This window comes from Orcinus orca, unplaced genomic scaffold (assembly GCF_937001465.1).
Source record: "Orcinus orca unplaced genomic scaffold, mOrcOrc1.1 scaffold_89, whole genome shotgun sequence".
In the NCBI taxonomy this organism is placed as follows: Eukaryota; Metazoa; Chordata; class Mammalia; order Artiodactyla; family Delphinidae; genus Orcinus; species Orcinus orca.
This window is the reverse complement of record NW_026044130.1, coordinates 48,179-336,536: the sequence shown is the minus strand read 5'-3', so window position 1 is coordinate 336,536 and position 288,358 is coordinate 48,179. Positions and strand designations below refer to the sequence as shown.

The window sequence follows — 288,358 nt, the reverse complement described above, 5'->3', positions numbered from 1 at the left end:
AGAGGAATTAACCAAAGGCTCAGCGTGCCGTGCCGGAACCAGTTTAGGGCCTGAAGCAATCCTGCGGTGTTGCGGCCAGCTCAAAAGAAAGCGAGTTGAAGAAAGGAGCTCAGGGGCACTGTAATTCACAAACCTGCAGAGTTATATATGACAGCTATCGTCCAAAAATATACTGAAGTAAGGCTGCCAAGAGGACATGAAAGCGGGGCAGAATTGCAGGCAACCGATTTCAGGAGGTAGACTGGAATTGCATTGAAAGCATAGGAAAAGAGGCAGAACGTCCACAATGATGCACTTGGCCAAAAAGGGCGTATGCGTTTTTTCCTGAATATATTCAGGAAAAAACGCATACGCCCTTTTTGGCCAACCAAGCAAGCTTGCAAAGGAAGTCTGCACTACAATGAAGTCTCACTTCCCCCCGGTCAAAAGGGCCATCTGAAAAAAGTGTAAAATCCAGGAAGGCAGGACAGGCCATGGAGAACTGGGAGCCTTGTTATGCTGATGGGTGGGATGAAAATTGCCAACAGCCACTCGGGAGAAGTGTATGGTGTTTCCTGAAACATCTAAAAAACAAAGCAACAGAGCCTAGGGCACTTCCACTTATGGTCCTATAGCTTAGGGAAATTAAAATCAAAAAGACACAGCCACCCCAAAGTTTGGGACTGCTCTGTTTACAAGAACCTCGTTTACGGTACAAGTTCAATATCGCAGAAAGTGAAAAATGGATAAAGAAATTGTGGTACTTACGTACAATGCAATATCACTCAGCAAAGAAATCTATGTCATCAGGCCCGTAGCAGCACAATGAGTGGATTCGGGTATGATGATTCTAACTGAAATAAGTCACACAGAAAAAGAAACATCATAAGACATCACTAATACACGGAATGTAAACTTGGCTACACAGGAACTGGATTACAAAACAGAACAGGGTCTCAAATGTAGAAAACCAACTTATGCTTGCTTAAGGGGAAAGGTGAGTTGGGGTGCTGCATAAAACCAGAGATTGAAATGAGCACAGATAAAGTTCCTTAAGCCAAATATGGAATAGACAAGAGCTACTCCTTGCTCACGAAATTGACTCAACACCCATATTAAACGCCTAAGAATGTACCTGGCTAGTAAGTATCATAAAACCTCAGATTGCTATGTCTCTGAAAGAGAATCAAGCGTGTGTACAGGGGCATAAACGCAGCAGTGATAGTATTGGAGAGGTTCGGTGAGCAAATGAAGATCCTTTGAAGTCATGTTGCATGGTACCCATTCCACGGGTCTCAACTCTCCAGGTTTAAGGGATTCTTCCTTCAGCTAAAACATGCATGTGGAACCCAGAGTATGATCAACTGTGTGATCGGGAGACGTGTTCCAATATGTCTCAGTTCTCGTCCCCTGGTACTCGGGTGCAACATTCCAGAAGCTTTACTAACACTCTCCCGACTTGGAGAGTCAGTGCCTTTAACCTCCTGTTTGGCCCAGTTTGCAATTTCTGCGGAAGATGAACAGGAATAGGGAGAACCAATTAGAGACTAGCTGGAGGTGTCTGGACGGGCAAATTTAACTCTCATTTCCCACCAGGAAGAGGAATTTACCAAAGGCTCAGCGTGCCGTGCCGGAACCGGATTAGGGCCTGAAGCAATCGTGCGGTGTTGCGGCCAGCTCACAAGAAAGCGAGTTGAAGAAAGGAGCTCAGGGGCAATGTAATTCACAAATCTGCAGAGTTATAAATGACAGCTATCATCCAAAAATATACTGAAGTAAGGCTGCCAAGAGGACTTGAAAGCGGGGCAGAATTGCAGGAAACAGATTTCAGGAGGTAGACTGGAATTGCATTTAAAGCATAGGAAAAGAGGCAGAACGTCGACAATGATGCACTTGGCCAAAAAGTGCGTATGCGTTTTTTCCTGAATATATTCAGGAAGAAACGCATACGCCCTTTTTGGCCAACCAAGCAAGCTTGCAAAGGAAATCTGCACTACAATTAAGTCTCACTTCCCCCCGGTAAAAAGGGCCATCTAAAAAAAAGTGTAAAATCCAGAAAAGCAGGACAGGCCATGGAGAACTGGAAGCCTTGTTATGCTGATGGGCGGGAAGTAAATTGCAAACCGCCACTCAGGAGAAGTGTATGGTGTTTCCTGAAACATCTAAAAAACAAAGCAGCAGAGCCTAGGGCACTTCCACTTATGGTCCTATAGCTTAGGGAAATTAAAATCAAAAAGACACAGCCACCCCAAAGTTTGGGACGGCTCTGTTTACAAGAACCTCGTTTACGGTACAAGTTCAATATCGCAGAAAGCGAAAAATGGATAAAGAAGTTGTGGTACTTACGTACAATGCAATATCACTCAGCAATGAAATCTATGTCATCAGGCCCGTAGCAGCATAATGAGTGGATTCAGGTATGATGATTCTAACTGAAATAAGTCACACAGAAAAAGAAACATCATAAGATATCACTAATACACGGAATGTAAACTTGGCTACACAGGAAGTGGATTACAAACAGAACAGTGTTTCAAATGTAGATAACCAACTTATGCTTCCTTAAGGGGAAAGGTGAGTTGGGGTGCTGCATAAAACCAGAGATTGAAATGAGCACAGATAAAGTTCCTTAAGCCAAATAGGTAATAGACAAGAGATACTCCTTGCTCAACGAAATGGACTCAACACCCCATATTAAACGCCTAAGAATGTACCTGACTAGTAAGTATCTTAAAACCTATGGATTGGTATGTTTCCGAAAGAGAATCAAGCATGTGTACAGGGGCATAAAAGCAGCAGTGATAGGATTGGAGAAGTTTGGTGAGCAAATGAAGATCCTTTGAAGTCATATTGCATGGTACCCATTCCACAGGTCTCAACTCTCCAGGTTTAAGGGATTCTTCCTTCAGCTAAAACATGCATGTGGAACCCAGAGTATGATCAACCATGTGATCGGGAGACGTGTTCCAATATGTCTCAGTTCTCGTCCCCTGGTACTCGGGTGCAACATTCCAGACGCTTTACTAAAGCTCTCCCGACTTGGAGAGTCAGTGCCTTTAACCTCCTGTTTGGCCCAGTTTGCAATTTTTGCGGAAGATGAACAGGAATAGGGAGAACCAATGAGAGACTAGCTGGAGGTGTCTGGACGGGCAAATTTAACTCTCATTTCCCACTAGGAACAGGAATTAACCAAAGGCTCAGCGTGCCGTGCCGGAACCAGATTAGGGCCTGAAGCAGTCCTGCGGGGTTGTGGCCAGCTCACAAGAAAGCGAGTTGAAGAAAGGACCTCAGGGGCACTGTAATTCACAAACCTGCAGAGTGATAAATGACATCTATCGTCCAGAAATATACTGAAGTAAGGCTGTCAGGAGGACTTGAAAGTGGGGCAGAATTGCAGGAAACCGATTTCAGGAGGTAGACTGGAATTGCATTTAAAGCATAGGAAAAGAAGCAGAACGTCGAAAATGATGCACTTGGCCGAAAAGGGCGTATGCGTTTTTTCCTGAATATATTCAGGAAAAAACGCATACACACTTTTTGGCCAACCAAGCAAGCTTGCAAAGGAAATCTGCACTACAATGAAGTCTCACTTCCCCCGGGTCAAAAGGGACATCTGAAAAAAGTGTAAAATCCAGAAAGGCAAGACAGGCCATGGAGAACTGGGAGCTTTGTTATGCTGATGGGCGGGATGTAAATTGCCAACAGCCACTGGGGAGAAGTGTATGGTGTTTCCTGAAACATCTAAAAAACAAAGCAACAGAGCCTAGGGCACTTCCACTTATGGTCCTATAGCTTAGCGAAATTAAAATCAAAAAGACACAGCCACCCCAAAGTTTGGGACGGCTCTGTTTACAAAAACCTCGTTTACGGTACAAGTTCAATATCACAGAAAGTGAAAAATGGATAAAGAAGTTGTGGTACTTACATACAATGCAATATCACTCAGCAATGAAATCTATGTCATCAGGCCCGTAGCAGCATAATGAGTGGATTCAGGTATGATGATTCTAACTGAAATAAGTCACACAGAAAAAGAAACATCATAAGATATCATTAATACACGGAATGTAAACTTGGCTACACAGGAACTGGATTACAAAACAGAAGAGGTTCTCAAATTTAGAAAACCAACATGCTTGCTTAAGGGGAAAGGTGAGTTGGGGTGCTGCATAAAACCAGAGACTGAAATGAGCACAGATAAAGTTCCTTAAGCCAAATATGGAATAGACAAGAGCTACTCCTTGCTCAACGAAATGGACTCAACACCCCGTATTAAACGCCTAATTATGTACCTGACCAGTAAGTATCTTAAAACCTATGGATTGCTATGTCTCTGAAAGAGAATGAAGCATGTGCACAGGGGCATAACCGCAGCAGTGATAGGATTGGAGAGGTTCAGTGAGCAAATGAAGACCTTTGAAGTCATATTGCATGGTACCCATTCCACGGGTCTCAACTCTCGAGGTTTAAGGGATTCTTCCTTCAGCTAAAACATGCATGTGGAACCCAGAGTATGATCAACCGTGTGATCGGGAGACGTGTTCAAATATGTCTCAGTTCTCATCCCCTGGTACTCGGGTGCTACATTCCAGAAGCTTTACTAACACTCTCCTGACTTGGAGAGTCAGTGCCTTTAACCTCCTGTTTGGCCCAGTTTGCAAATTCTGCGGAAGATGAACAGGAATAGGGAGAACCAATCAGAGACTAGCTGGAGGTGTCTGGACGGGCAAATTTAACTCTCATTTCCAAGAGGAAGAGGAATTAACCAAAGGCTCAGCGTGCAGTGCCGGAACCAGATTAGGGCCTGAAGCAATCCTGCGGTGTTGCGGCCAGCTGACAAGAAAGCGAGTTGAAGAAAGGAGCTCAGGGTCACTGTAATTCACAAACCTGCAGAGTTATAAATGACAGCTATCGTCCAAGAATATACTGAAGTAAGGCTGCCAAGAGGACTTGAAAACGGGGCAGAATTGCATGAAACCGATTTCAGGAGGTAGACTGGAATTGCATTTAAAGCGTTGGAAAAGAGGCAGAACGTCCACAATGACGCACTTGGTCAAAAAGGGCGTATGCGTTTTTTCCTGAATATATTCAGGAAAAAACGCATACGCCCTTTTTGGCCAACCAAGCAAGCTTGCAAAGGAAATCTGCACTACAATGAAGTCTCACTTCCCCCCGGTCAAAAGGGCCATCTGAAAAAAGTGTAAAATCCAGAAAGGCAGGACAGGCCATGGAGAACTGGGAGCCTTGTTATGCTGATGGGCGGGAGGTAAATTGCCAACAGCCACTCAGGAGAAGTGTATGGTGTTTCCTGAAACATCTAAAAAACAAAGCAACAGAGCCTAGGGCACTTCCACTTATGGTCGTATAGCTTAGGGAAATTAAAATCAAAAAGACACAGCCACCCCAAAGTTTGGGACAGCTCTGTTTACAAGAACCTCGTTTACGGTACAAGTTCAATATCGCAGAAAGTGAAAAATGGATAAAGAAGTTGTGGTACTGACGTACAATGCAATACCACTCAGCAATGAAATCTATGTCATCAGTCCCGTAGCAGCATAATGAGTGGATTCAGGTATGATGATTCTAACTGAAATAAGTCACACAAAATAAGAAACATCATAAGATATCACTATTACACGGAATGTAATCTTGGCTACACAGGAACTGAATTACAAAAGAGAACAGGGTCTCAAATGTAGAAAACCAACTTATGCTTGTTTAAGGGGAAAGGTGAGTTGGGGTGCTGCATAAAACCAGAGATTGAAATGAACACAGATAAAGTTCCTTAAGCCAAATATGGAATAGACAAGAGCTACTCCTTGCTCAATGAAATGGATTCAACACCCCATATTAAACGCCTAAGTATGTACCAGACTAGTAAGTGTCTTAAAATCTATGGATTGCTATGTCTCTGAATGAGAATCAAGCGTGAGTACAGGGGCATAACTGCAGCAGTGATAGGATTGGAGAGGTTCAGTGAGCAAATGAAGACCCTTTGAAGTCATATTGCATGGTAACCATTCCACGGGTCTCAACCTTCGAGGTTTAATTGATTCTTCCTTCAGCTAAAACATGCATGTGGAACCCAGAGTATGATCAACTGTGTGATCGGGAGACGTGTTCAAATATGTCTCAGTTCTCGTCCCCTAGTACTCGGGTGCAATATTCCAGATGCTTTACTAACACTCTCCCGACTTGGAGAGTCAGTGCCTTTAACCTCCTGTTTGGCCCAGTTTGCAATTTCTGCGGAAGATGATCAGGAATAGGGAGAACCAATGAGAGACTAGCTGGAGGTGTCTAGACGGGCAAATTTAACTCTCATTTCCCACCAGGAAGAGGAATTAACCAAAGGCTCAGAGTGCCATGCCGGAACCAGATTAGGGCCTGAAGCAATCCTGCGGTGTTGCGGCCAGCTCACAAGAAAGCGAGTTGAAGAAAGGAGCTCAGGGGCACTGTAATTCACAAACCTGCAGACTTATAAATGACAGCTATCGTCCAAAAACATACTGAAGTAAGGCTGCCAAGAGGACTTGAAAGCGAGGCAGAATTGCAGGAAACCGATTTCAGGAGGTAGACTGGAATTGCATTTAAAGCATAGGAAAAGAGGCAGAATGTCGACAATGATGCACTTGGCCAAAAAGTGCGTATGCGTTTTTTCCTGAATATATTCAGGAAAAAACGCATACGCACTTTTTGGCCAACCAAGCAAGCTTGCAAAGGAAATCTGCACTACAATGAAGTCTCACTTCCCCCCCGGTCAAAAGGGCCATCTGAAAAAAGTGTAAAATCCAGAAAGGCAGGACAGGCCATGGAGAACTGGGAGCCTTGTTATGCTGATGGGCGGGATGTAAATAGCCAACAGCCACTTGGGTGAAGTGTATGGTATTTCCTGAAACATCTAAAAAACAAAGCAACAGAGCCTAGGGCACTTCCACTTATGGTCCTATACCTTAGGGGAAATAAAAGGAAAAAGACACAGCCGCCCAAAAGTTTGGGACGGCTCTGTTTACAAGAACCTCGTTTACGGGACAAGTTCAGTATCGCAAAAAGTGAAAAATGGATAAAGAAGTTGTGGTATTTACGTACAATGCAATATCACTCAGCAATGAAATCTACGTCATCAGGCCCGTAGCTGCATAATGAGTGGATTCAGGTATGATGATTCTAACTGAAATAATTCACACAGAAAAAGAAACATCATAAGATATCACTAATACACGAAATGTAAACTTGGCTAGAAAGGAACTGCATTCCAAAACAGAACAGGGTCTAAAATTTAGAAAACCAACTTATGCTTGCTTAAGGGGAAAGGTGAGTTGGGGTGCTGCATAAAACCAGAGATTGAAATGAGCACAGATAAAGTTCCTTAAGCCAAATATGGAATAGACAAGAGCTACTCCTTGCTCAACGAAATGGGCTCAACACCCCATATTAAACGCCTAAGAATGTACCTGACTAGTAAGTATCTTAAAACCTATGGATTGCTATGTCTCCGAAAGAGAATCAAGCGTGTGTACAGGGGCATAAACGCAGCAGTGATAGGATTGGAGAGTTTCGGTGAGCAAATGAAGACCCTTTGAAGTCATATTGCATGGTACCCATTCCACGGGTCTCAACTCTCCAGGTTTAAGGGATTCTTCCTTCAGCTCAAACATGCATGTGGAACCCACAGTATGATCAACGGTGTGATCGGGAGACGTGTTCTAATATGTCTCAGTTTTCGACCACTGGTACTCGGGTGCAACATTCCAGACGCTTTAGTAACACTCTCCCGACTTGGAGAGTCAGTGCCTTTAACCTCCTGTTTGGCCCAGTTTGAAATTTCTGCAGAAGATGATCAGGAATAGGGAGAACCAATGAGAGACTAGCTGGAGGTGTCTGGACGGGCAATTTAGCTCTCATTTCCCACCAGGAAGAGGAATTAACCAAAGGCTCAGCGTGCCGTGCTGGAACCAGATTAGGTCCTGAAGCAATCCTGCGGTGTTGCGGCCAACTCACAAGAAAGCGAGTTGAAGAAAGGAGCTCAGGGGCACTGTAATTCACAAACCTGCAGAGTTATAAATGACAGCTATCGTCCAAAAATATACTGAAGTAAGGCTGCCAAGAGGACTTGAATGCGGGGCAGAATTGCAGGAAACCGATTTCAGAAGGTGACTGGAATTGCATTTAAAGAATAGGAAAAGAGGCAGAACGTCGACAATGATGCACTTGGCCAAAAAGGGCGTATGCCTTTTTTCCTGAATATATTCAGGAAAAAACGCATACGCACTTTTTGGTCAACCAAGCAAACTTGCAAAGGAAATCTGCACTACAATGAAGTCTCACTTCCCCCCGGTCAAAAGGGCCATCTGAAAAAAGTGTAAAATGCAGAAAGGCAGGACAGGCCATGTAGAACTGGGAGCCTTGTTATGCTGATGGGCGGGATGTAAATAGCCAACAGCCACTTGGGTGAAGTGTATGGTATTTCCTGAAACATCTAAAAAACAAAGCAACAGAGCCTAGGACACTTCCCCACATGGTCCTATAGCTTAGGGAAATTAAAATCAAAAAGACACAGCCACCCCAAAATTTGGGACGGCTCTGTTTACAAGAACCTCGTTTATGGTACAAGTTCAATATTGCAGAAAGTGAAAACTGGATAAAGAAGTTGTGGTACTTACGTGCAATGCAATATCACTCAGCAACGAAATCTATGTCATCAGGCCAATAGCAGCATAATGAGTGGATTCAGGTATGATGATTCTAACTGAAATAAGTCACACAGAAAAAGAAACATCATAAGATATCACTAATACACGGAATGTAAACTTGGCTACACAGGAACTGAATTACAAAACAGAACAGGGTCTCAAATTTAGAAAACCAACTTATGCTTGCTTAAGGGGAAAGGTGAGTTGGTGTGCTGCATAAAACCAGAGATTGAAATGAGCACAGATAAAGTTCCTTAAGCCAAATATGGAATTGACAAGAGCTACTCCTTGCTCAACGAAATGGATTTAACACCCCATATTAAACGCCTAAGAATGTACCTGACTAGTAAGTATCTTAAAACCTATGGATTGCTATGTCTCGAAAGAGAATCAAGCGTGTGTACAGGGGGATAAACGCGGCAGTGATAGGATTGGAGAGGTTCGGTGAGCAAATGAAGACCCTTTGAAGTCATATTGCATGGTACCCATTCCACGGGTCTCAACTCTCCAGTTTTAAGGGATTCTTCCTTCAGCTAAAATATGCATGTGGAACCCAGAGTATGATCAACCGTGTGATTGGGAGACGTGTTCCAATATGTCACAGTTCTCGTCCCCTGGTACTCGGGTGCAACATTCCAGATGCTTTACTAACACTCTCCCGACTTGGAGAGTCAGTGCCTTTAACCTCCTGTTTGGTCCAGTTTGCAATTTCTGCAGAAGATGAACAGGAATAGGGAGGACCAATGAGAGACTAGCTGGAGGTGTCTGGACGGGCAAATTTAACTCTCATTTCCCACCAGGAAGAGGAATTAACCAAAGGCTCAGCATGCCGTGCCGGAACAACATTAGGGCCTGAAGCAATCCTGCGGTGTTGCGGCCAGCTCACAAGAAAGTGAGTTGAAGAAAGGAGCTCAGGGGCACTGTAATTCACAAACCTGCAGAGTTATAAATGACAGCTATCGTCCAAAAATATACTGAAGTAAGGCTGCCAAGAGGACTTGAAAGCGGGGCAGAATTGCAGGCAACCGATTTCAGGAGGTAGACTGGAATTGCATTTAAAGCATAGGAAAAGAGGCAGAACGTCGACAATGATGCACTTGGCCAAAAAGGGCGTATGCATTTTTTCCTGAATATATCCAGGAAAAAACGCATACGCACTTTTTGGCCAACCAAGCAAGCTTGCAAAGGAAATCTGCACTACAATGAAGTCTCACTTCCCCCCGGTCAAAAGGGCCATCTGAAAAAAGTGTAAAATCCAGAAAGGCAGGACAGGCCATGGAGAACTGGGAGCCTTGTTATGCTGATGGGCGGGATGTAAATTGCCAACAGCCACTCTGGAGAAGTGTATGGTGTTTCCTGAAACATCTAAAAAACAAAGCAACAGAGCCTAGGGCACTTCCACTTATGGTCCTATAGCTTAGGGAAATTAAAATCAAAAAGACACAGCCACCCCAAAGTTTGGGACGGCTCTGTTTACAAGAACCTCATTTACGGGACAAGTTCAATATCGCAGAAAGTGAAAAATGGATAAAGAATTTGTGGTACTTACGTACAATGCAATATCACCCAGCAATGAAATCTATGTCATCAGGCCCGTAGCAGCATAATGAGTGGATTAGGGTATGATGATTCTAACTGAAATAAGTCACACAGAAAAAGAAACATCATACGATATCACTAATACACGGAATGTAAACTTGGCTACACAGGAACTGAATTCCAAAACAGAACAGGGTCTCAAATTTAGAAAACCAACTTATGCTTGCTTAAGGCGAAAGGTGAGTTGGGGTGCTGCATAAAACCAGAGATTGAAATGAGCACAGATAAAGTTCCTTAAGCGAAATATGTAATAGACAAGAGCTACTCCTTGCTCAATGAAATGGGCTCAACACCCCACATTAAACGCCTAAGAATGTACCTGACTAGTAAGTATCTTAAAACCTATGGATTGCTATGTCTCCAGAAGAGAATCAAGCGTGTGTACAGTGGCATAAACGCAGCAGTGATAGGATTGGAGAGGTTCGGTGAGCAAATGAAGACCCTTTGAAGTCATATTGCATGGTACCCATTCCACGGGTCTCAACTCTCCAGGTTTAATGGATTCTTCCTTCAGCTAAAGCATGCATGTGGAACCCAGAGTATGATCAACCGTGTGATTGGGAGACGTGTTCCAATATGTCTCAGTTGTCGTCCCCTGGTACTCGGGTGCAACATTCCAGATGCTTTACTAACACTCTCCCGACTTGGAGAGTCAGTGCCTTTAACCTCCTGTTTGGTCCAGTTTGCAATTTCTGTGGAAGATGAACAGGAATAGGGAGGACCAATGAGAGACTAGCTGGAGGTGTCTGGACGGGCAAATTTAACTCTCATTTCCAAACAGGAAGAGGAATTAACCAAAGGCTCAGCGTGCCATGCCGGAACAAGATTAGGGCCTGAAGCAATCCTGCGGTGTTGCGGCCAGCTCACAACAAAGCGAGTTGAAGAAAGGAGCTCAGGGGCACTGTAATTCACAAACCTGCAGAGTTATAAATGACAGCTATCGTCCAAAAATATACTGAAGTAAGGCTGCCAAGAGGACTTGAAAGCAGGGCAGAATTGCAGGAAACCGATCGCAGGAGGTAGACTGGAATTGAATTTAAAGCATAGGAAAAGAGGCAGAATGTCGACAATGATGCACTTGGCCAAAAAGTGCGTATGCGTTTTTTCCTGAATATATTCAGGAAAAAACGCATACGCACTTTTTGGCCAACCAAGCAAGCTTGCAAAGGAAATCTGCACTACAATGAAGTCTCACTTCCCCCCCGGTCAAAAGGGCCATCTGAAAAAAGTGTAAAATCCAGAAAGGCAGGACAGGCCATGGAGAACTGGGAGCCTTGTTATGCTGATGGGCGGGATGTAAATTGCCAACAGCCACTCAGGAGAACTCTATGGTGTTTCCTGAAACATCTAAAAAACAAAGCAACAGAGCCTATGGCACTTCCACTTATGGTCCTATAGCTTAGGGAAATTAAAATCAAAAAGACACAGCCACCCCAATGTTTGGGACGGCTCTGTTTACAAGAACTTCATTTACGGTACAAGTTCAATATTGCAGAAAGTGAAAAATGGATCAAGAAGTTGTGGTACTTATGTACAATGCAATATCACTCAGCAATGAAATCTATGTCATCATGTCCATAGCAGCATAATGAGTGGATTCAGGTATGATTATTCTAACTGAAATAAGTCACACAGAAAAAGAAACATCATAAGATATCACTAATACACAGAATGTAAACTTGGCTACACAGGAACTGAATTACAAAACAGAACAGGGTCTCAAATTTAGAAAATCAACTTATGCTTGCTTAAGGGGAAAGGTGAGTTGGGGTGCTGCATAAAACCAGAGATTGAAATGAGCACAGATAAAGTTCCTTAAGTCAAATATATAATAGGCAAGAGCTACTCCTTGCTCAACGAAATGGGCTCAACCTCGCATACTAAACGCCTAAGAATGTACCTCACTAGTAAGTATCTTAAAACCTATGGATTGCTATATCTCCGAAAGAGAATCAAACGTGTGTACAGGGGCATAAAAACAGCAGTGATAGGATTGGAGAGGTTCAGTGAGCAAATGAAGACCCTTTGAAGTCATATTGCATGGAACCCATTCCACAGGTCTCAACTCTCAAGGTTTAAGGGATTCTTCCTTCAGCTATAACATGCTTGTGGAACCCAGAGTATGAACAACCGTGTGATCCGGAGACGTGTTTCAATATGTCTCAATTCTCGTCCCCTGGTACTCGGGTGCAGCATTCCAGAAGCTTTACAAACACTCTCCCGACTTGGACAGTCAGTGCCTTTAACCTCCTGTTTGGCCCAGTGTGCAATTTCTGCGGAAGATGAACAGGAATAGGGAGAAACAATGAGAGACTAGCTGGAGGTGTCTGGACGGGCAAATTTAACTCTCATTTCCCACCAGGAAGAGGAATTAACCAAAGGCTCAGCATGCCGTGCCGGAACCAGATTAGGGCCTGAAGCAATCCTGCGGTGTTGCGGCCACCTCACAATAAAGTGAGTTGAAGAAAGGAGTTCGGGGCACTGTAATTCACAAACCTGCAGAGTTATAAATGACAGCTATCGTCCAAAAATATACTGACGTAAGGCTGTCAAGAGGACTTGAAAGCGGGGCAGAATTGCAGGAAACCGATTTCAGGAGGTAGACTGGAATTGCATTTAAAGCATAGGAAAAGAGGCAGAACGTCGAAAATGATGCACTTGGCCAAAAAGGGCGTATGCGTTTTTTCCTGAATATATTCAGGAAAAAACGCATACGCCCTTTTTGGCCAAACAAGCACGCTTGCAAAGGAAATCTGCACTACAATGAAGTCTCACTTCCCCCTGGTCAAAAGGACCATCTGAAAAAAGTGTAAAATGCAGACAGGCAGGACAGGCCATGTAGAACTGGGAGCCTTGTTATGCTGATGGGCGGGATGTAAATAGCCAACAGCCACTTGGGTGAAGTGTATGGTATTTCCTGAAACATCTAAAAAACAAAGCAACAGAGCCTAGGGCACTTCCACTTATGGTCCTATACCTTAGGGGAAATAAAAGGAAAAAGACACAGCCGCCCAAAAGTTTGGGACGGCTCTGTTTACAAGAACCTCGTTTACGGGACAAGTTCAGTATCGCAAAAAGTGAAAAATGGATAAAGAAGTTGTGGTATTTACGTACAATGCAATATCACTCAGCAATGAAATCTACGTCATCAGGCCCGTAGCTGCATAATGAGTGGATTCAGGTATGATGATTCTAACTGAAATAAGTCACACAGAAAAAGAAACATCATAAGATATCACTAATACACGAAATGTAAACTTGGCTAGAAAGGAACTGCATTCCAAAACAGAACAGGGTCTAAAATTTAGAAAACCAACTTATGCTTGCTTAAGGGGAAAGGTGAGTTGGGGTGCTGCATAAAACCAGAGATTGAAATGAGCACAGATAAAGTTCCTTAAGCCAAATATGGAATAGACAAGAGCTACTCCTTGCTCAACGAAATGGATTTAACACCCCATATTAAACGCCTAAGAATGTACCTGACTAGTAAGTATCTTAAAACCTATGGATTGCTATGTCTCCGAAAGAGAATCAAGCGTGTGTACAGGGGCATAAATGCAGCAGTGATAGGATTGGAGAGTTTCGGTGAGCAAATGAAGACCCTTTGAAGTCATATTGCATGGTACCCATTCCACGGGTCTCAACTCTCCAGGTTTAAGGGATCCTTCCTTCAGCTCAAACATGCATGTGGAACCCACAGTATGATCAACGGTGTGATCGGGAGACGTGTTCTAATATGTCTCAGTTTTCGACCACTGGTACTCGGGTGCAACATTCCAGACGCTTTAGTAACACTCTCCCGACTTGGAGAGTCAGTGCCTTTAACCTCCTGTTTGGCCCAGTTTGAAATTTCTGCAGAAGATGATCAGGAATAGGGAGAACCAATGAGAGACTAGCTGGAGGTGTCTGGACGGGCAATTTAGCTCTCATCTCCCACCAGGAAGAGGAATTAACCAAAGGCTCAGTGTGCCGTGCTGGAACCAGATTAGGTCCTGAAGCAATCCTGCGGTGTTGCGGCCAACTCACAAGAAAGCGAGTTGAAGAAAGGAGCTCAGGGGCACTGTAATTCACAAACCTGCAGAGTTATAAATGACAGCTATCGTCCAAAAATATACTGAAGTAAGGCTGCCAAGAGGACTTGAATGCGGGGCAGAATTGCAGGAAACCGATTTCAGAAGGTGACTGGAATTGCATTTAAAGAATAGGAAAAGAGGCAGAACGTCGACAATGATGCACTTGGCCAAAAAGGGCGTATGCCTTTTTTCCTGAATATATTCAGGAAAAAACGCATACGCACTTTTTGGTCAACCAAGCAAACTTGCAAAGGAAATCTGCACTACAATGAAGTCTCACTTCCCCCCGGTCAAAAGGGCCATCTGAAAAAAGTGTAAAATGCAGAAAGGCAGGACAGGCCATGTAGAACTGGGAGCCTTGTTATGCTGATGGGCGGGATGTAAATAGCCAACAGCCACTTGGGTGAAGTGTATGGTATTTCCTGAAACATCTAAAAAACAAAGCAACAGAGCCGAGGACACTTCCCCACATGGTCCTATAGCTTAGGGAAATTAAAATCAAAAAGACACAGCCACCCCAAAATTTGGGACGGCTCTGTTTACAAGAACCTCGTTTATGGTACAAGTTCAATATTGCAGAAAGTGAAAACTGGATAAAGAAGTTGTGGTACTTACGTGCAATGCAATATCACTCAGCAATGAAATCTATGTCATCAGGCCAATAGCAGCATAATGAGTGGATTCAGGTATGATGATTCTAACTGAAATAAGTCACACAGAAATAGAAACATCATAAGATATCACTAATACACAGAATGTAAACTTGGCTACACAGGAACTGAATTACAAAACAAAACAGGGTCTCAAATTTAGAAAACCAACTTATGCTTGCTTAAGGGGAAAGGTGAGTTGGTGTGCTGCATAAAACCAGAGATTGAAATGAGCACAGATAAAGTTCCTTAAGCCAAATATGGAATTGACAAGAGCTACTCCTTGCTCAACGAAATGGATTTAACACCCCATATTAAACGCCTAAGAATGTACCTGACTAGTAAGTATCTTAAAACCTATGGATTGCTATGTCTCGAAAGAGAATCAAGCGTGTGTACAGGGGGATGAACGCGGCAGTGATAGGATTGGAGAGGTTCGGTGAGCAAATGAAGACCCTTTGAAGTCATATTGCATGGTACCCATTCCACGGGTCTCAACTCTCCAGTTTTAAGGGATTCTTCCTTCAGCTAAAATATGCATGTGGAACCCAGAGTATGATCAACCGTGTGATTGGGAGACGTGTTCCAATATGTCTCAGTTCTCGTCCCCTGGTACTCGGGTGCAACATTCCAGATGCTTTACTAACACTCTCCCGACTTGGAGAGTCAGTGCCTTTAACCTCCTGTTTGGTCCAGTTTGCAATTTCTGCAGAAGATGAACAGGAATAGGGAGGACCAATGAGAGACTAGCTGGAGGTGTCTGGACGGGCAAATTTAACTCTCATTTCCCACCAGGAAGAGGAATTAACCAAAGGCTCAGCCTGCCGTGCCGGAACAACATTAGGGCCTGAAGCAATCCTGCGGTGTTGCGGCCAGCTCACAAGAAAGTGAGTTGAAGAAAGGAGCTCAGGGGCACTGTAATTCACAAACCTGCAGAGTTATAAATGACAGCTATCGTCCAAAAATATACTGAAGTAAGGCTGCCAAGAGGACTTGAAAGCGGGGCAGAATTGCAGGCAACCGATTTCAGGAGGTAGACTGGAATTGCATTTAAAGCATAGGAAAAGAGGCAGAACGTCGACAATGATGCACTTGGCCAAAAAGGGCGTATGCATTTTTTCCTGAATATATCCAGGAAAAAACGCATACGCACTTTTTGGCCAACCAAGCAAGCTTGCAAAGGAAATCTGCACTACAATGAAGTCTCACTTCCCCCCGGTCAAAAGGGCCATCTGAAAAAAGTGTAAAATCCAGAAAGGCAGGACAGGCCATGGAGAACTGGGAGCCTTGTTATGCTGATGGGCGGGATGTAAATTGCCAACAGCCACTCTGGAGAAGTGTATGGTGTTTCCTGAAACATCTAAAAAACAAAGCAACAGAGCCTAGGGCACTTCCACTTATGGTCCTATAGCTTAGGGAAATTAAAATCAAAAAGACACAGCCACCCCAAAGTTTGGGACGGCTCTGTTTACAAGAACCTCATTTACGGGACAAGTTCAATATCGCAGAAAGTGAAAAATGGATAAAGAATTTGTGGTACTTACGTACAATGCAATATCACCCAGCAATGAAATCTATGTCATCAGGCCCGTAGCAGCATAATGAGTGGATTAGGGTATGATGATTCTAACTGAAATAAGTCACACAGAAAAAGAAACATCATACGATATCACTAATACACGGAATGTAAACTTGGCTACACAGGAACTGAATTCCAAAACAGAACAGGGTCTCAAATTTAGAAAACCAACTTATGCTTGCTTAAGGCGAAAGGTGAGTTGGGGTGCTGCATAAAACCAGAGATTGAAATGAGCACAGATAAAGTTCCTTAAGCCAAATATGTAATAGGCAGGAGCTACTCCTTGTTGAACGAAATGGACTCAACACCCCATATTAAACGCCTAAGTATGTAACTGACTAGTAAGTATCTTAAAACCTATGGATTGCTATGTCTCCGAAAGAGAATCAAGCATGTGTACAGGGGCATAAATGCAGCAGTGATAGGATTGGAGATGTTCAGTGAGCAAATGAAGACCCTTTGAAGTCATATTGCATGGTACCCATTCCACGGGTCTCAACTCTCCAGGTTTAAGGGATTCTCCCTTCAGCTAAAACCTGCATGTGGAACCCAGAGTATGATCAACCGTGTGATTGGGAGATGTGTTCAAATATGTCTCAGTTCTCGTCCCCTGGTACTCGGATGCAACATTCCAGACTCTTTAGGGAGAACCAATGAGAGACTAGCTGGAGGAGTCTTTACGGGCAAATTTCACTCTCATTTCCCACCAGGAAGAAGAATTAACCAAAGGCTCAGCGTGCTGTGCCGGAACCACATTAGGGCCTGAAGCAATCCTGCGGTGTTGCGGCCAGCTCACAAGAAAGCGAGTTGAAGAAAGGAGCTCAGGGGCACTGTAATTCACAATCCTGCAGAGTTATAAATGACAGCTATCGTCCAAAAATATACTGAAGTAAGGCTGCCAAGAGGACTTGAAAGCGGGGCAGAATTGCAAGAAACCAATTTCAGGAGGTAGACTGGAATTGCATTTAAAGCATAGGAAAAGAGGCAGAACGTCGACAATGATGCCCTTGGCCAAAAAGGGCGTATGCGTTTTTTCCTGAATATATTCAGGAAAAAATGCATACGCCCTTTGTGGCAAACCAAGCAAGCTTGCAAAGGAAATCTGCACTACAATGAAGTCTCACATCCCCCCGGTCAAAAAGGGCCATCTGAAAAAAGTGTAAAATCCAGAAAGGCAGGACAGGCCATGGAGAACTGGGAGCCTTGTTACGCTGATGGGCGGGATGTAAATTGCCAACAGCCACTCTGGAGAAGTGTATGGTGTTTCCTGAAACATCTAAAAAACAAAGCAACAGGGCCTAGGGCATTTCCACTTATGGTCCTATAGCGTAGTGAAATTAAAATCTAAAAGACACAGCCACCCCAATGTTTGGGACGGCTCTGTTTACAAGAACCTCGTTAACGGTACAAGTACAATATCGCAGAAAGTGAAAAATGGATAAAGAAGTTGTGGTACTTACGTACAATGCAATATCACTCAGCAATGAAATCTAGGTCATCAGGCCCATAGCAGCATAATGAGTGGATTCAGGTATGATGATTCTAACTGAAATAAGTCACACAGAAAAAGAAACATCATAAGATATCACTAATACATGGAATGTAAACTTGGCTACACAGGAACTGAATTTCAAAACAGAACATGGTCCCAAATTTAGAAAACCAACTTATGCTTTCTTAAGGGGAAAGGTGAGTTGGGGTGCTGCATAAAACCAGAGATTGAAATGAGCACAGATAAAGATCCTTAAGCCAAATATGGAATATACAAGAGCTACCTCTTTCTCAACGAGATGGACTCAACACCCCATATTAAACGCCTAAGAATGTACCTGACTAGTAAGTATCTTAAAACCTATGGATTGCTATGTCTCTGAAAGAGAATCCAGCCTGTGTACAGGGGCATCAACGCAGCAGTGATAGGATTGAAGAGGTTCGGTGAGCAAATGAAGACCCTTTGAAGTCATATTGCATGGTACCCATTCCACGGGTCTCAACTCTCCAGGTTTAAGGGATTCTTCCTTCAGCTAAAACATGCATGTGGAACCCAGAGTATGATCAACCGTGTGATCGGGAGACGTGTTCCAATATGTCTCAGTTCTCGTCCCCTGGTACTCGGGTGCAACATTCCAGACGCTTTACTAAAACTCTCCCGACTTGGAGAGTCAGTGCGTTTAACCTCCTTTTTGGCCAGTTTGCAATTTCTGCGGAATATTTCCAGGAATAGGGAGAACCAATGAGAGACTAGCTGGAGGTTTCTGGATGGGCAAATTTAACTCTCATTTCCCACCAGGAAGAGGAATTAACCAAAGGCTCAGCGTGCCGTGCCAGAACCAGATTAGGGCCTGAAGCAATCCTGCGGTGTTGCGGCCAGCTCACAAGAAAGCGAGTTGAAGAAAGGAGCTCAGGGGCACTGTAATTCACAAACCTGCAGAGTTATAAATGACAGCTATCGTCCAAAAATATACTGAAGTAAGGCTGCCAAGAGGAGTTGAAAGCGGGGCAGAATTGCAGGAAACCGATTTCAGGAGGTACGCTGGAATTGCATTTAAAGCATAGGAAAAGAGGCAGAACGTGAACAATGATGCACTTGGCCAAAAAGGGCGTATGCGTTTTCTCCTGAATATATTTAGGAAAAAACGCATACGCCCTTTTTGGTCAACCAAGCAATTTTGCAAAGGAAATCTGCAATACAATGAAGTGTCACTTCCCCCCGGTCAAAAGGGCCATCTAAAAAAAAGTGTAAAATCCAGACAGTCAGGACAGGCCATGGAGAACTGGGAGCCTTGTTATGCTGATGGGCGCGATGTAAATTGCCAACAGCCACTGGGGAGAAGTGTATGGTGTTTCCTGAAACATCTAAAAAACAAAGCAACAGAGCCTAGGGCACTTCCACTATGGTCCTATAGCTTAGGGAAATTAAAATCAAAACGACACGGCCACCCCAACGTTTGGGACCGCTCTGTTTACAAGAACCTCGTTTACGGTACAAGTTCAATATCACAGAAAGCGAAAAATGGATAAAGAAGTTGTGGTACTTACGTACAATGCAATATCACTCAGCAATGAAATCTATGTCATGAGGCCTATAGCAGCATAATGAGTGGATTCAGGTATGATGATTCTAACTGAAATAAGTCACAAAGAAAAAGAAACATCATAAGTTGTCACTAATACACGGAATGTAAACTTGGCTACACAGGAACTGAATTACAAAACATAAGAGGGTCTCAAATTTAGAAAACCAACTTATGCTTGCTTAAGGGGAAAGGTGAGTTGGGGTGCTGCATAAAACCAGAGATTGAAATGAGCACAGATAAAGTTCCTTAAGCCAAATATGTAATAGGCAGGAGCTACTCCTTGTTGAACGAAATGGACTCAACACCCCATATTAAACGCCTAAGTATGTAACTGACTAGTAAGTATCTTAAAACCTATGGATTGCTATGTCTCCGAAAGAGAATCAAGCATGTGTACAGGGGCATAAATGCAGCAGTGATAGGATTGGAGATGTTCAGTGAGCAAATGAAGACCCTTTGAAGTCATATTGCATGGTACCCATTCCACGGGTCTCAACTCTCCAGGTTTAAGGGATTCTCCCTTCAGCTAAAACCTGCATGTGGAACCCAGAGTATGATCAACCGTGTGATTGGGAGATGTGTTCAAATATGTCTCAGTTCTCGTCCCCTGGTACTCGGATGCAACATTCCAGACTCTTTAGGGAGAACCAATGAGAGACTAGCTGGAGGAGTCTTTACGGGCAAATTTCACTCTCATTTCCCACCAGGAAGAAGAATTAACCAAAGGCTCAGCGTGACGTGCCGGAACCACATTAGGGCCTGAAGCAATCCTGCGGTGTTGCGGCCAGCTCACAAGAAAGCGAGTTGAAGAAAGGAGCTCAGGGGCACTGTAATTCACAATCCTGCAGAGTTATAAATGACAGCTATCGTCCAAAAATATACTGAAGTAAGGCTGCCAAGAGGACTTGAAAGCGGGGCAGAATTGCAAGAAACCAATTTCAGGAGGTAGACTGGAATTGCATTTAAAGCATAGGAAAAGAGGCAGAACGTCGACAATGATGCCCTTGGCCAAAAAGGGCGTATGCGTTTTTTCCTGAATATATTCAGGAAAAAATGCATACGCCCTTTGTGGCAAACCAAGCAAGCTTGCAAAGGAAATCTGCACTACAATGAAGTCTCACATCCCCCCGGTCAAAAAGGGCCATCTGAAAAAAGTGTAAAATCCAGAAAGGCAGGACAGGCCATGGAGAACTGGGAGCCTTGTTACGCTGATGGGCGGGATGTAAATTGCCAACAGCCACTCTGGAGAAGTGTATGGTGTTTCCTGAAACATCTAAAAAACAAAGCAACAGGGCCTAGGGCATTTCCACTTATGGTCCTATAGCGTAGTGAAATTAAAATCTAAAAGACACAGCCACCCCAATGTTTGGGACGGCTCTGTTTACAAGAACCTCGTTAACGGTACAAGTACAATATCGCAGAAAGTGAAAAATGGATAAAGAAGTTGTGGTACTTACGTACAATGCAATATCACTCAGCAATGAAATCTAGGTCATCAGGCCCATAGCAGCATAATGAGTGGATTCAGGTATGATGATTCTAACTGAAATAAGTCACACAGAAAAAGAAACATCATAAGATATCACTAATACATGGAATGTAAACTTGGCTACACAGGAACTGAATTTCAAAACAGAACATGGTCCCAAATTTAGAAAACCAACTTATGCTTTCTTAAGGGGAAAGGTGAGTTGGGGTGCTGCATAAAACCAGAGATTGAAATGAGCACAGATAAAGATCCTTAAGCCAAATATGGAATATACAAGAGCTACCTCTTTCTCAACGAGATGGACTCAACACCCCATATTAAACGCCTAAGAATGTACCTGACTAGTAAGTATCTTAAAACCTATGGATTGCTATGTCTCTGAAAGAGAATCCAGCCTGTGTACAGGGGCATCAACGCAGCAGTGATAGGATTGAAGAGGTTCGGTGAGCAAATGAAGACCCTTTGAAGTCATATTGCATGGTACCCATTCCACGGGTCTCAACTCTCCAGGTTTAAGGGATTCTTCCTTCAGCTAAAACATGCATGTGGAACCCAGAGTATGATCAACCGTGTGATCGGGAGACGTGTTCCAATATGTCTCAGTTCTCGTCCCCTGGTACTCGGGTGCAACATTCCAGACGCTTTACTAAAACTCTCCCGACTTGGAGAGTCAGTGCGTTTAACCTCCTTTTTGGCCAGTTTGCAATTTCTGCGGAATATTTCCAGGAATAGGGAGAACCAATGAGAGACTAGCTGGAGGTTTCTGGATGGGCAAATTTAACTCTCATTTCCCACCAGGAAGAGGAATTAACCAAAGGCTCAGCGTGCCGTGCCAGAACCAGATTAGGGCCTGAAGCAATCCTGCGGTGTTGCGGCCAGCTCACAAGAAAGCGAGTTGAAGAAAGGAGCTCAGGGGCACTGTAATTCACAAACCTGCAGAGTTATAAATGACAGCTATCGTCCAAAAATATACTGAAGTAAGGCTGCCAAGAGGAGTTGAAAGCGGGGCAGAATTGCAGGAAACCGATTTCAGGAGGTACGCTGGAATTGCATTTAAAGCATAGGAAAAGAGGCAGAACGTGGACAATGATGCACTTGGCCAAAAAGGGCGTATGCGTTTTCTCCTGAATATATTTAGGAAAAAACGCATACGCCCTTTTTGGTCAACCAAGCAATTTTGCAAAGGAAATCTGCAATACAATGAAGTGTCACTTCCCCCCGGTCAAAAGGGCCATCTAAAAAAAAGTGTAAAATCCAGACAGTCAGGACAGGCCATGGAGAACTGGGAGCCTTGTTATGCTGATGGGCGCGATGTAAATTGCCAACAGCCACTGGGGAGAAGTGTATGGTGTTTCCTGAAACATCTAAAAAACAAAGCAACAGAGCCTAGGGCACTTCCACTATGGTCCTATAGCTTAGGGAAATTAAAATCAAAACGACACGGCCACCCCAACGTTTGGGACCGCTCTGTTTACAAGAACCTCGTTTACGGTACAAGTTCAATATCACAGAAAGCGAAAAATGGATAAAGAAGTTGTGGTACTTACGTACAATGCAATATCACTCAGCAATGAAATCTATGTCATGAGGCCTATAGCAGCATAATGAGTGGATTCAGGTATGATGATTCTAACTGAAATAAGTCACAAAGAAAAAGAAACATCATAAGTTGTCACTAATACACGGAATGTAAACTTGGCTACACAGGAACTGAATTACAAAACATAAGAGGGTCTCAAATTTAGAAAACCAACTTATGCTTGCTTAAGGGGAAAGGTGAGTTGGGGTGCTGCATAAAACCAGAGATTGAAATGAGCACAGAGAATGTTCCTTAAGCCAAATATGTAATAGACAAGAGCTATTCCTTGCTCAATGAAATGGACTCATCACCCCATATTAAACGCCTAAGAATGTACCTGACTAGTAAGTTTCCTAAAACTTATGGATTGCTATGTCTCTAAAAGAGAATCCAGACTGTGTACAGGGTCATAAATGCAGCAGTGATAGGATTGGAGAGGTTCGGTGAGCAAATGAAGGCCCTTTGAAGTCATATTGCATGGTAACCATTCCACGGGTCTCAACTCTCCAGGTTTAAGGGATTCTTCCTTCAGCTAAAACATGCATGTGGAACCCAGAGTATGATCAACCGTGTGATCGGGAGACGTGTTCCAATATGTCTCAGTTTTCGTCCCCTGGTACTCAGGTGCAACATTCCAGACGATTTACCAACACTCTCCCGACTTGGAGAGTCAGTGCCTTTAACGTCCTGTTTGGCCCAGTTTGCAATTTCTGTGGAATATTTCCAGGAATAGGGAGAACCAATGAGAGACTAGCTGGAGGTGTCTGGACGGGCAATTTTAACTCTCATTTCCCACCAGGAAGAGGAATTAACCAAAGGCTCAGCGTGCCGTGCCGGAACCAGATTAGGGCCTGAAGCAATTCTGCGGTGTTGCGGCCAGCTCACAAGAAAGCGAGTTGAAGAAAGGAGCTCAGGGGCACTGTAATTCACAAACCTGCAGAGTTATAACTGACAGCTATCGTCCAAAAATATACTGAAGTAAGGATGCCACGAAGACATAAAAGTGGGGCAGAATTGCAGGAAACTGATTTCAGAAGGTAGACTGGAATTGCATTTAAAGTATAGGAAAAGAGGCAGAACGTGGACAATGATGCACATGGTCAAAAAGCGCGTATGCGTTTTTCCCTGAATATATTCAGGAAAAAACGCGTACGCCCTTTCTGGCCAACCAAGCAAGCTTGCAAAGGAAATCTGCACTACAATGAAGTCTCACTTCCCCGCAGTCAAAAGGGCCATCTGAAAAAAGTGTAAAATCCAGAAAGGAGGACAGGCCATGGAGAACTGGGAGCCTTGTTATGCTGATGGGCGGGATGTAAATTGCCAACAGCCACTCCAGAGAAGTGTATGGTGTTTCCTGAAACATCTAAAAAACAAAGCAACAGAGCCTAGGGCACTTCCACTTATGGTCCTATAGCTTAGGAAAATTAAAACCAAAAAGACACAGCCACCCCAAAGTTTGGGACGGCTCTGTTTACAAGAACCTCGTTTACGGTACTAGTTCAATATCGCAAAGGTGAAAAATGGATAAAGAAGTTGTGGTACTTACGTACAATGCAATATCACTCAGCAATGAAGTCTATGTCATCAGGCCCGTAGCAGCATAATTAGTGGATTCACGTATGATGATTCTAACTGAAATAAGTCACACAGAAAAAGAAACATCATAAGATATCACTAATACACAGAATGTAAACTTGGCTACACAGGAACTGGATTACAAAACAGAACAGGGTCTCAAATTTAGAAAACCAACTTATGCTTGCTTAAGGGGAAAGGTGAGTTGGGGTGCTGCATAAAACCAGAGATTGAAATGAGCACAGATAAAGTTCCTTAAGCCAAATATGTAATAGACAAGAGCTACTCCTTGCTCAACGAAATGGACTCAACACCCCATATTAAACGCCTAAGAATGTACATGACTAGTAAGTTTCTTAAAACTTATGGATTGCTATGTCTCTAAAAGAGAATCCAGCCTGTGTACAGGGGCATAAACGCAGCAGTGATAGGATTGGAGAGGTTCGGTGAGCAAATGAAGACCCTTTGAAGTCATATTGCATGGTACCCATTCCACGGGTCTCAACTCTCAAGGTTTTAGGGATTCTTCCTTCAGCTAAAACATGCATGTGGAACCCAGAGTATGATCAACCGTGTGATCGGGAGACGTGTTCCAATATGTCTCAGTTTTCATCCCCTGGTACTTGGGTGCAACATTCCAGACACTTTACTAACACTCTCCCGACTTGGAGAGACAGTGCCTTTAACCTCCTGTTTGGCCCAGTTTGCAATTTCTGCGGAATATTTCCAGGAATAGGGAGAACCAATGAGAGACTAGCTGGAGGTGTCTGGATGAGCAAATTTAACTCTCATTTCCCACCAGGAAGAGGAATTAACCAAAGGCTCAGCTTGCCGTGCCGGAAACAGATTAGGGCCTGAAGCAACCCTGTGGTGTTGCGGCCAGCTCACAAGAAAGCGAGTTGAAGAAAGGAGCTCAGGGGCACTGTAATACACAAACCTGCAGAGTTATAAATGACATCTATCGTCCAAAAATATACTGAAGTAAGGCTGCCAAGAGGACTTGAAAGCGGGGCAGAATTGCAGGAAACCGATTTCAGGAGGTAGACTGGAATTGCATTTAAAGCATAGGAAAAGAGGCAGAACGTCGACAATGATGCACTTGGCCAAAAAGGGAGTATGCGTTTTTTCCTGAATATATTCAGGAAAAAACCCATACGCCCTTTCTGGCCAACCAAGCAAGCTTGCAAAGGAAATCTGCATTACAATGAAGTCTCACTTCCCAGCAGTCAAAAGGGCCATCTGAAAAAAGTGTAAAATCCAGAAAGGCAGGACAGGCCATGAAGAACTGGGAGATTTGTTATGCTGATGGGCGCGATGTAAATTGCCAACAGCCACTCGGGAGAAGTGTATGGTGTTTCCTGAAACATCTAAAAAACAAAGCAACAGAGCCTAGGGCACTTCCACTTATGGTCCTATAGCTTAGGGAAATTAAAATCAAAAACACACAGCCACCCCAATGTTTGGGACGGCTCTGTTTACAAGAACCTCGTTTACGGTACAAGTTCAATATCGCAAAGGTGAAAAATGGATAAAGAAGTTGTGGTACTTACGTACAATGCAATATCACTCAGCAATGAAATCTATGTCATCAGGCCCGTAGCAGCATAATGAGTGGATTCAGGTATGATGATTCTAACTGAAATAAGTCACACAGAAAAAGAAACATCATAAGATATCACTAATACACAGAATGTAAACTTGGCTACACAGGAACTGGATTACAAAACAGAACAGGGTCTCAAATTTAGAAAACCAACTTATGCTTTCTTAAGGGGAAAGGTGAGTTGGGGTGCTGCATAAAACCAGAGATTGAAATGAGCACAGATAAAGTTCCTTAAGCCAAATATGTAATAGACAAGAGCTACACCTTGCTCAACAAAATGGACTCAACACCCCATATTAAATGCCTAAGAATGTACCTGACTAGTAAGTATCTTAAAACCTATGGATGGCTATGTGTCCGAAAGAGAATCAAGCGTGTGTACAGGGGCATAAACGCAGCAGTGATAGGATTGGAGAGGTTCGGTGAGCAAACGAAGACCCTTTGAAGTCGTATTGCATGGTACCCATTCCACGGGTCTCAACTCTACAGGTTTAAGGGATTCTTCCTTCAGCTAAAACATGCATGTGGAACCCAGAGTATGATTAACTGTGTGATCGGGAGACGTGTTCTAATATGTCTCAGTTTTCGACCCCTGGTACTCGGGTGCAACATTCCAGACGCTTTACTAACACTCTCCCGACTTGGAGAGTCAGTGCCTTTAATCTCCTGTTTGGCCCAGTTTGCAATTTCTGCGGAAGATGAACAGGAATAGGGAGGACCAATGAGAGACTAGCTGGAGGTGTCTGGACGGGCAAATTTAACTCTCATTTCCCACCAGGAAGAGGAATTAAGCAAAGGCTCAGCGTGCCATGCCGGAACCAGATTAGTGCCTGAAGCAATCCTGCAGTGTTGCGGCCAGCTCACAAGAAAGCGAATTGAAGAAAGGAGCTCAGGGGCACTATAATTCACAAACCTGCAGAGTTATAAATGACAGCTATCGTCCAAAAATATACTGAAGTAAGGCTGCCAAGAGGACTTGAAAGCGGGGCAGAATTGCAGGAAACCGATTTCAGGAGGTAGACTGGAATTGCATTTAAAGCATAGGAAAAGAGGCAGAACGTCCACAATGATGCACTTGGCCAAATAGGGCGTATGCGTTTTTTCCTGAATATATTCAGGAGAAAACGCATATGCACTTTTTGGCCAACCAAGCAAGCTTGCAAAGGAATTCTGCACTACAATGAAGTCTCACTTCTCCCTGGTCAAAAGGGCCATCTGAAAAAAGTGTAAAATCCAGAAAGGCAGGACAGGCCATGGAGAACTGGGAGCCATGTTATGCTGATGGGCGGGATGTGAATTGCCAAGAGCCACTCAGGAGAAGTGTATGGTGTTTCCTGAAACATCTAAAAAACAAAGCAACAGAGCCTAGGGCACTTCCACTTATGGTCCTATAGCTTAGGGAAATTAAAATCAATAAGACACAGCCACCCCAAAGTTTGGGACGGCTCTGTTTACAAGAACCTCGTTTACGGTACAAATTCAATATCGCAGAAAGTGAAAAATGCATAAAGACGTTGTGGTACTTACCTACAATACAATATCCCTCAACAATGAAATCTATGTCATCAGGCCCATAGCAGCATAATGAGTGGATTCAGGTAGGATGATTCTAACTGAAATAAGTCACACAGAAAAAGAAACATCATAAGATATCACTAATACACGGAATGTAAACTTGGCTACACAGGAACTGGATTACAAAACAGAAGAGGGTCTCAAATTTAGAAAACAAACTTATGCTTGCTTAAGGGGAAAGGTGAGTTGGGGTGCTGCATAAAACCAGAGATTGAAATGAGCACAGATAAAGTTCCTTAAGCCAAATATGTAATAGACAAGAGCAACTCCTTGCTCAACGAAATGGACTCAAAACCCCATATTAAATGCCTAATAATGTACCTGACTAGTAAGCATCTTAAAACCTATGGATTGCTATGTCTCTGAAAGAGAATCCAGCCTGTGTACAGGGGCATAAACCCAGCAGTGATAGGATTGGAGAAGTTCGGTGAGCAAATGAAGACCCTTTGAAGTCATATTGCATGGTACCCATTCCACGGGTCTCAACTCTCCAGGTTTAAGGGATTCTTCCTTCAGCTAAAACATGCATGTGGAACCCAGAGTATGATCAACCGTGTGATCGGGAGACGTGTTCCAATATGTCTCAGTTCTCGTCCCCTGGTACTCGGGTGCAACATTCCAGACGCTTTACTAACACTCTCCCGACTTGGAGAGTCAGTGCGTTTAACCTCCTGTTTGGCCAGTTTGCAATTTCTGCGGAATATTTCCAGGAATAGGGAGAACCAATGAGAGACTAGCTGGAGGTTTCTGGATGGGCAAATTTAACTCTCATTTCCCACCAGGAAGAGGAATTAACCAAAGGCTCAGCGTTCCGTGCCAGAACCAGATTAGGGCCTGAAGCAATCCTGCGGTGTTGCGGCCAGCTCACAAGAAAGCGAGTTGAAGAAAGGAGCTCAGGGGCACTGTAATTCACAAACCTGCAGAGTTATAAATGACAGCTATCGTCCAAAAATATACTGAAGTAAGGCTGCCAAGAGGACTTGAAAGCGGGGCAGAGTTGCAGCAAACCGATTTCAGGAGGTAGACTGGAATTGCATTTAAAGCATAGGAAAAGAGGCAGAACGTCCACAATGATGCACTTGGCCAAAAAGGGCGTATGCGTTTTTTCCTGAATATATTCAGGAAGAAACGCATACGCCCCTTTTGGCCAACCAAGCAAGCTTGCAAAGGAAATCTGCACTACAATGAAGTCTCACTTCCCCCCCGTCAAAAGGGCCATCTGAAAAAAGTGTAAAATCCAGAAAGGCAGGACAGGCCATGGAGAACTGGGAGCCTTGTTATGCTGATGGGCGGGATGTAAATTGCCAACAGCCACTTGGGAGAAGTGTATGGTGTTTTCTGAAACATCTAAAAAACAAAGCAACAGAGCCTACGGCACTTCCACTTATGGTCCTATAGCTTAGGGAAATTAAAATAAAAAAGACACAGCCACCCCAAAGTTTGGGATGGCTCTGTTTACAAGAACCTCGTTTACGGTACAAGTTCAACATCGCAGAAAGCAAAAAATGGATAAAGAAGTTGTGGTACTTATGTACAATGCAATATCACTCAGCAATGAAATCTGTGTCATCAGGCCCGTAGCAGCATAATGAGTGGATTCAGGTATGATGTATCTAACTGAAATAAGTCACACAGAAAAAGAAACATCATAAGATATCACTAATACACGGAATGTAAACTTGGCTACACAGGAACTGGATTACAAAACAGAACAGGGTCTCAAATTTAGAAAACCAACTTATGCTTGCTTAAGGGGAAAGGTGAGTTGGGGTGCTGCATAAAACCAGAGATTGAATTTAGCACAGATACCGTTCCATAAGCCAAATATGGAATAGACAAGACCTACCCCTTGCTCAACAGAATGGACTCAACAATGTGGTATCACCTCACACCTGATAGAATGGGCATCATCAGAAAATCTACAAACAAAAGATGCTGGAAAGGGTGTGGAGAAAAGGAACCCTCTTCCACTATTGTTGGGAATATAAATTGAAACAGTCACTATGGAGAACAATATAGAGTTTCTTAAGAAACTAAGAATAGAATTACCATATGATACAGCAATCCCAGTACTGGACATATACCCAGACAAAACCATAAATCAAAAAGAGACATTCACCGCAATGTTCATTGCATCACTATTTACAATATCGAGGTAATGGAAGCAACCTAAATGCCCACAGACAGACGAATGCATAAAGCTGTGGTACATATATAAAATGGAATATTACTAAGCCATGAAAAGGAATGAAATTGGGTCATTTGTAGAGACGTCGATGGATCTAGAGACTGTCATACAGAGTGAAGTAAGTCAGAAAGAGAAAAACAAATCTTGTATATTCATGCATATATGTGGAACCTAGAAAAACTGTACAGATTAACCATTTTGCAAGGCATAAATAGAGCAACAGATGTAGACAACAAATGTATGGACAACAAGGGGGGAAAGCTGTTGGGGGGGTGGTGGTGGGAGGAGTTGAGAGACTGGGATTGGCATGTATACATTTATATGTGTAAAATAGATAACCAATAAGAACGTGCTGTATAAAAATATAAAATAAAATTCAAAATTAAAAAGAAATAAAATTTAAAAAATAAAACAGAAAAAACAATTATTCCCTTCACATACATGTATTTATATGAATAAATTATTTCCATGCTTATATCTGTAAATACAAAAAAGAGGAATAAAATCTACCTTGAACCAAAAACGAAAAAGAGAATAAAAACACAGAACCCACCAGTTCCACAGAGGAAAACCGTATCAGGGCACTTGCTCCAGTTGTAAACAATTCTGAAGTTGGTCAGTGGTGGGGAATCGTCTCCCATTCAGCCAGCAGCCCCCATGCAACAAGCGTCCTCATTGCAAAGCTGGGACACCGTGCCGAGGCATCTGTGAGTAAACGTGAGCTGAGCCCCAGGCCAGTTGCTGAACTATTCCCACCCGTCCCAGGTAAAACACCTGAATATATACAAGGACTTGAAGGCCTAGAGGAAGGGCCATAGAGCCACACGAGTGACAGCATGCTGGCCGACTTGGTGCCTGCAGGCCAGCCAGGATGGTCCTGGCCCTGGGTGCTCTTCTGGAAGATTTCCATTTCCCTGCCTGAGATACCCGTCCTGTCCCTGCCCCCACTGCTTTTTTCCTTCCTCACCTCTGCCCAGGGAGAAATTCCAGCAGCAGGTATGGGTGACACATCCTCTTCTTTAGCAGGTGGCAGCCTGGCAACTGCTGCAGAAAGTCCAGCAGAGCCCCACTCACACTGGGCCACCCACAAAGCCGTGGCCTCTCACTCCCTCCCACCAGCCCAGCCCCGAGACTGCTGACAGGGCAGAGAAAATGGCGTCAGGCACGGCTGCAGGGGCTCTTGCTGCCTGGAGTGGTATTTATATTGATCTCAACCCAGGCACACCTGGGGAGGGCTGGCCGGCACGGTAAGGCTGCCCAGGTCAGCCAATCATCACCCCTCAGGGGCTCACAGTTGCAGAAAATGGAACTTGCTGAACCGGCCAGGTCCAAGGAACAGGTGTGGGCTCCTGAGAGTCAGGATAGACAAGGGGCTGCAGCTTTGGCTTGTTTTCTAATCATTTTATCTGGCCCATGAGTGGGAGACAACTTCAAGAAAACCCTCTCCTAATGAGAGGAACCCAGGAGTCAGGGACAGGAGGGGTGGGTGGTGGTTGGAGACAGAGGCCTGGTGCCCCGGGTGCAGTGGAAGTCTCTGGAAGAGCAGGTGGAGGGAGGCCGCACAGAGTGATGCCCAGGGTCACAGACCTGTCGCAGCTGCTGTTTGTTAGTTCAAGTCCTGCTCTGAGGTGCTCTGTGTCAGCTCTGAGCGACAGGTGAGCTGGGGGTGCTCTGCAATGAGGGCTATGTGCACAGTTCCTGTGTGCCCAGCCCTGCCACGGTACCTGCAAGGGTAGCTCTGTATCCTGGGAGGGGCCTGACCACGAGAGCCCCGTGGGCTGAGGTGGGGGTGGGGTACCTGCCCAGGTGAGCTCCATATTCTGGGATTGGTCTGACCATGAGAGCCCCATGGGCTGCTGGGGACCTGGTAAAGGATGTCAGGACAGTCAGTGAAGCCAACAAGGATATACCTCCAGTGGCTCCTAATTCCTACAGCCTGCTGGTCATTCTACCAACACCAGGACATGGTATTCCGTATTAGTCTTCAATGATGCCTTCTTTTGCATTCCATTAGTCCCAGAGTCACAAGAAATTTTGGCTTGTGAGTGGCAGGACTCAACATACAACTAAAACAATCCTTCCGGGCTGTCTTGCCCCAAGGGTGCAAAAATTCCCACACCATCTTTGGGGAAAGCTTAGCTAAAGACCTAAAAGTTCTACCTCTGGAAAAGGAAACCCTCCTTCAGTACGCAGACGACATTCTGATCGCCAGCCCTACTAAGGAGGCCTCTGAACTACCAAGCCAATAAAGGATAGAAGTTGTCCAAGAAAAAGCTCAAATATCACAGACTGCGGTGACCTGCCTGGGCTTCGTTCTCACAGAAGGTCGGAGAAGCCCATCCCAGGAAAGGGAAGAAACCATTTGCAGCCTTACCCCTTTCTAAAACTAGAAGACAGCTTAGGGGTTCCTGGGGAGGCCAGGGTTTGCTGCTTCTGGATCCCTAACTACAGTCTACTAGCTGGGCCTCTATATGAAACACTGAAAGGAAAAGATGATGATCCTTTTGAATAGAATCCAGAAGTGGCCTTTCAAGAATGGAAAGAGCAGTCAATTCAGACCCTTGCCTTGGAACTGCCTAATTTAGCTAAACCCTTTGACCTTTACATTCCCGGTGAAAGGTGAATCGCCATTGGAGAATTAGTGCAAAAACTGGGACCACTTGAAATGGAACAATGCAAGAATGCCATCCAGGTAGGATAAATTACGGTCACCAAGGGGCTTGGCCCACTGCCACATCTGGCCAAGATACTGGCGGTATCTAAAAACCTGGAAATCAGCAGCCCAAAAGGCCACCTCCCTCCTAAGGGAAACGGACCCCACGTGGTGATCCTAACCACCAACCATGCCCTGAAGTTGCAGGGTTCGCTCCGTGGGCACACCAACCTCGAGTGAGGAGGCCCTCCAACTCCAACATCCAGAGAGATAACCGGGGGCAACAGGGCACCATGACGACTTGTGTGAACATCACTTGACCTGGAGTTTCTCTCATAAAACAACAAGAGTGTGTCCCAAAAGAGTAGACTACTGCTTGCAGGACTTACTGCACCCAGAGGGGAGCTAATAATCTTGGCGGGGGAACCGTATATCACACTGTCACCATAGAAAAGCCAACAGACACCGTGATGATGGTGGCCAATAAGACTGGCTGGACTCCTGTTTACTTCAAAAGGCTGTTGACTCAGTGGCCATCATGGTCCTTGATCACCACTGACCCTGGACTGTCTGGGAGTTGAGCGGGCAGGGCTCTGACACCTGGTGCTGTTTGTACGTTAATTCAGGGGCCTAATTGAAGAAAGCGCAGACTACTGGTCAGAGCATCTAGGCTGGCAGAAACGGTCAGCCTAAGGTGGCCGAACAAATGTGGGGCGGGGTGAAACCGGCCCCCACAGCGTCTCTGCACATCTCTTTCCTGGACCCTTAAAGGTCATTAGAATCTATAACACTTCCAATGCTGGTGCTCAGGTGGACGAGCAGGGAGGCAGGGGGCCTGGGGACAATCAACGTCACCTGGAGGCTGCTGGGGAGAAGCTCTGACCCTCGCCCCCGGGTATGAGGGCTCCCAACTCAGCACTCAGCAGTTACAGAAGAAGGGTCTGCACCCTCAGCACTCCAAGAATGAGGAACGGGACAAAAGGCAGAGGAGGGGTTTGTCCCCAGCAAAGCCCATTAAAAATCCCTGGGAGATAAAAATAGAATCTGGGCAATAAAGTCAAGTCTAACCTTTTTTATCCTTTGTGCTTTGTCTAATTTCATGTGCTCCTAGGGTCCCGCATGCAGAGGTTCCACACCCGGCACTTCAGACCAGATTTCCTAGTGCAGAATGGCTGGGTCGACACCTCAGTTCCTGGGGCCCAGTGCAGACTCCGCGATATAGAGCCTGAGCTGCAGCCAACCCGGCCCTCGAGAGCTCCGCCCCCTCCCTCCCACTGACTCTGACAGGATCTCTACACAGCAGCCCAGCCCACAGCCCACGGGGTAGTGCATGCTCTCACCTCTCCATTCTCTGATCAAAATATAAAGTTTCCTTTGCTTGTGAACCAAACTCAGTCTCGATCTGTTGGCCCCAATGACACTGGGCAGGGGGACACTTGTTGGGGTTCACTCTGGAGGATCAGTAACAGAAATTGAGACTATTGTAACCTCAATGAACAGATGTGTGAGACAAACTGTAGTTAACATAGAACAGTGTATAAGGCTCGGGTAAAATAAGATGTTTCTAACACTTCCATTTGATATTTCCATCACTTTATTATAAGCAAGTTCAGTGAAAAGGTTTGTCTTATTTGTCAGGTCAATATTAGAGAAACGAAGTGATTTCTTTCCAAGGATGTACATCTAATAATCTTGGTTAAAGTTTCAATCTTGTTTTAAATGCTTTTCCATTGAAAATGATACCTCTCTTTCAGCTTCCCCATTTCTGAGAAGTATAAAATCTTATAATTTATTATTACTAAAGGGGAAAGGTGGGAGGAGGGATAAATTAACAGTTTGGGATTAACACATACACACTGCTATGTATAAAATAGATCATCAACAAGGAACTACTGTATAGCACAGGGAACTACACTCAACATTTTGCAATAACCTATAAGGGGAAATAATCTGAAAAAGAATAGATATTTTTATTGACATCATCTATCAATGACAGTTAAAGTGTAACCTAAGGGAAGCTGGTGGTGAGTGCTTCTGACCCTGAAGACTTCAATCATCTAAAGTTTGGACTCTGCCTACTTCCCAAGGCCCTTAATGAACATATGTGTAGCCGTAGCTTAAAAAATTCCCCAGTTTGGGTTTCGGGGAGACACTGATTTTGAAAAAGCCCTGGTGTTCTCCTTACATGAATGGGACTCTTCCTACTGCTAAAACATGTCTGTCACACCCAGAGGATGGTATACCATCTGATCGGGAAGAGTTTGGAAAAGGCATCTCATCTCCTCATCTCCTGGTGCTCGGGTTCACCCCTCCAGCGTCTTTATTAACAGTCTCCCCACTTGGAGATGTCAGCACTGTCAACATCCTGTTGCGTACAGTTTGGAATTTGTCCAGAGGATGAAGCGGAAGGATGAGGAACAATGAGAGACAAGTCCTAGGTGTTCAGACAGGCACATGTCACTCTAATTTCCAATCAGGAAGACGAATTGACCAAAGGCTAGGGTTGCCCATGGAAACAGTATAGGGCTTGAGGAAATCCCGCTGCTTTGTGGCCAGTTCCCATAAACACAAGTTGAACAATGGAACTCAGGGGCAGTAAAATTCACGAAACTGCAGAGTTGAAAATATCCATCACTGAAAAATGTCTTGAGGAAAGTCAGAGAAAAGGACTTGTAAGCAAGGGAGAATGGCAGGAAAGGGATTTGAGGAGGTAGAAAGGACTCGCCATTAAGCACGAGAAAAGGAGCTGAACATTGCCAACATTGCAGTTGGCCAAAAAGGGTGTATGCGTTTTTTTCTGTATATATTCAAGAAAAGGGCATACACTGTTTTAGCCAACCAAACAGGTGGGCACTGGAAGTCAATACTACAAAAGATATCACTTCGCATCAGTCAGAAGAGCCATCCTCATAAAGCGTAAACAACAGAAATGCAGGACAGGGCAAGGAGAAGAGGGAGCCCTGTGAGACTTATAGTGGAAATGTATATTGCCAACGGCCATTCTGGAGAAGTGTATTGTGTTTACTAAAGCATCTAAAAAATGAGCTACAGAGCATAGGGCACTTGCACTCATGGGCGTATATCTTGGGAAAAACAAAAATCGAGAGGACACAGGCACCCCAATGTTTACCCCCTCTCTGTTTAAAAGATCCTCGACTAGGATATAACTTAAATGCCTCTGGAGAGAAAAAATGGATAGAGATGTGGTACTTAGGTAGAGTGGAATATTATTCAGCCTGGAAATCAATGAAATATGGCCAGTTGTAACAACTCCGGAGGAGTTACGTATGATCATTCTAAGTGACATAATTCAAAAAGAAAAAGACACATATCATAAGATATCACTTAAAGGTGGAATCCAAAATGGCTACACATGAAATAAATTACAAAACAAAAACATAGTCAAATATGTAGAAAACACGCATAAGGCTGCTAAACGGGAAAGGTGGGGAGGGGTGAGGCATCATCCAGGAGGTTGAAATTAGCAAAGATACCATTCCAAGTACCAAACTGATAATCAACGAGGCCTACACGGTAGCTGAAAGAACTGCACTCAGCACACTCAAGTCACCAGAAAAGAATATATACGACTGGTAAGAATCTGATAAAGAATTTACTGATGTCTCTCTGTACGTGAATCAAGTGGATGTACAGCAGCAAGAAACAGAGCTTTGAAAATCAGCTGTAACCAATATAGTAATAAATTGAAAAAAATAAACGACAGAGAGACAGAGAAAACCTCTTACAACTTTTCCTCAGGGATGGTGATGCAACATGGATTGAACACATCTAGACCCACAGCAGGATGAGACATAAGGCTGGAAACTGTTTGCACTAAGAGAAATGTGAGGTTGGGTGAGGAAATGCACACCCTTTAAAGTAATACTACCTGGTACCCATTCAATGGGTCCCAAATCTGCAGGTTCAAGGGATCTTCCTACAGCTAAAACATGCATGGAAAACCCAGAGGACTGTACACCATGTGATCGGGAGATGTGTCTAAAATGCAGCTCATTTATCCTCTCCTGGTGCTCCTGTTCACCATTCCAGCCACGTTACTTAGAATCTCCCCACTTGGAGAATCAGCACATTTCAACTTCTGTTTCACACATTTTGCAAATTGTGAGGAGGATGAACGGGAAGAGGGGGAACCAATGAGAGAATAGTTGTAGGGGTTTGCACGGGCACATATCAGTCTAATATCCCATTAAGAATAAGAATTGAAAAAAGGCTCAGCCCGCCTCGCCGGAGCCAAAATAGGGCCTGAAGCAATCCTGCGGGTTTGAGGCCAGCTCACAAAAGAGCAACTTAAAAAATGGAGCTCAGGGTCACTGCAATTCACAAACCTGCAGAGTTATAAATGAAAACTAACGTCCAAAAATATGTTGAGGTAAGGCAAAGAAGAGGATCTGAATGCAAGACAGAATTGCAAGAAACAGATTTCAAGAGATAGATTGGACTCGTCTTTAAAGCACATGAAAAGCGGCAGAATTTCGACAATGATGCAGTTGGCCCAAAAGGGCGTATGCGTTTTTTCCTGATTATACCCAGGAAAAAACGCATACGCACTTTATGGGCAACGAAGGAAGCAAGCAATGCAAATGTGCACAACAAAGAAGTCTCATTTCCCACCGGTCAAAAGGGCCATCCTAAAAAATTGTAAAAACCAGAAATGCAGGACAGGCCATGGAGAACAGGGAGCCTTTATACGCTGATGGGCAGTGTGTGAACTGCCGAGAGCCACTCTGGAGAAGTGTATGGTGGTTCCTAAATCATCTAAAAAACAGAGCTACAGAGCATAGGACACTTCCAATCATGGGAGTATATCTAGGGAAGTCTAAAAATCAACAAGACACAAGCACACCACAGTTTAGGGCTACTCTGTTTACAAGAACCTCAACTTCAGTACACCTTAAATATCCCAGGAAAGAGAACAATGGATAAAGAAGATGTGGTACTTATGTACAATGGAATATCTCTTCACCATGAAATCAATGTAATAAGGTTAGTAGAAGGATAAAGAGTGGATTTAGGTCCGATAATACTACTTGAAATAAGTCAAACAGAAAAAGAAACATATCATAAGATATCACTTATAGAGGGAGGGTAAATATGGCTGCACAAGAAATGAATTACAGAACAGAACAGTGTCTCTCATTTAGAAAACACACTTATGTCAGCTTAAGGGGAAAGGAGAGGTGGGGTGATGCATAAAACCAGAGTTTGAAATTAGCACAGATACCGTTCAATAAACCAAATAGATATTAGACAAGATCTACACCTTGCTCAATGAACTGGCCTCAACACACCCTATACACCGCAGAGAAATATATCTGAGTAGTAACAATCTTAAAACCCATGTATTGATATATCTCCATAAGGGAATCAAGTGTGTGCAGAGTGGCACAAACACAGCAGTGAAAATGAGCTAAACCCCATTATAGAAATAAATTTTAAAAACAAAACGCAGAAACAATGAAAGAGAGAAAAATTCTTACAAAATTTGCTCAGGGGCTGTGATGCAACCTGGATTGACCACATATAAACCCACAGCTGGATAAGACATAAGGCTGGACACTTGGGGATGAGAGGATTGGTGAGCTTTGGTGAGCAACTGCCGAAAGTTTAATGCAATACTTCATGCTACTCATTCCAAGGGTCCCAACACTCCAATTTGAAGGAAATCTTCCTACAGCTAAACCATGCTTGGGAAACCCAGCGACTGGTATACCATATGATCGGGAAAGGTTTCTAAAATGCACCTCATTTTACCTCTCCTGGGACTCCGGATCGACATTCCAGCCGCTTTACTAACAACATCCCCACATGGAGAGTCAATGCCTTTAAGTTCTGGTATCGCACAGTCTGCAGTTAGTGCGGAGGATGAATGGGAATAGGGGGAACCAGTGAGAAACTAGCTGTAGCGGTTTCAATGGGCACATGTCACTCTAATTTCACATCAGTAAGAAGAATAAACCAAAGGCACAGCAAGGTGCCCCAGAAGAAGAATAGGGCCTGAAGGAATCCTGTGGTTATGAGGCAACATCACAAAAATAAGAGCTGAAAAATGGAGCTAAGGGCCACTGCAATTCAAAAACCTGCAGAGTTATAAAGGCCAATATTTTCAAAAAATATATTGAGGTAGGGCTATGAAGAGGCATTGAAAGAAAGGCAGAATTGCAGGAAACCGATTTCAGGAGGTAGACTGGAATTGCATTTAAAGCATAGGAAAAGAGGCAGAACGTCGACAATGATGCACTTGGCCAAAAAGGGCGTATGCGTTTTTTCCTGAATATATTCAGGAAAAAACGCATACGCCCTTTTTGGCCAACCAAGTAAGCTTGCAAAGGAAATTGCACTACAATGAAGTCTCACTTCCCCCTGGTCAAAAGGGCCATCTGAAAAAAATGTAATATCCAGAAAGGCAGGACAGGCCATGGAGAACAGGGAGCCTTGTTATGCTGATGGGCCGGATGTAAATTGCCAACAGCCACTAGGGAGAAGTGTATGGTGTCTCCTGAAACATCTAAAAAACAAAGCAACAGAGCCTAGGGCACTTCCACTTGTGGTTCTATAGCTTAGGGAAATTAAAATCAAAAAGACACAGCCACCCCAAAGTTTGGGACGGCTCTGTTTACAAGAACCTCGTTAACGGTACAAGTTCAATATCGCAGAAAGCAAAAAATGGATAAAGAAGTTGTGGTACTTACATACAATGCAATATCACTCAGCAATGAAATCTATGTCATCAGGCCCGTAGCAGCATAATGAGTGGATTCAGGTATGATGATTCTAACTGAAATAAGTCACACAGAAAAAGAAACATCATAAGATATCACTAATACACGGAATGTAAACTTGGCTACACAGGAACTGAATTACAAAACAGAACAGGGTCTCAAATTTAGAAAACCAACTTATGCTTGCTTAAGGGGAAAGGTGAGTTGGGGTGCTGCATAAAACCAGAGATTGAAATGAGCACAGATAAAGTTCCTTAAGCCAAATATGGAATAGACAAGAGCTACTCCTTGCTCAATGAAATGGACTCAACACCCCATATTAAACGAATAAGAATGTACCTGACAAGTAAGTATCTTAAAACCTATGGATTGCTATGTCTCCGAAAGAGAATCAAGCGTGTGTACAGGGGCATAAACGCAGCAGTGATAGGATTGGAGAGGTTCGGTGAGCAAATGAAGACCCTTTGAAGTCACATTGCATGGTACCCATTCCATGGGTCTCAACTCTCCAGGTTTAAGGGATTCTTCCTTCAGCTAAAACATGCATGTGGAACCCAGAGTATGATCAACCGTGTGATCGGGAGACGTGTTCCAATATGTCTCAGTTCTCGTCTGCTGAAACTCGGGTGCAACATTCCAGACGCTTTACTAACAGTCTCCCGACTTGGAGAGTCAGTGCCTTTAACCTCCTGTTTTTTGCCCAGTTTGCAATTTCTGCGGAAGATGAACAGGAATAGGGAGAACCAATGAGAGACTAGCTGGAGGTGTCTGGATGGGCAAATTTAACTCTCATTTCCCACCAGGAATAGAAATTAACCAAAGGCTCAGCGTGCCGTACCTTAACCAGATTAGGGCCTGAAGCAATCCTGTGGTGTTGCGGCCAACTCACAAGAAAGCGAGTTGAAGAAAGGAGCTCAGGGGCACTGTAATTCACAAACCTGCAGAGTTATAAATGACAGCTATCGTCCAAAAATATACTGAAGTAAGGCTGCCAAGAGGACTTGAAAGCGGGGCAGAGTTGCAGGAAACCGATTTCAGGAGGTAGACTGGAATTGCATTGAAAGCATAGGAAAAGAGGCAGAACGTCGACAATGATGCAGTTGGCCAAAAAGGGCATATGCATTTTTTCCTGAATATATTCAGGAAAAAACGCATACGCACTTTCTGGCCAACCAAGCAAGCTTGCAAAGGAAATCTGCACTACAATGAAGTTTCACATCGCCCCGGTCAAAAGGGCCATCTGAAAAAAGTGTAAAATCCAGAAAGGCAGGACAGGCCATGGAGAACTGGGAGCCTTGTTATGCTGATGGGCGGGATGTAAATTGCCAACAGCCACTCGGGAGAAGTGTATGGTGTTTCCTGAAACATCAAAAAAACAAAGTAACAGAGCCTAGGGCACTTCCACTTATGGTCCTATAGCTTAGGGAAATGAAAATCAAAAAGACACAGCCACCCCAAAGTTTGGGATGGCTCTGTTTACAAGAACCTCGTTTACGGTACAAGTTCAATATCGCAGAAAGTGAAAAATGGATAAAGAAGTTGTGGTAGTTACATATAATGCAATATCACTCAGCAATGAAATCTATGTCATCAGGCCCATAGCAGCATAATGAGTGGATTCAGGTATGATGATTCTAACTGAAATAAGTCACACAGAAAAAGAAACATCATAAGATATCACTAATACATGGAATGTAAACTTGGCTACACAGGAACTAAATTACAAAACAGAACAGGGTCTCAAATTTAGAAAACCAACTTATGCTTGCTTAAGGGGAAAGGTGAGTTGGGGTGCTGCATAAAACCAGAGATTGAAATGAGCACAGATAAAGTTCCTTAAGCCAAATATGGAGTAGACAAGAGCTACTCCTTGCTCAACGAAATGGACTCAACACCCCATATTAAACGCCTAAGAATGTACCTGACTAGTAAGTATCTTAAAACCTATGGATTGCGATGTCTCCGAAAGAGAATAAAGCGTGTGTACAGGGGCATAAACGCAGCAGTAATAGGACTGGAGAGGTTCGGTGAGCAAATGAAGACCCTTGGAAGTCATATTGCATGGTATCCGTTCCACGGGTCTCAATTCTCCAGGTTTAAGGGATTCTTCCTTCAGCTAAAACATGCATGTGGAACCCAGAGTATGATCAACCGTGTGATCGTGAGTTGTGTTCAAATATGTCTCAGTTCTCATCCCCTGGTACTCGGGTGCAACATTCCAGACGCTTTACTATCACTCTCCCGACTTGGAGAGTCAGTGCCTTTAACCTCCTGTTTGGCCCAGTTTGCAATTTCTGCGGAAGATGAGCAGGAATAGGGAGAACCAATGAGAGACTAGCTGGAGGTGTCTGGACGGGCATATTTAACTCTCATTTCCCACCAGGAAGCGCAATTAACCAAAGGCTCAGCGTGCCGTGCCGGAACCAGATTAGGGCCTGAAGCAATCCAGTTGTGTTGCGGCCAGCTCACAAGAATGCGAATTGAAGAAAGGAGCTCAGGGGCACTGTAATTCACAAACCTGCAGAGTTATAAATGACAGCTATCGTCCAAAAATATACTGAAGTAAGGATGCCAAGAGGACTTGAAAGCGGGGCGGAATTGCAGGAAACCGATTTCAGGAGGTAGACTGGAATTGCATTTAAAGCATAGGAAAAGAGGCAGAACGTCGACAATGATGCACTTGGCCAAAAAGGGCATATGTGTTTTTTCCTGAATATATTCAGGAAAAAACGCATACGCCCGTTTTGGCCAACCAAGCAAGCTTGCAAAGGAAATCTGCACTACAATGAAGTCTCACTTCCCCCCGGTCAAAAGGGCCATCTGAAAAAAGTGTAAAATCCGGAAAGGCAGGACAGGCCATGGAGAACTGGGAGCCTTGTTATGCTGATGGGCCGGATGTGAATTGCCAACAGCCACTAGGGAGAAGTGTATGGTGTTTCCTGAAACATCTGAAAAACAAAGCAACAGAGCCTAGGGCACTTCCACTTATGGTCCTATAGCTTAGGGAAATTAAAATCAAAAAGACACAGCCACCTCAAAGTTTGGGATGGCTCTGTTTACAAGAACCTCGTTTACGGTACAAGTTCAATATCGCAGAAAGTGAAAAATGGATAAAGAAGTTGTGGTACTTACGTACAATGCAATATCACTCAGCAATGAAATCTATGTCATCAGGCCCGTACAAGCATAATGAGTGGATTGAGGCACGGTGATTCTAAGTGAAAAAAGTCACACAGAAAAAGAAACATCATAAGGTATCACTAATACATGGAATGTGAACTTGGCTACACATGAACTGAATTACAAAACATAACAGGGTCTCATGTTTAGAAAACCAACTTATGCTTGCTTAAGGGGGAAGGTGAGTTGGGGTGCTGCATAAAACCAGAGTTTGAAATTAGCACAGATACCGTTCCATAAGCTAAATATGTAATAGACAAGACCTACCCCTTGCTCAAGGAAATGGACTCAACAATGAGGTATCACCTCACACCTGGTAGAATGGGCATCATCAGAAAATCTACAAACAAAAAATGCTAGAAAGGGTGTGGAGAAAAGGAACCGTCTTCCAGTATTGTTGGGAATATAAATTGATACAGTCACTATGGAGAACAATATGGAGTTTCTTAAGAAACTAACAGTAGAATTACCATAGGATACAGCAATCCCAGTACTGGACATATACCCAGACAAAACCATAAATCAAAAAGAGACGTTCACCGCAATGTTCATTGCCTCACTCTTTACAATATCGAGGTAATGGAAGCAACCTAAATGCCCACAGACAGACGAATGCATAAAGCTGTGGTACATATATAAAATGGAATATTACTAAGCCATGAAAAGGAATGAAATTGGGTCTTTTGTAGAGACGTCGATGGATCTAGAGACTGTCATACAGAGTGAAGTAAGTCAGAAAGAGAAAAACAAATCTTGTATATTCATGCATATATGTGGAACCTAGAAAAACTGTACAGATTAACCATTTTGCAAGGCACAAATAGAGCAACAGATGTAGACAACAAACGTATGGACAACAAGGGGGGAAAGCTGTTGGGGGGGTGGTGGTGAGAGGAGTTGAGAGACTGGGATTGGCATGTATACATTTATATGTATAAAATAGATAACCAATAAGAACGTGCTGTATAAAAATATAAAATAAAATTCAAAATTAAAAAGAAATAAAATTTAAAAAATAAAACAGAAAAAACAATTATTCCCTTCACATACATGTATTTATATGAATAAATTATTTCCATGCTTATATCTGTAAATACAAAAAAGAGGAATAAAATCTACCTTGAACCAAAAACGAAAAAGAGAAAAAAAACACAGAACCCACCAGTTCCACAGAGGAAAACCGTATCAGGGCACTTGCTCCAGTTGTAAACAATTCTGAAGTTGGTCAGTGGTGGGGAATCATCTCCCATTCAGCCAGCAGCCCCCACGCAACAAGCGTCCTCATTGCAAAGCTGGGGCACCGTGCCAAGGCATCTGTGAGTAAACGTGAGCTGAGCCCCAGGCCAGTTGCTGCTGAACTATTCCCACCCGTCCCAGGTAAAACACCTGAATATATACAAGGACTTGAAAGCCTAGAGGAAGGGCCATAGAGCCACACGAGTGACAGCATGTCGACCGACTTGGTGCCTGCAGGCCAGCCAGGATGGTCCTGGCCCTGGGTGCTCTTCTGGAAGATTTCCATTTCCCTGCCTGAGATACCCGTCCTGTCCCTGCCCCCACTGCTTTTTTCCTTCCCCACCTCTGCCCAGGGAGAAATTCCGGCAGCAGGTATGGGTGACACATCCTCTTCTTTAGCAGGTGGCAGCCTGGCAACTGCTGCAGAAAGTCCAGCAGAGCTCCACTCACACTGGGCCACCCACAAAGCCGTGGCCTCTCACTCCCTCCCACCAGCCCAGCCCCGAGACTGCTGACAGGGCAGAAAAAATGGCGTCAGGCACAGCTGCAGGGGCTCTTGCTGCCTGGAGTGGTATTTATATTGATCTCAACCCAGGCACACCTGGGGAGGGCTGGCTGGCACGGTAAGGCTGCCCAGGTCAGCCAATCATCACCCCTCAGGGGCTCACAGTTGCAGAAAATGGAACTTGCTGAACCGGCCAGGTCCAAGGAAGAGGTGTGGGCTCCTGAGAGTCAGGATAGACAAGGGGCTGCAGCTTTGGCTTGTTTTCTAATCATTTTATCTGGCCCATGAGTGGGAGACAACTTCAAGAAAACCCTCTCCTAATGAGAGGAACCCAGGAGTCAGGGACAGGAGGGGTGGGTGGTGGTTGGAGACAGAGGCCTGGTGCCCTGGGTGCAGTGGAAGTCTCTGGAAGACCAGGTGGAGGGAGGCCGCACAGAGTGATGCCCAGGGTCACAGACCTGTCGCAGCTGCTGTTTGTTAGTTCAAGTCCTGCTCTGAGGTGCTCTGTGTCAGCTCTGAGCAACAGGTGAGCTGGGGGTGCTCTGCAATGAGGGCTATGTGCACAGTTCCTGTGTGCCCAGCCCTGCCATGGTACCTGCAAGGGTAGCTCTGTATCCTGGGAGGGACCTGACCAAAAGAGCCCCGTGGGCTGGGGTTGGGGTGGGGTACCTGCCCAGGTGAGCTCCATATTCTGGGATTGGTCTGACCATGAGAGCCCCATGGGCTGCTGGGGACCTGGTAAAGGATGTCAGGACAGTCAGTGAAGCCACCGAGTATATACCTCCAGCTGCTCCTAATTCCTACACCCTGCTGGTCATTCTACCAACCACCAGGACATGGTATTCTGTATTAGTCTTCAATGATGCCTTCTTTTGTATTCCATTAGTCCCAGAGTCACAAGAAATTTTGGCTTGTGAGTGGTAGGACTCAACATACAACTAAAACAATCCTTCCGGGCCGTCTTGCCCCAAGGGTGCAAAAATTCCCACACCATCTTTGGGGAAAGCTTAGCTAAAGACCTAAAAGTTCTACCTCTGGAAAAGGAAATCCTCCTTCAGTACGCAGACGACATTCTGATCGCCAGCCCTACTAAGGAGGCCTCTGAACTACCAAGCCAATAAAGGATAGAAGTTGTCCAAGAAAAAGCTCAAATATCACAGACTGCGGTGACCTGCCTGGGCTTCATTCTCACAGAAGGTCGGAGAAGCCCATCCCAGGAAAGGGAAGAAACCATTTGCAGCCTTACCCCTTTCTAAAACTAGAAGACAGCTTAGGGGTTCCTGGGGAGGCCAGGGTTTGCTGCTTCTGGATCCCTAACTACAGTCTACTAGCTGGGCCTCTATATGAAACACTGAAAGGAAAAGATTATGATCCTTTTGAATAGAATCCAGAAGTGGCCTTTCAAGAATGGAAAGAGCAGTCAATTCAGACCCTTGCCCTGGAACTCCCTAATTTAGCTAAACCCTTTGACCTTTACATTCCCAGTGAAAGGTGAATCGCCACTGGAGAATTAGTGCAAAAACTGGGACCACTTGAAATGGAACAATGCAAGAATGCCATCCAGGTAGGATAAACTACGGTCACCAAGGGGTTTGGCCCACTGACACATCTGGCCAAGATACTGGCGGTATCTAAAAACCTGGAAATCAGCAGCCCAAAAGGCCACCTCCCTCCTAAGGGAAAAGGACCCCATGTGGTGATCCTAACCACCAACCATGCCCTGAAGTTGCAGGGTTCGCTCCGTGGGCACACCAACCTCGAGTGAGGAGGCCCTCCAACTCCAACATCCAGAGAGATAACCGGGGGCAACAGGGCACCATGACGACTCGTGTGAACATCACTTGACCTGGAGTTTCTCTCATAAAACAACAAGAGTGTGTTCCAAAAGAGTAGACTACTGCTTGCAGGACTTACTGCACCCAGAGGGGAGCTAATAATCTTGGCGGGGGAACCATATATCACACTGTCACCATAGAAAAGCCTACAGACACCGTGATGATGGTGGCCAATAAGACCGGCTGGACTCCTGTTTACTTCAAAAGGCTGTTGACTCAGTGGCCATCATGGTCCTTGATCACCACTGACCCTGGACTGTCTGGGAGTTGAGCGGGCAGGGCTCTGACACCTGGTGCTGTTTGTACGTTAATTCAGGGGCCTAATTGAAGAAAGCACAGACTACTGGTCAGAGCATCTAGGCTGGCAGAAACGGTCAGCCTAAGGTGGCCGAACAAATGTGGGGCGGGGTGAAACCGGCCCCCACAGCGTCTCTGCACATCTCTTTCCTGGACCCTTAAAGGTCATTAGAAACTATAACACTTCCAATGCTGGTGCTCAGGTGGACGAGCAGGGAGGCACGGGGCCTGGGGACAATCAACGTCACCTGGAGGCTGCTGGGGAGAAGCTCTGACCCTCGCCCCCGGGTATGAGGGCTCCCAACTCAGCACTCAGCAGTTACAGAAGAAGGGTCCGCACCCTCAGCACTCCAAGAATGAGGAACGGGACAAAAGGCAGAGGAGGGGTTTGTCCCCAGCAAAGCCCATTAAAAATCCCTGGGAGATAAAAATAGAATCTGGGCAATAAAGTCAAGTCTAACCTATTTTATCCTTTGTGCTTTGTCTAATTTCATGTGCTCCTAGGGTCCCGCATGCAGAGGTTCCACACCCGGCACTTCAGACCAGATTTCCTAGTGCAGAATGGCTGGGTTGACACCTCAGCTCCTGGGGCCCAGTGCAGACTCCGCGATATAGAGCCTGAGCTGCAGCCAACCCGGCGCTCGAGAGCTCCGCCCCCTCCCTCCCACTGACTCTGACAGGATCTCTACACAGCAGCCCAGCCCACAGCCCACGGGGTAGTGCATGCTCTCACCTCTCCATTCTCTGATCAAAATATAAAGTTTCCTTTGCTTGTGAACCAAACTCAGTCTCGATCTGTTGGCCCCAATGACACTGGGCAGGGGGACACTTGTTGGGGTCCACTCTGGAGGATCAGTAACAGAAATTGAGACTATTGTAACCTCAATGAACAGATGTGTGAGCCAAACTGTAGTTAACATAGAACAGTGTATAAGGCTCGGGTAAAATAAGATGTTTCTAACACTTCCATTTGATATTTCCATCACTTTATTATAAGCAAGTTCAGTGAAAAGGTTTGTCTTATTTGTCAGGTCAATATTAGAGAAACGAAGTGATTTCTTTCCAAGGATGTACATCTAATAATCTTGGTTAAAGCTTCAATCTTGTTTTAAATGCTTTTCCATTGAAAATGATACCTCTCTTTCAGCTCCCCCATTTCTGAGAAGTATAAAATCTTATAATTTATTATTACCAAAGGGGAAAGGTGGGAGGAGGGATAAATTAACAGTTTGGGATTAACACATACACACTGCTATGTATAAAATAGATCATCAACAAGGAACTACTGTATAGCACAGGGAACTACACTCAACATTTTGCAATAACCTATAAGGGGAAATAATCTGAAAAAGAATAGATATTTTTATTGACATCATCTATCAATGACAGTTAAAGTGTAACCTAAGGGAAGCTGGTGGTGAGTGCTTCTGACCCTGAAGACTTCAATCATCTAAAGTTTGGCCTCTGCCTACTTCCCAAGGCCCTTAATGAACATATGTGTAGCCGTAGCTTAAAAAATTCCCCAGTTTGGGTTTCGGGGAGACACTGATTTTGAAAAAGCCCTGGTGTTCTCCTTACATGAATCGGACTCTTCCTACTGCTAAAACATGTCTGTCATAACCAGAGGATTGTATACCGTCTGATCGGGAAGAGTTTGGAAAAGGCATCTCATCTCCTCATCTCCTGGTGCTCGGGTTCACCCCTCCAGCGTCTTTACTAACAGTCTCCCCACTTGGAGATGTCAGCACTGTCAACATCCTGTTGTGTACAGTTTGGAATTTGTCCAGAGGATGAAGCGGAAGGATGAGGAACGATGAGAGACAAGTCCTAGGTGTTCAGACAGGCACGTGTCACTCTAATTTCCAATCAGGAAGACGAATTGACCAAAGGCTAGGGTTGCCCATGGAAACAGTATAGGGCTTGAGGAAATCCCGCTGCTTTGTGGCCAGTTCCCATAAACACAAGTTGAACAATGGAACTCAGGGGCAGTAAAATTCACGAAACTGCAGAGTTGAAAATATCCATCACTGAAAAATGTCTTGAGGAAAGTCAGAGAAAAGGACTTGTAAGCAAGGGAGAATGGCAGGAAAGGGATTTGAGGAGGTAGAAAGGACTCACCATTAAGCACAAGAAAAGGAGCTGAACATTGCCAACATTGCAGTTGGCCAAAAAGGGTGTATGCGTTTTTTTCTGTATATATTCAAGAAAAGGGCATACACTGTTTTAGCCAACCAAACAGGTGGGCACTGGAAGTCAATACTACAAAAGATATCACTTCGCATCAGTCAGAAGAGCCATCCTCATAAAGCGTAAACAACAGAAATGCAGGACAGGGCAAGGAGAAGAGGGAGCCCTGTGAGACTTATAGTGGAAATGTATATTGCCAACGGCCATTCTGGAGAAGTGTATTGTGTTTACTAAAGCATCTAAAAAATGAGCTACAGAGCATAGGGCACTTGCACTCATGGGCGTATATCTTGGGAAAAACAAAAATCGAGAGGACACAGGCACCCCAATGTTTACCCCCTCTCTGTTTAAAAGATCCTCGACTAGGATATAACTTAAATGTCTCTGGAGGGAAAAAATGGATAGAGATGTGGTACTTAGGTAGAGTGGAATATTATTCAGCCTGGAAATCAATGAAATATGGCCAGTTGTAACAACTCCGGAGGAGTTACGTATGATCTTTCTAAGTGACATAATTCAAAAAGAAAAAGACACATATCATAAGATATCACTTAAAGGTGGAATCCAAAATGGCTACACATGAAATAAATTACAAAACAAAAACATAGTCAAATATGTAGAAAACACGCATAAGGCTGCTAAACGGGAAAGGTGGGGAGGGGTGAGGCATCATCCAGGAGGTTGAAATTAGCAGATACCATTCCAAATACCAAACTGATAATCAACAAGGCCTACACGGTGGCTAAAAGAACTGCACTCAGCACACTCAAGTCACCGGAAAAGAATATATACGACTGGTAAGAATCTGAAAAAGAATTTACTGATGTCTCTCTGTACGTGAATCAAGTGGATGTACAGCAGCAAGAAACAGAGCTTTGAAAATCAGCTGTAACCAATATAGTAATAAATTGAAAAAAATAAACGACAGAGAGACAGAGAAAACCTCTTACAACTTTTCCTCAGGGACGGTGATGCAACATGGATTGAACACATCTAGACCCACAGCAGGATGAGACATAAGGCTGGAAACTGTTTGCACTAAGAGAAATGTGAGGTTGGGTGAGGAAATGCACACCCTTTAAAGTAATACTACCTGGTACCCATTCAATGGGTCCCAAATCTGCAGGTTCAAGGGATCTTCCTACAGCTAAAACATGCATGGAAAACCCAGAGGACTGTACACCATGTGATCGGGAGATGTGTCTAAAATGCAGCTCATTTATCCTCTCCTGGTGCTCCTGTTCACCATTCCAGCCACGTTACTTAGAATCTCCCCACTTGGAGAATCAGCACATTTCAACCTCTGTTTCACACATTTTGCAAATTGTGAGGAGGATGAACGGGAAGAGGGGGAACCAATGAGAGAATAGTTGTAGGGGTTTGGACGGGCACATATCAGCCTAATTTCCCATTAAGAATAAGAATTGAAAAAAGGCTCAGCCCGCCTTGCTGGAGCCAAAATAGGGCCTGAAGCAATCCTGCGGGTTTGAGGCCAGCTCACAAAAGAGCAACTTAAAAAATGGAGCTCAGGGTCACTGCAATTCACAAACCTGCAGAGTTATAAATGAAAACTAACGTCCAAAAATATGTTGAGGTAAGGCAAAGAAGAGGATCTGAATGCAAGACAGAATTGCAAGAAACAGATTTCAAGAGATAGATTGGACTCGTCTTTAAAGCACATGAAAAGCGGCAGAATTTCGACAATGATGCAGTTGGCCCAAAAGGGCGTATGCGTTTTTTCCTGATTATACCCAGGAAAAAACGCATACGCACTTTATGGGCAACGAAACAAGCAAGCAATGCAAATGTGCACAACAAAGAAGTCTCATTTCCCACCGGTCAAAAGGGCCATCCTAAAAAATTGTAAAAACCAGAAATGCAGGACAGGCCATGGAGAACAGGGAGCCTTTATACGCTGATGGGCAGTGTGTGAACTGCCGAGAGCCACTCTGGAGAAGTGTATGGTGGTTCCTAAATCATCTAAAAAACAGAGCTACAGAGCATAGGACACTTCCAATCATGGGAGTATATCTAGGGAAGTCTAAAAATCAACAAGACACAAGCACACCACAGTTTAGGGCTACTCTGTTTACAAGAACCTCAACTTCAGTACACCTTAAATATCCCAGGAAAGAGAACAATGGATAAAGAAGATGTGGTACTTATGTACAATGGAATATCTCTTCACCATGAAATCAATGTAATAAGGTTAGTAGAAGGATAAAGAGTGGATTTAGGTCCGATAATACTACTTGAAATAAATCAAACAGAAAAAGAAACATATCATAAGATATCACTTATAGAGGGAGGGTAAATATGGCTGCACAAGAAATGAATTACAGAACAGAACAGTGTCTCACATTTAGAAAACACACTTATGTCAGCTCAAGGGGAAAGGAGAGGTGGGGTGATGCATAAAACCAGAGTTTGAAATTAGCACAGATACTGTTCAATAAACCAAATAGATATTAGACAAGATCTACACCTTGCTCAATGAACTGGCCTCAACACACCCTATACAACGCAGAGAAATATATCTGAGTAATAAGAATCTTAAAACCCATGTATTGATATATCTCCATAAGGGAATCAAGTGTGTGCAGAGCGGCACAAACACAGCAGTGAAAATGAGCTAAACCCCATTATAGGAATAAATTTTAAAAACAAAACGCAGAAACAATGAAAGAGAGAAAAATTCTTACAAAATTTGCTCAGGGGCTGTGATGCAACCTGAATTGACCACATATAAACCCACAGCTGGATAAGACATAAGGCTGGACACTTGGGGCTGAGAGGATTGGTGAGCTTTGGTGAGCAACTGCCAAAAGTTTAATGCAATACTTCATGCTACTCATTCCAAGGGTCCCAACACTCCAGGTTGAAGGGAATCTTCCTGCAGCTAAACCATGCTTGGGAAACCCAGTGAGTGGTATACCATATGATCGGGAAAGGTTTCTAAAACACACCTCATTTTTCCTCTCCTGGGGCTCCGGATCGACATTCCAGCCGCTTTACTAACAACATCCCCACATGGAGAGTCAATGCCTTTAATTTCTGGTATCGCACAGTCTGCAGTTAGTGCGGAGGATGAATGGGAATAGGGGGAACCAGTGAGAAACTAGCTGTAGCGGTTTCAATGGGCACATGTCACTCTAATTTCACATCAGTAAGAAGAAAAAACCAAAGGCACAGCAAGGTGCCCCAGAAGAAGAATAGGGCCTGAAGGAATCCTGTGGTTATGAGGCAAGACCACAAAAATAAGAGCTGAAAAATGGAGCTAAGGGCCACTGCAACTCAAAAATATGCAGAGTTATAAAGGCCAACTATTTTCAAAAAATATATTCAGGTAAGGCTATGAAGAAGCATTGAAAGCAAGGAAGAATTGCAGGAAACCGATTTCAGGAGGTAGACTGGAATTGCATTGAAAGCATAGGAAAAGAGGCAGAACGTCCACAATGATGCACTTGGCCAAAAAGGGCGTATGCGTTTTTACCTGAATATATTCAGGAAAAAACGCATACGCCATTTTTGGCCAACCAAGCAAGCTTGCAAAGGAAATCTGCACTACAATGAAGGCTCACTTCCCCCCGGTCAAAAGGGCCATCTGAAAAAAGTTAAAATCCAGAAAGGCAGGACAGGCCATGGAGAACTGGGAGCCTTGTTATGCTGATGGGCGGGATGTAAATTGCCAACAGCCACTCGGGAGAAGTGTATAGTGTTTCCTGAAACATCTAAAAAACAAAGTAACAGAGCCTAGGGCACTTCACTTATGGTCCTATAGCTTAGGGAAATTAAAATCAAAAAGACACAGCCACCCCAAAGTTTGGGACGGCTCTGTTTACAAGAACCTCGTTTACGGTACAAGTTCAATATCGCAGAAAGCGAAAAATGGATAAAGAAGTTGTGGTACTTACGTACAATGCAATATCACTCAGCAATGAAATCTATGTCATCAGGCCCGTAGCAGCATAATGAGTGGATTCAGGTATGATGATTCTAACTGAAATAAGTCACACAGAAAAAGAAACATCATAAGATATCACTAATACACGGCATGTAAACTTGGCTACACAGGAACTGAATTACAAAACAGAACAGGGTCTCAAATTTAGAAAACGAACTTATGCTTGCTTAAGGGGAAAGGTGAGTTGGGGTGCTGCAGAAAACCAGAGATTGAAATGAGCACAGATAAAGTTCCTTAAGCCAAATATGGAATAGACAAGAGCTACTCCTTGCTCAACGAAATGGACTCAACACCCCATATTAAACGCCTAAGAATGTACCTGACTAGTAAGTATCTTAAAACCTATGGATTGCTATGTCTCCGAAAGAGAATCAAGCGTGTGTACAGGGGCATAAACACAGCAGTGATAGGATTGGAGAGGTTTGGTGAGCAAATGAAGACCCTTTGAAGTCATATTGCATGGTACCCATTCCACGGGTCTCAACTCTCCAGGTTTAAGGGATTCTTCCTTCAGCTAAAACATGCATGTGGAACCCAGAGTATGATCAACCGTGTGATCGGGAGACGTGTTCAAATATGTCTCAGTTTTCGTCCCCTGGTACTCGGGTGCAACATTCCAGACGCTTTACTAACACTCTCCCGACTTGGAGAGTCAGTGCCTTTAACCTCCTGTTTGGCCCAGTTTGCAATTTCTGCGGAAGATGAACAGGAATAGGGAGAACCAATGAGAGACTAGCTGGAGGTGTCTGGACGGGCAAATTTAACTCTCATTTCCCACCAGGAAGAGGAATTAACCAAAGGCTCAGCGTGCCATGCCGGAACCAGATTAGGGCCAGAAGCAATCCTGCGGTGTTGCGGCCAGCTCACAAGAAAGCGAGTTGAAGAAAGGAGCTTAGGGGCACTGTAATTCACAAACCTTCAGAGTTATATATGACAGCTATCGTCCAAAAATATACTGAAGTAAGGCTGCCAAGAGGACTTGAAAGCGGGGCAGAATTTCAGGAAACCGATTTCAGGAGGTAGACTCGAATTGCATTTAAAGCATAGGAAAAGAGGCAGAACGTCCACAATGGTGCACTTGACAATAAAGGGCATATGCGTTTTTTCCTGAATATATTCAGGAAAAAACGCATATGCCCTTTTTGGCCAACCAAGCAAGCTTGCAAAGGAAATCTGCACTACAATGAAGGCTCACTTCACCCCGGTCAAAAGGGCCATCTGAAAAAAGTGTAAAATCCAGAAAGGCAGGACAGGCCATGGAGAACTGGGAGCCTTGTTATGCTGATGGGCGGGATGTAAATTGCCAAAAGCCACTAGGGAGAAGTGTATGGTGTCTCCTGAAACATCTAAAAAACAAAGTAACAGAGCCTAGGGCACTTCCACTTATGGTCGTATAGCTTAGGGAAATTAAAATCAAAAAGACACAGCCACCCCAAAGTTTGCGACAGCTCTGTTTACAAAAACCTCGTTTACGGTACAAGTTCAATATCGCAGAAAGCAAAAAATGGATAAAGAAGTTGTGGTACTTACGTACAATGCAATATCACTCAGCAATGAAATCTATGTCATCAGGCCCATAGCAGCATAATGAGTGGATTCAGGTATGATGATTCTAACTGAAATAAGTCACACAGAAAAAGAAATATCATAAGATATCACTAATACACGGAATGTAAACTTGGCTACACAGGAACTGGATTACAAACAGAACAGGGTCTCAAATGTAGAAAACCAACTTATGCTTGCTTAAGAGGAAAGGTGAGTTGGGGTGCTGCATAAAACCAGAGAGTGAAATGAGCACAGATAAAGTTCCTTAAGCCAAATATGGAATAGACAAGAGCTACTCCTTTCTCAACGAAATGGACTCAACACCCCATATGAAACGCCTAAGAATGTACCTGACTAGTAAGTATCTTAAAACCTATGGATTGCTATGTCTCCGAAAGAGAATCAAGCGTGTGTACAGGGGCATAAACGCAGCAGTGATAGGATTGGAGAAGTTCGGTGAGCAAATGAAGACCCTTTGAAGTCATATTGCATGGTACCCATTCCACGGGTCTCAACTCTCCAGGTTTAAGGGATTCTTCCTTCAGCTAAAACATGCATGTGGAACCCAGAGTATGATCAACCGTGTGATAGGGAGACGTGTTCAAATATGTCTCAGTTTTCGTCCCCTGGTACTCGGGTGCAACATTCCAGACGCTTTACTAACACTCTCCCGACTTGGAGAGTCAGTGCCTTTAACCTCCTGTTTGGCCCAGTTTGCAATTTCTGCGGAAGATGAACAGGAATAGGGAGAACCAATGAGAGACTAGCTGGAGGTGTCTGGATGGGCAAATTTAACTCTCATTTCCCACCAGGAAGAGGAATTAACCAAAGGCTCAGCGTGCCGTGCCGGAACCAGATTAGGGCCTGAAGCAATCCTGTGGTGTTGCGGCCAGCTCACAAGAAAGCGAGTTGAAGAAAGGAGCTCAGGGGCACTTTAATTCACAAACCTGCAGAGTTATAAATGACAGCTATCGTCCAAAAATATACTGAAGTAAGGCTGCCAAGAGGACTTGAAAGCGGGGCAGAATTGCAAGAAACCGATTTCAGGAGGTACTCTGGAATTGCATTTAAAGCATAGGAAAAGAGGCAGAACGTCCACAATGGTGCACTTGGCCATAAAAGGCATATGTGTTTTTTCCTGAATATATTCAGGAAAAAACGCATATGCGCTTTTTGGCCAACCAAGCAAGTTTGCAAAGGAAATCTGCACTACAATGAAGTCTCACTTCCCCCCGGTCAAAAGGGCCATCTGAAAAAAGTGTAAAATCCAGAAAGGCAGGACAGGCCATGGAGAACTGGGAGCCTTGTTATGCTGATGGGCGGGATGTAAATTGCCAACAGCCACTCGGGAGAAGTGTATAGTGTTTCCTGAAACATCTAAAAAACAAAGTAACAGAGCCTAGGGGACTTCCACTTATGGTCCTATAGCTTAGGGAAATTAAAATCAAAAAGACACAGCCACCCCAAAGTTTGGGACGGCTCTGTTTACAAGAACCTCGTTTACGGTACAAGTTCAATATCGCAGAAAGCGAAAAATGGATAAAGAAGTTGTGGTACTTACGTACAATGCAATATCACTCAGCAATGAAATCTATGTCATCAGGCCCATAGCAGCATAATGAGTGGATTCAGGTATGATGATTCTAACTGAAATAAGTCACACAGAAAAACAAACATCATAAGATATCACTAATACACGGAATGTAAACTTGGCTACACAGGAACTGGATTACAAAACAGAACAGGGTCTCAAATGTAGAAAACCAACTTATGCTTGCTTAAGGGGAAAGGTGAGTTGGGGTGCTGCATAAAACCAGAGACTGAAATGAGCACAGATAAAGTTCCTTAAGCCAAATATGGAATAGACAAGAGCTACTCCTTGCTCAACGAAATGGACTCAACACCCCATATGAAACGCCTAAGAATGTACCTGACTAGTAAGTATCTTAAAACCTATGGATTGCTATGTCTCCGAAAGAGAATCAAGCGTGTGTACAGGGGCATAAACGCAGCAGTGATAGGATTGGAGAGGTTCGGGGAGCAAATGAAGACCCTTTGAAGTCATATTGCATGCTACCCATTCCACGGGTCTCAACTCTCCAGGTTTAACGGATTCTTTCTTCAGCTAAAACATGCATGTGGAACCCAGAGTATGATCAACCGTATGATCGGGAGTCGTGTTCAAATATGTCTCAGTTTTCGTCCCCTGGTACTCGGGTGCAACATTCAAGATGCTTTACTAACACTCTCCCGACTTGGAGAGTCAGTGCCTTTAACCTCCTGTTTGGCCCAGTTTGCAATTTCTGCGGAAGATGAACAGGAATAGGGAGGACCAATGAGAGACTAGCTGGAGGTGTCTGGACAGGCAAATTTAACTCTCATTTCCCACCAGGAAGAGGAATTAACCAAAGGCTCAGCGTGCCGTGCCGGAACCAGATTAGGGCCTGAATCAATCCTGCGGTGTTGCGGCCAGCTCACAAGAAAGCGAGTTGAAGAAAGGAGCTCAGGGGCACTGTAATTCACAAACCTGCAGAGTTATAAATGACAGCTATCGTCCAAAAATATACTGAAGTAAGGCTGCCAAGAGGACTTGAAAGCGGGGCAGAACTGCAGGAAACCGATTTCAGGAGACAGACTGGAATTGCATTTAAAGCATAGGAAAAGAGGCAGAACGTGGACAATGATGCACTTGACCAAAAAGGGCGTATGCGTTATTTCCTGAATATATTCAGGAAAAAATGCATACGCCCTTTTTGGCCAACCAAGCAAGCTTGCAAAGGAAATCTGCACTACAATGAAGTCTCACTTCCCCCCCGTCAAAAGGGACATCTGAAAAAACTGTAAAATCCAGAAAGGCAGGACAGGCCATGGAGAACTGGGAGCCTTGTTATGCTGATGGGCGGGATTTAAATTGCCAACAGCCACTCGGGAGAAGTGTATGGTGTTTCCTGAAACATCTAAAAAACAAAGCAACAGAGCCTAGGGCACTTCCACTTATGGTCCTATAGCTTAGGGAAATTAAAATCCAAAAGACACAGCCACCCCAAAGTTTGGGACGGCTCTGTTTACAAGAACCTCATTTACGATACAAGTTCAATATCGCAGAAAGTGAAAAATGGATAAAGAAGTTGTGGTACTTACGTACAATGCAATATCACTCAGCAATGAAATCTATGTCATCAGGCCCGTAGCAGCATAGAGTGGATTCAGGTATGATGATTCTAACTGAAATAAGTCACACAGAAAAAGAAACATCATAAGATATCACTAATACACGGAATGTAAACTTGGCTACACAGGAACTGAATTACAAAACAGAACAGGGTCTCAAATTTAGAAAACCAACTTATGCTTGCTTAAGGGGAAAGGTGAGTTGGGGTGCTGCATAAAACCAGAGATTGAAATGAGCACAGATAAAGTTCCTTAAGCCAAATTAGGAATAGACAAGAGCTACGCCTTGCTCAACGAAATGGACTCAACACCCCATATTAAAGGCCTAGGAATATACCTGACTAGTAAGTATCTTAAAAGCTATGGATTGCTAAGTCTCTGAAAGAGGATCAAGCTTGTGTACAGGGGCATAAACGCAGCAGTGATAGGATTGGAGAGGTTTGGTGAGCAAATGAAGACCCTTTGAATTCATGTTGCATGGTACCCATTCCACGGGTCTCAACTCTCCAGCTTTAAGGGATTTTTCCTTCAGCTGAAACATGCATGTGGAACCCAGAGTATGATGAACCGTGTGATCGGGAGACGTGTTCAAATATGTCTCAGTTTTCGTCCGTTGGTACTCGGGTGCAACATTCCAGACGCTTTACTAACACTCTCCCGACTTGGAGAGTCAGTGCCTTTAACCTCCTGTTTGGCCAGTTTGCAATTTCTGCGGAATATTTCCAGGAATAGGGAGAACCAATGAGAGACTAGCTGGAGGTGTCTGGATGGGCAAATTTAACTCTCATTTCCCACCAGGAAGAGGAATTAACCAAAGGCTCAGCGTGCCTTGCCGGAACCAAATTAGGGCCTGAAGCAATCCTGCGGTGTTTCTGCCAGCTCACAAGAAAGCGAGTTGATGAAAGGAGCTCAGGGGCACTGTAATTCACAAACCTGCAGAGTTATAAATGACAGCTATCGTCCAAAAATATACTGAAGTAAGGCTGCCAAGAGGACTTGAAAGCGGGGCAGAATTGCAGGAAACCGATTTCAGGAGGTAGACTGGAATTGCATTGAAAGCATAGGAAAAGAGGCAGAACGTGGACAATGATGCACTTGGCCAAAAAGGGCGTATGCGTTTTTTCCTGAATATATTCAAGAAAAAACGCATACAACCTTTTTGGCCAACCAAGCAAGCTTGCAAAGGAAATCTGCACTACAATGAAGTCTCACTTCCCCCGGGTCAAAAGGGCCATCTGAAAAAAGTGTAAAATCCAGAAAGGCAGGACAGGCCATGGAGAACTGGGAGCCTTGTTATGCTGATGGGCGGGATGTAAATTGCCAACAGCCACTCAGGAGAAGTGTATGGTGTATCCTGAAACATCTAAAAAACAAAGCAACAGAGCCTAGGGCACTTCCTCTTATGGTCCTATAGCTTAGGGAAATTAAAATCAAAACGACAAGGCCACCCCAAATTTTGGGACGGCTCTGTTTACAAGAACCTCGTTTACGGTACAAGTTCAATATCGCAGAAAGTGAAAAATGGATAAAGAAGTTGTGGTACTTACGTACAATGCAATATCACTCAGCAATGAAATCTATGTCATCAGGCCCATAGCAGCATAATGAGTGGATTCAGGTATGATGATTCTAACTAAAATAAGTCACACAGAAAAAGAAACATCATAACATATCACTAATACACGGAATGTAAACTTGGCTACACAGGTAGTGGATTACAATACAGAACAGGGTCTCAAATTAAGAAAACCAACTTATGCTTGCTTAAGGGGAAAGGTGAGTTGGGGTTCTGCATAAAACCAGAGATTGAAATGAGCACAGATAAAGTTCCTTAAGCCAAATATGGAATAGACAAGAGCTACTCCTTGCTCAACGAAATGCACTCAACACCCCATATTAAACGCCTAAGAATGTACCTGACTAGTAAGTATCTTAAAACCTATGGATTGTGCTTCCCTCGTGGCGCAGTGGTTGAGAGTCCGCCTGCCGATGCAGGGGACATGTGTTCGTGCCTCGGTCTGGGAAGATCCCTCATGCCGCGGAGCGGCTGGGCCCGTGAGCCATGGCCGCTGAGCCTACGCGTCCAGAGCCTGTGCTCTGCAATGGGAGAGGCCACAGGAGTGAGAGGTCCGCGTATCGCAAAAAAAAAAAAAAAAAAAAAAAAACCTATGGATTGCTATGTCTCCGAAAGAGAATCAAGCGTGTGTACAGGGGCATAAACGCAGCAGTGATAGGATTGGAGAGGTTCAGTGAGCAAATGAAGACCCTTTGAAGTCATATTGCATGGTACCCATTCCACGGGTCTCAACTCTCCAGGTTTAAGGGATTCTTCCTTCAGCTAAAACATGCATGTGGAACCCAGAGTATGATCAACCGTGTGATTGGGAGACGTGTTCAAATATGTCTCAGTTTTCGTCCCCTGGTACTCGGGTGCAACATTCCAGACGCTTAACTAACACTCTCCCGACTTGGAGAGTCAGTGCCTTTAACCTCCTGTTTAGCCAGTTTGCAATTTCTGTGGAATATTTCCAGGAATAGGGAGAACCAATGAGAGACTAGCTGGAGGTGTCTGGATGGGCAAATTTAACGTTCATTTCCCACCAGGAAGAGGAATTAACCAAAGGCTCAGCGTGCCGTGCCGGAACCAGATTAGGGCCTGAAGCAATCCTGCGGTGTTGCGGCCAGCTCACAAGAAAGCGAGTTGAAGAAAGGAGCTCAGGGGCAGTGTAATTCACAAACCTGCAGAGTTATAAATGACAGCTATCGTCCAAAAATATACTTAAGTAAGGCTGCCAAGAGGACTTGAAAGCGGGGCAGAATTGCAGGAAACCGATTTCAGGAGGTAGACTGGAATTGCATTTAAAGCATAGGAAAAGAGGCAGAACGTCCACAATGATGCACTTGGCCAAAAAGGGCGTATGCGTTTTTTCCTGAATATATTCAGGAAAAAATGCATACGCCCTTTTTGGTCAACCAAGCAATTTTGCAAAGGAAATCTGCACTACAATGAAGTCTCACTTCCCCCGGGTCAAAAGGGCCATCTGCAAAAAGTGTAAAATCCAGAAAGGCAGGACAGGCCATGGAGAACTGGGAGCCTTGTTATGCTGATGGGCGGGATGTAAATTGCCAACAGCCACTCGGGAGAAGTGTATGGTGTTTCCTGAAACATCTAAAAAACAAAGCAACAGAGCCGAGGGCACTTCCACTTATGGTCCTATAGCTTAGGGAAATTAAAATCAAAAAGACACAGCCACCCCAAAATTTGGGACGGCTCTGTTTACAACAACCGCGCTTATGATACAAGTTCAATATCGCAGAAAGTGGAAAATGGATAAAGAAGTTGTGGTACTTACGTACAATGAAATATTACTCAGCAATGAAATCTATGTCATCAGGCCCGTAGCAACATAATGAGTGGATTCAGGTATGATGATTCTAACTGAAATAAGTCACACAGAAAAAGAAACATCATAAGATATCACTAATAAACGGAATGTAAACTTGGCTAAACAGGAACTGGATTACAAAACAGAACAGGGTCTCAAATTTAGAAAACCAACTTATGCTTGCTTAAGGGGAAAGGTGAGTTGGGGTGCTGCAGAAAACCAGAGATTGAAATGAGCACAGATAAAGTTCCTTAGGCCAAATATGTAATAGACAAGAGCTACTCCTTGCTCAACGAAATGGACTCAACACCCCATATTAAACGCCTAAGAATGTACCTGACTAGTGAGTATCTTAAAACCTATGCATTGCTATGTCTCCGAAAGAGAATCAAGCGTGTGTACAGGGGCATAAATGCAGCAGTGATAGGATTGTTGAGGTTCGGTGAGCAAATGAAGACCCTTTGAAGTCATATTGCATGGTACCCATTCCACGGGTCTCAACTCTCCAGGTTTAAGGGATTCTTCCTTCAGCTAAAACATGCATGTGGAACCCAGAGTATGATCAACCGTGTGATCGGGAGACATGTTCAAATATGTCTCAGTTTTCGTCCCCTGGTACTCGGGCGCAACATTCCACACGCTTTACTAACACTCTCCCGACTTGGAGAGTCAGTGCCTTTAACCTCCTGTTTGGCCCAGTTTGCAATTTCTGCGGAAGATGAACAGGAATAGGGAGAACCAATGAGAGACTAGCTGGAGGTGTCTGGACGGGCAAATTTAACTCTCATTTCCCAGCAGGAAGAGGAATTAACCAAAGGCTCAGCGTGCCGTGCCGGAACCAGATTAGGGCCTGAAGCAATCCTGTGGTGTTACGGCCAGCTCACAAGAAAGCGAGTTGAAGAAAGGAGCTCAGGGGCACTGTAATTCAAAAACCTGCAGAGTTATAAATGACAGCTATCATCCAAAAATATACTGAAGTAAGGCTGCCAAGAGGACTTGAAAGCGGGGCAGAATTGCAGGCAACCGATTTCAGGAGGTAGACAGGAATTGCATTGAAAGCATAGGAAAAGAGGCAGAACGTCCACAATGATGCACTTGGCCAAAAAGGGCGTATGCGTTTTTTCCTGAATATATTCAGGAAAAAACGCATATGCACTTTTTGGCCAACCAAGCAAGCATGCAAAGGAAATCTGCACTACAATGAAGTCTCACTTCCCCCGGTCAAAAGGGCCATCTGAAAAAAGTGTAAAATCCAGAAAGGCAGGACAGGCCATGGAGAACTGGGAGCCTTGTTATGCTGATGGGCGGGATGTAAATTGCCAACAGCCACTCGGGAGAAGTGTATGGTGTTTCCTGAAACATCTAAAAAACAAAGCAACAGAGCCTAGGGCACTTCCACTTATGGTCCTATAGCTTAGGGAAATTAAAATCAAAAAGACACAGCCACCCCAAAGTTTGGGACGGCTCTGTTTACAAGAACCTCATTTACGGTACAAGTTCAATATCGCAGAAAGTGAAAAATGGATAAAGAAGTTGTGGTACTTACGTACAATGCAATATCACTCAGCAATGAAATCTATGTCATCAGGCCCGTAGCAGCATAATGAGTGGATTCAGGTATGATGATTCTAACTGAAATAAGTCACACAGAAATAGAAATATCATAAGACATCACTAATACACGGAATGTAAACTTGGCTACACAGGAACTGGATTACAAACAGAACAGGGTCTCAAATGTAGAAAACCAACTTATGCTTGCTTAAGGGGAAAGGTGAGTTGGGGTGCTGCATAAAACCAGAGATTGAAATGAGCACAGATAAAGTTCCTTAAGCCAAATATGGAATAGACAAGAGCTACTCCTTGCTCAACGAAATGGACTCAACACCCCATATTAAACGCCTAAGAATGTACCTGACTACTAAGTATCTTAAAACCTATGGATTGCTATGTCTCCGAAAGAGAATCACTCATGTGTACAGGGACATTAACGCAGCAGTGATAGGATTGGAGAGGTTCGGTGAGCAAATGAAGACCCTTTGAAGTCATATTGCATGGTACCCATTCCACGGGTCTCAACTCTCCAGGTTTAAGGGATTCCTCCTTCAGCTAAAACATGCATGTGGAACCCAGAGTGTGATCAACCATGTGATCGGGAGACGTGTTCAAATATGTCTCAGTTTTCGTCCCCTGGTACTCGGGTGCAACATTCCAGATGCTTTACTAACACTCTCCCGACTTGGAGAGTCAGTGCCTTTAACCTCCTGTTTGGCCCAGTTTGCAATTTCTGCGGAAGATGAACAGGAATAGGGAGAACCAATGAGAGACTAGCTGGAGGTGTCTGGACGGGCAAATTTACCTCTCATTTCCCACCAGGAAGAGGAATTAACCAAAGGCTCAGCGTGCTGTGCCGGAACTAGATTAGGGCCTGAAGCAATCCTGCGGTGTTGCGGCCAGCTCAGAAGAAAGCGAGTTGAAGAAGGAGCTCAGGGGCACTGTAATTCACAAACCTGCAGAGTTATAAATGACAGCTATCGTCCAAAAATATACTGAAGTAAGGCTGCCAAGAGGACTTGAAAACGGGGCAGAATTGCAGGAAACCGATTTCAGGAGGTAGACTGGAATTGCATTGAAAGCATAGGAAAAGAGGCAGAACTTCCACAATGATGCACTTGGCCATAAAGGGCATATGCGTTTTTTCCTGAATATATTCAGGAAAAAAAAAATACGCCCTTTTTGGCCAACCAAGCAAGCTTGCAAAGGAAATCTGCACTACAATGAAGTCTCACTTCCCCCCGGTCAAAAGGGCCATCTGAAAAAAGTGTAAAATCCAGAAAGGCAGGACAGGCCATGGAGAACTGGGAGCCTTGTTATGCTGATGGGAGGGACATAAATTACCAACAGCCACTCGGGAGAAGTGTATGGTGTTTCCTGAAACATCTAAAAAACAAAGCAACAGAGCCTAGGGCACTTCCACTTATGGTCCTATAGCTTAGGGAAATTAAAATCAAAAAGACACAGCCACCCCAAAGTTTGGGACAGCTCTGTTTACAAGAACCTCGTTTACGGTACAAGTTCAATATCGCAGAAAGTGAAAAATGGATAAAGAAGTTGTGGTACTTACGTACAATGCAATATCACTCAGCAATGAAATCTATGTCATCAGGCCCATAGCAGCATAATGAGTGGATTCAGGTATGATGATTCTAACTGAAATAAGACACAGAAATAGAAATACCATAAGACATAACTAATACACGGAATGTAAACTTGGCTACAGAGGAACTGGATTACAAATCAGAACAGGGTCTCAAATGTAGAAAATCAACTTATGCTTGCTTAAGGGTAAAGGTGAGTTGGGGTGCTGCATAAAACCAGAGATTGAAATGAGCACAGATAAAGTTCCTTAAGCCAAATATGGAATAGAAAAGAGCTACTCCTTGCTCAAAGAAATGCACTCAACACCCCATATTAAACGCCTAAGAATGTACCTGACTAGTAAGTATCTTAAAACCTATGGATTGCTATGTCTCCGAAAGAGAATCAAGCGTGTGTACAGGGGCATAAATGCAGCAGTAATAGGATTGGAGAGATTCGGTGAAAGGACTTGAAAACGGGGCAGAATTGCAGGAAACCGATTTCAGGAGGTAGACTGGAATTGCATTTAAAGAATAGGAAAAGAGGCAGAACGTGCAAAATGATGCACTTGGCCAAAAAGGGCGTATGCGTTTTTTCCTGAATATATTCAGGAAAAAACGCATACGCCCTTTTTGGCCAACCAAGCAAGCCTGCAAAGGAAGTCTGCAGTACAATGAAGTCTCACTTCACCCCGGTCAAAAGGGCCATCTGAAAAAAGTGTAAAATCCGGAAAGGCAGGACAGGCCATGGAGAACTGGGAGCCTTGTTATGCTGATGGTCGGGATGTAAATTGCCAACAGGCACTCGGGAGAAGTGTATGGTGTTTCCTGAAACATCTAAAAAACAAAGCAACAGAGCCTAGGGCACTTCCACTTATAGTCCTATTGCTTAGGGAAATTAAAATCAAAAAGACACAGCCACCCCAAAGTTTGGGATGGCTCTGTTTACAAGAACCTCGTTTATGGTACAAGTTCAATATCACAGAAAGTGAAAAATGGATAAACAAGTTGTGGTACTTACGTACAATGCAATATGACTCAGCAATGATATCTATGTCATCAGGCCCATAGCAGCATAATGAGTGGATTCAGGTATGATGATTCTAACTGAAATAAGTCACACAGAAAAAGAAACATCATAAGATATCACTAATACACGGAATGTAAACTTGGCTACACAGGAACTGAATTACAAAACAGAACAGGGTCTCAAATTTAGAAAACCAACTTATGCTTGCTTAAGGGGAAAGGTGAGTTGGGGTGCTGCATAAAACCAGAGATTGAAATGAGCACAGATAAAATTCCTTAAGCCAAATATGTAATAGACAAGAGCTACTCCTTGCTCAATGAGATGGACTCAACACCCCATATTAAACGCCTAAGAATGTACCTGACTAGTAAGTATTTTAAAACCTTTGGATCGCTATGTCTCCGAAAGAGAATCAGGCGTGTGTACAGGGGCATAAACGCAGCAGTGATAGTATTGGAGAGGTTCGGTGAGCAAATGAAGACCCTTTGAAGTCATATTGCATGGTACCCATTCCACGGGTCTCAACTCTCCAGGTTTAAGGGATTCTTCCTTCAGCTAAAACATGCATGTGGAACCCAGAGTATGATCAACCATGTGATCGGGAGACGTGTTCAAATATGTCTCAGTTCTCGTCCCCTGGTACTCGGGTGCAACATTCCAGATGCTTTACTAACACTCTCCCGACTTGGAGAGTCAGTGCCTTTAACCTCCTGTTTGGCCCAGTTTGCAGTTTCTGCGGAAGATGAACAGGTATAGGGAGAACCAATGAGAGACTAGCTGGAGGTGTCTGGACGGGCAAATTTAACTCTCATTTCCCACCAGGAAGAGGAGTTAACCAAAGGCTCAGCATGCCGTGCCGGAACCAGATTAGGGCCTGAAGCAATCCTGCGGTGTTGCGACCAGCTCACAAGAAAGCGAGTTGAAGAAAGGAGCTCAGGGGCAGTGTAATTCACAAACCTGCAGAGTTATAAATGACAGCTATCCTCCAAAAATATACTGAAGTAAGGCCGCCAAGAGGACTTGAAAGCGGGGCAGAATTGCAGGAAACCGATTTCAGGAGGTAGACTGGAATTGCAATGAAAGCATAGGAAAAGAGGCAGAACGTCGACAATGATGCACTTGGCTAAAAAGTGCGTATGCGTTTTTTCCTGAATATATTCAGGAAAAAACGCATACGCCCTTTTTGGCCAACCAAGCAAGCTTGCAAAGGAAATCTGCACTACAATGAAGTCTCACTTCCCCCAGTCAAAAGGGCCATCTGAAAAAAGTATAAAATCCAGAAAGGCAGGACAGGCCATGGAGAACTGGGAGCCTTGTTATGCTGATGGGCGGGATGTAAATTGCCAACAGCCACTCGGGAGAAGTGTATGGTGTTTCCTGAAACATCTAAAAAACAAAGCAACAGAGCCTAGGGCACTTCCACTTATGGTCCTATAGCTTAGGGAAATTAAAATCAAAAAGACACAGCTACCCCAAAGTTTGAGACGGCTCTGCTTACAAGAACTTCGTTTACGGTACAAGTTCAATATTGCAGAAAGTGAAAAATGGATAAAGAAGTTGTGGTACTTACGTACAATGCAATATCACTCAGCAATGACATCTATCTCATCAAGCCCGTAGCAGCATAATGAGTGGATACAGGTATGATGATTCTAACTGAAATAAGTCACGCAGAAAAAGAAACATCATAAGATATCACTAATACACGGAATGTAAACTTGGCTACAGAGGAACTGAATTACAAAACAGAACAGGGTCTCAAATTTAGAAAACTAACTTATGCTTGCTTAAGGGGAAAGGTGAGTTGGGGTGCTGCATAAAACCAGAGATTGAAATGAGCACAGATTAAGTTCCTTAAGCCAAATATGGAATAGACAAGAGCTACTCCTTGCTCAACGAAATGGACTCAACACCCCATATTAAACGCCTAATAATATCCCTGACTAGTAAGTATCTTAAAACCTATGGATTGCTATGTCTCCGAAAGAGAATCAAGCGTGTGTACAGGGGCATAAACGCAGCAGTGATAGCATTGGAGAGGTTCGGTGAGCAAATGAAGACCCTTTGAAGTCATATTGCATGGTACCCATTCCACAGGTCTCAAATGTCCAGGTTTAAGGGATTCTTCCTTCAGCTAAAACATGCATGTGGAACCCAGAGTATGATCAACCGTGTGATCGGGAGACGTGTTCAAATATGTCTCAGTTCTCATCCCCTGGTACTCGGGTGCAACAATACAGACGCTTTACTAACACTCTCCCGACTTGGAGAGTTAGTGCCTTTAACCTCCTGTTTGGCCCAGTTTGCAATTTCTGCGGAAGATGAACAGGAATAGGGAGAACCAATGAGAGACTAGCTGGAGGTGTCTGGACGGGCAAATTTAACTCTCATTTCCCACCAGGAAGAGGAATTAACCAAAGGCTCAGCGTGCCGTGCCGGAACAAGATTAGGGCCTGAAGCAGTCCTGCGGTGTTGCGGCCAGCTCACAAGAAAGCGAGTTGAAGAAAGGAGCTCAGGGGCACTGTAATTCACAAACCTGCAGAGTTATAAATGACAGCTATCATCCAAAAATATACTGAAGTAAGGCTGCCAAGAGGACTTGAAAGCGGGGCAGAATTGCAGGAAACCGATTTCAGGAGTTAGACGGGAATTGCATTGAAAGCATAGGAAAAGAGGTAGAACGTCCACAATGATGCACTTGGCCAAAAAGGGCGTATGCGTTTATTCCTGAATATATTCAGGAAAGAACGCATATGCACTTTTTGGCCAACCAAGCAAGCTTGCAAAGGAAATCTGCACTACAATGAAGTCTCACTTCCCCCCGGTCAAAAGGGCCATCTGAAAAAAGTGTAAAATCCAGAAAGGCAGGACAGGCCATGGAGAACTGGGAGCCTTGTTATGCTGATGGGCAGGATGTAAATTGCCAACAGCCACTCGGGAGAAGTGTATGGTGTTTCCTGAAACATCTAAAAAACAAAGCAACAGAGTCAAGGGCACTTCCACTTATGGTCCTATAGCTTAGGGAAATTAAAATCAAATAGACACAGCCAACCCAAAGTTTGGGATGGCTCTGTTTACAAGAACTTCGTTTACGGTACTAGTTCAATATCGCAGAAAGTGAAAAATGGATAAACAAGTTGTGGTACTTACGTACAATGCAATATCACTCAGCAATGAAATCTATGTCATCAGGCCCGTAGCAGCATAATGAGTGGATTCAGGTATGATGATTCTAACTGAAATAAGTCACACAGAAAAGAAACATCATAAGATATCAGTAATACACGGAATGTAAACTTGGCTACACAGGAACTGAATTACAAAACAAGACAGGGTCTCAAATTTAGAAAACCAACTTATGCTTGCTTAAGGGGAAAGGTGAGTTGGGGTGCTGCATAAAACCAGAGATTGAAATGAGCACAGATAAAGTTCCTTAAGCCAAATATGGAATAGACAAGAGCTACTCCTTGCTCAACGAAATGGACTCAACACCCCATATTAAACGCCTAAGAATGTACCTGACTAGTAAGTATCTTAAAACCTATGGATTGCTCTGTCTCCAAAAGAGAATCAAGCGTGTGTACAGGGGCATAAACGCAGCAGTGATAGGATTGGAGACGTTCGGTGAGCAAATGAAGACCCTTTGAAGTCATATTGCATGGTATCCATTCCACGGGTCTCAACTCTCCAGGTTTAAGGGATTCTTCCTTCAGCTAAAACATGCATGTGGAACCCAGAGTTTGATCAACCGTGTGTTTGGGAGACATGTACAAATATGTCTCAGTTCTCGTCCACTGGTACTCAGGTGCAACATTCCAGACGCTTTACTAACACTCTCCCGACTTGGAGAGTCAGTGCCTTTAACCTCCTGTTTGGCCCAGTTTGCAATTTCTGCGGAAGATGAACAGGTATAGGGAGAACCCATGAGAGACTAGCTGGAGGTGTCTGGACGCGCAAATTTAACTCTCATTTCCCACCAGGAAGAGGAATTAACCAAAGGCTCAGCGTCCCGTGCCGGAACCAGATTAGGGCCTGAAGCAATCCTGCGGTGTTGCGGTCAGCTCACAAGAAAGCGAGTTGAAGAAAGGAGCTCAGGGGCACTGTAATTCACAAACCTGCAGAGTTATAAATGACAGCTATCTTCCAAAAATATAGTGAAGAAAGGCTGCCTAGAGGACTTGAAAGTGGGGCAGAATTGCAGGAAACCGATTTCAGGAGGTAGACTGGAATTGCATTTAAAGCATAAGAAAAGAGGTAGAACGTGCAAAATGATGCACTTGGCAAAAAAGGGCGTATGCGTTTTTTCCTGAATATATTCAGGAAAAAACGCATACGCCCTTTTTGGCCAACCAAGCAAGCCTGCAAAGGAAGTCTGCAGTACAATGAAGTCTCACTTCACCCCGGTCAAAAGGGCCATCTGAAAAAAGTGTAAAATCCGGAAAGGCAGGACAGGCCATGGAGAACTGGGAGCCTTGTTATGCTGATGGTCGGGATGTAAATTGCCAACAGGCACTCGGGAGAAGTGTATGGTGTTTCCTGAAACATCTAAAAAACAAAGCAACAGAGCCTAGGGCACTTCCACTTATGGTCCTATAGCTTAGGGAAATTAAAATCAAAAAGACACAGCCACCCCAAAATTTGGGATGGCTCTGTTTACAAGAACCTCGTTTATGGTACAAGTTCAATATCACAGAAAGTGAAAAATGGATAAACAAGTTGTGGTACTTACGTACAATGCAATATGACTCAGCAATGATATCTATGTCATCAGGCCCATAGCAGCATAATGAGTGGATTCAGGTATGATGATTCTAACTGAAATAAGTCACACAGAAAAAGAAACATCATAAGATATCACTAATACACGGAATGTAAACTTGGCTAAACAGGAACTGAATTACAAAACAGAACAGGGTCTCAAATTTAGAAAACCAACTTATGCTTGCTTAAGGGGAAAGGTGAGTTGGGGTGCTGCATAAAACCAGAGATTGAAATGAGCACAGATAAAATTCCTTAAGCCAAATATGTAATAGACAAGAGCTACTCCTTGCTCAATGAGATGGACTCAACACCCCATATTAAACGCCTAAGAATGTACCTGACTAGTAAGTATTTTAAAACCTTTGGATCGCTATGTCTCCGAAAGAGAATCAGACGTGTGTACAGGGGCATAAACGCAGCAGTGATAGGATTGGAGAGGTTCGGTGAGCAAATGAAGACCCTTTGAAGTCATATTGCATGGTACCCATTCCACGGGTCTCAACTCTCCAGGTTTAAGGGATTCTTCCTTCAGCTAAAACATGCATGTGGAACCCAGAGTATGATCAACCGTGTGATCGGGAGACGTGTTCAAATATGTCTCAGTTCTCGTCCCCTGGTACTCGGGTGCAACATTCCAGATGCTTTACTAACACTCTCCCGACTTGGAGAGTCAGTGCCTTTAACCTCCTGTTTGGCCCAGTTTGCAGTTTCTGCGGAAGATGAACAGGTATAGGGAGAACCAATGAGAGACTAGCTGGAGGTGTCTGGACGGGCAAATTTAACTCTCATTTCCCACCAGGAAGAGGAGTTAACCAAAGGCTCAGCATGCCGTGCCGGAACCAGATTAGGGCCTGAAGCAATCCTGCGGTGTTGCGACCAGCTCACAAGAAAGCGAGTTGAAGAAAGGAGCTCAGGGGCACTGTAATTCACAAACCTGCAGAGTTATAAATGACAGCTATCCTCCAAAAATATACTGAAGTAAGGCCGCCAAGAGGACTTGAAAGCGGGGCAGAATTGCAGGAAACCGATTTCAGGAGGTAGACTGGAATTGCATTGAAAGCATAGGAAAAGAGGCAGAACGTCGACAATGATGCACTTGGCTAAAAAGGGCGTATGCGTTTTTTCCTGAATATATTCAGGAAAAAACGCATACGCCCTTTTTGGCCAACCAAGCAAGCTTGCAAAGGAAATCTGCACTACAATGAAGTCTCACTTCCCCCAGTCAAAAGGGCCATCTGAAAAAAGTGTAAAATCCAGAAAGGCAGGACAGGCCATGGAGAACTGGGAGCCTTGTTATGCTGATGGGCGGGATGTAAATTGCCAACAGCCACTCGGGAGAAGTGTATGGTGTTTCCTGAAACATCTAAAAAACAAAGCAACAGAGCCTAGGGCACTTCCACTTATGGTCCTATAGCTTAGAGAAATTAAAATCAAAAAGACACAGCCACCCCAAAGTTTGGGACGGCTCTGTTTACAAGAACCTCGTTTACGGTACAAGTTCAATATCGCAGAAAGCAAAAAATGGATAAGGAATTTGTGGTACTTACATACAATGGAATATCACTCAGCAATGAAATCTATGTCATCAGGCCTGTAGCAGAAAATGAGTGGATGCAGGTATGATGATTCTAACTGAAATAAGTCACACAGAAAAAGAAACATCATAAGATATCACTAATACACGGAATGTAAACTTGTCTACACAGGAACTGAATTACAAAACAGAACAGGGTCTCAAATTTAGAAAACGAACTTATGCTTGCTTAAGGGGAAAGGTGAGTTGGGGTGCTGCATAAAACCAGAGATTAAAATCAGCACAGATAACGTTCCTTAAGCCAAATATGTAATAGACAAGAGCTACTCCTTGCTCAACGAAATGGACTCAACACCCCATATTAAACGCCTAATAATGTACCTGATTAGTAAGTATCTTAAAACCTATGGATTGCTCTGTCTCCGAAAGAGAATCAAGCGTGTGTACAGGGACATAAACGCAGCAGTGATAGGATTGGAGAGGTTCGGTGAGCAAATGAAGACCCTTTGAAGTCACATTGCATGGTACCCATTCCACGGGTCTCAAATCTCCAGGTTTAAGGGATTCTTCCTTCAGCTAAAACATGCATGTGGAACCCACAGTATGATCAACCATGGGATCGGGAGACGTGTTCAAATATGTCTCAGTCTCGTCCCCTTGTACTCGGGTGCAACATTCCAGACGCTTTACTAACACTCTCCCGACTTGGTGAGTCAGTGCCTTTAACCTCCTGTTTGGCCCAGTTTGCAATTTCTGCGGAAGATGAACAGGAATAGGGAGAACCAATGAGAGACTAGCTGGAGGTGTGTGGACGGGCAAATTTAACTCTCATTTCCCACCAGGAAGAGGAATTAACCAAAGGCTCAGCGTGCCATGCCAGAAGCAGATTAGGGTCTAAAGCAATCATTTGGTGTTGCGGCCGGCTCACAAGAAAGCGAGTTGAAGAAAGGAGCTCAGGGGCACTGTAATTCAAAAATTTGCAGAGTTATAAATGACACCTATTGTCCAAAAATATACTGAAGTAAGGCTGCCAAGAGGACTTGAAAGTGGGGCAGAATTGCAGGAAACCGATTTCAGGAGGTAGACTGGAATTGCATTTAAAGCATAGGAAAAGAGGCAGAACGTCGACAATGATGCACTTGGCCAAAAAGGGCGTATGCGTTTTTTCCTGAATTTATTCAGGAAAAACGGATACGCCCTTTTTGGCCAACCAAGCAAGCTTGCAATGGAAATCTGCACTACAATGAAGTCTCACTTGCCCCCGGTCAAAAGGGCCATCTGAAAAAAGTGTAAAATCCAGAAAGGCAGGACAGGCCATGGAGAACTGGGAGCCTTGTTATGCTGATGGGCGGGATGTAAATTGCCAACAGCCACTCGGGAGAAGTGTATGGTGTTTCCTGAAACATCTAAAAAAGAAAGCAACAGAGCCTAGGGCACTTCCACTTATGGTCCTATAGCTTAGGGAAATTAAAATCAAAAAGACACAGCCACCCCAATTTTTGGGACGGCTCTGTTTACAAGAACCTCATTTATGGTACAAGTTCAATATCGCAGAAAGTGAAAAATGGATAAAGAAGTTGTGGTACTTACGTACAATGCAATATCACTCAGCAATGAAATCTATGTCATCAGGCCCGTAGCAGCATAATGAGTGGATTCAGGTATGATGATTCTAACTGAAATAAGTCACACAGAAAAGGAAACATCATAAGATATCACTAATACACAGAATGTAAACTTGGCTACACAGGAACTGGATTTCAGAACAGAAAAGGGTCTGAAATTTAGAAAACCAACTTATGCTTGCTTAAGGGGAAAGGTGAGTTGGGGTGCTGCATAAAGCCAGAGATTGAAATGAGCACAGATAATGTTCCTTAAGCCAAATATGGAATAGACAGGAGCTACTCCTTGCTCAACGAAATGGACTCAACACCCCATATTAAACGCCTAAGAATGTACATGACTAGTAAGTATCTTAAAACCTATGGATTGCTATGTCTCTGAAAGAGAATCAAGCGTGTGTACAGGGGCATAAACGCAGCAGTGATAGGATTGGAGAGGTTCGGTGAGCAAATGAAGACCCTTTGAAGTCATATTGCATGGTACCCATTCCACGGGTCTCAACTGTCCAGGTTTAAGGGATTCTTCCTTCAGCTAAAACATGCATGTGGAACCCAGAGTATGATCAACCATGTGATCATTAGACGTGTTCCAATATGTCTCAATTCTCGTCCCCTGGTACTCGGGTGCAACATTCCAGATGCTTTACTAACACTCTCCTGACTTGGAGAGTCAGTGTCTTTAACCTCCTGTTTGGCCCAGTTTGCAATTTCTGCAGAAGAGGAACAGGAATAGGGAGAACCAATGAGAGACTAGCTGGAGGTGTCTGGACGGGCAAATTTAACTCTCATTTCCCACCAGGAAGAGGAAATAACCAAAGGCTCAGCGTGCCGTGCCAAACCATTTTAGTGACTGAAGCAATCCTGCGGTGTTGCAGGCAGCTCACAAGAGAGCGAGTTGAAGAAAGGAGCTCAGGGGCACTGTAATTCACAAACATGCAGAGTTATAAATGACAGCTATCGTCCAAAAATATACTGAAGTAAGGCTGCCAAGAGGACTTGAAAGCGGGGCAGAATTGCAGGAAACCGATTTCAGGAGGTAGACTGGAATTGCATTTAAAGCATAGGAAAAGAGGCAGAACGTGGACAATGATGCACTTGGCCAAAAAGGGCGTATGCGTTTTTTCCTGAATATATTCAGGAAAAATAGGCCCTTTTGGCCAACCAAGCAAGCTTGCAAAGGAAATCTGCACTACAATGAAGTCTCACTTCCCCCCGGTCAAAAGGGCCATCTGAAAAAATTGTAAAATCGAGAAAGGCAGGACAGGCCATGGAGAACTGGGAGCCTTGTTATGCTGATGGGCGGGATGTAAATTGCCAACAGCCACTCGGGAGAAGTGTATGGTGTTTCCTGAAACATCTAAAAAACAAAGCAACAGAGCCTAGGGCACTTCCACTTATGGTCCTATAGCTTAGGGAAATTAAAATCAAAACGACAGAGCCACCCCAAAGTTTGGGACGTCTCTGTTTACAAGAACCGCGTTTACGGTACAAGTTCAATATCGCAGAAAGCGAAAAATGGATAAAGAAGTTGTGGTACTTACGTACAATGCAATATCACTCAGCAATGTCATCTATGTCATCAGGCCCATAGCAGCATAATGAGTGGATTCAGGTATGATGATTCTAACTGAAATAAGTCACACAGAAAAAGAAACATCATAAGATATCACTAATACACGGAATGTAAACTTGGCTACACAGGAACTGGATTACAAAACAGAACAGGTTCTCAAATGTAGAAAACCAACTTATGCTTGCTTAAGGGGAAAGGTGAGTTGGGGTGTTGCATAAAACCAGAGATTGAAATGAGCAGAGATAATGTTCCTTAAGCCAAATATGTAATAGACAAGAGCTACTCCTTGCTCAACGAAATGGACTCAACACCCCATATTAAACGCCTAAGAATGTACCTGACTAGTAAGTATCTTAAAACGTATGGATTGCTATGTCTCTGAAAGAGAATCAAGCGTGTGTACAGGGGCATAAACGCAGCAGTGATAGGATTGGAGAGGTTCTGTGAGCAAATGAAGACCCTTGAAGTCATATTGTATGGAACCCATTCCACGGGTCTCAACTCTCCAGGTTGAAGGGATTCTTCCTTCAGCTAAAACATGCATGTGGAACCTGGAGTATGATCAACCGTGTGATCGGAAGACGTTCTCAAATATGTCTCCATTTTCGTCCACTGGTACTCGGGTGCAACATTCCAGACGCTTTACTAACACTCTCCCGACTTGGAGAGTCAGTGCCTTTAACCTCCTGTTTAGCCCAGTTTGCAATTTCTGTGGAAGATTTCCAGGAATAGGGAGAACCAATGAGAGACAAGCTGGAGGTTTCTGGACGGGCAAATTTAACTCTCATTTCCCACCAGGAAGAGGAATTAACCAAAGGCTCAGCGTGCCGTGCCGGAACCAGATTAGGGCCTGAAGCAATCCTGCGGTGTTGCGACCAGCTCACAAGAAAGCGAGTTGAAGAAAGGAGTTCAGGGGCACTGTGATTCACAAACCTGCAGAGTTATAAATGACAGCTATCGTCCACAAATATACTGAAGTAAGGCTGCCAAGAGAACTTGAAAGCGGGGCAGAATTGCAGGAAACCGATTTCAGGAGGTAGACTGGAATTGCATTGAAAGCATAGGAAAAGAGGCAGAACGTCCACAATGATGCACTTGGCCAAAAAGGGCGTATGCGTTTTTCCCTGAATATATTCATGAAAAAACGCATACGCCCTTTTTGGGCCACCAAGTAAACTTGCAAAGGAAATCTGCACTACAATGAAGTCTCACTTCCCCCCCGGTCAAAAGGGCCATCTGAAAAAAGTGTAAAATCCAGAATGGCAGGACAGGCCATGGAGAACTGGGAGCCTTGTTATGCTGATAGGCGGGATGTAAATTGCCAACAGCCACTCGGGAGAAGTGTATGGTGTTTCCTGAAACATCTAAAAAACAAAGCAACAGAGCCTAGGGTACTTCCACTTATGGTCCTATAGCTTAGGCAAATTAAAATCAAAAAGACACAGCCACCCCAAAGTTTGGGACGGCTCTGTTTACAAGAACCTCGTTTACGGTACAAGTTCAATATCGCAGAAAGTGAAAAATGGATAAAGAAGTTGTGGTACTTACGTACAATGCAATATCACTCAGGAATGAAATCTATGTCATCAGGCCCATAGCAGCATAATGAGTGGATTCAGGTATGATGATTCTAACTGAAATAATTCACACAGAAAAGGAAACATCATAAGATATCACTAATACACGGAATGTAAACATGGCTACACAGGAACTAAATTACAAAACAGAACAGGGTCTCAAATGTAGAAAACCAACTTACGCTTGCTTAAGGGGAAAGGTGAGTTGCGGTGCTGCATAAAACCAGAGATTGAAATGAGCACAGATAAAGTTCCTTAAGCCAAACATGTAATATACAAGAGCTACTCCTTGCTAAACGAAATGGGCTCAACACCCCATATTAAACGCATAAGAATGTATCTGACCAGTAAGTATCTTAAAACCTATGGATTGCTATGTCTCTGAAAGAGAATCAAGCGTGTGTACAGGGGCATAAACGCAGCACTGATAGGATTGGAGAGGTTCGGTGAGCAAATGAAGACCCTTTGAAGTCATATTGCATGGTATCCATTCCACGGGTCTCAACTCTCCAGGTTTAAGGGATTCTTCCTTCAGCTAAAACATGCATGTGGAACCCAGAGGATGACCAACCGTGTGATCAGGAGACGTGTTCAAATATGTCTCAGTTTTCATCCCCTGGTACTCGGGTGCAACATTCCAGACGCTTTACTAACACTCTCCCGACTTGGAGAGTCAGTGCCTTTAACCTCCTGTTTGGCCCAGTTTGCAAATTCTGCGGAAGATGAACAGGAATAGGGAGAACCAATGAGAGACTAGCTGGAGGTGTCTGGACGGGCAAATTTAACTCTCATTTCCCACCAGGAAGAGGAATTAACCAAAGGCTCAGCGTGCCATGCTGGAACCAGATTAGGGCCTGAAGCAATCCTGTGGTGTTGCGGCCAGCTCACAAGAAAGCGAGTTGAAGAAAGGTGCTCAGGGGCACTGTAATTCACAAACCTGCAGAGTTATAAATGACAGCTATCGTCCAAAAATATACGGAAGTAAGGCTGCCAAGAGGACTTGAAAGCGGGGCAGAATTGCAGGAAACTGATTTCAGGAGGTAGACTGGAATTGCATTTAAAGCATAGGAAAAGAGGCAGAACGTCGACAATGATGCACTTGGCCAAAAAGGGCGTATGCGTTTTTTCCTGAATATATTCAGGAAAAAATGCATACGCCCTTTTTGGCCAACCAAGCAAGCTTGCAAAGGAAATCTGCACTACAATGAAGTCTCACTTCCCCCCAGTCAAAAGGGCCATCTGAAAAAAGTGTAAAATCCAGAAAGGCAGGACAGGCCATGGAGAACTGGGAGCCTTGTTATGCTGATGGGCGGGATGTAAATTGCCAACAGCCACTCAGGAGAAGTGTGTGGTGTTTCCTGAAACATCTAAAAAACAAAGCAACAGAGCCTAGGGCACTTCCACTTATGGTCCTATAGCTTAGGGAAATTAAAATCAAAAAGACACAGCCACCCCAAAGTTTGGGATGGCTCTGTTTACAAGAACCTCATTTACGGTACAAGTTCAATATCGCAGAAAGTGAAAAATGGATAAAGAAGTTGTGGTACTTACGTACAATGCAATATCACTCAGCAATGAAATCTATGTCATCAGGCCCGTAGCAGCATAATGAGTGGATTCAGGTATGATGATTCTAACTGAAATAAGTCACACAGAAAAAGAAACATCATAAGATATCACTAATACACGGAATGTAAACTTGGCTACACAGGAACTGGATTACAAAACAGAACAGGGTCTCAAATTTAGAAAACCAACTTATGCTTGCTTAAGGGGAAATGTGAGTTGGGGTGCTGCATAAAACCAGAGATTGAATTTAGCACAGATACCGTTCCATAAGCCAAATATGTAATAGACAAGACCTACCCCTTGCTCAACAAAATGGACTCAACAATGAGGTATCACCTCACACCTGATAGAATGGGCATCATCAGAATATCTACAAACAGAAAATGCTGGAAAGTGTGTGGAGAAAAGGAACCCTCTTCCACTATTGTTGGGATTATAAATTGATACAGTCACTATGGAGAACAATATGGAGTTTCTTAACAAACTAACAGTAGAATTACCATATGATACAGCAATCCGAGTACTGGACATATACCCAGACAAAACCATAAATCAAAAAGAGACATTCACCGCAATGTTCATTGCATCACTATTTACAATATCGAGGTAATGGAGGCAACCTAAATGCCCACAGACAGACGAATGCATAAAGCTGTGGTACATATATAAAATGGAATATTACTAAGCCATGAAAAGGAATGAAGTTGGGTCATTTGTAGAGACATCGATGGATCTAGAGACTGTCATACAAAGTTAAGTAAGTCAGAAAGAGAAAAACAAATCTTGTATATTCATGCATATATGTGGAACCTAGAAAAACTGTACAGATTAACCATTTTGCAAGGCATAAATAGAGCAACAGATGTAGACAACAAATGTATGGACAACAAGGGGGGAATGCTGTTGGGGGGGTGGTGGTGGGAGGAGTTGAGAGACTGGGATTGGCATGTATACATTTATATGTGTAAAGTAGATAACCAATAAGAACCTGCTGTATAAAAATATAAATAAAATTCAAAATTAGAAAGAAATAAAATTTAAAAAATAAAACAGAAAAAACAATTATTCCCTTCACATACATGTATTTATATGAATAAATTATTTCCATGCTTATATCTGTAAATACAAAAAAGAGGAATAAAATCTACCTTGAACCAAAAACGAAAAAGAGAAAAAAAACACAGAACCCACCAGTTACACAGAGGAAAACCGTGTCAGGGCACTTGCTCCAGTTGTAAACAATTCTGATGTTGGTCAGTGGTGGGGAATCGTCTCCCATTCAGCCAGCAGCCCCCACGCAACAAGCGTCGTCATTGCAAAGCTGGGGCACCGTACCGAGACATCTGTGAGTAAACGTGAGCTGAGCCCCAGGCCAGTTGCTGCTGAACTATTCCCACCCGTCCCAGGTAAAACACCTGAATATATACAAGGACTTGAAAGCCTAGAGGAAGGGCCATAGAGCCACATGAGTGACAGCATGCCGGCCGACTTGGTGCCTGCAGGCCAGCCAGGTTGGTCCTGGCCCTGGGTGCTCTTCTGGAAGATTTCCATTTCCCTGCCTGAGATACCCGTCCTGTCCCTGCCCCCACTGCTTTTTTCCTTCCCCACCTCTGCCCAGGGAGAAATTCCGGCAGCAGGTATGGGTGACACATCCTCTTCTTTAGCAGGTGGCAGCCTGGCAACTGCTGCAGAAAGTCCAGCAGAGCCCCACTCACACTGGGCCACCCACAAAGCCGTGGCCTCTCACTCCCTCCCACCAGCCCAGCCCCGAGACTGCTGACAGGGCAGAGAAAATGGCGTCAGGCACGGCTGCAGGGGCTCTTGCTGCCTGGAGTGGTATTTATATTGATCTCAACCCAGGCACACCTGGGGAGGGCTGGCCGGCACGGTAAGGCTGCCCAGGTCAGCCAATCATCACCCCTCAGGGGCTCACAGTTGCAGAAAATGGAACTTGCTGAACCGGCCAGGTCCAAGGAACAGGTGTGGGCTCCTGAGAGTCAGGATAGACAAGGGGCTGCAGCTTTGGCTTGTTTTCTAATCATTTTCTCTGGCCCATGAGTGGGAGACAACTTCAAGAAAACCCTCTCCTAATGAGAGGAACCCAGGAGTCAGGGAGAGGAGGGGTGGATGGTGGTTGGAGACAGAGGCCTGGTGCCCCGGGTGCAGTGGAAGTCTCTGGAAGACCAGGTGGAGGGAGGCCGCACAGAGTGATGCCCAGGGTCACAGACCTGTCGCAGCTGCTGTTTGTTAGTTCAAGTCCTGCTCTGAGGTGCTCTGTGTCAGCTCTGAGCAACAGGTGAGCTGGGGGTGCTCTGCAATGAGGGCTATGTGCACGGTTCCTGTGTGCCCAGCCCTGCCACGGTACCTGCAAGGGTAGCTCTGTATCCTGGGAAGGGCCTGACCACGAGAGCCCCGTGGGCTGGGGTGGGGGTGGGGTACCTGCCCAGGTGAGCTCCATATTCTGGGATTGGTCTGACCACGAGAGCCCCATGGGCTTCTGGGGACCTGGTAAAGGATGTCAGGACAGTCAGTGAAGCCACCAAGGATATACCTCCAGCTGCTCCTAATTCCTACACCCTGCTGGTCATTCTACCAACCACCAGGACATGGTATTCTGTATTAGTCTTCAATGATGCCTTCTTTTGCATTCCATTAGTCCCAGAGTCACAAGAAATTTTGGCTTGTGAGTGGCAGGACTCAACATACAACTAAAACAATACTTCTGGGCCGTCTTGCCCCAAGGGTGCAAAAATTCCCACACCATCTTTGGGGAAAGCTTAGCTAAAGACCTAAAAGTTCTACCTCTGGAAAAGGAAATCCTCCTTCAGTACGCAGACGACATTCTGATCACCAGCCCTACTAAGGAGGCCTCTGAACTACCAAGCCAATAAAGGATAGAAGTTGTCCAAGAAAAAGCTCAAATATCACAGACTGCGGTGACCTGCCTGGGCTTCATTCTCATAGAAGGTCGGAGAAGCCCATCCCAGGAAAGGGAAGAAACCATTTGCAGCCTTACCCCTTTCTAAAACTAGAAGACAGCTTAGGGGTTCCTGGGGAGGCCAGGGTTTGCTGCTTCTGGATCCCTAACTACAGTCTACTAGCTGGGCCTCTATATGAAACACTGAAAGGAAAAGATGATGATCCTTTTGAATAGAATCCAGAAGTGGCCTTTCAAGAATGGAAAGAGCAGTCAATTCAGACCCTTGCCCTGGAACTCCCTAATTTAGCTAAACCCTTTGACCTTTACATTCCCGGTGAAAGGTGAATCGCCATTGGAGAATTAGTGCAAAAACTGGGACCACTTGAAATGGAACAATGCAAGAATGCCATCCAGGTAGGATAAACTACGGTCACCAAGGGGCTTGGCCCACTGCCACATCTGGCCAAGATACTGGTGGTATCTAAAAACCTGGAAATCAGCAGCCCAAAAGGCCACCTCCCTCCTAAGGGAAAAGGACCCCACGTGGTGATCCTAACCACCAACCATGCCCTGAAGTTGCAGGGTTCGCTCCGTGGGCACACCAACCTCGAGTGAGGAGGCCCTCCAACTCCAACATCCAGAGAAATAACCGGGGGCAACAGGGCACCATGACAACTCGTGTGAACATCACTTGACCTGGAGTTTCTCTCATAAAAGAACAAGTGTGTGTCCCAAAAGAGTAGACTACTGTTTGCAGGACTTACTGCACCCAGAGGGGAGCTAATAATCTTGGCGGGGGAACCGTATATCACACTGTCACCATAGAAAAGCCTACAGACACCGTGATGATGGTGGCCAATAAGACCGGCTGGACTCCTGTTTACTTCAAAAGGCTGTTGACTCAGTGGCCATCATGGTCCTTGATCACCACTGACCCTGGACTGTCTGGGAGTTGAGCGGGCAGGGCTCTGACACCTGGTGCTGTTTGTACGTTAATTCAGGGGCCTAATTGAACAAAGCACAGACTACTGGTCAGAGCATCTAGGCTGGCAGAAACGGTCAGCCTAAGGTGGTCGAACAACTGTGGGGCGGGGTGAAACCGGCCCCCACAGCGTCTCTGCACATCTCTTTCCTGGACCCTTAAAGGTCATTAGAATCTATAACACTTCCAATGCTGGTGCTCAGGTGGACGAGCAGGGAGGCAGGGGGCCTGGGGACAATCAACGTCACCTGGAGGCTGCTGGGGAGAAGCTCTGACCCTCACCCCCGGGTATGAGGGCTCCCAACTCAGCACTCAGCAGTTACAGAAGAAGGGTCTGCACCCTCAGCACTCCAAGAATGAGGAACGGGACAAAAGGCAGAGGAGGGGTTTGTCCCCAGCAAAGCCCATTAAAAATCCCTGGGAGATAAAAATAGAATCTGGGCAATAAAGTCAAGTCTAACCTTTTTTATCCTTTGTGCTTTGTCTAATTTCATGTGCTCCTAGGGTCCCGCATGCAGAGGTTCCACACCCGGCACTTCAGACCAGATTTCCTAGTGCAGAATGGCTGGGTCGACACCTCAGCTCCTGGGGCCCAGTGCAGACTCCGTGATATAGAGCCTGAGCTGCAGCCAACCCGGCCCTCGAGAGCTCCACCCCCTCCCTCCCACTGACTCTGACAGGATCTCTACACAGCAGCCCAGCCCACAGCCCATGGGGTAGTGCATGCTCTCACCTCTCCATTCTCTGATCAAAATATAAAGTTTCCTTTGCTTGGGAACCAAACTCAGTCTCAATCTGTTGGCCCCAATGACACTGGGCAGGGGGACACTTGTTGGGGCCCACTCTGGAGGATCAGTAACAGAAATTGAGACTATTGTAACCTCAATGAACAGATGTGTGAGCCAAACTGTAGTTAACATAGAACAGTGTATAAGGCTCGGGTAAAATAAGATGTTTCTAACACTTCCATTTGATATTTCCATCACTTTATTATAAGCAAGTTCAGTGAAAAGGTTTGTCTTATTTGTCAGGTCAATATTAGAGAAACGAAGTGATTTCTTTCCAAGGATGTACATCTAATAATCTTGGTTAAAGCTTCAATCTTGTTTTAAATGCTTTTCCATTGAAAATGATACCTCTCTTTCAGCTCCCCCATTTCTGAGAAGTATAAAATCTTATAATTTATTATTACCAAAAGGGAAAGGTGGGAGGAGGGATATATTAACAGTTTGGGATTAACACATACACACTGCTATGTATAAAATAGATCATCAACAAGGAACTACTGTATAGCACAGGGAACTACACTCAACATTTTGCAATAACCTATAAGGGGAAATAATCTGGAAAAGAATAGATATTTTTATTGACATCATCTATCAATGACAGTTAAAGTGTAACCTAAGGGAAGCTGGTGGTGAGTGCTTCTGACCCTGAAGACTTCAATCATCTAAAGTTTGGACTCTGCCTACTTCCCAAGGCCCTTAATGAACATATGTGTAGCCGTAGCTTAAAAAATTCCCCAGTTTGGGTTTCGGGGAGACACTGATTTTGAAAAAGCCCTGGTGTTCTCCTTACATGAATGGGACTCTTCCTACTGCTAAAACATGTCTGTCACACCCAGAGGATGGTATACCGTCTGATCGGGAAGAGTTTGGAAAAGGCATCTCATCTCCTCATCTCCTGGTGCTCGGGTTCACCCCTCCAGCGTCTTTACTAACAGTCTCCCCACTTGGAGATGTCAGCACTGTCAACATCCTGTTGCGTACAGTTTGGAATTTGTCCAGAGGATGAAGCGGAAGGATGAGGAACAATGAGAGACAAGTCCTAGGTGTTCAGACAGGCACATGTCACTCTAATTTCCAATCAGGAAGACGAATTGACCAAAGGCTAGGGTTGCCCATGGAAAGAGTATAGGGCTTGAGGAAATCCCGCTGCTTTGTGGCCAGTTCCCATAAACACAAGTTGAACAATGGAACTCAGGGGCAGTAAAATTCACGAAACTGCAGAGTTGAAAATATCCATCACTGAAAAATGTCTTGAGGAAAGTCAGAGAAAAGGACTTGTAAGCAAGGGAGAATGGCAGGAAAGGGATTTGAGGAGGTAGAAAGGACTCACCATTAAGCACAAGAAAAGGAGCTGAACATTGCCAACATTGCAGTTGGCCAAAAAGGGTGTATGCGTTTTTTTCTGTATATAGTCAAGAAAAGGGCATACACTTTTTTAGCCAACCAAACAGGTGGGCACTGGAAGTCAATACTACAAAAGATATCACTTCGCATCAGTCAGAAGAGCCATCCTCATAAAGCGTAAATAACAGAAATGCAGGACAGGGCAAGGAGAAGAGGGAGCCCTGTGAGACTTATAGTGGAAATGTATATTGCCAACGGCCATTCTGGAGAAGTGTATTGTGTTTACTAAAGCATCTAAAAAATGAGCTACAGAGCATAGGGCACTTGCACTCATGGGCGTATATCTTGGGAAAAACAAAAATCGAGAGGACACAGGCACCCCAATGTTTACCCCCTCTCTGTTTAAAAGATCCTCGACTAGGATATAACTTAAATGTCTCTGGAGAGAAAAAATGGATAGAGATGTGGTACTTAGGTAGAGTGGAATATTATTCAGCCTGGAAATCAATGAAATATGGCCAGTTGTAACAACTCCGGAGGAGTTACGTATGATCATTCTAAGTGACATAATTCAAAAAGAAAAAGACACATATCATAAGATATCACTTAAAGGTGGAATCCAAAATGGCTACACATGAAATAAATTACAAAACAAAAACATAGTCAAATATGTAGAAAACACGCATAAGGCTGCTAAACGGGAAAGGTGGGGAGGGGTGAGGCATCATCCAGGAGGTTGAAATTAGCAAAGATACCATTCCAAATACCAAACTGATAATCAACAAGACCTACACGGTAGCTGAAAGAACTGCACTCAGCACACTCAAGTCACCGGAAAAGAATATATACGACTGGTAAGAATCTGAAAAAGAATTTACTGATGTCTCTCTGTACGTGAATCAAGTGGATGTACAGCAGCAAGAAACAGAGCTTTGAAAATCAGCTGTAACCAATATAGTAATAAATTGAAAAAATAAACGACAGAGAGACAGAGAAAACCTCTTACAACTTTTCCTCAGGGACGGTGATGCAACATGGATTGAACACATCTAGACCCACAGCAGGATGAGACATAAGGCTGGAAACTGTTTGCACTAAGAGAAATGTGAGGTTGGGTGAGGAAATGCACACCCTTTAAAGTAATACTACCTGGTACCCATTCAATGGGTCCCAAATCTGCAGGTTCAAGGGATCTTCCTACAGCTAAAACATGCATGGAAAACCCAGAGGACTGTACACCATGTGATCGGGAGATGTGTCTAAAATGCAGCTCATTTATCCTCTCCTGGTGCTCCTGTTCACCATTCCAGCCACGTTACTTAGAATCTCCCCACTTGGAGAATCAGCACATTTCAACTTCTGTTTCACACATTTTGCAAATTGTGAGGAGGATGAACGGGAAGAGGGGGAACCAATGAGAGAATAGTTGTAGGGGTTTGGACGGGCACATATCACTCTAATTTCCCATTAAGAATAAGAATTGAAAAAAGGCTCAGCCCGCCTCGCCGGAGCCAAAATAGGGCCTGAAGCAATCCTGCGGGTTTGAGGCCAGCTCACAAAAGAGCAACTTAAAAAATGGAGCTCAGGGTCACTGCAATTCACAAACCTGCAGAGTTATAAATGAAAACTAACGTCCAAAACTATGTTGAGGTAAGGCAAAGAAGAGGATCTGAATGCAAGACAGAATTGCAAGAAACAGATTTCAAGAGATAGATTGGACTCGTCTTTAAAGCACATGAAAAGCAGCAGAATTTCGACAATGATGCAGTTGGCCCAAAAGGGCGTATGCGTTTTTTCCTGATTATACCCAGGAAAAAACGCATACGCACTTTATGGGTAACGAAGCAAGCAAGCAATGCAAATGTGCACAACAAAGAAGTCTCATTTCCCACCGGTCAAAAGGGCCATCCTAAAAAATTGTAAAAACCAGAAATGCAGGACAGGCCATGGAGAAGAGGGAGCCTTTATACGCTGATGGGCAGTGTGTGAACTGCCGAGAGCCACTCTGGAGAAGTGTATGGTGGTTCCTAAATCATCTAAAAAACAGAGCTACAGAGCATAGGACACTTCCAATCATGGGAGTATATCTAGGGAAGTCTAAAAATCAACAAGACACAAGCACACCACAGTTTAGGGCTACTCTGTTTACAAGAACCTCAACTTCAGTACACCTTAAATATCCCAGGAAAGAGAACAATGGATAAAGAAGTTGTGGTACCTATGTACAATGGAATATCTCTTCACCATGAAATCAATGTAATAAGGTTAGTAGAAGGATAAAGAGTGGATTTAGGTCCAATAATACTACTTGAAATAAGTCAAACAGAAAAAGAAACATATCATAAGATATCACTTATAGAGGGAGGGTAAATATGGCTGCACAAGAAATGAATTACAGAACAAAACAGTGTCTCACATTTAGAAAACACACTTATGTCAGCTTAAGGGGAAAGGAGAGGTGGGGTGATGCATAAAACCAGAGTTTGAAATTAGCACAGATACCGTTCAATAAACCAAATAGATATTAGACAAGATCTACACCTTGCTCAATGAACTGGCCTCAACACACCCTATACACCGCAGAGAAATATATCTGAGTAATAAGAATCTTAAAACCCATGTATTGATATATCTCCATAAGAGAATCAAGTGTGTGCAGAGCAGCACAAACACAGCAGTGAAAGTGAGCTAAACCCCATTATAGAAATAAATTTTAAAAACAAAACACAGAAACAATGAAAGAGAGAAAAATTCTTACAAAATTCGCTAAGGGGCTGTGATGCAACCTGGATTGACCACATATAAACCCACAGCTGGATAAGACATAAGGCTGGACACTTGGGGATGAGAGGATTGGTGAGCTTTGGTGAGCAACTGCCAAAAGTTTAATGCAATACTTCATGCTACTCATTCCAAGGGTCCCAACACTCCAGGTTGAAGGAAATCTTCCTACAGCTAAACCATGCTTGGGAAACCCAGCGACTGGTATACCATATGATCGGGAAAGGTTTCTAAAATGCACCTCATTTTTCCTCTCCTGGGACTCCAGATCGACATTCCAGCCGCTTTACTAAAAACATCCCCACATGGAGAGTCAATGCCTTTAAGTTCTGGTATCGCACAGTCTGAAGTTAGTGCGGAGGATGAATGGGAATAGGGGGAACCAGTGAGAAACTAGCTGTAGCGGTTTCAATGGGCAAATGTCACTCTAATTTCACATCAGTAAGAAGAATAAACTAAAGGCACAGGAAGGTGCCCCAGAAGAAGAGTAGGGCCTGAAGGAATCCTGTGGTTATGAGGCAAGATCACAAAAATAAGAGCTGAAAAATGGAGATAAGGGCCACTGCAATTCAAAAACCTGCAGAGTTATAAAGGCCAACTATATTCCTGAATATATTCAGAAAAAACGCATATGCCCTTTTTGGCCAACCAAGCAAGCTTGGAAAGGAAATCTGCACTACAATGAAGTCTCACTTCCACCCGGTCAAAAGGGCCATCTGAAAAAAGTGTAAAATCCAGAAAGGCAGGACAGGCAATGGAGAACTGGGAGCCTTGTTATGATGATGGGCGGGATGTAAATTGCCAAGAGCCACTCGGGAGAAGCCTATGGTGTTTCCTGAAACATGTAAAAAACAAAGCAACAGAGCCTAGGGCACTTCCACTTATGGTCCTATAGCTTAGGGAAATTAAAATCAAAAAGACACAGCCACCCAAAGTTTGGGACGTCTCTCTTTACAAGAACCTCGTTTACGGTACAAGTTCAATATCGCAGAAAGTGAAAAATGGATAAAGAAGTTGTGGTACTTACATACAATGCAATATCACTCAGCAATGAAATCTATGTCATCAGGCCCGTAGCAGCATAATGAGTGGATACAGGGATGATGATTCTAACTGAAATAAGTCACACAGAAAAAGAAATATCATAAGATATCACTACTATACGGAATGTAAACTTGGCTACACAGGAACTGGATTACAAAACAGAACATGGTCTCAAATTTAGAAAACCAACTTATGCTGGCTTAAGGGGAAAGGTGAGTTGGGGTGCTGCATAAAACCAGAGATTGAAATGAGCACAGATAAATTTTCTTAAGCCAAATATGGAATACATAAGAGCTACTCCTTGCTCAACGAAATGGACTCAACACCCCATATTAAACGCATAAGAATGTACCTGACTAGTAAGTATCTTAAAACCTATGGATTGCTATGTCTCTGAAAGAGAATCAAGCGTGTGTACAGGGGCATAAACGCAGCAGTGATAGGATTGGAGGGGTTCAGTGAGCAAATGAAGACCCTTTGAAGTCATATTGCATGGTACCCATTCCACGGGTCTCAACTCTCCAGGTTTAAGGGATTCTTCCTTCAGCTAAAACATGCATGTGGAACCCAGAGTATGATCAACCGTGTGATCGGGAGACGTGTTCAAATATGTCTAAGTTTTCGTCCCCTGGTACTCGGGTGCAACATTCCAGATGCTTTACTAACACCCTCCCGACTTGGAGAGTCAGTGCCTTTAACCTCCTGTTTGGCCCCGTTTGCTATTTCTGCGGAAGATGAACAGGAATAGGGAGAACCAATGAGAGACTAGCTGGAGGTGTCTGGACGGGCAAATTTAACTCTCATTTCCCACCAGGAAGAGGAATTAACCAAAGGCTCAGCGTGCCGTGCCGGAACCAGTTTAGGGCTTGAAGCAATCCTGCGGTGTTGTGGCCAGCTCACAAGAAAGCGAGTTGAAGAAAGGAGCTCAGGGGCACTGTAATTCACAAACCTGCAGAGTTATAAATGACAGCTATCGTCCAAAAATATACTGAAGTAAGGCTGCCAAGAGGACTTGAAAGCGGGGCAGAATTGCAGGAAACCGATTTCAGGAGGTAGACTGGAATTGCATTGAAAGCATACGAAAAGAGGTAGAACGTCCACAATGATGCACTTGGCCAAAAAGGGCGTATGAGTTTTTTCCTGAATATATTCAGGAAAAAATGCATACGCCCTTTTTGGCCAACCAAGCAAGCTTGCAAAGGAAATCTGCACTACAATGAAGTCTCACTTCCCCCCGGTCAAAAGGGCCATCTGAAAAAAGTGTAAAATCCAGAAAGGCAGGACAGGCCATGGAGACCTGGGAGCCTTGTTATGCTGATGGGCGGGATGTAAATTGCCAACAGCCACTCGGGAGAAGTGTATGGTGTTTCCTGAAACATCTAAAAAACAAAGCAACAGAGCCTAGGGCACTTCCACTTATGGTCCTATAGCTTAGGGAAATTAAAATCAAAAAGACACAGCCACCCCAAAGTTTGGGACGGCTCTGTTTACAAGAACCTCGTTTACGGTACAAGTTCAATATCGCAGAAAGTGAAAAATGGATAAAGAAGTTGTGGTACTTATGTACAATGCAATATCACTCAGCAATGAAATCTATGTCATCAGGCCCGTAGCAGCATAATGAGTGGATTCAGGTATGATGATTCTAACTGAAATAAGTCACACAGAAATAGAAATATCATAAGACATCACTAATACACGGAATGTAAACTTGGCTACACAGGAACTGGATTACAAAACAGAACAGGGTCTCAAATGTAGAAAACCAACTTATGCTTGCTTAAGGGGAAAGGTGAGTTGGGGTGCTGCATAAAACCAGAGACTGAAATGAGCACAGATAAAGTTCCTTAAGCCAAATATGGAATAGACAAGAGCTACTCCTTGCTCAACGAAATGGACTCAACACCCCATATTAAACGCCTAAGAATGTAACTGACTAGTAAGTATCTTAAAACCTATGGATTGCTGTGTCTCCAAAACAGAATCAAGCATGTGTACAGGGGCATAAACGCAGCAGTGATAGGATTGGAGAGGTTTGGTGAGCAAATGAAGACCCTTTGAAGACATATTGCATGGTACCCATTCCACGGGTCTCAACTCTCCAGGTTTAAGGGATTCTTCCTTCAGCTAAAACAAGCATGTGGAACACAGAGTATGATCAACCATGTGATCAGGAGACGTGTTCAAATATGTAACAATTCTCGTCCCCTGGTACTCGGGTGCAACATTCCAGATGCTTTACTAACACTCTCCCGACTTGGAGAGTCAGTGCCTTTAACCTCCTGTTTGGCCCAGTTTGCAATTTCTGCAGAAGATGAACAGGAATAGGGAGAACCAATGAGAGACTAGCTGGAGGTGTCTGGACGGGCAAATTTAACTCTCATTTCCCAACAGGAAGAGGAATTAACCAAAGGCTCAGCATGACGTGCCGGAACCAGATTAGGGCCTGAAGCAATCTGCGGTGTTGCGGCCAGCTCACAAGAAAGCGTGTTGAAGAAAGGAGCTCAGGGGCACTGTAATTCACAAACCTGCAGAGTTATAAATGACAGCTATCGTCCAGAAATATACTGAAGTAAGGCTGCCAAGAGAACTTGAAAGCGGGGCAGAATTGCAGGAAACCGATTTCAGGAGGTAGACTAGAATTGCATTGAAAGCATAGGAAAAGAGGCAGAACGTCCACAATGATGCACTTGGCCAAAAAGGGCGTATGCGTTTTTTCCTGAATATATTCAGGAAAAAACGCATACGCCCTTTTTGGCCAACCAAGCAAGCTTGCAAAGGAAATCTGCACTACAATGAAGTCTCACTTCCCCCCGGTCAAAAGGGCCATCTGAAAAAAGTGTAAAATCCAGAAAGGCAGGACAGGCCATGGAGACCTGGGAGCCTTGTTATGCTGATGGGCGGGATGAAAATTGCCAAGAGCCACTCGGGAGAAGTGTATGGTGTTTCCTGAAACATGTAAAAAACAAAGCAACAGAGCCTAGGGCACTTCCACTTATGGTCCTATAGCTTAGGGAATTTAAAATCAAAAAGACACAGCCACCCCAAAGTTTGGGACGGCTCTGTTAACAAGAACCTCGTTTACGGTACAAGTTCAATATCGCAGAAAGCGAAAAATGGATAAAGAAGTTGTGGTACTTACGTACAATGCAATATCACTCAACAATGAAATCTATGTCATCAGGCCCTTAGCAGCATAATGAGTGGATTTAGGTATGATGATTCTAACTGAAATAAGTCACACAGAAAAAGAAATATCATAAGACATCACTAATACACGGAATGTAAACCTGGCTACACAGGAACTGGATTACAAAACAGAACAGGGTCTCAAATGTAGAAAACCAACTTATGCTTGCTTAAGGGGAAAGGTGAGTTGGGGTGCTGCATAAAACCAGAGATTGAAATGAGCACAGATAAAGTTCCTTAAGCCAAATATGGAATAGACAAGAGCTACTCCTTGCTCAACGAAATGGACTCAACACCCCATATTAAATGCCTAAGAATGCACCTGACTAGTAAGTATCTTAAAACCTATGGATTGCTATGTCTCCGAAAGAGAATCAAGCGTGTGTACAGGGGCATAAACGCAGCAGTGATAGGATTGGAGAGGTTCGGTGAGCAAATGAAGACCCTTTGAAGTCATATTGCATGGTACCCATTCCACGGGTCTCAACTCTCCAGGTTTAAGGGATTCTTCCTTCAGCTAAAACATGCATGTGGAACCCAGAGTATGATCAACCGTGTGATCGGGAGACGTGTTCAAATATGTCTAAGTTTTCATCCCCTGGTACTCGGGTGCAACATTCCAGATGCTTTACTAACACTCTCCCGACTTGGAGAGTCAGTGCCTTTAACCTGCTGTTTGGCCCCGTTTGCTATTTCTGCGGAAGATGAACAGGAATAGGGAGAACCAATGAGAGACTAGCTGGAGGTGTCTGGACGGGCAAATTTAACTCTCATTTCCCACCAGGAAGAGGAATTAACCAAAGGCTCAGCGTGCCGTGCCAGAACCAGATTAGGGCCTGAAGCAATCCTGCGGTGTTGCGGCAAGCTCACAAGAAAGCGAGTTGAAGAAAGGAGCTCAGGGGCACTGTAATTCACAAACCTGCAGAGTTATAAATGACAGCTATCGTCCAAAAATATACTGAAGTAAGGCTGCCAAGAGGACTTGAAACCGAGGCAGAATTGCAGGAAACCGATTTCAGGAGGTAGACTGGAATTGCATTTAAAGCATAGGAAAAGAGGCAGAACGTCCACAATGATGCACTTGGCCAAAAAGGGCGTATGAGTTTTTTCCTGAATATATTCAGGAAAAAACGCATACGCCCTTTTTGGCCAACCAAGCAAGCATGCAAAGGCAATCTGCACTACAATGAAGTCTCACTTCCCCCCGGTCAAAAGGGCCATGTGAAAAAAGTGTAAAATCCAGAAACGCAGGACAGGCCATGGAGAACTGGGAGCCTTGTTATGCTGATGGGCGGGATGTAAATTGCCAACAGCCACTCTGGAGAAGTGTATGGTGTTTCCTGAAACATCTAAAAAACAAAGCAACAGAGCCTAGGGCACTTCCACTTATGGTCCTATAGCTTAGGGAAATTAAAATCAAAAAGACACAGCCACCCCAAAGTTTGGGACGGCTCTGTTAACAAGAACCTCGTTTACGGTACAAGTTCAATATTGCAGAAAGCGAAAAATGGATAAAGAAGTTGTGGTACTTACGTACAATGCAATATCACTCAACAATGAAATCTATGTCATCAGGCCCGTAGCAGCATAATGAGTGGATTTAGGTATGATGATTCTAACTGAAATAAGTCACACAGAAAAAGAAATATCATAAGACATCACTAATACACGGAATGTAAACCTGGCTACACAGGAACTGGATTACAAAACAGAACAGGGTCTCAAATGTAGAAAACCAACTTATGCTTGCTTAAGGGGAAAGGTGAGTTGGGGTGCTGCATAAAACCAGAGATTGAAATGAGCACAGATAAAGTTCCTTAAGCCAAATATGGAATAGACAAGAGCTACTCCTTGCTCAACGAAATGGACTCAACACCCCATATTAAATGCCTAAGAATGCACCTGACTAGTAAGTATCTTAAAACCTATGGATTGCTATGTCTCCGAAAGAGAATCAAGCGTGTGTACAGGGGCATAAACGCAGCAGTGATAGGATTGGAGAGGTTCGGTGAGCAAATGAAGACCCTTTGAAGTCATATTGCATGGTACCCATTCCACGGGTCTCAACTCTCCAGGTTTAAGGGATTCTTCCTTCAGCTAAAACATGCATGTAGAACCCAGAGTATGATCAACCGTGTGATCGGGAGACGTGTTCAAATATGTCTAAGTTTTCATCCCCTGGTACTCGGGTGCAACATTCCAGATGCTTTACTAACACTCTCCCGACTTGGAGAGTCAGTGCCTTTAACCTGCTGTTTGGCCCCGTTTGCTATTTCTGCGGAAGATGAACAGGAATAGGGAGAACCAATGAGAGACTAGCTGCAGGTGTCTGGACGGGCAAATTTAACTCTCATTTCCCACCAGGAAGAGGAATTAACCAAAGGCTCAGCGTGCCGTGCCAGAACCAGATTAGGGCCTGAAGCAATCCTGCGGTGTTGCGGCAAGCTCACAAGAAAGCGAGTTGAAGAAAGGAGCTCAGGGGCACTGTAATTCACAAACCTGCAGAGTTATAAATGACAGCTATCGTCCAAAAATATACTGAAGTAAGGCTGCCAAGAGGACTTGAAACCGGGGCAGAATTGCAGGAAACCGATTTCAGGAGGTAGACTGGAATTGCATTTAAAGCATAGGAAAAGAGGCAGAACGTCCACAATGATGCACTTGGCCAAAAAGGGCGTATGAGTTTTTTCCTGAATATATTCAGGAAAAAACGCATACGCCCTTTTTGGCCAACCAAGCAAGCATGCAAAGGCAATCTGCACTACAATGAAGTCTCACTTCCCCCCGGTCAAAAGGGCCATGTGAAAAAAGTGTAAAATCCAGAAACGCAGGACAGGCCATGGAGAACTGGGAGCCTTGTTATGCTGATGGGCGGGATGTAAATTGCCAACAGCCACTCTGGAGAAGTGTATGGTGTTTCCTGAAACATCTAAAAAACAAAGCAACAGAGCCTAGGGCACTTCCACTTATGGTCCTATAGCTTAGGGAAATTAAAATCAAAAAGACACAGCCACCCCAAAGTTTGGGACGGCTCTGTTAACAAGAACCTCGTTTACGGTACAAGTTCAATATTGCAGAAAGCGAAAAATGGATAAAGAAGTTGTGGTACTTACGTACAATGCAATATCACTCAACAATGAAATCTATGTCATCAGGCCCGTAGCAGCATAATGAGTGGATTCAGGTATGATGATTCTAACTGAAATAAGTCACACAGAAAAAGAAATATCATAAGACATCACTAATACACGGAATGTAAACCTGGCTACACAGGAACTGGATTACAAAACAGAACAGGGTCTCAAATGTAGAAAACCAACTTATGCTTGCTTAAGGGGAAAGGTGAGTTGGGGTGCTGCATAAAACCAGAGATTGAAATGAGCACAGATAAAGTTCCTTAAGCCAAATATGGAATAGACAAGAGCTACTCCTTGCTCAACGAAATGGACTCAACACCCGATATTAAATGCCTAAGAATGCACCTGACTAGTAAGTATCTTAAAACCTATGGATTGCTATGTCTCCGAAAGAGAATCAAGCGTGTGTACAGGGGCATAAACGCAGCAGTGATAGGATTGGAGAGGTTCGGTGAGCAAATGAAGACCCTTTGAAGTCATATTGCATGGTACCCATTCCACGGGTCTCAACTCTCCAGGTTTAAGGGATTCTTCCTTCAGCTAAAACATGCATGTGGAACCCAGAGTATGATCAACCGTGTGATCGGGAGACGTGTTCAAATATGTCTCAGTTTTCGTCCCCTGGTACTCGGGTGCAACATTCCAGATGCTTTACTAACACTCTCCCGACTTGGAGAGTCAGTGCCTTTAACCTCCTGTTTGGCCCAGTTTGCAATTTCTGCGGAAGATGAACAGGAATAGGGAGAACCAATGAGAGACTAGCTGGAGGTGTCTGGACGGGCAAATTTAACTCTCATTTCCCACCAGGAAGAGGAATTAACCAAAGTCTCAGCGTGCTTTGCCGGAATCAGATTAGGGCCTGAAGCAATCCTGCGGTGTTGCGGCCAGCTGACAAGAAAGCGAGTTGAAGAAAGGAGCTCAGGGGCACTGTAATTCACAAACCTGCAGAGTTATAAATGACAGCTATCGTCCAAAAATATACTGAAGTAAGGCTGCCAAGAGGACTTGAAACCGGGGCAGAATTGCAGGAAACCGATTTCAGGAGGTAGACTGGAATTGCATTTAAAGCATAGGAAAAGAGGCAGAACGTCCACAATGATGCACTTGGCCAAAAAGGGCGTATGAGTTTTTTCCTGAATATATTCAGGAAAAAACGCATACGCCCTTTTTGGCCAACCAAGCAAGCATTCAAAGGCAATCTGCACTACAATGAAGTCTCACTTCCCCCCGGTCAAAAGGGCCATGTGAAAAAAGTGTAAAATCCAGAAACGCAGGACAGGCCATGGAGAACTGGGAGCCTTGTTATGCTGATGGGCGGGATGTAAATTGCCAACAGCCACTCTGGAGAAGTGTATGGTGTTTCCTGAAACATCTAAAAAACAAAGCAACAGAGCCTAGGGCACTTCCACTTATGGTCCTATAGCTTAGGGAAATTAAAATCAAAAAGACACAGCCACCCCAAAGTTTGGGACGGCTCTGTTAACAAGAACCTCGTTTACGGTACAAGTTCAATATTGCAGAAAGCGAAAAATGGATAAAGAAGTTGTGGTACTTACGTACAATGCAATATCACTCAACAATGAAATCTATGTCATCAGGCCCGTAGCAGCATAATGAGTGGATTCAGGTATGATGATTCTAACTGAAATAAGTCACACAGAAAAAGAAATATCATAAGACATCACTAATACACGGAATGTAAACCTGGCTACACAGGAACTGGATTACAAAACAGAACAGGGTCTCAAATGTAGAAAACCAACTTATGCTTGCTTAAGGGGAAAGGTGAGTTGGGGTGCTGCATAAAACCAGAGATTGAAATGAGCACAGATAAAGTTCCTTAAGCCAAATATGGAATAGACAAGAGCTACTCCTTGCTCAACGAAATGGACTCAACACCCGATATTAAATGCCTAAGAATGCACCTGACTAGTAAGTATCTTAAAACCTATGGATTGCTATGTCTCCGAAAGAGAATCAAGCGTGTGTACAGGGGCATAAACGCAGCAGTGATAGGATTGGAGAGGTTCGGTGAGCAAATGAAGACCCTTTGAAGTCATATTGCATGGTACCCATTCCACGGGTCTCAACTCTCCAGGTTTAAGGGATTCTTCCTTCAGCTAAAACATGCATGTGGAACCCAGAGTATGATCAACCGTGTGATCGGGAGACGTGTTCAAATATGTCTCAATTCTCGTCCCCTGGTACTCGGGTGCAACATTCCGGATGCTTTACTAACACTCTCCCGACTTGGAGAGTCAGTGCCTTTAAACTCCTGTTTGGCCCAGTTTGCAATTTCTGCGGAAGATGAACTGGAATAGGGAGAACCAATGAGAGACTAGCTGGAGGTGTCTGGACGGGCAAATTTAACTCTCATTTCCCACCAGGAAGAGGAATTAACCAAAGGCTCAGCGTGACGTGCCGGAACCAGATTAGGGCCTGAAGCAATCCTGCGGTGTTGCGGCCAGCTCACAAGAAAGCGAGTTGAAGAAAGGAGCTCAGGGGCACTGTAATTCACAAACCTGCAGAGTTATAAATGACAGCTATCGTCCAAAAATATACTGAAGTAAGGCTGCCAAGAGGACTTGAAAGCGGGGCAGAATTGCAGGAAACCGATTTCAGGAGGTAGACTGGAATTGCATTGAAAGCATAGGAAAAGAGGCAGAACGTCCACAATGATGCACTTGGCCAAAAAGGGCGTATGCATTTTTTCCTGAATATATTCAGGAAAAAACGCATATGCACTATTTGGCCAACCAAGCAAGCTTGCAAATGAAATCTGCACTACAATGAAGTCTCACTTCCCCCCGGTCAAAAGGGCCATCTGAAAAAAGTGTAAAATCCAGAAAGGCAGGACAGGCCATGGATAACTGGGAGCCTTGTTATGCTGATGCGCGGGATGAAAATTGCCAACAGCCACTCGGGAGAAGTGTGCGGTGTTTCCTGAAACATCTAAAAAACAAAGCAACAGAGCCTAGGGCACTTCCACTTATGGTCCTATAGCTTAGGGAATTTAAAATCAAAAAGACACAGCCACCCCAAAGTTTGGGACGGCTCTGTTAACAAGAACCTCATTTACGGTACAAGTTCAATATCGCAGAAAGCGAAAAATGGATAAAGAAGTTGTGGTACTTACGTACAATGCAATATCACTCAACAATGAAATCTATGTCATCAGGCCCGTAGCAGCATAATGAGTGGATTCAGGTATGATGATTCTAACTGAAATAAGTCACACAGAAAAAGAAATATCATAAGACATCACTAATACACGGAATGTAAACCTGGCTACACAGGAACTGGATTACAAAACAGAACAGGGTCTCAAATGTAGAAAACCAACTTATGCTTGCTTAAGGGGAAAGGTGAGTTGGGGTGCTGCATAAAACCAGAGATTGAAATGAGCACAGATAAAGTTCCTTAAGCCAAATATGGAATAGACAAGAGCTACTCCTTGCTCAACGAAATGGACTCAACACCCGATATTAAATGCCTAAGAATGCACCTGACTAGTAAGTATCTTAAAACCTATGGATTGCTATGTCTCCGAAAGAGAATCAAGCGTGTGTACAGGGGCATAAACGCAGCAGTGATAGGATTGGAGAGGTTCGGTGAGCAAATGAAGACCCTTTGAAGTCATATTGCATGGTACCCATTCCACGGGTCTCAACTCTCCAGGTTTAAGGGATTCTTCCTTCAGCTAAAACATGCATGTGGAACCCAGAGTATGATCAACCGTGTGATCGGGAGACGTGTTCAAATATGTCTCAATTCTCGTCCCCTGGTACTCGGGTGCAACATTCCAGATGCTTTACTAACACTCTCCCGACTTGGAGAGTCAGTGCCTTTAACCTCCTGTTTGGCCCAGTTTGCAATTTCTGCGGAAGATGAACAGGAATAGGGAGAACCAATGAGAGACTAGCTGGAGGTGTCTGGACGGGCAAATTTAACTCTCATTTCCCACCAGGAAGAGGAATTAACCAAAGGCTCAGCGTGCCGTGCCGGAACCAGATGAGGGCCTGAAGCAATCCTGCGGTGTTGCGGCCAGCTCACAAGAAAGCGAGTTGAAGAAAGGAGCTCAGGGGCACTGTAATTCACAAACCTGCAAAGTTATAAATGACAGCTATCGTCCAAAAATATACTGAAGTAAGGCTGCCAAGAGGACTTGAAAGCGGGGCAGAATTGCAGGAAACCGATTTCAGGAGGTAGACTGGAATTGCATTGAAAGCATAGGAAAAGAGGCAGAACGTCCACAATGATGCACTTGGCCAAAAAGGGCGTATGCATTTTTTCCTGAATATATTCAGGAAAAAACGCATACGCACTATTTGGCCAACCAAGCAAGCTTGCAAAGGAAATCTGCACTACAATGAAGTCTCACTTCCCCCCGGTCAAAAGGGCCATGTGAAAAAAGTGTAAAATCCAGAAAGGCAGGACAGGCCATGGAGAACTGGGAGCCTTGTTATGCTGATGCGCGGGATGAAAATTGCCAACAGCCACCCGGGAGAAGTGTACGGTGTTTCCTGAAACATCTAAAAAACAAAGCAACAGAGCCTAGGGCACTTCCACTTATGGTCCTATAGCTTAGGGAAATTAAAATCAAAAAGACACAGCCACCCCAAAGTTTGGGATGGCTCTGTTAACAAGAACCTCGTTTACGGTACAAGTTCAATATCGCAGAAAGCGAAAAATGGATAAAGAAGTTGTGGTACTTACGTAAAATGCAATATCACTCAACAATGAAATCTATGTCATCAGGCCCGTAGCAGCATAATGAGTGGATTCAGGTATGATGATTCTAACTGAAATAAGTCACACAGAAAAAGAAATATCATAAGACATCACTAATACACGGAATGTAAACCTGGCTACACAGGAACTGGATTACAAAACAGAACAGGGTCTCAAATGTAGAAAACCAACTTATGCTTGCTTAAGGGGAAAGGTGAGTTGGGGTGCTGCATAAAACCAGAGATTGAAATGAGCACAGATAAAGTTCCTTAAGCCAAATATGGAATAGACAAGAGCTACTCCTTGCTCAACGAAATGGACTCAACACCCGATATTAAATGCCTAAGAATGCACCTGACTAGTAAGTATCTTAAAACCTATGGATTGCTATGTCTCCGAAAGAGAATCAAGCGTGTGTACAGGGGCATAAACGCAGCAGTGATAGGATTGGAGAGGTTCGGTGAGCAAATGAAGACCCTTTGAAGTCATATTGCATGGTACCCATTCCACGGGTCTCAACTCTCCAGGTTTAAGGGATTCTTCCTTCAGCTAAAACATGCATGTGGAACCCAGAGTATGATCAACCGTGTGATCGGGAGACGTGTTCAAATATGTCTAAGTTTTCGTCCCCTGGTACTCGGGTGCAACATTCCAGATGCTTTACTAACACTCTCCCGACTTGGAGAGTCAGTGCCTTTAACCTCCTGTTTGGCCCAGTTTGCAATTTCTGCGGAAGATGAACAGGAATAGGGAGAACCAATGAGAGACTAGCTGGAGGTGTCTGGACGGGCAAATTTAACTCTCATTTCCCACCAGGAAGAGGAATTAACCAAAGGCTCAGCGTGACGTGCCGGAACCAGATTAGGGCCTGAAGCAATCCTGCGGTGTTGCGGCCAGCTCACAAGAAAGCGAGTTGAAGAAAGGAGCTCAGGGGCACTGTAATTCACAAACCTGCAGAGTTATAAATGACAGCTATCGTCCAAAAATATACTGAAGTAAGGCTGCCAAGAGTACTTGAAAGCGGGGCAGAATTGCAGGAAACCGATTTCAGGAGGTAGACTGGAATTGCATTGAAAGCATAGGAAAAGAGGCAGAACGTCCACAATGATGCACTTGGCCAAAAAGGGCGTATGCATTTTTTCCTGAATATATTCAAGAAAAAACGCATACGCACTATTTGGCCAACCAAGCAAGCTTGCAAAGGAAATCTGCACTACAATGAAGTCTCACTTCCCCCCGGTCAAAAGGGCCATGTGAAAAAAGTGTAAAATCCAGAAACGCAGGACAGGCCATGGAGAACTGGGAGCCTTGTTATGCTGATGGGCGGGATGTAAATTGCCAACAGCCACTCTGGAGAAGTGTATGGTGTTTCCTGAAACATCTAAAAAACAAAGCAACAGAGCCTAGGGCACTTCCACTTATGGTCCTATAGCTTAGGGAAATTAAAATCAAAAAGACACAGCCACCCCAAAGTTTGGGACGGCTCTGTTAACAAGAACCTCGTTTACGGTACAAGTTCAATATCGCAGAAAGCGAAAAATGGATAAAGAAGTTGTGGTACTTACGTACAATGCAATATCACTCAACAATGAAATCTATGTCATCAGGCCCGTAGCAGCATAATGAGTGGATTCAGGTATGATGATTCTAACTGAAATAAGTCACACAGAAAAAGAAATATCATAAGACATCACTAATACACGGAATGTAAACCTGGCTACACAGGAACTGGATTACAAAACAGAACAGGGTCTCAAATGTAGAAAACCAACTTATGCTTGCTTAAGGGGAAAGGTGAGTTGGGGTGCTGCATAAAACCAGAGATTGAAATGAGCACAGATAAAGTTCCTTAAGGCAAATATGGAATAGACAAGAGCTACTCCTTGCTCAACGAAATGGACTCAACACCCGATATTAAATGCCTAAGAATGCACCTGACTAGTAAGTATCTTAAAACCTATGGATTGCTATGTCTCCGAAAGAGAATCAAGCGTGTGTACAGGGGCATAAACGCAGCAGTGATAGGATTGGAGAGGTTCGGTGAGCAAATGAAGACCCTTTGAAGTCATATTGCATGGTACCCATTCCACGGGTCTCAACTCTCCAGGTTTAAGGGATTCTTCCTTCAGCTAAAACATGCATGTGGAACCCAGAGTATGATCAACCGTGTGATCGGGAGACGTGTTCAAATATGTCTCAATTCTCGTCCCCTGGTACTCGGGTGCAACATTCCAGATGCTTTACTAACACTCTCCCGACTTGGAGAGTCAGTGCCTTTAACCTCCTGTTTGGCCCAGTTTGCAATTTCTGCGGAAGATGAACAGGAATAGGGAGAACCAATGAGAGACTAGCTGGAGGTGTCTGGACGGGCAAATTTAACTCTCATTTCCCACCAGGAAGAGGAATTAACCAAAGGCTCAGCGTGACGTGCCGGAACCAGATTAGGGCCTGAAGCAATCCTCCGGTGTTGCGGCCAGCTCACAAGAAAGCGAGTTGAAGAAAGGAGTTCAGGGGCACTGTAATTCACAAACCTGCAGAGTTATAAATGACAGCTATCGTCCAAAAATATACTGAAGTAAGGCTGCCAAGAGGACTTGAAAGCGGGGCAGAATTGCAGGAAACCGATTTCAGGAGGTAGACTGGAATTGCATTGAAAGCATAGGAAAAGAGGCAGAACGTCCACAATGATGCACTTGGCCAAAAAGGGCGTATGCATTTTTTCCTGAATATATTCAGGAAAAAACGCATATGCACTATTTGGCCAACCAAGCAAGCTTGCAAAGGAAATCTGCACTACAATGAAGTCTCACTTCCCCCCGGTCAAAAGGGCCATCTGAATAAAGTGTAAAATCCAGAAAGGCAGGACAGGCCATGGAGAACTGGGAGCGTTGTTATGCTGATGCGCGGGATGAAAATTGCCAACAGCCACCCGGGAGAAGTGTACGGTGTTTCCTGAAACATCTAAAAAACAAAGCAACAGAGCCTAGGGCACTTCCACTTATGGTCCTATAGCTTAGGGAAATTAAAATCAAAAAGACACAGCCACCCCAAAGTTTGGGATGGCTCTGTTAACAAGAACCTCGTTTACGGTACAAGTTCAATATCGCAGAAAGCGAAAAATGGATAAAGAAGTTGTGGTACTTACGTAAAATGCAATATCACTCAACAATGAAATCTATGTCATCAGGCCCGTAGCAGCATAATGAGTGGATTCAGGTATGATGATTCTAACTGAAATAAGTCACACAGAAAAAGAAATATCATAAGACATCACTAATACACGGAATGTAAACCTGGCTACACAGGAACTGGATTACAAAACAGAACAGGGTCTCAAATGTAGAAAACCAACTTATGCTTGCTTAAGGGGAAAGGTGAGTTGGGGTGCTGCATAAAACCAGAGATTGAAATGAGCACAGATAAAGTTCCTTAAGCCAAATATGGAATAGACAAGAGCTACTCCTTGCTCAACGAAATGGACTCAACACCCGATATTAAATGCCTAAGAATGCACCTGACTAGTAAGTATCTTAAAACCTATGGATTGCTATGTCTCCGAAAGAGAATCAAGCGTGTGTACAGGGGCATAAACGCAGCAGTGATAGGATTGGAGAGGTTCGGTGAGCAAATGAAGACCCTTTGAAGTCATATTGCATGGTACCCATTCCACGGGTCTCAACTCTCCAGGTTTAAGGGATTCTTCCTTCAGCTAAAACATGCATGTGGAACCCAGAGTATGATCAACCGTGTGATCGGGAGACGTGTTCAAATATGTCTAAGTTTTCGTCCCCTGGTACTCGGGTGCAACATTCCAGATGCTTTACTAACACTCTCCCGACTTGGAGAGTCAGTGCCTTTAACCTCCTGTTTGGCCCAGTTTGCAATTTCTGCGGAAGATGAACAGGAATAGGGAGAACCAATGAGAGACTAGCTGGAGGTGTCTGGACGGGCAAATTTAACTCTCATTTCCCACCAGGAAGAGGAATTAACCAAAGGCTCAGCGTGACGTGCCGGAACCAGATTAGGGCCTGAAGCAATCCTGCGGTGTTGCGGCCAGCTCACAAGAAAGCGAGTTGAAGAAAGGAGCTCAGGGGCACTGTAATTCACAAACCTGCAGAGTTATAAATGACAGCTATCGTCCAAAAATATACTGAAGTAAGGCTGCCAAGAGTACTTGAAAGCGGGGCAGAATTGCAGGAAACCGATTTCAGGAGGTAGACTGGAATTGCATTGAAAGCATAGGAAAAGAGGCAGAACGTCCACAATGATGCACTTGGCCAAAAAGGGCGTATGCATTTTTTCCTGAATATATTCAAGAAAAAACGCATACGCACTATTTGGCCAACCAAGCAAGCTTGCAAAGGAAATCTGCACTACAATGAAGTCTCACTTCCCCCCGGTCAAAAGGGCCATGTGAAAAAAGTGTAAAATCCAGAAACGCAGGACAGGCCATGGAGAACTGGGAGCCTTGTTATGCTGATGGGCGGGATGTAAATTGCCAACAGCCACTCTGGAGAAGTGTATGGTGTTTCCTGAAACATCTAAAAAACAAAGCAACAGAGCCTAGGGCACTTCCACTTATGGTCCTATAGCTTAGGGAAATTAAAATCAAAAAGACACAGCCACCCCAAAGTTTGGGACGGCTCTGTTAACAAGAACCTCGTTTACGGTACAAGTTCAATATCGCAGAAAGCGAAAAATGGATAAAGAAGTTGTGGTACTTACGTACAATGCAATATCACTCAACAATGAAATCTATGTCATCAGGCCCGTAGCAGCATAATGAGTGGATTCAGGTATGATGATTCTAACTGAAATAAGTCACACAGAAAAAGAAATATCATAAGACATCACTAATACACGGAATGTAAACCTGGCTACACAGGAACTGGATTACAAAACAGAACAGGGTCTCAAATGTAGAAAACCAACTTATGCTTGCTTAAGGGGAAAGGTGAGTTGGGGTGCTGCATAAAACCAGAGATTGAAATGAGCACAGATAAAGTTCCTTAAGGCAAATATGGAATAGACAAGAGCTACTCCTTGCTCAACGAAATGGACTCAACACCCGATATTAAATGCCTAAGAATGCACCTGACTAGTAAGTATCTTAAAACCTATGGATTGCTATGTCTCCGAAAGAGAATCAAGCGTGTGTACAGGGGCATAAACGCAGCAGTGATAGGATTGGAGAGGTTCGGTGAGCAAATGAAGACCCTTTGAAGTCATATTGCATGGTACCCATTCCACGGGTCTCAACTCTCCAGGTTTAAGGGATTCTTCCTTCAGCTAAAACATGCATGTGGAACCCAGAGTATGATCAACCGTGTGATCGGGAGACGTGTTCAAATATGTCTCAGTTTTCGTCCCCTGGTACTCGGGTGCAACATTCCAGATGCTTTACTAACACTCTCCCGACTTGGAGAGTCAGTGCCTTTAACCTCCTGTTTGGCCCAGTTTGCAATTTCTGCGGAAGATGAACAGGAATAGGGAGAACCAATGAGAGACTAGCTGGAGGTGTCTGGACGGGCAAATTTAACTCTCATTTCCCACCAGGAAGAGGAATTAACCAAAGGCTCAGCGTGACGTGCCGGAACCAGATTAGGGCCTGAAGCAATCCTGCGGTGTTGCGGCCAGCTCACAAGAAAGCGAGTTGAAGAAAGGAGCTCAGGGGCACTGTAATTCACAAACCTGCAGAGTTATAAATGACAGCTATCGTCCAAAAATATACTGAAGTAAGGCTGCCAAGAGGACTTGAAAGCGGGGCAGAATTGCAGGAAACCGATTTCAGGAGGTAGACTGGAATTGCATTGAAAGCATAGGAAAAGAGGCAGAACGTCCACAATGATGCACTTGGCCAAAAAGGGCGTATGCATTTTTTCCTGAATATATTCAGGAAAAAACGCATACGCACTATTTGGCCAACCAAGCAAGCTTGCAAAGGAAATCTGCACTACAATGAAGTCTCACTTCCCCCCGGTCAAAAGGGCCATGTGAAAAAAGTGTAAAATCCAGAAACGCAGGACAGGCCATGGAGAACTGGGAGCCTTGTTATGCTGATGGGCGGGATGTAAATTGCCAACAGCCACTCTGGAGAAGTGTATGGTGTTTCCTGAAACATCTAAAAAACAAAGCAACAGAGCCTAGGGCACTTCCACTTATGGTCCTATAGCTTAGGGAAATTAAAATCAAAAAGACACAGCCACCCCAAAGTTTGGGACGGCTCTGTTAACAAGAACCTCGTTTACGGTACAAGTTCAATATTGCAGAAAGCGAAAAATGGATAAAGAAGTTGTGGTACTTACGTACAATGCAATATCACTCAACAATGAAATCTATGTCATCAGGCCCGTAGCAGCATAATGAGTGGATTCAGGTATGATGATTCTAACTGAAATAAGTCACACAGAAAAAGAAATATCATAAGACATCACTAATACACGGAATGTAAACCTGGCTACACAGGAACTGGATTACAAAACAGAACAGGGTCTCAAATGTAGAAAACCAACTTATGCTTGCTTAAGGGGAAAGGTGAGTTGGGGTGCTGCATAAAACCAGAGATTGAAATGAGCACAGATAAAGTTCCTTAAGCCAAATATGGAATAGACAAGAGCTACTCCTTGCTCAACGAAATGGACTCAACACCCGATATTAAATGCCTAAGAATGCACCTGACTAGTAAGTATCTTAAAACCTATGGATTGCTATGTCTCCGAAAGAGAATCAAGCGTGTGTACAGGGGCATAAACGCAGCAGTGATAGGATTGGAGAGGTTCGGTGAGCAAATGAAGACCCTTTGAAGTCATATTGCATGGTACCCATTCCACGGGTCTCAACTCTCCAGGTTTAAGGGATTCTTCCTTCAGCTAAAACATGCATGTGGAACCCAGAGTATGATCAACCGTGTGATCGGGAGACGTGTTCAAATATGTCTCAATTCTCGTCCCCTGGTACTCGGGTGCAACATTCCGGATGCTTTACTAACACTCTCCCGACTTGGAGAGTCAGTGCCTTTAACCTCCTGTTTAGCCCAGTTTGCAATTTTTGCGGAAGATGAACAGGAATAGGGAGAACCAATGAGAGACTAGCTGGAGGTGTGTGGACGGGCAAATTTAACTCTCATTTCCCACCAGGAAGAGGAATTAACCAAAGGCTCAGCGTGCCGTGCCGGAACCAGATGAGGGCCTGAAGCAATCCTGCGGTGTTGCGGCCAGCTCACAAGAAAGCGAGTTGAAGAAAGGAGCTCAGGGGCACTGTAATTCACAAACCTGCAGAGTTATAAATGACAGCTATCGTCCAAAAATATACTGAAGTAAGGCTGCCAAGAGGACTTGAAAGCGGGGCAGAATTGCAGGAAACCGATTTCAGGAGGTAGACTGGAATTGCATTGAAAGCATAGGAAAAGAGGCAGAACGTCCACAATGATGCACTTGGCCAAAAAGGGCGTATGCATTTTTTCCTGAATATATTCAGGAAAAAACGCATACGCACTATTTGGCCAACCAAGCAAGCTTGCAAAGGAAATCTGCACTACAATGAAGTCTCACTTCCCCCCGGTCAAAAGGGCCATCTGAAAAAAGTGTAAAATCCAGAAAAGCAGGACAGGCCATGGAGAACTGGGAGCCTTGTTATGCTGATGGGCGGGATGTAAATTGCCAACAGCCACTCGGGAGAAGTGTATGGTGTTTCCTGAAACATCTAAAAAACAAAGCAACAGAGCCTAGGGCACTTCCACTTATGGTCCTATAGCTTAGGGAAATTAAAATCAAAAAGACACAGCCACCCCAAAGTTTGGGACGGCTCTGTTTACAAGAACCTCGTTTACGGTACAAGTTCAATATCGCAGAAAGTGAAAAATGGATAAAGAAGTTGTGGTACTTACGTACAATGCAATATCACTCAGCAATGAAATCTATGTCATCAGGCCCGTAGCAGCATAATGAGTGGATTCAGGTATGATGATTCTAACTGAAATAAGTCACACAGAAATAGAAATATCATAAGACATCACTAATACACGGAATGTAAACTTGCCTACACAGGAACTGGATTACAAAACAGAACAGGGTCTCAAATGTAGAAAACCAACTTATGCTTGCTTAAGGGGAAAGGTGAGTTGGGGTGCTGCATAAAACCAGAGACTGAAATGAGCACAGATAAAGTTCCTTAAGCCAAATATGGAATAGACAAGAGCTAGTCCTTGCTCAACGAAATGGACTCAACACCCCATATTAAACGCCTAAGAATGTACCTCACTAGTAAGTATCTTAAAACCTATGGATTGCTATGTCTCCAAAAGAGAATCAAGCGTGTGTACAGGGGCATAAACGCAGCAGTGATAGGATTGGAGAGGTTCGGTGAGCAAATGCAGACCCTTTGAAGTCATATTGCATGGTACCCATTCCACGGGTCTCAACTCTCCAGGTTTAAGGGATTCTTCCTTCAGCTAAAACATGCATGTGGAACCCAGAGTATGATCAACCGTGTGATCGGGAGACGTGTTCCAATATGCCTCAGTTCTCGTCCCCTGGTACTCGGGTGCAACATTCCAGACGCTTTACTAACACTCTCCCGACTTGGAGAGTCAGTGCCTTTAACCTCCTGTTTGGCCCAGTTTGCAATTTTTGCGGAAGATGAACAGGAATAGGGAGAACCAATGAGAGACTAGCTGGAGGTGTGTGGACGGGCAAATTTAACTCTCATTTCCCACCAGGAAGAGGAATTAACCAAAGGCTCAGCGTGCCGTGCCGGAACCAGATGAGGGCCTGAAGCAATCCTGCGGTGTTGCGGCCAGCTCACAAGAAAGCGAGTTGAAGAAAGGAGCTCAGGGGCACTGTAATTCACAAACCTGCAGAGTTATAAATGACAGCTATCCTCCAAAAACATACTGAAGTAAGGCTGCCAAGAGGACTTGAAAGCAGGGCAGAATTGCAGGAAACCGATTTCAGGAGGTAGACTGGAATTGCATTTAAAGCATAGGAAAAGAGGCAGAACGTCGACAATGATGCACTTGGCCAAAAAGGGCGTATGCGTTTTTTCCTGAATATATTCAGGAAAAAACGCATACGCACTATTTGGCCAACCAAGCAAGCTTGCAAAGGAAATCTGCACTACAATGAAGTCTCACTTCCCCCTGGTCAAAAGGGCCATCTGAAAAAGTGTAAAATCCAGAAAGGCAGGACAGGCCATGGAGAACTGGGAGCCTTGTTATGCTGATGGGCGGGATGTAAATTGCCAACAGCCACTCTGGAGAAGTGTATGGTGTTTCCTGAAACATCAAAAAAACAAAGCAACAGAGCCTAGGGCACTTCCACTTATGGTCCTATAGCTTAGGGAAATTAAAATCAAAAAGACACAGCCACCCCAAAGTTTGGGACGGCTCTGTTTACAAGAACCTCGTTTATGTTACAAGTTCAATATCGCAGAAAGGGAAAAATGGATAAGGAAGTTGTGGTACTTACGTACAATGCAATATCACTCAGCAATGAAATCTATGTCATCAGGCCCATAGCAGCATAATGAGTGGATTCAGGTATGATGATTCTAACTGAAATAAGTCACACAGAAAAAGAAACATCATAAGATATCACTAATACACGGAATGTAAACTTGGCTACACAGGAACTGGATTACAAAACAGAACAGGGTCTCAAATTTAGAAAACCAACTTATGCTTGCTTAAGGGGAAAGGTGAGTTGGGGTGCTGCATAAAACCAGAGATTGAAATGAGCACAGATAAAGTTCCTTAAGCCAAATATGGAATAGACAGGAGCTACTCCTTGCTCCACAAAATGGACTCAACACCCCATATTAAATGCCTAAGAATGTACCTGACTAGTAAATATCTTAAAACCTATGGAATGCTATGTCTCCAAAAGAGAACCAAGCGTGTGCACAGGAGCATAAACGCAGCAGTGATAGGATTGGAGAGGTTCGGTGAGCAAATGAAGACCCTTTGAAGTCATATTGCATGGTACCCATTCCACGGGTCTCAACTCTCCAGGTTTAAGGGATTCTTCCTTCAGCTAAAACATGCATGTGGAACCCAGAGTATGATCAACCGTGTGATCGGGAGACGTGTTCCAATATATCTCAGTTCTCGTCCCCTGGTACTCGGGTGCAACATTCCACACACTTTACTAACACTCTCCCGAATTGGAGAGTCAGCGCCTTTAACCTCCTGTTTGGCCCAGTTTGCAATTTCTGCGGAAGATGAACAGGAATAGGGAGAACCAATGATAGACTAGCTGGAGGTGTGTGGACGGGCAAATTTAACTCTCATTTCCCACCAGGAAGAGGAATTAACCAAAGGCTCAGCATGCCGTGCCAGAGGCAGATTAGGGCCTGAAGCAATCCTGCGGTGTTGCGGCCAGCTCACAAGAAAGCGAGTTGAGGAAAGGAGCTCAGGGGCACTGTAATTCACAAACCTGCAGAGTTATAAATGACAGCTATCGTCCAAAAATATACTGAAGTAAGGCTGCCAAGAGGACTTGAAAGCGGGGCAGAATTGCAGGAAACCGATTTCAGGAGGTAGAATGGAATTGCATTTAAAGCATAGGAAACGAGGCAGAACGTCGACAATGATGCACTTGGCAAAAAAGTGCATATGCGTTTTTTCTTGAATATATTCAGGAAAAAACGCATAGGCACTTTTTGGCCAACCAAGCAAGCTTGCAAAGGAAATCTGCACTACAATGAAGTCTCACTTCCCCCCAGTCAAAAGGGCCATCTGAAAAAAGTGTAAAATCCAGAAAGGCAGGACAGGCCATGGAGAACTGGGAGCCTTGTTATGCTGATGGGCGGGATGTAAATTGCCAACAGCCACTCAGGAGAAGTGTATGGTGTTTCCTGAAACATCTAAAAAACAAAGCAACAGAGCCTAGGGCACTTCCACTTATGGTCCTATAGCTTAGGGAAATTAAAATCAAAAAGACACAGCCACCCCAAAGTTTGGGACGGCTCTGTTTACAAGAACCTCCTTTACAGTACAAGTTCAATATCGCAGAAAGTGAAAAATGGATAAAGAATTTGTGGTACTTACGTACAATACAATATCACTCAGCAATGAAATCTATGTCATCATGCCCGTAGGAGCATAATGAGTGGATTCAGGTATGATGATTCTAACTGAAATAAGTCACACAGAAAAAGAAACATCATAAGACATCACTAATACACGGAATGTAAACTTGGCTACACAGGAACTGGATTACAAAACAGAACAGGGTCTCAAATGTAGAAAACCAACTTATGCTTGATTAAGGGGAAAGGTGAGGTGGGGTGCTGCATAAAACCAGAGACTGAAATGAGCACAGATAAAGTTCCTTAAGCCAAATATGGAATAGACAAGAGCTACTCCTTGCTCAACGAAATGCACTCAACACCCCATATTAAACGCCTAAGAATGTACCTGACTAGTAAGTATCTTAAAACCTATGGATTGCTATGTCTCCGAAAGAGAATCAAGCGTGTGTACAGGGGCATAAACGCAGCAGTGATAGGATTGGAGAGGTTCGGTGAGCAAATGAAGACCCTTTGAAGTCATATTGCATGGTACCCATTCCACGGGTCTCAACTCTCCAGGTTTAAGGGATTCTTCCTTCAGCTAAAACATGCATGTGGAACCCAGAGTATGATCAACCGTGTGATCGGGAGACGTGCTCAAATATGTCTCAGTTTTCGTCCCCTGGTACTCGGGTGCAACATTCCAGATGCTTTACTAACACTCTCCGGACTTGGAGAGTCAGTGCCTTTAACCTCCTGTTTGGCCCAGTTTGCAAATTCTGCGGAAGATGGACAGGAATAGGGAGAACCAATGAGAGACTAGCTGGAGGTGTCTGGACGGGCAAATTTAACTCTCATTTCCCACCAGGAAGAGAAATTAACCAAAGGCTCAGCGTGCCGTGCCGGAACCAGATTAGGGCCTGAAGCAATCCTGCGGTGTTGCGGCCAGCTCACAAGAAAGCGAGATGAACAAAGGAGCTCAGGGGCACTGTAATTCACAATCCTGCAGAGTTATAAATGACAGCTATCGTCCAAAAATATACTGAAGTAAGGCTGCCAAGGGGACTTGAAAGCGGGGCAGAATTGCAGGAAACCGGTTTCAGGAGGTAGACTGGAATTGCATTTAAAGCATAGGAAAAGAGGCAGAACGTCGACAATGATGCACTTGGCCAAAAAGGGCATATGAGTTTTTTCCTGAATATATTCAGGAAAAAACGCATACGCCCTTTTTGGCCAAACAAGCAAGCTTGCAAAGGAAATCTGCACTACAATGAAGTCTCACTTCCCCCCGGTCAAAAGGGCCATCTGAAAAAAGTGTAAAATCCAGAAAGGCAGGACAGGCCATGGAGAACTGGGAGCCTTGTTATGCTGATGTGCGGGATGTAAATTGCCAACAGCCACTCGGGAGAAGTGTATGGTGTTTCCTGAAACATCTAAAAAACAAAGGAACAGAGCCTAGGGCACTTCCACGTATGGTCCTATAGCTTAGGGAAATTAAAATCAAAAAGACACAGCCACGCCAAAATTTGGGACGGCTCTGTTTACAAGAACCTCCTTCACGGTACAAGTTCAATATCGCAGAAAGTGAAAAATGGATAAAGAAGTTGTGGTACTTACGTACAATGCAATATCACTCAGCAATGAAATCTATGTCATCAGGCCCGTAGCAGCACAATGAGTGGATTCAGGTATGATGATTCTAACTGAAATAAGTCACACAGAAATAGAAATATCATAAGACATCACTAATACACGGAATGTAAACTTGACTACACAGGAACAGGATTACAAACAGAAGAGGGTCTCAAATTTAGAAAACCAACATGCTTGCTTAAAGGGAAAGTTGAGTTGGGGTGCTGCATAAAACCAGAGACTGAAATGAGCACAGATAACGTTCCTTAAGACAAATATGGAATAGACAAGAGCTACTCCTTGCCCAACGAAATGGACTCAACACCCCATATTAAACGCCTAAGAATGTACCTGACTAGTAAGTATTTTAAAACCTATGGATTGCTATGTTTCTGAAAGAGAATCAAGCGTGTGCACAGGGGCATAAACGCAGCAGTGATAGGATTGGAGAGGTTCGGTGAGCAAATGAAGACTCTTTGAAGTCATATTGCATGGTACCCATTCGACGGGTCTCAACTCTCCAGGTTTAAGGGATTCTTCCTTCAGCTAAAACATGCATGTGGAACCCAGAGTATGATCAACCGCGTGATCGGGAGATGTGTTCAAATATGTCTCAGTTCTCGTCCCCTGGTACTTGGGTGCAACATTCCAGACGCTTTACTAACACTCTCCCGACTTGGAGAGTCAGTGCCTTTAACCTCCTGTTTGGCCCAGTTTGCAAATTCTGCGGAAGATGGACAGGAATAGGGAGAACCAATGAGAGACAAGCTGGAGGTGACTGGACGGGCAAATTTAACTCTCATTTCCCACCAGGAAGTGGAATTAACCAAACGCTCAGCGTGCCGTGCCGGAACCAGATTAGGGCCTGAAGCAATCCTGCGGTGTTGCGGCCAGCTCACAAGAAAGCGAGTTGAAGAAAGGAGCTCAGGGGCACTGTAATTCACAAACCTGCAGAGTTATAAATGACAGCTATCGTCCAAAAATATACTGAAGTAAGGCTGCCAAGGGGACTTGAAAGCGGGGCAGAATTGCAGGAAAGTGATTTCAGGAGGTAGACAGGAATTGCATTTAAAGCATAGGAAAAGAGGCAGAACGTCGACAATGATGCACTTGGCCAAAAAGGGTGTATGCGTTTTTTCCTGAATATATTCAGGAAAAAACGCATACGCACTTTTTGGCCAACCAAGCAAGCTTGCAAAGGAAATCTGCACTACAATGAAGTCTCACTTCCCCCCGGTCAAAAGGGCCATCTGAAAAAAGTGTAAAATCCAGAAAGGCAGGACAGGACATGGAGAACTGGGAGCCTTGTTATGCTGATGGGTGGGATGTAAATTGCCAACAGCCACTTGGGAGAAGTGTATGGTGTTTCCTGAAACATCTAAAAAACAAAGCAACAGAGCCTAGGGCACCTCCACTTATGGTCCTATAGCTTAGGGAAATTAAAATCAAAAAGACACAGCCACCCCAAAGTTTGGGACAGCTCTGTTTACAAGAACCTCGTTTACGGTACAAGTTCAATATCGCAGAAAGTGAAAAATGGATAAAGAATTTGTGGTACTTACGTACAATGCAATATCACTCAGCAATGAAATCTATGTCATCAGGCCCGTAGCAGCATAATGAGTGGATTCAGGTATGATGATTCTAACTGAAATAAGTCACACAGAAATAGAAATATCATAAGACATCACTAATACACGGAATGTAAACTTGGCTACACAGGAACTGGATTACAAAACAGAACAGGGTCTCAAATGTAGAAAACCAACTTATGCTTGCTTAAGGGGAAAGGTGAGTTGGGGTGCTGCATAAAACCAGAGACTGAAATGAGCACAGATAAAGTTCCTTAAGCCAAATATGGAATAGACAAGAGCTACTCCTTGCTCAACGAAATGCACTGAACAACCAATATTAAACGCCTAAGAATGTACCTGACTAGTAAGTATCTTAAAACCTATGGATTGCTATGTCTCTGAAAGAGAATCAAGCGTGTGTACAGGGGCATAAACGCAGCAGTGATAGGATTGGAGAGGTTCGGTGAGCAAATGCAGACCCTTTGAAGTCATATTGCATGGTACCCATTCCACGGGTCTCAACTCTCCAGGTTTAAGGGATTCTTCCTTCAGCTAAAACATGCATGTGGAACCCAGAGTATGATCAACCGTGTGATCGGGAGACGTGTTCCAATATGCCTCAGTTCTCGTCCCCTGGTACTCGGGTGCAACATTCCAGACGCTTTACTAACACTCTCCCGACTTGGAGAGTCAGTGCCTTTAACCTCCTGTTTGGCCCAGTTTGCAATTTTTGCGGAAGATGAACAGGAATAGGGAGAACCAATGAGAGACTAGCTGGAGGTGTGTGGACGGGCAAATTTAACTCTCATTTCCCACCAGGAAGTGGAATTAACCAAACGCTCAGCGTGCCGTGCCGGAACCAGATGAGGGCCTGAAGCAATCCTGCGGTGTTGCGGCCAGCTCACAAGAAAGCGAGTTGAAGAAAGGAGCTCAGGGGCACTGTAATTCACAAACCTGCAGAGTTATAAATGACAGCTATCCTCCAAAAACATACTGAAGTAAGGCTGCCAAGAGGACTTGAAAGCAGGGCAGAATTGCAGGAAACCGATTTCAGGAGGTAGACTGGAATTGCATTTAAAGCATAGGAAAAGAGGCAGAACGTCGACAATGATGCACTTGGCCAAAAAGTGCGTATGCGTTTTTTCCTGAATATATTCAGGAAAAAACGCATACGCACTATTTGGCCAACCAAGCAAGCTTGCAAAGGAAATCTGCACTACAATGAAGTCTCACTTCCCCCCGGTCAAAAGGGCCATCTGAAAAAGTGTAAAATCCAGAAAGGCAGGACAGGCCATGGAGAACTGGGAGCCTTGTTATGCTGATGGGCGGGATGTAAATTGCCAACAGCCACTCTGGAGAAGTGTATGGTGTTTCCTGAAACATCAAAAAAACAAAGCAACAGAGCCTAGGGCACTTCCACTTATGGTCCTATAGCTTAGGGAAATTAAAATCAAAAAGACACAGCCACCCCAAAGTTTGGGACGGCTCTGTTAACAAGAACCTCGTTTACGGTACAAGTTCAATATTGCAGAAAGCGAAAAATGGATAAAGAAGTTGTGGTACTTACGTACAATGCAATATCACTCAACAATGAAATCTATGTCATCAGGCCCGTAGCAGCATAATGAGTGGATTCAGGTATGATGATTCTAACTGAAATAAGTCACACAGAAAAAGAAATATCATAAGACATCACTAATACACGGAATGTAAACCTGGCTACACAGGAACTGGATTACAAAACAGAACAGGGTCTCAAATGTAGAAAACCAACTTATGCTTGCTTAAGGGGAAAGGTGAGTTGGGGTGCTGCATAAAACCAGAGATTGAAATGAGCACAGATAAAGTTCCTTAAGGCAAATATGGAATAGACAAGAGCTACTCCTTGCTCAACGAAATGGACTCAACACCCGATATTAAATGCCTAAGAATGCACCTGACTAGTAAGTATCTTAAAACCTATGGATTGCTATGTCTCCGAAAGAGAATCAAGCGTGTGTACAGGGGCATAAACGCAGCAGTGATAGGATTGGAGAGGTTCGGTGAGCAAATGAAGACCCTTTGAAGTCATATTGCATGGTACCCATTCCACGGGTCTCAACTCTCCAGGTTTAAGGGATTCTTCCTTCAGCTAAAACATGCATGTGGAACCCAGAGTATGATCAACCGTGTGATCGGGAGACGTGTTCAAATATGTCTAAGTTTTCGTCCCCTGGTACTCGGGTGCAACATTCCAGATGCTTTACTAACACTCTCCCGACTTGGAGAGTCAGTGCCTTTAACCTCCTGTTTGGCCCAGTTTGCAATTTCTGCGGAAGATGAACAGGAATAGGGAGAACCAATGAGAGACTAGCTGGAGGTGTCCGAACGGGCAAATTTAACTCTCATTTCCCACCAGGAAGAGGAATTAACCAAAGGCTCAGCGTGACGTGCCGGAACCAGATTAGGGCCTGAAGCAATCCTGCGGTGTTGCGGCCAGCTCACAAGAAAGCGAGTTGAAGAAAGGAGCTCAGGGGCACTGTAATTCACAAACCTGCAGAGTTATAAATGACAGCTATCGTCCAAAAATATACTGAAGTAAGGCTGCCAAGAGGACTTGAAAGCGGGGCAGAATTGCAGGAAACCGATTTCAGGAGGTAGACTGGAATTGCATTGAAAGCATAGGAAAAGAGGCAGAACGTCCACAATGATGCACTTGGCCAAAAAGGGCGTATGCATTTTTTCCTGAATATATTCAGGAAAAAACGCATACGCACTATTTGGCCAACCAAGCAAGCTTGCAAAGGAAATCTGCACTACAATGAAGTCTCACTTCCCCCCGGTCAAAAGGGCCATGTGAAAAAAGTGTAAAATCCAGAAACGCAGGACAGGCCATGGAGAACTGGGAGCCTTGTTATGCTGATGGGCGGGATGTAAATTGCCAACAGCCACTCTGGAGAAGTGTATGGTGTTTCCTGAAACATCTAAAAAACAAAGCAACAGAGCCTAGGGCACTTCCACTTATGGTCCTATAGCTTAGGGAAATTAAAATCAAAAAGACACAGCCACCCCAAAGTTTGGGACGGCTCTGTTAACAAGAACCTCGTTTACGGTACAAGTTCAATATTGCAGAAAGCGAAAAATGGATAAAGAAGTTGTGGTACTTACGTACAATGCAATATCACTCAACAATGAAATCTATGTCATCAGGCCCGTAGCAGCATAATGAGTGGATTCAGGTATGATGATTCTAACTGAAATAAGTCACACAGAAAAAGAAATATCATAAGACATCACTAATACACGGAATGTAAACCTGGCTACACAGGAACTGGATTACAAAACAGAACAGGGTCTCAAATGTAGAAAACCAACTTATGCTTGCTTAAGGGGAAAGGTGAGTTGGGGTGCTGCATAAAACCAGAGATTGAAATGAGCACAGATAAAGTTCCTTAAGCCAAATATGGAATAGACAAGAGCTACTCCTTGCTCAACGAAATGGACTCAACACCCGATATTAAATGCCTAAGAATGCACCTGACTAGTAAGTATCTTAAAACCTATGGATTGCTATGTCTCCGAAAGAGAATCAAGCGTGTGTACAGGGGCATAAACGCAGCAGTGATAGGATTGGAGAGGTTCGGTGAGCAAATGAAGACCCTTTGAAGTCATATTGCATGGTACCCATTCCACGGGTCTCAACTCTCCAGGTTTAAGGGATTCTTCCTTCAGCTAAAACATGCATGTGGAACCCAGAGTATGATCAACCGTGTGATCGGGAGACGTGTTCAAATATGTCTCAATTCTCGTCCCCTGGTACTCGGGTGCAACATTCCGGATGCTTTACTAACACTCTCCCGACTTGGAGAGTCAGTGCCTTTAACCTCCTGTTTAGCCCAGTTTGCAATTTTTGCGGAAGATGAACAGGAATAGGGAGAACCAATGAGAGACTAGCTGGAGGTGTGTGGACGGGCAAATTTAACTCTCATTTCCCACCAGGAAGAGGAATTAACCAAAGGCTCAGCGTGCCGTGCCGGAACCAGATGAGGGCCTGAAGCAATCCTGCGGTGTTGCGGCCAGCTCACAAGAAAGCGAGTTGAAGAAAGGAGCTCAGGGGCACTGTAATTCACAAACCTGCAGAGTTATAAATGACAGCTATCGTCCAAAAATATACTGAAGTAAGGCTGCCAAGAGGACTTGAAAGCGGGGCAGAATTGCAGGAAACCGATTTCAGGAGGTAGACTGGAATTGCATTGAAAGCATAGGAAAAGAGGCAGAACGTCCACAATGATGCACTTGGCCAAAAAGGGCGTATGCATTTTTTCCTGAATATATTCAGGAAAAAACGCATACGCACTATTTGGCCAACCAAGCAAGCTTGCAAAGGAAATCTGCACTACAATGAAGTCTCACTTCCCCCCGGTCAAAAGGGCCATCTGAAAAAAGTGTAAAATCCAGAAAAGCAGGACAGGCCATGGAGAACTGGGAGCCTTGTTATGCTGATGGGCGGGATGTAAATTGCCAACAGCCACTCGGGAGAAGTGTATGGTGTTTCCTGAAACATCTAAAAAACAAAGCAACAGAGCCTAAGGCACTTCCACTTATGGTCCTATAGCTTAGGGAAATTAAAATAAAAAAGACACAGCCACCCCAAAGTTTGGGACGGCTCTGTTTACAAGAACCTCGTTTACGGTACAAGTTCAATATCGCAGAAAGTGAAAAATGGATAAAGAAGTTGTGGTACTTACGTACAATGCAATATCACTCAGCAATGAAATCTATGTCATCAGGCCCGTAGCAGCATAATGAGTGGATTCAGGTATGATGATTCTAACTGAAATAAGTCACACAGAAATAGAAATATCATAAGACATCACTAATACACGGAATGTAAACTTGCCTACACAGGAACTGGATTACAAAACAGAACAGGGTCTCAAATGTAGAAAACCAACTTATGCTTGCTTAAGGGGAAAGGTGAGTTGGGGTGCTGCATAAAACCAGAGACTGAAATGAGCACAGATAAAGTTCCTTAAGCCAAATATGGAATAGACAAGAGCTAGTCCTTGCTCAACGAAATGGACTCAACACCCCATATTAAACGCCTAAGAATGTACCTCACTAGTAAGTATCTTAAAACCTATGGATTGCTATGTCTCCAAAAGAGAATCAAGCGTGTGTACAGGGGCATAAACGCAGCAGTGATAGGATTGGAGAGGTTCGGTGAGCAAATGCAGACCCTTTGAAGTCATATTGCATGGTACCCATTCCACGGGTCTCAACTCTCCAGGTTTAAGGGATTCTTCCTTCAGCTAAAACATGCATGTGGAACCCAGAGTATGATCAACCGTGTGATCGGGAGACGTGTTCCAATATGCCTCAGTTCTCGTCCCCTGGTACTCGGGTGCAACATTCCAGACGCTTTACTAACACTCTCCCGACTTGGAGAGTCAGTGCCTTTAACCTCCTGTTTGGCCCAGTTTGCAATTTTTGCGGAAGATGAACAGGAATAGGGAGAACCAATGAGAGACTAGCTGGAGGTGTGTGGACGGGCAAATTTAACTCTCATTTCCCACCAGGAAGAGGAATTAACCAAAGGCTCAGCGTGCCGTGCCGGAACCAGATGAGGGCCTGAAGCAATCCTGCGGTGTTGCGGCCAGCTCACAAGAAAGCGAGTTGAAGAAAGGAGCTCAGGGGCACTGTAATTCACAAACCTGCAGAGTTATAAATGACAGCTATCCTCCAAAAACATACTGAAGTAAGGCTGCCAAGAGGACTTGAAAGCAGGGCAGAATTGCAGGAAACCGATTTCAGGAGGTAGACTGGAATTGCATTTAAAGCATAGGAAAAGAGGCAGAACGTCGACAATGATGCACTTGGCCAAAAAGGGCGTATGCGTTTTTTCCTGAATATATTCAGGAAAAAACGCATACGCACTATTTGGCCAACCAAGCAAGCTTGCAAAGGAAATCTGCACTACAATGAAGTCTCACTTCCCCCCGGTCAAAAGGGCCATGTGAAAAAAGTGTAAAATCCAGAAACGCAGGACAGGCCATGGAGAACTGGGAGCCTTGTTATGCTGATGGGCGGGATGTAAATTGCCAACAGCCACTCTGGAGAAGTGTATGGTGTTTCCTGAAACATCTAAAAAACAAAGCAACAGAGCCTAGGGCACTTCCACTTATGGTCCTATAGCTTAGGGAAATTAAAATCAAAAAGACACAGCCACCCCAAAGTTTGGGACGGCTCTGTTAACAAGAACCTCGTTTACGGTACAAGTTCAATATTGCAGAAAGCGAAAAATGGATAAAGAAGTTGTGGTACTTACGTACAATGCAATATCACTCAACAATGAAATCTATGTCATCAGGCCCGTAGCAGCATAATGAGTGGATTCAGGTATGATGATTCTAACTGAAATAAGTCACACAGAAAAAGAAATATCATAAGACATCACTAATACACGGAATGTAAACCTGGCTACACAGGAACTGGATTACAAAACAGAACAGGGTCTCAAATGTAGAAAACCAACTTATGCTTGCTTAAGGGGAAAGGTGAGTTGGGGTGCTGCATAAAACCAGAGATTGAAATGAGCACAGATAAAGTTCCTTAAGCCAAATATGGAATAGACAAGAGCTACTCCTTGCTCAACGAAATGGACTCAACACCCGATATTAAATGCCTAAGAATGCACCTGACTAGTAAGTATCTTAAAACCTATGGATTGCTATGTCTCCGAAAGAGAATCAAGCGTGTGTACAGGGGCATAAACGCAGCAGTGATAGGATTGGAGAGGTTCGGTGAGCAAATGAAGACCCTTTGAAGTCATATTGCATGGTACCCATTCCACGGGTCTCAACTCTCCAGGTTTAAGGGATTCTTCCTTCAGCTAAAACATGCATGTGGAACCCAGAGTATGATCAACCGTGTGATCGGGAGACGTGTTCAAATATGTCTCAATTCTCGTCCCCTGGTACTCCGGTGCAACATTCCGGATGCTTTACTAACACTCTCCCGACTTGGAGAGTCAGTGCCTTTAACCTCCTGTTTAGCCCAGTTTGCAATTTTTGCGGAAGATGAACAGGAATAGGGAGAACCAATGAGAGACTAGCTGGAGGTGTGTGGACGGGCAAATTTAACTCTCATTTCCCACCAGGAAGAGGAATTAACCAAAGGCTCAGCGTGCCGTGCCGGAACCAGATGAGGGCCTGAAGCAATCCTGCGGTGTTGCGGCCAGCTCACAAGAAAGCGAGTTGAAGAAAGGAGCTCAGGGGCACTGTAATTCACAAACCTGCAGAGTTATAAATGACAGCTATCGTCCAAAAATATACTGAAGTAAGGCTGCCAAGAGGACTTGAAAGCGGGGCAGAATTGCAGGAAACCGATTTCAGGAGGTAGACTGGAATTGCATTGAAAGCATAGGAAAAGAGGCAGAACGTCCACAATGATGCACTTGGCCAAAAAGGGCGTATGCATTTTTTCCTGAATATATTCAGGAAAAAACGCATACGCACTATTTGGCCAACCAAGCAAGCTTGCAAAGGAAATCTGCACTACAATGAAGTCTCACTTCCCCCCGGTCAAAAGGGCCATCTGAAAAAAGTGTAAAATCCAGAAAAGCAGGACAGGCCATGGAGAACTGGGAGCCTTGTTATGCTGATGGGCGGGATGTAAATTGCCAACAGCCACTCGGGAGAAGTGTATGGTGTTTCCTGAAACATCTAAAAAACAAAGCAACAGAGCCTAGGGCACTTCCACTTATGGTCCTATAGCTTAGGGAAATTAAAATAAAAAAGACACAGCCACCCCAAAGTTTGGGACGGCTCTGTTTACAAGAACCTCGTTTACGGTACAAGTTCAATATCGCAGAAAGTGAAAAATGGATAAAGAAGTTGTGGTACTTACGTACAATGCAATATCACTCAGCAATGAAATCTATGTCATCAGGCCCGTAGCAGCATAATGAGTGGATTCAGGTATGATGATTCTAACTGAAATAAGTCACACAGAAATAGAAATATCATAAGACATCACTAATACACGGAATGTAAACTTGCCTACACAGGAACTGGATTACAAAACAGAACAGGGTCTCAAATGTAGAAAACCAACTTATGCTTGCTTAAGGGGAAAGGTGAGTTGGGGTGCTGCATAAAACCAGAGACTGAAATGAGCACAGATAAAGTTCCTTAAGCCAAATATGGAATAGACAAGAGCTAGTCCTTGCTCAACGAAATGGACTCAACACCCCATATTAAACGCCTAAGAATGTACCTCACTAGTAAGTATCTTAAAACCTATGGATTGCTATGTCTCCAAAAGAGAATCAAGCGTGTGTACAGGGGCATAAACGCAGCAGTGATAGGATTGGAGAGGTTCGGTGAGCAAATGCAGACCCTTTGAAGTCATATTGCATGGTACCCATTCCACGGGTCTCAACTCTCCAGGTTTAAGGGATTCTTCCTTCAGCTAAAACATGCATGTGGAACCCAGAGTATGATCAACCGTGTGATCGGGAGACGTGTTCCAATATGCCTCAGTTCTCGTCCCCTGGTACTCGGGTGCAACATTCCAGACGCTTTACTAACACTCTCCCGACTTGGAGAGTCAGTGCCTTTAACCTCCTGTTTGGCCCAGTTTGCAATTTTTGCGGAAGATGAACAGGAATAGGGAGAACCAATGAGAGACTAGCTGGAGGTGTGTGGACGGGCAAATTTAACTCTCATTTCCCACCAGGAAGAGGAATTAACCAAAGGCTCAGCGTGCCGTGCCGGAACCAGATGAGGGCCTGAAGCAATCCTGCGGTGTTGCGGCCAGCTCACAAGAAAGCGAGTTGAAGAAAGGAGCTCAGGGGCACTGTAATTCACAAACCTGCAGAGTTATAAATGACAGCTATCCTCCAAAAACATACTGAAGTAAGGCTGCCAAGAGGACTTGAAAGCAGGGCAGAATTGCAGGAAACCGATTTCAGGAGGTAGACTGGAATTGCATTTAAAGCATAGGAAAAGAGGCAGAACGTCGACAATGATGCACTTGGCCAAAAAGGGCGTATGCGTTTTTTCCTGAATATATTCAGGAAAAAACGCATACGCACTATTTGGCCAACCAAGCAAGCTTGCAAAGGAAATCTGCACTACAATGAAGTCTCACTTCCCCCCGGTCAAAAGGGCCATCTGAAAAAGTGTAAAATCCAGAAAGGCAGGACAGGCCATGGAGAACTGGGAGCCTTGTTATGCTGATGGGCGGGATGTAAATTGCCAACAGCCACTCTGGAGAAGTGTATGGTGTTTCCTGAAACATCAAAAAAACAAAGCAACAGAGCCTAGGGCACTTCCACTTATGGTCCTATAGCTTAGGGAAATTAAAATCAAAAAGACACAGCCACCCCAATGTTTGGGACGGCTCTGTTTACAAGAACCTCGTTTATGTTACAAGTTCAATATCGCAGAAAGGGAAAAATGGATAAGGAAGTTGTGGTACTTACGTACAATGCAATATCACTCAGCAATGAAATCTATGTCATCAGGCCCATAGCAGCATAATGAGTGGATTCAGGTATGATGATTCTAACTGAAATAAGTCACACAGAAAAAGAAACATCATAAGATATCACTAATACACGGAATGTAAACTTGGCTACACAGGAACTGGATTACAAAACAGAACAGGGTCTCAAATTTAGAAAACCAACTTATGCTTGCTTAAGGGGAAAGGTGAGTTGGGGTGCTGCATAAAACCAGAGATTGAAATGAGCACAGATAAAGTTCCTTAAGCCAAATATGGAATAGACAGGAGCTACTCCTTGCTCCACAAAATGGACTCAACACCCCATATTAAATGCCTAAGAATGTACCTGACTAGTAAATATCTTAAAACCTATGGAATGCTATGTCTCCAAAAGAGAACCAAGCGTGTGCACAGGAGCATAAACGCAGCAGTGATAGGATTGGAGAGGTTCGGTGAGCAAATGAAGACCCTTTGAAGTCATATTGCATGGTACCCATTCCACGGGTCTCAACTCTCCAGGTTTAAGGGATTCTTCCTTCAGCTAAAACATGCATGTGGAACCCAGAGTATGATCAACCGTGTGATCGGGAGACGTGTTCCAATATATCTCAGTTCTCGTCCCCTGGTACTCGGGTGCAACATTCCACACACTTTACTAACACTCTCCCGAATTGGAGAGTCAGCGCCTTTAACCTCCTGTTTGGCCCAGTTTGCAATTTCTGCGGAAGATGAACAGGAATAGGGAGAACCAATGATAGACTAGCTGGAGGTGTGTGGACGGGCAAATTTAACTCTCATTTCCCACCAGGAAGAGGAATTAACCAAAGGCTCAGCATGCCGTGCCAGAGGCAGATTAGGGCCTGAAGCAATCCTGCGGTGTTGCGGCCAGCTCACAAGAAAGCGAGTTGAGGAAAGGAGCTCAGGGGCACTGTAATTCACAAACCTGCAGAGTTATAAATGACAGCTATCGTCCAAAAATATACTGAAGTAAGGCTGCCAAGAGGACTTGAAAGCGGGGCAGAATTGCAGGAAACCGATTTCAGGAGGTAGAATGGAATTGCATTTAAAGCATAGGAAACGAGGCAGAACGTCGACAATGATGCACTTGGCAAAAAAGTGCATATGCGTTTTTTCTTGAATATATTCAGGAAAAAACGCATAGGCACTTTTTGGCCAACCAAGCAAGCTTGCAAAGGAAATCTGCACTACAATGAAGTCTCACTTCCCCCCAGTCAAAAGGGCCATCTGAAAAAAGTGTAAAATCCAGAAAGGCAGGACAGGCCATGGAGAACTGGGAGCCTTGTTATGCTGATGGGCGGGATGTAAATTGCCAACAGCCACTCAGGAGAAGTGTATGGTGTTTCCTGAAACATCTAAAAAACAAAGCAACAGAGCCTAGGGCACTTCCACTTATGGTCCTATAGCTTAGGGAAATTAAAATCAAAAAGACACAGCCACCCCAAAGTTTGGGACGGCTCTGTTTACAAGAACCTCCTTTACAGTACAAGTTCAATATCGCAGAAAGTGAAAAATGGATAAAGAATTTGTGGTACTTACGTACAATACAATATCACTCAGCAATGAAATCTATGTCATCATGCCCGTAGGAGCATAATGAGTGGATTCAGGTATGATGATTCTAACTGAAATAAGTCACACAGAAAAAGAAACATCATAAGACATCACTAATACACGGAATGTGAACTTGGCTACACAGGAACTGGATTACAAAACAGAACAGGGTCTCAAATGTAGAAAACCAACTTATGCTTGATTAAGGGGAAAGGTGAGGTGGGGTGCTGCATAAAACCAGAGACTGAAATGAGCACAGATAAAGTTCCTTAAGCCAAATATGGAATAGACAAGAGCTACTCCTTGCTCAACGAAATGCACTCAACACCCCATATTAAACGCCTAAGAATGTACCTGACTAGTAAGTATCTTAAAACCTATGGATTGCTATGTCTCCGAAAGAGAATCAAGCGTGTGTACAGGGGCATAAACGCAGCAGTGATAGGATTGGAGAGGTTCGGTGAGCAAATGAAGACCCTTTGAAGTCATATTGCATGGTACCCATTCCACGGGTCTCAACTCTCCAGGTTTAAGGGATTCTTCCTTCAGCTAAAACATGCATGTGGAACCCAGAGTATGATCAACCGTGTGATCGGGAGACGTGCTCAAATATGTCTCAGTTTTCGTCCCCTGGTACTCGGGTGCAACATTCCAGATGCTTTACTAACACTCTCCGGACTTGGAGAGTCAGTGCCTTTAACCTCCTGTTTGGCCCAGTTTGCAAATTCTGCGGAAGATGGACAGGAATAGGGAGAACCAATGAGAGACTAGCTGGAGGTGTCTGGACGGGCAAATTTAACTCTCATTTCCCACCAGGAAGAGGAATTAACCAAAGGCTCAGCGTGCCGTGCCGGAACCAGATTAGGGCCTGAAGCAATCCTGCGGTGTTGCGGCCAGCTCACAAGAAAGCGAGATGAACAAAGGAGCTCAGGGGCACTGTAATTCACAATCCTGCAGAGTTATAAATGACAGCTATTGTCCAAAAATATACTGAAGTAAGGCTGCCAAGGGGACTTGAAAGCGGGGCAGAATTGCAGGAAACCGGTTTCAGGAGGTAGACTGGAATTGCATTTAAAGCATAGGAAAAGAGGCAGAACGTCGACAATGATGCACTTGGCCAAAAAGGGCATATGAGTTTTTTCCTGAATATATTCAGGAAAAAACGCATACGCCCTTTTTGGCCAAACAAGCAAGCTTGCAAAGGAAATCTGCACTACAATGAAGTCTCACTTCCCCCCGGTCAAAAGGGCCATCTGAAAAAAGTGTAAAATCCAGAAAGGCAGGACAGGCCATGGAGAACTGGGAGCCTTGTTATGCTGATGTGTGGGATGTAAATTGCCAACAGCCACTCGGGAGAAGTGTATGGTGTTTCCTGAAACATCTAAAAAACAAAGGAACAGAGCCTAGGGCACTTCCACGTATGGTCCTATAGCTTAGGGAAATTAAAATCAAAAAGACACAGCCACGCCAAAATTTGGGACGGCTCTGTTTACAAGAACCTCCTTCACGGTACAAGTTCAATATCGCAGAAAGTGAAAAATGGATAAAGAAGTTGTGGTACTTACGTACAATGCAATATCACTCAGCAATGAAATCTATGTCATCAGGCCCGTAGCAGCACAATGAGTGGATTCAGGTATGATGATTCTAACTGAAATAAGTCACACAGAAAAAGAAATATCATAAGACATCACTAATACACGGAATGTAAACCTGGCTACACAGGAACTGGATTACAAAACAGAACAGGGTCTCAAATGTAGAAAACCAACTTATGCTTGCTTAAGGGGAAAGGTGAGTTGGGGTGCTGCATAAAACCAGAGATTGAAATGAGCACAGATAAAGTTCCTTAAGGCAAATATGGAATAGACAAGAGCTACTCCTTGCTCAACGAAATGGACTCAACACCCGATATTAAATGCCTAAGAATGCACCTGACTAGTAAGTATCTTAAAACCTATGGATTGCTATGTCTCCGAAAGAGAATCAAGCGTGTGTACAGGGGCATAAACGCAGCAGTGATAGGATTGGAGAGGTTCGGTGAGCAAATGAAGACCCTTTGAAGTCATATTGCATGTTACCCATTCCACGGGTCTCAACTCTCCAGGTTTAAGGGATTCTTCCTTCAGCTAAAACATGCATGTGGAACCCAGAGTATGATCAACCGTGTGATCGGGAGACGTGTTCAAATATGTCTAAGTTTTCGTCCCCTGGTACTCGGGTGCAACATTCCAGATGCTTTACTAACACTCTCCCGACTTGGAGAGTCAGTGCCTTTAACCTCCTGTTTGGCCCAGTTTGCAATTTCTGCGGAAGATGAACAGGAATAGGGAGAACCAATGAGAGACTAGCTGGAGGTGTCTGGACGGGCAAATTTAACTCTCATTTCCCACCAGGAAGAGGAATTAACCAAAGGCTCAGCGTGACGTGCCGGAACCAGATTAGGGCCTGAAGCAATCCTGCGGTGTTGCGGCCAGCTCACAAGAAAGCGAGTTGAAGAAAGGAGCTCAGGGGCACTGTAATTCACAAACCTGCAGAGTTATAAATGACAGCTATCGTCCAAAAATATACTGAAGTAAGGCTGCCAAGAGGACTTGAAAGCGGGGCAGAATTGCAGGAAACCGATTTCAGGAGGTAGACTGGAATTGCATTGAAAGCATAGGAAAAGAGGCAGAACGTCCACAATGATGCACTTGGCCAAAAAGGGCGTATGCATTTTTTCCTGAATATATTGAGGAAAAAACGCATACGCACTATTTGGCCAACCAAGCAAGCTTGCAAAGGAAATCTGCACTACAATGAAGTCTCACTTCCCCCCGGTCAAAAGGGCCATGTGAAAAAAGTGTAAAATCCAGAAACGCAGGACAGGCCATGGAGAACTGGGAGCCTTGTTATGCTGATGGGCGGGATGTAAATTGCCAACAGCCACTCTGGAGAAGTGTATGGTGTTTCCTGAAACATCTAAAAAACAAAGCAACAGAGCCTAGGGCACTTCCACTTATGGTCCTATAGCTTAGGGAAATTAAAATCAAAAAGACACAGCCACCCCAAAGTTTGGGACGGCTCTGTTAACAAGAACCTCGTTTACGGTACAAGTTCAATATTGCAGAAAGCGAAAAATGGATAAAGAAGTTGTGGTACTTACGTACAATGCAATATCACTCAACAATGAAATCTATGTCATCAGGCCCGTAGCAGCATAATGAGTGGATTCAGGTATGATGATTCTAACTGAAATAAGTCACACAGAAAAAGAAATATCATAAGACATCACTAATACACGGAATGTAAACCTGGCTACACAGGAACTGGATTACAAAACAGAACAGGGTCTCAAATGTAGAAAACCAACTTATGCTTGCTTAAGGGGAAAGGTGAGTTGGGGTGCTGCATAAAACCAGAGATTGAAATGAGCACAGATAAAGTTCCTTAAGCCAAATATGGAATAGACAAGAGCTACTCCTTGCTCAACGAAATGGACTCAACACCCGATATTAAATGCCTAAGAATGCACCTGACTAGTAAGTATCTTAAAACCTATGGATTGCTATGTCTCCGAAAGAGAATCAAGCGTGTGTACAGGGGCATAAACGCAGCAGTGATAGGATTGGAGAGGTTCGGTGAGCAAATGAAGACCCTTTGAAGTCATATTGCATGGTACCCATTCCACGGGTCTCAACTCTCCAGGTTTAAGGGATTCTTCCTTCAGCTAAAACATGCATGTGGAACCCAGAGTATGATCAACCGTGTGATCGGGAGACGTGTTCAAATATGTCTCAATTCTCGTCCCCTGGTACTCGGGTGCAACATTCCGGATGCTTTACTAACACTCTCCCGACTTGGAGAGTCAGTGCCTTTAACCTCCTGTTTAGCCCAGTTTGCAATTTTTGCGGAAGATGAACAGGAATAGGGAGAACCAATGAGAGACTAGCTGGAGGTGTGTGGACGGGCAAATTTAACTCTCATTTCCCACCAGGAAGAGGAATTAACCAAAGGCTCAGCGTGCCGTGCCGGAACCAGATGAGGGCCTGAAGCAATCCTGCGGTGTTGCGGCCAGCTCACAAGAAAGCGAGTTGAAGAAAGGAGCTCAGGGGCACTGTAATTCACAAACCTGCAGAGTTATAAATGACAGCTATCGTCCAAAAATATACTGAAGTAAGGCTGCCAAGAGGACTTGAAAGCGGGGCAGAATTGCAGGAAACCGATTTCAGGAGGTAGACTGGAATTGCATTGAAAGCATAGGAAAAGAGGCAGAACGTCCACAATGATGCACTTGGCCAAAAAGGGCGTATGCATTTTTTCCTGAATATATTCAGGAAAAAACGCATACGCACTATTTGGCCAACCAAGCAAGCTTGCAAAGGAAATCTGCACTACAATGAAGTCTCACTTCCCCCCGGTCAAAAGGGCCATCTGAAAAAAGTGTAAAATCCAGAAAAGCAGGACAGGCCATGGAGAACTGGGAGCCTTGTTATGCTGATGGGCGGGATGTAAATTGCCAACAGCCACTCGGGAGAAGTGTATGGTGTTTCCTGAAACATCTAAAAAACAAAGCAACAGAGCCTAGGGCACTTCCACTTATGGTCCTATAGCTTAGGGAAATTAAAATCAAAAAGACACAGCCACCCCAAAGTTTGGGACGGCTCTGTTTACAAGAACCTCGTTTACGGTACAAGTTCAATATCGCAGAAAGTGAAAAATGGATAAAGAAGTTGTGGTACTTACGTACAATGCAATATCACTCAGCAATGAAATCTATGTCATCAGGCCCGTAGCAGCATAATGAGTGGATTCAGGTATGATGATTCTAACTGAAATAAGTCACACAGAAATAGAAATATCATAAGACATCACTAATACACGGAATGTAAACTTGCCTACACAGGAACTGGATTACAAAACAGAACAGGGTCTCAAATGTAGAAAACCAACTTATGCTTGCTTAAGGGGAAAGGTGAGTTGGGGTGCTGCATAAAACCAGAGACTGAAATGAGCACAGATAAAGTTCCTTAAGCCAAATATGGAATAGACAAGAGCTACTCCTTGCTCAACGAAATGCACTGAACAACCAATATTAAACGCCTAAGAATGTACCTGACTAGTAAGTATCTTAAAACCTATGGATTGCTATGTCTCTGAAAGAGAATCAAGCGTGTGTACAGGGGCATAAACGCAGCAGTGATAGGATTGGAGAGGTTCGGTGAGCAAATGCAGACCCTTTGAAGTCATATTGCATGGTACCCATTCCACGGGTCTCAACTCTCCAGGTTTAAGGGATTCTTCCTTCAGCTAAAACATGCATGTGGAACCCAGAGTATGATCAACCGTGTGATCGGGAGACGTGTTCCAATATGCCTCAGTTCTCGTCCCCTGGTACTCGGGTGCAACATTCCAGACGCTTTACTAACACTCTCCCGACTTGGAGAGTCAGTGCCTTTAACCTCCTGTTTGGCCCAGTTTGCAATTTTTGCGGAAGATGAACAGGAATAGGGAGAACCAATGAGAGACTAGCTGGAGGTGTGTGGACGGGCAAATTTAACTCTCATTTCCCACCAGGAAGTGGAATTAACCAAACGCTCAGCGTGCCGTGCCGGAACCAGATGAGGGCCTGAAGCAATCCTGCGGTGTTGCGGCCAGCTCACAAGAAAGCGAGTTGAAGAAAGGAGCTCAGGGGCACTGTAATTCACAAACCTGCAGAGTTATAAATGACAGCTATCCTCCAAAAACATACTGAAGTAAGGCTGCCAAGAGGACTTGAAAGCAGGGCAGAATTGCAGGAAACCGATTTCAGGAGGTAGACTGGAATTGCATTTAAAGCATAGGAAAAGAGGCAGAACGTCGACAATGATGCACTTGGCCAAAAAGTGCGTATGCGTTTTTTCCTGAGTATATTCAGGAAAAAACGCATACGCACTATTTGGCCAACCAAGCAAGCTTGCAAAGGAAATCTGCACTACAATGAAGTCTCACTTCCCCCCGGTCAAAAGGGCCATCTGAAAAAGTGTAAAATCCAGAAAGGCAGGACAGGCCATGGAGAACTGGGAGCCTTGTTATGCTGATGGGCGGGATGTAAATTGCCAACAGCCACTCTGGAGAAGTGTATGGTGTTTCCTGAAACATCAAAAAAACAAAGCAACAGAGCCTAGGGCACTTCCACTTATGGTCCTATAGCTTAGGGAAATTAAAATCAAAAAGACACAGCCACCCCAAAGTTTGGGACGGCTCTGTTTACAAGAACCTCGTTTATGTTACAAGTTCAATATCGCAGAAAGGGAAAAATGGATAAGGAAGTTGTGGTACTTACGTACAATGCAATATCACTCAGCAATGAAATCTATGTCATCAGGCCCATAGCAGCATAATGAGTGGATTCAGGTATGATGATTCTAACTGAAATAAGTCACACAGAAAAAGAAACATCATAAGATATCACTAATACACGGAATGTAAACTTGGCTACACAGGAACTGGATTACAAAACAGAACAGGGTATCAAATTTAGAAAACCAACTTATGCTTGCTTAAGGGGAAAGGTGAGTTGGGGTGCTGCATAAAACCAGAGATTGAAATGAGCACAGATAAAGTTCCTTAAGCCAAATATGGAATAGACAGGAGCTACTCCTTGCTCCACAAAATGGACTCAACACCCCATATTAAATGCCTAAGAATGTACCTGACTAGTAAATATCTTAAAACCTATGGAATGCTATGTCTCCAAAAGAGAACCAAGCGTGTGCACAGGAGCATAAACGCAGCAGTGATAGGATTGGAGAGGTTCGGTGAGCAAATGAAGACCCTTTGAAGTCATATTGCATGGTACCCATTCCACGGGTCTCAACTCTCCAGGTTTAAGGGATTCTTCCTTCAGCTAAAACATGCATGTGGAACCCAGAGTATGATCAACCGTGTGATCGGGAGACGTGTTCCAATATATCTCAGTTCTCGTCCCCTGGTACTCGGGTGCAACATTCCACACACTTTACTAACACTCTCCCGAATTGGAGAGTCAGCGCCTTTAACCTCCTGTTTGGCCCAGTTTGCAATTTCTGCGGAAGATGAACAGGAATAGGGAGAACCAATGATAGACTAGCTGGAGGTGTGTGGACGGGCAAATTTAACTCTCATTTCACACCAGGAAGAGGAATTAACCAAAGGCTCAGCATGCCGTGCCAGAGGCAGATTAGGGCCTGAAGCAATCCTGCGGTGTTGCGGCCAGCTCACAAGAAAGCGAGTTGAGGAAAGGAGCTCAGGGGCACTGTAATTCACAAACCTGCAGAGTTATAAATGACAGCTATCGTCCAAAAATATACTGAAGTAAGGCTGCCAAGAGGACTTGAAAGCGGGGCAGAATTGCAGGAAACCGATTTCAGGAGGTAGAATGGAATTGCATTTAAAGCATAGGAAACGAGGCAGAACGTCGACAATGATGCACTTGGCAAAAAAGTGCATATGCGTTTTTTCTTGAATATATTCAGGAAAAAACGCATAGGCACTTTTTGGCCAACCAAGCAAGCTTGCAAAGGAAATCTGCACTACAATGAAGTCTCACTTCCCCCCATTCAAAAGGGCCATCTGAAAAAAGTGTAAAATCCAGAAAGGCAGGACAGGCCATGGAGAACTGGGAGCCTTGTTATGCTGATGGGCGGGATGTAAATTGCCAACAGCCACTCAGGAGAAGTGTATGGTGTTTCCTGAAACATCTAAAAAACAAAGCAACAGAGCCTAGGGCACTTCCACTTATGGTCCTATAGCTTAGGGAAATTAAAATCAAAAAGACACAGCCACCCCAAAGTTTGGGACGGCTCTGTTTACAAGAACCTCGTTTACGGTACAAGTTCAATATCGTAGAAAGTGAAAAATGGATAAAGAAGTTGTGGTACTTACGTACAATGCAATATCACTCAGCAATGAAATCTATGTCATCAGGCCCGTAGCAGCATACTGAGTGTATTCAGGTATGATGATTCTAACTGAAATAAGTCACACAGAAAAAGAAACATCATAAGATATCACTAATACACGGAATGTAAATTTGGCTACACAGGAACTGGATTACAAAACAGAACAGGTTCTCAAATTTAGAAAACCAACATGCTTGCTTAAGAGGAAAGGTGATTTGGGGTGCTGCATAAAACCAGAGATTGAAATGAGCACAGATAAAGTTCCTTAAGCCAAATATGCAATAGACAAGAGCTACTCCTTGCTCAACGAAATGGACTCAACACCCCATATTAAACGCCTAAGAATGTACCTGACTAGAAAATATCTTAAAACCTATGGATTGCTATGTCTCCGAAAGAGAAACCAGCGTGTGTACAGGGGCATAAACGCAGCAGTGATAGGATTGGAGAGGTTCGGTGAGCAAATGAAGACCCCTTGATGTCATATTGCATGGTAAACATTCCACGGGTCACAACTCTCCAGGTTTAAGAGCTTCTTCCTCAAGCTAAAACATGCATGTGGAACCCAGAGTATGATCAACCGTGTGATTGGGAGACGTGTCCAAAATGTCTCAGTTTTCGTCCCCTGGTACTCGAGTGCAACATTCCAGATGCTTTACTAACACTCTCCCGACTTGGAGAGTCAGTGCCTTTAACCTCCTGTTTGGCCCAGTTTGCAATTTCTGCGGAAGATGAACAGGAATAGGGAGAACCAATGAGAGACTAGCTGGAGGTGTCTGGACGGGCAAATTTAACTCTCATTTCCCACCAGGAAGAGGAATTAACCAAAGGCTCAGCGTGCCGTGCCGGAACCAGATTAGGGCCTGAAGCAATCCTGCGGTGTTGCGGCCAGCTCACATGAAAGCGAGATGAAGAAAGGAGCTCAGGGGCACTGTAATTCACAAACCTGCAGAGTTATAAATGACAGCTATCATCCAAAAATATACTGAAGTAAGGCTGCCAAGAGGACTTGAAAGAGGGGCAGAATTTCAGGAAACTGATTTCAGGAGGTAGACTGGAATTGTATTTAAAGCATAGGAAAAGAGGCAGAACGTCGACAATGATGCACTTGGCCAAAAAGGGCGTATGCGTTTTTTCCTGAATATATTCAGGAAAAAACGCATACGCACTTTTTGGCCAAACAAGCAAGCTTGCAAAGGAAATCTGCACTACAATGAAGTCTCACTTCCCCCGGTCAAAAGGGCGATCTGAAAAAAGTGTAAAATCCAGAAAGGCAGGACAGGCCATGGAGAACTGGGAACCTTGTTATGCTGATGGGCGGGATGTAAATTGCCAACAGCCACTCGGGAGAAGTGTATGGTGTTTCCTGAAACATCTAAAAAACAAAGCAACAGAGCCTAGGGCACTTCCACTTATGGTCCTATAGCTTAGGGAAATTAAAATCAAAAAGACACAGCCACCCCAAAGTTTGGGAAGGCTCTGTTTACAAGAACCTCCTTTACAGTACAAGTTCAATATCGCAGAAAGTGAAAAATGGATAAAGAATTTGTGGTACTTACGTACAATACAATATCACTCAGCAATGAAATCTATGTCATCAGGCCCGTAGGAGCATAATGAGTGGATTCAGGTATGATGATTCTACCTGAAATAAGTCACACAGAAAAAGAAACATCATAAGATATCACTAATACACGGAATGTAAACTTGGCTACACAGGAACTGGATTACAAAACAGAACAGGGTCTCAAATGTAGAAAACCAACTTATGCTTGATTAAGGGGAAAGGTGAGGTGGGGTGCTGCATAAAACCAGAGACTGAAATGAGCACAGATAAAGTTCCTTAAGCCAAATATGGAATAGACAAGAGCTACTCCTTGCTCAACGAAATGGACTCAACACCCGATATTAAATGCCTAAGAATGCACCTGACTAGTAAGTATCTTAAAACCTATGGATTGCTATGTCTCCGAAAGAGAATCAAGCGTGTGTACAGGGGCATAAACGCAGCAGTGATAGGATTGGAGAGGTTCGGTGAGCAAATGAAGACCCTTTGAAGTCATATTGCATGGTACCCATTCCACGGGTCTCAACTCTCCAGGTTTAAGGGATTCTTCCTTCAGCTAAAACATGCATGTGGAACCCAGAGTATGATCAACCGTGTGATCGGGAGACGTGCTCAAATATGTCTCAGTTTTCGTCCCCTGGTACTCGGGTGCAACATTCCAGATGCTTTACTAACACTCTCCGGACTTGGAGAGTCAGTGCCTTTAACCTCCTGTTTGGCCCAGTTTGTAATTTCTGCGGAAGATGAACAGGAATAGGGAGAACCAATGAGAGACTAGCTGGAGGTGTCTGGACGGGCAAATTTAACTCTCATTTCCCACCAGGAAGAGGAATTAACCAAAGGCTCAGCGTGCCGTGCCGGAACCAGATTAGGGCCTGAAGCAATCCTGCGGTGTTGCGGCCAGCTCACAAGAAAGCGAGATGAACAAAGGAGCTCAGGGGCACTGTAATTCACAATCCTGCAGAGTTATAAATGACAGCTATCGTCCAAAAATATACTGAAGTAAGGCTGCCAAGGGGACTTGAAAGCGGGGCAGAATTGCAGGAAACCGGTTTCAGGAGGTAGACTGGAATTGCATTTAAAGCATAGGAAAAGAGGCAGAACGTCGACAATGATGCACTTGGCCAAAAAGGGCATATGAGTTTTTTCCTGAATATATTCAGGAAAAAACGCATACGCCCTTTTTGGCCAAACAAGCAAGCTTGCAAAGGAAATCTGCACTACAATGAAGTCTCACTTCCCCCCGGTCAAAAGGGCCATCTGAAAAAAGTGTAAAATCCAGAAAGGCAGGACAGGCCATGGAGAACTGGGAGCCTTGTTATGCTGATGTGCGGGATGTAAATTGCCAACAGCCACTCGGGAGAAGTGTATGGTGTTTCCTGAAACATCTAAAAAACAAAGGAACAGAGCCTAGGGCACTTCCACGTATGGTCCTATAGCTTAGGGAAATTAAAATCAAAAAGACACAGCAACCCCAAAGTTTGGGACGGCTCTGTTTACAAGAACCTCGTTTACGGTACAAGTTCAATATCGCAGAAAGTGAAAAATGGATAAAGAAGTTGTGGTACTTACGTACAATACAATATCACTCAGCAATGAAATCTATGTCATCAGGCCCGTAGCAGCACAATGAGTGGATTCAGGTATGATGATTCTAACTGAAATAAGTCACACAGAAATAGAAATATCATAAGACATCAGTAATACACGGAATGTAAACTTGACTACACAGGAACAGGATTACAAACAGAAGAGGGTCTCAAATTTAGAAAACCAACATGCTTGCTTAAAGGGAAAGTTGAGTTGGGGTGCTGCATAAAACCAGAGACTGAAATGAGCACAGATAACGTTCCTTAAGCCAAATATGGAATAGACAAGAGCTACTCCTTGCCCAACGAAATGGACTCAACACCCCATATTAAACGCCTAAGAATGTACCTGACTAGTAAGTATTTTAAAACCTATGGATTGCTATGTTTCTGAAAGAGAATCAAGCATGTGCACAGGGGCATAAACGCTGCAGTGATAGGATTGGAGAGGTTCGGTGAGCAAATGAAGACTCTTTGAAGTCATATTGCATGGTACCCATTCGACGGGTCTCAACTCTCCAGGTTTAAGGGATTCTTCCTTCAGCTAAAACATGCATGTGGAACCCAGAGTATGATCAACCGCGTGATCGGGAGATGTGTTCAAATATGTCTCAGTTCTCGTCCCCTGGTACTTGGGTGCAACATTCCAGACGCTTTACTAACACTCTCCCGACTTGGAGAGTCAGTGCCTTTAACCTCCTGTTTGGCCCAGTTTGCAAATTCTGCGGAAGATGGACAGGAATAGGGAGAACCAATGAGAGACAAGCTGGAGGTGACTGGACGGGCAAATTTAACTCTCATTTCCAACCAGGAAGTGGAATTAACCAAACGCTCAGCGTGCCGTGCCGGAACCAGATTAGGGCCTGAAGCAATCCTGCGGTGTTGCGGCCAGCTCACAAGAAAGCGAGTTGAAGAAAGGAGCTCAGGGTCACTGTAATTCACAAACCTGCAGAGTTATAAATGACAGCTATCGTCCAAAAATATACTGAAGTAAGGCTGCCAAGGGGACTTGAAAGCGGGGCAGAATTGCAGGAAAGTGATTTCAGGAGGTAGACTGGAATTGCATTTAAAGCATAGGAAAAGAGGCAGAACGTCAACAATGATGCACTTGGCCAAAAAGGGCGTATGCGTTTTTTCCTGAATATATTCAGGAAAAAACGCATACGCACTTTTTGGCCAACCAAGCAAGCTTGCAAAGGAAATCTGCACTACAATGAAGTCTCACTTCCCCCCGGTCAAAAGGGCCATCTGAAAAAAGTGTAAAATCCAGAAAGGCAGGACAGGACATGGAGAACTGGGAGCCTTGTTATGCTGATGGGTGGGATGTAAATTGCCAACAGCCACTTGGGAGAAGTGTATGGTGTTTCCTGAAACATCTAAAAAACAAAGCAACAGAGCCTAGGGCACCTCCACTTATGGTCCTATAGCTTAGGGAAATTAAAATCAAAAAGACACAGCCACCCCAAAGTTTGGGACGGCTCTGTTTACAAGAACCTCGTTTACGGTACAAGTTCAATATCGCAGAAAGTGAAAAATGGATAAAGAATTTGTGGTACTTACGTACAATGCAATATCACTCAGCAATGAAATCTATGTCATCAGGCCTGTAGCAGAAAATGAGTGGATGCCGGTATGATGATTCTAACTGAAATAAGTCACACAGAACAAGAAACATCATAAGATATCACTAATACACGGAATGTAAACTTGGCTACACAGGAACTGAATTACAAAAGAGAACAGTGTCTCAAATTTAGAAAACCAACTTACTCTTGCTTAAGGCGAAAGGTGAGTTGTGGTGCTGCATTAAAACCAGAGATTGAAATGAGCACAGATAAAGTTCCTTAAGCCAAATATTGAATAGACAAGAGCTACTCCTTGCTCAACAAAATGGACTCAACACCCCATATTAAACGCCTAAGGATGTACCTGACTAGTAAGTATCTTAAAACCTATGGATTTCTATGTCTTCGAAAGAGAATCAAGCATGTGTACAGGGGCATAACGGCACCAGTGATAGGAATGGAGAGGTTCGGTGAGCAAATGAAGACCCTTTGAAATCATATTGCATGGTACCCATTCCACGGGTCTCAACTCTCCAGGTTTAAGGGATTCTTCCTTCAGCTAAAACATGCATGTGGAACCCAGAGTATGATCAACCGTGTGATTGGGAGACGTGTTCAAATATATCTCATTTTTCATCCCCTGGTACTTTGGTGCAACATTCCAGATGCTTTACTAACACTCTCCCGACTTGGAGAGTCAGTGCCTTTAACCTCCTGTTCGGCCCAGTTTACAATTTCTGCGGAAGATGAAGAGGAATAGGGAGAACCAATGAGAGACTAGCTGGAGGTGTCTGGACCGGCAAATTTAACTCTCATTTCCCAGCAGGAAGAGGAATTAACCAAAGGCTCAGCATGCCGTGCCGGAACCAGATTAGGGCCTGAAGCAATCCTGCGGTATTGCGGCCAACTGACAAGAAAGCGAGTTGAAGAAAGGAGCTCAGGGGCACTGTAATTCACAAACCTGCAGAGTTATAAATGACACCTATCGTCCAAAAATATACTGAAGTAAGGCTGCCAAGAGGACTTGAACGCAGGGCAGAATTGCAGGAAACCGATTTCAGGAGGTAGACTGGAATTGCATTTAAAGCATAGGAAAAGAGGCAGAACGTCCACAATGATGCACTTGGCCAAAAAGGGCGTATGAGTTTTTTCCTGAATATATTCAGGAAAAAATGCATACGCCCTTTTTGGCCACCCAAGCAAGCTTGCAAAGGAAATCTGCACTACAATGAAGTCTCACTTCCCCCCGGTCAAAAGGGCCATCTGAAAAAAGTGTAAAATCCAGAAAGGCAGGACAGGCCATGGAGAACTGGGAGCCTTGTTATGCTGATGGGCGGGATGTAAATTGCCAACAGCCACTGGGGAGAAGTGTATGGTGTTTCCTGAAACATCTAAAAAACAAAGCAACAGAGCCTAGGGCACTTCCACTTATGGTCCTGCAGCTTACGGAAATTAAAATCAAAGAGACACAGCCACCCCAAAGTTTGGGACGGCTCTGTTTACAAGAACCTCGTTTATGGTACAAGTTCAATATCACAGAACGTGAAAAATGGATAAAGAAGTTGTGGTACTTACGTACAATGCAATATCACTCAGCAATGAAATCTATGTCATCAGGTCCATAGCAGCATAATGAGTGGATTCAGGTATGATGATTCTAACTGAAATAAGTCACACAGAAATAGAAATATCATAAGACATCACTAATACACGGAATGTAAACTTGCCTACACAGGAATTGGATTACAAAACAGAACAGGGTCTCAAATATAGAAAACCAACTTATGCTTGTTTAAGGGGAAAGGTTAGTTGGGGTGCTGCATAAAACCAGAGATTGAAATGAGCACAGATAAAGTTCCTGAAGACAAATATTTAATAGACAAGAGCTACTCCTTGCTCAGTGAAATGGACTCAACACCCCATATTAAACGCCTAAGAATGTACCTGACTAGTAAGTATCTTAAAACCTATGGATTGCTATGTCTCCGAAAGAGAATCAAGCGTGTGTACAGGGGCATAAACGCAGCAGTGATAGGATTGGAGAGGTTCGGTGAGCAAATGAATACCCTTTAAGACATATTGCATGGTACCCATTCCACGGGCCTCAACTCTCCAGATTTAAGGGATTCTTCCTTCAGCTAAAACATGCATGTGGAACCCAGAGTATGATCAACCGTGTGATCGGGAGACGTGTTCAAATATGTCTCACTTTTCATCCCCTGGTACTCGGGTGCAACATTCCAGATGCTTTACTAACACTCTCCCGACTTGGAGAGTCAGTGCCTTTAACCTCCTGTTTGACCCAGTTTGCAATTTCTGCGTAAGATGAACAGGAATAGGGAGAACCAATGAGAGACTAGCTGGAGGTGTCTGGACGGGCAAATTTAACTCTCATTTCCCACCAGGAGGAGGAATTAACTAAAGGATCAGCATGCCGTGCCGGAACCAGATTAGGGCCTGAAGTAATCCTGCGGTGTTGCGGCCAGCTCACAAGAATGCGAGTTGAAGAAAGGAGCTCAGGGGCACTGTAATTCACAAACCTGCAGAGTTATAAATGACAGCTATCGTCCAAAAATATACTCAAGTAAGGCTGCCAAGAGGACTTGAAAGCGGGGCAGAATTGCAGGAAACCGATTTCAGGAGGTAGACTGGAATTGCATTTAAAGCATAGGAAAAGAGGCAGAACGTCGACAATGATGCACATGGCCAAAAAGGGCGTATGCGTTTTTTCCTGAATATATTCAGGAAAAAACGCATACGCCCTTTTTGGCCAACCAAGCAAGCTTGCAAAGGAAATCTGCACTACAATGAAGTCTCACTTCCCCCCCGTCAAAAGGGCCATCTGAAAAAAGTGTAAAATCCAGAAAGGCAGGACAGGCCATGGAGAACTGGGAGCCTTGTTATGCTGATGGGCGGGATGTAAATTGCCAACAGCCACTGGGGAGAAGTGTATGGTGTTTCCTGAAACATCTAAAAAACAAAGCAACAGAGCCTAGGGCACTTCCACTTATGGTCCTATAGCTTAGGGAAATTAAATTCAAAAAGACACAGCCACCCCAAAGTTTGGGACGGCTCTGTTTACAAGAACCTCGTTTACGGTACAAGTTCAATATCGCAGAAAGTGAAAAATGGATAAAGAAGTTGTGCTACTTACGTACAATGCAATATCACTCAGCAATGAAATCTATGTCATCAGGCCCGTAGCAGCATAATGAGTGTATTCAGGTATGATGATTCTAACTGAAATAAGTCACACAGAAAAAGAAACATCATAAGATATCACTAATACACGGAATGTAAACTTGGCTACACAGAAAGTGGATTAGAAAACAGAACAGGGTCTCAATTTAGAAAACCAACTTATGCGTGCTTAAGAGGAAAGGTGAGTTGGGGTGCTGCATAAAACCAGAGATTGAAATGAGCACAGATAAAGTTCCTTAAGCCAAATATGTAATAGACAAGAGCTACTCGTTGCTCAACAAAATGGACTCAACACCCCATATTAAACGCCTAAGAATGTACCTGACTAGTAAGTATCTTAAAACCTATGGATTGCTATGTCTCCGAAAGAGAATCAAGCGTGTGTACAGGGGCATAAACGCAGCAGTGATAGGATTGGAGAGGTTCGGTGAGCAAATGAATACCCTTTAAGACATATTGCATGGTACCCATTCCACGGGCCTCAACTCTCCAGATTTAAGGGATTCTTCCTTCAGCTAAAACATGCATGTGGAACCCAGAGTATGATCAACCGTGTGATCGGGAGACGTGTTCAAATATGTCTCACTTTTCATCCCCTGGTACTCGGGTGCAACATTCCAGATGCTTTACTAACACTCTCCCGACTTGGAGAGTCAGTGCCTTTAACCTCCTGTTTGACCCAGTTTGCAATTTCTGCGTAAGATGAACAGGAATAGGGAGAACCAATGAGAGACTAGCTGGAGGTGTCTGGACGGGCAAATTTAACTCTCATTTCCCACCAGGAGGAGGAATTAACTAAAGGATCAGCATGCCGTGCCGGAACCAGATTAGGGCCTGAAGTAATCCTGCGGTGTTGCGGCCAGCTCACAAGAATGCGAGTTGAAGAAAGGAGCTCAGGGGCACTGTAATTCACAAACCTGCAGAGTTATAAATGACAGCTATCGTCCAAAAATATACTCAAGTAAGGCTGCCAAGAGGACTTGAAAGCGGGGCAGAATTGCAGGAAACCGATTTCAGGAGGTAGACTGGAATTGCATTTAAAGCATAGGAAAAGAGGCAGAACGTCGACAATGATGCACATGGCCAAAAAGGGCGTATGCGTTTTTTCCTGAATATATTCAGGAAAAAACGCATACGCCCTTTTTGGCCAACCAAGCAAGCTTGCAAAGGAAATCTGCACTACAATGAAGTCTCACTTCCCCCTGGTCAAAAGGGCCATCTGAAAAAAGTGTAAAATCCAGAAAGGCAGGACAAGACATGGAAAACTGGGAGCCTTGTTATGCTGATGGGTGGGATGTAAATTGCCAACAGCCACTTGGGAGAAGTTTATGGTGTTTCCTGAAACATCTAAAAAACAAAGCAACAGAGCCTAGGGCACCTCCACTTATGGTCCTATAGCTTAGGGAAATTAAAATCAAAAAGACACAGCCACCCCAAAGTTTGGGACGGCTCTGTTTACAAGAACCTCGTTTACGGTACAAGTTCAATATCGCAGAAAGTGAAAAATGGATAAAGAATTTGTGGTACTTACGTACAATGCAATATCACTCAGCAATGAAATCTATGTCATCAGGACTGTAGCAGAAAATGAGTGGATGCCGGTATGATGATTCTAACTGAAATAAGTCACACAGAACAAGAAACATCATAAGATATCACTAATACACGGAATGTAAACTTGGCTACACAGGAACTGAATTACAAAAGAGAACAGTGTCTCAAATTTAGAAAACCAACTTACTCTTGCTTAAGGCGAAAGGTGAGTTGTGGTGCTGCATTAAAACCAGAGATTGAAATGAGCACAGATAAAGTTCCTTAAGCCAAATATTGAATAGACAAGAGCTACTCCTTGCTCAACAAAATGGACTCAACACCCCATATTAAACGCCTAAGGATGTACCTGACTAGTAAGTATCTTAAAACCTATGGATTTCTATGTCTTCGAAAGAGAATCAAGCATGTGTACAGGGGCATAACGGCACCAGTGATAGGAATGGAGAGGTTCGGTGAGCAAATGAAGACCCTTTGAAATCATATTGCATGGTACCCATTCCACGGGTCTCAACTCTCCAGGTTTAAGGGATTCTTCCTTCAGCTAAAACATGCATGTGGAACCCAGAGTATGATCAACCGTGTGATTGGGAGACGTGTTCAAATATATCTCATTTTTCGTCCCCTGGTACTTGGGTGCAACATTCCAGATGCTTTACTAACACTCTCCCGACTTGGAGAGTCAGTGCCTTTAACCTCCTGTTCGGCCCAGTTTACAATTTCTGCGGAAGATGAAGAGGAATAGGGAGAACCAATGAGAGACTAGCTGGAGGTGTCTGGACCGGCAAATTTAACTCTCATTTCCCAGCAGGAAGAGGAATTAACCAAAGGCTCAGCATGCCGTGCCGGAACCAGATTAGGGCCTGAAGCAATCCTGCGGTGTTGCGGCCAACTGACAAGAAAGCGAGTTGAAGAAAGGAGCTCAGGGGCACTGTAATTCACAAACCTGCAGAGTTATAAATGACACCTATCGTCCAAAAATATACTGAAGTAAGGCTGCCAAGAGGACTTGAACGCAGGGCAGAATTGCAGGAAACCGATTTCAGGAGGTAGACTGGAATTGCATTTAAAGCATAGGAAAAGAGGCAGAACGTCCACAATGATGCACTTGGCCAAAAAGGGCGTATGAGTTTTTTCCTGAATATATTCAGGAAAAAATGCATACGCCCTTTTTGGCCACCCAAGCAAGCTTGCAAAGGAAATCTGCACTACAATGAAGTCTCACTTCCGCCCGGTCAAAAGGGCCATCTGAAAAAAGTGTAAAATCCAGAAAGGCAGGACAGGCCATGGAGAACTGGGAGCCTTGTTATGCTGATGGGCGGGATGTAAATTGCCAGCAGCCACTGGGGAGAAGTGTATGGTGTTTCCTGAAACATCTAAAAAACAAAGCAACAGAGCCTAGGGCACTTCCACTTATGGTCCTGCAGCTTACGGAAATTAAAATCAAAGAGACACAGCCACCCCAAAGTTTGGGACGGCTCTGTTTACAAGAACCTCGTTTACGGTACAAGTTCAATATCACAGAACGTGAAAAATGGATAAAGAAGTTGTGGTACTTACGTACAATGCAATATCACTCAGCAATGAAATCTATGTCATCAGGTCCGTAGCAGCATAATGAGTGGATTCAGGTATGATGATTCTAACTGAAATAAGTCACACAGAAATAGAAACATCATAAGACATCACTAATACACGGAATGTAAACTTGCCTACACAGGAATTGGATTACAAAACAGAACAGGGTCTCAAATATAGAAAACCAACTTATGCTTGTTTAAGGGGAAAGGTTAGTTGGGGTGCTGCATAAAACCAGAGATTGAAATGAGCACAGATAAAGTTCCTGAAGACAAATATTTAATAGACAAGAGCTACTCCTTGCTCAGTGAAATGGACTCAACACCCCATATTAAACGCCTAAGAATGTACCTGACTAGTAAGTATCTTAAAACCTATGGATTGCTATGTCTCTGAAAGAGAATCAAGCGTGTGTACAGGGGCATAAACGCAGCAGTGATAGGATTGGAGAGGTTCGGTGAGCAAATGAAGACCCTTTGAAGTCATATTGCATGGTACCCATTCCACGGGTCTCAACTCTCCAGGTTTAAGGGATTCTTCCTTCAGCTAAAACATGCATGTGGAACCCAGAGTATGATCAACCGAGTGATCGGGAGACGTGTTCCAATATGTCTCAGTTTTCGTCCCCTGGTACTCGGGTGCAACATTCAGGACGCTGTACTAACACTCTCCCGACTTGGAGAGTCAGTGCCTTTAACCTCCTGTTTGGCCCAGTTTGCAATTTCTGCGGAAGATGAACAGGAATAGGGAGAACCAATGAGAGACTAGCTGGAGGTGTCTAGACGGGCAAATTTAACTCTCATTTCCCACCAGGAAGAGGAATTAACCAAAGGCTCAGCGTGCCGTGCCGGAACCAGATTAGGGCCTGAAGCAATCGTGCGGTGTTGCGGCCAGCTCACAAGAAAGCGAGTTGAAGAAAGGAGCTCAGGGGCACTGTAATTCACAAACCTGCAGAGTTATAAATGACAGCTATCGTCCAAAAATATACTGAAGTAAGGCTGCCAAGAGGACTTGAAAGCGGGGCAGAATTGCAGGAAACCGATTTCAGGAGGTAGACAGGAATTGCATTGAAAGCATAGGAAAAGAGGCAGAATGTAGACAATGATGCACTGGGCCAAAAAGTGTGTATGCGTTTTTTCCTAAATATGTTCAAGAAAAAAAGCATACGCCCTTTTTGGCCAACCAAGCAAGCTTGCAAAGGAAATCTGCACTACAATGAAGTCTCACTTCCCCCGGGTCAAAAGGGCCATCTGAAAAAAGTGTAAAATCCAGAAAGGCAGGACAGGCCATGGAGAACTGGGAGCCTTGTTATGCTGATGGGCGGGATGTAAATTGCCAACAGCCACTCAGGAGAAGTGTATGGTGTTTCCTGAAACATCTAAAAAACAAAGGAACAGAGCCTAGGGCACTTCCACTTATGGTCCTATAGCTTAGGGAAATTAGAATGAAACAGACACAGCCACTCCAAAGTTTGGGATGGTTCTGTTTACAAGAACCTCGTTTACGGTACAAGTTCAATATCGCAGAAAGTGAAAAATGGATAAAGAAGTTGTGGTACTTACGTACAATGCAATATCACTCAGCAATGAAATCTATGTCATCAGGCCCATAGCAGCATAATGAGTGGATTCACGTATGATGATTCTAACTGAAATAAGTCACACAGAAAAAGAAACATCATAAGATATCACTAATACACGGAATGTAAACTTGGCTACACAGGAACTGAATTACAAAAGAGAACAGGGTCTCAAATTTAGAAAACCAACTTACTCTTGCTTAAGGGGAAAGGTGAGTTGGAGTGCTGCATTAAAACCAGAGATTGAAATGAGCACAGATAAAGTTCCTTAAGACAAATATGGAATAGACAAGAGCTACTCCTTGCTCAACGAAATGGACTCAACACCCCATATTAAACGCCTAAGAATGTACCTGACTAGTAAGTATCTTAAAACCTATGGATTGCTATGTCTCCGAAAAAGAATCAAGCGAGTGTACAGGGGCATAACGGCAGCAGTGATAGGATTGGAGAGGTTCGGTGAGCAAATGAAGACCCTTTGAAGTCATATTGCATGGTACCCATTCCACGGGTCTCAACTCTCCAGGTTTAAGGGATTCTTCCTTCAGCTAAAACATGCATGTGGAACCCAGAGTATGATCAACCGTGTGATTTGGAGACGTGTTCAAATATATCTCATTTTTCATCCCCTGGTACTCGGGTGCAATATTCCAGATGGATTACTAACACTCTCCCGACTTGGAGAGTCAGTGCCTTTAACCTCCTGTTTGGCCCAGTTTGCAATTTCTGCAGAAGATGAACAGGAATAGGGAGAACCAATGAGAGACTACCTGGAAGTGTCTGGACGGGCAAATTTAACTCTCATTTCCCTCCAGGAAGTGGAATTAACCAAAGGCTCAGCGTGCCGTGCCGGAACGATATTAGGGCCTGAAGCAATCCTGCGGTGTTGCGGCCATCTCACAAGAAAGCGAGTTGAAGAAAGGAGCTCAGGGGCACTGTAATTCACAAACCTGCAGAGTTATAAATGACAGCTATCGTCCAAAAATATACTGAAGTAACGCTGCCAAGAGGACTTGAAAGCCGGGCAGAATTGTAGCAAACTGATTTCAGGAGGTATACTGGAATTGCATTTAAATCATAGGAAAAGAGGCAGAACGTCCACAATGATGCACTGGAGCAAAAAGTGCGTATGCGTTTTTTCCTGAATATATTCAGCAAAAAACGCAGACGCACTTTTTGGCCAACCAAGCAAGCTTGCAAAGGAACTCTGCACTACAATGAAGTCTCACTTCCCCCCGGTCAAAAGGGCCATCTGAAAAAAGTGTAAAATCCAGAAAGGCAGGACAGGCCATGGAGAACTGGGAGCCTTGTTATGCTGATGGGCGGGATGTAAATTGCCAACAGCCACTCCGGAGAAGTGTATCGTGTTTACGGAAATTGTAAAAAACAAAGCAACAGAGCCTAGGGCACTTCCACTAATGGTCCTATAGCTTGGGGACATTAAAATCAAAAAGACACAGCCACCCCAAAGTTTGGGACAGCTCTATTTACAAGAATCTCGTTTATGGTACAAGTTAAATATCGCAGAAAGTGAAAAATGGATAAAGATGTTGAGGTACTTATGTACAATGCAATATCACTCAGCAATGAAATCTATGTCATCAGGCCCGTAGCAGCATAATGAGTGGATTCAGGTATGATGATTCTAACTGAAATAAGTCAAACAGAAAAAGAAACATCATAAGATATCACTAATACATGCAATGTAAACTTCGCTACACAGGAAGTGGATTACAAAACAGAACAGGGTCGCAATTTAGAAAACAAACTTATGCTTGCTTAAGGGGAAAGGTGATTTGGGGTGCTGTATAAAACCAGAGATTGAAATGAGCACAGATAAAGTTCCTTAAGCCAAATATGGAATAGACAAGAGCTACTCCTTGCTCAACGAAATGGACTCAACACCCCATATCAAACGCCTAAGAATGTACCTGACTAGTAAGTATCTTAAAACCTACTGATTTCTATGTCTCTGAAAGAGAATCAAGTGTGTGTACAGGGGCATAAAAGCAGCAGTGATAGGATTGGAGAGGTTCGGTGAGCAAATGAAGACCCTTTGAAGTCATATTGCATGGTACCCATTCCACGGGTCTCAACTCTCCAGGTTTAAGGGATTCTTCCTTCAGCTAAAACATGCATGTGGAACCCAGAGTATGATCAACCGTGTGATCGGGAGTTGTGTTCAAACATGTCTCAGTTCTCGTCGCCTGGTACTTGGGTGCAACATTCCAGACGCTTTACTATCACTCTCCCGACTTGGAGAGTCAGTGCCTTTAACCTCCTGTTTGGCCCAGTTTGCAATTTCTGCGGAAGATGAACAGGAATAGGGAGAACCAATGAGAGACTAGCTGGAGGTGTCTGGACGGGCAAATTTAACTCTCATTTCCCACCAGGAAAAGGAATTAACCAAAGGCTCAGCATGCCGTGCCGGAACCAGATTAGGGCCTGAAGCAATCCTGCGGTGTTGTGGCCAGCTCACAAGAAAGCAAGTTGAAGAAAGGAGCTCAGGGGCACTGTAATTCACAAACCTTCAGAGTTATAAACGACAGCTATCGTCCAAAAATATACTGAAGTAAGGCTGCCAAGAGGACTTGAAAGCGGGGCAGAATTGCAGGAAACCAATTTCAGGAGGTAGACTGGAATTGCATTTAAAGCATAGGAAAAGAGGCAGAATGTCGACAATGATGCACTTGGCCAAAAAGGGCATATGCGTTTTTTCCTGAATATATTCAGGAAAAAACGCATATGCCCTTTTTGGCCAACCAAGCAAGCTTGCAAAGAAAATCTGCACTACAATGAAGTCTCACTTCCCCCCGGTCAAAAGGGCCATCTGAAAAAAGTGTAAAATCCAGAAAGGCAGGACAGGCCATGGAGAACTGGGAGCCTTGTTATGCTGATGGGCGGGATGTAAATTGCCAACAGCCACTCCGGAGAACTGTATGGTGTTTCCTGAAACATCTAAAAAACAAAGCAACAGAGCCTAGGGCACTTCCACTTGTGGTCCTATAGCTTAGGGAAATTAAAATCAAAAAGACACAGCCACCCCAAAGTTTGGGACAGCTCTGTTTACAAGAACCTCATTTACGGTACAAGTTAAATATCGCAGAAAGTGAAAAATGGTTAAAGAAGTTGTGGTACTTACGTACAATGCAATATCACTCAGCAATGAAATCTATGTCATCAGGCCCGTAGCAGCATAATGAGTGTATTCAGGTATGATGATTCTAACTGAAATAAGTCAAACAGAAAAAGAAACATCATAAGATATCACTAATACCTGGAATGTAAACTTCGCTACATAGGAAGTGCATTACAAAACAGAACAGGGTCTCAATTTAGAAAACCAACTTATGCTTGCTTAAGGGGAAAGGTGAGTTGGGATGCTGCATAAAACCAGAGATTGAAATGAGCACAGATAAAGTTCCTTAAGCCAAATATGGAATAGACAAGAGCTACTCCTTGCTCAACGAAATGGACTCAACACCCCATATCAAACGCCTAAGAATGTACCTGACTAGTAAGTATCTTAAAACCTATGGATTTCTATGTCTCTGAAAGAGAATCAAGCGTGTGTACAGGGGCATAAAAGCAGCAGTGATAGGATTGGAGAGGTTCGGTGAGCAAATGAAGACCCTTTGAAGTCATATTGCATGGTACCTATTCCACGGGTCTCAACTCTCCAGGTTTAAGGGATTCTTCCTTCAGCTAAAGCATGCATGTGGAACCCAGAGTATGATCAACCGTGTGATCGGTAGTCGTGTTCAAATATGTCTCAGTTCTCGTCCCCTGGTACTCGGGTGCAACATTCCAGACGCTTTACTATCACTCTCCCGACTTGGAGAGTCAGTGCCTTTAACCTCCTGTTTGGCCCAGTTTGCAATTTCTGCGGAAGATGAACAGGAATAGGGAGAACCAATGAGAGACTAGCTGGAGGTGTCTGGACGGGCAAATTTAACTCTCATTTCCCACCAGGAAGAGGAATTAACCAAAGGCTCAGCGTGCCGTGCCGGAACCAGATTAGGGCCTGAAGCAATCGTGCGGTGTTGCGGCCAGCTCACAAGAAAGCGAGTTGAAGAAAGGAGCTCAGGGGCACTGTAATTCACAAACCTGCAGAGTTATAACTGACAGCTATCGTCCAAAAATATACTGAAGTAAGGCTGCCAAGAGGACTTGAAAGCGGGGCAGAATTGCAGGAAACCGATTTCAGGAGGTAGACAGGAATTGCATTGAAAGCATAGGAAAAGAGGCAGAATGTAGACAATGATGCACTGGGACAAAAAGTGTGTATGCGTTTTTTCCTGTATATGTTCAAGAAAAAAAGCATACGCCCTTTTTGGCCAACCAAGCAAGCTTGCAAAGGAAATCTGCACTACAATGAAGTCTCACTTCCCCCTGGTCAAAAGGGCCATCTGAAAAAAGTGTAAAATCCAGAAAGGCAGGACAGGCCATGGAGAACTGGGAGCCTTGTTATGCTGATGGGCGGGATGTAAATTGCCAACAGCCACTCGGGAGAAGTGTATTGTGTTTCCTGAAACATCTAAAAAACAAAGCAACAGAGCCTAGGGCACTTCCACTTATGGTCCTATAGCTTAGGGAAATTAAAATCAAAAAGACACAGCCACCCCAAAATTTGGGACGGCTCTGTTTACAGGAACCTCTTCTGTAGCACAAGTTAAATATGCCAGAGAGCAAATAATGGATAAAGAAGTTGCGGTACTTACGTACAACACAATACCTCTCAGCAATGAAAACTATGTCACCAGGCCCGTACCAGCATAATGAGTGGATTGAGGCACGGTGATTCTAAGTGAAAAAAGTCACACAGAAAAAGAAACATCTTAAGGTATCTCTAATACATGGAATGTGAACTTGGCTACACATGACCTGAATTACAAAACAGAACAGGGTCTCATGTTTAGAAAACCAACTTATGCTTGCTTAAGGGGGAAGGTGAGTTGGGGTGCTGCATAAAACCAGAGTTTGAAATTAGCACAGATAGCGTTCCATAAGCTAAATATGTAATAGACAAGACCTACCCCTTGCTCAAGGAAATGGACTCAACAATGAGGTATCACCTCACACCTGGTAGAATGGGCATCATCAGAAAATCTACAAACAAAAAATGCTAGAAAGTGTGTGGAGAAAAGGTACCGTCTTCCACTATTGTTGGGAGTATAAATTGATACAGTCACTATGGAGAACAATATGGAGTTTCTTAAGAAACTAACAGTAGAATTACCATAGGATACAGCAATCCCAGTACTGGACATATACCCAGACAAAACCATAAATCAAAAAGAGACATTCACCGCAATGTTCATTGCCTCACTCTTTACAATATCGAGGTAATGGAAGCAACCTAAATGCCCACAGACAGACGAATGCATAAAGCTGTGGTACATATATAAAATGGAATATTACTAAGCCATGAAAAGGAATGAAATTGGGTCTTTTGTAGAGACGTCGATGGATCTAGAGACTGTCATACAGAGTGAAGTAAGTCAGAAAGAGAAAAACAAATCTTGTATATTCATGCATATATGTGGAACCTAGAAAAACTGTACAGATTAACCATTATGCAAGGCACAAATAGAGCAACAGATGTAGACAACAAACGTATGGACAGCAAGGGGGGAAAGCTGTTGGGGGGGTGGTGGTGGGAGGAGTTGAGAGACTGGGATTGGCATGTATACATTTATATGTATAAAATAGATAACCAATAAGAACCTGCTGTATAAAAATATAAAATAAAATTCAAAATTAAAAAGAAATAAAATTTAAAAAATAAAACAGAAAAAACAATTATTCCCTTCACATACATGTATTTATATGAATAAATTATTTCCATGCTTATATCTGTAAATACAAAAAAGAGGAAAAATATCTACCTTGAATCAAAAACGAAAAACAGAAAAAAAACACAGAACCCACCAGTTCCACAGAGGAAAACCGTATCAGGGCACTTGCTCCAGTTGTAAACAATTCTGAAGTTGGTCAGTGGTGGGGAATCATCTCCCATTCAGCCAGCAGCCCCCACGCAACAAGCGTCCTCATTGCAAAGCTGGGGCACCGTGCCGAGGCATCTGTGAGTAAACGTGAGCTGAGCCCCAGGCCAGTTGCTGCTGAACTATTCCCACCCGTCCCAGGTAAAACACCTGAATATATACAAGGACTTGAAAGCCTAGAGGAAGGGCCATAGAGCCACACGAGTGACAGCATGCCGGCCGACTTGGTGCCTGCAGGCCAGCCAGGATGGTCCTGGCCCTGGGTGCTCTTCTGGAAGATTTCCATTTCCCTGCCTGAGATACCCGTCCTGTCCCTGCCCCCACTGCTTTTTTCCTTCCCCACCTCTGCCCAGGGAGAAATTCCAGCAGCAGGTATGGGTGACACATCCTCTTCTTTAGCAGGTGGCAGCCTGGCAACTGCTGCAGAAAGTCCAGCAGAGCCCCACTCACACTGGGCCACCCACAAAGCCGTGGCCTCTCACTCCCTCCCACCAGCCCAGCCCCGAGACTGCTGACAGGGCAGAGAAAATGGCGTCAGGCACAGCTGCAGGGGCTCTTGCTGCCTGGAGTGGTATTTATATTGATCTCAACCCAGGCACACCTGGGGAGGGCTGGCCGGCACGGTAAGGCTGCCCAGGTCAGCCAATCATCACCCCTCAGGGGCTCACAGTTGCAGAAAATGGAACTTGGTGAACCGGCCAGGTCCAAGGAACAGGTGTGGGCTACTGAGAGTCAGGATAGACAAGGGGCTGCAGCTTTGGCTTGTTTTCTAATCATTTTCTCTGGCCCATGAGTGGGAGACAACTTCAAGAAAACCCTCTCCTAATGAGAGGAACCCAGGAGTCAGGGAGAGGAGGGGTGGGTGGTGGTTGGAGACAGAGGCCTGGTGCCCCGGGTGCAGTGGAAGTCTCTGGAAGACCAGGTGGAGGGAGGCCGCACAGAGTGATGCCCAGGGTCACAGACCTGTCGCAGCTGCTGTTTGTTAGTTCAAGTCCTGCTCTGAGGTGCTCTGTGTCAGCTCTGAGCGACAGGTGAGCTGGGGGTGCTCTGCAATGAGGGCTATGTGCACGGTTCCTGTGTGCCCAGCCCTGCCACGGTACCTGCAAGGGTAGCTCTGTATCCTGGGAGGGGCCTGACCATGAGAGCCCCGTGGGCTGGGGTGGGGGTGGGGTACCTGCCCAGGTGAGCTCCATATTCTGGGATTGGTCTGACCACGAGAGCCCCATGGGCTGCTGGGGACCTGGTAAAGGATGTCAGGACAGTCAGTGAAGCCACCGAGGATATACCTCCAGCTGCTCCTAATTCCTACACCCTGCTGGTCATTCTACCAACCACCAGGACATGGTATTCCGTATTAGTCTTCAATGATGCCTTCTTTTGTATTCCATTAGTCCCAGAGTCACAAGAAATTTTGGCTTGTGAGTGGCAGGACTCAACATACAACTAAAACAATACTTCCGGGCCGTCTTGCCCCAAGGGTGCAAAAATTCCCACACCATCTTTGGGGAAAGCTTAGCTAAAGACCTAAAAGTTCTACCTCTGGAAAAGGAAATCCTCCTTCAGTACGCAGACGACATTCTGATCGCCAGCCCTACTAAGGAGGCCTCTGAACTACCAAGCCAATAAAGGATAGAAGTTGTCCAAGAAAAAGCTCAAATATCACAGACTGCGGTGACCTGCCTGGGCTTCATTCTCACAGAAGGTCGGAGAAGCCCATCCCAGGAAAGGGAAGAAACCATTTTCAGCCTTACCCCTTTCTAAAACTAGAAGACAGCTTAGGGGTTCCTGGGGAGGCCAGGGTTTGCTGCTTCTGGATCCCTAACTACAGTCTACTAGCTGGGCCTCTATATGAAACACTGAAAGGAAAAGATGATGATCCTTTTGAATAGAATCCAGAAGTGGCCTTTCAAGAATGGAAAGAGCAGTCAATTCAGACCCTTGCCCTGGAACTCCCTAATTTAGCTAAACCCTTTGACCTTTACATTCCCGGTGAAAGGTGAATCGCCACTGGAGAATTAGTGCAAAAACTGGGACCACTTGAAATGGAACAATGCAAGAATGCCATCCAGGTAGGATAAACTACGGTCACCAAGGGGCTTGGCCCACTGCCACATCTGGCCAAGATACTGGCGGTATCTAAAAACCTGGAAATCAGCAGCCCAAAAGGCCACCTCCCTCCTAAGGGAAAAGGACCCCACGTGGTGATCCTAACCACCAACCATGCCCTGAAGTTGCAGGGTTTGCTCCGTGGGCACACCAACCTCGAGTGAGGAGGCCCTCCAACTCCAACATCCAGAGAGATAACCTGGGGCAACAGGGCACCATGACGACTTGTGTGAACATCACTTGACCTGGAGTTTCTCTCATAAAACAACAAGAGTGTGTCCCAAAAGAGTAGACTACTGCTTGCAGGACTTACTGCACCCAGAGGGGAGGTAATAATCTTGGCGGGGGAACCATATATCACACTGTCACCATAGAAAAGCCTACAGACACCGTGATGAAGGTGGCCAATAAGACCGGCTGGACTCCTGTTTACTTCAAAAGGCTGTTGACTCAGTGGCCATCATGGTCCTTGATCACCACTGACCCTGGACTGTCTGGGAGTTGAGCGGGCAGGGCTCTGACACCTGGTGCTGTTTGTACGTTAATTCAGGGGCCTAATTGAAGAAAGCGCAGACTACTGGTCAGAGCATCTAGGCTGGCAGAAACGGTCAGCCTAAGGTGGCCGAACAAATGTGGGGCGGGGTGAAACCGGCCCCCACAGCGTCTCTGCACATCTCTTTCCTGGACCCTTAAAGGTCATTAGAATCTATAACACTTCCAATGCTGGTGCTCAGGTGGACGAGCAGGGAGGCAGGGGGCCTGGGGACAATCAACGTCACCTGGAGGCTGCTGGGGAGAAGCTCTGACCCTCGCCCCCGGGTATGAGAGCTCCCAACTCAGCACTCAGCAGTTACAGAAGAAGGGTCTGCACCCTCAGCACTCCAAAAATGAGGAACGGGACAAAAGGCAGAGGAGGGGTTTGTCCCCAGCAAAGCCCATTAAAAATCCCTGGGAGATAAAAATAGAATCTGGGCAATAAAGTCAAGTCTAACCTTTTTTATCCTTTGTGCTTTGTCTAATTTCATGTGCTCCTAGGGTCCCGCATGCAGAGGTTCCACACCCGGCACTTCAGACCAGATTTCCTAGTGCAGAATGGCTGGGTCGACACCTCAGCTCCTGGGGCCCAGTGCAGACTCCGCGATATAGAGCCTGAGCTGCAGCCAACCCGGCCCTCGAGAGCTCCGCCCCCTCCCTCCCACTGACTCTGACAGGATCTCTACACAGCAGCCCAGCCCACAGCCCATGGGGTAGTGCATGCTCTCACCTCTCCATTCTCTGATCAAAATATAAAGTTTCCTTTGCTTGGGAACCAAACTCAGTCTCAATCTGTTGGCCCCAATGACACTGGGCAGGGGGACACTTGTTGGGGTCCACTCTGGAGGATCAGTAACAGAAATTGAGACTATTGTAACCTCAATGAACAGATGTGTGAGCCAAACTGTAGTTAACATAGAACAGTGTATAAGGCTCGGGTAAAATAAGATGTTTCTAACACTTCCATTTGATATTTCCATCACTTTATTATAAGCAAGTTCAGTGAAAAGGTTTGTCTTATTCGTCAGGTCAATATTAGAGAAACGAAGTGATTTCTTTCCAAGGATGTACATCTAATAATCTTGGTTAAAGCTTCAATCTTGTTTTAAATGCTTTTCCATTGAAAATGATACCTCTCTTTCAGCTCCCCCATTTCTGAGAAGTATAAAATCTTATAATTTATTATTACCAAAGGGGAAAGGTGGGAGGAGGGATAAATTAACAGTTTGGGATTAACACATACACACTGCTATGTATAAAATAGATCATCAACAAGGAACTACTGTATAGCACAGGGAACTACACTCAACATTTTGCAATAACCTATAAGGGGAAATAATCTGGAAAAGAATAGATATTTTTATTGACATCATCTATCAATGACAGTTAAAGTGTAACCTAAGGGAAGCTGGTGGTGAGTGCTTCTGACCCTGAAGACTTCAATCATCTAAAGTTTGGACTCTGCCTACTTCCCAAGGCCCTTAATGAACATATGTGTAGCCGTAGCTTAAAAAATTCCCCAGTTTGGGTTTCGGGGAGACACTGATTTTGAAAAAGCCCTGGTGTTCTCCTTACATAATGGGACTCTTCCTACTGCTAAAACATGTCTGTCACACCCAGAGGATGGTATACCGTCTGATCGGGAAGAGTTTGGAAAAGGCATCTCATCTCCTCATCTCCTGGTGCTCGGGTTCACCCCTCCAGCGTCTTTACTAACAGTCTCCCCACTTGGAGATGTCAGCACTGTCAACATCCTGTTGCGTACAGTTTGGAATTTGTCCAGAGGATGAAGCGGAAGGATGAGGAACAATGAGAGACAAGTCCTAGGTGTTCAGACAGGCACATGTCACTCTAATTTCCAATCAGGAAGACGAACTGACCAAAGGCTAGGGTTGCCCATGGAAACAGTATAGGGCTTGAGGAAATCCCGCTGCTTTGTGGCCAGTTCCCATAAACACAAGCTGAACAATGGAACTCAGGGGCAGTAAAATTCACGAAACTGCAGAGTTGAAAATATCCATCACTGAAAAATGTCTTGAGGAAAGTCAGAGAAAAGGACTTGTAAGCAAGGGAGAATGGCAGGAAAGGGATTTGAGGAGGTAGAAAGGACTCACCATTAAGCACAAGAAAAGGAGCTGAACATTGCCAACATTGCAGTTGGCCAAAAAGGGTGTATGCGTTTTTTTCTGTATATAGTCAAGAAAAGGGCATACACTTTTTTAGCCAACCAAACAGGTGGGCACTGGAAGTCAATACTACAAAAGATATCACTTCGCATCAGTCAGAAGAGCCATCCTCATAAAGCGTAAATAACAGAAATGCAGGACAGGGCAAGGAGAAGAGGGAGCCCTGTGAGACTTATAGTGGAAATGTATATTGCCAACGGCCATTCTGGAGAAGTGTATTGTGTTTACTAAAGCATCTAAAAAATGAGCTACAGAGCATAGGGCACTTGCACTCATGGGCGTATATCTTGGGAAAAACAAAAATCGAGAGGACACAGGCACCCCAATGTTTACCCCCTCTCTGTTTAAAAGATCCTCGACTAGGATATAACTTAAATGTCTCTGGAGGGAAAAAATGGATAGAGATGTGGTACTTAGATAGAGTGGAATATTATTCATCCTGGAAATCAATGAAATATGGCCAGTTGTAACAACTCCGGAGGAGTTACGTATGATCATTCTAAGTGACATAATTCAAAAAGAAAAAGACACATATCATAAGCTATCACTTAAAGGTGGAATCCAAAATGGCTACACATGAAATAAATTACAAAACAAAAACATAGTCAAATATGTAGAAAACACGCATAAGGCTGCTAAACGGGAAAGGTGGGGAGGGGTGAGGCATCATCCAGGAGGTTGAAATTAGCAAAGATACCATTCCAAATACCAAACTGATAATCAACAAGGCCTACACGGTAGCTAAAAGAACTGCACTCAGCACACTCAAGTCACCGGAAAAGAATATATACGACTGGTAAGAATCTGAAAAAGAATTTACTGATGTCTCTCTGTACGTGAATCAAGTGGATGTACAGCAGCAAGAAACAGAGCTTTGAAAATCAGCTGTAACCAATATAGTAATAAATTGAAAAAAATAAATGACAGAGAGACAGAGAAAACCTCTTACAACTTTTCCTCAGGGACGGTGATGCAACATGGATTGAACACATCTAGACCCACAGCAGGATGAGACATAAGGCTGGAAACTGTTTGCACTAAGAGAAATGTGAGGTTGGGTGAGGAAATGCACACCCTTGAAAGTAATACTACCTGGTACCCATTCAATGGGTCCCAAATCTGCAGGTTCAAGGGATCTTCCTACAGCTAAAACATGCATGGAAAACCCAGAGGACTGTACACCATGTGATCGGGAGATGTGTCTAAAATGCAGCTCATTTATCCTCTCCTGGTGCTCCTGTTCACCATTCCAGCCACGTTACTTAGAATCTCCCCACTTGGAGAATCAGCACATTTCAACTTCTGTTTCACACATTTTGCAAATTGTGAGGAGGATGAACGGGAAGAGGGGGAACCAATGAGAGAATAGTTGTAGGGGTTTGGACGGGCACATATCACTCTAATTTCCCATTAAGAATAAGAATTGAAAAAAGGCTCAGCCCGCCTCGCCGGAGCCAAAATAGGGCCTGAAGCAATCCTGCGGGTTTGAGGCCAGCTCACAAAAGAACAACTTAAAAAATGGAGCTCAGGGTCACTGCAATTCACAAACCTGCAGAGCTATAAATGAAAACTAACGTCCAAAAATATGTTGAGGTAAGGCAAAGAAGAGGATCTGAATGCAAGACAGAATTGCAAGAAACAGATTTCAAGAGATAGATTGGACTCGTCTTTAAAGCACATGAAAAGCGGCAGAATTTCGACAATGATGCAGTTGGCCCAAAAGGGCGTATGCGTTTTTTCCTGATTATATCCAGGAAAAAACGCATACGCACTTTATGGGCAATGAAGCAAGTAAGCAATGCAAATGTGCACAACAAAGAAGTCTCATTTCCCACCGGTCAAAAGGGCCATCCTAAAAAATTGTAAAAACCAGAAATGCAGGACAGGCCATGGAGAACAGGGAGCCTTTATACGCTGATGGGCAGTGTGTGAACTGCCGAGAGCCACTCTGGAGAAGTGTATGGTGGTTCCTAAATCATCTAAAAAACAGAGCTACAGAGAATAGGATACTTCCAATCATGGGAGTATATCTAGGGAAGTCTAAAAATCAACAAGACACAAGCACACCACAGTTTAGGGCTACTCTGTTTACAAGAACCTCAACTTCAGTACACCTTAAATATCCCAGGAAAGAGAACAATGGATAAAGAAGATGTGGTACTTATGTACAATGGAATATCTCTTCACCATGAAATCAATGTAATAAGGTTAGTAGAAGGATAAAGAGTGGATTTAGGTCCGATAATACTACTTGAAATAAGTCAAACAGAAAAAGAAACATATCATAAGATATCACTTATAGAGGGAGGGTAAATATGGCTGCACAAGAAGTGAATTACAGAACAGAACAGTGTCTCACATTTAGAAAACACACTTATGTCAGCTTAAGGGGAAAGGAGAGGTGGGGTGATGCATAAAACCAGAGTTTGAAATTAGCACAGATACTGTTCAATAAACCAAATAGATATTAGACAAGATCTACACCTTGCTCAATGAACTGGCCTCAACACACCCTATACACTGCAGAGAAATATATCTGAGTAATAAGAATCTTAAAACCCATGTATTGATATATCTCCATAAGGGAATCAAGTGTGTGCAGAGCGGCACAAACACAGCAGTGAAAATGAGCTAAACCCCATTATAGAAATAAATTTTAAAAACAAAATGCAGAAACAATGAAAGAGAGAAAAATTCTTACAAAATTTGCTCAGGGGCTGTGATGCAACCTGGATTGAACACATATAAACCCACAGCTGGATAAGACATAAGGCTGGACACTTGGGGCTGAGAGGATTGGTGAGCTTTGGTGAGCAACTGCCAAAAGTTTAATGCAATACTTCATGCTACTCATTCCAAGGGTCCCAACACCCCAGGTTGAAGGGAATCTTCCTGCAGCTAAACCATGCTTGGGAAACCCAGTGACTGGTATACCATATGATCCGGAAAGGTTTCTAAAACACACCTCATTTTTCCACTCCTGGGGCTCCGGATCGACATTCCAGCCACTTTACTAACAATATCCCCACATGGAGAGTCAATGCCTTTAAGTTCTGGTATCGCACAGTCTGCAGTTTGTGCGGAGGATGAATGGGAATAGGGGGAACCAGTGAGAAACTAGCTGTAGCGGTTTCAATGGGCACATGTCACTCTAATTTGACATCAGTAAGAAGGATAAAGCAAAGGCACAGCAAGGTGCCCCAGAAGAAGAATAGGGCCTGAAGGAATCCTGTGGTTATGAGGCAAGATCACAAAAATAAGAGCTGAAAAATGGAGCTAAGGGCCACTGCAATTCAAAAACCTGCAGAGTTATAAAGGCCAACTATTTTCAAAAAATATATTGAGGTAAGGCTATGAAGAGGCATTGAGAGCAAGGCAGAATTGCAGGAAACCGATTTCAGGAGGTAGACTGGAATTGCATTTAAAGCATAGGAAAAGAGGCAGAACGTCCACAATGATGCACTTGGCCAAAAAGGGCGTATGCGTTTTTTCCTGAATATATTCAGGAAAAAACGCATACGCCCTTTTTGGCCAACCAAGCAAGCTTGCAAAGGAAATCTGCACTACAATGAAGTCTCACTTCCTCCCGGTCAAAAGGGCCATTTAAAAAAAGTGTAAAATCCAGAGGCAGGACAGGCCATGGAGAATTGGGAGCCTTGTTATGCTGATGGGCGGGATGTAAATTGCCAAGAGCCACTCGGGAGAAGTGTATGGTGTTTCCTGAAACATCTAAAAAACAAAGCAACAGAGCCTAGGGCACTTCCACTTATGGTCCTATAGCTTAGGGAAATTAAAATCAAAAAGACACAGCCACCCCAAACTTTGGGATGGCTCTGTTTACAAGAACCTCATTTATGGTACAAGTTCAATATCGCAGAAAGTGAAAAATGGATAAAGAAGTTGTGGTACTTACGTACAATGCAATATCACTCAGCAATGAAATCTATGTCATCAGGCCCGTAGCAGCATAATGAGCGGATTCAGGTATGATGATTCTAACTGAAATAAGTCACACGGGAAAAGAAACATCATAAGATATCACTAATACACTGAATGTAAACTTGGCTACACAAGAACTGGATTACAAAACAGAACAGGGTCTCAAATGTAGAAAACCAACTTATGCTTGCTTAAGGGGAAAGGTGAGTTGGGGTGCTGCATAAAAGCAGAGATTGAAATTAGCACAGATAAAGTTCCTTAAGCCAAATACGGAATAGACAAGAGCTACTCCTTGCTCAACGAAATGGACTCAACAACCCATATTAAACGCCTAAGAATGTACCTGACTAGTAAGTATCTTAAAACCTATAGATTGGTATGTCTCTGAAAGAGAATCAAGCGTGTGTACCAGGGCATAAAAGCAGCAGTGATAGGATTGGAGAGGTTCGGTGAGCAAATGAAGACCCTTTGAAGTCATATTGCATGGTACCCATTCCACGGGTCTCAACTCTCCAGGATTAAGGGATTCTTCCTTCAGCTAAAACATACATGTGGAACCCAGAGTATGATCAACCGTGTGATCGGGAGACGTGTTCAAATACGTCTCAGTTTTCATCCCCTGCTACTCGGGTGCAATATTTCAGACGCATTACTAACACTCTACCGACTTGGAGAGTCAGTGCCTTTAACCTCCTGTTTGGCCCAGTTTGCAATTTCTGCGGAAGATGAACAGGAATAGGGAGAACCAATGAGAGACTAGCTGGAGGTGTCTGGACGGGCAAATTTAACTCTCATTTCCCACCAGGAAGAGGAACTAACCAAAGGCTCAGCATGCCATGCCGGAACCAGATTAGGGCCTGAAGCAATCCTGCGGTGTTGCGGCCAGCTGACAAGAAAGCGAGTTGAAGAAAGGGGCTCAGGGGCACTGTAATTCACAAACCTGCAGAGTTATAAATGACAGCTATCGTCCAAAAATATACTGAAGTAAGGCTGCCAAGAGGACTTGAAAGCGGGGCAGAATTGCAGGAAACTGATTTCAGGAGGTAGACTGGAATTGCATTTAAAGCATAGGAAAAGAGGCAGAACGTCGACAATGATGCACTTGGCCAAAAAGGGCGTATGCGATTTTCCTGAATATATTCAGGAAAAAACGCATACGCCCTTTTTGGCCAACCAAGCAAGCTTGCAAAGGAAATCTGCACTACAATGAAGTCTCACTTCCCCCTGGTCAAAAGGGCCATCTGAAAAAAGTGTAAAATCCAGAAAGGCAGGACAGGCCATGGAGAACAGGGAGCCTTGTTATGCTGATGGACAGGATGTAAATTGCCAACAGCCACAGGGGAGAAGTGTATGGTGTTTCCTGAAACATCTAAAAAACAAAGCAACAGAGCCTAGGGCACTTCCACTTATGGTCCTATAGCTTAGGGAAATTAAAGTCAAAAAGACACAGCCACCCCAAAGTTTGGGACGGCTCTGTTTACAAGAAACTCGTTTACGGGACTAGTTCAATATCGCAGAAAGTGAAAAATGGATAAAGAAGTTGTGGTACTTACGTACAATGCAATATCACTCAGCAATGAAATCTATGTCATCAGACCCGTAGCAGCATAATGAGTGGATTCAGGTATGATGATTCTAACTGAAATAAGTCACACAGAAAAAGAAACATCATAAGATATCACTAATACACGGAATGTAAACTTGGCTACACAGGAACTGGATTACAAAACAGAAGAGGTTCTCAAATTTAGAAAACCAACATGCTTGCTTAAGGGGAAAGGTGAGTTGGGGTGCTGCATAAAACCAGAGATTGAAATGAGCACAGATAAAGTTCCTTAAGCCAAATATGGAATAGACAAGAGCTACTGCTTGCTCAACGAAATGGACTCAACACCACATATTAAACGCCTAAGAATGTACCTGATTAGGAAGTATCTTAAAACCTATGGATTGCTATGTCTCTGAAAGAGAATCAAGCGTGTGTACAGGGGCATAAACGCAGCAGTGATAGGATTGGAGAGGTTCGGTGAGCAAATGAAGACCCTTTGAAGTCATATTGCATGGTACCCATTCCACGGGTCTCAACTCTCCAGGTTTAAGGGATTCTTCCTTCAGCTAAAACATGCATGTGGAACCCAGAGTATGATCAACCGTGTGATCGGGAGACGTGTTCAAATATGTCTCAGTTTTCGTCCCCTGGTACTCAGGTGCAACATTCCATATGCTTTACTAACACTCTCCTGACTTGGAGAGTCAGTGCCTTTAACCTCCTGTTTGGCCCAGTTTGCAATTTCTGTGGAAGATGAACAGGAATAGGGAGAACCAATGAGAGACTAGCTGGAGGTGTCTGGACGGGCAAATTTAACTCTCATTTCCCACCAGGAAGAGGAATTAACCAAAGGCTCAGCGTGCCGTGCCGGAACCAGATTAGGGCCTGAAGCAATCCTGCGGTGTTGCGGCCAGCTCACAAGAAAGCGAGTTGAAGAAAGGAGCTCAGGGGCACTGTAATTCACAAACCTGCAGAGTTATAAATGACAGCTATCGTCCAAAAATATACTGAAGTAAGGCTGCCAAGAGGACTTGAAAGCGGGGCAGAATTGCAGGAAACCGATTTCAGGAGGTAGACTGGAATTGCATTGAAAGCATAGGAAAAGAGGCAGAACGTCCACAATGATGCACTTGGCCAAAAAGGGCGTATGCGTTTTTTCCTGAATATATTCAGGAAAAAACGCATACGCCCCTTTTGGCCAACCAAGCAAGCTTGCAAAGGAAATCTGCACTACAATGAAGTCTCACTTCCCCCCGGTCAAAAGGGCCATCTGAAAAAAGTGTAAAATCCAGAAAGGCAGGACAGGCCATGTAGAACTGGGAGCCTTGTTATGCTGATGGGCGGGATGTAAATTGCCAACAGCCACTCGGGAGAAGTGTATTGTGTTTCCTGAAACATCTAAAAAACAAAGCAACAGAGCCTAGGGCACTTCCACTTATGGTCCTATAGCTTAGGGAAATTAAAATCAAAAAGACACAGCTACCCCAAAATTTGGGACGGCTCTGTTTACAGGAACCTCTTCTGTAGCACAAGTTAAATATGCCAGAGAGCAAATAATGGATAAAGAAGTTGCGGTACTTACGTACAACAGAATACCTCTCAGCAATGAAAACTATGTCACCAGGCCCGTACCAGCATAATGAGTGGATTGAGGCACGGTGATTCTAAGTGAAAAAAGTCACACAGAAAAAGAAACATCTTAAGGTATCACTAATACATGGAATGTGAACTTGGCTACACATGAACTGAATTACAAAACAGAACAGGGTCTCACGTTTAGAAAACCAACTTATGCTTGCTTAAGGGGGAAGGTGAGTTGGGGTGCTTCATAAAACCAGAGTTTGAAATTAGCACAGATAGCGTTCCATAAGCTAAATATGTAATAGACAAGACCTACCCCTTGCTCAAGGAAATGGACTCAACAATGAGGTATCACCTCACACCTGGTAGAATGGGCATCATCAGAAAATCTACAAACAAAAAATGCTAGAAAGTGTGTGGAGAAAAGGTACCGTCTTCCACTATTGTTGGGAGTATAAATTGATACAGTCACTATGGAGAACAATATGGAGTTTCTTAAGAAACTAACAGTAGAATTACCATAGGATACAGCAATCCCAGTACTGGACATATACCCAGACAAAACCATAAATCAAAAAGAGACATTCACCGCAATGTTCATTGCCTCACTCTTTACAATATCGAGGTAATGGAAGCAACCTAAATGCCCACAGACAGACGAATGCATAAAGCTGTGGTACATATATAAAATGGAATATTACTAAGCCATGAAAAGGAATGAAATTGGGTCTTTTGTAGAGACGTCGATGGATCTAGAGACTGTCATACAGAGTGAAGTAAGTCAGAATGAGAAAAACAAATCTTGTATATTCATGCATATATGTGGAACCTAGAAAAACTGTACAGATTAACCATTATGCAAGGCACAAATAGAGCAACAGATGTAGACAACAAACGTATGGACAACAAGGGGGGAAAGCTGTTGGGGGGGTGGTGGTGGGAGGAGTTGAGAGACTGGGATTGGCATGTATACATTTATATGTATAAAATAGATAACCAATAAGAACCTGCTGTATAAAAATATAAAATAAAATTCAAAATTAAAAAGAAATAAAATTTAAAAAATAAAACAGAAAAAACAATTATTCCCTTCACATACATGTATTTATATGAATAAATTATTTCCATGCTTATATCTGTAAATACAAAAAAGAGGAAAAATATCTACCTTGAACCAAAAACGAAAAACAGAAAAAAAACACAGAACCCACCAGTTCCACAGAGGAAAACCGTATCAGGGCACTTGCTCCAGTTGTAAACAATTCTGAAGTTGGTCAGTTGTGGGGAATCGTCTCCCATTCAGCCAGCAGCCCCCACGCAACAAGCGTCCTCATTGCAAAGCTGGGGCACCGTGCCGAGGCATCTGTGAGTAAACGTGAGCTGAGCCCCAGGCCAGTTGCTGCTGAACTATTCCCACCCGTCCCAGGTAAAACACCTGAATATATACAAGGACTTGAAAGCCTAGAGGAAGGGCCATAGAGCCACACGAGTGACAGCATGCCGGCCGACTTGGTGCCTGCAGGCCAGCCAGGATGGTCCTGGCCCTGGGTGCTCTTCTGGAAGATTTCCATTTCCCTGCCTGAGATACCCGTCCTGTCCCTGCCCCCACTGCTTTTTTCCTTCCCCACCTCTGCCCAGGGAGAAATTCCAGCAGCAGGTATGGGTGACACATCCTCTTCTTTAGCAGGTGGCAGCCTGGCAACTGCTGCAGAAAGTCCAGCAGAGCCCCACTCACACTGGGCCACCCACAAAGCCGTGGCCTCTCACTCCCTCCCACCAGCCCAGCCCCGAGACTGCTGACAGGGCAGAGAAAATGGCGTCAGGCACGGCTGCAGGGGCTCTTGCTGCCTGGAGTGGTATTTATATTGATCTCAACCCAGGCACACCTGGGGAGGGCTGGCCGGCACGGTAAGGCTGCCCAGGTCAGCCAATCATCACCCCTCAGGGGCTCACAGTTGCAGAAAATGGAACTTGCTGAACCGGCCAGGTCCAAGGAAGAGGTGTGGGCTCCTGAGAGTCAGGATAGACAAGGGGCTGCAGCTTTGGCTTGTTTTCTAATCATTTTCTCTGGCCCATGAGTGGGAGACAACTTCAAGAAAACCCTCTCCTAATGAGAGGAACCCAGGAGTCAGGGAGAGGAGGGGTGGATGGTGGTTGGAGACAGAGGCCTGGTGCCCCGGGTGCAGTGGAAGTCTCTGGAAGACCAGGTGGAGGGAGGCCGCACAGAGTGATGCCCAGGGTCACAGACCTGTCGCAGCTGCTGTTTGTTAGTTCAAGTCCTGCTCTGAGGTGCTCTGTGTCAGCTCTGAGCGACAGGTGAGCTGGGGGTGCTCTGCAATGAGGGCTATGTGCACGGTTCCTGTGTGCCCAGCCCTGCCACGGTACCTGCAAGGGTAGCTCTGTATCCTGGGAGGGGCCTGACCATGAGAGCCCCGTGGGCTGGGGTGGGGGTGGGGTACCTGCCCAGGTGAGCTCCATATTCTGGGATTGGTCTGACCACGAGAGCCCCATGGGCTGCTGGGGACCTGGTAAAAGATGTCAGGACAGTCAGTGAAGCCACCGAGGATATACCTCCAGCTGCTCCTAATTCCTACACCCTGCTGGTCATTCTACCAACCACCAGGACATGGTATTCCGTATTAGTCTTCAATGATGCCTTCTTTTGTATTCCATTAGTCCCAGAGTCACAAGAAATTTTGGCTTGTGAGTGGCAGGACTCAACATACAACTAAAACAATACTTCCGGGCCGTCTTGCCCCAAGGGTGCAAAAATTCCCACACCATCTTTGGGGAAACCTTAGCTAAAGACCTAAAAGTTCTACCTCTGGAAAAGGAAATCCTCCTTCAGTACGCAGACGACATTCTGATCACCAGCCCTACTAAGGAGGCCTCTGAACTACCAAGCCAATAAAGGATAGAAGTTGTCCAAGAAAAAGCTCAAATATCACAGACTGCGGTGACCTGCCTGGGCTTCATTCTCACAGAAGGTCGGAGAAGCCCATCCCAGGAAAGGGAAGAAACCATTTGCAGCCTTACCCCTTTCTAAAACTAGAAGACAGCTTAGGGGTTCCTGGGGAGGCCAGGGTTTGCTGCTTCTGGATCCCTAACTACAGTCTACTAGCTGGGCCTCTATATGAAACACTGAAAGGAAAAGATGATGATCCTTTTGAATAGAATCCAGAAGTGGCCTTTCAAGAATGGAAAGAGCAGTCAATTCAGACCCTTGCCCTGGAACTCCCTAATTTAGCTAAACCCTTTGACCTTTACATTCCCGGTGAAAGGTGAATCGCCACTGGAGAATTAGTGCAAAAACTGGGACCACTTGAAATGGAACAATGCAAGAATGCCATCCAGGTAGGATAAACTACGGTCACCAAGGGGCTTGGCCCACTGCCACATCTGGCCAAGATACTGGCGGTATCTAAAAACCTGGAAATCAGCAGCCCAAAAGGCCACCTCCCTCCTAAGGGAAAAGGACCCCACGTGGTGATCCTAACCACCAACCATGCCCTGAAGTTGCAGGGTTCGCTCCGTGGGCACACCAACCTCGAGTGAGGAGGCCCTCCAACTCCAACATCCAGAGAGATAACCTGGGGCAACAGGGCACCATGACGACTCGTGTGAACATCACTTGACCTGGAGTTTCTCTCATAAAACAACAAGAGTGTGTCCCAAAAGAGTAGACTACTGCTTGCAGGACTTACTGCACCCAGAGGGGAGGTAATAATCTTGGCGGGGGAACCATATATCACACTGTCACCATAGAAAAGCCTACAGACACCGTGATGATGGTGGCCAATAAGACCGGCTGGACTCCTGTTTACTTCAAAAGGCTGTTGACTCAGTGGCCATCATGGTCCTTGATCACCACTGACCCTGGACTGTCTGGGAGTTGAGCGGGCATGGCTCTGACACCTGGTGCTGTTTGTACGTTAATTCAGGGGCCTAATTGAAGAAAGCGCAGACTACTGGTCAGAGCATCTAGGCTGGCAGAAAAGGTCAGCCTAAGGTGGCCGAACAAATGTGGGGCGGGGTGAAACCGGCCCCCACAGCGTCTCTGCACATCTCTTTCCTGGACCCTTAAAGGTCATTAGAATCTATAACACTTCCAATGCTGGTGCTCAGGTGGACGAGCAGGGAGGCAGGGGGCCTGGGGACAATCAACGTCACCTGGAGGCTGCTGGGGAGAAGCTCTGACCCTCGCCCCCGGGTATGAGAGCTCCCAACTCAGCACTCAGCAGTTACAGAAGAAGGGTCTGCACCCTCAGCACTCCAAAAATGAGGAACGGGACAAAAGGCAGAGGAGGGGTTTGTCCCCAGCAAAGCCCATTAAAAATCCCTGGGAGATAAAAATAGAATCTGGGCAATAAAGTCAAGTCTAACCTTTTTTATCCTTTGTGCTTTGTCTAATTTCATGTGCTCCTAGGGTCCCGCATGCAGAGGTTCCACACCCGGCACTTCAGACCAGATTTCCTAGTGCAGAATGGCTGGGTCGACACCTCAGCTCCTGGGGCCCAGTGCAGACTCCGCGATATAGAGCCTGAGCTGCAGCCAACCCGGCCCTCGAGAGCTCCGCCCCCTCCCTCCCACTGACTCTGACAGGATCTCTACACAGCAGCCCAGCCCACAGCCCACGGGGTAGTGCATGCTCTCACCTCTCCATTCTCTGATCAAAATATAAAGTTTCCTTTGCTTGTGAACCAAACTCAGTCTCGATCTGTTGGCCCCAATGACACTGGGCAGGGGGACACTTGTTGGGGTCCACTCTGGAGGATCAGTAACAGAAATTGAGACTATTGTAACCTCAATGAACAGATGTGTGAGCCAAACTGTAGTTAACATAGAACAGTGTATAAGGCTCGGGTAAAATAAGATGTTTCTAACACTTCCATTTGATATTTCCATCACTTTATTATAAGCAAGTTCAGTGAAAAGGTTTGTCTTATTTGTCAGGTCAATATTAGAGAAACGAAGTGATTTCTTTCCAAGGATGTACATCTAATAATCTTGGTTAAAGCTTCAATCTTGTTTTAAATGCTTTTCCATTGAAAATGATACCTCTCTTTCAGCTCCCCCATTTCTGAGAAGTATAAAATCTTATAATTTATTATTACCAAAGGGGAAAGGTGGGAGGAGGGATAAATTAACAGTTTGGGATTAACACATACACACTGCTATGTATAAAATAGATCATCAACAAGGAACTACTGTATAGCACAGGGAACTACACTCAACATTTTGCAATAACCTATAAGGGGAAATAATCTGGAAAAGAATAGATATTTTTATTGACATCATCTATCAATGACAGTTAAAGTGTAACCTAAGGGAAGCTGGTGGTGAGTGCTTCTGACCCTGAAGACTTCAATCATCTAAAGTTTGGACTCTGCCTACTTCCCAAGGCCCTTAATGAACATATGTGTAGCCGTAGCTTAAAAAATTCCCCAGTTTGGGTTTCGGGGAGACACTGATTTTGAAAAAGCCCTGGTGTTCTCCTTACATAATGGGACTCTTCCTACTGCTAAAACATGTCTGTCACACCCAGAGGATGGTATACCGTCTGATCGGGAAGAGTTTGGAAAAGGCATCTCATCTCCTCATCTCCTGGTGCTCGGGTTCACCCCTCCAGCGTCTTTACTAACAGTCTCCCCACTTGGAGATGTCAGCACTGTCAACATCCTGTTGCGTACAGTTTGGAATTTGTCCAGAGGATGAAGCGGAAGGATGAGGAACAATGAGAGACAAGTCCTAGGTGTTCAGACAGGCACATGTCACTCTAATTTCCAATCAGGAAGACGAACTGACCAAAGGCTAGGGTTGCCCATGGAAACAGTATAGGGCTTGAGGAAATCCCGCTGCTTTGTGGCCAGTTCCCATAAACACAAGCTGAACAATGGAACTCAGGGGCAGTAAAATTCACGAAACTGCAGAGTTGAAAATATCCATCACTGAAAAATGTCTTGAGGAAAGTCAGAGAAAAGGACTTGTAAGCAAGGGAGAATGGCAGGAAAGGGATTTGAGGAGGTAGAAAGGACTCACCATTAAGCACAAGAAAAGGAGCTGAACATTGCCAACATTGCAGTTGGCCAAAAAGGGTGTATGCGTTTTTTTCTGTATATAGTCAAGAAAAGGGCATACACTTTTTTAGCCAACCAAACAGGTGGGCACTGGAAGTCAATACTACAAAAGATATCACTTCGCATCAGTCAGAAGAGCCATCCTCATAAAGCGTAAATAACAGAAATGCAGGACAGGGCAAGGAGAAGAGGGAGCCCTGTGAGACTTATAGTGGAAATGTATATTGCCAACGGCCATTCTGGAGAAGTGTATTGTGTTTACTAAAGCATCTAAAAAATGAGCTACAGAGCATAGGGCACTTGCACTCATGGGCGTATATCTTGGGAAAAACAAAAATCGAGAGGACACAGGCACCCCAATGTTTACCCCCTCTCTGTTTAAAAGATCCTCGACTAGGATATAACTTAAATGTCTCTGGAGGGAAAAAATGGATAGAGATGTGGTACTTAGGTAGAGTGGAATATTATTCAGCCTGGAAATCAATGAAATATGGCCAGTTGTAACAACTCCGGAGGAGTTACGTATGATCTTTCTAAGTGACATAATTCAAAAAGAAAAAGACACATATCATAAGCTATCACTTAAAGGTGGAATCCAAAATGGCTACACATGAAATAAATTACAAAACAAAAACATAGTCAAATATGTAGAAAACACGCATAAGGCTGCTAAACGGGAAAGGTGGGGAGGGGTGAGGCATCATCCAGGAGGTTGAAATTAGCAAAGATACCATTCCAAATACCAAACTGATAATCAACAAGGCCTACACGGTAGCTAAAAGAACTGCACTCAGCACACTCAAGTCACCGGAAAAGAATATATACGACTGGTAAGAATCTGAAAAAGAATTTACTGATGTCTCTCTGTACGTGAATCAAGTGGATGTACAGCAGCAAGAAACAGAGCTTTGAAAATCAGCTGTAACCAATATAGTAATAAATTGAAAAAAATAAATGACAGAGAGACAGAGAAAACCTCTTACAACTTTTCCTCAGGGACGGTGATGCAACATGGATTGAACACATCTAGACCCACAGCAGGATGAGACATAAGGCTGGAAACTGTTTGCACTAAGAGAAATGTGAGGTTGGGTGAGGAAATGCACACCCTTTAAAGTAATACTACCTGGTACCCATTCAATGGGTCCCAAATCTGCAGGTTAAAGGGATCTTCCTACAGCTAAAACATGCATGGAAAACCCAGAGGACTGTACACCATGTGATCGGGAGATGTGTCTAAAATGCAGCTCATTTATCCTCTCCTGGTGCTCCTGTTCACCATTCCAGCCACGTTACTTAGAATCTCCTCACTTGGAGAATCAGCACATTTCAACTTCTGTTTCACACATTTTGCAAATTGTGAGGAGGATGAACGGGAAGAGGGGGAACCAATGAGAGAATAGTTGTAGGGGTTTGGACGGGCACATATCACTCTAATTTCCCATTAAGAATAAGAATTGAAAAAAGGCTCAGCCCGCCTCGCCGGAGCCAAAATAGGGCCTGAAGCAATCCTGCAGGTTTGAGGCCAGCTCACAAAAGAGCAACTTAAAAAATGGAGCTCAGGGTCACTGCAATTCACAAACCTGTAGAGTTATAAATGAAAACTAACGTCCAAAAATATGTTGAGGTAAGGCAAAGAAGAGGATCTGAATGCAAGACAGAATTGCAAGAAACAGATTTCAAGAGATAGATTGGACTCATCTTTAAAGCACATGAAAAGCGGCAGAATTTCGACAATGATGCAGTTGGCCCAAAAGGGCGTATGCGTTTTTTCCTGATTATATCCAGGAAAAAACGCATACGCACTTTATGGGCAATGAAGCAAGCAAGCAATGCAAATGTGCACAACAAAGAAGTCTCATTTCCCACTGGTCAAAAGGGCCATCCTAAAAAATTGTAAAAACCAGAAATGCAGGACAGGCCATGGAGAACAGGGAGCCTTTATACGCTGATGGGCAGTGTGTGAACTGCCGAGAGCCACTCTGGAGAAGTGTATGGTGGTTCCTAAATCATCTAAAAAACAGAGCTACAGAGAATAGGATACTTCCAATCATGGGAGTATATCTAGGGAAGTCTAAAAATCAACAAGACACAAGCACACCACAGTTTAGGGCTACTCTGTTTACAAGAACCTCAACTTCAGTACACCTTAAATATCCCAGGAAAGAGAACAATGGATAAAGAAGATGTGGTACTTATGTACAATGGAATATCTCTTCACCATGAAATCAATGTAATAAGGTTAGTAGAAGGATAAAGAGTGGATTTAGGTCCAATAATACTACTTGAAATAAGTCAAACAGAAAAAGAAACATATCATATGATATCACTTATAGAGGGAGGGTAAATATGGCTGCACAAGAAATGAATTACAGAACAGAACAGTGTCTCACATTTAGAAAACACACTTATGTCAGCTTAAGGGGAAAGGAGAGGTGGGGTGATGCATAAAACCAGAGTTTGAAATTAGCACAGATACTGTTCAATAAACCAAATAGATATTAGACAAGATCTACACCTTGCTCAATGAACTGGCCTCAACACACCCTATACACCGCAGAGAAATATATCTGAGTAATAAGAATCTTAAAACCCATGTATTGATATATCTCCATAAGGGAATCAAGTGTGTGCAGAGCGGCACAAACACAGCAGTGAAAATGAGCTAAACCCCATTATAGAAATAAATTTTAAAAACAAAACGCAGAAACAATGAAAGAGAGAAAAATTCTTACAAAATTTGCTCAGGGGCTGTGATGCAACCTGGATTGAACACATATAAACCCACAGCTGGATAAGACATAAAGCTGGACACTTGGGGCTGAGAGGATTGGTGAGCTTTGGTGAGCAACTGCCAAAAGTTTAATGCAATACTTCATGCTACTCATTCCAAGGGTCCCAACACCCCAGGTTGAAGGGAATCTTCCTGCAGCTAAACCATGCTTGGGAAACCCAGTGACTGGTATACCATATGATCCGGAAAGGTTTCTAAAACACACCTCATTTTTCCACTCCTGGGGCTCCGGATCGACATTCCAGCCACTTTACTAACAATATCCCCACATGGAGAGTCAATGCCTTTAAGTTCTGGTATCGCACAGTCTGCAGTTAGTGCGGAGGATGAATGGGAATAGGGGGAACCAGTGAGAAACTAGCTGTAGCGGTTTCAATGGGCACATGTCACTCTAATTTGACATCAGTAAGAAGAATAAACCAAAGGCACAGCAAGGTGCCCCAGAAGAAGAATAGGGCCTGAAGGAATCCTGTGGTTATGAGGCAAGATCACAAAAATAAGAGCTGAAAAATGGAGCTAAGGGCCACTGCAATTCAAAAACCTGCAGAGTTATAAAGGCCAACTATTTTCAAAAAATATATTGAGGTAAGGCTATGAAGAGGCATTGAGAGCAAGGCAGAATTGCAGGAAACCGATTTCAGGAGGTAGACTGGAATTGCATTTAAAGCATAGGAAAAGAGGCAGAACGTCGACAATGATGCACTTGGCCAAAAAGGGCGTATGCGTTTTTTCCTGAATATATTCAGGAAAAAACTCATACGCACTTTTTGGCCAACCAAGCAAGCTTGCAAAGGAAATCTGCACTACAATGAAGTCTCACTTCCCCCCGGTCAAAAGGGCCATCTGAAAAAAGTGTAAAATCCAGAAAGGCAGGACAGGCCATGGAGAACAGGGAGCCTTGTTATGCTGATGGGCGGGATGTAAATTGCCAACAGCCACTCGGGAGAAGTGTATGGTGTTTCCTGAAACATCTAAAAAACAAAGCAACAGAGCCTAGGGCACTTCCACTTATGGTCCTATAGCTTAGGGAAATTAAAATCAAAAAGACACAGCCACCCCAAAGTTTGGGACGGCTCTGTTTACAAGAACCTCGTTTACGGTACAAGTTCAATATCGCAGAAAGTGAAAAATGGACAGAGAAGTTGTGGTACTTACGTACAATGCAATATCACTCAGCAATGAAATCTATGTCATCAGGCCCGTAGCAGCATAATGAGTGGATTCAGGTATGATGATTCTAACTGAAATAAGTCACACAGAAAAAGAAACATCATAAGATATCACTAATACACGGAATGTAAACTTGGCTACACAGGAACTGGATTGCAAAACAGAAGAGGTTCTCAAATTTAGAAAACCAACATGCTTGCTTAAGGGGAAAGGTGAGTTGGGGTGCTGCATAAAACCAGAGATTGAAATGAGCACAGATAAAGTTCCTTAAGCCAAATATGGAATAGACAAGAGCTACTCCTTGCTCAACGAAATGGACTCAACACCACATATTAAACGCCTAAGAATGTACCTGACTAGTAAGTATCTTAAAACCTATGGATTGCTATGTCTCCGAAAGAGAATCAAGCGTGTGTACAGGGGCATAAACGCAGCAGTGATAGGATTGGAGAGGTTCGGTGAGCAAATGAAGACCCTTTGAAGTCATATTGCATGGTACCCATTCCACGGGTCTCAACTCTCCAGGTTTAAGGGATTCTTCCTTCAGCTAAAACATGCATGTGGAACCCAGAGTATGATCAACCGTGTGATCGGGAGACGTGTTCAAATATGTCTCAGTTTTCGTCCCCTGGTACTCAGGTGCAACATTCCAGATGCTTTACTAACACTCTCCTGACTTGGAGAGTCAGTGCCTTTTACCTCCTGTTTGGCCCAGTTTGCAATTTCTGCGGAAGATGAACAGGAATAGGGAGAACCAATGAGAGACTAGCTGGAGGTGTCTGGACGGGCAAATTTAACTCTCATTTCCCACCAGGAAGAGGAATTAAACAAAGGCTCAGCGTGCCGTGCCGGAACCAGATTAGGGCCTGAAGCAATCCTGCGGTGTTGCGGCCAGCTCACAAGAAAGCGAGTTGAACAAAGGAGCTCAGGGGCACTGTAATTCACAAACCTGCAGAGTTATAAATGACAGCTATCGTCCAAAAATTTACTGAAGTAAGGCTGCCAAGAGGACTTGAAAGCGGGACAGAATTGCAGGAAACCGATTTCAGGAGGTAGACTGGAATTGCATTTAAAGCATAGGAAAAGAGGCAGAACTTCGACAATGATGCACTTGGCCAAAAAGGGCGTATGCGTTTTTTCCTGAATATATTCAGGAAAAAACGCATACGCCCTTTTTGGCCAACCAAGCAAGCTTGCAAAGGAAATCTGCACTACAATGAAGTCTCACTTCCCCCCGGTCAAAAGGGCCATCTGAATAAAGTGTAAAATCCAGAAAGGCAGGACAGGCCATGGAGAACTGGGAGCCTTGTTATGCTGATGGGCGGGATGTAAATAGCCAACAACCACTCTGGGAGAAGTGTATGGTGTTTCCTGAAACATCTAAAAAACAAAGCAACAGAGCCTAGGGCACTTCCACTTATGGTCCTATAGCTTAGGGAAATTAAAATCAAAAAGACACAGCCACCCCAAAGTTTTGGATGGCTCTGTTTACAAGAAGCTCGTTTACGGTACAAGTTCAATATCGCAGAAAGTGAAAAATGGATAAAGAAGTTGTGGTACTTACGTACAATGCAATATCACTCAGCAATGAAATCTATGTCATCAGGCCCATAGCAGCATAATGAGTGGATTCAGGTATGATGATTCTAACTGAAATAAGTCACACAGAAAAAGAAACATCATAAGATATCACTAATACACGGAATGTAAACTTGGCTACACAGGAAGTGGATTACAAAACAGAACAGGGTCTCAAATGTAGAAAACCAACTTATGCTTGCTTAAGGGGAAAGGTGAGTTGGGGTGCTGCATAAAACCAGAGATTGAAATGAGCACAGATAAAGTTCCTTAAGCCAAATATGGAATAGACAAGAGCTACTCGTTGCTCAACAAAATGGACTCAACACCCCATATTAAACGCCTAAGAATGTACCTGACTAGTAAGTATCTTAAAACCTATGGATTGCTATGTCTCTGAAAGAGAATCAAGCGTGTGTACAGGGGCATAAACGCAGCAGTGATAGGACTGGAGAGGTTCGGTGAGCAAATGAAGACCCTTTGAAGTCATATTGCATGGTACCCATTCCACGGGTCTCAACTCTCCAGGTTTAAGGGATTCTTCCTTCAGCTAAAACATGCATGTGGAACCCAGAGTATGATCAACCGTGTGATCGGGAGACGTGTTCCAATATGTCTCAGTTTTCCTCCACTGGTACTCGGGTGCAACATTCCAGATGCTTTACTAACACTCTCCCGACATGGAGAGTCAGTGCCTTTAACCTCCTGTTTGGCCCAGTTTGCAATTTCTGCGGAAGATGAACAGGAATAGGGAGAACCAATGAGAGACTAGCTGGAGGTGTCTGGACGGGCAAATTTAACTCTCATTTCCCACCAGGAAGAGGAATTAACCAAAGGCTCAGCGTGCCGTGCCGGAACCAGATTAGGGCCTGAAGCAATCCTGCGGTGTTGCGGCCAGCTCACAAGAAAGCGAGTTGAAGAAAGGAGCTCAGGGGCACTGTAATTCACAAACCTGCAGAGTTATAAATGACAGCTATCGTCCAAAAATATACTGAAGTAAGGCTGCCAAGAGGACTTGAAAGCGGGGCAGAATTGCAGGCAACCGATTTCAGGATGTAGACTGGAATTGCATTTAAAGCATAGGAAAAGAGACAGAACGTCCACAATGATGCACTTGGCCATAAAGGGCGTATGCGTTTTTTCCTGAATATATTCAGGAAAAAACGCATATGCCCTTTTTGGCCAACCAAGCAAGCTTGCAAAGGAAATCCGCACTACAATGAAGTCTCACTTCCCCCTGGTCAAAAGGGCCATCGGAAAAAAGTGTAAAATCCAGAAAGGCAGGACAGGCCATGGAGAACTGGGAGCCTTGTTATGCTGATGGGCGAGATGTAAATTGCCAACAGCCACTCGGGAGAAGTGTATGGTGTTTCCTGAAACATGTAAAAAACAAAGCAACAGAGCCTAGGGCACTTCCACTTATGGTCCTATAGCTTAGGGAAATTAAAATCAAAAAGACACAGCCACCCGAAAGTTTGGGACAGCTCTGTTTACAAGAACCTCGTTTACGATAAAAGTTCAATATCGCAGAAAGTGAAAAATGGATAAAGAAGTTGTGGTACTTACGTCCAATGCAATATCACTCAGCAATGAAATCTATGTCATCAGGCCCGTAGCAGCATAATGAGTGGATTCAGGTATGATGATTGTAACTGAAATAAGTCACACAGAAAAAGAAACATCATAAGATATCACTAATACACGGAATGTAAACTTGGCTACACAGGAAGTGGATTACAAAACAGAACAGGGTCTCAAATTTAGAAAACCAACTTATGCTTGCTTAAGGGGAAAGGTGAGTTGGGGTGCTGCATAAAACCAGATATTATAATGAGCACAGATAAAGTTCCTTAAGCCAAATATGGAATAGACAAGAGCTACTCGTTGCTCAACAAAATGGACTCAACACCCCATATTAAACGCCTAAGAATGTACCTGACTAGTAAGTATCTTAAAACCTATGGATTGCTATGTCTCTGAAAGAGAATCAAGCATGTGTACAGGGGCATAAACGCAGCAGTGATAGGACTGGAGAGGTTCGGTGAGCAAATGAAGACCCTTTGAAGTCATATTGCATGGTACCCATTCCACGGGTCTCAACTCTCCAGGTTTAAGGGATTCTTCCTTCAGCTAAAACATGCATGTGGAACCCAGAGTATGATCAACCGTGTGATCGGGAGACGTGTTCCAATATGTCTCAGTTTTCGTCCCCTGGTACTCGGGTGCAACATTCCAGATGCTTTACTAACACTCTCCCGACTTGGAGAGTCAGTGCCTTTAACCTCCTGTTTGGCCCAGTTTGCAATTTCTGTGGAAGATGAACAGGAATAGGGAGAACCAATGAGAGACTAGCTGGAGGTGTCTGGACGGGCAAATTTAACTCTCATTTCCCACCAGGAAGAGGAATTAACCAAAGGCTCAGCGTGCCGTGCCGGAACCAGATTAGTGCCTGAAGCAATCCTGCGGTGTTGCGGCCAGCTCACAAGAAAGCGAGTTGAAGAAAGGAGCTCAGGGGCACTGTAATTCACAAACCTGCAGAGTTATAAATGACAGCTATCGTCCAAAAATATACTGAAGTAAGGTTGCCAAGAGGACTTGAAAGCGGGGCAGAATTGCAGGCAACCGATTTCAGGAGGTAGACTGGAATTGCATTTAAAGCATAGGAAAAGAGGCAGAACGTCCACAATGATGCACTTGGCCAAAAAGGGCGTATGCGTTTTTTCCTGAATATATTCACGAAAAAACGCATACGCCCTTTTTGGCCAACCAAGCAAGCTTGCAAAGGAAATCTGCACTACAATGAAGTCTCACTTCACCCCGGTCAAAAGAGCCATCTGAAAAAAGTGTAAAATCCAGAAAGGCAGGACAGGCCATGGAGAACTGGGAGCCTTGTTATGCTGATGGGCGGCATGTAAATAGCCAACAACCACTCTGGGAGAAGTGTATGGTGTTTCCTGAAACATCTAAAAAACAAAGCAACAGAGCCTAGGGCACTTCCACTTATGGTCCTATAGCTTAGGGAAATTAAAATCAAAAACACACAGCCACCCCAAAGTTTGGGACGGCTCTGTTTACAAGAACCTTGTTTACGGTACAAGTTCAATATTGCAGAAAATGAAAAATGGATAAAAAAGTTGTGGTACTTACGTACAATGCAATATCACTCAGCAATGAAATCTATGTCATCAGGCCCGTAGCAGCATAATGAGTGGATTCAGGTATGATGATTCTAACTGAAATAAGTCACACAGAAAAAGAAACATTATAAGATATCACTAATACACGGAATGTAAACTTGGCTACACAGGAACTGGATTACAAAACAGAACAGGGTCTCAAATGTAGAAAACCAACTTATGCTTGCTTAAGGGGAAAGGTGAGTTGGGGTGCTACATAAAACCAGAGATTGAAATGAGCACAGATAAAGTTCCTTAAGCCAAATATGGAATAGACAAGAGCTACTCCTTGCTCAACGAAATGGACTCAACACCCCATATTAAACGCCTAAGAATGTACCTGACTAGTAAGTATCTTAAATCCTATGGATTGCTATGTCTCCGAAAGAGAATCAAGCGTGTGTACAGGGGCATAAACGCAGCAGTGATAGGATTGGAGAGGTTCAGTGAGCAAATGAATACCCTTTGAAGTCATATTGCATGGTACCCATTCCACGAGTCTCAACTCTCCAGGTTTAACGGATTCTTCCTTCAGCTAAAACATGCATGTGGAACCCAGAGTATGATCAACCGTGTGATCGGGAGACGTGTTCAAATATGTCTCAGATTTCGTCCCCTGGTACTAGGGTGCAACATTCCAGATGCTTTACTAACACTCTCCCGACTTGGAGAGTCAGTGCCTTTAACCTCCTGTTTGGCCCAGTTTGCAATTTCTGCGGAAGATGAACAGGAATAGGGAGAACCAATGAGAGACTAGCTGCAGGTGTCTGGACGGGCAAATTTAAGTCTCATTTCCCACCAGGAAGAGGAATTAACCAAAGGCTCAGCGTGCCGTGCCGGAACCAGATTAGGGCCTGAAGCAATCCTGCGGTGTTGCGGCCAGCTCACAAGAAAGCGAGTTGAAGAAAGGAGCTCAGGGGCACTGTAATTCACAAACCTGCAGAGTTATAAATGACAGCTATCGTCCAAAAATATACTGAAGTAAGGCTGCCAAGAGGACTTGAAAGCGGGGCAGAATTGCAGGCAACCGATTTCAGGATGTAGACTGGAATTGCATTTAAAGCATAGGAAAAGAGGCAGAAGGTCGACAATGATGCACTTGGCCATAAAGGGCGTATGCGTTTTTTCCTGAATATATTCAGGAAAAAACGCATATGCCCTTTTTGGCCAACCAAGCAAGCTTGCAAAGGAAATCTGCACTACAATGAAGTCTAACTTCCCCCGGGTCAAAAGGGCCATCTGAAAAAAGTGTAAAATCCAGAAAGGCAGGACAGGCCATGGAGAACTGGGAGCCTTGTTATGCTGATGGGCGGGATGTAAATTGCCAACAGCCACTAGGGAGAAGTGTATGGTGTTTCCTGAAACATCTAAAAAACAAAGCAACAGAGCCTAGGGCACTTCCACTTATGGTCCTATAGCTTAGGGAAATTAAAATCAAAAAGACACAGCCACCCCAAAGTTTGGGACAGCTCTGTTTACAAGAACCTCGTTTATGATAAAAGTTCAATATCGCAGAAAGTGAAAAATGGATAAAGAAGTTGTGGTACTTACGTACAATGCAATATCACTCAGCAATGATATCTATGTCATCAGGCCCGTAGCAGCATAATGAGTGGATTCAGGTATGATGATTCTAACTGAAATAAGTCACACAGAAAAAGAAACATCATAAGATATCACTAATACACGGAATGTAAACTTGGCTACACAGGAACTGAATTACAAGACAGAACAGGGTCTCAAATTTAGAAAACCAACTTATGCTTGCTTAAGGGGAAAGGTGAGTTGGGGTGCTGCATAAAACCAGAGATTGAAATGAGCACAGATAAAGTTCCTTAAGCCAAATATGGAATAGACAAGAGCTACTCCTTGCTCAGTGAAATGGACTCAACACCCCATATTAAACGCCTAAGAATGTACCTGACTAGTAAGTATCTTAAAACCTATGGATTGCTATGTCTCTGAAAGAGAATCAAGCGTGTGTACAGGGACATAAACGCAGCAGTGATAGGATTGGAGAGGTTCGGTGAGCAAATGAAGACCCTTTGAAGTCATATTGCATGGTACCCATGCCACCGGTCTCAATTCTCCAGGTTTAAGGGATTCTTCCTTCAGCTAAAACATGCATGTGGAACCCAGAGTATGATCAACCGTTTGATCGGGAGACGTGTTCCAATATGTCTCATTTTCCTCCACTGGTACTCGGGTGCAACATTCCAGATGCTTTACTAACACTCTCCCGACATGGAGAGTCAGTGCCTTTAACCTCCTGTTTGGCCCAGTTTGCAATTTCTGCAGAAGATGAACAGGAATAGGGAGAACCTATGAGACACAAGCTGGAGGTGTCTGGACGGGCAAATTTAACTCTCATTTCCCACAAGGAAGAGGAATTAACCAAAGGCTCAGCGTGCCATGCCGGAACCAGATTAGGGCCTGAAGCAATCCTGCGGTGTTGCGGCCAGCTCACAAGAAAGCGAGTTGAAGAAAGGAGCTCAGGGGCACTGTAATTCACAAACCTGCAGAGTTATAAATGACAGCTATCGTCCAAAAATATACTGAAGTAAGGCTGACAAGAGGACTTGAAAGCGGGGCAGAATTGCAGGAAACCGATTTCAGGAGGTAGACTGGAATTGCATTTAAAGCATAGGAAAAGGGGCAGAACATCGACAATGATGCACTTGGCCCAAAAGGGCGTATGCGTTTTTTCCTGAATATATTCAGGAAAAAACGCATACGCCCTTTTTGGCCAACCAAGCAAGCTTGCAAAGGAAATCTGCAGTACAATGAAGTCTCACTTCCCCCCGGTCAAAAGGGCCATCTGAAAAAAGTGTAAAATCCAGAAAGGCAGGACAGGCCATGGAGAACTGGGAACTTTGTTATGCTGATGGGCGGGATGTAAATTGCCAACAGCCACTCGGGAGAAGTGTATGGTGTTTCCTGAAACATCTAAAAAACAGAGACAGAGCCTAGGGCACTTCCACTTATGGTCCTATAGCTTAGGGAAATTAAAATCAAAAAGACACAGCCACCCCAAAGTTTGGGACGGCTCTGTTTACAAGAACCTCGTTTACGGTACAAGTTCAATATCGCAGAAAGTGAAAAATGGATAAAGAAGTTGTGGTACTTACATACAATGCAATATCATTCAGCAATGAAATCTATGTTATCAGGCCCGTAGCAGCATAATGAGTGGATTCAAGTATGATGATTCTAACTGAAATAAGTCACACAGAAAAAGAAACATCATGAGATATCACTAATACACGGAATGTAAACTTGGCTACACAGGAACTGACTTACAAAACAGAACAGGGTCTCAAATTTAGAAAACCAACTTATGCTTGCTTAAGGGGAAAGGTGAGTTGGGGTGCTGCATAAAAGAAGAGATTGAAATGAGCGCAGATAAATTTCCTTAAGCCAAATATGTAATAGACAAGAGCTACTCCTTGCTCAACGAAATGGACTCAACACCCCATATTAATCGCCTAAGAATGTACCTGACTAGTAAGTATCTTAAAACCTATGGATTGCTATGTCTCCGAAAGAGAATCAAGCGTGTGTACAGGTGCATAAAAGCAGCAGTGATAGGATTGGAGAGGTTCGGTGAGCAAATGAAGACCCTTTGAAGTCATATTGCATGGTACCCATTCCACGGGTCTCAACTCTCCAGGTTTAAGGGATTCTTCCTTCAGCTAAAACATGCATGTGGAACACAGAGTATGATCAACCATGTGATCGGGAGTCGTGTTCAAATATGTCTCAGTTCTCGTCCCCTGGTACTCGGGTGCAACATTCCAGACGCTTTACTAACACTCTCCCGACTTGGAGAGTCAGTGCCTTTAACCTCCTGTTTGGCCCAGTTTGCAATTTCTGCGGAAGATGAACAGGAATAGCGAGAACCAATGAGAGACTAGCTGGAGGTGTCTGGACAGGCAAATTTACCTCTCATTTCCCACCAGGAAGAGGAATTAACCAAAGGCTCAGCGTGCCGTGCCGGAAACAGATTAGGGCCTGAAGCAATCCTGCGGTGTTGCGGCCAGCTCACAAGAAAGCGAGTTGAAGAAAGGAGCTCAGGGCCACTGTAATTCACAAACCTGCAGAGTTATAAATGACAGCTATCGTCCAAAAATATACTGAAGTAAGGCTGCCAAGAGGACTTGAAAGCGGGGCAGAATTGCAGGAAACCGATTTCAGGAGGTAGACAGGAATTGCATTGAAAGCATAGGAAAAGAGGCAGAACGTCCACAATGATGCACCTGGTCAAAAAGGGCGTATGCGTTTTTTCCTGAATATATTCAGGAAAAAACGCATACGCCCTTTTTGGCCAACCAAGCAAGCTTGCAAAGGAAATCTGCACTACAATGAAGTCTCACTTCTCCCGGGCAAAAGGGCCATCTGAAAAAATTGTAAAATCCAGAAAGGCAGGACAGGCCATGGAGAACTGGGAACCTTGTTATGCTGATGGGCGGGATGTAAATTGCCAACAGCCACTCTGGAGAAGTGTATGGTGTTTCCTGAAACATCTAAAAAACAAAGCAACAGAGCCTAGGGCACTTCCACTTATGGTCCTATAGCTTAGGGAAATTAAAATCAAAAAGACACAGCCACCCCAAAGTTTGGGATGGCTCTGTTTACAAGAACCTCGTTTACGGTACAAGTTCAATATCGCAGAAAGTGAAAAATGGATAAAGAAGTTGTGGTACTTACGTACAATGCAATATCACACAGCAATGAAATCTATGTCATCAGGCCCGTAGCAGCATAATGAGTGGATTCAGGTATGATGATTCAAATTGAAATAAGTCACACAGAAAAAGAAACATCATAAGATATCACTAATAAACGGAATGTAAACTTGGCTACACAGGAAGTGGATTACAATACAGAACAGGGTCTCAAATTTAGAAAACCAACTTATGCTTGCTTAAGGGGAAAGGTGAGTTGGGGTGCTGCATAAAACCAGATATTGAAATGAGCCCAGATAAAGTTCCTTAAGCCAAATATGGAATAGACAAGAGCTACTCGTTGCTCAACAAAATGGACTCAACACCCCATATTAAACGCCTAAGAATGTACCTGACTAGTAAGTATCTGAAAACCTATGGATTGCTATGTCTCTGAAAGGAATCAAGCGTGTGTACAGGGGCATAAATGCAGCAGTGATAGGATTGGAGAGGTTCGGTGAGCAAATGAAGACCCTTTGAAGTCATATTGCATGGTACCCATTCCACGGGTCTCAACTCTCCAGGTTTAAGGGATTCTTCCTTCAGCTAAAACATGCATGTGGAACCCAGAGTATGATCAACCGTGTGATCGGGAGACGTGTTCCAATATGTCTCAGTTTTCCTCCACTGGTACTCGGGTGCAATATTCCAGATGCTTTACTAACACTCTCCTGACATGGAGAGTCAGTGCCTTTAACCTCCTGTTTGGCCCAGTTTGCAAATTCTGCGGAAGATGAACAGGAATAGGGAGAACCAATGAGACACAAGCTGGAGGTGTCTGGACGGGCAAATTTAACTCTCATTTCCCACCAGGAAGAGGAATTAACCAATGGCTCAGCGTGCCGTGCCGGAACCAGATTAGGGCCTGAAGCAATCGTGCGGTGCTGCGGCCAGCTCACAAGAAAGCGAGTTGAAGAAAGGAGCTCAGGGGCACTGTAATTCACAAACATGCAGAGTTATAAATGACAGCTATCGTCCAAAAATATACTGAAGTAAGGCTGCCAAGAGGACTTGAAAGCGGGGCAGAATTGCAGGAAACCGATTTCAGGAGGTAGACAGGAATTGCATTGAAAGCATAGGAAAAGAGGCAGAACGTCCACAATGATGCACCTGGTCAAAAAGGGCGTATGCGTTTTTTCCTGAATATATTCAGGAAAAAACGCATACGCCCTTTTTGGCCAACCAAGCAAGCTTGCAAAGGAAATCTGCACTACAATGAAGTCTCACTTCTCCCGGGCAAAAGGGCCATCTGAAAAAATTGTAAAATCCAGAAAGGCAGGACAGGCCATGGAGAACTGGGAACCTTGTTATGCTGATGGGCGGGATGTAAATTGCCAACAGCCACTCTGGAGAAGTGTATGGTGTTTCCTGAAACATCTAAAAAACAAAGCAACATAGCCTAGGGCACTTCCACTTATGGTCCTATAGCTTAGGGAAATTAAAATCAAAAAGACACAGCCACCCCAAAGTTTGGGATGGCTCTGTTTACAAGAACCTCGTTTACGGTACAAGTTCAATATCGCAGAAAGTGAAAAATGGATAAAGAAGTTGTGGTACTTACGTACAATGCAATATCACCCAGCAATGAAATCTATGTCATCAGGCCCGTAGCAGCATAATGAGTGGATTCAGGTATGATGATTCAAATTGAAATAAGTCACACAGAAAAAGAAACATCATAAGATATCACTAATACACGGAATGTAAACTTGGCTACACAGGAAGTGGATTACAATACAGAACAGGGTCTCAAATTTAGAAAACCAACTTATGCTTGCTTAAGGGGAAAGGTGAGTTGGGGTGCTGCATAAAACCAGATATTGAAATGAGCCAAGATAAAGTTCCTTAAGCCAAATATGGAATAGACAAGAGCTACTCGTTGCTCAACAAAATGGACTCAACACCCCATATTAAACGCCTAAGAATGTACCTGACTAGTAAGTATCTTAAAACCTATGGATTGCTATGTCTCCGAAAGAGAATCAAGCGTGTGTACAGGGGCATAAACGCAGCAGTGATAGGATTGGAGAGGTTCAGTGAGCAAATGAATACCCTTTGAAGTCATATTGCATGGTACCCATTCCACGAGTCTCAACTCTCCAGGTTTAACGGATTCTTCCTTCAGCTAAAACATGCATGTGGAACCCAGAGTATGATCAACCGTGTGATCGGGAGACGTGTTCAAATATGTCTCAGATTTCGTCCCCTGGTACTAGGGTGCAACATTCCAGATGCTTTACTAACACTCTCCCGACTTGGAGAGTCAGTGCCTTTAACCTCCTGTTTGGCCCAGTTTGCAATTTCTGCGGAAGATGAACAGGAATAGGGAGAACCAATGAGAGACTAGCTGCAGGTGTCTGGACGGGCAAATTTAAGTCTCATTTCCCACCAGGAAGAGGAATTAACCAAAGGCTCAGCGTGCCGTGCCGGAACCAGATTAGGGCCTGAAGCAATCCTGCGGTGTTGCGGCCAGCTCACAAGAAAGCGAGTTGAAGAAAGGAGCTCAGGGGCACTGTAATTCACAAACCTGCAGAGTTATAAATGACAGCTATCGTCCAAAAATATACTGAAGTAAGGCTGCCAAGAGGACTTGAAAGCGGGGCAGAATTGCAGGCAACCGATTTCAGGATGTAGACTGGAATTGCATTTAAAGCATAGGAAAAGAGGCAGAAGGTCGACAATGATGCACTTGGCCATAAAGGGCATATGCGTTTTTTCCTGAATATATTCAGGAAAAAACGCATATGCCCTTTTTGGCCAACCAAGCAAGCTTGCAAAGGAAATCTGCACTACAATGAAGTCTAACTTCCCCCTGGTCAAAAGGGCCATCTGAAAAAAGTGTAAAATCCAGAAAGGCAGGACAGGCCATGGAGAACTGGGAGCCTTGTTATGCTGATGGGCGGGATGTAAATTGCCAACAGCCACTAGGGAGAAGTGTATGGTGTTTCCTGAAACATCTAAAAAACAAAGCAACAGAGCCTAGGGCACTTCCACTTATGGTCCTATAGCTTAGGGAAATTAAAATCAAAAAGACACAGCCACCCCAAAGTTTGGGACAGCTCTGTTTACAAGAACCTCGTTTATGATAAAAGTTCAATATCGCAGAAAGTGAAAAATGGATAAAGAAGTTGTGGTACTTACGTACAATGCAATATCACTCAGCAATGATATCTATGTCATCAGGCCCGTAGCAGCATAATGAGTGGATTCAGGTATGATGATTCTAACTGAAATAAGTCACACAGAAAAAGAAACATCATAAGATATCACTAATACACGGAATGTAAACTTGGCTGCACAGGAACTGAATTACAAGACAGAACAGGGTCTCAAATTTAGAAAACCAACTTATGCTTGCTTAAGGGGAAAGGTGAGTTGGGGTGCTGCATAAAACCAGAGATTGAAATGAGCACAGATAAAGTTCCTTAAGCCAAATATGGAATAGACAAGAGCTACTCCTTGCTCAGTGAAATGGACTCAACACCCCATATTAAACGCCTAAGAATGTACCTGACTAGTAAGTATCTTAAAACCTATGGATTGCTATGTCTCTGAAAGAGAATCAAGCGTGTGTACAGGGACATAAACGCAGCAGTGATAGGATTGGAGAGGTTCGGTGAGCAAATGAAGACCCTTTGAAGTCATATTGCATGGTACCCATGCCACGGGTCTCAATTCTCCAGGTTTAAGGGATTCTTCCTTCAGCTAAAACATGCATGTGGAACCCAGAGTATGATCAACCGTTTGATCGGGAGACGTGTTCCAATATGTCTCAGTTTTCCTCCACTGGTACTCGGGTGCAACATTCCAGATGCTTTACTAACACTCTCCCGACATGGAGAGTCAGTGCCTTTAACCTCCTGTTTGGCCCAGTTTGCAATTTCTGCGGAAGATGAACAGGAATAGGGAGAACCTATGAGACACAAGCTGGAGGTGTCTGGACGGGCAAATTTAACTCTCATTTCCCACAAGGAAGAGGAATTAACCAAAGGCTCAGCGTGCCATGCCGGAACCAGATTAGGGCCTGAAGCAATCCTGCGGTGTTGCGGCCAGCTCACAAGAAAGCGAGTTGAAGAAAGGAGCTCAGGGGCACTGTAATTCACAAACCTGCAGAGTTATAAATGACAGCTATCATCCAAAAATATACTGAAGTAAGGCTGACAAGAGGACTTGAAAGCGGGGCAGAATTGCAGGAAACCGATTTCAGGAGGTAGACTGGAATTGCATTTAAAGCATAGGAAAAGGGGCAGAACATCGACAATGATGCACTTGGCCCAAAAGGGCGTATGCGTTTTTTCCTGAATATATTCAGGAAAAAACGCATACGCCCTTTTTGGCCAACCAAGCAAGCTTGCAAAGGAAATCTGCAGTACAATGAAGTCTCACTTCCCCCCGGTCAAAAGGGCCATCTGAAAAAAGTGTAAAATCCAGAAAGGCAGGACAGGCCATGGAGAACTGGGAACTTTGTTATGCTGATGGGCGGGATGTAAATTGCCAACAGCCACTCGGGAGAAGTGTATGGTGTTTCCTGAAACATCTAAAAAACAGAGACAGAGCCTAGGGCACTTCCACTTATGGTCCTATAGCTTAGGGAAATTAAAATCAAAAAGACACAGCCACCCCAAAGTTTGGGACGGCTCTGTTTACAAGAACCTCGTTTACGGTACAAGTTCAATATCGCAGAAAGTGAAAAATGGATAAAGAAGTTGTGGTACTTACATACAATGCAATATCATTCAGCAATGAAATCTATGTTATCAGGCCCGTAGCAGCATAATGAGTGGATTCAAGTATGATGATTCTAACTGAAATAAGTCACACAGAAAAAGAAACATCATGAGATATCACTAATACACGGAATGTAAACTTGGCTACACAGGAACTGACTTACAAAACAGAACAGGGTCTCAAATTTAGAAAACCAACTTATGCTTGCTTAAGGGGAAAGGTGAGTTGGGGTGCTGCATAAAAGAAGAGATTGAAATGAGCGCAGATAAAGTTCCTTAAGCCAAATATGTAATAGACAAGAGCTACTCCTTGCTCAACGAAATGGACTCAACACCCCATATTAATCGCCTAAGAATGTACCTGACTAGTAAGTATCTTAAAACCTATGGATTGCTATGTCTCCGAAAGAGAATCAAGCGTGTGTACAGGTGCATAAAAGCAGCAGTGATAGGATTGGAGAGGTTCGGTGAGCAAATGAAGACCCTTTGAAGTCATATTGCATGGTACCCATTCCACGGGTCTCAACTCTCCAGGTTTAAGGGATTCTTCCTTCAGCTAAAACATGCATGTGGAACACAGAGTATGATCAACCATGTGATCGGGAGTCGTGTTCAAATATGTCTCAGTTCTCGTCCCCTGGTACTCGGGTGCAACATTCCAGACGCTTTACTAACACTCTCCCGACTTGGAGAGTCAGTGCCTTTAACCTCCTGTTTGGCCCAGTTTGCAATTTCTGCGGAAGATGAACAGGAATAGCGAGAACCAATGAGAGACTAGCTGGAGGTGTCTGGACAGGCAAATTTACCTCTCATTTCCCACCAGGAAGAGGAATTAACCAAAGGCTCAGCGTGCCGTGCCGGAAAACAGATTAGGGCCTGAAGCAATCCTGCGGTGTTGCGGCCAGCTCACAAGAAAGCGAGTTGAAGAAAGGAGCTCAGGGCCACTGTAATTCACAAACCTGCAGAGTTATAAATGACAGCTATCGTCCAAAAATATACTGAAGTAAGGCTGCCAAGAGGACTTGAAAGCGGGGCAGAATTGCAGGAAACCGATTTCAGGAGGTAGACAGGAATTGCATTGAAAGCATAGGAAAAGAGGCAGAACGTCCACAATGATGCACCTGGTCAAAAAGGGCGTATGCGTTTTTTCCTGAATATATTCAGGAAAAAACGCATACGCCCCTTTTTGGCCAACCAAGCAAGCTTGCAAAGGAAATCTGCACTACAATGAAGTCTCACTTCTCCCGGCAAAAGGGCCATCTGAAAAAATTGTAAAATCCAGAAAGGCAGGACAGGCCATGGAGAACTGGGAACCTTGTTATGCTGATGGGCGGGATGTAAATTGCCAACAGCCACTCTGGAGAAGTGTATGGTGTTTCCTGAAACATCTAAAAAACAAAGCAACAGAGCCTAGGGCACTTCCACTTATGGTCCTATAGCTTAGGGAAATTAAAATCAAAAAGACACAGCCACCCCAAAGTTTGGGATGGCTCTGTTTACAAGAACCTCGTTTACGGTACAAGTTCAATATCGCAGAAAGTGAAAAATGGATAAAGAAGTTGTGGTACTTACGTACAATGCAATATCACACAGCAATGAAATCTATGTCATCAGGCCCGTAGCAGCATAATGAGTGGATTCAGGTATGATGATTCAAATTGAAATAGTCACACAGAAAAAGAAACATCATAAGATATCACTAATAAACGGACTGTAAACTTGGCTACACAGGAAGTGGATTACAATACAGAACAGGGTCTCAAATTTAGAAAACCAACTTATGCTTGCTTAAGGGGAAAGGTGAGTTGGGATGCTGCATAAAACCAGATATTGAAATGAGCCCAGATAAAGTTCCTTAAGCCAAATATGGAATAGACAAGAGCTACTCGTTGCTCAACAAAATGGACTCAACACCCCATATTAAACGCCTAAGAATGTACCTGACTAGTAAGTATCTTAAAACCTATGGATTGCTATGTCTCTGAAAGGAATCAAGCGTGTGTACAGGGGCATAAATGCAGCAGTGATAGGATTGGAGAGGTTCGGTGAGCAAATGAAGACCCTTTGAAGTCATATTGCATGGTACCCATTCCACGGGTCTCAACTCTCCAGGTTTAAGGGATTCTTCCTTCAGCTAAAACATGCATGTGGAACCCAGAGTATGATCAACCGTGTGATCGGGAGACGTGTTCCAATATGTCTCAGTTTTCCTCCACTGGTACTCGGGTGCAATATTCCAGATGCTTTACTAACACTCTCCTGACATGGAGAGTCAGTGCCTTTAACCTCCTGTTTGGCCCAGTTTGCAAATTCTGCGGAAGATGAACAGGAATAGGGAGAACCAATGAGACACAAGCTGGAGGTGTCTGGACGGGCAAATTTAACTCTCATTTCCCACCAGGAAGAGGAATTAACCAATGGCTCAGCGTGCCGTGCCGGAACCAGATTAGGGCCTGAAGCAATCGTGCGGTGCTGCGGCCAGCTCACAAGAAAGCGAGTTGAAGAAAGGAGCTCAGGGGCACTGTAATTCACAAACCTGCAGAGTTATAAATGACAGCTATCGTCCAAAAATATACTGAAGTAAGGCTGCCAAGAGGACTTGAAAGCGGGGCAGAATTGCAGGCAACCGATTTCAGGATGTAGACAGGAATTGCATTGAAAGCATAGGAAAAGAGGCAGAAGGTCGACAATGATGCACTTGGCCATAAAGGGCGTATGCGTTTTTTCCTGAATATATTCAGGAAAAAACGCATATGCCCTTTTTGGCCAACCAAGCAAGCTTGCAAAGGAAATCTGCACTACAATGAAGTCTAACTTCCCCCTGGTCAAAAGGGCCATCTGAAAAAAGTGTAAAATCCAGAAAGGCAGGACAGGCCATGGAGAACTGGGAGCCTTGTTATGCTGATGGGCGGGATGTAAATTGCCAACAGCCACTAGGGAGAAGTGTATGGTGTTTCCTGAAACATCTAAAAAACAAAGCAACAGAGCCTAGGGCACTTCCACTTATGGTCCTATAGCTTAGGGAAATTAAAATCAAAAAGACACAGCCACCCCAAAGTTTGGGACAGCTCTGTTTACAAGAACCTCGTTTATGATAAAAGTTCAATATCGCAGAAAGTGAAAAATGGATAAAGAAGTTGTGGTACTTACGTACAATGCAATATCACTCAGCAATGATATCTATGTCATCAGGCCCGTAGCAGCATAATGAGTGGATTCAGGTATGATGATTCTAACTGAAATAAGTCACACAGAAAAAGAAACATCATAAGATATCACTAATACACGGAATGTAAACTTGGCTACACAGGAACTGAATTACAAGACAGAACAGGGTCTCAAATTTAGAAAACCAACTTATGCTTGCTTAAGGGGAAAGGTGAGTTGGGGTGCTGCATAAAACCAGAGATTGAAATGAGCACAGATAAAGTTCCTTAAGCCAAATATGGAATAGACAAGAGCTACTCCTTGCTCAGTGAAATGGACTCAACACCCCATATTAAACGCCTAAGAATGTACCTGACTAGTAAGTATCTTAAAACCTATGGATTGCTATGTCTCTGAAAGAGAATCAAGCGTGTGTACAGGGACATAAACGCAGCAGTGATAGGATTGGAGAGGTTCGGTGAGCAAATGAAGACCCTTTGAAGTCATATTGCATGGTACCCATGCCACGGGTCTCAATTCTCCAGGTTTAAGGGATTCTTCCTTCAGCTAAAACATGCATGTGGAACCCAGAGTATGATCAACCGTTTGATCGGGAGACGTGTTCCAATATGTCTCAGTTTTCCTCCACTGGTACTCGGGTGCAACATTCCAGATGCTTTACTAACACTCTCCCGACATGGAGAGTCAGTGCCTTTAACCTCCTGTTTGGCCCAGTTTGCAATTTCTGCGGAAGATGAACAGGAATAGGGAGAACCTATGAGACACAAGCTGGAGGTGTCTGGACGGGCAAATTTAACTCTCATTTCCCACAAGGAAGAGGAATTAACCAAAGGCTCAGCGTGCCATGCCGGAACCAGATTAGGGCCTGAAGCAATCCTGCGGTGTTGCGGCCAGCTCACAAGAAAGCGAGTTGAAGAAAGGAGCTCAGGGGCACTGTAATTCACAAACCTGCAGAGTTATAAATGACAGCTATCGTCCAAAAATATACTGAAGTAAGGCTGACAAGAGGACTTGAAAGCGGGGCAGAATTGCAGGAAACCGATTTCAGGAGGTAGACTGGAATTGCATTTAAAGCATAGGAAAAGGGGCAGAACATCGACAATGATGCACTTGGCCCAAAAGGGCGTATGCGTTTTTTCCTGAATATATTCAGGAAAAAACGCATACGCCCTTTTTGGCCAACCAAGCAAGCTTGCAAAGGAAATCTGCAGTACAATGAAGTCTCACTTCCCCCCGGTCAAAAGGGCCATCTGAAAAAAGTGTAAAATCCAGAAAGGCAGGACAGGCCATGGAGAACTGGGAACTTTGTTATGCTGATGGGCGGGATGTAAATTGCCAACAGCCACTCGGGAGAAGTGTATGGTGTTTCCTGAAACATCTAAAAAACAGAGACAGAGCCTAGGGCACTTCCACTTATGGTCCTATAGCTTAGGGAAATTAAAATCAAAAAGACACAGCCACCCCAAAGTTTGGGACGGCTCTGTTTACAAGAACCTCGTTTAGGGTACAAGTTCAATATCGCAGAAAGTGAAAAATGGATAAAGAAGTTGTGGTACTTACATACAATGCAATATCATTCAGCAATGAAATCTATGTTATCAGGCCCGTAGCAGCATAATGAGTGGATTCAAGTATGATGATTCTAACTGAAATAAGTCACACAGAAAAAGAAACATCATGAGATATCACTAATACACGGAATGTAAACTTGGCTACACAGGAACTGACTTACAAAACAGAACAGGGTCTCAAATTTAGAAAACCAACTTATGCTTGCTTAAGGGGAAAGGTGAGTTGGGGTGCTGCATAAAAGAAGAGATTGAAATGAGCGCAGATAAATTTCCTTAAGCCAAATATGTAATAGACAAGAGCTACTCCTTGCTCAACGAAATGGACTCAACACCCCATATTAATCGCCTAAGAATGTACCTGACTAGTAAGTATCTTAAAACCTATGGATTGCTATGTCTCCGAAAGAGAATCAAGCGTGTGTACAGGTGCATAAAAGCAGCAGTGATAGGATTGGAGAGGTTCGGTGAGCAAATGAAGACCCTTTGAAGTCATATTGCATGGTACCCATTCCACGGGTCTCAACTCTCCAGGTTTAAGGGATTCTTCCTTCAGCTAAAACATGCATGTGGAACACAGAGTATGATCAACCATGTGATCGGGAGTCGTGTTCAAATATGTCTCAGTTCTCGTCCCCTGGTACTCGGGTGCAACATTCCAGACGCTTTACTAACACTCTCCCGACTTGGAGAGTCAGTGCCTTTAACCTCCTGTTTGGCCCAGTTTGCAATTTCTGCGGAAGATGAACAGGAATAGCGAGAACCAATGAGAGACTAGCTGGAGGTGTCTGGACAGGCAAATTTACCTCTCATTTCCCACCAGGAAGAGGAATTAACCAAAGGCTCAGCGTGCCGTGCCGGAAACAGATTAGGGCCTGAAGCAATCCTGCGGTGTTGCGGCCAGCTCACAAGAAAGCGAGTTGAAGAAAGGAGCTCAGGGCCACTGTAATTCACAAACCTGCAGAGTTATAAATGACAGCTATCGTCCAAAAATATACTGAAGTAAGGCTGCCAAGAGGACTTGAAAGCGGGGCAGAATTGCAGGAAACCGATTTCAGGAGGTAGACAGGAATTGCATTGAAAGCATAGGAAAAGAGGCAGAACGTCCACAATGATGCACCTGGTCAAAAAGGGCGTATGCGTTTTTTCCTGAATATATTCAGGAAAAAACGCATACGCCCTTTTTGGCCAACCAAGCAAGCTTGCAAAGGAAATCTGCACTACAATGAAGTCTCACTTCTCCCGGGCAAAAGGGCCATCTGAAAAAATTGTAAAATCCAGAAAGGCAGGACAGGCCATGGAGAACTGGGAACCTTGTTATGCTGATGGGCGGGATGTAAATTGCCAACAGCCACTCTGGAGAAGTGTATGGTGTTTCCTGAAACATCTAAAAAACAAAGCAACAGAGCCTAGGGCACTTCCACTTATGGTCCTATAGCTTAGGGAAATTAAAATCAAAAAGACACAGCCACCCCAAAGTTTGGGATGGCTCTGTTTACAAGAACCTCGTTTACGGTACAAGTTCAATATCGCAGAAAGTGAAAAATGGATAAAGAAGTTGTGGTACTTACGTACAATGCAATATCACCCAGCAATGAAATCTATGTCATCAGGCCCGTAGCAGCATAATGAGTGGATTCAGGTATGATGATTCAAATTGAAATAAGTCACACAGAAAAAGAAACATCATAAGATATCACTAATACACGGAATGTAAACTTGGCTACACAGGAAGTGGATTACAATACAGAACAGGGTCTCAAATTTAGAAAACCAACTTATGCTTGCTTAAGGGGAAAGGTGAGTTGGGGTGCTGCATAAAACCAGATATTGAAATGAGCCCAGATAAAGTTCCTTAAGCCAAATATGGAATAGACAAGAGCTACTCGTTGCTCAACAAAATGGACTCAACACCCCATATTAAACGCCTAAGAATGTACCTGACTAGTAAGTATCTTAAAACCTATGGATTGCTATGTCTCTGAAAGGAATCAAGCGTGTGTACAGGGGCATAAATGCAGCAGTGATAGGATTGGAGAGGTTCGGTGAGCAAATGAAGACCCTTTGAAGTCATATTGCATGGTACCCATTCCACGGGTCTCAACTCTCCAGGTTTAAGGGATTCTTCCTTCAGCTAAAACATGCATGTGGAACCCAGAGTATGATCAACCGTGTGATCGGGAGACGTGTTCCAATATGTCTCAGTTTTCCTCCACTGGTACTCGGGTGCAATATTCCAGATGCTTTACTAACACTCTCCTGACATGGAGAGTCAGTGCCTTTAACCTCCTGTTTGGCCCAGTTTGCAAATTCTGCGGAAGATGAACAGGAATAGGGAGAACCAATGAGACACAAGCTGGAGGTGTCTGTACGGGCAAATTTACCTCTCATTTCCCACCAGGAAGAGGAATTAACCAATGGCTCAGCGTGCCGTGCCGGAACCAGATTAGGGCCTGAAGCAATCGTGCGGTGCTGCGGCCAGCTCACAAGAAAGCGAGTTGAAGAAAGGAGCTCAGGGACACTGTAATTCACAAACCTGCATAATTATAAATGACAGCTATCGTCCAAAAATATACTGAAGTAAGGCTGCCAAGAGGACTTGAAAGCGGGGCAGAATTGCAGGAAACAGATTTCAGGATGTAGACTGGAATTGCATTTAAAGCATAGGAAAAGAGGCAGTACGTCGACAATGATGCACTTGGCCAAAAAGGGCGTATGCGTTTTTTCTTGAATATATTCAGGGAAAAACACATACCCCCTTTTTGGCCAACCAAGCAAGCTTGCAAAGGAAATCTGCACTACAATGAAGTCTCACTTCCCCCCAGTCAAAAGGGCCATCTGAAAAAAGCATAAAATCCAGAAAGCCAGGACAAACCATGGAGAACTGGGAGCCTTGTTATGCTGATGGGCGGGATGTAAATTGCCAACAGCCACTCCGGAGAAGTGTATGGTGTTTCCTGAAACATCTAAAAAACAAAGCAACAGAGCCTAGGGCACTTCCACTTATGGTCCTATAGCTTAGGGAAATTAAATTAAAAAAAGACACAGCCACCCCAAAGTTTGGGACGGCTCTGTTTACAAGAACCTCGTTTACGGTACAAGTTCAATATCGCAGAAAGTGAAAAATGGATAAAGAAGTTCTGGTACTTACGGACAATGCAATATCACTCAGCAATGAAATCTTTGTCATCAGGCCCGTAGCAGCATAATGAGTGGATTCAGGTATGATGATTCTAACTGAAATAAGTCACACAGAAAAAGAAACATCATAAGATATCACTAATACACGGAATGTAAACTTGGCTACACAGGAACTGAATTACAAGACAGAACAGGGTCTCAAATTTAGAAAACCAACTTTTGCTTGCTTAAGGGGAAAGGTGAGTTGGGGTGCTACATAAAACCAGAGATTGAAATGAGCACAGATAAAGTTCCTTAAGCCAAATATGGAATAGACAAGAGCTACTCCTTGCTCAGTGAAATGGACTCAACACCCCATATTAAACGCCTAAGAATGTACCTGACTAGTAAGTATCTTAAAACCTATGGATTGCTATGTCTCTGAAAGAGAATCAAGCATGTGTACAGGGACATAAATGCAGCAGTGATAGGATTGGAGAGGTTCGGTGAGCCAATGAAGACCCTTTGAAGTCATATTGCATGGTACCCATTCCACGGGTCTCAATTCTCCAGGTTTAAGGGATTCTTCCTTCAGCTAAAACATGCATGTGGAACCCAGAGTATGATCAACCGTGTGATCGGGAGACGTGTCCCAATATGTCTCAGTTCTAGTCCCCTGGTAGTTGGGTGCAACATTCCAGACCCTTATTAACACTCTCCCAACTTGGAGAGTCAGTGCCTTTAACCTCCTGTTTGGCCCAGTTTGCAATTTCTGCTGAAGATGAACAGGAATAGGGAAAACCAATGAGAGACTAGCTGGAGGTGTCTGGACGGGCAAATTTAACTCTCATTTCCCACCAGGAAGAGGAATTAACCAAAGGCTCAGCGTGCCATGCCGGAACCAGATTAGAGCCTGAAGCAATCCTGCGGTGTTGCGGCCAGCTCACAAGAAAGCGAGTTGAAGAAAGGAGCTCAGGGGCACTGTAATTCACAAACCTGCAGAGTTATGACAGCTATCGTCCAAAAATATACTGATGTAAGTCTGCCAAGAAGACTTGAAAGCGGGGCAGAATTGCAGGCAACCGATTTCAGGAGGTAGACTGGAATTACATTTAAAGCATAGGAAAAGAGGCAGAACGTCGACAATGATGCACTTGGCCAAAAATGGCGTATACGGTTTTTTCTGAATATATTCAGGAAAACACGCATACGCCCTTTTTGGACAACCAAGCAAGCTTGCAAAGGAAATCTGCACTACAATGAAGTCTCACTTCCCCCGGGCCAAAAGGGCCATCTGAAAAAAGTGTAAAATCCAGAAAGGCAGGACTGGCCATGGAGAACTGGGAGCCTTGTTATGCTGATGGGCGGGATGTAAATTGCCAACAGCCACTTGGGAGAAGTGTATGGTGTTTCCTGAAACTTCTAAAAAACAAAGCAACAGAGCCTAGGGCACTTCCACTTATGGTCCTATAGCTTAGGGAAATTAAAATCAAAAAGACACAGCCACCCCAAAGTTTGGGACGGCTCTGTTTACAAGAACCTCGTTTACGGTACAAGTTCAATATCGCAGAAAGTGAAAAATGGATAAAGATGTTGTGGTACTTACGTCCAATGCAATATCACTCAGCAATGAAATCTACGTCATCAGGCCCGTAGCAGCATAATGAGTGTATTCAGGTATGATGATTCTAACTGAAATAAGTCACACAGAAAAAGAAACATCATAAGATATCACCAATACACAGAATGTACACTTGGCTACACAAGAACTGGATTATAAAACAGAACAGGGTCTCAAATTTAGAAAACCAACTTATGCTTGCTTAAGGGGAAAGGTGAGTTGGGGTGCTGCATAAAACCAGAGATTGAAATGAGCACAGATAAAGTTCCTTAAGCCAAATATGTAATAGACAAGAGCTACTCCTTGCTCAATGAAATGGACTCAACACCCCATATTAAACGCCTAAGAATGTACCTGACTAGTAAGTATCTTAAAACCTATGGATTGCTATGTCTCCGATAGAGAATCAAGCGTGTGTACAGGGGCATAAACGCAGCAGTGATAGGATTGGAGAGGTTCGGTGAGCAAATGAAGACCCTTTGAAGTCATATTGCATGGTACCCATTCCACGGGTCTCAACTCTCCAGGATTAAGGGATTCTTCCTTCAGCTAAAACATGCATGTGGAACCCAGAGTATGATCAACCGTGAGATCGGGAGACATGTTCAAATATGTCTCAGTTTTCGTCCCCTGGTACTCGGGTGCAACATTCCAGATGCTTTACTAACACTCTCCCGACTTGGAGAGTCAGTGCCTTTAACCTCCTGTTTGGCCCAGTTTGCAATTTCTGCGGAAGATGAACAGGAATAGGGAGAACCAATGAGAGACTAGCTGCAGGTGTCTGGACGGGCAAATTTAACTCTCATTTCCCACCAGGAAGAGGAATTAACCAAAGGCTCAGCATGCCATGCCGGAACCAGATTACAGCCTGAAGCAATCCTGCAGTGTTGCGGCCAGCTCACAAGAAAGCGAGTTGAAGAAAGGAGCTCAGGGGCACTGTAATTCACAAACCTGCAGAGTTATGACAGCTATCGTCCAAAAATATACTGAAGTAAGGCTGCCAAGAGGACTTGAAAGCGGGGCACAATTGCAGGCAACCGATTTCAGGAAGTAGACTGGAATTACATTTAAAGCATAGGAAAAGAGGCAGAACGTCGACAATGATGCACTTGGCCAAAAATGGCGTATACGGTTTTTTCTGAATATATTCAGGAAAACACGCATACGCCCTTTTTGGACAACCAAGCAAGCTTGCAAAGGAAATCTGCACTACAATGAAGTCTCACTTCCCCCGGGCCAAAAGGGCCATCTGAAAAAAGTGTAAAATCCAGAAAGGCAGGACTGGCCATGGAGAACTGGGAGCCTTGTTATGCTGATGGGCGGGATGTAAATTGCCAACAGCCACTTGGGAGAAGTGTATGGTGTTTCCTGAAACATCTAAAAAACAAAGCAACAGAGTCTAGGGCACTTCCACTTATGGTCCTATAGCTTAGGGAAATTAAAATCAAAAAGACACAGCTACCCAAAAGTTTGGGACGGCTCTGTTTACAAGAACCTCGTTTACGGTACAAGTTCAATATCGCAGAAAGTGAAAACTGGATAAAGAAGTTGTGGTACTTACGTACAATGCAATATCACTCAGCAATGAAATCTATGTCATCAGGCCCTTAGCAGCATAATGAGTGGATTCAGGTATGATGATTCTAACTGAAATAAGTCACACAGAAAAAGAAACATCATAAGATATCACTAATACACGGAATGTAAACTTGGCTACACAGGAACTGGATTACAAAACAGAACAGGGTCTCAAATGTAGAAAAACAACTTATGCTTGCTTAAGGGGAAAGGTGAGTTGGGGTGCTGCATAAAACCAGAGACTGAAATGAGCACAGATAAAGTTCCTTAAGCCAAATATGGAATAGACAAGAGCTACGCCTTGCTCAATGAAATGGACTCAACACCCCATATTAAACGCCTAAGAATGTACCTGACTAGTAAGTATCTTAAAACCTATGGATTGCTATGTCTCCGAAAGAGAATCAAGCGTGTGTACAGGGGCATAAACGCAGCAGTGATAGGATTGGCGAGGTTCGGTGAGCAAATGAAGACCCTTTGAAGTCATATTGCATGGTACCCATTCCACGGGTCTCAACTCTCCAGGTTTAAGGGATTCTTCCTTCAGCTAAAACATGCATGTGGAACCCAGAGTATGATCAAACATGTGATCGGGAGACGTGTTCAAATATGTCTCAGTTTTCGTCCCCCGGTACTCGGGTGCAACATTCCAGATGCTTTACTAACACTCTCCCGACTTGAGGAGTCAGTGCCTTTAACCTCCTGTTTGGCCCAGTTTGCAATTTCTGCGGAAGATGAACAGGAATAGGGAGAACCAATGAGAGACTAGCTGCAGGTGTCTGGACGGGCAAATTTAACTCTCATTTCCCACCAGGAAGAGGAATTAACCAAAGGCTCAGCGTGCCGTGCCGGAACCAGATTAGGGCCTGAAGCAATCCTGCGGTGTTGTAGCCAGCTCACAAGAAAGCGAGTTGAAGAAAGGAGCTCAGGGGCACTGTAATTCACAAACCTGCAGAGTTATAAATGACAGCTATCGTCCAAAAATATACTGAAGTAAGGCTGCCAAGAGGACTTGAAAGCGGGGCAGCATTGCAGGAAACCGATTTCAGGAGGTAGACTGGAATTGCATTGAAAGCATAGGAAAAGAGGCAGAACGTTGACAATGATGCACTTGGCCAAAAAGGGCGTATGCGTTTTTTCCTGAACATATTCAGGAAAACACGCATACGCCCTTTTTGGCCAACCAAGCAAGCTTGCAAAGGAAATCTGCACTACAATGAAGTCTCACTTCCCCCCGGTCAAAAGGGCCATCTGAAAAAAGTGTAAAATCCAGAAAGGCAGGACAGGCCATGGAGAACTGGGAGCCTTGTTATGCTGATGGGCGGGATGTAAATTGCCAACAGCCACTCGGGAGAAGTGTATGGTGTTTCCTGAAACATCTAAAAAACAAAGCAACAGAGTCTAGGGCACTTCCACTTATGGTCCTAGAGCTTAGGGAAATTAAAATAAAAAAGACACAGCCACCCAAAAGTTTGGGACGGCTCTGTTTACAAGAACCTCATTTACGGTACAAGTTCAATATCGCAGAAAGTGAAAACTGGATAAAGAAGTTGTGGTACTTACATACAATGCAATATCACTCAGCAATGAAATCTATGTCATCAGGCCCGTAGCAGCATAATGAGTGGATTCAGGTATGATGATTCTAACTGAAATAAGTCACACAGAAAAAGAAACATCATAAGATATCACTAATACACGGAATGTAAACTTGGCTACACAGGAAGTGGATTACAAAACAGAACAGGGTCTCAAATTTAGAAAACCAACTTATGCTTGCTTAAGGGGAAAGGTGAGTTGGGGTGCTGCATAAAACCAGATATTGAAATGAGCACAGATAAAGTTCCTTAAGCCAAATATGGAATAGACAAGAGCTACTCGTTGCTCAACAAAATGGACTCAACACCCCATATTAAACGCCTAAGAATGTACCTGACTAGTAAGTATCTTAAAACCTATGGATTGCTATTTCTCTGAAAGAGAATCAAGCGTGTGTACAGGGGCATAAACGCAGCAGTGATAGGACTGGAGAGGTTCGGTGAGCAAATGAAGACCCTTTGAAGTCATATTGCATGGTACCCATTCCACGGGTCTCAACTCTCCAGGTTTAAGGGATTCTTCCTTCAGCTAAAACATGCATGTGGAACCCAGAGTATGATCAACCGTGTGATCGGGAGACGTGTTCATATATGTCTCAGATTTCGTCCCCTGGTACTAGGGTGCAACATTCCAGATGCTTTACTAACACTCTCCCGACTTGGAGAGTCAGTGCCTTTAACCTCCTGTTTGGCCCAGTTTGCAATTTCTGCGGAAGATGAACAGGAATAGGGAGAACCAATGAGAGACTAGCTGGAGGTGTCTGGACGGGCAAATTTAACTCTCATTTCACACCAGGAAGAGGAATTAACCAAAGGCTTAGCGTTCCGTGCCGGAACCAGATTAGGGCCTGAAGCAATCCTGCGGTGTTGCGGCCAGCTCACAAGAAAGCGAGTTGAAGAAAGGAGCTCAGGGGCACTGTAATTCACAAACCTGCAGAGTTATAAATGACAGCTATCGTCCAAAAATATACTGAAGTAAGGCTGCCAAGAGGACTTGAAAGCGGGGCAGAATTGCAGGCAACCGATTTCAGGAGGTAGACTGGAATTGCATTTAAAGCATAGGAAAAGAGGCAGAACGTCCACAATGATGCACTTGTCCATAAAGGGCGTATGCGTTTTTTCCTGAATATATTCAGGAAATAACGCATATGCCCTTTTTGGCCAACCAAGCAAGCTTGCAAAGGAAATCTGCACTACAATGAAGTCTCACTTCCCCCCGGTCAAAAGGGCCATCTGAAAAAAGTGTAAAATCCAGAAAGGCAGGACAGGCCATGGAGACCTGGGAGCCTTGTTATGCTGATGGGCGGGATGTAAATTGCCAACAGCCACTCGGGAGAAGTGTATGGTGTTTCCTGAAACATGTAAAAAACAAAGCAACAGAGCCTAGGGCACTTCCACTTATGGTCCTATAGCTTAGGGAAATTAAAATCAAAAAGACACAGCCACCCCAAAGTTTGGGACAGCTCTGTTTACAAGAACCTCGTTTACGGTACAAGTTCAATATCGCAGAAAGCGAAAAATGGATAAAGAAGTTGTGGTACTTACGTACAATGCAATATCACTCAGCAATGAAATCTATGTCATCAGGCCTGTAGCAGCATAATGAGTGGATTCAGGTATGATGATTCTAACTGAAATAAGTCACACAGAAATAGAAACATCATAAGATATCACTAATACACGGAATGTAAACTTGGCTACACAGGAAGTGGATTACAAAACAGAACAGGGTCTCTAATTTAGAAAACCAACTTATGCTTGCTTAAGGGGAAAGGTGAGTTGGGGTGCTGCATAAAACCAGAGATTGAAATGAGCACAGATAAAGTTCCTTAAGCCAAATATGGAATAGACAAGAGCTACTCGTTGCTCAACAAAATGGACTCAACACCCCATATGAAATGCCTAAGAATGTACCTGACTAGTAAGTATCTTAAAACCTATGGATTGCTATGTCTCTGAAAGAGAATCAAGCGTGTGTACAGGGGCATAAACGCAGCAGTGATAGGACTGGAGAGGTTCGGTGAGCAAATGAAGACCCTTTGAAGTCATATTGCATGGTACCCATTCCACGGTTCTCAACTCTCCAGGTTTAAGGGATTCTTCCTTCAGCTAAAACATGCATGTGGAACCCAGAGTATGATCAACCGTGTGATCGGGAGACGTGTTCAAATATGTCTCAGTTTTCGTCCCCTGGTACTCGGGTGCAACATTCCAGATGCTTTACTAACACTCTCCCGACTTGGAGAGTCAGTGCCTTTAACCTCCTGTTTGGCCCAGTTTGCAATTTCTGCGGAAGATGAACAGGAATAGGGAGAACCAATGAGAGACCAGCTGGAGGTGTCTGGACGGGCAAATTTAACTCTCATTTCCCACCAGGAAGAGGAATTAACCAAAGGCTCAGCGTGCCGTGCCGGAACCAGATTAGGGCCTGAAGCAATCCTGTGGTGTTGCGGCCAGCTCACAAGAAAGCGAGTTGAAGAAAGGAGCTCAGGGGCACTGTAATTCACAAACCTACAGAGTTATAAATGACAGCTATCGTCCAAAAATATACTGAAGTAAGGTTGCCAAGAGGACTTGAAAGCGGGGCAGAATTGCAGGAAACCGATTTCAGGAGGTAGACTGGAATAGCATTGAAAGCATAGGAAATGAGGCAGAACGTCGAAAATGATGCACTTGGCCAAAAAGGGCGTATGCAGTTTTTCCTGAACATATTCAGGAAAAAACGCATTCGCCCTTTTTGGCCAACCAAGCAAGCTTGCAAAGGAAATCTGCACTACAATGAAGTCTCACTTCCCCAAGTCAAAAGGGCTATCTGAAAAAAGTGTAAAATCCAGAAAGGCAGGACAGGCCATGGAGAACTGCGAGCCTTGTTATGCTGGTGGACGGGATGTAAATTGCCAACAGCCACTCGGGAGAAGTGTATGGTGTTTCCTGAAACATCTAAAAAACAAAGCAACAGAGCCTAGGGCACTTCCACTTATGGTCCTATAGCTTAGGGAAATTAAAATCAAAAAGACACAGCCACCCCAAAGTTTGGGACGGCTCTGTTTACAAGAACCTCGTTTACGGTACAAGTTCAATATCGCAGAAAGTGAAAAATGGACAGAGAAGTTGTGGTACTTACGTACAATGCAATATCACTCAGCAATGAAATCTATGTCATCAGGCCCGTAGCAGCATAATGAGTGGATTCAGGTATGATGATTCTAACTGAAATAAGTCACACAGAAAAAGAAACATCATAAGATATCACTAATACACGGAATGTAAACTTGGCTACACAGGAACTGGATTACAAAACAGAAGAGGTTCTCAAATTTAGAAAACCAACTTATGCTTGCTTAAGGGGAAAGGTGAGTTGGGGTGCTGCATAAAACCAGAGATTGAAATGAGCACAGATAAAGTTCCTTAAGCCAAATATGTAATAGACAAGAGCTACTCCTTGCTCAACAAAATGGACTCAACACCCCATATTAAACGCCTAAGAATGTACCTGACTAGTAAGTATCTTAAAACCTATGGATTGCTATGTCTCCGAAAGAGAATCAAGCGTGTGTACAGGGGCATAAACGCAGCAGTGATAGGATTGGAGAGGTTCCGTGAGCAAATGAAGACCCTTTGAAGTCATATTGCATGGTACCCATTCCACGGGTCTCAACTCTCAAGGTTTAAGGGATTCTTCCTTCAGCTAAAACATGCATGTGGAACCCAGAGTATGATCAACCGTGTGATCGGGAGACGTGTTCCAATATGTCTCAGGTTTCCTCCACTGGTACTCGGGTGCAACATTCCAGATGCTTTACTAACACTCTCCCGACATGGAGAGTCAGTGCCTTTAACCTCCTGTTTGGCCCAGTTTGTAATTTCTGCGGAAGATGAACAGGAATAGGGAGAACCAATGAGAGACTAGCTGGAGGTGTCTGGACGGGCAAATTTAACTCTCATTTCCCACCAGGAAGAGGAATTAACCAAAGGCTCAGCGTGCCGTGCCGGAACCAGATTAGGGCCTGAAGCAATCCTGCGGTGTTGCAGCCAGCTCACAAGAAAGCGAGTTGAAGAAAGGAGCTCAGGGGCACTGTAATTCACAAACCTGCAGAGTTATAAATGACAGCTATCGTCCAAAAATATACTGAAGTAAGGTTGCCAAGAGGACTTGAAAGCGGGGCAGAATTGCAGGAAACCGATTTCAGGAGGTAGACTGGAATTGCATTTAAAGCATCGGAAAAGAGACAGAACTTCCACATTGATGCACTTGGCCATAAAGGGCGTATGCGTTTTTTCCTGAATATATTCAGGAAAAAACGCATATGCCCTTTTTGGCCAACCAAGCAAGCTTGCAAAGGAAATCTGCACTACAATGAAGTCTCACTTCCCCCCAGTCAAAAGGGCCATCTGAAAAAAGTGTAAAATCCAGAAAGGCAGGACAGGCCATGGAGAACTGGGAGCCTTGTTATGCTGATGGGCGGGATGTAAATTGCCAACAGCCACTGGGGAGAAGTGTATGGTGTTTCCTGAAACATCTAAAAAACAAAGCAACAGAGCCTAGGGCACTTCCACTTATGGTCCTATAGCTTAGGGAAATTAAAATCAAAAAGACACAGCCACCCCAAAGTTTGGGACAGCTCTGTTTACAAGAACCTCGTTTACGGTACAAGTTCAATATCGCAGAAAGTGAAAAATGGATAAAGAAGTTGTGGTACTTACGTACAATGCAATATCACTCAGCAATGAAATCTATGTCATCAGGCCCGTAGCAGCATAATGAGTGGATTCAGGTATGATGATTCTAACTGAAATAAGTCACACAGAAAAAGAAACATCATAAGATATCACTAATACACGGAATGTAAACTTGGCTACACAGGAAGTGGATTACAAAACAGAACAGGGTCTCAAATTTAGAAAACCAACTTATGCTTGCTTAAGGGGAAAGGTGAGTTGGGGTGCTGCATAAAACCAGAGATTGAAATGAGCACAGATAAAGTTCCTTAAGCCAAATATGGAATAGACAAGAGCTACTCGTTGCTCAACAAAATGGACTCAACACCCCATATTAAATGCCTAAGAATGTACCTGACTAGTAAGTATCTTAAAACCTATGGATTGCTATGTCTCTGAAAGAGAATCAAGCGTGTGTACAGGGGCATAAACGCAGCAGTGATAGGACTGGAGAGGTTCGGTGAGCAAATGAAGACCCTTTGAAGTCATATTGCATGGTACCCATTCCACGGGTCTCAACTCTCCAGGTTTAAGGGATTCTTCCTTCAGCTAAAACATGCATGTGGAACCCAGAGTATGATCAACCGTGTGATCGGGAGACGTGTTCAAATATGTCTCAGTTTTCCTCCACTGGTACTCGGGTGCAACATTCCAGATGCTTTACTAACACTCTCCCGACATGGAGAGTCAGCGCCTTTAACCTCCTGTTTGGCCCAGTTTGCAATTTCTGCGGAAGATGAACAGGAATAGGGAGAACCAATGAGAGACTAGCTGGAGGTGTCTGGACGGGCAAATTTAACTCTCATTTCCCACCAGGAAGAGGAATTAACCAAAGGCTCAGCGTGCCGTGCCGGAACCAGATTAGGGCCTGAAGCAATCGTGCGGTGTTGCGGCCAGCTCACAAGAAAGCGAGTTGAAGAAAGGAGCTCAGGGGCACTGTAATTCACAAACCTGCAGAGTTATAAATGACAGCTATCATCCAAAAATATACTGAAGTAAGGTTGCCAAGAGGACTTGAAAACGGGGCAGAATTGAAGGAAACCAATTTCAGGGGGTAGACTGGAATTGCATTTAAAGCATAGGAAAAGAGGCAGAACGTCCACATTGACACACTTGGCCATAAAGGGCGTATGCGTTTTTTCCTGAATATATTCAGGAAAAAACGCATACACCCTTTTTGGCCAACCAAGCAAGCTTGCAAAGGAAATCTGCACTACAATGAAGTCTCACTTCCCCCCGGTCAAAAGGGCCATCTGAAAAAAGTGTAAAATCCAGAAAGGCAGGACAGGCCATGGAGAACTGGGAGCCTTGTTATGCTGATGGGCGGGATGTAAATTGCCAACAGCCACTCGGGAGAAGTGTATGGTGTTTCCTGAAACATCTAAAAAACAAAGCAACAGAGCCTAGGGCACTTCCACTTATGGTCCTATAGCTTAGGGAAATTAAAATCAAAAAGACACAGCCACCCCAAAGTTTGGGACAGCTCTGTTTACAAGAACCTCGTTTACGGTACAAGTTCAATATCGCAGAAAGCGAAAAATGGATAAAGAAGATGTGGTACTTACGTACAATGCAATATCACTCAGCAATGAAATCTATGTCATCAGGCCTGTAGCAGCATAATGAGTGGATTCAGGTATGATGATTCTAACTGAAATAAGTCACACAGAAAAAGAAACATCATAAGATATCACTAATACACGGAATGTAAACTTGGCTACACAGGAAGTGGATTACAAAACAGAACAGGGTCTCTAATTTAGAAAACCAACTTATGCTTGCTTAAGGGGAAAGGTGAGTTGGGGTGCTGCATAAAACCAGAGATTGAAATGAGCACAGATAAAGTTCCTTAAGCCAAATATGGAATAGACAAGAGCTACTCGTTGCTCAACAAAATGGACTCAACACCCCATATTAAACGCCTAAGAATGTACCTGACTAGTAAGTATCTTAAAACCTATGGATTGCTATGTCTCTGAAAGAGAATCAAGCGTGTGTACAGGGGCATAAACGCAGCAGTGATAGGACTGGAGAGGTTCGGTGAGCAAATGAAGACCCTTTGAAGTCATATTGCATGGTACCCATTCCACGGGTCTCAACTCTCCAGGTTTAAGGGATTCTTCCTTCAGCTAAAACATGCATGTGGAACCCAGAGTATGATCAACCGTGTGATCGGGAGACGTGTTCAAATATGTCTCAGTTTTCGTCCCCTGGTACTCGGGTGCAACATTCCAGATGCTTTACTAACACTCTCCCGACTTGGAGAGTCAGTGCCTTTAACCTCCTGTTTGGCCCAGTTTGCAATTTCTGCGGAAGATGAACAGGAATAGGGAGAACCAATGAGAGACCAGCTGGAGGTGTCTGGACGGGCAAATTTAACTCTCATTTCCCACCAGGAAGAGGAATTAACCAAAGGCTCAGCGTGCCGTGCCGGAACCAGATTAGGGCCTGAAGCAATCTTGTGGTGTTGCGGCCAGCTCACAAGTAAGCGAGTTGAAGAAAGGAGCTCAGGGGCACTGTAATTCACAAACCTACAGAGTTATAAATGACAGCTATCGTCCAAAAATATACTGAAGTAAGGTTGCCAAGAGGACTTGAAAGCGAGGCAGAATTGCAGGCAACCGATTTCAGGAGGTAGACTGGAATTGCATTTAAAGCATAGGAAAAGAGGCAGAATGTCCACAATGATGCACTTGGCCATAAAGGGCGTATGCGTTTTTTCCTGAATATATTCAGGAAAAAACGCATATGCCCTTTTTGGCCAACCAAGCAAGCTTGCAAAGGAAATCTGCACTACAATGAAGTCTCACTTCCCCCCAGTCAAAAGGGCCATCTGAAAAAAGTGTAAAATCCAGAAAGGCAGGACAGGCCATGGAGAACTGGGAGCCTTGTTATGCTGATGGGCGGGATGTAAATTGCCAACAGCCACTGGGGAGAAGTGTATGGTGTTTCCTGAAACATCTAAAAAACAAAGCAACAGAGCCTAGGGCACTTCCACTTATGGTCCTATAGCTTAGGGAAATTAAAATCAAAAAGACACAGCCACCCCAAAGTTTGGGACGGCTCTGTTTACAAGAACCTCGTTTACGGTACAAGTTCAATATCGCAGAAAGTGAAAAATGGACAGAGAAGTTGTGGTACTTACGTACAATGCAATATCACTCAGCAATGAAATCTATGTCATCAGGCCCGTAGCAGCATAATGAGTGGATTCAGGTATGATGATTCTAACTGAAATAAGTCACACAGAAAAAGAAACATCATAAGATATCACTAATACACGGAATGTAAACTTGGCTACACAGGAACTGGATTGCAAAACAGAAGAGGTTCTCAAATTTAGAAAACCAACATGCTTGCTTAAGGGGAAAGGTGAGTTGGGGTGCTGCATAAAACCAGAGATTGAAATGAGCACAGATAAAGTTCCTTAAGCCAAATATGGAATAGACAAGAGCTACTCCTTGCTCAACGAAATGGACTCAACACCACATATTAAACGCCTAAGAATGTACCTGACTAGTAAGTATCTTAAAACCTATGGATTGCTATGTCTCCGAAAGAGAATCAAGCGTGTGTACAGGGGCATAAACGCAGCAGTGATAGGATTGGAGAGGTTCGGTGAGCAAATGAAGACCCTTTGAAGTCATATTGCATGGTACCCATTCCACGGGTCTCAACTCTCCAGGTTTAAGGGATTCTTCCTTCAGCTAAAACATGCATGTGGAACCCAGAGTATGATCAACCGTGTGATCGGGAGACGTGTTCAAATATGTCTCAGTTTTCGTCCCCTGGTACTCAGGTGCAACATTCCAGATGCTTTACTAACACTCTCCTGACTTGGAGAGTCAGTGCCTTTTACCTCCTGTTTGGCCCAGTTTGCAATTTCTGCGGAAGATGAACAGGAATAGGGAGAACCAATGAGAGACTAGCTGGAGGTGTCTGGACGGGCAAATTTAACTCTCATTTCCCACCAGGAAGAGGAATTAAACAAAGGCTCAGCGTGCCGTGCCGGAACCAGATTAGGGCCTGAAGCAATCCTGCGGTGTTGCGGCCAGCTCACAAGAAAGCGAGTTGAACAAAGGAGCTCAGGGGCACTGTAATTCACAAACCTGCAGAGTTATAAATGACAGCTATCGTCCAAAAATTTACTGAAGTAAGGCTGCCAAGAGGACTTGAAAGCGGGACAGAATTGCAGGAAACCGATTTCAGGAGGTAGACTGGAATTGCATTTAAAGCATAGGAAAAGAGGCAGAACTTCGACAATGATGCACTTGGCCAAAAAGGGCGTATGCGTTTTTTCCTGAATATATTCAGGAAAAAACGCATACGCCCTTTTTGGCCAACCAAGCAAGCTTGCAAAGGAAATCTGCACTACAATGAAGTCTCACTTCCCCCCGGTCAAAAGGGCCATCTGAATAAAGTGTAAAATCCAGAAAGGCAGGACAGGCCATGGAGAACTGGGAGCCTTGTTATGCTGATGGGCGGGATGTAAATAGCCAACAACCACTCTGGGAGAAGTGTATGGTGTTTCCTGAAACATCTAAAAAACAAAGCAACAGAGCCTAGGGCACTTCCACTTATGGTCCTATAGCTTAGGGAAATTAAAATCAAAAAGACACAGCCACCCCAAAGTTTTGGATGGCTCTGTTTACAAGAAGCTCGTTTACGGTACAAGTTCAATATCGCAGAAAGTGAAAAATGGATAAAGAAGTTGTGGTACTTACGTACAATGCAATATCACTCAGCAATGAAATCTATGTCATCAGGCCCATAGCAGCATAATGAGTGGATTCAGGTATGATGATTCTAACTGAAATAAGTCACACAGAAAAAGAAACATCATAAGATATCACTAATACACGGAATGTAAACTTGGCTACACAGGAAGTGGATTACAAAACAGAACAGGGTCTCAAATGTAGAAAACCAACTTATGCTTGCTTAAGGGGAAAGGTGAGTTGGGGTGCTGCATAAAACCAGAGATTGAAATGAGCACAGATAAAGTTCCTTAAGCCAAATATGGAATAGACAAGAGCTACTCGTTGCTCAACAAAATGGACTCAACACCCCATATTAAACGCCTAAGAATGTACCTGACTAGTAAGTATCTTAAAACCTATGGATTGCTATGTCTCTGAAAGAGAATCAAGCGTGTGTACAGGGGCATAAACGCAGCAGTGATAGGACTGGAGAGGTTCGGTGAGCAAATGAAGACCCTTTGAAGTCATATTGCATGGTACCCATTCCACGGGTCTCAACTCTCCAGGTTTAAGGGATTCTTCCTTCAGCTAAAACATGCATGTGGAACCCAGAGTATGATCAACCGTGTGATCGGGAGACGTGTTCCAATATGTCTCAGTTTTCCTCCACTGGTACTCGGGTGCAACATTCCAGATGCTTTACTAACACTCTCCCGACATGGAGAGTCAGTGCCTTTAACCTCCTGTTTGGCCCAGTTTGCAATTTCTGCGGAAGATGAACAGGAATAGGGAGAACCAATGAGAGACTAGCTGGAGGTGTCTGGACGGGCAAATTTAACTCTCATTTCCCACCAGGAAGAGGAATTAACCAAAGGCTCAGCGTGCCGTGCCGGAACCAGATTAGGGCCTGAAGCAATCCTGCGGTGTTGCGGCCAGCTCACAAGAAAGCGAGTTGAAGAAAGGAGCTCAGGGGCACTGTAATTCACAAACCTGCAGAGTTATAAATGACAGCTATCGTCCAAAAATATACTGAAGTAAGGCTGCCAAGAGGACTTGAAAGCGGGGCAGAATTGCAGGCAACCGATTTCAGGATGTAGACTGGAATTGCATTTAAAGCATAGGAAAAGAGACAGAACGTCCACAATGATGCACTTGGCCATAAAGGGCGTATGCGTTTTTTCCTGAATATATTCAGGAAAAAACGCATATGCCCTTTTTGGCCAACCAAGCAAGCTTGCAAAGGAAATCCGCACTACAATGAAGTCTCACTTCCCCCTGGTCAAAAGGGCCATCGGAAAAAAGTGTAAAATCCAGAAAGGCAGGACAGGCCATGGAGAACTGGGAGCCTTGTTATGCTGATGGGCGAGATGTAAATTGCCAACAGCCACTCGGGAGAAGTGTATGGTGTTTCCTGAAACATGTAAAAAACAAAGCAACAGAGCCTAGGGCACTTCCACTTATGGTCCTATAGCTTAGGGAAATTAAAATCAAAAAGACACAGCCACCCGAAAGTTTGGGACAGCTCTGTTTACAAGAACCTCGTTTACGATAAAAGTTCAATATCGCAGAAAGTGAAAAATGGATAAAGAAGTTGTGGTACTTACGTCCAATGCAATATCACTCAGCAATGAAATCTATGTCATCAGGCCCGTAGCAGCATAATGAGTGGATTCAGGTATGATGATTGTAACTGAAATAAGTCACACAGAAAAAGAAACATCATAAGATATCACTAATACACGGAATGTAAACTTGGCTACACAGGAAGTGGATTACAAAACAGAACAGGGTCTCAAATTTAGAAAACCAACTTATGCTTGCTTAAGGGGAAAGGTGAGTTGGGGTGCTGCATAAAACCAGATATTATAATGAGCACAGATAAAGTTCCTTAAGCCAAATATGGAATAGACAAGAGCTACTCGTTGCTCAACAAAATGGACTCAACACCCCATATTAAACGCCTAAGAATGTACCTGACTAGTAAGTATCTTAAAACCTATGGATTGCTATGTCTCTGAAAGAGAATCAAGCATGTGTACAGGGGCATAAACGCAGCAGTGATAGGACTGGAGAGGTTCGGTGAGCAAATGAAGACCCTTTGAAGTCATATTGCATGGTACCCATTCCACGGGTCTCAACTCTCCAGGTTTAAGGGATTCTTCCTTCAGCTAAAACATGCATGTGGAACCCAGAGTATGATCAACCGTGTGATCGGGAGACGTGTTCCAATATGTCTCAGTTTTCGTCCCCTGGTACTCGGGTGCAACATTCCAGATGCTTTACTAACACTCTCCCGACTTGGAGAGTCAGTGCCTTTAACCTCCTGTTTGGCCCAGTTTGCAATTTCTGTGGAAGATGAACAGGAATAGGGAGAACCAATGAGAGACTAGCTGGAGGTGTCTGGACGGGCAAATTTAACTCTCATTTCCCACCAGGAAGAGGAATTAACCAAAGGCTCAGCGTGCCGTGCCGGAACCAGATTAGTGCCTGAAGCAATCCTGCGGTGTTGCGGCCAGCTCACAAGAAAGCGAGTTGAAGAAAGGAGCTCAGGGGCACTGTAATTCACAAACCTGCAGAGTTATAAATGACAGCTATCGTCCAAAAATATACTGAAGTAAGGTTGCCAAGAGGACTTGAAAGCGGGGCAGAATTGCAGGCAACCGATTTCAGGAGGTAGACTGGAATTGCATTTAAAGCATAGGAAAAGAGGCAGAACGTCCACAATGATGCACTTGGCCAAAAAGGGCGTATGCGTTTTTTCCTGAATATATTCACGAAAAAACGCATACGCCCTTTTTGGCCAACCAAGCAAGCTTGCAAAGGAAATCTGCACTACAATGAAGTCTCACTTCACCCCGGTCAAAAGAGCCATCTGAAAAAAGTGTAAAATCCAGAAAGGCAGGACAGGCCATGGAGAACTGGGAGCCTTGTTATGCTGATGGGCGGCATGTAAATAGCCAACAACCACTCTGGGAGAAGTGTATGGTGTTTCCTGAAACATCTAAAAAACAAAGCAACAGAGCCTAGGGCACTTCCACTTATGGTCCTATAGCTTAGGGAAATTAAAATCAAAAACACACAGCCACCCCAAAGTTTGGGACGGCTCTGTTTACAAGAACCTTGTTTACGGTACAAGTTCAATATTGCAGAAAATGAAAAATGGATAAAAAAGTTGTGGTACTTACGTACAATGCAATATCACTCAGCAATGAAATCTATGTCATCAGGCCTGTAGAAGCATAATGAGTGGATTCAGGTATGATGATTCTAACTGAAATAAGTCACACAGAAATAGAAATATCATAAGACATCACTGATACACGGAATGTAAACTTGGCTACACAGGAACTGGATTACAAAACAGAACAGGGTCTCAAATGTAGAAAACCAACTTATGCTTGTGTAAGGGGAAAGGTGAGTTGGGGTGCTGCATAAAACCAGAGATTGAAATGAGCACAGATAAAGTTCCTTAAGCCAAATATGGAATAGACAAGAGCTACTCCTTGCTCAACGAAATGGACTCAAAACCCCATATTAAACTCCTAAGAATGTACCTGACTAGTAAGTATCTTAAAACCTATGGATTGCTATGTCTCCGAAAGAGAATCAAGCGTGTGTACAGCGGCATAAACGCAGCAGTGATAGGATTGGAGAGGTTCGGTGAGCAAATGAAGACCCTTTGAAGTCATATTGCATGGTAACCATTCCACGGATCTCAACTCTCCAGGTTTAAGGGATTCTTCCTTCAGCTTAAACATGCATGTGGAAACCAGAGTATGATCAACCATGTGATCGGGAGACGTGTTCAAATATGTCTCAGTTTTCGTCCCCTGGTACTCGGGTGCAACATTCCAGATGCTTTACTAACACTCTCCCGACATGGAGAGTCAGTGCCTTTAACCTCCTGTTTGGCCCAGTTTGCAATTTCTGCAGAAGATGAACAGGAATAGGGAGAAACAATGAGAGACTAGCTGCAGGTGTCTGGACGGGAAAATTTAACTCTCATTTCCCACCAGGAAGAGGAATTAACCAAAGGCTCAGCGTGCCGTGCCGGAACCAGATTAGGGCCAGAAGCAATCCTGTGGTGTTGCAGCCAGCTCACAAGAAAGCGAGTTGAAGAAAGGAGCTCAGGGGCACTGTAATTCACAAACCTGCAGAGTTATAAATGACAGCTATCGTCCAAAAATATACTGAAGTAAGGCTGCCAAGAGGACTTGAAAGCGGGGCAGAATTGCAGGAAACCGATTTCAGGAGGTAGACTGGAATCGCATTTAAAGCATAGGAAAAGAGGCAGAACGTCCACAATGATGCACTTGGCCAAAAAGGGCGTATGCGTTTTTTCCTGAATATATTCAGGAAAAAATGCATACGCCCTTTTTGGCCAACCAAGCAAGCTTGCAAAGGAAATCTGCACTACAATGAAGTCTCACTTCCCCCCGGTCAAAAGGGCCATCTGAAAAAAGTGTAAAATCCAGAAAGGCAGGACAGGCCATGGAGAACTGGGAGCCTTGTTATGCTGATGGGCGGCATGTAAATAGCCAACAACCACTCGGGAGAAGTGTATGGTGTTTCCTGAAACATCTAAAAAACAAAGCAACAGAGCCTAGGGCACTTCCACTTATGGTCCTATAGCTTAGGGAAATTAAAATCAAAAAGACACAGCCACCCCAAAGTTTGGGACGGCTCTGTTTACAAGAACCTCCTTTACAGTACAAGTTCAATATCGCAGAAAGTGAAAAATGGAAAAAAAGTTGTGGTACTTACGTACAATGCAATATCACTCAGCAATGAAATCTATGTCATCAGGCCCGTAGCAGCATAATGAGTGGATTCAGGTATGATGATTCTAACTGAAATAAGTCACACAGAAAAAGAAACATTATAAGATATCACTAATACACGGAATGTAAACTTGGCTACACAGGAACTGGATTACAAAACAGAACAGGGTCTAAAATGTAGAAAACCAACTTATGCTTGCTTAAGGGGAAAGGTGAGTTGGGGTGCTACATAAAACCAGAGATTGAAATGAGCACAGATAAAGTTCCTTAAGCCAAATATGGAATAGACAAGAGCTACTCCTTGCTCAACGAAATGGACTCAACACCCCATATTAAACGCCTAAGAATGTACCTGACTAGTAAGTATCTTAAAACCTATGGATTGCTATGTCTCCGAAAGAGAATCAAGCGTGTGTACAGGGGCATAAACGCAGCAGTGATAGGATTGGAGAGGTTCAGTGAGCAAATGAATACCCTTTGAAGTCATATTGCATGGTACCCATTCCACGAGTCTCAACTCTCCAGGTTTTACGGATTCTTCCTTCAGCTAAAACATGCATGTGGAACCCAGAGTATGATCAACCGTGTGATCGGGAGACGTGTTCAAATATGTCTCAGATTTCGTCCCCTGGTACTAGGGTGCAACATTCCAGATGCTTTACTAACACTCTCCCGACATGGAGAGTCAGTGCCTTTAACCTCCTGTTTGGCCCAGTTTGCAATTTCTGCAGAAGATGAACAGGAATAGGGAGAAACAATGAGAGACTAGCTGCAGGTGTCTGGACGGGAAAATTTAACTCTCATTTCCCACCAGGAAGAGGAATTAACCAAAGGCTCAGCGTGCCGTGCCGGAACCAGATTAGGGCCAGAAGCAATCCTGTGGTGTTGCAGCCAGCTCACAAGAAAGCGAGTTGAAGAAAGGAGCTCAGGGGCACTGTAATTCACAAACCTGCAGAGTTATAAATGACAGCTATCGTCCAAAAATATACTGAAGTAAGGCTGCCAAGAGGACTTGAAAGCGGGGCAGAATTGCAGGAAACCGATTTCAGGAGGTAGACTGGAATCGCATTTAAAGCATAGGAAAAGAGGCAGAACGTCCACAATGATGCACTTGGCCAAAAAGGGCGTATGCGTTTTTTCCTGAATATATTCAGGAAAAAATGCATACGCCCTTTTTGGCCAACCAAGCAAGCTTGCAAAGGAAATCTGCACTACAATGAAGTCTCACTTCCCCCCGGTCAAAAGGGCCATCTGAAAAAAGTGTAAAATCCAGAAAGGCAGGACAGGCCATGGAGAACTGGGAGCCTTGTTATGCTGATGGGCGGCATGTAAATAGCCAACAACCACTCGGGAGAAGTGTATGGTGTTTCCTGAAACATCTAAAAAACAAAGCAACAGAGCCTAGGGCACTTCCACTTATGGTCCTATAGCTTAGGGAAATTAAAATCAAAAAGACACAGCCACCCCAAAGTTTGGGACGGCTCTGTTTACAAGAACCTCCTTTACAGTACAAGTTCAATATCGCAGAAAGTGAAAAATGGAAAAAAAGTTGTGGTACTTACGTACAATGCAATATCACTCAGCAATGAAATCTATGTCATCAGGCCCGTAGCAGCATAATGAGTGGATTCAGGTATGATGATTCTAACTGAAATAAGTCACACAGAAAAAGAAACATTATAAGATATCACTAATACACGGAATGTAAACTTGGCTACACAGGAACTGGATTACAAAACAGAACAGGGTCTAAAATGTAGAAAACCAACTTATGCTTGCTTAAGGGGAAAGGTGAGTTGGGGTGCTACATAAAACCAGAGATTGAAATGAGCACAGATAAAGTTCCTTAAGCCAAATATGGAATAGACAAGAGCTACTCCTTGCTCAACGAAATGGACTCAACACCCCATATTAAACGCCTAAGAATGTACCTGACTAGTAAGTATCTTAAAACCTATGGATTGCTATGTCTCCGAAAGAGAATCAAGCGTGTGTACAGGGGCATAAACGCAGCAGTGATAGGATTGGAGAGGTTCAGTGAGCAAATGAATACCCTTTGAAGTCATATTGCATGGTACCCATTCCACGAGTCTCAACTCTCCAGGTTTTACGGATTCTTCCTTCAGCTAAAACATGCATGTGGAACCCAGAGTATGATCAACCGTGTGATCGGGAGACGTGTTCAAATATGTCTCAGATTTCGTCCCCTGGTACTAGGGTGCAACATTCCAGATGCTTTACTAACACTCTCCCGACTTGGAGAGTCAGTGCCTTTAACCTCCTGTTTGGCCCAGTTTGCAATTTCTGCGGAAGATGAACAGGAATAGGGAGAACCAATGAGAGACTAGCTGCAGGTGTCTGGACGGGCAAATTTAAGTCTCATTTCCCACCAGGAAGAGGAATTAACCAAAGGCTCAGCGTGCCGTGCCGGAACCAGATTAGGGCCTGAAGCATTCCTGCGGTGTTGCGGCCAGCTCACAAGAAAGCGAGTTGAAGAAAGGAGCTCAGGGGCACTGTAATTCACAAACCTGCAGAGTTATAAATGACAGCTATCGTCCAAAAATATACTGAAGTAAGGCTGCCAAGAGGACTTGAAAGCGGGGCAGAATTGCAGGCAACCGATTTCAGGATGTAGACTGGAATTGCATTTAAAGCATAGGAAAAGAGGCAGAAGGTCGACAATGATGCACTTGGCCATAAAGGGCGTATGCGTTTTTTCCTGAATATATTCAGGAAAAAACGCATATGCCCTTTTTGGCCAACCAAGCAAGCTTGCAAAGGAAATCTGCACTACAATGAAGTCTAACTTCCCCCTGGTCAAAAGGGCCATCTGAAAAAAGTGTAAAATCCAGAAAGGCAGGACAGGCCATGGAGAACTGGGAGCCTTGTTATGCTGATGGGCGGGATGTAAATTGCCAACAGCCACTAGGGAGAAGTGTATGGTGTTTCCTGAAACATCTAAAAAACAAAGCAACAGAGCCTAGGGCACTTCCACTTATGGTCCTATAGCTTAGGGAAATTAAAATCAAAAAGACACAGCCACCCCAAAGTTTGGGACAGCTCTGTTTACAAGAACCTCGTTTATGATGAAAGTTCAATATCGCAGAAAGTGAAAAATGGATAAAGAAGTTGTGGTACTTACGTACAATGCAATATCACTCAGCAATGATATCTATGTCATCAGGCCCGTAGCAGCATAATGAGTGGATTCAGGTATGATGATTCTAACTGAAATAAGTCACACAGAAAAAGAAACATCATAAGATATCACTAATACACGGAATGTAAACTTGGCTACACAGGAACTGAATTACAAGACAGAACAGGGTCTCAAATTTAGAAAACCAACTTATGCTTGCTTAAGGGGAAAGGTGAGTTGGGGTGCTGCATAAAACCAGAGATTGAAATGAGCACAGATAAAGTTCCTTAAGCCAAATATGGAATAGACAAGAGCTACTCCTTGCTCAGTGAAATGGACTCAACACCCCATATTAAACGCCTAAGAATGTACCTGACTAGTAAGTATCTTAAAACCTATGGATTGCTATGTCTCTGAAAGAGAATCAAGCGTGTGTACAGGGACATAAACGCAGCAGTGATAGGATTGGAGAGGTTCGGTGAGCAAATGAAGACCCTTTGAAGTCATATTGCATGGTACCCATGCCACGGGTCTCAATTCTCCAGGTTTAAGGGATTCTTCCTTCAGCTAAAACATGCATGTGGAACCCAGAGTATGATCAACCGTTTGATCGGGAGACGTGTTCCAATATGTCTCAGTTTTCCTCCACTGGTACTCGGGTGCAACATTCCAGATGCTTTACTAACACTCTCCCGACATGGAGAGTCAGTGCCTTTAACCTCCTGTTTGGCCCAGTTTGCAATTTCTGCGGAAGATGAACAGGAATAGGGAGAACCTATGAGACACAAGCTGGAGGTGTCTGGACGGGCAAATTTAACTCTCATTTCCCACAAGGAAGAGGAATTAACCAAAGGCTCAGCGTGCCATGCCGGAACCAGATTAGGGCCTGAAGCAATCCTGCGGTGTTGCGGCCAGCTCACAAGAAAGCGAGTTGAAGAAAGGAGCTCAGGGGCACTGTAATTCACAAACCTGCAGAGTTATAAATGACAGCTATCGTCCAAAAATATACTGAAGTAAGGCTGACAAGAGGACTTGAAACGGGGCAGAATTGCAGGAAACCGATTTCAGGAGGTAGACTGGAATTGCATTTAAAGCATAGGAAAAGGGGCAGAACATCGACAATGATGCACTTGGCCCAAAAGGGCGTATGCGTTTTTTCCTGAATATATTCAGGAAAAAACGCATACGCCCTTTTTGGCCAACCAAGCAAGCTTGCAAAGGAAATCTGCAGTACAATGAAGTCTCACTTCCCCCCGGTCAAAAGGGCCATCTGAAAAAAGTGTAAAATCCAGAAAGGCAGGACAGGCCATGGAGAACTGGGAACTTTGTTATGCTGATGGGCGGGATGTAAATTGCCAACAGCCACTCGGGAGAAGTGTATGGTGTTTCCTGAAACATCTAAAAAACAGAGACAGAGCCTAGGGCACTTCCACTTATGGTCCTATAGCTTAGGGAAATTAAAATCAAAAAGACACAGCCACCCCAAAGTTTGGGACGGCTCTGTTTACAAGAACCTCGTTTACGGTACAAGTTCAATATCGCAGAAAGTGAAAAATGGATAAAGAAGTTGTGGTACTTACATACAATGCAATATCATTCAGCAATGAAATCTATGTTATCAGGCCCGTAGCAGCATAATGAGTGGATTCAAGTATGATGATTCTAACTGAAATAAGTCACACAGAAAAAGAAACATCATGAGATATCACTAATACACGGAATGTAAACTTGGCTACACAGGAACTGACTTACAAAACAGAACAGGGTCTCAAATTTAGAAAACCAACTTATGCTTGCTTAAGGGGAAAGGTGAGTTGGGGTGCTGCATAAAAGAAGAGATTGAAATGAGCGCAGATAAATTTCCTTAAGCCAAATATGTAATAGACAAGAGCTACTCCTTGCTCAACGAAATGGACTCAACACCCCATATTAATCGCCTAAGAATGTACCTGACTAGTAAGTATCTTAAAACCTATGGATTGCTATGTCTCCGAAAGAGAATCAAGCGTGTGTACAGGTGCATAAAAGCAGCAGTGATAGGATTGGAGAGGTTCGGTGAGCAAATGAAGACCCTTTGAAGTCATATTGCATGGTACCCATTCCACGGGTCTCAACTCTCCAGGTTTAAGGGATTCTTCCTTCAGCTAAAACATGCATGTGGAACACAGAGTATGATCAACCATGTGATCGGGAGTCGTGTTCAAATATGTCTCAGTTCTCGTCCCCTGGTACTCGGGTGCAACATTCCAGACGCTTTACTAACACTCTCCCGACTTGGAGAGTCAGTGCCTTTAACCTCCTGTTTGGCCCAGTTTGCAATTTCTGCGGAAGATGAACAGGAATAGCGAGAACCAATGAGAGACTAGCTGGAGGTGTCTGGACAGGCAAATTTACCTCTCATTTCCCACCAGGAAGAGGAATTAACCAAAGGCTCAGCGTGCCGTGCCGGAAACAGATTAGGGCCTGAAGCAATCCTGCGGTGTTACGGCCAGCTCACAAGAAAGCGAGTTGAAGAAAGGAGCTCAGGGCCACTGTAATTCACAAACCTGCAGAGTTATAAATGACAGCTATCGTCCAAAAATATACTGAAGTAAGGCTGCCAAGAGGACTTGAAAGCGGGGCAGAATTGCAGGAAACCGATTTCAGGAGGTAGACAGGAATTGCATTGAAAGCATAGGAAAAGAGGCAGAACGTCCACAATGATGCACCTGGTCAAAAAGGGCGTATGCGTTTTTTCCTGAATATATTCAGGAAAAAACGCATACGCCCTTTTTGGCCAACCAAGCAAGCTTGCAAAGGAAATCTGCACTACAATGAAGTCTCACTTCCCCCCGGTCAAAAGGGCCATCTGAAAAAAGTGTAAAATCCAGAAAGGCAGGACAGGCCATGGAGAACTGGGAGCCTTGTTATGCTGATGGGCGGCATGTAAATAGCCAACAACCACTCGGGAGAAGTGTATGGTGTTTCCTGAAACATCTAAAAAACAAAGCAACAGAGCCTAGGGCACTTCCACTTATGGTCCTATAGCTTAGGGAAATTAAAATCAAAAAGACACAGCCACCCCAAAGTTTGGGACGGCTCTGTTTACAAGAACCTCGTTTACAGTACAAGTTCAATATCGCAGAAAGTGAAAAATGGAAAAAAAGTTGTGGTACTTACGTACAATGCAATATCACTCAGCAATGAAATCTATGTCATCAGGCCCGTAGCAGCATAATGAGTGGATTCAGGTATGATGATTCTAACTGAAATAAGTCACACAGAAAAAGAAACATTATAAGATATCACTAATACACGGAATGTAAACTTGGCTACACAGGAACTGGATTACAAAACAGAACAGGGTCTCAAATGTAGAAAACCAACTTATGCTTGCTTAAGGGGAAAGGTGAGTTGGGGTGCTACATAAAACCAGAGATTGAAATGAGCCCAGATAAAGTTCCTTAAGCCAAATATGGAATAGACAAGAGCTACTCCTTGCTCAACGAAATGGACTCAACACCCCATATTAAACGCCTAAGAATGTACCTGACTAGTAAGTATCTTAAATCCTATGGATTGCTATGTCTCCGAAAGAGAATCAAGCGTGTGTACAGGGGCATAAACGCAGCAGTGATAGGATTGGAGAGGTTCAGTGAGCAAATGAATACCCTTTGAAGTCATATTGCATGGTACCCATTCCACGAGTCTCAACTCTCCAGGTTTAACGGATTCTTCCTTCAGCTAAAACATGCATGTGGAACCCAGAGTATGATCAACCGTGTGATCGGGAGACGTGTTCAAATATGTCTCAGATTTCGTCCCCTGGTACTAGGGTGCAACATTCCAGATGCTTTACTAACACTCTCCCGACTTGGAGAGTCAGTGCCTTTAACCTCCTGTTTGGCCCAGTTTGCAATTTCTGCGGAAGATGAACAGGAATAGGGAGAACCAATGAGAGACTAGCTGCAGGTGTCTGGACGGGCAAATTTAAGTCTCATTTCCCACCAGGAAGAGGAATTACCCAAAGGCTCAGCGTGCCGTGCCGGAACCAGATTAGGGCCTGAAGCAATCCTGCGGTGTTGCGGCCAGCTCACAAGAAAGCGAGTTGAAGAAAGGAGCTCAGGGGCACTGTAATTCACAAACCTGCAGAGTTATAAATGACAGCTATCGTCCAAAAATATACTGAAGTAAGGCTGCCAAGAGGACTTGAAAGCGGGGCAGAATTGCAGGCAACCGATTTCAGGATGTAGACTGGAATTGCATTTAAAGCATAGGAAAAGAGGCAGAAGGTCGACAATGATGCACTTGGCCATAAAGGGCGTATGCGTTTTTTCCTGAATATATTCAGGAAAAAACGCATATGCCCTTTTTGGCCAACCAAGCAAGCTTGCAAAGGAAATCTGCACTACAATGAAGTCTAACTTCCCCCTGGTCAAAAGGGCCATCTGAAAAAAGTGTAAAATCCAGAAAGGCAGGACAGGCCATGGAGAACTGGGAGCCTTGTTATGCTGATGGGCGGGATGTAAATTGCCAACAGCCACTAGGGAGAAGTGTATGGTGTTTCCTGAAACATCTAAAAAACAAAGCAACAGAGCCTAGGGCACTTCCACTTATGGTCCTATAGCTTAGGGAAATTAAAATCAAAAAGACACAGCCACCCCAAAGTTTGGGACAGCTCTGTTTACAAGAACCTCGTTTATGATAAAAGTTCAATATCGCAGAAAGTGAAAAATGGATAAAGAAGTTGTGGTACTTACGTACAATGCAATATCACTCAGCAATGATATCTATGTCATCAGGCCCGTAGCAGCATAATGAGTGGATTCAGGTATGATGATTCTAACTGAAATAAGTCACACAGAAAAAGAAACATCATAAGATATCACTAATACACGGAATGTAAACTTGGCTACACAGGAACTGAATTACAAGACAGAACAGGGTCTCAAATTTAGAAAACCAACTTATGCTTGCTTAAGGGGAAAGGTGAGTTGGGGTGCTGCATAAAACCAGAGATTGAAATGAGCACAGATAAAGTTCCTTAAGCCAAATATGGAATAGACAAGAGCTACTCCTTGCTCAGTGAAATGGACTCAACACCCCATATTAAACGCCTAAGAATGTACCTGACTAGTAAGTATCTTAAAACCTATGGATTGCTATGTCTCTGAAAGAGAATCAAGCGTGTGTACAGGGACATAAACGCAGCAGTGATAGGATTGGAGAGGTTCGGTGAGCAAATGAAGACCCTTTGAAGTCATATTGCATGGTACCCATGCCACGGGTCTCAATTCTCCAGGTTTAAGGGATTCTTCCTTCAGCTAAAACATGCATGTGGAACCCAGAGTATGATCAACCGTTTGATCGGGAGACGTGTTCCAATATGTCTCATTTTCCTCCACTGGTACTCGGGTGCAACATTCCAGATGCTTTACTAACACTCTCCCGACATGGAGAGTCAGTGCCTTTAACCTCCTGTTTGGCCCAGTTTGCAATTTCTGCGGAAGATGAACAGGAATAGGGAGAACCTATGAGACACAAGCTGGAGGTGTCTGGACGGGCAAATTTAACTCTCATTTCCCACAAGGAAGAGGAATTAACCAAAGGCTCAGCGTGCCATGCCGGAACCAGATTAGGGCCTGAAGCAATCCTGCGGTGTTGCGGCCAGCTCACAAGAAAGCGAGTTGAAGAAAGGAGCTCAGGGGCACTGTAATTCACAAACCTGCAGAGTTATAAATGACAGCTATCGTCCAAAAATATACTGAAGTAAGGCTGACAAGAGGACTTGAAAGCGGGGCAGAATTGCAGGAAACCGATTTCAGGAGGTAGACTGGAATTGCATTTAAAGCATAGGAAAAGGGGCAGAACATCGACAATGATGCACTTGGCCCAAAAGGGCGTATGCGTTTTTTCCTGAATATATTCAGGAAAAAACGCATACGCCCTTTTTGGCCAACCAAGCAAGCTTGCAAAGGAAATCTGCAGTACAATGAAGTCTCACTTCCCCCCGGTCAAAAGGGCCATCTGAAAAAAGTGTAAAATCCAGAAAGGCAGGACAGGCCATGGAGAACTGGGAACTTTGTTATGCTGATGGGCGGGATGTAAATTGCCAACAGCCACTCGGGAGAAGTGTATGGTGTTTCCTGAAACATCTAAAAAACAGAGACAGAGCCTAGGGCACTTCCACTTATGGTCCTATAGCTTAGGGAAATTAAAATCAAAAAGACACAGCCACCCCAAAGTTTGGGACGGCTCTGTTTACAAGAACCTCGTTTACGGTACAAGTTCAATATCGCAGAAAGTGAAAAATGGATAAAGAAGTTGTGGTACTTACATACAATGCAATATCATTCAGCAATGAAATCTATGTTATCAGGCCCGTAGCAGCATAATGAGTGGATTCAAGTATGATGATTCTAACTGAAATAAGTCACACAGAAAAAGAAACATCATGAGATATCACTAATACACGGAATGTAAACTTGGCTACACAGGAACTGACTTACAAAACAGAACAGGGTCTCAAATTTAGAAAACCAACTTATGCTTGCTTAAGGGGAAAGGTGAGTTGGGGTGCTGCATAAAAGAAGAGATTGAAATGAGCGCAGATAAATTTCCTTAAGCCAAATATGTAATAGACAAGAGCTACTCCTTGCTCAACGAAATGGACTCAACACCCCATATTAATCGCCTAAGAATGTACCTGACTAGTAAGTATCTTAAAACCTATGGATTGCTATGTCTCCGAAAGAGAATCAAGCGTGTGTACAGGTGCATAAAAGCAGCAGTGATAGGATTGGAGAGGTTCGGTGAGCAAATGAAGACCCTTTGAAGTCATATTGCATGGTACCCATTCCACGGGTCTCAACTCTCCAGGTTTAAGGGATTCTTCCTTCAGCTAAAACATGCATGTGGAACACAGAGTATGATCAACCATGTGATCGGGAGTCGTGTTCAAATATGTCTCAGTTCTCGTCCCCTGGTACTCGGGTGCAACATTCCAGACGCTTTACTAACACTCTCCCGACTTGGAGAGTCAGTGCCTTTAACCTCCTGTTTGGCCCAGTTTGCAATTTCTGCGGAAGATGAACAGGAATAGCGAGAACCAATGAGAGACTAGCTGGAGGTGTCTGGACAGGCAAATTTACCTCTCATTTCCCACCAGGAAGAGGAATTAACCAAAGGCTCAGCGTGCCGTGCCGGAAACAGATTAGGGCCTGAAGCAATCCTGCGGTGTTGCGGCCAGCTCACAAGAAAGCGAGTTGAAGAAAGGAGCTCAGGGCCACTGTAATTCACAAACCTGCAGAGTTATAAATGACAGCTATCGTCCAAAAATATACTGAAGTAAGGCTGCCAAGAGGACTTGAAAGCGTGGCAGAATTGCAGGAAACCGATTTCAGGAGGTAGACAGGAATTGCATTGAAAGCATAGGAAAAGAGGCAGAACGTCCACAATGATGCACCTGGTCAAAAAGGGCGTATGCGTTTTTTCCTGAATATATTCAGGAAAAAACGCATACGCCCTTTTTGGCCAACCAAGCAAGCTTGCAAAGGAAATCTGCACTACAATGAAGTCTCACTTCTCCCGGGCAAAAGGGCCATCTGAAAAAATTGTAAAATCCAGAAAGGCAGGACAGGCCATGGAGAACTGGGAACCTTGTTATGCTGATGGGCGGGATGTAAATTGCCAACAGCCACTCTGGAGAAGTGTATGGTGTTTCCTGAAACATCTAAAAAACAAAGCAACAGAGCCTAGGGCACTTCCACTTATGGTCCTATAGCTTAGGGAAATTAAAATCAAAAAGACACAGCCACCCCAAAGTTTGGGATGGCTCTGTTTACAAGAACCTCGTTTACGGTACAAGTTCAATATCGCAGAAAGTGAAAAATGGATAAAGAAGTTGTGGTACTTACGTACAATGCAATATCACACAGCAATGAAATCTATGTCATCAGGCCCGTAGCAGCATAATGAGTGGATTCAGGTATGATGATTCAAATTGAAATAAGTCACACAGAAAAAGAAACATCATAAGATATCACTAATACACGGAATGTAAACTTGGCTACACAGGAAGTGGATTACAATACAGAACAGGGTCTCAAATTTAGAAAACCAACTTATGCTTGCTTAAGGGGAAAGGTGAGTTGGGGTGCTGCATAAAACCAGATATTGAAATGAGCCCAGATAAAGTTCCTTAAGCCAAATATGGAATAGACAAGAGCTACTCGTTGCTCAACAAAATGGACTCAACACCCCATATTAAACGCCTAAGAATGTACCTGACTAGTAAGTATCTTAAAACCTATGGATTGCTATGTCTCTGAAAGGAATCAAGCGTGTGTACAGGGGCATAAATGCAGCAGTGATAGGATTGGAGAGGTTCGGTGAGCAAATGAAGACCCTTTGAAGTCATATTGCATGGTACCCATTCCACGGGTCTCAACTCTCCAGGTTTAAGGGATTCTTCCTTCAGCTAAAACATGCATGTGGAACCCAGAGTATGATCAACCGTGTGATCGGGAGACGTGTTCCAATATGTCTCAGTTTTCTTCCACTGGTACTCGGGTGCAATATTCCAGATGCTTTACTAACACTCTCCTGACATGGAGAGTCAGTGCCTTTAACCTCCTGTTTGGCCCAGTTTGCAAATTCTGCGGAAGATGAACAGGAATAGGGAGAACCAATGAGACACAAGCTGGAGGTGTCTGGACGGGCAAATTTACCTCTCATTTCCCACCAGGAAGAGGAATTAACCAATGGCTCAGCGTGCCGTGCCGGAACCAGATTAGGGCCTGAAGCAATCGTGCGGTGCTGCGGCCAGCTCACAAGAAAGCGAGTTGAAGAAAGGAGCTCAGGGCCACTGTAATTCACAAACCTGCAGAGTTATAAATGACAGCTATCGTCCAAAAATATACTGAAGTAAGGCTGCCAAGAGGACTTGAAAGCGGGGCAGAATTGCAGGAAACCGATTTCAGGAGGTAGACAGGAATTGCATTGAAAGCATAGGAAAAGAGGCAGAACGTCCACAATGATGCACCTGGTCAAAAAGGGCGTATGCGTTTTTTCCTGAATATATTCAGGAAAAAACGCATACGCCCTTTTTGGCCAACCAAGCAAGCTTGCAAAGGAAATCTGCACTACAATGAAGTCTCACTTCTCCCGGGCAAAAGGGCCATCTGAAAAAATTGTAAAATCCAGAAAGGCAGGACAGGCCATGGAGAACTGGGAACCTTGTTATGCTGATGGGCGGGATGTAAATTGCCAACAGCCACTCTGGAGAAGTGTATGGTGTTTCCTGAAACATCTAAAAAACAAAGCAACAGAGCCTAGGGCACTTCCACTTATGGTCCTATAGCTTAGGGAAATTAAAATCAAAAAGACACAGCCACCCCAAAGTTTGGGATGGCTCTGTTTACAAGAACCTCGTTTACGGTACAAGTTCAATATCGCAGAAAGTGAAAAATGGATAAAGAAGTTGTGGTACTTACGTACAATGCAATATCACCCAGCAATGAAATCTATGTCATCAGGCCCGTAGCAGCATAATGAGTGGATTCAGGTATGATGATTCAAATTGAAATAAGTCACACAGAAAAAGAAACATCATAAGATATCACTAATACACGGAATGTAAACTTGGCTACACAGGAAGTGGATTACAATACAGAACAGGGTCTCAAATTTAGAAAACCAACTTATGCTTGCTTAAGGGGAAAGGTGAGTTGGGGTGCTGCATAAAACCAGATATTGAAATGAGCCCAGATAAAGTTCCTTAAGCCAAATATGGAATAGACAAGAGCTACTCGTTGCTCAACAAAATGGACTCAATACCCCATATTAAACGCCTAAGAATGTACCTGACTAGTAAGTATCTTAAAACCTATGGATTGCTATGTCTCTGAAAGGAATCAAGCGTGTGTACAGGGGCATAAATGCAGCAGTGATAGGATTGGAGAGGTTCGGTGAGCAAATGAAGACCCTTTGAAGTCATATTGCATGGTACCCATTCCACGGGTCTCAACTCTCCAGGTTTAAGGGATTCTTCCTTCAGCTAAAACATGCATGTGGAACCCAGAGTATGATCAACCGTGTGATCGGGAGACGTGTTCCAATATGTCTCAGTTTTCCTCCACTGGTACTCGGGTGCAATATTCCAGATGCTTTACTAACACTCTCCTGACATGGAGAGTCAGTGCCTTTAACCTCCTGTTTGGCCCAGTTTGCAAATTCTGCGGAAGATGAACAGGAATAGGGAGAACCAATGAGACACAAGCTGGAGGTGTCTGTACGGGCAAATTTACCTCTCATTTCCCACCAGGAAGAGGAATTAACCAATGGCTCAGCGTGCCGTGCCTGAACCAGATTAGGGCCTGAAGCAATCGTGCGGTGCTGCGGCCAGCTCACAAGAAAGCGAGTTGAAGAAAGGAGCTCAGGGACACTGTAATTCACAAACCTGCATAATTATAAATGACAGCTATCGTCCAAAAATATACTGAAGTAAGGCTGCCAAGAGGACTTGAAAGCGGGGCAGAATTGCAGGAAACAGATTTCAGGATGTAGACTGGAATTGCATTTAAAGCATAGGAAAAGAGGCAGTACGTCGACAATGATGCACTTGGCCAAAAAGGGCGTATGCGTTTTTTCTTGAATATATTCAGGGAAAAACACATACCCCCTTTTTGGCCAACCAAGCAAGCTTGCAAAGGAAATCTGCACTACAATGAAGTCTCACTTCCCCCCAGTCAAAAGGGCCATCTGAAAAAAGCATAAAATCCAGAAAGCCAGGACAAACCATGGAGAACTGGGAGCCTTGTTATGCTGATGGGCGGGATGTAAATTGCCAACAGCCACTCCGGAGAAGTGTATGGTGTTTCCTGAAACATCTAAAAAACAAAGCAACAGAGCCTAGGGCACTTCCACTTATGGTCCTATAGCTTAGGGAAATTAAATTAAAAAAAGACACAGCCACCCCAAAGTTTGGGACGGCTCTGTTTACAAGAACCTCGTTTACGGTACAAGTTCAATATCGCAGAAAGTGAAAAATGGATAAAGAAGTTCTGGTACTTACGGACAATGCAATATCACTCAGCAATGAAATCTTTGTCATCAGGCCCGTAGCAGCATAATGAGTGGATTCAGGTATGATGATTCTAACTGAAATAAGTCACACAGAAAAAGAAACATCATAAGATATCACTAATACACGGAATGTAAACTTGGCTACACAGGAACTGAATTACAAGACAGAACAGGGTCTCAAATTTAGAAAACCAACTTTTGCTTGCTTAAGGGGAAAGGTGAGTTGGGGTGCTACATAAAACCAGAGATTGAAATGAGCACAGATAAAGTTCCTTAAGCCAAATATGGAATAGACAAGAGCTACTCCTTGCTCAGTGAAATGGACTCAACACCCCATATTAAACGCCTAAGAATGTACCTGACTAGTAAGTATCTTAAAACCTATGGATTGCTATGTCTCTGAAAGAGAATCAAGCATGTGTACAGGGACATAAATGCAGCAGTGATAGGATTGGAGAGGTTCAGTGAGCCAATGAAGACCCTTTGAAGTCATATTGCATGGTACCCATTCCACGGGTCTCAATTCTCCAGGTTTAAGGGATTCTTCCTTCAGCTAAAACATGCATGTGGAACCCAGAGTATGATCAACCGTGTGATCGGGAGACGTGTCCCAATATGTCTCAGTTCTAGTCCCCTGGTAGTTGGGTGCAACATTCCAGACCCTTATTAACACTCTCCCAACTTGGAGAGTCAGTGCCTTTAACCTCCTGTTTGGCCCAGTTTGCAATTTCTGCTGAAGATGAACAGGAATAGGGAAAACCAATGAGAGACTAGCTGGAGGTGTCTGGACGGGCAAATTTAACTCTCATTTCCCACCAGGAAGAGGAATTAACCAAAGGCTCAGCGTGCCATGCCGGAACCAGATTAGAGCCTGAAGCAATCCTGCGGTGTTGCGGCCAGCTCACAAGAAAGCGAGTTGAAGAAAGGAGCTCAGGGGCACTGTAATTCACAAACCTGCAGAGTTATGACAGCTATCGTCCAAAAATATACTGATGTAAGTCTGCCAAGAAGACTTGAAAGCGGGGTAGAATTGCAGGCAACCGATTTCAGGAGGTAGACTGGAATTACATTTAAAGCATAGGAAAAGAGGCAGAACGTCGACAATGATGCACTTGGCCAAAAATGGCGTATACGGTTTTTTCTGAATATATTCAGGAAAACACGCATACGCCCTTTTTGGACAACCAAGCAAGCTTGCAAAGGAAATCTGCACTACAATGAAGTCTCACTTCCCCCGGGCCAAAAGGGCCATCTGAAAAAAGTGTAAAATCCAGAAAGGCAGGACTGGCCATGGAGAACTGGGAGCCTTGTTATGCTGATGGGCGGGATGTAAATTGCCAACAGCCACTTGGGAGAAGTGTATGGTGTTTCCTGAAACTTCTAAAAAACAAAGCAACAGAGCCTAGGGCACTTCCACTTATGGTCCTATAGCTTAGGGAAATTAAAATCAAAAAGACACAGCCACCCCAAAGTTTGGGACGGCTCTGTTTACAAGAACCTCGTTTACGGTACAAGTTCAATATCGCAGAAAGTGAAAAATGGATAAAGATGTTGTGGTACTTACGTCCAATGCAATATCACTCAGCAATGAAATCTACGTCATCAGGCCCGTAGCAGCATAATGAGTGTATTCAGGTATGATGATTCTAACTGAAATAAGTCACACAGAAAAAGAAACATCATAAGATATCACCAATACACAGAATGTACACTTGGCTACACAAGAACTGGATTATAAAACAGAACAGGGTCTCAAATTTAGAAAACCAACTTATGCTTGCTTAAGGGGAAAGGTGAGTTGGGGTGCTGCATAAAACCAGAGATTGAAATGAGCACAGATAAAGTTCCTTAAGCCAAATATGTAATAGACAAGAGCTACTCCTTGCTCAATGAAATGGACTCAACACCCCATATTAAACGCCTAAGAATGTACCTGACTAGTAAGTATCTTAAAACCTATGGATTGCTATGTCTCCGATAGAGAATCAAGCGTGTGTACAGGGGCATAAACGCAGCAGTGATAGGATTGGAGAGGTTCGGTGAGCAAATGAAGACCCTTTGAAGTCATATTGCATGGTACCCATTCCACGGGTCTCAACTCTCCAGGATTAAGGGATTCTTCCTTCAGCTAAAACATGCATGTGGAACCCAGAGTATGATCAACCGTGAGATCGGGAGACATGTTCAAATATGTCTCAGTTTTCGTCCCCTGGTACTCGGGTGCAACATTCCAGATGCTTTACTAACACTCTCCCGACTTGGAGAGTCAGTGCCTTTAACCTCCTGTTTGGCCCAGTTTGCAATTTCTGCGGAAGATGAACAGGAATAGGGAGAACCAATGAGAGACTAGCTGCAGGTGTCTGGACGGGCAAATTTAACTCTCATTTCCCACCAGGAAGAGGAATTAACCAAAGGCTCAGCATGCCATGCCGGAACCAGATTACAGCCTGAAGCAATCCTGCAGTGTTGCGGCCAGCTCACAAGAAAGCGAGTTGAAGAAAGGAGCTCAGGGGCACTGTAATTCACAAACCTGCAGAGTTATGACAGCTATCGTCCAAAAATATACTGAAGTAAGGCTGCCAAGAGGACTTGAAAGCGGGGCACAATTGCAGGCAACCGATTTCAGGAAGTAGACTGGAATTACATTTAAAGCATAGGAAAAGAGGCAGAACGTCGACAATGATGCACTTGGCCAAAAATGGCGTATACGGTTTTTTCTGAATATATTCAGGAAAACACGCATACGCCCTTTTTGGACAACCAAGCAAGCTTGCAAAGGAAATCTGCACTACAATGAAGTCTCACTTCCCCCGGGCCAAAAGGGCCATCTGAAAAAAGTGTAAAATCCAGAAAGGCAGGACTGGCCATGGAGAACTGGGAGCCTTGTTATGCTGATGGGCGGGATGTAAATTGCCAACAGCCACTTGGGAGAAGTGTATGGTGTTTCCTGAAACATCTAAAAAACAAAGCAACAGAGTCTAGGGCACTTCCACTTATGGTCCTATAGCTTAGGGAAATTAAAATCAAAAAGACACAGCTACCCAAAAGTTTGGGACGGCTCTGTTTACAAGAACCTCGTTTACGGTACAAGTTCAATATCGCAGAAAGTGAAAACTGGATAAAGAAGTTGTGGTACTTACGTACAATGCAATATCACTCAGCAATGAAATCTATGTCATCAGGCCCTTAGCAGCATAATGAGTGGATTCAGGTATGATGATTCTAACTGAAATAAGTCACACAGAAAAAGAAACATCATAAGATATCACTAATACACGGAATGTAAACTTGGCTACACAGGAACTGGATTACAAAACAGAACAGGGTCTCAAATGTAGAAAAACAACTTATGCTTGCTTAAGGGGAAAGGTGAGTTGGGGTGCTGCATAAAACCAGAGACTGAAATGAGCACAGATAAAGTTCCTTAAGCCAAATATGGAATAGACAAGAGCTACGCCTTGCTCAATGAAATGGACTCAACACCCCATATTAAACGCCTAAGAATGTACCTGACTAGTAAGTATCTTAAAACCTATGGATTGCTATGTCTCCGAAAGAGAATCAAGCGTGTGTACAGGGGCATAAACGCAGCAGTGATAGGATTGGCGAGGTTCGGTGAGCAAATGAAGACCCTTTGAAGTCATATTGCATGGTACCCATTCCACGGGTCTCAACTCTCCAGGTTTAAGGGATTCTTCCTTCAGCTAAAACATGCATGTGGAACCCAGAGTATGATCAAACATGTGATCGGGAGACGTGTTCAAATATGTCTCAGTTTTCGTCCCCCGGTACTCGGGTGCAACATTCCAGATGCTTTACTAACACTCTCCCGACTTGAGGAGTCAGTGCCTTTAACCTCCTGTTTGGCCCAGTTTGCAATTTCTGCGGAAGATGAACAGGAATAGGGAGAACCAATGAGAGACTAGCTGCAGGTGTCTGGACGGGCAAATTTAACTCTCATTTCCCACCAGGAAGAGGAATTAACCAAAGGCTCAGCGTGCCGTGCCGGAACAAGATTAGGGCCTGAAGCAATCCTGCGGTGTTGTAGCCAGCTCACAAGAAAGCGAGTTGAAGAAAGGAGCTCAGGGGCACTGTAATTCACAAACCTGCAGAGTTATAAATGACAGCTATCGTCCAAAAATATACTGAAGTAAGGCTGCCAAGAGGACTTGAAAGCGGGGCAGCATTGCAAGAAACCGATTTCAGGAGGTAGACTGGAATTGCATTGAAAGCATAGGAAAAGAGGCAGAACGTTGACAATGATGCACTTGGCCAAAAAGGGCGTATGCGTTTTTTCCTGAACATATTCAGGAAAACACGCATACGCCCTTTTTGGCCAACCAAGCAAGCTTGCAAAGGAAATCTGCACTACAATGAAGTCTCACTTCCCCCCGGTCAAAAGGGCCATCTGAAAAAAGTGTAAAATCCAGAAAGGCAGGACAGGCCATGGAGAACTGGGAGCCTTGTTATGCTGATGGGCGGGATGTAAATTGCCAACAGCCACTCGGGAGAAGTGTATGGTGTTTCCTGAAACATCTAAAAAACAAAGCAACAGAGTCTAGGGCACTTCCACTTATGGTCCTAGAGCTTAGGGAAATTAAAATAAAAAAGACACAGCCACCCAAAAGTTTGGGACGGCTCTGTTTACAAGAACCTCATTTACGGTACAAGTTCAATATCGCAGAAAGTGAAAACTGGATAAAGAAGTTGTGGTACTTACATACAATGCAATATCACTCAGCAATGAAATCTATGTCATCAGGCCCGTAGCAGCATAATGAGTGGATTCAGGTATGATGATTCTAACTGAAATAAGTCACACAGAAAAAGAAACATCATAAGATATCACTAATACACGGAATGTAAACTTGGCTACACAGGAAGTGGATTACAAAACAGAACAGGGTCTCAAATTTAGAAAACCAACTTATGCTTGCTTAAGGGGAAAGGTGAGTTGGGGTGCTGCATAAAACCAGATATTGAAATGAGCACAGATAAAGTTCCTTAAGCCAAATATGGAATAGACAAGAGCTACTCGTTGCTCAACAAAATGGACTCAACACCCCATATTAAACGCCTAAGAATGTACCTGACTAGTAAGTATCTTAAAACCTATGGATTGCTATGTCTCTGAAAGAGAATCAAGCGTGTGTACAGGGGCATAAACGCAGCAGTGATAGGACTGGAGAGGTTCGGTGAGCAAATGAAGACCCTTTGAAGTCATATTGCATGGTACCCATTCCACGGGTCTCAACTCTCCAGGTTTAAGGGATTCTTCCTTCAGCTAAAACATGCATGTGGAACCCAGAGTATGATCAAACATGTGATCGGGAGACGTGTTCAAATATGTCTCAGTTTTCGTCCCCCGGTACTCGGGTGCAACATTCCAGATGCTTTACTAACACTCTCCCGACTTGAGGAGTCAGTGCCTTTAAACTCCTGTTTGGCCCAGTTTGCAATTTCTGCGGAAGATGAACAGGAATAGGGAGAACCAATGAGAGACTAGCTGCAGGTGTCTGGACGGGCAAATTTAACTCTCATTTCCCACCAGGAAGAGGAATTAACCAAAGGCTCAGCGTGCCGTGCCGGAACAAGATTAGGGCCTGAAGCAATCCTGCGGTGTTGTAGCCAGCTCACAAGAAAGCGAGTTGAAGAAAGGAGCTCAGGGGCACTGTAATTCACAAACCTGCAGAGTTATAAATGACAGCTATCGTCCAAAAATATACTGAAGTAAGGCTGCCAAGAGGACTTGAAAGCGGGGCAGCATTGCAGGAAACCGATTTCAGGAGGTAGACTGGAATTGCATTGAAAGCATAGGAAAAGAGGCAGAACGTTGACAATGATGCACTTGGCCAAAAAGGGCGTATGCGTTTTTTCCTGAACATATTCAGGAAAACACGCATACGCCCTTTTTGGCCAACCAAGCAAGCTTGCAAAGGAAATCTGCACTACAATGAAGTCTCACTTCCCCCCGGTCAAAAGGGCCATCTGAAAAAAGTGTAAAATCCAGAAAGGCAGGACAGGCCATGGAGAACTGGGAGCCTTGTTATGCTGATGGGCGGGATGTAAATTGCCAACAGCCACTCGGGAGAAGTGTATGGTGTTTCCTGAAACATCTAAAAAACAAAGCAACAGAGTCTAGGGCACTTCCACTTATGGTCCTAGAGCTTAGGGAAATTAAAATAAAAAAGACACAGCCACCCAAAAGTTTGGGACGGCTCTGTTTACAAGAACCTCATTTACGGTACAAGTTCAATATCGCAGAAAGTGAAAACTGGATAAACAAGTTGTGGTACTTACATACAATGCAATATCACTCAGCAATGAAATCTATGTCATCAGGCCCGTAGCAGCATAATGAGTGGATTCAGGTATGATGATTCTAACTGAAATAAGTCACACAGAAAAAGAAACATCATAAGATATCACTAATACACGGAATGTAAACTTGGCTACACAGGAAGTGGATTACAAAACAGAACAGGGTCTCAAATTTAGAAAACCAACTTATGCTTGCTTAAGGGGAAAGGTGAGTTGGGGTGCTGCATAAAACCAGATATTGAAATGAGCACAGATAAAGTTCCTTAAGCCAAATATGGAATAGACAAGAGCTACTCGTTGCTCAACAAAATGGACTCAACACCCCATATTAAACGCCTAAGAATGTACCTGACTAGTAAGTATCTTAAAACCTATGGATTGCTATGTCTCTGAAAGAGAATCAAGCGTGTGTACAGGGGCATAAACGCAGCAGTGATAGGACTGGAGAGGTTCGGTGAGCAAATGAAGACCCTTTGAAGTCATATTGCATGGTACCCATTCCACGGGTCTCAACTCTCCAGGTTTAAGGGATTCTTCCTTCAGCTAAAACATGCATGTGGAACCCAGAGTATGATCAACCGTGTGATCGGGAGACGTGTTCAAATATGTCTCAGATTTCGTCCCCTGGTACTAGGGTGCAACATTCCAGATGCTTTACTAACACTCTCCCGACTTGGAGAGTCAGTGCCTTTAACCTCCTGTTTGGCCCAGTTTGCAATTTCTGCGGAAGATGAACAGGAATAGGGAGAACCAATGAGAGACTAGCTGGAGGTGTCTGGACGGGCAAATTTAACTCTCATTTCCCACCAGGAAGAGGAATTAACCAAAGGCTTAGCGTTCCGTGCCGGAACCAGATTAGGGCCTGAAGCAATCCTGCGGTGTTGCGGCCAGCTCACAAGAAAGCGAGTTGAAGAAAGGAGCTCAGGGGCACTGTAATTCACAAACCTGCAGAGTTATAAATGACAGCTATCGTCCAAAAATATACTGAAGTAAGGCTGCCAAGAGGACTTGAAAGCGGGGCAGAATTGCAGGCAACCGATTTCAGGAGGTAGACTGGAATTGCATTTAAAGCATAGGAAAAGAGGCAGAACGTCCACAATGATGCACTTGTCCATAAAGGGCGTATGCGTTTTTTCCTGAATATATTCAGGAAATAACGCATATGCCCTTTTTGGCCAACCAAGCAAGCTTGCAAAGGAAATCTGCACTACAATGAAGGCTCACTTCCCCCCGGTCAAAAGGGCCATCTGCAAAAAGTGTAAAATCCAGAAAGGCAGGACAGGCCATGGAGAACTGGGAGCCTTGTTATGCTGATGGGCGGGATGTAAATTGCCAACAGCCACTCGGGAGAAGTGTATGGTGTTTCCTGAAACATCTAAAAAACAAAGCAACAGAGCCTAGGGCACTTCCACTTATGGTCCTATAGCTTAGGGAAATTAAAATCAAAAACACACAGCCACCCCAAAGTTTGGGACAGCTCTGTTTACAAGAACCTCGTTTACGGTACAAGTTCAATATCGCAGAAAGCGAAAAATGGATAAAGAAGTTGTGGTACTTACGTACAATGCAATATCACTCAGCAATGAAATCTATGTCATCAGGCCTGTAGCAGCATAATGAGTGGATTCAGGTATGATGATTCTAACTGAAATAAGTCACACAGAAATAGAAACATCATAAGATATCACTAATACACGGAATGTAAACTTGGCTACACAGGAAGTGGATTACAAAACAGAACAGGGTCTCTAATTTAGAAAACCAACTTATGCTTGCTTAAGGGGAAAGGTGAGTTGGGGTGCTGCATAAAACCAGAGATTGAAATGAGCACAGATAAAGTTCCTTAAGCCAAATATGGAATAGACAAGAGCTACTCGTTGCTCAACAAAATGGACTCAACACCCCATATGAAATGCCTAAGAATGTACCTGACTAGTAAGTATCTTAAAACCTATGGATTGCTATGTCTCTGAAAGAGAATCAAGCGTGTGTACAGGGGCATAAACGCAGCAGTGATAGGACTGGAGAGGTTCGGTGAGCAAATGAAGACCCTTTGAAGTCATATTGCATGGTACCCATTCCACGGTTCTCAACTCTCCAGGTTTAAGGGATTCTTCCTTCAGCTAAAACATGCATGTGGAACCCAGAGTATGATCAACCGTGTGATCGGGAGACGTGTTCAAATATGTCTCAGTTTTCGTCCCCTGGTACTCGGGTGCAACATTCCAGATGCTTTACTAACACTCTCCCGACTTGGAGAGTCAGTGCCTTTAACCTCCTGTTTGGCCCAGTTTGCAATTTCTGCGGAAGATGAACAGGAATAGGGAGAACCAATGAGAGACCAGCTGGAGGTGTCTGGACGGGCAAATTTAACTCTCATTTCCCACCAGGAAGAGGAATTAACCAAAGGCTCAGCGTGCCGTGCCGGAACCAGATTAGGGCCTGAAGCAATCCTGTGGTGTTGCGGCCAGCTCACAAGAAAGCGAGTTGAAGAAAGGAGCTCAGGGGCACTGTAATTCACAAACCTACAGAGTTATAAATGACAGCTATCGTCCAAAAATATACTGAAGTAAGGTTGCCAAGAGGACTTGAAAGCGGGGCAGAATTGCAGGAAACCGATTTCAGGAGGTAGACTGGAATAGCATTGAAAGCATAGGAAATGAGGCAGAACGTCGAAAATGATGCACTTGGCCAAAAAGGGCGTATGCAGTTTTTCCTGAACATATTCAGGAAAAAACGCATTCGCCCTTTTTGGCCAACCAAGCAAGCTTGCAAAGGAAATCTGCACTACAATGAAGTCTCACTTCCCCAAGTCAAAAGGGCTATCTGAAAAAAGTGTAAAATCCAGAAAGGCAGGACAGGCCATGGAGAACTGCGAGCCTTGTTATGCTGGTGGACGGGATGTAAATTGCCAACAGCCACTCGGGAGAAGTGTATGGTGTTTCCTGAAACATCTAAAAAACAAAGCAACAGAGCCTAGGGCACTTCCACTTATGGTCCTATAGCTTAGGGAAATTAAAATCAAAAAGACACAGCCACCCCAAAGTTTGGGACGGCTCTGTTTACAAGAACCTCGTTTACGGTACAAGTTCAATATCGCAGAAAGTGAAAAATGGACAGAGAAGTTGTGGTACTTACGTACAATGCAATATCACTCAGCAATGAAATCTATGTCATCAGGCCCGTAGCAGCATAATGAGTGGATTCAGGTATGATGATTCTAACTGAAATAAGTCACACAGAAAAAGAAACATCATAAGATATCACTAATACACGGAATGTAAACTTGGCTACACAGGAACTGGATTACAAAACAGAAGAGGTTCTCAAATTTAGAAAACCAACTTATGCTTGCTTAAGGGGAAAGGTGAGTTGGGGTGCTGCATAAAACCAGAGATTGAAATGAGCACAGATAAAGTTCCTTAAGCCAAATATGTAATAGACAAGAGCTACTCCTTGCTCAACAAAATGGACTCAACACCCCATATTAAACGCCTAAGAATGTACCTGACTAGTAAGTATCTTAAAACCTATGGATTGCTATGTCTCCGAAAGAGAATCAAGCGTGTGTACAGGGGCATAAACGCAGCAGTGATAGGATTGGAGAGGTTCCGTGAGCAAATGAAGACCCTTTGAAGTCATATTGCATGGTACCCATTCCACGGGTCTCAACTCTCCAGGTTTAAGGGATTCTTCCTTCAGCTAAAACATGCATGTGGAACCCAGAGTATGATCAACCGTGTGATCGGGAGACGTGTTCCAATATGTCTCAGGTTTCCTCCACTGGTACTCGGGTGCAACATTCCAGATGCTTTACTAACACTCTCCCGACATGGAGAGTCAGTGCCTTTAACCTCCTGTTTGGCCCAGTTTGTAATTTCTGCGGAAGATGAACAGGAATAGGGAGAACCAATGAGAGACTAGCTGGAGGTGTCTGGACGGGCAAATTTAACTCTCATTTCCCACCAGGAAGAGGAATTAACCAAAGGCTCAGCGTGCCGTGCCGGAACCAGATTAGGGCCTGAAGCAATCCTGCGGTGTTGCGGCCAGCTCACAAGAAAGCGAGTTGAAGAAAGGAGCTCAGGGGCACTGTAATTCACAAACCTGCAGAGTTATAAATGACAGGTATCGTCCAAAAATATACTGAAGTAAGGTTGCCAAGAGGACTTGAAAGCGGGGCAGAATTGCAGGAAACCGATTTCAGGAGGTAGACTGGAATTGCATTTAAAGCATCGGAAAAGAGACAGAACTTCCACATTGATGCACTTGGCCATAAAGGGCGTATGCGTTTTTTCCTGAATATATTCAGGAAAAAACGCATACGCCCTTTTTGGCCAACCAAGCAAGCTTGCAAAGGAAATCTGCACTACAATGAAGTCTCACTTCCCCCCGGTCAAAAGGGCCATCTGAAAAAAGTGTAAAATCCAGAAAGGCAGGACAGGCCATGGAGAACTGGGAGCCTTGTTATGCTGATGGGCGGGATGTAAATAGCCAGCAACCACTCTGGGAGAAGTGTATGGTGTTTCCTGAAACATCTAAAAAACAAAGCAACAGAGCCTAGGGCACTTCCACTTATGGTCCTATAGCTTAGGGAAATTAAAATCAAAAAGACACAGCCACCCCAAAGTTTGGGACAGCTCTGTTTACAAGAACCTCGTTTACGGTACAAGTTCAATATCGCAGAAAGTGAAAAATGGATAAAGAAGTTGTGGTACTTACGTACAATGCAATATCACTCAGCAATGAAATCTATGTCATCAGGCCCGTAGCAGCATAATGAGTGGATTCAGGTATGATGATTCTAACTGAAATAAGTCACACAGAAAAAGAAACATCATAAGATATCACTAATACACGGAATGTAAACTTGGCTACACAGGAAGTGGATTACAAAACAGAACAGGGTCTCTAATTTAGAAAACCAACTTATGCTTTCTTAAGGGGAAAGGTGAGTTGGGGTGCTGCATAAAACCAGATATTGAAATGAGCCCAGATAAAGTTCCTTAAGCCAAATATGGAATAGACAAGAGCTACTCGTTGCTCAACAAAATGGACTCAACACCCCATATTAAACGCCTAAGAATGTACCTGACTAGTAAGTATCTTAAAACCTATGGATTGCTATGTCTCTGAAAGAGAATCAAGCATGTGTACAGGGGCATAAACGCAGCAGTGATAGGACTGGAGAGGTTCGGTGAGCAAATGAAGACCCTTTGAAGTCATATTGCATGGTACCCATTCCACGGGTCTCAACTCTCCAGGTTTAAGGGATTCTTCCTTCAGCTAAAACATGCATGTGGAACCCAGAGTATGATCAACCGTGTGATCGGGAGACGTGTTCAAATATGTCTCAGTTTTCGTCCCCTGGTACTCGGGTGCAACATTCCAGAAGCTTTACTAACACTCTCCCGACTTGGAGAGTCAGTGCCTTTAACCTCCTGTTTGGCCCAGTTTGCAATTTCTGCGGAAGATGAACAGGAATAGGGAGAACCAAAGAGAGACCAGCTGGAGGTGTCTGGACGGGCAAATTTAACTCTCATTTCCCACCAGGAAGAGGAATTAACCAAAGGCTCAGCGTGCCGTGCCGGTACCAGATTAGGGCCTGAAGCAATCCTGTGGTGTTGCGGCCAGCTCACAAGAAAGCGAGTTGAAGAAAGGAGCTCAGGGGCACTGTAATTCACAAACCTGCAGAGTTATAAATGACAGCTATCGTCCAAAAATATACTGAAGTAAGGTTGCCAAGAGGACTTGAAAGCGAGGCAGAATTGCAGGCAACCGATTTCAGGAGGTAGACTGGAATTGCATTTAAAGCATAGGAAAAGAGGCAGAATGTCCACAATGATGCACTTGGCCATAAAGGGCATATGCGTTTTTTCCTGAATATATTCAGGAAAAAACGCATATGCCCTTTTTGGCCAACCAAGCAAGCTTGCAAAGGAAATCTGCACTACAATGAAGTCTCACTTCCCCCCGGTCAAAAGGGCCATCTGAAAAAAGTGTAACATCCAGAAAGGCAGGACAGGCCATGGAGAACTGGGAGCCTTGTTATGCTGATGGGCGGGATGTAAATTGCCAACAGCCACTGGGGAGAAGTGTATGGTGTTTCCTGAAACATCTAAAAAACAAAGCAACAGAGCCTAGGGCACTTCCACTTATGGTCCTATAGCTTAGGGAAATTAAAATCAAAAACACACAGCCACCCCAAAGTTTGGGACGGCTGTGTTTACAAGAACCTCGTTTACGGTACAAGTTCAATATTGCAGAAAATGAAAAATGGATAAAGAAGTTGTGGTACTTACGTACAATGCAATATCACTCAGCAATGAAATCTATGTCATCAGGCCTGTAGAAGCATAATGAGTGGATTCAGGTATGATGATTCTAACTGAAATAAGTCACACAGAAATAGAAATATCATAAGACATCACTGATACACGGAATGTAAACTTGGCTACACAGGAACTGGATTACAAAACAGAACAGGGTCTCAAATTTAGAAAACCAACTTATGCTTGCTTAAGGGGAAAGGTGAGTTGGGGTGCTGCATAAAACCAGATATTGAAATGAGCACAGATAAAGTTCCTTAAGCCAAATATGGAATAGACAAGAGCTACTCGTTGCTCAACAAAATGGACTCAACACCCCATATTAAACGCCTAAGAATGTACCTGACTAGTAAGTATCTTAAAACCTATGGATTGCTATGTCTCTGAAAGAGAATCAAGCGTGTGTACAGGGGCATAAACGCAGCAGTGATAGGACTGGAGAGGTTCGGTGAGCAAATGAAGACCCTTTGAAGTCATATTGCATGGTACCCATTCCACGGGTCTCAACTCTCCAGGTTTAAGGGATTCTTCCTTCAGCTAAAACATGCATGTGGAACCCAGAGTATGATCAACCGTGTGATCGGGAGACGTGTTCCAATATGTCTCAGGTTTCCTCCACTGGTACTCGGGTGCAACATTCCAGATGCTTTACTAACACTCTCCCGACATGGAGAGTCAGTGCCTTTAACCTCCTGTTTGGCCCAGTTTGTAATTTCTGCGGAAGATGAACAGGAATAGGGAGAACCAATGAGAGACTAGCTGGAGGTGTCTGGACGGGCAAATTTAACTCTCATTTCCCACCAGGAAGAGGAATTAACCAAAGGCTCAGCGTGCCGTGCCGGAACCAGATTAGGGCCTGAAGCAATCCTGCGGTGTTGCGGCCAGCTCACAAGAAAGCGAGTTGAAGAAAGGAGCTCAGGGGCACTGTAATTCACAAACCTGCAGAGTTATAAATGACAGGTATCGTCCAAAAATATACTGAAGTAAGGTTGCCAAGAGGACTTGAAAGCGGGGCAGAATTGCAGGAAACCGATTTCAGGAGGTAGACTGGAATTGCATTTAAAGCATCGGAAAAGAGACAGAACTTCCACATTGATGCACTTGGCCATAAAGGGCGTATGCGTTTTTTCCTGAATATATTCAGGAAAAAACGCATACGCCCTTTTTGGCCAACCAAGCAAGCTTGCAAAGGAAATCTGCACTACAATGAAGTCTCACTTCCCCCCGGTCAAAAGGGCCATCTGAAAAAAGTGTAAAATCCAGAAAGGCAGGACAGGCCATGGAGAACTGGGAGCCTTGTTATGCTGATGGGCGGGATGTAAATAGCCAGCAACCACTCTGGGAGAAGTGTATGGTGTTTCCTGAAACATCTAAAAAACAAAGCAACAGAGCCTAGGGCACTTCCACTTATGGTCCTATAGCTTAGGGAAATTAAAATCAAAAAGACACAGCCACCCCAAAGTTTGGGACAGCTCTGTTTACAAGAACCTCGTTTACGGTACAAGTTCAATATCGCAGAAAGTGAAAAATGGATAAAGAAGTTGTGGTACTTACGTACAATGCAATATCACTCAGCAATGAAATCTATGTCATCAGGCCCGTAGCAGCATAATGAGTGGATTCAGGTATGATGATTCTAACTGAAATAAGTCACACAGAAAAAGAAACATCATAAGATATCACTAATACACGGAATGTAAACTTGGCTACACAGGAAGTGGATTACAAAACAGAACAGGGTCTCTAATTTAGAAAACCAACTTATGCTTTCTTAAGGGGAAAGGTGAGTTGGGGTGCTGCATAAAACCAGATATTGAAATGAGCCCAGATAAAGTTCCTTAAGCCAAATATGGAATAGACAAGAGCTACTCGTTGCTCAACAAAATGGACTCAACACCCCATATTAAACGCCTAAGAATGTACCTGACTAGTAAGTATCTTAAAACCTATGGATTGCTATGTCTCTGAAAGAGAATCAAGCATGTGTACAGGGGCATAAACGCAGCAGTGATAGGACTGGAGAGGTTCGGTGAGCAAATGAAGACCCTTTGAAGTCATATTGCATGGTACCCATTCCACGGGTCTCAACTCTCCAGGTTTAAGGGATTCTTCCTTCAGCTAAAACATGCATGTGGAACCCAGAGTATGATCAACCGTGTGATCGGGAGACGTGTTCAAATATGTCTCAGTTTTCGTCCCCTGGTACTCGGGTGCAACATTCCAGAAGCTTTACTAACACTCTCCCGACTTGGAGAGTCAGTGCCTTTAACCTCCTGTTTGGCCCAGTTTGCAATTTCTGCGGAAGATGAACAGGAATAGGGAGAACCAAAGAGAGACCAGCTGGAGGTGTCTGGACGGGCAAATTTAACTCTCATTTCCCACCAGGAAGAGGAATTAACCAAAGGCTCAGCGTGCCGTGCCGGTACCAGATTAGGGCCTGAAGCAATCCTGTGGTGTTGCGGCCAGCTCACAAGAAAGCGAGTTGAAGAAAGGAGCTCAGGGGCACTGTAATTCACAAACCTGCAGAGTTATAAATGACAGCTATCGTCCAAAAATATACTGAAGTAAGGTTGCCAAGAGGACTTGAAAGCGAGGCAGAATTGCAGGCAACCGATTTCAGGAGGTAGACTGGAATTGCATTTAAAGCATAGGAAAAGAGGCAGAATGTCCACAATGATGCACTTGGCCATAAAGGGCATATGCGTTTTTTCCTGAATATATTCAGGAAAAAACGCATATGCCCTTTTTGGCCAACCAAGCAAGCTTGCAAAGGAAATCTGCACTACAATGAAGTCTCACTTCCCCCCGGTCAAAAGGGCCATCTGAAAAAAGTGTAACATCCAGAAAGGCAGGACAGGCCATGGAGAACTGGGAGCCTTGTTATGCTGATGGGCGGGATGTAAATTGCCAACAGCCACTGGGGAGAAGTGTATGGTGTTTCCTGAAACATCTAAAAAACAAAGCAACAGAGCCTAGGGCACTTCCACTTATGGTCCTATAGCTTAGGGAAATTAAAATCAAAAACACACAGCCACCCCAAAGTTTGGGACGGCTGTGTTTACAAGAACCTCGTTTACGGTACAAGTTCAATATTGCAGAAAATGAAAAATGGATAAAGAAGTTGTGGTACTTACGTACAATGCAATATCACTCAGCAATGAAATCTATGTCATCAGGCCTGTAGAAGCATAATGAGTGGATTCAGGTATGATGATTCTAACTGAAATAAGTCACACAGAAATAGAAATATCATAAGACATCACTGATACACGGAATGTAAACTTGGCTACACAGGAACTGGATTACAAAACAGAACAGGGTCTCAAATTTAGAAAACCAACTTATGCTTGCTTAAGGGGAAAGGTGAGTTGGGGTGCTGCATAAAACCAGATATTGAAATGAGCACAGATAAAGTTCCTTAAGCCAAATATGGAATAGACAAGAGCTACTCGTTGCTCAACAAAATGGACTCAACACCCCATATTAAACGCCTAAGAATGTACCTGACTAGTAAGTATCTTAAAACCTATGGATTGCTATGTCTCTGAAAGAGAATCAAGCGTGTGTACAGGGGCATAAACGCAGCAGTGATAGGACTGGAGAGGTTCGGTGAGCAAATGAAGACCCTTTGAAGTCATATTGCATGGTACCCATTCCACGGGTCTCAACTCTCCAGGTTTAAGGGATTCTTCCTTCAGCTAAAACATGCATGTGGAACCCAGAGTATGATCAACCGTGTGATCGGGAGACGTGTTCCAATATGTCTCAGTTTTCCTCCACTGGTACTCGGGTGCAACATTCCAGATGCTTTACTAACACTCTCCCGACATGGAGAGTCAGCGCCTTTAACCTCCTGTTTGGCCCAGTTTGCAATTTCTGCGGAAGATGAACAGGAATAGGGAGAACCAATGAGAGACTAGCTGGAGGTGTCTGGACGGGCAAATTTAACTCTCATTTCCCACCAGGAAGAGGAATTAACCAAAGGCTCAGCGTGCCGTGCCGGAACCAGATTAGGGCCTGAAGCAATCGTGCGGTGTTGCGGCCAGCTCACAAGAAAGCGAGTTGAAGAAAGGAGCTCAGGGGCACTGTAATTCACAAACCTGCAGAGTTATAAATGACAGCTATCATCCAAAAATATACTGAAGTAAGGTTGCCAAGAGGACTTGAAAACGGGGCAGAATTGAAGGAAACCGATTTCAGGAGGTAGACTGGAATTGCATTTAAAGCATAGGAAAAGAGGCAGAACGTCCACATTGACACACTTGGCCATAAAGGGCGTATGCGTTTTTTCCTGAATATATTCAGGAAAAAACGCATACACCCTTTTTGACCAACCAAGCAGGCTTGCAAAGGAAATCTACCCTACAATGAAGTCTCACTTCCCCCCGGTCAAAAGGGCCATCTGAAAAAAGTGTAAAATCCAGAAAGGCAGGACAGGCCATGGAGAACTGGGAGCCTTGTTATGCTGATGGGCGGGATGTAAATTGCCAACAGCCACTGGGGAGAAGTGTATGGTGTTTCCTGAAACATCTAAAAAACAAAGCAACAGAGCCTAGGGCACTTCCACTTATGGTCCTCTAGCTTAGGGAAATTAAAATCAAAAACACACAGCCACCCCAAAGTTTGGGACGGCTGTGTTTACAAGAACCTTGTTTACGGTACAAGTTCAATATTGCAGAAAATGAAAAATGGATAAAGAAGTTGTGGTACTTACGTACAATGCAATATCACTCAGCAAGGAAATCTATGTCATCAGGCCTGTAGAAGCATAATGAGTGGATTCAGGTATGATGATTCTAACTGAAATAAGTCACACAGAAATAGAAATATCATAAGACATCACTGATACACGGAATGTAAACTTGGCTACACAGGAACTGGATTACAAAACAGAACAGGGTCTCAAATGTAGAAAACCAACTTATGCTTGCTTAAGGGGAAAGGTGAGTTGGGGTGCTACATAAAACCAGAGATTGAAATGAGCACAGATAAAGTTCCTTAAGCCAAATATGGAATAGACAAGAGCTACTCCTTGCTCAACGAAATGGACTCAACACCCCATATTAAACGCCTAAGAATGTACCTGACTAGTAAGTATCTTAAAACCTATGGATTGCTATGTCTCCAAAAGAGAATCAAGCGTGTGTACAGGGGCATAAACGCAGCAGTGATAGGATTGGAGAGGTTCGGTGAGCAAATGAAGACCCTTTGAAGTCATATTGCATGGTACCCATTCCACGGGTCTCAACTCTCCAGGTTTAAGGGATTCTTCCTTCAGATTAAACATGCATGTGGAAACCAGAGTATGATCAACCATGTGATCAGGAGACGTGTTCAAATATGTCTCAGTTTTCGTCCCCTGGTACTCGGGTGCAACATTCCAGATGCTTTACTAACACTCTCCCGACTTGGAGAGTCAGTGCCTTTAACCTCCTGTTTGGCCCAGTTTGCAATTTCTGCAGAAGATGAACAGGAATAGGGAGAACCAATGAGAGACTAGCTGCAGGTGTCTGGACGGGAAAATTTAACTCTCATTTCCCACCAGGAAGAGGAATTAACCAAAGGCTCAGCGTGCCGTGCCGGAACCAGATTAGGGCCTGAAGCAATCCTGCGGTGTTGCGGCCAGCTCACAAGAAAGCGAGTTGAAGAAAGGAGCTCAGGGGCACTGTAATTCACAAACCTGCAGAGTTATAAATGACAGCTATCGTCGAAAAATATACTGAAGTAAGGCTGCCAAGAGGACTTGAAAGCAGGGCAGAATTGCAGGCAACCGATTTCAGGAGGTAGACGGGAATTGCATTAAAAGCATAGGAAAAGAGGCAGAACATCGACAATGATGCACTTGGCCAAAAAGGGCGTATGCGTTTTTTCCTGAATATATTCAGGAAAAAACGCATACGCCCTTTTTGGCCAACCAAGCATGCTTGCAAAGGAAATCTGCACTACAATGAAGTCTCACTTCCCCCTGGTCAAAAGGACCATCTGAAAAAAGTGTAAAATCCAGAAAGGCAGGACAGGCCATGGAGAACTGGGAGCCTTGTTATGCTGATGGGCGGGATGTAAATTGCCAACAGCCACTGGGGAGAAGTGTATGGTGTTTCCTGAAACATCTAAAAAACAAAGCAACAGAGCCTAGGGCACTTCCACTTATGGTCCTATAGCTTAGGGAAATTAAAATAAAAAAGACACAGCCACCCCAAAGTTTGGGACGGCTCTGTTTACAACAACCTCGTTTACCGTACAAGTTCAATATCACAGAAAGCGAAAAATGGATAAAGAAGTTGTGGTACTTACGTAGAATGCAATATCACTCAGCAATGAAATCTATGTCATCAGGCCCATAGAAGCATAATGAGTGGATTCAGGTATGATGATTCTAACTGAAATAAGTCACACAGAAAAAGAAACATCATAAGATATCACTAATACACGGAATGTAAACTTGGCTACACAGGAGCTGGATTACAAAACAGAAGAGGGTCTCAAATGTAGAAAACCATCTTATGCTTGCTTAAGGGGAAAGGTGAGTTGGGGTGCTGCATAAAACCAGAGATTGAAATGAGCACAGATAAAGTTCCTTAAGCCAAATATGGAATAGACAAGAGCTACTCCTTGCTCAACGAAATGGACTCAACACCCCATATTAAACGCCTAAGAATGTACCTGACTAGTAAGTATCTTAAAACCTATGGATTGCAATGTCTCCGAAAGAGAATCAAGCGTGTGTACAGGGGCATAAACGCAGCAGTGATAGGATTGGAGAAGTTCGGTGAGCAAATGAAGACCCTTTGAAGTCATATTGCATGGTACCCATTCCACGGGTCTCAACTCTCCAGGTTTAAGGGATTCTTCCTTCAGCTAAAACATGCATGTGGAAACCAGAGTATGATCAACCGTGTGATCGGGAGACGTGTTCAAATATGTCTCAGTTTTGGACCACTGTTAGTCGGGTGCAACATTCCAGATGCTTTACTAACGCTCTCCCAACTTGGAGAGTCAGTGCCTTTAACCTCCTGTTTGGTCCAGTTTGCAATTTCTGCGGAAGATGAACAGGAATAAGGAGAACCAATGAGAGACTAGCTATAGGTGTCTGGACGGGCAAAATTAACTCTCATTTCCCACCAGGAAGAGGAATTAACCAAAGGCTCAGCGTGCCGTGCCGGAACCAGATTAGGGCCTGAAGCAATCCCGCGGTGTTGCAGCCAGCTCACAAGAAAACGAGTTGAAGAAAGGAGCTCAGGGGCACTGTAATTCACAAACCTGCAGAGTTATAAATGACAGCTATCGTCCAAAAATATACTGAAGTAAGGCTGCCAAGAGGACTTGAAAACGGGGCAGAATTGGAGGAAACCGATTTCAGGAGGTAGACTGGAATTGCATTGAAAGCATAGGAAAAGAGGCAGAACGTCGACATTGATGCACTTGGCCAAAAAGGGCGTATGCGTTTTTTCCTGAATATATTCAGGAAAAAACGCATACGCCCTTTTTGGCCAACCAAGCAAGCTTGCAAAGGAAATCTTCACTACAATGAAGGCTCACTTCCCCCCGGTCAAAAAGGCCATCTGAAAAAAGTGTAAAATCCAGAAAGGCAGGACAGGCCATGGAGAACTAGGAGCCTTGTTATGCTGATGGGCTGGATGTAAATTGCCAACAGCCACTCGGGAGAAGTGTATGGTGTTTCCTGAAACATCTAAAAAACAAAGCAACAGAGTCTAGGGCACTTCCACTTATGGTCCTATAGCTTAGGGAAATTAAAATCAAAAATACACAGCCACCACAAAATTTGGGACGGCTCTGTTTACAAGAAACTCGTTTACGGTACAAGTTCAATATCGCAGAAAGCGAAAAATGGATAAAGATGTTGTGGTACTTACGTACAATGCAATATCACTCAGCAATGAAATCTGTGTCATCAGGCCCGTAGCAGCATAATGAATGGATTCAGGTATGAAGATTCTAACTGAAATAAGTCACACAGAAAAAGAAACATCATAAGGTATCACTAATACACGGAATGTAAACTTGGCTACACAGGAACTGGATTACAAAACAGAAGAGGGTCTCAAATTTAGAAAAATAACTTATGCTTCCTTAAGGGGAAAGGTGAGTTGGGGTGCTGCATAAAACCAGAGATCGAAATGAGCACAGATAAAGTTCCTTAAGCCTAATATGGAATAGACAAGAGCTACTCCTTGCTCAACGAAATGGACTCAACACCCCATATTAAACACCTAAGAATGTACCTGACTAGTAAGTATCTTAAAACCTATGCATTGCTATGTCTCTGAAAGAGAATCAAGCGTGTGTACACGGGCATAAACGCAGCAGTGATAGGATTGGAGAAGTTTGGTGAGCAAATGAAGACCCTTTGAAGTCATATTGCATGGTACCCATTCCACGGGTCTCAACTCTCCAGGTTTAAGGGATTCTTCCTTCAGCTAAAACATGCATGTGGAACACAGAGTATGATCAACCGTGTGATCGGGAGACGTGTTCCAATATGTCTCAGTTCTCGTCCCGTGGTACTCGGGTGCAGCATTACAGACGCTTTACTAACACTCTCCCGACTTGGAGAGTCAGTGCCTTTAACCTCCTGTTTGGCCCAGTTTGCAATTTCTGCGGAAGATGAACAGGAATAAGGAGAACCAATGAGAGACTAGCTGGAGGTGGCTGGACGGGCAAATTTAACTCTCATTTCCCACCAGGAAGAGGAATGAACCAAAGGCTCAGCCTGCCATGCCCGAACAACATTAGGGCCTGAAGCAATCCTGCGGTGTTGCGGCCAGCTCACAAGAAAGCGAGTTGAAGAAAGGAGCTCAGGGGCACTGTAATTCACAAACCTGCAGAGTTATAAATGACAGCTATCGTCCAAAAATATACTGAAGTAAGGCTGCCAAGAGGACTTGAAAGCGGGGCAGAATTGCAGGCAACCGATTTCAGGAGGTAGACTGGAATTGCATTGAAAGCATAGGAAAAGGGGCAGAACGTCGACAATGATGCACTTGGCCAAAAAGGGCGTATGCGTTTTTTCCTCTATATATTCAGGAAAAAACGCATACGCCCTTTTTGGACAACCAAGCAAGCTTGCAAAGGAAATCTGCACTACAATGATGTCTCACTTCCCCCCAGTCAAAAGGGCCATCTGAAAAAAGTGTAAAATCCGGAAAGGCAGGACAGGCCATGGAGAACTGGGAGCCTTGTTATGCTGATGGGCGGGATGTAAATTGCCAACAGCCACTCGGGAGAAGTGTATGGTGTTTCCTGAAACATCTAAAAAACAAAGCAACAGAGCCTAGGGCACTTCCACTTATGGTCCTACAGCTTAGGGAAATTAAAATCAAAAAGACACAGCCACCCCAAAGTTTGGGAAGGCTCTGTTTACAAGAACCTCGTTTACGGTACAAGTTCAATATCGCAGAAAGCGAAAAATGGATAAAGAAGTTTTGGTACTTACGTACAATGCAATAATACTCAGCAATGAAATCTATGTCATCAGGCCCGTAGCAGCATAATGAGTGGATTCAGCTATGATGATTCTAACTGAAATAATTCACAGAGAAAAAGAAACATCATAAGATATCACTAATACACGGAATGTAAACTTGGCTACACAGGAACTGGATTACAAAACAGAACAGGGTCTCAAATTTAGAAAACCAACTTATGCTTGCTTAAGGGGAAAGGTGAGTTGGGGTGCTGCATAAAACCAGAGATTGAAATGAGCACAGATAAAGTTCCTAAGCCAAATATGTAATAGACAAGAGCTACTCCTTGCTCAACGAAATGGACTCAACACCCCATATTAAACACCTAAGAATGTACCTGACTAGTAAGTATCTTAAAACCTATGGATTGCTCTGTCTTCGAAAGAGAATCAAGCATGTGCACAGGGGAATAAACACAGCAGTGATAGGATTGGAGAGGTTCGGTGAGCAAATGAAGACCCTTTGAAGTCATATTGCATGGTACCCATTCCACGGGTCTCAACTCTCCAGGTTTAAGGGATTCTTCCTTCAGCTAAAACATGCATGTGGAACCCAGAGTATGATCAACCATGTGATCAGGACACGTGTTCAAATATATCTCAGTTTTCGTCCCCTGGTACTCGGGTGCAACATTCCAGACGCTTTACTAACACTCTCCCGACTTGGAGAGTCAGTGCCTTTAACCTCCTGTTTGGCCCAGTTTGCAATTTCTGCGGAAGATGAACAGGAATAGGGAGAAGCAATGAGAGACTAGCTGGAGGTGTCTGGACGGGCAAATTTACCTCTCATTTCCCACCAGGAAGAGGAATTAACCAAAGGCTCAGCGTGCCGTACCAGAACCAGATTAGGGCCTGAAGCAATCCAGCGGTGTTGAGGCCAGCCCACAAGAAAGCGAGTTGAAGAAAGGAGCTCAGGGTCACTGTAATTCACAAACCTGCAGAGTTATAAATGATAGCTATCGTCCAGAAATATACTGAAGTAAGGCTGCCAAGAGGACTTGAAAGCGGGGCAGAATTGCAGGAAACCGATTTCAGGAGGTAGACTGGAATTGCACTGAAAACATATGAAGAATATCAGAACGTCGACAATGATGCACTTGGCCAAAAAGGGCGTATGCATTTTTTCCTGAATATATTCAGAAAAAAACGCATACGCCCTTTTTGGCCAACCAAGTAAGCTTGCAAAGGAAATCTGCACTACAAAGAAGTCTCACTTCCCCCCGGTCAAAAGGGACATATAAAAAAGTGTAAAATCCAGAAAGGCAGGCCAGGCCATGGAGAACTGGGAGCCTTGTTATGCTGATGGGCGGGATGTAAATTGCCAACAGCCACTGGGGAGAAGTGTATGGTGTTTCCTGAAACATCTAAAAAACAAAGCAACAGAGCCTAGGGCACTTCCACTTATGGTCCTATAGCTTAGGGAAATTAAAATCAAAAAGACACAGCCACCCCAAAGTTTGGGACGTCTCTGTTTACAAGAACCTCATTTACGGTACAAGTTCAATATCGCAGAAAGCGAAAAATGCATAAAGAAGTTGTGGTACTTACGTACAATGCAATATCACTCAGCAATGAAATCTATGTCATCAGGCCCGTAGCAGCATAATGAGTGGATTCAGGTATGATGATTCTACCTGAAATAAGTCACACAGAAAAAGAAACATCATAAGATATCACTAATACACGGAATGTAAACTTGGCTACACAGGAACTGGATTACAAAACAGAACAGGGTCTCAAATTTAGAAAACCAACTTATGCTTGCTTAAGGGGAAAGGTGAGTTGGGGTGCTGCATAAAACCAGAGATTGAAATGAGCACAGATAATCTTCCTTAAGCCAAATATGGAATAGACAAGAGCTACTCCTTGCTCAACGACATGGACTCAACACCCCATATAAAACGCTTAAGAATGTACCTGACTAGTAAGTATCTTAAAACCTATGGATCGCTATGTCTCCGAAAGAGAATCAAGCGTGTGTACAGGGGCATAAACGCAGCAGTGATAGGATTGGAGAGGTTCGGTGAGCAAATGAAGACCCTTTGAAGTCATATTGCATGGTACCCATTCCACGGGTCTCAACTCTCCAGGTTTAAGGGATTCTTCCTTCAGCTAAAACATGCATGTGGGACCCAGAGTATGATCAACCGTGTGATCGGGAGACGTGTTCAAATATGTCTCAGTTTTGGACCCCTGGTACTCGGGTGCAACATTCCAGAGGCTTTACTAACACTCTCCCGGCTAGGAGAGTCAGTGCCTTTAACCTCCTGTTTGGCCCGGTTTACAATTTCGGCAGAAGATGAACAGGAATAGGGAGAACCAATGAGAGAGTAGCTGGAGGTGTATGGACGGGCAATTTTAACTCTCATTTCCCACCAGGAAGAGGAATTAACCAAAGGCTCAGCATGCCGTGCCGGAACCAGATTAGGGTCTGAAGCAATCCTGCGGTGTTGCGGCCAGCTCACAAGAAAGCGAGTTGAAGAAAGGAGCTCAGGGGCACTGTAATTCACAAACCTGCAGAGTTATAAATGACAGCTATCGTCCAAAAATATACTGAAATAAGGCTGCCAAGAGGACTTGAAAGCGGGGCAGAATTGCAGGAAACCGATTTCAGGAGGTAGACTGGAATTGCATTTAAAGCATAGGAAAAGAGGCAGAACGTCGACAATGATGCACTTGGCCAAAATGTGTGTACGCGTTTTTTCCTGAATATATTCAGGAAAAAACGCATACTCCCTTTTTGGCCAACCAAGCAAGCTTGCAAAGGAAATCTGCACTACAATGAAGTCTCACTTCCGCCCGGTCAAAAGGGCCATCAGAAAAAAGTGTAAAATCCAGAAAGGCAGGACAGGCCATGGAGAACTGGGAGCCTTGTTATGCTGATGGGCGGGATGTAAATTGCCAACAACCACTGGGGAGAAGTGTATGGTGTTTCCTGAAACATCTAAAAAACAAAGCAACAGAGCCTAGGGCACTTCCACTTATGGTCCTATAGCTTAGGGAAATTAAAATCAAAAAGACACAGCCACCCCAAAATTTGGGACGGCTCTCTTTACAAGAACCTCGTTTACAGTAGAAGTTCAATATCGCAGAAAGTGAAAAATGGATAAAGAAGTTGTGGTACTTACGTACAATGCAATATACTCAGCAATGAAATCTATGTCATCAGGCCCGTAGCAGCATAATGAGTGGATTCAGGTATGATGATTCTAACTGAAATAAGTCACACAGAAAAAGAAACATCATAAGATATCACTAATACACGGAATGTAAACTTGGCTACACAGCAACTGGATTACAAAACAGAACAGGGTCTCAAATTTAGAAAACCAACTTATGCTTGCTTAAGGAGAAAGTTGAGTTGAGGTGCTGCATAAAACCAGAGATTGAAATGAGCACAGATAAAGTTCCTTAAGCCAAATATGTAATAGAGAAGAGCTACTCCTTGATCAACGAAATGGACTCAACACCCCATATTAAACGCCTAAGAATGTACCTGTCTAGTAAGTATCTTAAAACCTATGCATTGCTATGTCTCCGAAAGAGAATCAAGCGTGTGTACACGGGCATAAACGCAGCAGTGATAGGATTGGAGAGGTTCGGTGAGCAAATGAAGACCCTTTGAAGTCATATTGCATGGTACCCATTCCACGGGTCTCAACTCTCCAGGTTTAAGGGATTCTTCCTTCAGCTCAAACATGCATGTGGATCCCAGAGTATGATAAACCATTTGATCGGGACACGTGTTCAAATATGTCTCAGTTTTCGTCCCCTGGTACTCGGGTGCAACATTCCAGACGCTTTACTAACACTCTCCCGACTTGGAGAGTCAGTGCCTATAACCTCCTGTTTGGCCCAGTTTGCAATTTCTGCGGAAGATGAACAGGAATAGGGAGAACCAATGAGAGACTAGCTGGATGTGTCTGGACGGGCAAATTTAACTCTCATTTTCAACCAGGAAGAGGAATGAACCAAAAACTCCGCGTGCCATGCTGGAACAAGATTAGGGCTTGAAGCAATCCTGCGGTGTTGCAGCCAGCTCACAAGAAAGCGAGTTGAAGAAAGGAGCTCAGGGGCACTGTAATTCACAAACCTGCAGAGTTATAAATGAGAGCTATCGTCCAAAAATATACTGAAGTAAGGCTGCCAAGAGGACTTGAAAGCGGGGCAGAATTGCAGGAAACCGATTTCAGGAGGTAGACTGGAATTGCATTTAAAGCATAGGAAAAGAGGCAGAACGTCGACAATGATGCACTTGGCCAAAAAGGGCGTATGCGTTTTTTCGTGAATATATTCAAGAAAAAACGCATACGCCCTTTTTGGCCAACCAAGGAAGCTTGCAAAGGAAATCTGCACTACAATGAAGTCTCACTTCCCCCCGGTCAAAAGGGCCATCTGAAAAAAGTGTAAAATCCAGAAAGGCAGGACAGGCCATGGAGAACTGGGAGCCTTGTTATGCTGATGGGTGGGATGTAAATTGCCAACAGCCACTGGGGAGAAGTGTATGGTGTTTCCTGAAACATCTAAAAAACAAAGCAACAGAGCCTAGGGCACTTCCACTTATGGTCCTATAGCTTAGGGAAATTAAAATCAAAAAGACACAGCCACCCCAAACTTTGGGACGGCTCTGTTTATAAGAACCTCGTTTACGGTACAAGTTCAATATCGCAGAAAGTGAAAAATGGATAAAGAAGTTGTGGTACTTACATACAATGCAATATCACTCAGCAATGAAATCTATGTCATCAGGCCCGTAGCAGCATAATGAGTGGATTCAGGTATGATGATTCTAACTGAAATAAGTCACACAGAAAAAGAAACATCATAAGATATCACTAATACACGGAATGTAAACTTGGCTACACAGGAACTGACTTACAAAACAGAACAGGGTCTCAAATTTAGAAAACCAACTTATGCTTGCTTAAGGGGAAAGGTGAGTTGAGGTGCTGCATAAAACCAGAGACTGAAATGAGCACAGATAAAGTTCCGTAAGCCAAATATGTAATAGACAAGAGCTACTCCTTGCTCAATCAAATGGACCCAACACCCCGTATTAAACGCCTAAGAATGTACATGACTACTAACTATCTTGAAACCTATGGATTGTTATATCTCCGAAAGAGAATCAAGCGTGTGTACAGGGGCATAAACGCATCAGTGATAGGATTGGAGAAGTTCGGTGAGCAAATGAAAACCCTTTGAAGTCATATTGCATGGTACCCATTCCACGGGTCTCAACTCTCCAGGTTTAAGGGATTCTTCCTTCAGCTAAACCATGCCTGTGGAACCCAGAGTATGATCAAACGTGTGATCGGGAGACGTGTTCCAATATGTCTCAGTTCTCATCCCCTGGTACTCGGGTGCAACATTCCTGACGCTTTACTAACACTCTCCCGAATTGGAGAGTCAGTGCCTTTAACCTCCTGTTTGGCCCAGTTTGCAATTTCTGCGGAAGATGAACAGGAATAGGGTGAACCAATGAGAGACTAGCTGGAGGTGTCTGGACGGGCAAATTTAACTCTCATTTCCCACCAGGTAGAGGAATGAACCAAAGGATCAGCGTGCCGTGCCGGAACCAGATTAGGGCCTGAAGCAATCCTACGGTGTTGCGGCCAGCTCACAAGAAAGCGAGTTGAAGAAAGGAGCTCAGGGGCACTGTAATTCACAAACCTGCAGAGGAATAAATGACAGCTATCGTCCAAAAATATACTGAAGTAAGGCTGCCAAGAGGACTTGAAAGCGGGGCAGAATTGCAGGAAACCAATTTCAGGAGGTAGACTGGAATTGCATTTAAAGCATAGGAAAAGAGGCAGAACGTCGACAATGATGCACTTGGCCAAAAAGGGCGTATGCGTTTTTTCCTGAATATATTCAGCAAAAAACGCATACGCACTTTTTGGCCAACCAAGCAAGCTTGCAAAGGAAATCTGCACTACAATGAAGTCTCACTTCCCCCCGGTCAAAAGGGCCATCTGAAAAAAGTGTAAAATCCAGAAAGGCAGGACAGGCCTTGGAGAACTGGGAGCCTTGTTATGCTGATGGGCGGGATGTAAATTGCCAACAGCCAATGGGGAGAAGTGTATGGTGTTTCCTGAAACATCTAAAAAAAAAGCAACAGAGCCTGGGGCACTTCCACTTATGGTCCTATAGTTTAGGGAAATTAAAATCAAAAAGACACAGCCACCCCAAAGTTTGGGATGGCTCTGTTTACAAGAACCTCTTTTAAGGTACAAGTTCAATATCACAGAAAGCGAAAAATGGATAAAGAAATTGTGGTACTTACGGACAATGCAATATCACTCAGCCATGAAATCTATGTCATCAGGCCCGTAGCAGCATATTGAGTGGATTCAGGTACGCTGATTCTAACTGAAATAAGTCACACAGAAAAAGAAACATCATAAGATATCACTAATACACGGAATGTAAACTTGTCTACCCAGGAACTGAATTACAAACCAGAACAGGGTCTCAAATTTAGAAAACCAACTTATGCTTGCTTAAGGGGAAAGGTGAGTTGGGGTGCTGCATAAAACCAGAGATTGAAATGAGCACAGATAAAGTTCCTTAAGCCAAATATGTAATAGACAAGAGCTACTCCTTGCTCAACGAAATGGTCTCCACACCCCATATTAAACGCCTAAGAATGTACCTGACTAGTAAGTATCTTAAAACCTATGGATTGCTATGTCTCCGAAAGAGAATGAAGCATGCGTCCAGGGGCATAAACGCAGCAGTGATAGGTTTGGAGAGGTTCGGTGAGCAAATGAAGACCCTTTGAAGTCATATTGCATGGTACCCATTCCACGGGTCTCAACTCTCCAGGTGTAAGGGATTCTTCCTTCAGCTAAAACATGCATGTGGAACCCAGAGTATGATCAACCGTGTGATCGGGAGACGTGTTCAAATATGTCTCAGTTTTCGACACCTGGTACTCGGGTGCAACATTCCAAACGCTTTACTAACATTCTCCCGACTTGGAGAGTCAGTGCCTTTAACCTCCTGTTTGGCCCAGTTTGCAATTTCTGCGGAAGATTTCCAGGAATAGGGAGAACCAATGAGAGACTAGCTGGAGGTGTCTGGACGGGCAAATTTAACTCTCATTTCCCACCAGGAAGAGGAATGAACCAAAGGCTCAGCGTGCCGTGCCGGAACCAGATTAGGGCCTGAAGCAATCCTGCGGTGTTGCGGCCAGCTCACAAGAAAGCGAGTTGAAGAAAAGAGCTCAGGGGCACTGTAATTCACAAACCTGCAGAGTTATAAATGACAGCTATCGTCCAAAAATATACTGAAGTAAGGCTGCCAAGAGGACTTGAAAGCGGGGCAGAACTGCAGGAAACCGATTTCAGGAGGTAGACTGGAATTGCATTTAAAGCATAGGAAAGGAGGCAGAACGTCGACAATGATGCACTTGGCCAAAAAGGGCATATGCGTTTTTTCGTGAATATATTCAGGAAAAAACGCATATGCCCTTTTTGGCCAACCAAGCAAGCTTGCAAAGGAAATCTGCACTACAATGAAGTCTCACTTCCCCCCGGTCAAAAGGGCCATCTGAAAAAAGTGTAAAATTCAGAAAGGCAGGACAGGCCATGGAGAACTGGGAGCCTTGTTATGCTGATGGGCGGGATGTAAATTGCCAACAGCCACTGGGGAGAAGTGTATGGTGTTTCCTGAAACATCTAAAAAACAAAGCAACAGAGCCTAGGGCACTTCCACTTATGGTCCTATAGCTTAGGGAAATTAAAATCAAAAAGACACAGCCACCCCAATGTTTGGGACAGCTCTGTTTACAAGAACCTCATTTACGGTACAAGTTCAATATCGCAGAAAGTGAAAAATGGATAAAGAACTCGTGGTATTTACGTACAATGCAATATCACTCAGCAATGAAATCTATGTCATCAGGCCCGTAGCAGCACAATCAGTGGATTCAGGTATGATGATTCTAACTGAAATAAGTCACACAGAAAAAGAAACATCATAAGATATCACTAATACACGGAATGTAAACTTGGCTACACAGGAACTGGATTGCAAAACAGAACAAGGTCTCAAATTTAGAAAACCAACTTATGCTTGCTTAAGGGGAAAGGTGAGTTGGGGTGCTGCATAAAACCAGAGATTGAAATGAGCACAGATAAAGTTCCTTAAGCCAAATATGTAATAGACAAGAGCTAATCCTTGCTCAACGAAATGGACTCAACACCCCATATTAAACGCCTAAGAATGTACCTGACTAGTAAGTATCTTAAAACCTATGCATTGCTATGTCTCCGAAAGAGAATCAAGCATGTATACAGGGCCATAAACGCAGCAGTGATAAGATTGGAGAGGTTCGGTGAGCAAATGAAGGCCCTTTGAAGTCATATTGCATGGTACCCATTCCACGGGTCTCAACTCTCCAGGTTTAAGGGATTCTTCCTTCAGCTAAAACATGCATGTGGAACCCAGAGTATGATCACCCGTGAGATAGGGACACGTGTTCAAATATATCTCAGTTTTCGTCCCCTGGTACTCGGGTGCAACATTCCAGATGCTCAACTAACACTCTCCCGACTTGGAGAGTCATTGCCTTTAACTTCCTGTTTGGCCCAGTTTGCAATTTCTGCGGAAGATGAACAGGAATAGGGAGAACCAATGAGAGACTAGCTGGAGGTGTCTGGATGGGCAAATTTAACTCTCATTTCCCACCAGGAAGCGGAATTAACCAAAGGCTCATCGTGCAGTGCCGGAACCAGATTAGGGCCTGCATCAATCCTGCGGTGTTGCGGCCAGCTCACAAGAAAGCGAGTTGAAGAAAGGAGCTCAGGGGCACTGTAATTTACAAACCTGCAGAGTTATAAATGACAGCTATCGTCCAAAAATATACTGAAGTATGGCTGCCAAGAGGACTTGAAAGCGGGGCAGAATTGCAGGAAACCGATTTCAGGAGGTAGACTGGAATTGCATTTAAAGCATAGGAAAAGAGGCAGAACGTCAACAATGATGCACTTGGCCAAAAAGGGCGTATGCGTTTTTTCCTGAATATAATCCGGAAAAAACGCATACGCACTTTTTGGCCAACCAAGCAAGCTTGCAAAGAAATCTGCACTACAATGAAGTCTCACTTCCCCCCGGTCAAAAGGGATATCTGAAAAAAGTGTAAAATCCAGAAAGGCAGGACAGGCCATGGAGAACTGGGAGCCTTGTTATGCTGATGGGCGGGATGTAAATTGCCAACAGCCACTCGGGAGAAGTGTATGGTGTTTCCTGAAACATCTAAAAAACAAAGCAACAGAGCCTAGGGCACTTCCACTTATAGTCCTATAGCTTAGGGAAATTAAAATCAAAAAGAGACACCCTCCCCAAAGTTTGGGACGGCTCTGTTTACAAGAACCTCGTTTATGGTACAAGTTCAATATCGCAGAAAGTGAAAAATGGATAAAGAAGTTGTGGTACTTACGTACAATGCAATATCACTCAGCAATGAAATCTATGTCATCAGGCCCTTAGCAGCATAGAGTGGATAGAGGTTTGATGATTCTAACTGAAATAAGTCACACAGAAAAAGAAACATCATAAGATATTACTAATACACGGAATGCAAACTTGGCTACACAGGAACTGGATTACAAAACAGAACAGGGTCTCAAATGTAGAAAACCAAATTATGCTTGCTTAAGGGGAAAGGTGAGTTGGGGTGCTGCATAAAACCAGAGATTGAAATGAGCACAGATAAAGTTCCTTAAGCCAAATATGGAATAGACAAGAGCTACTGTTTGCTCAACGAAATGGACTCAACACCCCATATTGAACGCCTAAGAATGTACCTGACTAGTAAGTATCTTAAAAGCTATGGATTGCTATGTCTCTGAAAGAGAATCAAGCGTGTGTACAGGGGCATAAACGCAGCAGTGATAGGATTGGAGAGGTTCGGTGAGCAAATGAAGACCCTTTGAAGTTGTATTGCATGGTACCCATTACACGGGTCTCAACTCTCCAGGTTTAAGGGATTCTTCCTTCAGCTAAAACATGCATGTGGAACCCAGAGTATGATCAACCGTGTGATCGGGAGACGTGTTCCAATATGTCTCAGTTCTCGTCCACTCGTACTCGGGTGCAACATTCCAGACGCTTTACTAACACTCTCCCGACATGGAGAGTCAGTGCCTTTAACCTCCTGTTTGGCCCAGTTTGCAATTTCTGCGGAAGATGAACAGGAATAGGGAGAACCAATGAGAGACCAGCTAGAGGTGTCTGGACGGGCAAATTTAACTCTCATTTCCCACCAGGAAGAGGAATGAACCAAAGGCTCAGCGTGCCGTGCCGGAACCAAATTAGGGCCTGAAGCAATCGTGCGGTGTTGCGGCCAGCTCACAAGAAAGCGAGTTGAAGAAAGGAGCTCAGGGGCACTGTAATTCACAAAGTTGCAGAGTTATAAATGACAGCTATCCTCCAAAAACATACTGAAGTAAGGCTGCCAAGAGGACTTGAAAGTGGGGCAGAATTGCAGGAAACTGATTTCAAGAGGTAGACTGGAATTGCATTTAAAGCATAGGAAAAGAGGCAGAACGTCCACAATGATGCACTTGGCCAAAAAGGGCGTATGCGTTTTTTCCAGAATATATTCAGGAAAAAACGCATACGCACTTTTTGGCCAACCAAGCAAGCTTGCAAAGGAAATCTGCACTACAATGAAGTCTCACTTCCCCCGGTCAAAAGGGCCATCTGAATAAAGTGTAAAATCCAGAAAGGCAGGACAGGCCATGGAGAACTGGGAGCCTTGTTATGCTGATGGGCGGGATGTAAATTGCCAACAGCCACTCGGGAGAAGTGTATGGTGTTTCCTGAAACATCTAAAAAACAAAGCAACAGAGCCTACGGCACTTCCACTTATGGTCCTATAGCTTAGGGAAATTAAAATCAAAAAGACACAGCCACCCCAAAGATTGGGATGGCTCTGTTTACAAGAACCTCGTTTATGGTACAAGTTCAATATCGCAGAAAGTGAAAAATGGATAAACAAGTTGTGGTACTTACGTACAATGCAATATCACTCAGCATGAAATCTATGTCATCAGGCCCGTAGCAGCATAATGAGTGGATTCAGGTATGATGATTCTAACTGAAATAAGTCACACAGAAAAAGAAACATCATAAGATATCACTAATACACGGAATGTAAACTTGGCTACACAGGAACTGGATTACAAAACAGAAGAGGGTCTCAAATTTAGAAAACCAACTTATGCTTGCTTAAGGGGAAAGGTGAGTTGGGGTGCTGCATAAAACCAGAGATTGAAATGAACACAGATAAAGTTCCTTAAGCCAAATATGGAATAGACAAGAGCTACCTCTTTTTCAACGAGATGGACTCAACACTCCATATTAAACGCCTAAGAATGTACCTGACTAGTAAGTATCTTAAAACCTATGGATTGCTATGTCTCTGAAAGAGAATCCAGCCTGTGTACAGGGGCATAAACGCAGCAGTGATAGGATTGGAGAGGTTCGGTGAGCAAATGAAGACCCTTGGAAGTCATATTGCATGGTACCCATTCCACGGGTCTCAACTCTCCAGGTTTAAGGGATTCTTCCTTCAGCTAAAACATTCATGTGGATCCCACAGTATGATCAACCGTGTGATCGGGAGACGTGTTCCAATATGTCTCAGTTCTCGTCCCCTGGTACTCGGGTGCAACATTCCAGACGCTTTACTAACACTCTCCCGACTTGGAGAGTCAGTGCGTTTAACCTCCTGTTTGGCCAATTTGTAATTTCTGCGGAATATTTCCAGGAATAGGGAGAACCAATGAGAGACTAGCTGGAGGTGTCTGGACGGGCAAATTTAACTCTCATTTCCCACCAGGTAGAGGAATGAACCAAAGGATCAGCGTGCCGTGCCGGAACCAGATTAGGGCCTGAAGCAATCCTACGGTGTTGCGGCCAGCTCACAAGAAAGCGAGTTGAAGAAAGGAGCTCAGGGGCACTGTAATTCACAAACCTGCAGAGTAATAAATGACAGCTATCGTCCAAAAATATACTGAAGTAAGGCTGCCAAGAGGACTTGAAAGCGGGGCAGAATTGCAGGAAACCGATTTCAGGAGGTAGACTGGAATTGCATTTAAAGCATAGGAAAAGAGGCAGAACGTCGAAAATGATGCACTTGGTCAAAAACAGCATATGCGTTTTTTCCTGAATATATTGAGGAAAAAACGCATACACACTTTTTAGCCAACCAAGCAAGCTTGCAAACGAAATCTGCACTACAATGAAGTCTCACTTCCGCCCGGTCAAAAGGGCCAACTGAAAAAAGTGTAAAAGCCAGAAAGGCAGGACAGGCCATGGAGAACTGGGAGCCTTGTTATGCTGATGGGCGGGATGTATATTGCCAACAGCCACTCGGGAGAAGTGTATGGTGTTTCCTGCAACATCTAAAAAACAAAGCAACAGAGCCTAGGGCACTTCCCCTTATGGTCCTATAGCTTAGGGAAATTAAAATCAAAAAGACACAGCCACCCCAAAGTTTGGGATGGCTCTGTTTACAAGAACCTCGTTTTCGGTACAAGTTCAATATCGCAGAAAGCGAAAAATGGATAAAGAAGTTGTGGTACTTACGTACAATGCAATATCACTCAGCAATGAAATCTATGTCATCAGGCCCGTAGCAGCATAATGAGTGGATTCAGGTATGCTGATTCTAACTGAAATAAGTCACACAGAAAAGGAAACATCATAAGATATCACTAATACACAGAATGTAAACTTGGCTACACAGGAACTGGATTACAAAACAGAAGAGGGTCTCAAATTTAGAAAACCAACTTATGCTTGCTTAAGGGGAAAGGTGAGTTGGGGTGCTGCATAAAACCAGAGATTGAAATGAGCACAGATAAAGTTCCTTAAGCCAAATATGTAATAGACAACAGCTACTCCTTGTTCAATGAAATGGGCTCAACACCCCATATTAAACGCATAAGAATGTACTTGACTAGTAAGTATCTTAAAACCTACGGATTGCTATGTCTCTGAAAGAGAATCAAGCGTGTGTCCAGGGGCATAAACGCAGCAGTGATAGGATTGGAGAGGTTCGGTGAGCAAAGGAAGACCCATTGAAGTCATGTTGCATGGTACCCATTCCACGGGTCTCAAATCTCCAGGTTGAAGGGATTCTTCCTTCAGCTAAAACATGTATGTGGAACCCAGAGTATGATCAACCGTGTGATCGGGACACGTGTTCAAATATGTCTCAGTTTTCGACCGCTGGTACTCGGGTGCAACATTCCAGACGCTTTACTAACACTCTCCCGACTTGGAGAGTCAGTGCCTCTAACCTCCTGTTTGGCCCAGTTTGCAATTTCTGCGGAAGATGAACAGGAATAGGGAGAACCAATGAGAGACTAGCTGGAGGTGTCTGGACGGGCAAATTTAACTCTCATTTCCCACCAGGAAGAGGAATGAACCAAAGGCTCAGCGTGCCATGCCGGAAACAGATTAGGGCCTGAAGCAATCCTGCAGTGTTGCGGCCAGCTCACAAGAAAGCGAGTTGAAGAAAGGAGCTCAGGGGCACTGTAATTCACAAACCTGCAGAGTTATAAATGACAGCTATCGTCCAAAAATATACTGAAGTAAGGCTGCCAAGAGGACTTGAAAGCGGGGCAGAATTGCAGGAAACCGATTTCAGGAGGTAGACTGGAATTGCATTTAAAGCATAGGAAAGGAGGCAGAACGTCGACAATGATGCACTTGGCCAAAAAGGGCATACGTGTTTTTTCCTGAATATATTCAGGAAAAAACACATATGCCCTTTTTGGCCAAACAAGCAAGCTTGCAAAGGAAATCTGCACTACAATGAAATCTCACTTCGCCCCGGTCAAAAGGGCCATCTGAAAAAAGTGTAAAATCCAGAAAGGCAGGACAGGCCATGGAGAACTGGAGCCTTGTTATGCTGATGGGCGGGATGTAAATTGCCAAGAGCCACTCGGGAGAAGTGTATGGTGTTTCCTGAAACATCTAAAAAATAAAGCAACAGAGCCTAGGGCACTTGCACTTATGGTCCTATAGCTTAGGGAAATTAAAATCAAAAAGACACAGCCACCCCAAAGTTTGGGATGGCTCTGTTTACAAGAACCTCATTTATGGTACAAGTGCAATATCGCAGAAAGTGAAAAATGGATAAAGAAATTGTCGTACTTACGTACAATGCAATATCACTCAGCAATGAAATCTATGTCATCAGGCCCGTAGCAGCATAATGAGTGGATTCAGGTATAATGATTCTAATAGAAATAAGTCACATGGAAAAACTAACATCATAAGATATCACTAATACATGGAATGTAAACTTGGCTACACAGGAACTGGATTACAAAACAGAACAGGGTCTCAAATTTAGAAAACCAACTTATGCTTGCTTAAGGGGAAAGGTGAGTTGGGGTGCTGCATAAAACCAGAGATTGAAATGAGCACAGATAATGTTCCTTAAGCCAAATATGGAATAGACAAGAGCTACTCCTTGCTCAACGAAATGGTCTCAACACCCCATATTAAAAGCCTAAGTATATACCTGACTAGTAAGTATCTTAAAACCTATGGATTGCTGTGTCTCCGAAAGAGAATGAAGCATGTGTCCAGGGGCATAAACGCAGCAGTGATAGGATTGGAGAGGTTCGGTGAGCAAATGAAGACCCTTTGAATTCATATTGCATGGTACCCATTCCGCGGGTCTCAACTCTCCAGGTTTAAGGGATTCTTCCTTCAGCTAAAACGTGCATGTGGAACCCAGAGTATGATCCACCGTGTGATCGGGAGACGTGTTCAAATATGTCTCAGTTCTCGTCCCCTGGTACTCGGGTGCAACATTCCAGACGCTTTACTAACACTCTCCCATCTTGGAGAGTCAGTGCTTTTAACCTCCTGTTTGGCCCAGTTTGCAATTTCTGCGGAAGATTTCCAGGAATAGGGAGAACCAATGAGAGACTAGCTGGAGGTGTCTGGACGGGCAAATTTAACTCTCATTTCCCACCAGGAAGAGGAATGAACCAAAGGCTCAGCCTGCCATGCCCGAACAACATTAGGGCCTGAAGCAATCCTGCGGTGTTGCGGCCAGCTCACAAGAAAGCGAGTTGAAGAAAGGAGCTCAGGGGCACTGTAATTCACAAACCTGCAGAGTTATAAATGACAGCTATCGTCCAAAAATATACTGAAGTAAGGCTGCCAAGAGGACTTGAAAGCGGGGCAGAATTGCAGGCAACCGATTTCAGGAGGTAGACTGGAATTGCATTTAAAGCATAGGAAAAGAGGCAGAACGTCGACAATGATGCACTTGGCCAAAAAGGGCGTATGCGTTTTTTCCTCTATATATTCAGGAAAAAACGCATACGCCCTTTTTCGACAACCAAGCAAGCTTGCAAAGGAAATCTGCACTACAATGATGTCTCACTTCCCCCCAGTCAAAAGGGCCATCTGAAAAAAGTGTAAAATCCAGAAAGGCAGGACAGGCCATGGAGAACTGGGAGCCTTGTTATGCTGATGGGCGGGATGTAAATTGCCAACAGCCACTCGGGAGAAGTGTATGGTGTTTCCTGAAACATCTAAAAAACAAAGCAACAGAGCCTAGGGCACTTCCACTTATGGTCCTACAGCTTAGGGAAATTAAAATCAAAAAGACACAGCCACCCCAAAGTTTGGGAAGGCTCTGTTTACAAGAACCTCGTTTACGGTACAAGTTCAATATCGCAGAAAGCGAAAAATGGATAAAGAAGTTTTGGTACTTACGTACAATGCAATAATACTCAGCAATGAAATCTATGTCATCAGGCCCGTAGCAGCATAATGAGTGGATTCAGCTATGATGATTCTAACTGAAATAATTCACAGAGAAAAAGAAACATCATAAGATATCACTAATACACGGAATGTAAACTTGGCTACACAGGAACTGGATTACAAAACAGAACAGGGTCTCAAATTTAGAAAACCAACTTATGCTTGCTTAAGGGGAAAGGTGAGTTGGGGTGCTGCATAAAACCAGAGATTGAAATGAGCACAGATAAAGTTCCTAAGCCAAATATGTAATAGACAAGAGCTACTCCTTGCTCAACGAAATGGACTCAACACCCCATATTAAACACCTAAGAATGTACCTGACTAGTAAGTATCTTAAAACCTATGGATTGCTCTGTCTTCGAAAGAGAATCAAGCATGTGCACAGGGGAATAAACACAGCAGTGATAGGATTGGAGAGGTTCGGTGAGCAAATGAAGACCCTTTGAAGTCATATTGCATGGTACCCATTCCACGGGTCTCAACTCTCCAGGTTTAAGGGATTCTTCCTTCAGCTAAAACATGCATGTGGAACCCAGAGTATGATCAACCATGTGATCAGGACACGTGTTCAAATATATCTCAGTTTTCGTCCCCTGGTACTCGGGTGCAACATTCCAGACGCTTTACTAACACTCTCCCGACTTGGAGAGTCAGTGCCTTTAACCTCCTGTTTGGCCCAGTTTGCAATTTCTGCGGAAGATGAACAGGAATAGGGAGAAGCAATGAGAGACTAGCTGGAGGTGTCTGGACGGGCAAATTTACCTCTCATTTCCCACCAGGAAGAGGAATTAACCAAAGGCTCAGCGTGCCGTACCAGAACCAGATTAGGGCCTGAAGCAATCCAGCGGTGTTGAGGCCAGCCCACAAGAAAGCGAGTTGAAGAAAGGAGCTCAGGGTCACTGTAATTCACAAACCTGCAGAGTTATAAATGATAGCTATCGTCCAGAAATATACTGAAGTAAGGCTGCCAAGAGGACTTGAAAGCGGGGCAGAATTGCAGGAAACCGATTTCAGGAGGTAGACTGGAATTGCACTGAAAACATATGAAGAATATCAGAACGTCGACAATGATGCACTTGGCCAAAAAGGGCGTATGCATTTTTTCCTGAATATATTCAGAAAAAAACGCATACGCCCTTTTTGGCCAACCAAGTAAGCTTGCAAAGGAATTCTGCACTACAAAGAAGTCTCACTTCCCCCCGGTCAAAAGGGACATATAAAAAAGTGTAAAATCCAGAATGGCAGGCCAGGCCATGGGGAACTGGGAGCCTTGTTATGCTGATGGGCGGGATGTAAATTGCCAACAGCCACTGGGGAGAAGTGTATGGTGTTTCCTGAAACATCTAAAAAACAAAGCAACAGAGCCTAGGGCACTTCCACTTATGGTCCTATAGCTTAGGGAAATTAAAATCAAAAAGACACAGCCACCCCAAAGTTTGGGACGTCTCTGTTTACAAGAACCTCGTTTACGGTACAAGTTCAATATCGCAGAAAGCGAAAAATGCATAAAGAAGTTGTGGTACTTACGTACAATGCAATATACTCAGCAATGAAATCTATGTCATTAGGCCCGTAGCAGCATAATGAGTGGATTCAGGTATGATGATTCTAACTGAAATAAGTCACACAGAAAAAGAAACATCATAAGATATCACTAATACACGGAATGTAAACTTGGCTACACAGCAACTGGATTACAAAACAGAACAGGGTCTCAAATTTAGAAAACCAACTTATGCTTGCTTAAGGGGAAAGTTGAGTTGAGGTGCTGCATAAAACCAGAGATTGAAATGAGCACAGATAAAGTTCCTTAAGCCAAATATGTAATAGAGAAGAGCTACTCCTTGATCAACGAAATGGACTCAACACCCCATATTAAACGCCTAAGAATGTACCTGTCTAGTAAGTATCTTAAAACCTATGCATTGCTATGTCTCCGAAAGAGAATCAAGTGTGTGTACACGGGCATAAACGCAGCAGTGATAGGATTGGAGAGGTTCGGTGAGCAAATGAAGACCCTTTGAAGTCATATTGCATGGTACCCATTCCACGGGTCTCAACTCTCCAGGTTTAAGGGATTCTTCCTTCAGCTCAAACATGCATGTGGATCCCAGAGTATGATAAACCATTTGATCGGGACACGTGTTCAAATATGTCTCAGTTTTCGTCCCCTGGTACTCGGGTGCAACATTCCAGACGCTTTACTAACACTCTCCCGACTTGGAGAGTCAGTGCCTATAACCTCCTGTTTGGCCCAGTTTGCAATTTCTGCGGAAGATGAACAGGAATAGGGAGAACCAATGAGAGACTAGCTGGATGTGTCTGGACGGGCAAATTTAACTCTCATTTTCAACCAGGAAGAGGAATGAACCAAAAGCTCCGCGTGCCATGCCGGAACAAGATTAGGGCTTGAAGCAATCCTGCGGTGTTGCAGCCAGCTCACAAGAAAGCGAGTTGAAGAAAGGAGCTCAGGGGCACTGTAATTCACAAACCTGCAGAGTTATAAATGAGAGCTATCGTCCAAAAATATACTGAAGTAAGGCTGCCAAGAGGACTTGAAAGCGGGGCAGAATTGCAGGAAACCGATTTCAGGAGGTAGACTGGAATTGCATTTAAAGCATAGGAAAAGAGGCAGAACGTCGACAATGATGCACTTGGCCAAAAAGGGCGTATGCGTTTTTTCGTGAATGTATTCAGGAAAAAACGCATACGCCCTTTTTGGCCAACCAAGCAAGCTTGCAAAGGAAATCTGCACTACAATGAAGTCTCACTTCCCCCCGGTCAAAAGGGCCATCTGAAAAAAGTGTAAAATCCAGAAAGGCAGGACAGGCCATGGAGAACTGGGAGCCTTGTTATGCTGATGGGTGGGATGTAAATTGCCAACAGCCACTGGGGAGAAGTGTATGGTGTTTCCTGAAACATCTAAAAAACAAAGCAACAGAGCCTAGGGCACTTCCACTTATGGTCCTATAGCTTAGGGAAATTAAAATCAAAAAGACACAGCCACCCCAAACTTTGGGACGGCTCTGTTTATAAGAACCTCGTTTACGGTACAAGTTCAATATCGCAGAAAGTGAAAAATGGATAAAGAAGTTGTGGTACTTACGTACAATGCAATATCACTCAGCAATGAAATCTATGTCATCAGGCCCGTAGCAGCATAATGAGTGGATTCAGGTATGATGATTCTAACTGAAATAAGTCACACAGAAAAAGAAACATCATAAGATATCACTAATACACGGAATGTAAACTTGGCTACACAGCAACTGGATTACAAAACAGAACAGGGTCTCAAATTTAGAAAACCAACTTATGCTTGCTTAAGGGGAAAGGTGAGTTGAGGTGCTGCATAAAACCAGAGACTGAAATGAGCACAGATAAAGTTCCGTAAGCCAAATATGTAATAGACAAGAGCTACTCCTTGCTCAATCAAATGGACCCAACACCCCGTATTAAATGCCTAAGAATGTACATGACTACTAACTATCTTGAAACCTATGGATTGTTATATCTCCGAAAGAGAATCAAGCGTGTGTACAGGGGCATAAACGCATCAGTGATAGGATTGGAGAAGTTCGGTGAGCAAATGAAAACCCTTTGAAGTCATATTGCATGGTACCCATTCCACGGGTCTCAAATCTCGAGGTTTAAGGGATTCTTCCTTCAGCTAAACCATGCCTGTGGAACCCAGAGTATGATCAAACGTGTGATCGGGAGACGTGTTCCAATATGTCTCAGTTCTCATCCCCTGGTACTCGGGTGCAACATTCCTGACGCTTTACTAACACTCTCCCGAATTGGAGAGTCAGTGCCTTTAACCTCCTGTTTGGCCCAGTTTGCAATTTCTGCGGAAGATGAACAGGAATAGGGTGAACCAATGAGAGACTAGCTGGAGGTGTCTGGACGGGCAAATTTAACTCCCATTTCCCACCAGGTAGAGGAATGAACCAAAGGATCAGCGTGCCGTGCCGGAACCAGATTAGGGCCTGAAGCAATCCTACGGTGTTGCGGCCAGCTCACAAGAAAGCGAGTTGAAGAAAGGAGCTCAGGGGCACTGTAATTCACAAACCTGCAGAGTAATAAATGACAGCTATCGTCCAAAAATATACTGAAGTAAGGCTGCCAAGAGGACTTGAAAGCGGGGCAGAATTGCAGGAAACCAATTTCAGGAGGTAGACTGGAATTGCATTTAAAGCATAGGAAAAGAGGCAGAACGTCGACAATGATGCACTTGGCCAAAAAGGGCGTATGCGTTTTTTCCTGAATATATTCAGCAAAAAACGCATACGCACTTTTTGGCCAACCAAGCAAGCTTGCAAAGGAAATCTGCACTACAATGAAGTCTCACTTCCCCCCGGTCAAAAGGGCCATCTGAAAAAAGTGTAAAATCCAGAAAGGCAGGACAGGCCTTGGAGAACTGGGAGCCTTGTTATGCTGATGGGCGGGATGTAAATTGCCAACAGCCAATGGGGAGAAGTGTATGGTGTTTCCTGAAACATCTAAAAAACAAAGCAACAGAGCCTGGGGCACTTCCACTTATGGTCCTATAGTTTAGGGAAATTAAAATCAAAAAGACACAGCCACCCCAAAGTTTGGGATGGCTCTGTTTACAAGAACCTCTTTTAAGGTACAAGTTCAATATCACAGAAAGCGAAAAATGGATAAAGAAATTGTGGTACTTACGGACAATGCAATATCACTCAGCCATGAAATCTATGTCATCAGGCCCGTAGCAGCATATTGAGTGGATTCAGGTACGCTGATTCTAACTGAAATAAGTCACACAGAAAAAGAAACATCATAAGATATCACTAATACACGGAATGTAAACTTGTCTACACAGGAACTGAATTACAAACCAGAACAGGGTCTCAAATTTAGAAAACCAACTTATGCTTGCTTAAGGGGAAAGGTGAGTTGGGGTGCTGCATAAAACCAGAGATTGAAATGAGCACAGATAAAGTTCCTTAAGCCAAATATGTAATAGACAAGAGCTACTCCTTGCTCAACGAAATGGTCTCCACACCCCATATTAAACGCCTAAGAATGTACCTGACTAGTAAGTATCTTAAAACCTATGGATTGCTATGTCTCCGAAAGAGAATGAAGCATGCGTCCAGGGGCATAAACGCAGCAGTGATAGGTTTGGAGAGGTTCGGTGAGCAAATGAAGACCCTTTGAAGTCATATTGCATGGTACCCATTCCACGGGTCTCAACTCTCCAGGTGTAAGGGATTCTTCCTTCAGCTAAAACATGCATGTGGAACCCAGAGTATGATCAACCGTGTGATCGGGAGACGTGTTCAAATATGTCTCAGTTTTCGACACCTGGTACTCGGGTGCAACATTCCAAACGCTTTACTAACATTCTCCCGACTTGGAGAGTCAGTGCCTTTAACCTCCTGTTTGGCCCAGTTTGCAATTTCTGCGGAAGATTTCCAGGAATAGGGAGAACCAATGAGAGACTAGCTGGAGGTGTCTGGACGGGCAAATTTAACTCTCATTTCCCACCAGGAAGAGGAATGAACCAAAGGCTCAGCGTGCCGTGCCGGAACCAGATTAGGGCCTGAAGCAATCCTGCGGTGTTGCGGCCAGCTCACAAGAAAGCGAGTTGAAGAAAAGAGCTCAGGGGCACTGTAATTCACAAACCTGCAGAGTTATAAATGACAGCTATCGTCCAAAAATATACTGAAGTAAGGCTGCCAAGAGGACTTGAAAGCGGGGCAGAATTGCAGGAAACCGATTTCAGGAGGTAGACTGGAATTGCATTTAAAGCATAGGAAAGGAGGCAGAACGTCGACAATGATGCACTTGGCCAAAAAGGGCATATGCGTTTTTTCGTGAATATATTCAGGAAAAAACGCATATGCCCTTTTTGGCCAACCAAGCAAGCTTGCAAAGGAAATCTGCACTACAATGAAGTCTCACTTCCCCCCGGTCAAAAGGGCCATCTGAAAAAAGTGTAAAATTCAGAAAGGCAGGACAGGCCATGGAGAACTGGGAGCCTTGTTATGCTGATGGGCGGGATGTAAATTGCCAACAGCCACTGGGGAGAAGTGTATGGTGTTTCCTGAAACATCTAAAAAACAAAGCAACAGAGCCTAGGGCACTTCCACTTATGGTCCTATAGCTTAGGGAAATTAAAATCAAAAAGACACAGCCACCCCAATGTTTGGGACAGCTCTGTTTACAAGAACCTCATTTACGGTACAAGTTCAATATCGCAGAAAGTGAAAAATGGATAAAGAACTCGTGGTATTTACGTACAATGCAATATCACTCAGCAATGAAATCTATGTCATCAGGCCCGTAGCAGCACAATGAGTGGATTCAGGTATGATGATTCTAACTGAAATAAGTCACACAGAAAAAGAAACATCATAAGATATCACTAATACACGGAATGTAAACTTGGCTACACAGGAACTGGATTGCAAAACAGAACAAGGTCTCAAATTTAGAAAACCAACTTATGCTTGCTTAAGGGGAAAGGTGAGTTGGGGTGCTGCATAAAACCAGAGATTGAAATGAGCACAGATAAAGTTCCTTAAGCCAAATATGAAATAGACAAGAGCTAATCCTTGCTCAACGAAATGGACTCAACACCCCATATTAAACGCCTAAGAATGTACCTGACTAGTAAGTATCTTAAAACCTATGCATTGCTATGTCTCCGAAAGAGAATCAAGCATGTATACAGGGCCATAAACGCAGCAGTGATAAGATTGGAGAGGTTCGGTGAGCAAATGAAGACCCTTTGAAGTCATATTGCATGGTACCCATTCCACGGGTCTCAACTCTCCAGGTTTAAGGGATTCTTCCTTCAGCTAAAACATGCATGTGGAACCCAGAGTATGATCACCCGTGAGATAGGGACACGTGTTCAAATATATCTCAGTTTTCGTCCCCTGGTACTCGGGTGCAACATTCCAGATGCTCAACTAACACTCTCCCGACTTGGAGAGTCATTGCCTTTAACTTCCTGTTTGGCCCAGTTTGCAATTTCTGCGGAAGATGAACAGGAATAGGGAGAACCAATGAGAGACTAGCTGGAGGTGTCTGGACGGGCAAATTTAACTCTCATTTCCCACCAGGAAGCGGAATTAACCAAAGGCTCATCGTGCAGTGCCGGAACCAGATTAGGGCCTGCATCAATCCTGCGGTGTTGCGGCCAGCTCACAAGAAAGCGAGTTGAAGAAAGGAGCTCAGGGGCACTGTAATTTACAAACCTGCAGAGTTATAAATGATAGCTATCGTCCAAAAATATACTGAAGTATGGCTGCCAAGAGGACTTGAAAGCGGGGCAGAATTGCAGGAAACCGATTTCAGGAGGTAGACTGGAATTGCATTTAAAGCATAGGAAAAGAGGCAGAACGTCAACAATGATGCACTTGGCCAAAAAGGGCGTATGCGTTTTTTCCTGAATATAATCCGGAAAAAACGCATACGCACTTTTTGGCCAACCAAGCAAGCTTGCAAAGAAATCTGCACTACAATGAAGTCTCACTTCCCCCCGGTCAAAAGGGATATCTGAAAAAAGTGTAAAATCCAGAAAGGCAGGACAGGCCATGGAGAACTGGGAGCCTTATTATGCTGATGGGCGGGATGTAAATTGCCAACAGCCACTCGGGAGAAGTGTATGGTGTTTCCTGAAACATCTAAAAAACAAAGCAACAGAGCCTAGGGCACTTCCACTTATAGTCCTATAGCTTAGGGAAATTAAAATCAAAAAGAGACACCCTCCCCAAAGTTTGGGACGGCTCTGTTTACAAGAACCTCGTTTATGGTACAAGTTCAATATCGCAGAAAGTGAAAAATGGATAAAGAAGTTGTGGTACTTACGTACAATGCAATATCACTCAGCAATGAAATCTATGTCATCAGGCCCTTAGCAGCATAGAGTTGATAGAGGTTTGATGATTCTAACTGAAATAAGTCACACAGAAAAAGAAACATCATAAGATATCACTAATACACGGAATGCAAACTTGGCTACACAGGAACTGGATTACAAAACAGCACAGGGTCTCAAATGTAGAAAACCAAATTATGCTTGCTTAAGGGGAAAGGTGAGTTGGGGTGCTGCATAAAACCAGAGATTGAAATGAGCACAGATAAAGTTCCTTAAGCCAAATATGGAATAGACAAGAGCTACTGTTTGCTCAACGAAATGGACTCAACACCCCATATTGAACGCCTAAGAATGTACCTGACTAGTAAGTATCTTAAAAGCTATGGATTGCTATGTCTCTGAAAGAGAATCAAGCGTGTGTACAGGGGCATAAACGCAGCAGTGATAGGATTGGAGAGGTTCGGTGAGCAAATGAAGACCCTTTGAAGTTGTATTGCATGGTACCCATTACACGGGTCTCAACTCTCCAGGTTTAAGGGATTCTTCCTTCAGCTAAAACATGCATGTGGAACCCAGAGTATGATCAACCGTGTGATCGGGAGACGTGTTCCAATATGTCTCAGTTCTCGTCCACTCGTACTCGGGTGCAACATTCCAGACGCTTTACTAACACTCTCCCGACATGGAGAGTCAGTGCCTTTAACCTCCTGTTTGGCCCAGTTTGCAATTTCTGCGGAAGATGAACAGGAATAGGGAGAACCAATGAGAGACTAGCTAGAGGTTTCTGGACGGGCAAATTTAACTCTCATTTCCCACCAGGAAGAGGAATTAACCAAAGGCTCAGCGTGCTGTGCTGGCATCAGATTAGGGCCTGAAGCAATCCTGCGGTGTTGCGGCCAGCTCACAAGAAAGCGAGATGAAGAAAGGAGATCAGGGGCACTGTAATTCACAAACCTGCATAGTTATAAATGACAGCTATCGTCCAAAAATATACTGAAGTAAGGCTGCCAAGAGGACTTGAAAGCGGGGCAGAATTGCAGGACACCTATTTCAGGAGGTAGACTGGAATTGCATTTAAAGCATAGGAAAAGAGGCAGAACGTAGACAATGATGCACTTGGCCAAAAAGGGCATATGCGTTTTTTCCTGAATATATTCAGAAAAAAACGCATACGCCCTTTTTGGTCAACCAAGCAAGCTTTCAAAGGAAATCTGCACTACAATGAAGTCTCACTTCCCCCCGGTCAAAAGGGCCATCTGAAAAAAGTGTAAAATCCAGAAAGGCAGGACAGGCCATGGAGAACTGGGAGCCTTGTTATGCTGATGGGCGGGATGTAAATTGCCAACAGCCACTGGGGAGAAGTGTATGGTGTTTCCTGAAACATCTAAAAAACAAAGCAACAGAGCCTAGGGCACTTCCACTTATGGTCCTATAGCTTAGGGAAATTAAAATCAAAAAGACACAGCCACCCCAAAGTTTGGGACGGCTCTGTTTACAAGAACCTCATTTACAGTACAAGTTCAATATTCCAGAAAGTGAAAAATGGATAAAGAATTTGTGGTACTTACCTATAATGCAATATCACTCAGCAATGAAATCTATGTCATCAGGCCCGTAGCAGCATAATGAGTGGATTCAGGTATGATGATTCTAACTGAAATAAGTCACACAGAAAAAGAAACATCATAAGATATCACTAATACATGGAATGTAAACTTGGCTACACAGGAACTGGATTACAAAACAGAACAGGGTCTCAAATTTAGAAAACCAACTTATGCTTGCTTAAGGGGAAAGGTGAGTTGGGGTGCTGCATAAAACCAGAGATTGAAATGAGCACAGATAATCTTCCTTAAGCCAAATATGAAATAGACAAGAGCTACTCCTTGCTCAACGACATGGACTCAACACCCCATATAAAACGCTTAAGAATGTACCTGACTAGTAAGTATCTTAAAACCTATGGATTGCTATGTCTCCGAAAGAGAATCAAGCGTGTGTACAGGGGCATAAACGCAGCAGTGATAGGTTTGGAGAGGTTCGGTGAGCAAATGAAGACCCTTTGAAGTCATATTGCATGGTACCCATTCCACGGGTCTCAACTCTCCAGGTGTAAGGGATTCTTCCTTCAGCTAAAACATGCATGTGGGACCCAGAGTATGATCAACCGTGTGATCGGGAGACGTGTTCAAATATGTCTCAGTTTTGGACCCCTGGTACTCGGGTGCAACATTCCTGACGCTTTACTAACACTCTCCCGAATTGGAGAGTCAGTGCCTTTAACCTCCTGTTTGGCCCAGTTTGCAATTTCTGCGGAAGATGAACAGGAATAGGGTGAACCAATGAGAGACTAGCTGGAGGTGTCTGGACGGGCAAATTTAACTCTCATTTCCCACCAGGTAGAGGAATGAACCAAAGGATCAGCGTGCCGTGCCGGAACCAGATTAGGGCCTGAAGCAATCCTACGGTGTTGCGGCCAGCTCACAAGAAAGCGAGTTGAAGAAAGGAGCTCAGGGGCACTGTAATTCACAAACCTGCAGAGGAATAAATGACAGCTATCGTCCAAAAATATACTGAAGTAAGGCTGCCAAGAGGACTTGAAAGCGGGGCAGAATTGCAGGAAACCAATTTCAGGAGGTAGACTGGAATTGCATTTAAAGCATAGGAAAAGAGGCAGAACGTCGACAATGATGCACTTGGCCAAAAAGGGCGTATGCGTTTTTTCCTGAATATATTCAGCAAAAAACGCATACGCACTTTTTGGCCAACCAAGCAAGCTTGCAAAGGAAATCTGCACTACAATGAAGTCTCACTTCCCCCCGGTCAAAAGGGCCATCTGAAAAAAGTGTAAAATCCAGAAAGGCAGGACAGGCCTTGGAGAACTGGGAGCCTTGTTATGCTGATGGGCGGGATGTAAATTGCCAACAGCCAATGGGGATAAGTGTATGGTGTTTCCTGAAACATCTAAAAAACAAAGCAACAGAGCCTGGGGCACTTCCACTTATGGTCCTATAGTTTAGGGAAATTAAAATCAAAAAGACACAGCCACCCCAAAGTTTGGGATGGCTCTGTTTACAAGAACCTCTTTTAAGGTACAAGTTCAATATCACAGAAAGCGAAAAATGGATAAAGAAATTGTGGTACTTACGGACAATGCAATATCACTCAGCCATGAAATCTATGTCATCAGGCCCGTAGCAGCATATTGAGTGGATTCAGGTACGCTGATTCTAACTGAAATAAGTCACACAGAAAAAGAAACATCATAAGATATCACTAATACACGGAATGTAAACTTGTCTACACAGGAACTGAATTACAAACCAGAACAGGGTCTCAAATTTAGAAAACCAACTTATGCTTGCTTAAGGGGAAAGGTGAATTGGGGTGCTGCATAAAACCAGAGATTGAAATGAGCACAGATAAAGTTCCTTAAGCCAAATATGTAATAGACAAGAGCTACTCCTTGCTCAACGAAATGGTCTCCACACCCCATATTAAACGCCTAAGAATGTACCTGACTAGTAAGTATCTTAAAACCTATGGATTGCTATGTCTCCGAAAGAGAATGAAGCATGCGTCCAGGGGCATAAACGCAGCAGTGATAGGTTTGGAGAGGTTCGGTGAGCAAATGAAGACCCTTTGAAGTCATATTGCATGGTACCCATTCCACGGGTCTCAACTCTCCAGGTGTAAGGGATTCTTCCTTCAGCTAAAACATGCATGTGGAACCCAGAGTATGATCAACCGTGTGATCGGGAGACGTGTTCAAATATGTCTCAGTTTTCGACACCTGGTACTCGGGTGCAACATTCCAAACGCTTTACTAACATTCTCCCGCCTAGGAGAGTCAGTGCCTTTAACCTCCTGTTTGGCCCAGTTTGCAATTTCTGCGGAAGATTTCCAGGAATAGGGAGAACCAATGAGAGACTAGCTGGAGGTGTCTGGACGGGCAAATTTAACTCTCATTTCCCACCAGGAAGAGGAATGAACCAAAGGCTCAGCGTGCCGTGCCGGAACCAGATTAGGGCCTGAAGCAATCCTGCGGTGTTGCGGCCAGCTCACAAGAAAGCGAGTTGAAGAAAAGAGCTCAGGGGCACTGTAATTCACAAACCTGCAGAGTTATAAATGACAGCTATCGTCCAAAAATATACTGAAGTAAGGCTGCCAAGAGGACTTGAAATCGGGGCAGAATTGCAGGAAACCGATTTCAGGAGGTAGACTGGAATTGCATTTAAAGCATAGGAAAGGAGGCAGAACGTCGACAATGATGCACTTGGCCAAAAAGGGCATATGCGTTTTTTCGTGAATATATTCAGGAAAAAACGCATATGCCCTTTTTGGCCAACCAAGCAAGCTTGCAAAGGAAATCTGCACTACAATGAAGTCTCACTTCCCCCCGGTCAAAAGGGACATCTGAAAAAAGTGTAAAATTCAGAAAGGCAGGACAGGCCATGGAGAACTGGGAGCCTTGTTATGCTGATGGGCGGGATGTAAATTGCCAACAGCCACTGGGGAGAAGTGTATGGTGTTTCCTGAAACATCTAAAAAACAAAGCAACAGAGCCTAGGGCACTTCCACTTATGGTCCTATAGCTTAGGGAAATTAAAATCAAAAAGACACAGCCACCCCAATGTTTGGGACAGCTCTGTTTACAAGAACCTCATTTACGGTACAAGTTCAATATCGCAGAAAGTGAAAAATGGATAAAGAACTCGTGGTATTTACGTACAATGCAATATCACTCAGCAATGAAATCTATGTCATCAGGCCCGTAGCAGCACAATGAGTGGATTCAGGTATGATGATTCTAACTGAAATAAGTCACACAGAAAAAGAAACATCATAAGATATCACTAATACACGGAATGTAAACTTGGCTACACAGGAACTGGATTGCAAAACAGAACAAGGTCTCAAATTTAGAAAACCAACTTATGCTTGCTTAAGGGGAAAGGTGAGTTGGGGTGCTGCATAAAACCAGAGATTGAAATGAGCACAGATAAAGTTCCTTAAGCCAAATATGTAATAGACAAGAGCTAATCCTTGCTCAACGAAATGGACTCAACACCCCATATTAAACGCCTAAGAATGTACCTGACTAGTAAATATCTTAAAACCTATGCATTGCTATGTCTCCGAAAGAGAATCAAGCATGTATACAGGGCCATAAACGCAGCAGTGATAAGATTGGAGAGGTTCGGTGAGCAAATGAAGACCCTTTGAAGTCATATTGCATGGTACCCATTCCACGGGTCTCAACTCTCCAGGTTTAAGGGATTCTTCCTTCAGCTAAAACATGCATGTGGAACCCAGAGTATGATCAGCCGTGAGATAGGGACACGTGTTCAAATATATCTCAGTTTTCGTCCCCTGGTACTCGGGTGCAACATTCCAGATGCTCAACTAACACTCTCCCGACTTGGAGAGTCATTGCCTTTAACTTCCTGTTTGGCCCAGTTTGCAATTTCTGCGGAAGATGAACAGGAATAGGGAGAACCAATGAGAGACTAGCTGGAGGTGTCTGGACGGGCAAATTTAACTCTCATTTCCCACCAGGAAGCGGAATTAACCAAAGGCTCATCGTGCAGTGCCGGAACCAGATTAGGGCCTGCATCAATCCTGCGGTGTTGCGGCCAGCTCACAAGAAAGCGAGTTGAAGAAAGGAGCTCAGGGGCACTGTAATTTACAAACCTGCAGAGTTATAAATGACAGCTATCGTCCAAAAATATACTGAAGTATGGCTGCCAAGAGGACTTGAAAGCGGGGCAGAATTGCAGGAAACCGATTTCAGGAGGTAGACTGGAATTGCATTTAAAGCATAGGAAAAGAGGCAGAACGTCAACAATGATGCACTTGGCCAAAAAGGGCGTATGCGTTTTTTCCTGAATATAATCCGGAAAAAACGCATACGCACTTTTTGGCCAACCAAGCAAGCTTGCAAAGAAATCTGCACTACAATGAAGTCTCACTTCCCCCCGGTCAAAAGGGATATCTGAAAAAAGTGTAAAATCCAGAAAGGCAGGACAGGCCATGGAGAACTGGGAGCCTTGTTATGCTGATGGGCGGGATGTAAATTGCCAACAGCCACTCGGGAGAAGTGTATGGTGTTTCCTGAAACATCTAAAAAACAAAGCAACAGAGCCTAGGGCACTTCCACTTATAGTCCTATAGCTTAGGGAAATTAAAATCAAAAAGAGACACCCTCCCCAAAGTTTGGGACGGCTCTGTTTACAAGAACCTCGTTTATGGTACAAGTTCAATATCGCAGAAAGTGAAAAATGGATAAAGAAGTTGTGGTACTTACGTACAATGCAATATCACTCAGCAATGAAATCTATGTCATCAGGCCCTTAGCAGCATAGAGTGGATAGAGGTTTGATGATTCTAACTGAAATAAGTCACACAGAAAAAGAAACATCATAAGATATCACTAATACACGGAATGCAAACTTGGCTACACAGGAACTGGATTACAAAACAGAACAGGGTCTCAAATGTAGAAAACCAAATTATGCTTGCTTAAGGGGAAAGGTGAGTTGGGGTGCTGCATAAAACCAGAGATTGAAATGAGCACAGATAAAGTTCCTTAAGCCAAATATGGAATAGACAAGAGCTACTGTTTGCTCAACGAAATGGACTCAACACCCCATATTGAACGCCTAAGAATGTACCTGACTAGTAAGTATCTTAAAACCTATGGATTGCTATGTCTCTGAAAGAGAATCAAGCGTGTGTACAGGGGCATAAACGCAGCAGTGATAGGATTGGAGAGGTTCGGTGAGCAAATGAAGACCCTTTGAAGTTGTATTGCATGGTACCCATTACACGGGTCTCAACTCTCCAGGTTTAAGGGATTCTTCCTTCAGCTAAAACATGCATGTGGAACCCAGAGTATGATCAACCGTGTGATCGGGAGACGTGTTCCAATATGTCTCAGTTCTCGTCCACTCGTACTCGGGTGCAACATTCCAGACGCTTTACTAACACTCTCCCGACATGGAGAGTCAGTGCCTTTAACCTCCTGTTTGGCCCAGTTTGCAATTTCTGCGGAAGATGAACAGGAATAGAGAGAACCAATGAGAGACTAGCTGGAGGTTTCTGGACGGGCAAATTTAACTCTCATTTCCCACCAGGAAGAGGAATTAACCAAAGGCTCAGCGAGCTGTGCTGGCATCAGATTAGGGCCTGAAGCAATCCTGCGGTGTTGCGGCCAACTCACAAGAAAGCGAGATGAAGAAAGGAGATCAGGGGCACTGTAATTCACAAACCTGCATAGTTATAAATGACAGCTATCGTCCAAAAATATACTGAAGTAAGGCTGCCAAGAGGACTTGAAAGCGGGGCAGAATTGCAGGACACCTATTTCAGGAGGTAGACTGGAATTGCATTTAAAGCATAGGAAAAGAGGCAGAACGTAGACAATGATGCACTTGGCCAAAAAGGGCATATACGTTTTTTCCTGAATATATTCAGAAAAAAACGCATACGCCCTTTTTGGTCAACCAAGCAAGCTTTCAAAGGAAATCTGCACTACAATGAAGTCTCACTTCCCCCCGGTCAAAAGGGCCATCTGAAAAAAGTGTAAAATCCAGAAAGGCAGGACAGGCCATGGAGAACTGGGAGCCTTGTTATGCTGATGGGCGGGATGTAAATTGCCAACAGCCACTGGGGAGAAGTGTATGGTGTTTCCTGAAACATCTAAAAAACAAAGCAACAGAGCCTAGGGCACTTCCACTTATGGTCCTATAGCTTAGGGAAATTAAAATCAAAAAGACACAGCCACCCCAAAGTTTGGGACGGCTCTGTTTACAAGAACCTCATTTACAGTACAAGTTCAATATTCCAGAAAGTGAAAAATGGATAAAGAATTTGTGGTACTTACCTATAATGCAATATCACTCAGCAATGAAATCTATGTCATCAGGCCCGTAGCAGCATAATGAGTGGATTCAGGTATGATGATTCTAACTGAAATAAGTCACACAGAAAAAGAAACATCATAAGATATCACTAATACACGGAATGTAAACTTGGCTACACAGGAACTGGATTACAAAAGAGAACAGGGTCTCAAATTTAGAAAACCAACTTATGCTTGCTGAAGCGGAAAGGTGAGTTGGGGTGCTGCATAAAACCAGAGACTGAAATGAGCACAGATAAAGTTCCTTAAGACAAATATGGAATACACAAGAGGTACTCCTTGCTCAACGAAATGGACTCAACACCCCATATTAAACGCCTAAGAATGTACCTGACTAGTAAGTATCTTAAAACCTATGGATTGCTATGTCTCCGAAAGAGAATCAAGCGTGTGTACAGGGGCATAAACACAGCAGTGATAGGATTGGAGAGTTTCGGTGAGCAAATGAAGACCCTTTGAAGTCATATTGCATGGTACCCATTCCACAGGTCTCAACTCTCCAGGTTTAAGGGATACTTCCTTCAGCTAAAACATGCATGTGGAACCCAGAGTATGATCAACCGTGTGATCGGGAGACATGTTCCAATATGTCTCAGTTCTCGTCCCCTGGTACTCGGGTGCAACATTCCAGACGATTTACTAACTCTCTCCCAACTTGGAGAGTCAGTGCCTTTAACCTCCTGTTTGGCCCAGTTTGCAATTTCTGTGGAAGATGAACAGGAATAGGGAGAACCAATGAGAGACTAGCTGGATGTGTCTGGACGTGCAAATTTAACTCTCATTTCCCACCAGGAAGAGGAATTAACCGAAGGCTCAGCGTGCCGTGCCGGAACCAGATTAGGGCCTGAAGCAATCCTGCGGTGTTGCGGCCAGCTCCCAAGAAAGCGAGTTGAAGAAAGGAGCTCAGGGGCACTGTAATTCACAAACCTGCAGAGTTATAAATGACAGCTATCGTCCAAAAATATACTGAAGTAAGGCTGCCAAGAGGACTTGAAAGCGGGGCAGAATTGCAGGAAACCGATTTCAGGAGATAGACTGGAATTGCATTTAAAGCATAGGAAAAGAGGCAGAACGTCGACAATGATGCACTTGGCCAAAAGGGCGTATGCGTTTTTTCCTGAATATATTCAGGAAAAAACGCATACGCCCTTTTTGGCCAACCAAGCAAGGTTGCAAAGGAAATCTGCACTACAATGAAGTCTCATTTCCCCCCGGTCAAAAGGGTCATCTGAAAAAAGTGTAAAATCCAGAAAGGCAGGACAGGCCATGGAGAACTGGGAGACTTGTTATGCTGATGGGCGGGATGTAAATTGCCCACAGCCACTGGGAAGAAGTGTATGGTGTTTCCTGAAACATCTAAAATACAAAGCAACAGAGCCTAGGGCACTTCCACTTATGGCCCTATAGCTTAGGGAAATTAAAATCAAAAAGACACAGCCACCCCAAAGTTTGCGACGGCTCTGTTTACAAGAAACTCGTTTACAGGACAAGTTCAATATCGCAGAAAGTGAAAAATGGATAAAGAATTTGTGGTACTTACGTACAATGCAATATCACTCAGCAATGAAATCTATGTCATCAGGCCCATAGCAGCACAATGAGTGGATTCACGTATGATGATTCTAACTGAAATAAGTAACACAGAAAAAGAAACATCATAAGATATCACTAATACACGGAATGTAAACTTGGCTACACAGGAACTGGATTACAAAACAGAACAGGTTCTCAAATGTAGAAAACCAACTTATGCTTGCTTAAGGGGAAAGGTGAGTTGGGGTGCTGCATAAAACCAGAGATTGAAATGAGCACAGATAAAGTTCCTTAAGCCAAATATGTAATAGACGAGAGCTACTCCTTGCACAACGAAATGGACTGAAACCCCATACTAAACGCCTAAGAATGTACCTGACTAGTAAGTATCTTAAAACCTATGGATCGCTATGTCTCTGAAAGAGAATCAAGCATGTGTACAGGGGCATAAACGCAGCAGTGATAGGATTGGAGAGGTTCGGTGAGCAAATGAAGACCCTTTGAAGTCATATTGCATGGTACCCATTCCACGGGTCTCAACTCTCCAGGTTTAAGGGATTCTTCCTTCAGCTAAAACATGCATGTGGAACCCAGAGTATGATCAACCGTGTGATCGGGAGACGTGTTCAAATATGTCTCAGTTCTCGTCCCCTGGTACTTGGGTGCAACATTCCAGATGCTTTACTAACACTCTCCCGACTTGGAGAGTCAGTACCTTTAACCTCCTGTTTGTCCCAGTTTGCAATTTCTGCGGAAGATGAACAGGAATAGGGAGAACCAATAAGAGACTAGCTGGAGGTGTCTGGACGGGCAAATTTAACTCTCATTTCCCACCAGGAAGAGGAATTAACCAAAGGCTCAGCGTGCTGTGTTGGCATCAGATTAGGGCCTGAAGCAATCCTGCGGTGTTGCGGCCAACTCACAAGAAAGCGAGTTGAAGAAAGGAGCTCAGGGGCACTGTAATTCACAAACGTGCAGAGTTATAAATGACAGCTATCATCCAAAAATATACTGAAGTAAGCCTGCCAAGAGGACTTGAAAGCGGGGCAGAATTGCAGGACACCTATTTCAGGAGGTAGACTGGAATTGCATTTAAAGCATAGGAAAAGAGGCAGAACGTCGACAATGATGCACTTGGCCAAAAAGTGTGTATGCATTTTTTCTTGAATATATTCAGGACAAAACGCATACGCCCTTTTTGGCCAACCAAGCAAGCTTGCAAAGGAAATCTGCACTACAATGAAGTCTCACTTCCCCCTGGTCAAAAGGGCCATCTGAAAAAAGTCTAAAATCCAGAAACGCAGGACAGGCCATTGAGAACTGGGAGCCTTGTTATGCTGATGGGCGGGATGTAAATTGCCAACAGCCACTGGGAAGAACTGTATGGTGTTTCCTGAAACATCTAAAAAACAAAGCAACAGAGCCTAGGGCACTTCCACTTATGGTCCTATAGCTTAGGGAAATTAAAATAAAAAAGACACAGCCACCCCAAAGCTTGGGACGGCTCTGTTTACAAGAACCTCATTTACAGTACAAGTTCAATATTCCAGAAAGTGAAAAATGGATAAAGAATTTGTGGTACTTACCTATAATGCAATATCACTCAGCAATGAAATCTATGTCATCAGGCCCGTAGCAGCATAATGAGTGGATTCAGGTATGATGATTCTAACTGAAATAAGTCACACAGAAAAAGAAACATCATAAGATATCACTAATACACGGAATGTAAACTTGGCTACACAGGAACTGGATTACAAAAGAGAACAGGGTCTCAAATTTAGAAAACCAACTTATGCTTGCTTAAGGGGAAAGGTGAGTTGGGGTGCTGCATAAAACCAGAGATTGAAATGAGCACAGATAAAGTTCCTTAAGCCAAATACGTAATAGAGAAGAGCTACTCCTTGCTCAACGAAATGGACTCAACACCCCATATTAAACGCCTAAGAATGTACCTGACTAGTAATTATCTTAAAACCTATGGATTGCTATGTCTCCAAAAGAGAATCAAGCGTGTTTACAGGGGCATAAACGCAGCAGTGATAGGATTGGAGAGGTTCGGTGAGCAAATGAAGACCCTTTGAAGTCATATTGCATGGTACCCATTCCACGGGTCTCAACTCTCCAGGTTTAAGGGATTCTTCCTTCAGCTAAAACATGCATGTGGAACCCAGAGTATGATCAGCCGTGAGATAGGGACACGTGTTCAAATATATCTCAGTTTTCATCCCCTGGTACTCGGGTGCAACATTCCAGATGCTCAACTAACACTCTCCCGACTTGGAGAGTCATTGCCTTTAACTTCCTGTTTGCCCCAGTTTGCAATTTCTGCGGAAGATGAACAGGAATAGGGAGAACCAATGAGAGACTAGCTGGAGGTGTCTGGACGGGCAAATTTAACTCTCATTTCCCACCAGGAAGCGGAATTAACCAAAGGCTCATCGTGCAGTGCCGGAACCAGATTAGGGCCTGAATCAATCCTGCAGTGTTGCGGCCAGCTCACAAGAAAGCGAGGTGAAGAAAGGAGCTCAGGGGCACTGTAATTCACAAACCTGCAGTGTTATAAATGACAGCTATCGTCCAAAAATATACTGAAGTATGGCTGCCAAGAGGACTTGAAAGCGGGGCAGAATTGCAGGAAACCGATTTCAGGAGGTAGACAGGAATTGCATTTAAAGCATAGGAAAAGAGGCAGAACGTCAACAATGATGCACTTGGCCAAAAAGGGCATATGCGTTTTTTCCTGAATATAATCCGGAAAAAACGCATACGCACTTTTTGGCCAACCAAGCAAGCTTGCAAAGAAATCTGCACTACAATGAAGTCTCACTTCCCCCCGGTCAAAAGGGATATCTGAAAAAAGTGTAAAATCCAGAAAGGCAGGACAGGCCATGGAGAACTGGGAGCCTTGTTATGCTGATGGGCGGGATGTTAATTGCCAACAGCCACTCGGGAGAAGTGTATGGTGTTTCCTGAAACATCTAAAAAACAAAGCAACAGAGCCTAGGGCACTTCCACTTATGGTCCTATAGCTTAGGGAAATTAAAATAAAAAAGACACAGCCACCCCAAAGTTTGGGATGGCTCTGTTTACAAGAACCTCATTTACGGTACAAGTTCAATATCGCAGAAAGTGAAAAATGGATAAAGAAGTTGTGGTACTTACGTACAATGCAATATCACTCAGCAATGAAATCTATGTCATCAGGCCCGTAGCAGCATAATGAGTGGATTCAGGTATGATGATTCTAACTGAAATAAGTCACACAGAAAAAGAAACATCATAAGATATCACTAATACGCGGAATATAAACTTGGCTACACAGGAACTGGATTACAAAAGAGAACAGGGTCTCAAATTTAGAAAACCAACTTATGCTTGCTTAAGGGGAAAGTTGAGTTGGGGTGCTGCATAAAACCAGAGATTGAAATGAGCACAGATAAATTTCCTTAAGCCAAATATATAATAGACAAGAGCTACTCCTTGCTCAACGAAATGGACTGAAACCCCATATTAAACGCCTAAGAATGTACCTGACTAGTAAGTATCTTAAAACCCATGGATCGCTATGTCTCCGAAAGAGAATCAAGCGTGTGTACAGGGGCATAAACGCAGCAGTGATAAGATTGGAGAGGTTCGGTGAGCAAATGAAGAACCTTTGAAGTCATATTGCATGGTACCCATTCCACGGGTCTCAACTCTCCACGTTTAAAGGATTCTTCCTTCAGCTAAAGCATGCATGTGGAACCCAGAGTATGATCAACTGTGTGATCGGGAGATGTGTTCCAATATGTCTCAGTTCTCGTCCACTGGTACTCGGGTGCAACATTCCAGACGCTTTACTAACACTCTCCCGACATGGAGAGTCAGTGCCTTTAACCTCCTGTTTGGCCCAGTTTGCAATTTCTGCGGAAGATGAACAGGAATAGGGAGAACCAATGAGAGACTAGCTGGCGGTTTCTGGACGGGCAAATTTAACTCTCATTTCCCACCAGGAAGAGGAATGAACCAAAGGCTCAGCATGCCGTGCCGGAACCAGATTAGGGCCTGAAACAATCCTGCGATGTTGCGGCCAGCTCACAAGAAAGCGAGTTGAAGAAAGTAGCTCAGGGGCACTGTAATTCACAAACCTGCAGAGTTATAAATGACAGCTATCGTCCAAAAATATACTGAAGTAAGGCTGCCAAGAGGACTTAAAAGCGGGCCAGAATTGCAGGAAACCAATTTCAGGAAGTAGACTGTAATTTCATTTAAAGCATAGGAAAAGAGGCAGAACGTAGACAATGATGCACTTGGCCAAAAAGGGCATATGCGTTTTTTCCTGAATATATTCAGAAAAAAACGCATACGCCCTTTTTGGTCAACCAAGCAAGCTTGCAAAGGAAATCTGCACTACAATGAAGTCTCACTTCCCCCCGGTCAAAAGGGCCATCTGAAAAAAGTGTAAAATCCAGAAAGGCAGGACAGGCCATGGAGAACTGGGAGCCTTGTTATGCTGATGGGCGGGATGTAAATTGCCAACAGCCACTAGGGAGAAGTGTATGGTGTTTCCTGAAACATCTAAAAAACAAAGCAACAGAGCCTAGGGCACTTCCACTTATAGTCCTATAGCTTAGGGAAATTAAAATCAAAAAGACACAGCCACCCCAAAGTTTGGGACAGCTCTGTTTACAAGAACCTCGTTTACGGTACAAGTTCAATATCGCAGAAAGCGAAAAATGGATAAAGAAGTTGTGGTACTTACGTACAATGCAATATCAATCAGCAATGAAATCTATGTCATCAGGCCCGTAGCAGCATAATGAGTGGATTCAGGTATGATGATTCTAACTGAAATAAGTCACACAGAAAAAGAAACATCATAAGATATCACTAATACACGGAATGTAAACTTGGCTATACAGAAAGTGAATTACAAAACAGAACATGGTCTCAAATTTAGAAAACCAACTTATGCTTGCTTAAGGGGAAAGGTGAGTTGGGGTGCTGCATAAAACCAGAGATTGAAATGAGCACAGATAAAGTTCCTTAAGCCAAATATGGAATAGACAAGAGCTACTCCTTGCTCAACGAAATGGACTCAACACCCCATATTAAATGCCTAAGAATGTACCTGACTAGTAAGTATATAAAAACCTATGGATCGCTATGTCTCCGAAAGAGAATCAAGCGTGTGTACAGGGGCATAAATGCAGCAATGATAGGATTGGAGACATTCGGTGAGCAAATGAAGACACTTTGAAGTCATATTGCATGGTACCCATTCCACGGGTCTCATCTCTCCAGGTTTAAGGGATTCTTCCTTCAGCTAAATCATGCATGTGGAACCCAGAGTATGATCAACCGTGTGATCGGGAGACGTATTCCAATATATCTCAGTTCTCTTCCCCTGGTACTCGGGTGCAACATTCCAGACGCTTTACTAACACTCTCCCGACATGGAGAGTCAGTGCCTTTAACCTCCTGTTTGGCCCAGTTTGCAATTTCTGCGGAAGATGAACAGGAATAGGGAGAACCAATGAGAGACTAGCTGGAGGTGTCTGGACGGGCAAATTTAACTCTCATTTCCCACCAGGAAGAGGAATTAACAAAAGGCTCAGCATGCCGTGCCGGAACCAGATTAGGGACTGAAGCAATCCTGCGATGTTGCGGCCAGCTCACAAGAAAGTGAGTTGAAGAAAGTAGCTCAGGGGCACTGTAATTCACAAACCTGCAGAGTTATAAATGACAGCTATCGTCCAAAAATATACTGAAGTAAGGCTGCCAAGAGGACTTGAAAGCGGGGCAGAATTGCAGGAAACCGATTTCAGGAGGTAGACTGGAATTGCATTTAAAGCATAGGAAAAGAGGCAGAACGTAGACAATGATGCACTTGGCCAAAAAGGGCGTATGCGTTTTTTCCTGAATATATTCAGAAAAAAACGCATACGCCCTTTTTGGTCAACCAAGCAAGCTTGCAAAGGAAATCTGCACTACAATGAAGTCTCACTTCCCCCCGGTCAAAAGGGCCATCTGAAAAAA

General features: G+C 44.0%; 1 long non-coding RNA gene across 3 annotated transcripts; it reads right to left on the bottom strand.

Annotated features, from left to right (window-relative positions):
* Positions 1–110,708: 110,708 nt before the first annotated feature.
* Positions 110,709–246,054, bottom strand: LOC125963372 (uncharacterized). Of its 3 annotated transcripts, XR_007475247.1 has the most exons (4): positions 246,026–246,054; positions 166,438–166,548; positions 124,921–125,002; positions 110,709–110,787 (listed from the first exon to the last, which is right to left on the bottom strand). It is a non-coding gene; the product is annotated as an uncharacterized LOC125963372 (long non-coding RNA). The 3 variants fall into 3 exon arrangements; XR_007475249.1 differs by lacking the exon at positions 124,921–125,002; XR_007475248.1 differs by lacking the exons at positions 110,709–110,787; positions 124,921–125,002 and adding an exon at positions 134,330–134,477.
* Positions 246,055–288,358: the final 42,304 nt, after the last annotated feature.